We start from the raw sequence: 288,358 nt of genomic DNA on the forward strand, positions 1-288,358 counted from the left end.
CTTTTAAGCTTAATAATATTATGGGAGCTCACCCGTATGCACAGGTGTCCTAAAGTCGGGAGTTCAAAACCTATTGACGGTCATACATAGATTTTGTGTGCATCAAAACAGTGGCAGTGCTTTGTCACACAAATGCAGGGACTGGAAAGTCAAGTTGAACGCACACCACAGAGAAAAATGAAGAACACAATTATTTGTTTGTTACCTGTTCTGTGGAATGCTTTGGATGATTTTTACAATGGTATAAACATGATATAAATTGAAGTCGTTGTTAGAGTAGCAGAAAATCTCAGTACATTCTGCCTTGTCGTAGTTGAATTGTGTGACTGCAAATGCATTGTCTCCAGCTCAGGAAAGACACCAAGTTAAGGTTCTTCTGTGGAGGATTCAAGTAACTGATAGGTGGATGCATATTTTCTCCTGTTATACCCTGTTGTTTCTCAGCAACCAGCAAGACATCTGTTTTTCGGCTTGCAATCTCCTTTGTGCCCCAGACTTTCTACGAACTTTCATACCTTTATGTGTGCAGATGGTGCTCTGTTGACGCTTCAGCTTTGTGCTTGCTATCTTATCAGCCAACACATGGCCTTGAAACCTGTTCTCGCAACTACATTGTGCTCAATAAAACATTTTCATCTTCAGCACCTCATTGGAATTTTAAGGCCACCTTAATTAACTCTTCCTGTTCCAATTTAGGGCATCCGTCTTCAGTTACTATATAATTGTTAGGAGGAGGTAGATCATCTTAGGGAAAGCAAAAAACACAGATTGGAAATCTGAAATAAAAATAGAAAATGCTGGAAATACTCAGCAGGTCAGACTATATCTGTGAAAAGAGAAAGATTGAAGGGTGGCATGGTGGTGCAGCGTTAGAGTTGCTGCCTTACAGTGCCAGAGACCTGGGTCTGATCCTGACTACGGGTTCTGTCTGTATGGAGTTTTCCCCATAACCTGCTTGGATTTTCTCTGGGTGCTCCAGTTTACTCCCACACTCCAAAGATGTACAGGTTAATTGGCGAGATAAAATTGTAAATTGTCCCTAGGTTGTGTGTAGGATAGTGTTAGTGTGCAGGCATCACTGGTCGGCACGGACTCGTTGGGCCAAAGGGCCTGTTTCTGCGCTGTATCTCTAAACTCTAAACTAAATTAAACTAAAAGATATGTTTCTTCACCAAATCTAAGGTTCTTCACCAAAACTGCTTTAATATCAGCCAAGATTCCTTTTCCTGTTTAGCATTCAACAAACTGCATACTTTGTTGTAGTCCACATGGATTTTAACAGGGCTTTTCAAAGGTCACACATGGTTGTGAGAGGTGTGTTTTTTTATGGTAACGTTAATAACTGAGATCCAAATGTAGGAAGCATGATAAAAAAAAATACAAAGACAGCTATGTGGTTGAGCGGAAGAAAGATTTAAACCACAAAAGGGGAGAGATGTCACCAGCTGTGTGGAAAAATAGCCAATGGAGCAAAGAAAAATAAACTGCTGGGGAATTTGAGCAGGTCAGGCAACATCTGTGGAGGGAAATGGACAGACAACATGTCTTCAGACTGAGCAAACAGCAAATGGACTTTAATCCAGAGTAATGTGAGATGAAGCATTGGTGAGGGCTTGAAGGCAACTAGTGGAAATATTTGGAATGGTCATAGAGACATAGAATCATGCAAAATGGAAACATGGCCTAACTCGTTCATGCCGATTAGGTTTTATAACTGAGCTGACCCCATTTGCCTGCATTTGGCCCATATCCCTCTAAATCTTTCTCATCCATGCAGCTGTCTAAATGTCTTTTTAAACATCAGATTGTACCAATTTTTAGCTTCTTCCAGTAGCTCATTCTATGTACACAACACCCTCTGTATGAAGAATTTGCCCCTCGGATCTCTTAAACTTTCCACTCTCCCTTTAAACCCATGCTCTCTAGTACTGGACTCCTTAGTCTGGAAAAAGGATTGTAAGCTTCCACAGTGTGAAGGAGCATAGGACTACATGCACACAGATCAATAAAGGCTGATAAAATGATTAAAAAGCCCAGTGGGATGATTTCCTTTATTAGTCAAGTACACCGACCAGCCAAAACATTATGACCACCCGACTAATATGCTGTTGGTCCTCCATGTGCCGCCAAAGCAGCGCCGACCCGCCGAGGCATGGACTCTACAAGACCCCTGAAGGTGTCCTGTGGTATCTGGCACCAAAACATTAGCAGCAGATCCTTCAAGTCCTGTATGTTGCGAGGTGGAGCCTCCATGGATCGGACTTGTCGATCCAGCAACCCTCCCCCAACTGCGCAGGCATGGCTGCCGGGCCGTTGAAACTTGTCCCATTCACATTATAAAGTTTATTAAAGTTTATAAAATGAATTACTTTTAAAATATCACAAAACTTGATACTGCACACCACAGGCCAATGGTGAGTAAGGCGCCCCTAAAATTGTTGCGCTATCGTGTACCGTTTTGGCTGTATTTCGGGAACATATATACGTACATATATACATGGATGTAAAGTAAATAGGCAGCGCCCATTTCCCTTGTCAGCATCTAACGAAGAGCTTTGATCTGCACACTATGGTCCTTGTCGAAGAATACGGGAACAGGTTGGGGAGCTACTTTTCAAAGGCCTTTCCACATTTTGAATTATCTGATGATTCTTTGAAAATGTTGAAAAGTGCTGAAGGTAAATAGATTTCTAGATGAGTTGTATTTTTGTAGTTTTGGGTTTATGGTTTTCCACAGGTTGATGAACCCAGGATAGCTGATGTTGTTAGTTGTTAGTTTTTCTGTAGTCTCCAAGACAGTTGTTCCCTGGATTGATCAATTACTTGGATAAGTTGATCCCCATTATTCGTACATTGCGAAGATATCTTAATATCTGAATTAACAGGAGCCGGAGACACCTGAATTCCAAGTTGAGCTAATGACTATAGGAGTTTAGTTCCCAGGAGTTATATATCCCTAGCAGTCAGATTCCTCCAATAACTACATCGATATGGCCGTTGCATCCCTAGCCTTGCAGGATTTCACTGTGGGATCCCGTGAATGTGACATTCCCTGTATTATGGGATCCCAGAACTGCTGGGACCCCTCTCGAGTAGAATTCTTGGTATCAAAGGATTTGCTTAGTTTAGTTTAATTTATTATTGACACATGTACTGAGGTACAGTTTAAAACTTTTGTTAGCGTGCTATCCAGTCAAAGAAAAAACTTTACATGAATACAATCAAGCTATTCACAAAATTCAGTGCAAGATATAAAATTGAAGACCAATGAAGTCTGATTAAAGATAGTTCAAAGGTCTCCATTGAGGTAGATGGGTGGTCAGGATCGCACTCGAGCTGATGAGAGGATCATTCAGTTGCCTAATAACAGCGGGGAAGAGGCTGTCCCTGAATCTGGAGGTATGCGTTTTCAAACCTAGTACCTATTGCCTGATGGGAGAGGGGAGAAGAGGGAATGGCTGGGGTGAGGCGGGTCCTTGGTTATATTGGTGGCCTTGCTGAGGCAGGGTGAAGTGTAGATGGAGTCAATGGAAGAGAGGCTCGTTTGTGTGATGGTCTGAGCTACGTCCACAACTGTCTGCAATTTCATGTAGTCTTGGATGGAGCTGTTCCCAAACCAGGCTGTGATGCATTTCCATGTCAGATGGAACTTCTGACTAGTAGGATTTAGCTCACTGTGGTATTCCCAGAGTAGCTGATAAGAACAGAATTCCCGAGGTTATTGGAATCAGGGGATAGTAAGAATTCCGGATTTTGGGATCAGTAATTTTGGATGGATATTTCATGGATAGCTGTATCCAAAGGATCACAGAATTGTTAGTTTTATCAGTCTCCTGGAACTATAGGATAACTCTGATAGAGGGATTGCGAGGAACATAGTTTGTTTTTGTTCCAAAATAACTGGATTTGTGAGTTTCTGGCATCCCCAGGATAAATTCCACATTCCCAAACAGCTGGATTCTGCAGATCCTCAAATTGCAGGAAAGCTGTATCCTTATGCGAACTGGGTCACCTGGAAGGCAGAGACAGTGGGATTAGCCAATAGACAATATTGCAAAATCTACAAGGTTATGGGATCGCTAGGACTACAGAATCCCTGGGATTGACGGATTTGGGGATTACAAAATCCCCAGAGTTATGGGATCCCCAGGGCTGTAAAATGAGATCTGTGGATTGTGGGGAATCCATGGAATATGGAACCCAAGGGAATGCTGGACACTGGGATTGTGGGATTCCCAGGTGCGCAGTGTCCACACTTCTCCAGTTTCCACGGATTGGAATCCATGGAACACAGGATCCCCAGGAGTGTGGGTTTCATAGATAACCGGGTCCCCATTAGTGCAGAATCAATGGGTGAAGGGAAATGTTGAAGGGCAAGATCGGTGGTTTGTGGGATTTTCAGGACCATGAGATCCATGGGTTGTGGGTCGGTGGATTGCGGGATGTCAGGGTTGTGGGTCGGTGATTGCGGGATGTCAGGGTTGTGGGTCGGTGATTGCGGGATCTCCGGCGGCCGCCAGACGGTAACGCGCCCGTTGCCCGGGCAACGGTGTATTTGTTTGATACAACAGGAGCAGCAAATCAAGCGGCTGGGCGCCGAGTCCCGCACTGTATACATGGCTCCTGCAGACACCGCGACCGACCACGGAACCCCGGGCAGCCCCGGCTCCCCGGGCAAGTCTGGCCCCGGTGGTAGCCCTGGCACTCCAGGCAAGTCTGGCCCCGGTGGTAGCCCCGGGTCCCCGGGCAAGTCTGGTGGTAGTCCCGGCTCCCCGGGCAAGCCTGGTGGTAGCCCTGGCACTCCGGGCAAGTCTGGCCCCGGTGGTAGCCCCGGGTCCCCGGGCAAGTCTGGTGGTAGTCCCGGCTCCCCGGGCAAGCCTGGTGGTAGCCCTGGCACTCCGGGCAAGTCTGGCCCCGGTGGTAGCCCCGGGTCCCCGGGCAAGCCTGGTGGTAGTCCCGGCTCCCCGGACAGGTCTGGCAGCCCCGGGCCCGGCTCCTCGTCCTCCAGCCCGCTATTGTCGGTGGTCCCGAGCGGTCTGGATGTCCGGCCTCTGCCCGACTTCGGGCTGCAGCAGTGGCCGGACGGCTGGTGGTACCAGGGTGAGTTCCGAGAGAATTTGAAGCATGGCGAAGGGAGATTTGAGTGGAGCAGCGGGGAGGTAAGTACCCAGTGCACGCAGCAAGTGGGAGGAGAGTCACGCACAAAAATGGGAAAATGTATTAAATGTATCCCCCCACACAAAACTGCAGTCCCACTTTCGCTGCCACCCCGAACTTTATGCAGTGCCTTCATATGTTGCTGTCCTCAACGCTGGCCACATCATTCTAACGTAAAACTCAGATAATCCCGCACATTGGGCACCAAAAATAACAGCAAATGCTGGAAGCACTCAGCAGTATTGGCAGAACTTGTAGAGAGAAACGTCTCACATTTCAAGTGTGTGCAGCACTCAGTCAGACTGTTGTGCTGCAGGAACGGCAGATTGAATGTTACTCCCCGTTCATACCTGATTTATTTTTATTTCACTTTCTCACACGTTGCAGAGAAGTGTAGTAAAAATTCACCCTCAAAAATCATCAATAAACTCCAATACATCCAGAACTCCGCTGCCCGTCTACTCACCCACTCCCTGACCCGTGACCACATCACCCCCGTCCTTTACAAACTCCACTGGCTCCCCATCCCCCAGAGAATCCAGTACAAAATCCTCCTCGTGACCTACAAAGCCCTCCATAACCTGGCCCCATCCTACCTGACTGACCTCCTCCACAGGCACATTCCCACCTGCACCCTCCGCTCTGCTGCTGCCAACCTCCTGTCCCCCCCCCCCCCCATCCGGACCAAACTCAGATCCTGGGGGGACAGGGCTTTCTCCATCGCTGCTCCCACCCTCTGGAACTCACTACCCCAAACCGTCAGAGACTCCTCCTCACTCACCACATTCAAAACATCACTGAAGTCCCACTTGTTCAACACCGCCTTCAATCATTGACCGTCGCTCCACCTTATTCTTCCTTTTCTGTTCGTTTATTTATTTATTTTTATGTTTTATCTAATATGTAAAGTGCCTTTGAGTTTCTAGAAAAGCGCTATATAAATGTAATGCATTATTATTATTATTATTATTAAAATTTCCAGTGAAACCAGTGAGTTTAAAGATCACCGTAAATATCTCTGTATACAATGGCCTAATGACCACCGCTAGCATTGGTTCCACCAACAACACAACAAGGTTCCTGGCACCTGCTGTTTGGGACCCCAACCAGAGCTTCAATCTGAACCTCTCCTCTGGGTGTACGTCCTTTTTGCACTCTGGACCCACAGCTCACATGGCAGATTAACTAGTGAGCCAGATGAAGGACCATCACCTTTTCTAAAAAAAAACAGATGTGGGATTATTGAAGTTTTGCATAGTTAGTTATGACTTGCAAGAGCTTCAAGTCAATTTTCATGTGGATGCATTTTTTGACCAGCTGTCTGAGGCTCTTTTTGTGTTCCATTCCCTTAGTTCAGTGGTGAGAGTGTCTTAAACTTTGGCCTTTCCCCCAGGAGCTTCAGCAGGTCCTCTAGCACTGGAGTTCGGGTCTATGAAATCTACCAGTTGCGTGAACAGTGGGAGATCAACAAGTTTTGGACAGACCAAGAAGTTCATCAAGTTGATGATCTTCCAGCAGCAGTTGATGGGTTTTTTCTCAGTGTATGTCCCTGGGATCACAGAGTCGATGCGACAAACCTCAACCAAGTACAATGCATCCCTCTCTGATACTTCCTGGAAACGTGGGCTCGTTAGAATATGGAACGACACAGCATGAACAATGTCTGTGTCAAACATGATGCCAACTGAATCTCGTCCCTTCTGCCTTCATGTGATCTATATCCCTCTGTTCCCTGCTATCTAAATGCCTCTTAAACAACATATTGTATCCATTTCCACTACCATTCTTGGCATCGCATTCCAGGCATCTACCACTCTCTACACAGAAAAACTTGCTCAGCATAATCTCCTTTACACTTTCCCCCTCTAACCTTAAAGCTATGCCCTCTGGTATTTGACGTTTCCACCCTGGGAATCGGAGCAGAACAACGTGGAGAACAAGGTGCAATGGGACACTTGGCTGTGCACGAGGGATATGATGGGGAGGGTCCTTCTCACCCTAAGTCACACCTGGTGATTATGAAAGGTAGTTAAGGCAATGAAATCCCATCATTTGGTGTGCACCTTCCAACCATGGCACTAGTAGCAATTGGGATGTGTTCCCAGACCTGGAGGTGCTGGTGGTACCAATGTTAGCAGTGGTCATTAAAGCTATAGATTACTGACAGTGCTGCCGGACCGGGGCCTGAGTGTGAACCACCATCGACCCTGCTACTGCTCGAGGTTGAGGGGTCAGCTCATCACTGGTGCTCCTGCAGCAATGAAGTAGTTGAAGTGATCTTATCACTGCATGGCTCAACGGAGCAATATGAAGTGACTACCTTTGAGGACTGGTGTTGGATGGGCCAAGATGTGGGTCATGGCCACTTAGCGCTGAGATCTGAGTTTCTGGCTGCATCCTGGCCATGGTGAGTGTGGGCCATTGCTGGAGACTGGGACCATGTGGACAGTCCGCCATGATTCCGTGGCCCTGTTGGATGGGATGGAACCTGCTGCCTCCCCCTCTCTGTCTGGCTGCACATCTCTCCCCAGCCCTAAGATTTCTCCATGTAACGAGCTCAATGGTGATTCCAGGTCTCTCTCGTTCTCTCACCATCAGGCACCCCCCCCCCCCCCCCCACACACACACTGAAACCTGGGCAACAGCAAAAAAACAAAGATCTGTAGTGGGCTCCTGGCATGTTGCATACATTGGTGGGAAGGCTGGGGACTGCACAACAGTGTGCAACCCAACTGGATTTCTCCTTTAAAACCCATAGGGGCTAGGGGCCTGTGAATGTTCAGAGTGGAGGTCTGAGTGGACTGTAACAAATCAGCACAGGATAGGCATGTCCCTATGTATTTGATGTGTGTGGAGATTTTGCCATATTATAATCATATAATCACACTGGCCAGATGCCCACCAAGTCCATGCCAATCTTTTGGCCCTTCTATACTTGCCTACATTGCCTAATCCCATTTGCCTACATTGGGACTGTCTTCTTCTAAGGCTTGCCGATTTAAATGTCTGTCAAATGCCTCTTAAACAAAGTGATTGTATCAAATACCACCACTTTCTCTGGTAGCATGTTCCACATATCAACCGCTCCGTGTAATAAAAAATGAACCCTCAGATCCCTTTGAAACTCTTACATATCACTGCAAAGCTACCAACTGTTTTTGATATCTCTGCCATGTTAAAAAGTTTCTGACTGCCACGGCATTATTGAGTTTGAATGGACATGGGAATCAGGTTTTTAATCTGAAGTCCATAAACGTAGCATTGCCTCTACTCATGGCATTTACCAACGTTCCTTGTCCCCACTGACCACTACCTCCCCAACCCCGAACAGCAAAATCAAACGATACCTTTCCCTTTCCCTTACCTCTTGGTACCACCACTTCTGAAGCTTCTGGGTACTTTATGATTGCAGTATTATGAGGGACAGTTCTACAAAGATCATCGGCATGGACAAGGTTGCTATGTTTGGCCGGATGGGACCAAATTCACAGGAGCATTTTACCTGGATCGAAAGGACGGATATGGCACTTTGGAGATGAAGGATGGCTCCATGTTCCAGGTACTCAATAACTTTAACAAATCGAGGGTGAAAAGGGGTATGAAATACTCATGCCAGTAGGTGTGTTTCATTCTCTGAAAGTGGCCGTTGAATGTGAGACCAGGATTTGTGGTGAAGTTTCCTTTCATTTATCTGAGGGGGCAGTTTGGTTTCTGAAACTGCTCTGGTCTTATTGAATTGGTAACATGATTCAGCAGTGATAAAACCACAAAAATATACAAGCAAGCCAGGGGTGCTGTATTGCACAATACAAAATTGAGTGCATTCCACATCCCTCTGCTCTATCTGTAGTGAAGGGAGTGGTGCAGGAGCGTCACTTTGCCGGATTGTGCACAGATTCTCTGGATGCATGAGGAGGGAGTAGATGTTGCTTGATGTTCAAGCTGGTCACACTTAACCCATTAGATAGGAAATGGCAGAATGAACAGTGACAGTGGTGGAGACGCATGTAACCGCAGATGCTGGAATCTTGAGCAAAACACAAAGTGCTGGACGAATTCAGTGGATGAGGCGGCATCTGGGGAGGGAATGGATAGATGAGGTTTAGGGTCGGGATCCTTCTTCACACTGATTGGAGAAAGGGATAGAACTCTGGAAAAGAGGTGGGGGCAAGACAAAACCTGGCAAGCGATAAGTGGAAAACAGATGAGGGGGAGGTCCAATGCCAGACAAGTGGAGTAAACGACAAAGGCTAGGGGCGAAAAGGGGACAAAAGGGTGTCAGATAAGGAGGCAAAAATAGGAGTGAAATGCAAAACCAGAGGCAGTACAGAGAACCAGTACAGAGACAGGCCCTTTGGCCCACTGAATCCATGTCGACTATCAAGGACACATTTACACTACATGGGTTTCGTTCTCCCTGCCTTACAATAACCCAAGCCTGGGACACCAAGAGTATGTTGCAGATCACTTTCTACCGCAGCTGCCTTGTGTGGAGTGCAGTCAGGATGTTTAAGAGGGGAAATAATTTGATAAAATCACAGAAATTTTTGGAGGACAAATCCTTGATCCACATAGATTGAATCTGTGGATGGTTAAAATAATCAGCAGGGATATCAGCAATATAAGGGGGATATAAAAAAAATAGAGAAATGAATAGTGGCAGAGGAATATATAGGAATGTAATTCTTGTATATTTATAAGAGGTGATAGAATTCCAGAGAACTGTAGACTTATCGGCTTCACGTTGCCGCTGTTAAAGATAAGGAATTGTTATTCAAGAAGGGAAATTGAACCACACATAGCAAGCAAAAATATAATAAGTAGTAGTCAGAATAGATTTCAAAAGCGAGGGTCATGTTTGAGGAACTTTATTGAGTTCTTTGAAGAAGTAACAGAAAAAAAAGTAGGGTTAATACAGTGAATGTGACACACAGATTTTCAAAGGGCATTTGATAATATTTCCATAATGTGCTTAGGACTAAGTCAGAGCATGTGGATTCAAGGAAATAAATCGTAATCTGGATATAAAAGAATCAAAAGAGAAGGAGTTAAAGAAGTTGCTTAGACTGGATGAGGACTAGAAACCTGTTCCCAATGTTGGGGGAGTCCAGAACCAGGGGCCACAGTTTAGGAATAAGGGGTAGGCCATTTAGAACGGAGATGAGGAAAAGCGTTTTCAGTCAGAGAGTTGTAAATCTGTGGAATTCTCTGCCTCAGAAGGCAGTGGAGGCCAATTCTCTGGATGCTTTCAAGAGAGAGCTAGATAGAGCTCTTAAAGATAGCGGAGTCAGGGGGTATGGAGAGAAGGCTGCAACAGGGTATTGATTGTGAATGATCAGCCATGATCACATTGAATGGCAGTGCTGGCTCAAAGGGCCGAATGGCCTACTCCTGCACTTATTGTCTATTGTCAATCGTCTTTTGTCTATAAACCCATTCCATGGTGCTGGGAACAGTTGACTTAAACAAATGATTTATAAGTTAGAGTTGCTATATCAATGTATGTTTGATGTATGAATTCAAATGTAAAATTTATTCATAATAAGTATGTACAAAAGAAAGTGCAAAGCCATTAAAATCAAATCAAATCCAGTGTATTGTCACCTCCACAATTATGGTGAGGTACATAACAGCAACATCATAGGCATAATTAACAGACAACACACAAAAACATAACTCGTACATAATTTTAAATAAATTTGACAAGATGGTGAAAAGAAAAATACACAAGTACACAAATACACAAAAACAAGTCCACAGTAGTGAATGAAGTGGTCCAAAGTGTTCCATTGCTGAGAAGTTTTAGGATCGTGGTTAATTCAAGAACTAAATATTTGTAGGAAAATAGCTGTTCCTGAACCTGGTGGTGGCACACATAAAGCTTCTGTACCTCCTGCCTAATACTAGTATTGAGAAAAGGGCATGGCCCGGATGATGGAGGTCCTTGATAAAAGATGATGCCTTCTTGAGGCAGCTCCTCATTGAGATGCTTTTGAGTAACTCAGCTGGTCAGGCTGCATAACTAATCCCAGTATCAGTCTGAAGAAGGGTTCTGTCCCGAAACGTCACCTATCCATGTTCCCCAAGGATGCTGCCTGACATGCTGAGTTACTCTAGCATTTGTGTCCTTCCTTGATAAACAATCATCTGCAGTTCCTTGTTTCTTAACGCTTTTGATCATGGGGAGTGCTGCACCTTTTTGTTTTCTTATGCTTTGGAATTGTTATGCCAGGCCATGATGCAAGCAGTCAGTAGACTTTCAACTGTACACCAGTAGAAGTGTGTTAGAGTATTCGCTGACATGTTGAATCTCTTTAAACTTGTAAGAAAGTAGAAGCACTGTCATGCCTTCTTTGTGATTACATCTATGTGCTGGGCCCAGGACAGGCCATCTGAAATATTATGTAAGAAAGAGTTACTCCAGCATTTTGTGTCTACCACCTGAAATATTAATACATTCTTAAAATAGGTTTTATACATTGTGGTGTTGGCATCTTTTTAGTACATTTTTTTGCCACTCATGTGACCCTTTGGGGTGATGCCTCCTTCGGTGGTTTGAGGGCTGTTCCCACCGGACTCAACCCTTCAATATTCAGTAGCGGAAGAACCCTAATGTTGGAGAAATTCAGCTGGTCAGGCAGTATCAGTGGAAAGAGAAATAGCCGAAGATCCTGCATTTGAACTGAGAAGGAGAAACAAGTAGCAGAGAAGGCGGGATGGGGCTGGGTGGGGGTGGGGCAATGGAAGGAACAAAGTGAATTTCTTTGATAGGGTGAAGTAAAATAGCCATTGAGAAGCAATTAAACTTCTTTGCCTTCATTAGCCGTGTGCTGCTAATGCTGTAGTCTGGTCTAAGGAGACATTTAAAAAAAATTCATTTACACAAAGTTCAAAACCAGCTGCGTGTAATTGGCAAATTAACTTCAATATAAACGAGGTGAAAGGAAGAATAAGCAGACCTACTCTTGCAAATCTGTCTAACGTGGTGGAAGTGCGAGGAGATCCAGGTTGCGGGTCCACAAATCATCAGCAATACCAACTCATGTTAAAAGTGCTCAACATAGTTGGAAGGTATATTACTATGGAAAGGTAATGAAATGTAAAGCTACTTGAAGCATTTTGAAGTTAGTTAGCCCACATGTGGAAAGCTTTGCTTGGTTTTAGCCAGATGGACATCGAGATTCACGAGAAAGTGCAAGTGAAATGCAGGATGAATGAGACCAGCACTGAGGTTATTCCGTGCAGGGGGGAAAAAAAATCTTTGCCCTAGGAAAAAAACACTCAAAGGTGACTTAAATAGACCTAAAATACTGTAAGGATTTGGTCGAGCAAGCATGGCCCAGATGCCTGTCAATTTAATTATCCACCGATTGGTAGAGTCATTGTGCCATCCAGCACAGAAACAGGCCCTTCAGTCCACAATGCTATTGTAAACCATCAACAACCTATCTACACTAGTTGTATTTGTCACGGTTCATGGTCTTGCCATGTAAAATCTGGCAAGACATTTCTCGGTCCATGGGTTTCCTCACACCCTCATGTCGGATAATGCCGGCCAATTTACCAGTCAGTGTTTCAAGGACTTTGCTACGCACTGGGATTTTAAACACATCACCAGCAGCCCGGAGTATCCACAGTCAAAAGGGCTAGCCGAGAGGGCTGTCCGTAATGCCAAACAGGTCATGGAGAGATCCAGAAGAGCCGGGTCCAATGTATTCCTGGACCTCCTCAATCTCCGTAACATTTCACGTGACCCGGTGTTGGGTTCGCCAGCCCAACGATTGATGTCCAGACAAACTCGTACCACCCTTCCTGTTGCACAAAATGCTGGTAACTCAGCAGGTCAGGCAGCATCTCAGAAGAGAAGGAAAGGGTGACGTTTCGGGTCAAGACCCTTCTTCAGACTGAAGAAGGGTCTCGACCCGCAACGTCACCCATTTCTTCTCTCCTGAGATGCTGCCTGACCTGCTGAGTTACTCCAGCATTTTGTGAAATAAATACCTTCGATTTGTACCAGCATCTGCAGTTATTTTCTTACCCTTCCTGTTGCAAGACACCTGCTGCAGCCCCAATCTGTTCAGGCTCAGCTGCAACATAAACGGCAGATCCAGAAGACGTATTACGACAGGTCTAGCCGTCCTCTCCAGCCTCTGTCGGAGGGTCAGATGGTTCGTCTGCAGACCCAGAAGGGTCATGATCGTCTGGGCGTAGTTAGTGGGACCTGCCAGGAGCCACGGTCCTATTTTGTCCAATCGGAAGGAGGAACCTACCGGCCGAACAGAAAACAACTTCTACCGGTGAATGAGCCGGTGCCATCTCAGCCGCGTCCGCATGGCTACACGGAGGTCGCAGATGGCAGGTTACAGACCGATGGAGGTCAGGCATCGGCAGACCGCAAGCTGGTCTTTATACCAACAAAGGAGTCGCTGGTGCCGGTGATGGAATCACCCATAAAATCGCCTATACAGTCACCCGTGACGTCACCGGTGCAGTCTCCTGTGCAAAAGGCTGTTGCGAGACCAGTGCCGTTTGAACCACCACCTACTGTGCTGCCACCTACAATGGGTACGGCGGAGGGCCTGTATCGTACTCGTGCAGGACGGGTCTGTAAGCCCAATCCCAAGTACCAAGACTGTGGCTAGACACTTATTATGGACTCTGATTAATTACGGTCCTTACCGTTCCCTTTCATTTATCTTACTCAATTTGTATCCTCCTCTGCTTAGCGTTTGTCGTAGTTGCTGTTTTCATCCCTTATATTAGGATGTCGGTAGGCTGTAGTTTTTTTTTCATATTGTAGTGGCTTTATATACTCTTATCTAGTTTGGGGGCTTATGCTTAAGAAGGGGGATGTAGATCCATGTCTGGTTTTACTGTTGTGCATCCAGTCCATAATCCAGGCCAGGTTTTGTACTGCGTTATCCTGGTGTTAGTTAGCAGACTATCCTGAGGGCTGGAGGTAACGGTAGCCAGCATCAGTACTGCCAATGATCTGCTAATAAAGGACTTATATACACCGGAGTGCCTCTGAATGTACCCACTCACAAACATTGCCAATTACAAGAGTTCATCCAGATGTTTTTTAAATGTTGTGAGTGTTCCAGCCTCTGTCCCCTCATCAGGAGTGTGTTGCAGATTTCAACCGACCCTTGATTGAAAACATATTTCCTCAGATCTCCTGTAATTTCCTTATCCATGCCCTCTAGAGTTAGGCAATTCTGTATCACCCTAGCTATGCCTCTCATAATTTTGTACACCTCTTTCGGGTTCCCCCTCAGTCTCCTCTGCTTCAGAGAAAATAACCTAGCTAATCCAGTCTCCCTTCTGAATTGAACCGTTCCATCCCAGGCAACATCCTGGCAATTTTTTTACTGATCTCTGACTTTGGACTCCTACACTGTCCCAATGAAGCCAAATTGAGGAATGAAGCCACTCAAGGCTTAAACTATGGGCCATAAATACTCTCATTTATAAATGTAATAAGGAGCTTTCTCATAGTGGACAGTTGAAGTGACTAGTCAAGAGGTTTTTATTGTCATGTGTCATAAATTGGATCAATGAAATTCTTACTTGCAGCAGCACAACAGATATGTAAGCACTGTACTCTGTAAACACCATAATAAACAAAAAAAAAGTTCAGTATCTATATATATATATATATATATATACACTGCATTTCAGAGGTAATATATATTTTAAAAAATCAACTAAACAACAATAGTGCAGACAAAAACACCACTTTGGAGGTTGTAGTGTGTATTCGCCTAATGGTTGTTGGGAAGAAGCTGCTCCTGAACCCGGATGTTACCATTCTTAGGCTCCTCTACCTTCTTCCTGATGGCAGGAGTGAAATGAGAATGTGGCCAGGGTGGTGTGGGTCTCTGACGATACTGGCTGCCTTTTTGAAGCAGTGACTCCTGTAGATCCCTTCGATGGTGGTGAGGTCAGTACCCTTGATGGACCAGGCAGTGTTCTGAACAAGTGGTTCTGAAAATTGTGAAGCGCTTTGAGACAGAGTTAGACCTCTCGGCATTTCGTTTTCATGGTCTTACCTCTGATAAATAAACAACATGAAAATTCCAACATGGCACGGGCAGTGCAATGCACATGGATCAATGTTTCCATACTCCATGTTGCAGGCTTTGTAATAACTGTCGTTCTCTTTATTTAGGGCCTTTATAAAGATGATGAACGCTTTGGACCTGGCGTATTCACCTATCCCAATGGAGGCCAAGATGTGGGCCTGTGGTATCAGAAACATCTCATCAGACTTTCTGTGGCAATTCCAGGAGCCTTCTCAGTGAAGGAGCACCCAATGTTTCACTCTGACATGGGGAAGCATGTTATCACATTGAATCCTTACAAGGAGAAGTATTTCTGGAGAGTTGATGCCATGGAAGATCCCTTCTTTTACCCGTACAAGAAGCTCCTGTTTGATGACAGCTACACCCTGCCGTCAGAAATTGAGAAGTATTCCAATGATGCTGATCACCTGCCCCTCACTCGTACCTATCGGAGAGAAGGTGATAGACATTTCTTCCCAGAAGAGGAATTGGTAGCCGAGGACCAGACAGAGACAATCATCGTTAAAAACAAAACTCCTTTGCTGGTTCAAATGCAGATGCACATCTATAGACATAGGTACAAGTGATTGGGTTGCTGGCTAACTCTCCCTGTGGTATAATGTACACACTTTGCTCATTGTGTAAGTGCAGCAAGAGGACAAGTTTCCAGGTTTGCTCTCTCTCTCTCTCTTCCGGTGCTACTTTCACAGCAATAAATAGGCAGAAGTGCTTTGGCAGTCTCGTGCCTTAACGGGTTTGGGGTAAAGCTCAGACAATCCAGCACTCAATTTAAGGAATTGCTGATGGTTCGGCATTCACCTGGAGTGCGAGCTGGTGGTCTGAAGAGCGAGTGGCGGGAACCAAGGGTCCAGAGTACAGATAGGGTTTACCCCCAAGGGTCCAGAGTACAGATAGGGTTTACCCCCATAGTCGGGCTCAGGCTCAGTGATGCTGGGGAACGGGGACACGGGTGAGCTTGTAGATCAAGCGGGGTGTGGATCACTCCTGTGTTTCAACTGGTTTCGACAAGCTGATACTTGCTGTGTTCCATTTCTCGTGCCCTCAAGGCTCTACTCTTTAAACTCATTAAGTTCGCTAAAAATATATTACGACACTGTATCATGTGTAAAAAGAAACAAATAAAAGTTGGGCTATTTATAGAAGAGGCATCTATTCCAAAATGCTACAGAATTATAAAATATCATCATTCTATACTGCATTATAGGAAGGATGTCGACAAAATGGAGAGGGTACAGAGGAGATTTACTAGAATGTTGCCTGGGTTTCAGCACTTAGGCTACAGAGAGAGGTTGAACAGGTTGGGTCTTTATTCTTTGGAGCGTAGAAGGTTGAGGGGGGACTTGATAGAGGTTTTTTAAATTTTGAGAGGGACGGACAGAGTTGACGTGGGTAGGCTTTTCCCTTTGAGAGTGGGGAAGATTCCAACAAGGGGACATAGCTTCAGAATTGAGGGACAAAGGTTTAGGGGTAACATGAGGGGGAACTTCTTTACTCAGAGGGTTGTGGCTGTATGGAATGGGCTTCCGGTGGAAGTGGTGGAGGCTGGCTCGATTTTATTATTTAAGAGTAAATTGGATAGGTATATGGATAGGAGGGGATTGGAGGGTTATGGTCTGAGTGCAGGTAGATGAGACTAGGTCAGGGAGAATGGTCGGCGTGGACTGGTAGGGCCGGACAGGCCTGTTTCCATGCTGTAGTTGTTATATGTTATATGTTATATATAATCATAAAACCAGCTAATCTGACACTGCAAAGTCCCAGAGGGTGCTGGATTACCTCAATTTTACTGTAGTCCGTCTCCCTGAACTCCCATCCTCTACAGGGGCCAGAATCTAGACAGTCACTCCAGTGTAACACTGAGGGCTTGTGGTGCTGCTGCATGTGCAGTCTTTCACAGCCAGGTCCTTCTTGATTGATTGATTAATTGATTGATTGATACTTTATTGTCACACGGTACAGTGAAATTCTTTGTTTAATGATGGCTGATCGGTAATGCACGAGGTTATTGTTTACAAGTATGGCTGTTCCACCTTGTTCAGACTTTTCTGATAAGTATAACCCGATATCTTAAAAATAAATCTTCACAGTTTCTCTACTCAAATGGATCTGCAAGGGAAGGAATGCAGTCGTTTGGTGCTTATAAAATTGCATTCCAGTCAACCTCAAATGCTTTACTTCCTTTTGAACTAATATCATAGCTATAAAGTGGAAAAATCCAGGAGCCAGTTCTCACATAGCACAGACTTTTAGATTAGTTTAGAGATACAGCATCTGTACATCTGCTGTAGATCAGCATCTACAGATTGGGAAAGGAACCGTGGGCCCAGGGGGAGGGAGGGGGGGAGGGGGGAGGGGGGGAGGGAGGGAGGGGGGAGGGGGGGAGGGAGGGAGGGAGGGAGGAACTGAGCCCAGTGAGCCAGATGCCAAACCTTCAGGAATTCCAAATAGTTGGAAAGCAGAAGATCACAGTTCGACTGCAATCTTTTTTAGTGATGTAGCCTGAATTATAAAATTGGCTAGGACTTGGGAAGAACTTCACCGCACTTTAATCAAATGTTGCTGGGCCCATAGTTTAGATACAGCTACAAGTGCAAAAGGGAACCTTAATCATGGTCAGTGGACCAAGGAGGGGTGAAGAATGATTGTCAAGAGGAGCCAGGTGGGGGAGGGACAAGGGGTGGAGTTGGTTAACAGAGGCAGGTGGTTGATAGATGGATACAAACATTGAAAACGTTTTTTTTTAATGGCGGATGGAGCCAGATTGGTGGAGGGGAGGCTGAAGTTGGAAAGAGAGGGGCTGGAGGTGGAGAGAGAGGGGCCGGAGTTGGAGAGAGAGGGGCTGGAGGTGGAGAGAGAGGGGCTGGAGGTGGAGAGAGAGGGGCTGGAGGTGGAGAGAGAGGGGCTGGAGGTGGAGAGAGAGGGGCCGGAGGTGGAGAGAGAGGGGCTGGAGTTGGAGAGAGAGGGGCCAGAGGTGGAGAGAGAGGGGCCGGAGGTGGAGAGAGAGGGGCTGGAGGTGGAGAGAGGGGCTGGAGGTGGAGAGAGGGGCTGGAGGTGGAGAGAGGGGCTGGAGGTGGAGAGAGGTGCTGGAGGTGGAGAGAGGGGCTGGAGGTGGAGAGAGAGAGAGAGGCTGGAGGATAACGAGCATAACGACACAAAGGCCGCAAGTACTAGAATCTGAAAAAAGGGAGATGCCACCGGGAGAGAGGGAAGCAGGCGGGGGAGGGGGATACGGTGTGGGTGTGTGGATCAGAGATGGCTGGAACTGGAAGTGAGAGGGGATGGAAATGGGTGAGGGGAGGGTATGGGAAAGGAATGAAGAATTGGTGGACACAAAGTGGATAGGATGGGGAGATGGGTGGGTTTGGGGAGCGGATCACAAGGAGATAAGGGTTAACTGAAATTGAAAGATTCAGAGTTAATGCCGCCGGTTTCAGACAGTTAAGGTACAAGCATTTGCTTCAGTGAAGAGACAAAACTTTGAAATTTAGCGACCGCAATACTTTATTTTTGTGTTCCTCTAAGTTTCCCCCATGAATCAGAACACGTGCAAATATTGCCACTCAGTTGGAGTTGTTCAGCTGTTCACAAGGATTAAAGTTTCAGTCGCTGGTTTGAACAACTAGGAAAGTCATGGGTATTGCAAAAAGTTATTTTTTCCATGGTTTATTTAAGTCTCTGTTTATTCGTTATAACAAAAAAAAAAGCACTGGAATTCTATAAAAACGGAAAATTTCAGTGTAGTAGTGACCGTTTCCCACTCAGAAACAGCGTTTTGATCTCCTGATCACGCCCCCTCGCCAGTGTAGCTGTTCCAACGCTCTCTGTTTTTGCTTTGTTATTGAATGCTTGTGAGGTTAAAGGACTCACTAACAGGGTGGCGCTACTGGAGCAGGGCGTCATTATGCAGATCAACATGTCTGTTCAGAGTTGACCACCCAGCGTCCAGGGTGGAAGTCATGAACACAATGACAGTAGCATTTTCTCCCTAGGCATGCACAGACAAAACTCCCCTGGGATGTGGCGGCTGTGTTAGAAGGGAACCGCGAGGGCTTTGGCCCCAGAGGACCGCTTGAGTGCAACTCCGAACAACTGCTCATGGCAGCTGGAGAGGGTGCCATTTATAAAGTACAGGAGATCCTCAAAACCAACTTAGTAAGTGCAGATGTGGCTGATCGGCAGGGGCACACAGCACTAATTGGAGCCTCGGTGAGTACCGTCACTCTGCCAATATCTGCATTGAACGTTTCTGCAATAAAGCTTCAATAATCTGACATGCTGGGGACATTGTAGAAACAAAGAACTGCGGGTGCCGGTTTATACCAAAGATAGATACGGAGTGCTGGAGTAACTCAGAAGGTCAGGCAGCATCTCTGAATAAAAAGAATAGGCAACCTTTCAGGCCGGGACACATGAGTCTGAAGAAGGGTCCTGACCCGAAACGTCACTTATTCCTTTTTTCTCTAGGTTCTCGAGGCATCCTTTGTAATGAACTCTTAAATCTTACCAACCACAGTGGAGTAACATTTGCATTTGTCCAATCCTCTGGAACTACTGCTGATTCTAGTGATTCTTGAAAGATCACCACTAGTGCCTCCACTATCTCTAAAGCCACCTCTTTCAGACCCCTGGGGTGCAGTCCATCAGGTCCAGATGATTTATCCACCGTCAGACCTTTCCTCTTTCCAAGTACCTTCTCCTTAGTAATAGCCACTCCACGAACCTCTGCCCCCTGACTCATTTGAATATCAGGCACATTGCTGCTGTCTTCCGCCGTGAAGACAGACACAAAAAACATATTAGTTTCATCTGCCATTTCTTTGTTTCCCATGATCACTTCTCCAGCGTCATTCCAAGATCCAGGAGATTATAAATGCTTTTGGGCATTTATGTTTTTTCCCTTTAAGCATGGTGCGTCCAACCTCCTGTTTATTCTGTTGCATATGAACCTGATGCTTCTGAATGGACTGTATTTTGCTTTATAACTAAGTTGAGATTAAGTGATGGAGGTTTCTGCTGGTTTGCTTGCAACCAATGTATCTCTAAATCTAAATCTAAAAAAAATGTAAATCTAAATCAATGATTCCCCTTTCCATGTGTTATATGGTTGAGAAATACAGGTGGTGAAGCAGTGGGAGTGGTATCCTGTAGTACCAATTGTACACTGATATGTCACCAAGTCATCTGAATGTACAAGAAGAAGAGCAGGAGGAGGCCACACGACCCCTCAAGCCTGCCCCGCAATACAATAAGATCATGGTTGAACCAGGTATCATCTTCTCTTCCGAACCAGTTTCTCACTGCCCTTCTATTCCGATCTTTCAAAAATATATATTTATTTTAAATACCAATTGGGAACTAACCTCCACAACCCTTTGGGGTAGAGAACTCCGGAAATTTACTCTGCGAGAAGGATCTGTGCACCACAATTTTTAAATGATCGTCACCTAATCTTGTAATTTACTCTCTGCTTTGAGATTCTCTCCTTAGTGGAAAACTCTCAAGGTCTTCCCTGTCTCAAGACCATCTATATTTCATATACACTGTCAAAATGTTGAAAGTCGTGATGTTGTTTGACTTCTCAAAATGCAACACTTTGTACTTTCATGAATTAAATTCTGTTTGCCATTCCTTAGCCTACTTACCCAGCCGATCAAGATCCCACTGCAATTCTTGATAACCATTTTTACTGTCTACTATGTTGTCTATTTTAGTGTCATCTGCAAACTGATTACAATCATGCCTTGTACATTCTTATCCAAATTGTTGATATCAATGACAAACAGCAATGGACCCAGCACCACAGTCTGAGTGAGGCACACCACTTGATACAGGCTCAGAGTGTGTTAAACAACCTTCCACCACCAACTTCTGCTTCATTCCACAAGGACAATTCTGTATCCAGTTGCATGTGATCTAATTGTGTGTGATTATTGCTCAAATTTATAGTGTTCCATGAAGCCATGGAGTGAGTTTAGCTGGATAGCTCCACCAAAGACTAGCGAAGGTGCACTTATCAAAGGCTAGACATTCTTCTTCTGCCCTGTATATTTCCCATGACATTTTGACAGTGTGATTTGCCAGCCTGAACTGTACAATTTGTTACAGGTTGCTTGCCGGAGTGATATCATCAACATTCTTCTGGACAACGGAGCAAACGTGAACAAATTGAATGATGAGGGTGTTTCCGCGCTGAACAGCAGCAAGACGCTTTACTATCCAGCAGGCAGTTATAAATACAAGGCGGTCACCCCCAAGGTGGAAGTCATTAAGGTTGGTTTTATTTGACCAGCAGTTTAGCTTGTGTCCATTGCCGCACTCTGCTTGGGCCAAATTTCTGACTTCCGGACTATCATTCTGGTAGGTCAGGGGATTTGGGGTTCTTGGTGAGTCTTTCAGTTTTACTGCTTGTCACTCACCTGTTCACCTGGTCGGTGTCAAGATCTTTGGACCATGAATCGAATTAGTTGACATCTATAAAGTACATTTCTGTCTTGCCAAGTTTAAAACTGCAAAGGACAGATCACAAACTGTAGACCAGCCAAATTGAACACACTCTTACTAAGTCCAAAAATGTTTTACCAAGGTTTATCACCTAATAACTTTGAGTGCCCAAAGTTTTGGCATCTACTCACAGTGCCAACGACCCAGATTCAATCCTGACTTCTAGTGCTGTTTGTATGGAGGTTCTAGTGCTGTTTGTATGAAATTTTCCCCATGACTACGTTTGTTTCTGCAGTATGCTCCAGTTTCTTCTAGCCATCCCAAAGATATGCATATTTATATGCGGAATAATTTACAGTGGTCAAGTTAGGTTTAGACAGATTGGCTACTGTAAATAGCTCCTGATTCTACCATTTCCCTATTAAAAGGAGCTATTTACAGTAGCCAATCTGTCTAAACCTAACTTGACCACTGTAAATTATTCCGCATATAAAGGGGCTGTCGTAGTTGTTGAGAATGAGGAGTGAATAAAAGTGGGATCAATGTTGGACTGGTGTGGAGCAATGATTGATGGTGCGCATGAAGTCGGTGGGGCAAAAGGCCTATATCCACTCTGCGACTCGTTTTGATGAACTAACTTTGAGTTCCTCTTACAGGAGACGAGATATGTTTCCCGTAAAGGTTCGAGCAGAGCATTTTCCGAGAGAGAAAGTGTTGAATTGACAGAAGAGGTGAAGAAAGCTAAAAGGCTCTCAGTCTATGACCGCAGAATCAGGCTGGGCAGCATAATCCTCAAGACCCAACCTCCATCAGCAAGTAGTCAAGCAGCGGAAGAAATGGAAGAGTTTGAAGACTTAGGAGAGTATCAAAGTGATGTCGATGATGAATCTGAGAGTCTGCAGCCACCGTCAGCAGGGTTTTCCATAAGTGGTGACCCTGAATCCGAGGAGAGTGCCCCGAACTACCAGTTGACAATTGATGACCGTCAATTTCATCGTGCGGCTGATCTGCTGAGCAGGAACAAAACATTTAACGAGTCGACTAAGTTTGCATATCCAGGAAATGAAGATTCAACCTTTGAAAATATACGGAGAATAGCGGAGATGAAATCGGAGTAAGTACAATAACAGCGCCAAAACGCTGGAGTATCTCAGCTGGAACAGGCAAGCTTCTCTGGAGAGGCAGACATTTCAATGGGTGACATTTCAAGTCACGACCCTTCTTCAGACTGAGTCAGGGGAAAGGGATATAGACAGTGATATAGAGAGATATAGAACAAAGAAATGAAAGATATGCAAAAATGTAACGAAAATCAAGGAAATGGTCCATAGTTAGCTGTGGGCTCGGTGAAAACGAGTTATAGACAAACTCATGAGAACACCAGTGAAACTAATACCACGACTAGGGTGGGGAAGGGATGGAGAGAGAGGGGATGCAAGGGTTACTTGAAGTAAGAGAAATCAATATTCATACCGCTGGGTTGTAAGCTGCCCAAGCGAAATATGAGGTGCTGTTCCTCCAATTTGTGTTGAGCCTCACTCTGTGGAGAAGGCCCAGGACAGAAAGGTCAGTATGGGAATGACAGGGGGAGTTATAAAGTGCTTTCAGTAATCGGGGGATCGTGTAGGCCTAGGTGGACTGAGTGAAGGTGTTCAGCGAAACGATCGGCCAGTCTATGTTTGGTCTCGCCAATGTATAAGAGGAACAACTGGAACAACAGGTACAGTAGATGAGTTCAAGGAGGTACAAGTGAACCTCTGCCTAACCTAAAAGGACTGTTGGGGTCCCTGGACATAATCGAGGGAGGAGGTAAAGGGGCAGGTGTGCAGTTTACAGTTTAGCTTATTGTCACGTGTACTGAGGTACAGTGAAAAGCTTTCGCGGTGTGCTATCCAGAGCATCTCCTGCGTTTGCAGGGGAAGGTGCATGGGGAGGGGGTGGCTTGAGTGGGAAGGGATGAGTTAACCAGGGAGTTGTGGAGGGAACGGTCTCCATGGAAGGCGGAAAGGAGTGGAGATGGGAAGATGTGATAAGTGGTGGGATCCTGTTAGAGGTGGCGAAAATGGCAGAGGATCGTGTGTTGTATGCAACGGCCGATGGGGTGAATGGTAAGGACCAGGGGGACTCTATCCCTGTTGCGACTGGGGGGGAGGGGGAGCAAGATTGGGTACTGAGGAGACACTTGTGAGGACCTCATCTATGATAGAAGAGGGGAACCCTGTTCTGTAACATCTGGGCTCAGATGCGGCGTAGACGGATGAATTGGGAGTGGGGGATAGAGTCTTTGCCAGAGGCAGGGTGGGAAGAAGTGTTGTCTAAATAGTTGTGGGAGTCTGTAGGATTATAATAGATGTCAGTCGATAGTCTCTCTCCTGTGATGGAGATGGTGAGATCAAGAAAGGGGAGGGAGGTGTCAGAGATGGTCCAAGTGAATATGAGTGCAGGATGGAGATTGGTAGTGAATTCAGAGATGGTGAATAATTGATTTGCTCATATTGCAGCAAAAGTGACCTCGAGGATATATTAACAGCTAAGGTCTTTAGGGCAGCTCGGTGGCGCAGCGACAGAGTTGAGCCCTTAGCCCGGTTCGGTCCTGACTACAGGGGGCCTCTGGCAAAGACTCTGAGAAGTTTGTACGTTCTCACTGTGACTGCGTGGGTTTTCTCTGGGCGCTCCGGTTTCCTCCCACATTCCAAAGACGTACAGGTTTGTAGGTTAATTGGTTTTGGTAAAAAAAATTGTACATTGCCCCTAGTGTGTAGGATAGTGCTAGTGTAGTGGGATTGCTGGTCAACACGGACTTGGAGGGCCGAAGGGCCTGTTTCTGTGCTATATCTCTAAACTAAGTAAACATGGTGGTTGGACATGGAGTCTTCCTGTACAAGCTCTATAGTGGTCTCACCACTGCCAAAGCTACTCACTGTAACAGTAAGATTCTGATCATCCTCTATTGAGGAACTCTAGTGATGAGTTCTGTACTCTAACTCAGATCGCTGGGACCCTGGTTCCTGTGCTTCCTTTAACGTAACTGGAGCCATAGTCTTCGCACTCTTGTTCAACTCTTTCCCACACTGTCTTTAAACTGACCAGGGTCCATTTCCGATGCTCCCCTTTAAACTTCATGGTTTCACTGGGAACTTTATTCTAATCAAAAATATATTTGAAATTATATACGATTCCGATAATCGGACATCATCAGGACTTTGGTGCCGGGCTAGCTGATTTTTTTTCGGATGATTTGATGTTGCTCACATTAATACCCGAACACCGTTTATTTCACTTTTTTGACATGTTTCACGATAGAAAAATACATTTTCCAGTGAACCAGGTGTGTTTAAAGGGAACAGAAAATCTGCAAGCATGCTGAACCCTGCCACCCGCTTCAAATCCACCCATATTCCTGACCTCTGGTATATCAGACCCCAACTCAAACCGTTCCCAGGGCACTCTGACTCCAGCCACATATCCTGTTTGCACTTTCAACCCCCAGTTCACATTTTGCTCCAATTTGAGAGACAGATGCTCAACCTTTGAGCAGTCTGAGGCCAGATTATTAGAGTTTTACTGTCCCGTACAGCATCTTACAAGAAAATGTGAAGTAAAAATGGGTTAGGTATTAATAGTAGTGACATCCGGTAATCCAGAATATCTGTATCAGTAAAACACCAGCGAAGCCTCAAGCGTGTCAAATATTCAGACTGTTGCTGCATAATAATCTCAATTTAATCTATGATTAATTCTTCTTTGCCCTTTTACTGCAAATTAGTTGTGATTGTGTTTGTTTTTTATTTTAAAAAAATGTTAATCCTTTAGTTATCATGAGATTGGCGAAACAGTTTTATTTTCTCATATGTATGTCATTCCTAGACATCGGAGTAGAAGAAAAATCACTAATCTACTTCTTCGTAGAGGGGCAGACCCCAATATTTCTGCACATCCAATGTCATCAATATTTTTCTCCTTGATGGCAGTGGACATCTTGGCAATAAAAACCTTGCTGGAATATGGAGTGGATCCAAACACCCGACTTCGGACCAAGGTAATGTAGCAAACTCTTCCAAAGTAACGTCATCTGACTAAGTTCTTGTGACTTTCATTGGATGATGTGGATGGGACTTGATGCTCAACAAAGCATAGGTGACAATATGATTTAGGATCAACAATCTGCATTTATATAGTGCCTGTGGTCCTTGCATACTTAACAAAGATGTAACCAAGCTAGAATACTGGCACCAGGTAAAGTGCCTCCAAAAATCTGGTGGGAGGGAGACAGGGTGCTAATTTAATGGGTTGGGGAAGGCACGGTGGGGGGAGAACCTACACTGTTGCGTACGTTTCCAGGATCATTTTACTTGTTTTAGAGACTGGGCACCAGGTAAAGTGGGTCTTGTCCATTTAAAGCCAATGTTGGCGGTACCATAAACAATGAATGTCATCAGTGGATCAGTGATGGTACCTGGTTCAACCAGCCGGGAGGATATAGGCAGAGAATGATACTTGTACCTATACCTGGTCATTCCTCTTCTATTGATATAAGACATCTTTAAGAACTGTATCTATTTCCGTTCCTCTGGATGCTGATTCAAATACTCAAGTATACCTCATCTCCTTCTCAGCCTCTTCCTCTCTCAGCTCTTAATGAATGTTCTGACGTGAAGCTGCAGGTGATACAGTCAACTGGCAAGCCTTAAGGCCCTGTCCCAGTTAGGCGTTTTTTAAGGTGACTGCCGGCGATTGTCATAGTCGTAGCAGATTGCCGAAAATCCGGTGACTGGACCCTCCCCTACGACAATGTCTACGACAATGTCTACGACAAGCTACAACAACCTACCACCTAGTCGACGTCAAGCTACGGCAAGCTACCGACAACCGGCGACCCAATCGTCGCAAGTAGAACACCCACCCACGACCGCACCTACGACAACCTACCACCAGAGGCGACAACCTACAATAACAGAAGTCAACCTACGTCCACCCGCGACAAGCTATGACCCTGAAGACTGAAGACAACTGAGGACAATTCACGTTTCAACCACTTTCCCTATAAATTGGTTGGGTTTCCAATCATTCTGCATCATGACTATTTGAAAGTGATGCCATGAGAAACTACTCTGAAATACAATAATTTCATACATCAATTTTCCGTCAAAATGTCAAGAATTTCCTTTATTGATATTCAAACAACATTTTTTAAAAGGTTGATAAGAACATACAACAGTGCATGCAAAAATATTGTGATAAACTTCAATAAATTTCAATAAAAACTTCAAACTTTAAAATTCAAACTTTAAACAGAATACAAGTGCAAAAACATACAAAACCTAACATCATTTGAAGACACATTACACTGATGGTTGATCAGATCAAATCCACACTTGGAATTCGCCAAAGTCAGCACCGGCGACAACCTACGTCACCTGGCGACAACCTGGCGACAACCTACATCACCTGGCGACAACCTGGCGACAACCTACGTCACCTGGCGACAGCCTGGAGACAACCTACATCACCTGGTGACAACCTGGAGACAACCTACATCACCTGACGATAACCTACGTCACCTGGTGACAACCTGGCGACAACCTACTTTACCTGGCGACAGCCTGGAGACAACCTACGTCACCTGGCGACAACCTACATCACCTGGCGACAACCTGGCGACAACCTACGTCACCTGGCGACAGCCTGCAGACAACCTACGTCACCTGGCGACAACCTACATCACCTGGCGACAACCTGGCGACAACCTACGTCACCTGGCGACAACCTGGAGACAACCTACGTCACCTGGCGACAACCTGGAGACAACCTACATCACCTGACGACAACCTGGCGACAACCTACATCACCTGGCGACAACCTACATCACCTGGCGACAACCTGGCGACAACCTGGCGACAACCTACATCACCTGGCGACAACCTACATCACCTGGCGACAACCTACGTCACCTGGCGACAACCTACGACAGTGCCCACGTCAGGAGAGGTCAAGCTACGCTCATTGGCGTCAAACCAACAGTCGCTGAACATTTTCAAGCCTTCACAAAATCCAGCAGCGACAAGAAAAACGCTACGACTGTTTGGAGACTACTCACGAACATGCCCGCGACACCCCGGCAACCGTGTGGCGACAGCCTAGTCGCCTGTAGTTGCCTGTAGTTAAAAAATTGGCAAACTGGGACAGGGGCTTTAGGCACAGTTACCGTCTGCCTGTGCCCTACCGTCTGCTGTACCACCGCTACATGTTCACACATGTAGAATGAGGAGGAGATAAGACTTTTCTTTGCCTTCCATCACAGTGAGGGTGTGCCTGGAGCAATCACTGTGATGGTTGTTTGTGTTAAATTGTAATTGTGTGTCTTGTGTTCTTTATTGTTTACTGCCGGACCCCGACATGAGAGGACGCTGGCGCTATTTGTTCACCGCTTCTCCGTCAGGACAAATCTTTTGTTTGTTTGTTTGTTTTTATGTCTTGTTTGCTTTGTAAAGCGTCTTTAAGTATCCTGAAAAGCGCTATATAAAATAAATGTATTATTATTATTATTATTATTATACACAGTGGTGGCAAAGTGGCACAGCTGGTAGACACAGGTGTGATCCTTTCCTCCAGTACCATTTGTCTGAAGTTTGCACATTCTCCCTGTAACCACATGGATTCCTCCGGGTGCTCCGGTTTCGTTCCATGTCCCAAAGAGGAGCAGGTTAATGGGTTAATTGGCCACTTTAAATTGCAGCTTTTGTGTGTGGTGAAGGGTAGAATCTTGGTGGTGGTGATGGTCGGATGGGCTGGGGGGTGGGGGGTTAAAGTGAGTTAAAGGGGGAGTTAGAATAGGATCAGTGTAAAAACAGGTGCTTGATGCTGGTGTGGACCCCAGTGCTCCCAGAAGCTTGTTTCTGTGTAGTATCTCTCTACGAGGAGTATCCCTGTGACAGACATTTCAATTTGAGAGTTTATTAACTCAATTAGTTACACATGCAGATTGTATTTTGCCTTGATAGCTTCTTGGGGTATATGTAATTTTTTTTGCTCAGTCGGATTCAGTGGTCCTCCTGCATAACTCTAGGGACCAGCCCAATAATATCTCGCACACAGTTCTTTCCCAAGGGAAACATCAGGCTCATACTTACCACCTCCGCAATTTAGGAGCTGGGGAAATGGAAGCACACAATCCCACCATACCACACCGGCTTATCCTTATCTTCCTGAGTGTTGTTCATTTTAAGTGCTCAGATTGTTAATTTCTTGGCATTTCCTTGCTAATGGAGGATTCCTAGTCAAGGAAAGCTACTGTTCTATTGAACATATGCATCAGAGCTCAGAGCTGTAGAGCAGGGATAAATCCCATCACTAAATTCCCAATCTGCCATAGGATGGGCGGGAACATGGACAACACCTGGCAACATCTGTCCGCAGCACTGAGGGTTTCAGCACTTGGTTAGTCTCAGAAGGCAATGGAAATATCTGTAATGTATCACCAACCCCTCCACCTCCTGGCCTCAAGCTCAACAGAAGGAGTGTAACGAGTGAAAATATAACATTTTAATGGAATACAATTGCATGAAAACCAAATACAGGTGAACATAAGGACAATTTGTTTTCTGCTTGCAGATGGAAGGAATGAATGGACTGCTCCCACTCCACATTGCTGCCAATCTCCCAGGCAAGAGAGGTGTGGCGATTACAGAGCTCCTGCTGAATGCTGGCGCAAACCCTGATTTAGCAGCAGAGGACAGCGATCAGATCTACGGCCCTGATCAGGTACAATGTTCAATGGCTGATCCCACACTGCTTAGACATTGTAGGACAAAGCAGAGGATTCACACAGTTATGCCAGGATCAAAAGTGACTGAGAGACCCTGGCTAGCCTCTCCAGGTTTTGTTGGCCTGTTTCGATTCCAAGACGGCACCTTGTGCCAATATGGGCAAAAGGGGCTGGTGTGAGTAAGGACTTGGGAAGCAGCGGTTTGAATGTTTATCGAGATCAAAATGAGGAAGGCCAGCCAGGCTAGTGTTGACACAGAGGTAACATCTCAATCTATTCAAAGATGGACAACTGCTGGGCTCTCTGGCAAAGGTCTAGGTAGCAAGAGGGGCAATGATGGACTTGGGCTTTACAAGATGCATTCTCCCATTAGAAAATCACAGAGGTGATATGGTGCTGTCATAGAACACTAACTGATGTCACTCAGTCCCCTCGGGTTCACAGGCACAGAGGCTCGCTCTACAGTTACTGGAGGTGCATTGTGCACAAATTATGTTCATTTTCAACTGGATTTAGGAATACGTTCAACTGCATATGTTGGACTTCCTAAGAAGAATTAGAGTCATCGATTCACCGAGTGATACGTGTGGAAACAGGCCCTTCGGCCCAACTTGCCCACACCAGCCAACATGTCTCAGCTACACTAGTTCCACCTGCCTGCAGTTGGTGCATATCCCTCGAAACCTGTCCTATCCAGGTACCTATCTAACTGTTTCTTAAATGTTGGGATAGTCCCTACCTCAACTACCTCCTCTGACAACTTGTTCCATACACTCACCGCCCTTTGTGTGAAAACGTTACCCTTCAGATTCCTTTAAAATTTTTCCCCCTTCATCTTAAACCTATGTGCTCTGGTTCTCGACTCACCTACACTAGGCAAGAGACTCTGTGCACCTACTCGATCTATTCCTCTCTGATCTATACACCTCTATAAGATCACCTCCCTTCCTCCTGCACTCCAAGGAATAGAGTCCCAGCCTACTCAACCTTTAGTCCTAGCAGCATCCTCGTGAATCTTCTCCGTACCCTTTCCAGTTTGGCAACATCTTTCCTATAACGTGGTGCCCAGGACTGAACACAATACTCTAAATATGGTCTCACCAACGTCTTATACGACTGCAACATGATCTCTTAACTTCTATATTCAATACTCTGACTGATGAAGGCCAATGTGCCAAAAGCCTTTTTGACCATCCTATCTACCTGTGACTCCACCTTCAAGGAACCATGCACCTGCACTCCTAGATCCCTCTGCTCTACATCGCCCCAGAACCCTACCATTCACTGTGTAGGTCCTGCCCATGTTAGACTTCCCAAAATGCAATACCTCACATTTCTCTGTATTAAATTCCATCAACCATTCCTCAGCCCACCTGGCCAATCGATCAAGATCCTGCTACAATTTTTCACAACCATCTTCACTATCTGCAAAACCACCCACTTTTCTATCATCAGCAAACTTGCTAATCTTGCTATTTATGTTCCCATCTAAATTATTGATCTCAATGACAAATGTAGTTGACAAATTCTAAGACATCATCCTAAAATAAGACCATAGACATCTAGAATCAAAGTCGGGTATCATGTTTCCATGCTCTGGACTTTCTTATTGGGGTTTCACCAATTGATTTTCTTGAGGAATTGGAAGAAACAGTTCATAGGAACAACGGCATATCTGCTAACAGTGTGAGAGGCAAGATCATTTCCCTGCTACATTGCAGTATAGGGTTAAAGGTCTTTGAGGTTCCTCCTTTGGAACCCAAGTCTGCAGTCCAGATCCAGGTGTTCACCTGACCATTGGTGGCCTTCAAAGGGCTTTGCCCTGACGTTACAAAGACTGGCAGTCAACCACGATGCAGCTTGGATCACAACCCTTCCTCACCTCTATTCTGAAGACCGATGTACTCTTTGTTTTCAATCCCGAAAAAGATTTTTAAATGAAAAGAAAATGGGCAGTGATGGAAAAACGAAGGATGACATGAAAGGAAACCTGGGGGACTTGGTGACATCATAGTTCAGTATATCCAATTCGTGCAAACCAGAAATCATCCAAAAGAGCGACTTCTCTGACCCTGGCTATAATAATTGTAAAGTGTGCTTTGTTTGCCCATAATGACAACACTTCACAAAATAACATTTTAGTTCAGCAAGTGTGCAGAGCATAGTTTAATGACATAACAACACTATTAGATCTCAATCAGATTTCAGAGAGCTTTTGTCAGATTACTGCTTGAGTATCACATCCAGTTCTAGTTGTCAAGCCCATGAACGTTACTATTCTCTCACTTCACTTTCCCTTTCTTCTAAAGCTCTAAGCTTTCCTCCACCATCCCTCTCTTCCTTTTGCAACCTCAACGCTATTTTTCACCTGATACTCTTCCTCTCATCTTCTCTCTTTCTCGTAGCCATCAACTGTCCCACTCTTATCCCTTTCTGACTGGGTGCATTGGCTCTGTGACCACATTGTTCTGCATTCGTAAATGGCACGATTTAAGTAGCAGGCCAGGACATCAAGGATTCCACTGTGGTAAAGAGGGAGGTGCAGCCTTTTCATTGAGATGTTACACAAAGCTCTTCTTGTGACTTCTAGAGACCCAGCGCAATACTGAGGAAAACAAGGTGCATTCGCCAAGGCTGCAGGCCAACTTTGCAACTTAACCTGAACTACCAAGGAATACTTTAACTCATCCTGCTTGGTATTTCTGACAACTTGGGACAAATGATTTGAATGGTGACACTTCACTAATGTTTTTGTTGGGTACTAGAGGGAGCCACTCACCCTGGCTCCGGCCCCAGGTCCCGCCTCTTCCGCTCTCCCCCCCCCTCTTCCCCCCCACCCTCCTTCGCCTCCCTCCACCCCTTCCCCTCCCCCCCTTCCCCTCCCCCCCTTCCCCTCCCTCCCACTCACCCACTCCATCCCCCCTCAACCCCCCTTATCCCCCCCGGTCCCCTTCCCACCCACCCCCCCCCCCCCCCACTCACCCACTCCATCCCCCCTCAACATCAACGGGCCCCAACTGCGCAGGCGTGGACCCATGAGGTTCTGCGTACGCATGGATCTGGCGGCTATCTTACATAAGTATCAGATCGACGAGTCCCAACTGCGCAGGCGCGGACCCGTTTGTTCTGTGCATGCGCGGATCCGGCAGCCATCTTACATAAGTATCAGATCAACGGGCCCCAACTGCGCAGGTGTGGACCCGTGGGGTTCTGCGTACGCGTGGATCTGGCAGCCATCTTACGTAAGTATCAGATCAACGGGCCCCAACTGCACAGGCGCGGACCCATTGGGTTCCCAATGTGACGTCAAACGCGTCTGACGGCCAGGGGAGATGGAAAAGTAATGTTTTTAAATTTTTAAATGTAATAACTTAAAAAATATGACAGACAGACAGACAGACAGACAGACAGACAGACAGACAGACAGACAGACAGACAGACAGACAGACAGACAGACAGACAGACAGACAGACAGACAGACAGACAGACAGACAGACAGACAGACAGACAGACAGACAGACAGACAGACAGACAGACAGACAGACAGACAGACAGAAACTGAGTACATTGTGTTAAGCTTCAGATCAGCCATGACCTGATGATGAGACCGACAGGTGGGAGGGGCTGTGCACAAACACAAGCTTTTCCTTCCTTTAACAGGAACCCGACCCAGGGTTGTCGCCCGGGTTTGTTGTGAAAAGCCCCAATCAGTTTGGTGTCCCGAAGCATTACCACAGCCCGTCTGAAACCATGCCTAAAGTGGATGGACGGACCGCATTGCATATTGCTTGTCAACGTGAAGACGACTACAAGGTAAAGAAATATAATGGCACCACCTGACACACAAATCCCCATGACTTGCGGGCGGACATTTTCTAACAGATTGGAGACACAAGAGATTGCACCTTCTGGAATCTGGAGCACAAAAAAAACTGCTGCGAGAAATCAGCGGGTTAAGCAGCACCTGTGGAGGGAAAGAGACGGGTTGATATTTTGGGTCGTGATCCTCCATCAGGAATGAATGCTGGTTCACCACCAAAAATGTTGATGGCCCCTTTGCCTCCAAAGCTGCTGCTTAGCCTGCCGTTCCACAAACAATGTATTTATAACAATCTAATGGATCTTTTAACCAGTGCTTTGGTTAGGTTTTTAGCAGTAACACTTACACTTCAGTGATGTGGTAAAATTATGGGTTTGTAGCTTTTAGTTGTAGAGTGGTGCAGCACAGAGACAGGCCCTTCGGCCCAGCTAGACCATGCCGACCGAGGTGCCCCATCTACACTAGTCCCACCTGCCCATATTTGGCCCATATCCCTCTAAATCTTTCCTATCCATGTACCTGTCCAAATGTCTTTCAAATGTTGTTTTAGTTTCTGCCTCAACAACCTCCTCCGGCAGCTCATTCCATATAACCACCACCTTCTGCATGAATAAGTTGCCCCTCAGATTCCTATTACATTTTTCCTGCTCACCTTAAACCTATGTCCTCTGGTTCTTGATTCCCCTACTCCTGATAAAAGGGGAACTCCTTTGCATCTACCCTACCTATTCCCCTCATGGTGTTAATCACCTCTTTAAGATTACTTCTCATCCTCCTACACTCCAAGGAATACACTCCTAGCTGCCACATTGTCTCTCTATGAATTAGGCATTCAAGTCCTGGCAACATCCTCGCAAATCTTCACTGCACTCTTTCCAGCTTAACAACATCATTCCTATTTCAGGGTGATCACAACTGAACACAATGCTCAAACTGTGATCTCACCAGCGCAATGTACAGTGGAACATAACATCCCAACTTCTATACTCAAAACCCTGACTGATAAAGGCCAATCTGCTGATAGTCTTCTTGACCACCCTATCCACCCATGATGCCACTTTCAAAGAACTATGTATCTGCTCTCCTGCTTCCCTCTGCTGCACAAAACTGCCCGGAGGCCTGCCATTTATTTTGAACATCCTGCCTTGGTTAGACTTCCCAAAATGCAACACCTCGCACTTATCTGCATTAAACCCGTTAACCATTCCTTTGCTCACGTGCCCAACTGATCAAGATCCTGGTGAAACCTTTGACAACCGTTATCTACAATACCATTCACTTTCATTAACAGCAAACCTTGTCCACTCTTATCCAATCATTGATATAGATGGCAGACAGCACCGAACCCTAAGTGTTTGCACAGTTTGTGCATTCCTACAGTCATAGAGACCATCATTTCCTACAGGTTATTTATTGACAATGACTTTGTTGCTTCCTCAGCATGCTCATCAGATTGTTCAGCATCTCCTGAAGCACCAGGCAAATCCCAATTATTTATGGAGTGGCCACTCGCCCTTATCATTAGCCATCGCCAGTGGAAACGACCTGGTTTGTATTTCCTTTGAACGCTTTGTAAATATTAATTCTTGCTCAACCATCTGGTTGAAGTGCTGGTGGGCTTTCCTCATCTATGTCCCCACAATCTACCCAATATAAAATATCCGCCTCTGACAAGGACCCTGCTGGAAGACAGGCTTGGTGCAATACATCCTAGTTAATTGCCAACACTGCTATTTGTACACAACCTGCGAGGCAGGGAACTGGAGCCTTAGCTGGGCATAGGGCAGCCATCTGGCATCGATCTGCCCCTTCAGCGTGGTAGAAATGGGAAAGTGCTCCCTTCTCATTTGCTTCTTCTATTTGTGGGTGGGAAGGGGATTGACTGTTTTGTGAGATTATTCTGGTTTCAAGTTTCTGCAGCACTCACCTATTAGGCAGTTCCACGAGTTCGAAGATGCAGATTCCATTCAAGTTCAGAGGGTTCTGACATGGCTGAAGAGGCCAATGTGGGAGCCTCAGACATGTTCACAATCAGGACAGAAGGTGTCTGATGATGGGTAGAGTCATAAAGTCATCACAGAAACAGGCTCATTGGCCCGACTCATCCATGCCTAGTTGTCGATCCAATTTGCCTGCGTTCAGTCTATATCCCTCTAAATCTTTTCTATCCATGCACCTGTCCAGATAGTTTGTGAGGTAGTGCACTCCTTACACAGTCCCTCTATGTGCTCCTTTTTGATGGACTCCAGCAATTCTTGGGTCAGATACATGAATTCAATACTATCTAAAATGCTCCTCTTGGAGAGCCATGGAACAGAGACACTCAGGAGTCAGTGGGAATGTTACACTTTTTCAAGGAGCACATTTTTTATCTTTGTCCACCTGGAATATCTTCCCAGTCGGATTAGTGTCTGTTTCGCGAGTCTGCTGTCGAGCATGAAAATATGCAGAGCTTGCCGAACGAACAGAGTTGACAGTGTAACAGGTCTCATTACTGGAGATATTGTCCATGAAGAGGACATTGGCACTGATTCACTTATCCTTCAAGTGGACTTGGAGAGGACGCTGCAGAATAGTGAGTTGCCAGCAGGTGATGCCAGTGTACTGTGTATCTGTACAGAGTGTGTTATTCCCCTCTGTCAGCACACGTTAGAACTGCACCTTGGTCGGGTACTGGGTTAAGAATACAGGTGTGCTTAAGAAAACGATCACAGTACAGGAACAGGAACCTATTTAACACAGAAACATCGATGATATTCAAAAAGAATTGTAAATATTTTGAACAAAATGCATTTCAGTGCTTCAGGAAAAGAGCAGGAACTGGAGCAAGTTAAATAGTCCTTTGACGAGTGGGGAAGGGCACATTGGTGATGGCCTCTTCTATTAATCTGCTTCTCTGAAGCCCTGATAGCCACCCAGATATTACCAATGAAGATATAACCAGGATAAATGCTTCAGATAAACAATCTTTCAGCAAAGTTGGGAAAAATTAGAGGTAATAGTTTTAGGATATCGGGTGGGTGGTGATGGGGGGGGGGGGGGGGGGGGGGGGAGAAAATAAATCTCTGAGGTGGAGTAGGAGATATTTGCAGAACAGCCTCTATTTCCATAAGGCTGACCATGAGATCCGCAGTTCCAGTTGGTACCATCACAGATCCCAGCTCCTAAATCACTGCAGTGCGCCCACTCAGTTTGCTTAGTCTGAAGAAGGGTCTCGACCCTAAAGGTCACCCATTCCTTCTCTCCAGAGATGCTGCCTGTCCCGCTGAGTTACTCCAGCTTTTTGTGTCTATCTTTGGTTTAAACTAGCACCTGCAGTTCCTTCTTACACGTGTCTATCTCGCTTAGAGCAAGCTTCCAACGACAAAGAGTTTAGTCTTTTCAGGGAAAGGTTTTTGTAAAATCACATATTATAAATCATGTCCATGCAACTTTCTGGACATCAGGCCAGCATCCTTACCTCTCAAGGGGTGCCAGTCGTTTAGTTTAGTTTAGCGACACCGCACAGAAACAGGCCTTTAAGCCCACTGAGACCGCGCCAGCCAGCGATCCCCACACACTGGCACTATCCTAAACACCAGGGACAATTTACCATTTTACCGAAACCAATTAACCTACGTCTGGAGTATGGGAGGAAACCGGAGCACCCGGAGAAAATCGAAGCAGGTCACGGGGAAAATGTACAAACTCTGTCCAGACAGAACCCATCGGCAGGATTGAACCCAGGTCTCTAGTGCTGTAAAACAACAATGCTACTGCTACGCCACCGTGCCACTCTTATTTGGGATTATTCACTCTCCAAAGTTTTTCTCAATCTCAATCAGACACTCTCTGTCAGAACACTGACACCAACTCCCACCCCATTGTCGCTATAAAGTTTTACACTCTGTTGAACGGCAGGCATTGAGTTATCGTCAATCTCTCTTCCTCCATTAACTATATACAGGCAGTGGAGGAGCTGTTGGCTAACGGTGCAGACCCCAACCTACCTCTCACCCATGGCTTGGGCAACGCGCTGAGCGTGGCACTGAACACCAAATATGAGAACAAGAGAAACCTGCAGGGCAGAGTGGATTTGGTAAGTGCCAGGCCAAATGGCTGATCCGGTAAATGCTGTAACACTGACAAGACTCTTCGGCACAGATAATCTCTGACAGGGAGGGCTGGTCAATGTGGGTGGGTGAACTTGAGGTACCCCAGTGTTCTGCTTCCATTAATTTAGTTTGTCAGTACGAAAGAGAAATTCTGTTTTCCCTAATCTAGCTGCTCAGACTCTAGCGATATAATACATGTACAGTGCATTCAGAAAGTATTCAGACCCCTTCACCTTTTCCACATTTTGTTACGTTACAACCTTATTTTAAAATGGATTAAAATATATATATATATCATCAATCTACACACAATACCCCAGAATAAAGAAGCAAAAACAGGTGTTTAGAAATTTTTGCAAAGTAATTAAAAAAACCCTGAAATATCACATTTACTTAAATATTCAGACCCTTTGGTATGACACTCAAAATTGAGCTTATCTTCATCCTGTTTCCATTGATTATCCTTGAGATGTTTCTACAACTTGTTTGGAGTCCACCAGTGGTAAATTAAATTGATTGGACATGATTTGGAAAGGCACACACCTGTCTATATAAGGTCCCACAGTTGACAGTGCATGTCAGACCAAAAACCAAGCCATGAAGATGAAGGAATTCTCCGAGACAGGATTGTGTCGAGACACAGATCTGGGGAAGGGCATAAAACAATGTCTGCAGCATTGCAGGTCCCGAAGAGCACAGTGGCCTCCGTCATTCTTAAATGGAAGAACTTTTGAACCACCAGGACTCTTCATAGAGCTGGCCGCCAGGCCAAACTGAGCAATCGGGGAGAAGGGCCTTGGTCAGGGAGGTGACCAAGAACCCAATGGTCACTCTGACAGAGCTCCAGAGTTCATCTGTGAAGATGGGAGAACCTTCCAGAAGGACAACTGTATCTGCAGCACTTTACCAATCAGGCCTTTATGGTAGAGTGGCCAGACGGAAGCCACTCCTCAGTAAAAGGCACATGACAACCCGCTTGGAGTTTGCCAAAAGGCACCTAAAGGACTCTCAGAAACAAAATTCTCTGGTCTGATGAAACCAAGATTGAACTCTTTGACCTGAATGCCATGCGTCACGTCTGGAGGAAACCAGGCACTGCTCAACACCTGGCCAATACTATACCTATGGTGAAGCATGGTGGTGACAGCATCATGCTGTGGGGATGTTTTTCAGCAGCTGGAACTGGGAGACTAGTCAGGATCGAGGGAAAGATGAACAGAGCAAAGTACAGAGAGATCCTTGATGAAAACCTGCTCCAGAGCGTTTTGGGCCTCAGACTGGGGTGGAGGTTCACCTTCCAACAGGACAACGACCCGAAGCACACAGCCAAGACAACGCAGGAATGGCTTTGTGACAAGTCTGTGAATGTCCTTGAGTGGCCCAGCCAGAGACTGGACTTGAACCCAATTGAATATCTCTGGACCTGAAAATAGCTGTGCATCGACACTCCCCATCCAACCTGACAGAACTTGAGAGGATCTGCAGAGAAGAGTGGGAGAAATTACCCAAATACAGGTGTGCCAAGCTTGTAGCGTCATACCCAAGAAGACTTGAACCTGTTATCGCTGCCAAAGGCGCCTCAACAAAGTACTGAGTAAAGGGTCTGAATACTTATATAAATGTGATATTTCAGTTATTTCTTTTTAATTACTTTGCAAAAATTTCTAAACACCTGTTTTCACTTTTTTATTATGGGGTATTGTGTTTAGATTCATAATTTTAAAAATGAATTTAGTCCATTTAAAAATAAGGCTGTAATGTAACACAACGTGGAAAAAGTGAAAGGGTCTGAATACTTTCTGAATGTATTGTAGTTCTGCTACAACTCGTGTTTTCATAACACAAATTGGATATAGGCCAAGTGATGAATCAGGGAACATTATTTGCATTATGTAGGCCAAATTGGTTATATGATTGTGATCAGGAACTAGAGAACCACCTTTAAAAGCCACTTTGACAATCAGAAAAATAGCTGTGTTGGATTTTAACAGTACTGTCCAGGGAGAAAGAAAACTGCTTGCCCACAGTAATCAGACCTCTTTGCCTCTTAAGAGCACAGCTGCTGGTTTAACCGCAGGGAGCCATTAAAATTGACAAGCGATCGCTTCTATTGACACTTGTGTAACGATACTCTTTTAAACAAATTATTGCCTTTAATATTTTTAGCTTGCAGTAACAAAAATAAATCTATTGCTATTGAAAGGCCTTTATTTTTGAAAATCGTGCTGGAAAAATAACATTGTTATTGGTAGTCTGAAACTCTCTAGCCCCTAGCCCCCTTTCCCTATTGACACAAAAATTTTAATAAAGCAATTTTTTACAACACCGGGTTTCTTTGGAATGCAATTATCATGTTACAGCAGAACTACCTGCATATTCACATGTTCAGAGACTGGCTTGACTGCGGGTATGCTGACATTTAGCATACAATGAAATTTATGGTCAAATGGAGACCTGCAATATTACTATGTAATATTCTTTAATGAAACACTGTAGGATGGTTTGTGTAATGTATTATTCTGTAGTGTACAATTCTGCAAAATTATAAATTAAAGATAAGTGGTTAACATGTTGATATAGCTTTGTTAAAGTCGAGAGTATAATACTGATAGACACAAAATGCTGGAGTAACTCAGCGGGACAGGCAGCATCTCTGGAGAGAAGGAATGAGTGTCGTTTCAGGTACTGATAGTTATTCAATGCCGAATTAGGCCCTTCGGCCCACCATATCCATACTGACCATCAAGTGCCCATCAAGACTATTCCCATTTTCCAACACCATGTTTTTTGAGGTGTGACATTGAGATCTAATTGATAAAATCACATACAGTCCTGTGTGTAACGTTGAGAAATAGTCGATATCATTGTGGTATGATTTTGTTGTGTAACAATGCAGCATCCTTTCTTACAATTCTTTAGCATTTTAGTACAGGGACCACTTCCAGGACAGTGATGAGTTGATCTGTGCAAAGCCCCAGGCTCAACCACACTATTGGCCAATTTGCTGAGCTCAGCTAAGTAGGTTAACTTCAGGCCGGGCCGTATCCCGATTCTCTGCAGAGCCTGAAGGGTGGATGAGATTACAGCCTGGCTTGACCAAGCTGCTTTCTGTCGGCAAATAACTTGTACGTTTATAATGTAGGAGGAGGTGGAAATGTTGTCTATTTCATCCTCTTCTCCCTAGATCGCCAAGTTAATCCTTGCTGGTGCCAATATCTTGATGCCCATCACAATTCAAGATGAGACCAATAAAGCTGTGGGAACAGCTCTAGACTACGGCTACTACAAATATTACCAGGTACATACACCACCCTAAAGAAGCCCCTCGCAGTCCATTCCCTGTGCCAAGCTCTCTGCTGTGTGTCTGCTGTGGCTCGGTGTGTAAACCTGATGACGTCAGATGCTTGAAGATTCAAATCTCACACCGGGACTATCAGCACAAAACATAGAGCCATTAGTGTGGTACTGATAGAACATTACACATGTGGACTTCCACCTAAAAGAGCAGTGGGCTTATCGCCAAAGCCCTGTTCTTCCAACAGCATACTTAATGAAACAGATAATCTGTCAAGTAAGACAGTGCTGTTTGTGGGAACTTGCCATGCACTATTGATCACAAAGTTTCTTACATTACACATCTTGATAATGATAGTGCGGGCTGTAGCAGGATTGTTGTTTTGTAAATCGACCTAGAGACTTAATTTGTCTATTCTCTTCCCAGATGTCCGATAATTCCAGCATTCTCCATTAGATCTTTTTGTTCCAATTTGCAGCATCTTGTTCTCAGTACGACTGAAAAGACTTTAATGAACTGTAGCTTCTGAGGGTGGGTTTTTCCCATCCAGTTAAAGTTTGCAGCTCAGTGGCGACTTCCTTTCATCTCACTAGTTTCAGTCCTTATGCTATTGATGTGGAGTTTGAATGTTCTCCTTGTGACAGCATGGATTCCTCCTGGTTCTCATAGAAACATAGAAAATAGGTGCAGGAGGAGGCCATTCGGCCCATCGAGCTAGCACTGCCATTCATTGTGATCATGGCTGATCATCCACTATAAATAACCCATGCCTGCCTTCCCCCCATATCCCTTGATTCCACTAGCCCCGAGAGCTCTATCTAACTCTCTCTTAAATCCATCCAGTGATTTGGCTTCCACTGCCCTCTGTGGCAGAGAATTCCACAAATTCATAACTCACTGGGTGAAAAAGTTCCTTCTCACCTCAGTTTTAAATGGCATCCCCTTTATTCTAAGACTGTGGCCCTTGGTTCTGGACTCGCCCAACATTGGGAACATTTTTCCTGCATCTAGCTTGTCCAGTCCTTTTATAATTTTATATGTTTCTATAAGATCCCCTCTCATCCTTCTAAACTCCAGTGAATACAACCCTAGTCTTTTCAATCTTTCCTCATATGACAGTCCCGCCATCCCAGGGATCAATCTCGTGAACCTACGCTGCACTGCCTCAAGGATCCTTACAAGGATGTCCTTCCTCAAATTAGGAGACCAAAGCTGTACACAATTCTCCTCAGTTCCTATGATGGCAAATGGGATTAGTGTCAGCATGGAAGTATTTGGCCAAAGGCCCCATTTCTGTGCGCACACCTTTATGACTGGAAATTGTACCTCTTGTTCAAACTCCTCCCTGTGAGATTGTCCTTCAGTTCCTTTCTCTTCCATGTGTTTATCCATATTTTCTCCATCCTCTGCCCATTTGTTACAAGGGAACAGGTTCAAGGATCTGACCAGTAGAACATAAACAGGTCACTCGTCTGTTTAGTTGCAAATTGGTTTTATTGGCAAGAGAGGAAAAAAGAATACTTGGTATGCGTGGGGTCCAGTTTTACAGCACCACAGCATATCTCTCTCTCTCTCTCTCTCTCTCTCTCTCTCTCTCTCTCTCTCTCTCTCTCTCTCTCCCTCTCCCTCTCCCTCTCCCTCTCCCTCTCCCTCTCCCTCTCCCTCTCCCTCTCCCTCCCCCTCCCCCTCCCCCTCTCCCTCTCCATCTCTCCCTACCTATCTCTCCCCCCTTCCCCTCCTCCATCCGTCTGTCCGTCCATCTGTCCGCGGCGCTAATCGTGACTTAGCCCTTCGGTCAACCCCTCTCGTACATAAACTTGAACTACATTCTGGCTTATTAGCACCTGCCTTGATATTACATAGGTAAGAAATCAGGTGTTGAAATAAGTGCTGGTTATTCCTGGCCAATAGTACTGCTCCCAAATTTAAACTGCATCCAACGGCAGGAGACTGCATCCGAACAACCCCCCCCCCCCCTCCCCCCTTGGAAATAAAGTGCTATCAGTTGCAGAGTAGTACATCTAGCAATTCACACAGCAATACAGACTTGGGGTAAAGGCAATATGCACAGCGCTATGGACTTGCCTCATAAAGCACTACCCACTGCAATACAGACTTAGGGTAAAGGAAATACACACAGCGCTGCCGGTTTGGCGCGCTAAGGTTTAAACAGACCATTGTCGGCTTAGCCTGTGGGAATTGCAACAAACTACCGGCCACAGCGCTATGGGTCACAGACTGTTCGGGCAAAATTCTCGTATAACACCATTGAAGTCCCCACTGAAAATAATGGATTTTTTTATTGATGCTCTTCTGTCTATACACTCTGGTTTTACGCACACATAGCAATTGAAGTAGTTTCTCTTTCTTTTCCCCAGAAAATCGTTCTTTAATTTTAATGACTCCTCACAGGTATCCTTTTGAACATCTGCCTTTTAGAGTCATCAAGCCAAACAGCACGGAGACAGACCCCAATTGAGTCTGCACCACCCATCGAGAACCCATTTTTACCTTAATCCCATTTTGTTTTCCTGGCGTTTCCATCATCTCCCCCCGGGTTCACTCGGTCATCTGTATGCCAGGGCACTTTAACATGGCCAATTAATCGCAAATTTACGCAGTCACAGATAACGTGCCAGCTCCACACACACTGTACCAGAGGTCAGAATTAAAACCAGTTCACTGGAGATGTGAAGCCAGCAGCACTAGCGATGTCAACATTTGAAACATGGATGACGGACACGAAAGAAGAAGAGGACTACTAACTGTGCCACTGTGCCGCTGCTTTATTGATTTTCTTATTGATTAATACTGAATAATTCATAGAGAGGGTTATGAAAAGTGATGCTAACAAAAGAGCCTGTATTCTCTTTGAATATTCTGAAAGATACACTTTTAGATTATTTTCAGCTACAATTTTAGACGTTGCAAAATTTGCAAGATTAGAACATTTCTGTTAAACCACAGTTAAGTGAAGCTCTCCAATATCAACCACAGGGATTCGAGCCACATGGCTGAAGATGGATCTTGGAGTCCACTCTTTTTCAATTCTAATGGTTCTACCTTGTGCTGCAAGAAACCGTTGGAACACAGTGCATCTATCATTTGGTCAGCTGAAGTGGTGAATCAATCAAAAGCTGTTCTCGTGGATGCATTGGTGATCATTTTCCAATGTTCTATAGACTCTGGATCAGTTCCTGTGGACTGGAGGGTAGCTCATGGAACCCCATTCTTTAAGAAAGGAGAGAGCGAGAAAACGGAATTATAGACCAGTTAGTCTGACATCGGTTGTGGGGAAGATGCTTGAGTCAATTATTAAAGATGTAATACAGCACATTGTGGAAAGCAGTGACAGGATCGGTCAAAGGCAGCATGGATTTATGGAGGGGAAATCATGCTTGACTGATCTTCTGGAATTTTTTGAGGATGTAACAAGTAGAATGGATGAGGGAGAGCCAGTGGATGTGGTGTATCTGGACTTTCAAAAAGTCTTTGACAAGGTCCCACACAAGAGATCAGTGTGCAAAATTAGAGCACGTGGTATTGGGACTAGGGTATTGATATGGATAGAGAACTGGTTGGCAGACAGGAAGCAAAGAGTAGGAATTAATGTGTCCTTTTCAGAATGGCAGGCAGTGACTAGTGGGGTGCCGCAAGGCTCAGTGCCGGGACCCCAGTTATTTACAATATATATTAACGATATATATTAACGATTTAGACTATGAGGCTGCAGGGTGGCATGGATTGGATTGGTTGGGTGAGTGGGCAGATGCATGGCAGATGCAATATAATGTGGATCAATGTGAGGTTATCCACTTTGGTGGCAAGAACAAGAAGGCAGATTATTATCTGAATGGTGTCAGATCAGGAAAAGAGGATTATGTAGGAACTCCAGATAGTGAATCCATAATAGAAAAGCAAAAGTGTCCTTGTACATCAGTCACTGAAAGTAAGCATGCATTTAGTGAAGGCAGTGAAGAATGCAAATGGCAGGTTGGCCTTCTTAGCGAGAGGATTTGAGTATAGGAGAAAGGAGGCCCTGGTGAGACCACACCTGGAGTATTGTGTGCAGTTTTGGTCTCCTAATTTGAGGAAGGACATTCTTGCTATTGAGGGAGTGCAGCGTAGGTTCACTGGGTTAATTCTGGGATGGCGGCACTGACATATGATGAAAGAATGGATCGACGGATGAGAGGGGATCTTAGATAAACATAAAGTTCTTAAGGGATTAGAAAGGCCAGATGCAGGAAAAATGTCCCACATGTTGGGGGAGTCCAGAACTAGGGGTCACAATTGAAGAATAATGGATCGGCGAATTAGGACTGAGATGAGGAAAAACTTTTTCACCCAGAGAGTTGTGAATCTGTGGAATTCTCTGCGACAGAAAGCAGTGGAGTCCAATTCAAAGGATGTATTCTAGAGAGAGTTAGATATACTGTAGCTCTCAGGTCTAACGGAATCGAGGGATATGTGGAGAAAGCAGGAATGGGGTACTGATTTTGGATGATCAGCCATGATCATATTGAATGGCTCGAAGGGCCAAATGGCCTACTCCTGCACCTGTTTTCTATGTTTTTATGTTTCTATGTTTTGTGACCAGAGACAGGGCCGTCTTAAAGCATGGGCCTGATGGGCACTTGCCCGGGGCCCCACGAGCATAGGGGCCCCATTTTATCGACCATTTACATTTTTATTCCTGTGAGTAGTTGTCGTAGGGGCCCCAGTACACTGCTTTGCCCGGGGCCCATAATGCTGTAAAGACGGCCCTGACCAGAGACATCCATTATACCCTGTTGATGTTAATGTGTATATCTCAAGCTGGTTATGTAGGAACTCCAGATAGTGAATCCATAATAGAAAAGCAAATACTCCTTAATTGCCTTCAGAAATGCAAAGAAACCATTTCTACCCATACCTTTTAGATACTTTATTGTGCGGCAGGGTGGCGCAGTGGTAGAATTGCTGCCTTACAGCACCAGAGACCCGGTTCAATCTTGACTGCGGGTGCTTTCTGCACTGGGTTTGTACATTCTCCCCGTGACCACGTGGGTTTGCCCCGGGTGCTCAGGTTTCCTCCCACACTCCAAAGCTGTACAGGTTTGTAGGTTAATTGGCATCGGTAAAGAACGTAAATGATCCCTGGTGTGTAGGATAGTGCTAGTGTATGGGGATCGCTGGGCGACGCAGACTTGGTAGTCTGAAGGATCTGTTTCCATGCTGTGTCTCTAAACTAAACTAAACTAAAGAACTGGGGTTGTCCCAAAGTACTTTGGAGTCAATGTTGTTTTGTTTTGAAGAGTAGCCACTTTTTTACTGAAGTAAAATATGGAAGAATATTTATGGATAGCAAGTTCTCACAGATATCATAATAAAAACGTGCGGTCTAACCGTTTGAAACTGCTGCTGGATCAGCATCGCGCTCACCAGGTGATGTTTGCTGTGCTCCCTTCCATTCACTGGGGGCTCGTTTCCTGCGCTCCATTTAAGCTTACCTAATTAGCTGGAACATTTATTATAATACTGCCTAACACCAAGAAATTAAATATGTATGGCATATTAATAATATCCAATAGATCAGAAAATCTGCTGGTTCAGCATTATCAAAGTCCAAAATGTGCTGAATCATTGGAGCTTTACTGTGATCAGCTATCAATACATAATTATATAACCATTTTTTTTAAAAGCTGGAAACTCTCAGCAGGTCAGGTCCAACATAAGAGGTCAGGTCCAACATTTGGCTCGAGTCCTTATCCTCTGGGAATTGAAGGGGGTGCTCTGGGCAGGTGTTGGATAAACAGTGATCAACATCTGCCAACAGCTGCTTGGAATCGTGAGAACAAAGGAGCTAGTGGGGTGCGGCCCACTTCACTTTACCGCTCAGCTTGAAAACCCATGGTCCAGCAGAGGTAAAGTAAAGCAGTCACTGATCCCATGGTGTGGCGGGGTGAGAAATTGGAAGTAACATGCAATGTCCTGCTCCAAGCTAATACCAAAGAACCAATACCAAAGAAACATATGTTGTTATTGTTTGTTTTGTAAATATTATTATTGTAAATAATTGAAAACATTTAGTTTTGATATTTTAAAAAGTACCAAAGAAACAAATGTAATAGGTTTATTCGGGTGAAATGACTCATCCTCGTCTTCTTGTCTGCAGGATCAGAGAATATCGCAGACGCCCTATCATGCACTGTCCAAAGAGGAGCGAGAGGTCTACAATGCCCGGCGCTTCCTCCTCAACTTTTTGAGTGAGCCATTCCGTACGGCCAGCGTCGACAAGGAACGGAAGCGGTTTGACATCATCATCCAGCAGAACATTCGAAGTAAGCAGGGACCTGGCCAGTACTTGGCCTGTTGGACTCCAGCTTTACTCCCCTCACCTAGGCTTCATAAGATCATAAGAGATAGGAGCAGACTTAGGCCATTTGGAGTCTACTCCACCATTCATTCATGCCTGATCTATCTCTCCCTCTTAACCCCATTCTCCTGCCTTCTCCAGCGGGGAGTCTAAGATGCTGAGGATGGGCAAGGCTGGGGACACTCTGAGATGCAAACCTTGGAATCTGACTCTGGAGTGTTGTGATTGCAGCTCTCTAGGTAGGCAGTTGATCTCAAAGAGCAAAGATTGTGTCTCTACACTGCAGTGCTAAAGCGGGGCAGAGGGAGAGATGGAATCTATCTCCAGCAAAGGGAAAAAAGTTAAGTTCTGGTTGGGAACAAATGTTTCTTGCAATTTTATCACAGTTCACTGGGTGATAGGATAGATGTAAATAAACCCTGAGCTGGAGTTTAGGTTGAACATCTGAAAGCTGCTTATAGTTATAATAACAGCATGGAAATCAGCGATTTGGTCCACTATTTCCACATTGACCCTTTTTCAGTAAACCCATTTTTTCCCCTAAATCCCTAAATTACCATCCATTTCCACCCCCACAATCAGTAGAGTACTGATTTAATCCAAATATGTCCTGAGTGCATAGATCCAGAAAGTCTGTTTTTAGAGATACAACATGGAACAGGATCTTTGGCCCATTGTGTCTGCGCCAATCAGTGATCACCCATACACTAGTTCTGTCCTACACTCTAAGGACAATTTGCAGAAGCCAATTAACCTACAAACCTGTATGTCTGGAATGTGGGGGGAAACCGGAGCACACAGAGAAAACCCACCCGGTCACAGGGAGAAGGTACAAACTCCATACAGACAGCTTTTGTAGTCAGGATCACACCAGAGTCTCTGGCGCTGTAAGGCGGCTACTCGACTGCTGCACCACCTTGCCACCCAATTAGGCTGAGTCAGCTTAGTACCATGTAAACAAAGGACTCCCCTTCATATTTCAATTATTATTTAGTCACCTCTAATTGTCTTATAATGAATAAATAAAATTCCAAAGACACTGAACGACCATAAGGATATCAGAACATAAGAAAAGGGGTTGCTTTCTGTAAACCATCTGGATAAGGCATCTTCATGGCTGCTCCCACATTTATTGATCGAGGCCGACCTTCTGTCTCAGTGCCATTTTCCTCCACTGTCCTGAGCACAATCTGGAATTTACTCATTCTCCCTGCGACTGCATGGGGTTACTACCGGTGCTCTGGTTTTGCACATGGTATTGGGGGTAGGGTACCGACATGGATAGAAAATTGGTTGGCAGACAGAAAGCAAAGAGTGGGGATAAATGGGTCCCTTTCAGAATGGCAGGCAGTGACTAGTGGGGTACCGCAAGGCTCGGTGCTGGGACCGCAGCTATTTACAATATACATTTTTAATGACTTGGATGAAGGGATTAAAAGTACCATTAGCAAATTTGCAGATGATACAAAGCTGGGTGGCAGTGTGAACTGTGAAGAAGATGCTATGAGGTTGCAGGGTGACTTGGACAGGTTGTGTGAGTGGGTGGATGCATGGCAGATGCAGTTTAATGTGGATAAGTGTGAGGTTATCCACTTTGGTGGTAAGAATAGGAAGGCAGATTATTATCTGAATGGTGTCAAGTTAGGAAAAGGGGACGTACAATGAGATCTGGGTGTGCATAGTGCATCAGTCACTGAAAGGAGGCATGCAGGTACAGCAGGCAGTGAAGAAAGCCAATGGAATGTTGGCCTTCATAACAAGAGGAGTTGAGTATAGGAGCAAAGAGGTCCTTATGCAGTTGTACAGGGCCCTAGTGAGACCACACCTGGAGTACTATGTGCAATTTTGGTCTCCAAATTTGTGGAAGGATATTCTTGCTATTGAGGGCGTGCAGCGTAGGTTTACTAGGTTAATTCCCAGAATGGCGGGACTGTCAAATGTTGAAAGACTGGAGCGACTCGGCTTGTATACACTGGAATTTAGACGGATGAGAGGGGATCTTATTGAAACATATAAGATTATTAAGGGGTTGGACACGTTAGAGGCAGGAAACATGTTCCTAATGTTGGGGGAGTCCAGAACCAGGGGCCACAGTTTAAGAATAAGGGGTAGGCCATTTAGAACGGAGATGAGGAAAAAGCTTTTTCAGTCCGAGAGTTGTAAATCTGTGGAATTCTCTGCCTCAGAAGACGGTGGGGGCCAATTCTCTGAATGCATTCAAGAGAGAGCTAGATAGAGCTCTTAAGGATAGCGGAGTCAGGGGGTATGGGGAGAAGGCAGGAACGGGGTACTGATTGGGAATGATTAGCCATGATCACATTGAATGGTGGTGCTGGCTCAAAGGGCCGAATGGCCTATTCCTGCACCTATTGTCTATTGTCTCCCACATCCCAAAGACATGAGAATTGGTAAGTTAATTAACAGGGGTTGTAAATTAAAGTTGGGGAGGGGGATTGATGGAATTGTGGAAGGAACAAAAAAACATGATTAATGCTGGATTAGTTTAAAGTAGGTGATTGATAATCGCCACAGAGTCAGTGGGAAGAATGTTTTTTTTACATGCCTTATGTATGACGCTATGAAACATTTTATTATTTTGATCACCTCAATTATTTATTTCTTATCTTCTCTGAGTTTGTTGCATCCACTTTGATGATACATACTGTATATAATTGACGTGCCTTGCCTCTCACACCATTCCAGTAGACAGTCTTGGCGCCTTCCCCAATGCTTGCACATCTTGCAGCCGTTTAGTTAGTTTTAGCCTGCTGCTCGGTCAGCACCCTAAGCAGTTGTTGCCTAAGGTTTGCTTTCTGAATGTTCATATGTCATCAGCTGCCAGAGGAACTGGTTGAAGCAAGTAAGATAAGAAACATTTAAAAATCATTTAGGCACTTCGTGGAAAGGAGAGGTTTGAAGGGATATCGGCCAAATGCAGGTAAATGGGACTAAGTTAGATGAGCATCTTGACCAACATGGCCAAGTTGTATTATTCTCCGACTCTGTGACGATGACACTTGTGTAACAAAAAAAAAACCTTTGTGGCAAACTTCAAATTATTAATTGATCTAATTTGCTTTGCATTTTATGGGAGAGACTTACTTACACCCTACTGAGATGAGGATTGGACATGCTAGAGGCTGGAAACATGTTCCCAATGTTGGGGGAGTCCAGAACCAGGCGCCACAATTCAAGAATAAGGGGTAGGCCATTTACACCCAGAGAGTTGTGAATCTGTGGAATTTTCTGCCACAGAAGGCAGTGGAGGTCAATTCACTGGATGTTTTCAAGAGAGAGTTAGATTTAGCTCTTCGGGCTAAGGGAATCAAGGGATATGGGGAAAAAGCCTGAACGGGGTAGTGATTTTGGATGATCAGCAATGATCATATTGAATGGCGGTGCTGGCTCAAAAGGCCGAATGGCCTCCACCTGCACCTATTTTCATTTATTTTTTTTTAGCTGGATTATGCTGGAATGAGTGACAGACACAAGAAGAGAAAGTCATATTTCTAATATCATGTTGTTCATTGGCCTTTTGAATGGAGGAAAGGGAATCAGAAACTCAATAGCCATTTTGATTAATATTTGATCCACTATGCACTGTCTTACCTTTCTCCTCGACATCCCTCTCTTTAAATAACTACGATCATTGAATTGTAAGAAGGGTCCTGACCCAAAACATTGCCTTTCCATGTATTCCAGAGATGCTGCCTGACTCCAACATTTTGAGTTTTACTTAAGAGGAAGTAAATCTGTCTGCTTTGTTTTATTCATCCATATGTATTCATGAAATGTATTCATTTCATATATATCCATGAAATGTATTCATTTCATATATACATGAAATGGTAATTTTGCATGACTTTGGGCAGATTTGTATGAGTGGGACTAATTGGAAAACTCCTTACAATAAACGTGCACAAGGGAACGATTGAAATGGCTTCCATCCATGTTTTATGGGTTGGGTTTATCAGGTTTGGAATCGTATTTGTGTACATAACTACAACAAATCGATTCTGCCAGAAGCAAAACACTTTTTGTGAGCGTTGTCGGTCTCAAAAAGAGGGCAGAGGTAAAGGTGAAAGAATTTGAAATCAGGGTAGGAAAAAGAATGGAGAGAACCACTTTTATTGAGGTACTAGCATGTAGGTAGTTGTGTTCTAAATGCCTGCTGATGTTCCTCTATGCTGTCTAGTGTATTTCAAGCCAGGCACAAGGGATTCAGTGCAAGAAGCTGACTGCATTGAGGCTTCACACACAGTATGATCTTTTTTCCATTAATCCATTAGACGGGAGATTGTTTCTCTATTAGAGCCTTCTCATTCATCAATGACTTGTTCATCGAATGGCACTAGTTTCTGATTGCCTGCTCACCATTACAGGCAGTTGGTCACGGGTTACCAACATTCACAACAAATCCCTTTACTCAGCTACCTACATCACTTGCCTCGTAATTAATCTGGAGAATTGTGTGTTCTCGGTCTAGAATAGGGCCAAATGATTTTGATTTTTATCTCTTTTACTAACAACCCATAAATGTAGCTGTGGAAATGGTAGAAATCTCCTTCATGGAGTGGTGGGGAATCTGCATGTTTAGTTTGGTTTTTTAGTTTAGTTTAGAAATACAGCGCGGAAAACAGGCCCTTTGGCCCAACGAGTCCGCACCGACAAGCGATCCACACACATTAACACTATCCTGCACACTAGGGACAATTTAGACTCGTACCAAGCAAATTAACCTACAAACCTATACGTCTTTGAAGTGTGGGAGGAAATTAAAGATCTCGGAGAAAACCCTGCCGTCACGGGGAGAACGTACAAATTCCATACAGACAGTGCCCCTAGTCGGGATCGAACCCGGGTCTCCGGAGCAGCAAACGCTGTAAGGCAACAACTCCACTGCTGCCATACCGCCCAAATATGATGTGGTTTAGTCTCATGTTTATTGGAATTGCTGGATCTCTTATTCTGAGCAAAGTGAAAGTGAGTTGGGAGAAACTGTCCGAGAAAGCACCTTTGCACAAAAGGCATACCATACCCACAATGGTTTGTTGACACTTGTGTCATTATGGACCCCTTGGCCAGCACCACTAAAGCAGTCATTATATTGTGCAGCACGATTCTAAATTCCAGCTAGTTGAATGCCATTGAGCCATAGAGAGATACAGCACAGAAACAGGCCTCTCAGTCCATCGAGTCCACACCGACCATGAAACATCCATTCACACTAATCCAATTTATTTTCCACACATCCTCATTAACTCATTCGAGACACCACACATTAGTGGCAATTTGCAGTGGCCAGTTCAGCCACCAACCTGAACGTCTTTGCGATGTCAGAAGAAATTAGAGCACCCGGGGAAAACCTTCACGGTCACAGGAAAGGCATTTAAACTCCATGCAGATCGCACCAGATGTCTGGATTGATCCTGGGTCTTGGGGGCTGTGAGGTATGCCACTACGCCATTCTTCACATTAGTAAAATAATGAGAGGAAAGGTTTTAAGAGGAGGAGGTCCTAAAGACTGGGGAAAACAGCAGGGAGCCCGTCAGAAGCATAAGACATGGGAGCAGCACTCAGATGGGCTTGTGTTTAGTCATGATTCATTGCAGAGATTAGAGCCAAGCACTAATGGTGCATGTTTTAATAGAAGAGAAAAGCTTTGCTTTAAGAATGGATCGATTGTAATCATGTATTGTCTTTCTGCTGACCAGTTTGCACACAAAAAAAGCTCGGTACAGGTGCCAATAAACTAAACTGAACTGTCCTTTAGTGTTATAAGAATGCTGGTACAAATCGATTTATTCACAAAATGCTGGAGTAACTCAGCAGGTCAGGCAGCATCTCGGGAGAGAAGGAATGGGTGATGTTTCGGGTCGAGACCCTTCTTCTCCTTTAGTGTTTTCAGATTGGCATGATGAACTTTATATTCCCTGCTGTGAAGTACTTGTGTGTTTTACAGTCCGGACACCAGGGATCATATCCCAGCTCAGTGAATCTGAGGCACTGACCTTCGCTGACATCAGCCTCACAGCACAGGCCATCTTTGAGCGGCACGCTCAGAAGACCGACAAGACGCTGCCTTTGACAGTGGTCTCGGACAAGAAGAGGAAAGTTGATGACAGAGCCCGCAGGTGCGAAGTATTGGGGATGGGGATAATTAAAAGTCTGTCGGGCGCATGCTTTCCAATGCGAGCCTTTCCAAACATCAATCCCTTCAGGTGCTCCCTAGAATGTCCAGGATAGTCAGGCGACACAAAGAACAATGTACAGGCAAACTCCAATAAACCACCATGCTCTGGGCTTGAGTGCTACAATGTTAGGTAGTCCAGACTATTGGATGTTATTTCCATGAATGCCTCAAAACACTTTCATTTATTTTTATTAGATATTACTAGACGGGGGCGTCGACCCATTGGGTCCAAATCCCTCCTGTGGGCCCAGCAACCCTCCGTGCAAATCCCCCCCACCCTCCCCTCCACTCACTCACTCACCCACTCTATCCCCCCTCAACCCCCCCCCCCGCACTCCCCCCCACCTTCCCCACCCCACACCCACTCACCTACTCCATCCCCCCTCAACCCCCCTGATCCCCCCCATCTCCCCTCACCCCCCACTCACCCACTCCATCCACCTTCAACCCCCCCTTATTCGCCCCTCCTCCAAAAACCCCCATCCCCCCCTTTTGACCATCGCAAAGTCGAAATATCGTAAGTCGAAGCATCGTAAGTCGGGGAGCATCTGCATTAGATCAACAAGCCCCAACTGTGCACATGTGGACCTTCTCCCACTGTGACGTCGAAAACGGAGCCAGGCGCGGCTGACGGGCAGGACAAGTGAAAAAGGGATTTATTTAAAATTTTAAAGTGATTTTTAAAGTTTAAATAGTGAAAAACCTTTAAAATATAACAAACATATGAACCCCAGGACAATGGTGAGTAATGTGGGCCTAAAATTGCCGTGCTATCGTGTACCGTTTTGGCTGTATTTCGAAAACAAATATAAGCACAAACACACAAATATACAAGATGTGAGTTTTAATAGTATATAGATAGATATAGTATGATAAATTTTCCAGTGATCTAGTTTGGATGGAACTAAACATGAGAACTGTGTCCCAGGAAGTGGGACTCTGTAGGGAGTAAGGCACTGGTCAGACCACCTTTGGCCTTTTGTGAGCAGATTTGGGCCCCATATCTGAGGAACGATGTGCTAGCTTTGGAGAGGATCCAGAGGAGTTTCACGAGAATAATCCCAAGGATGATTGTTGGATGATTCCATGGGTGATCCCATATGATGAGTGTAGATGGATGAGGGGGGACCTCATCAAAACTTACCAAACACTGAAAGGGCCTGAATAAGAGTGGATGTGGAGAGGATGTTTCCACTAGCGGGAGAATCTGGGGCCAGAGGCCACACCCATAGAATAAAAGGATGGACCTTTAGATAGGAGAAGAGGAGGAATTGTTTTAGTCAGAGGGTGGTGAATCTGTGGAATTCATGCCCACAAAAGGCTGTAGAGGCCAAGTCACTAGGCCATGTGCGAATGGGGTGAGTCAGATGTTGAATCATTGGGAATTCTATATCAGTGTTTTACTGTACAAGGCCCAGGGGGCCTCAGTGCAGAATGAGGAGAGAGCTGCCTAAAGTGTGAATAAAGAACCAAGAAGACAGAGATCTCTTCGTTGAGTGAGCAGGAGCTTCCAATGATTGAGCAGTGACCTCCATTCTGCCAGAGGCAGAAAGAACTATTCTATCTCATTAAACATCATTCCGTCCCATAGGTACAGTGATCTTCATCTTCCCTCATCTTGGCGTTCGTGCTGACCTTCGTGGAAGTTCTCAGCCCAAAAGTAAAATCAAACTAAAAACTACTTATTTTACTTTACTTTAACTAAAAATATATAATTTTAAAATATAATTAAGTTCAGTTCATGTTAGTTAATTGTCACGTGTACGGAGGTAGAGTGAAAAGCTTTTAATGCGAGCTAACCAGCCAGCAGAAAGTCAATACATGATGACAATCATGCCATTCACAGTGTACAGATACATGAGAATAACATTGAGTGCAAGATAAAGCCAGTAAAGTCCGATCAAAGATAGTCCGAGGGTCACCAATGAGGTAGATGGTAGTTCAGGACTGCTCTCTAGTTGTGGTAGGATGGTTCAGTTGCCTGATAACAGCTGGGAACAGCTAGCTTCTAACAGCTAACAGCTAATAATATAACATTTTTTAATATTATTAAAAATATAACTATATTTTCACACGGCCGAAACATAGTGAATTGTTAATTGCACCCAGACAGAATTTCTAACGTTTTAGGTTACATGTTAAAGTTTTGTTCTGGAGTTTCTCCCTGCCCAGATGGATTGAAACCATCTTGTACCGAAGCCATTGATAGAACAGATGCCTAATTTTCCATTAAAAACCCGAAGGATGGTTTTATAGGTATATTCCGTCTGATTAATGGGTATGAACAGTCAGAAACATGAACAAATGTCCATTGGATTAGCTCCTGTTGCATCATTTTTAAGTATTTTGGCCAGACTTCTATTCTAGCCTGCAAGTGGAAGGATTAAAATGTAACCTGATTGATGCTCGTGCAGCACAGTTTGTTGCTGCTGCACTGCTTTCACGTCAGAAGAACATCTGACAGGAGCAGATGAATGGGTCAGTGTCTGGATGTTCTTGGTGAGAGGGAGATGCAGGGCAGAGGCTAGTGTGGGTATGTGCCTGCTGGCATCTCCGAGAGCTGTGGACATCTTTAGAAAGAAAGCAAACAACTTGAATTGGCAGAGCACAGACATTTTGTGGATTGCTGACAAGGCTGCATCCATTATTCCCCCTGAGAAGGTGGTGGTGAGAAGGTCATAAGGTGGGAAGGTCATAAGGTCAATGGAGGTTTTCATCAGAGTGAAGACAGAACTTTGTGTTCACTCTGATCAATGCTGTCACAAGTACATCTGCCACAGATAGGCTGATCTCTCACTCACTTAAAGTTCCAAGGTACATCACCAACAAACTTCCCTAGACCAACTACACTGGAGCTACCTCCGAAAAAAGCACACAAATACATCTACTTCCTCGGGAGACCAAGGAGGTTTGGCATGTCTCCAAATACTCTTACCAATGTTTACAGATGGACTGTAAATAGCATACAGGTTGCGTCACAGCTTGGTTTGGGAACAGCTCTGGCCAAGACTGCAACAAATTGCAAAGAGTTGATGTCCTGCAGAGACTGGCACCCTCGTGTGGACAGGAGCAGAGCACACATGCATCAGTTTAACATAGTTTAGAGACACAGCCTGGAAACAGGCTCTTCAACCCGCTGAGTCTGCGCCGACCAGCGATCACCAGTGCACTAGTTCTATCCGACAAGACGAGGGAGAAATTTACTGAAGCCAATTAACCTACAAACCCGTGTGTCTTTGGAATGTGGAGGGAAGCCTGAAGAATGCATCCCGAGTCCCCCCACCCCCTCTGTTACTGATCCCGCAGTTTTGGCTAACAGCATTTCTCCTCTTGCAGACGACACCTCTTCAAGTTCAGGTTCTGCTACTACTGCGGCCGCTCGGTGGGGGTCCATCTGACACCTTGCACCCGGTGTAAGGAAGTGTATTACTGCAGCAAGGCCTGCAAGATGGCAGCTTGGAACGAGTTTCACAAGGACGAGTGCTTCATCATGAAAGGGAAAGGTAAAAGTTTCATCCGCAAAATCTTCGCACACCAATGAGCACAGTAACAGCTGCAGCGGGTTATCTTATCTTTATAGGTCAGGGGACTTTAGGAAACCTTTGACCCCCAGACCATAATATACAGTGACCTTCCAATAATCTGACATGTTCAGGACTGAACAAATTGACGGTCTGGACTGATGGATGGATGTTATTTCCATTAATACCACTTCTATTTATTTATTTGGATGATGTCGCATGGTAACTTTTCCAGTAGCTTTAAAGAGTGCGCGGGAAACGGGGCCCAGATGAGTTCAAAGGGACCTTGGGAAGCGGGTCATTGGTGAGTTGAAGAATGGTGCGGAACCAAGGCCAACACTGTGTGAATGAGAGCGCAGGAATATGCATTTGGCAAACCTGAAGCCAAACCATTGGGAGCTCAGAGGAAGTGGAGAGCAGATCACTGGAGTTTTACTGTAATGAGGGAGATTGGGGAATACTTGGAGGAAACCTTGACTGTCTTTAAAGATACCAGGACAAATAGTAAAGCCTGCATTTAAATAAAGGGATAGAGTGTTCTTTCTCCCCGGAACTCATCACGTGACCAGGAGCTTCCTCTTATCCAACAAAGCTTTTATTCTCAAAGGAAGACAGATCCCAACAAAGCATTCAAACTTGGTGGGCTGGAAGGGATGTAATTAAAAGCCTCAACTCTAAGTTGTTTAACTATTGAGTCCAGATGCTGGGTCTCGATTTGAAACATCGACGATCCCTTTGCCTTCACAGATGCTGCCTGACGCACTGAGTGTAGTTACGTCTTAGTTTAGAGATACAGCGTGGAAACAAGCCATTTAGTGCCTGAGTCTACGCTGACCAACGATGACCATACATTTGTTCTACCCTACACACAAGGAACAATTTACAGAGGCTAATTAACCTATAAACCTGTACGTCTTTGGGATATGGGAGGAGACCGGAACACCCAGAGAAAACTCATGCAGTCACAGGGAGAACGTATAAACTCCATACAGACAGCACCTGCAGTCAGGATCAAATCTGGCGATTTCATGCAGCAACTCTACCACTGTGCTGCCCTGTTCTTCCAGCAATTTATTTTTTGCTAAACTATTTGCACTTACATGCGCTGTTTCAAAACCAAAATTTCTCCTCTTCCCCCATTAACCAAAGTAAGCATATACTCTTTAAATCAAACAACCTTGTTGATAACTCATTCACTAGTTAATCACCCCATGCAGCCTGGGCATTAGCCTTGCCCGTGACAGCCTGTTAGACTGACCACTACCTACTCTTGTCCTATTGTCTCTTGGACCCAAAACACCAGCGTCAACAGCAGCATGGATGCAAGTAGCAAACAATGTTGAAGTTTGCAGGGACAACTCTTCCCAGACATAAAGAAATGGGAGCATTTGTTTCTCTAGCCTACACCACCATTCAATATGATCATGGGTGACATACCCCAGGCCTCATCTTCTCTGTGCCAATTACAAATAGCTCCCAAGTCCCAGATCTTACAAAAAACGGATCTGCTCCAAATGTTCTAACCTCCACAACCCTCTGGGTTAGATCATTCCAGAAATCCACCATCCACTGTGAGAGGAAGTTCCGTTTGTCCCCAGTTTTTTTTTAAATTCCCCAAATTACTGACCGGTAATTCTTGGCCAACTGTCCACCAGGAATAATTGAGCAAAGAGCTGGAAGAACACAGCGGGCCATGCAGCATCCATGGGGTGGAAAGGAATTGTCGATATTTCGGAACAAAACTCCACATCAGGACCTGAGGCAAGATTATGATCCGAAGCATCAACAGTTCCTTAACCCCAGAGATGCTGATTGACCTGCTGAGTTCCTCTAGAAGGTTGCTTGTTCCTCCATATCCCAGCATTTGCAGGCTCTTGTGTCAACATTAGCCATTTAGTGACCAAATTGATTGGGCTCTGAAGTCATCCACCTGTGAAGAGAATCGTGGATTACTAACAAAACAGAAGCAACCATTCGACCCTTGGATTCACACCGGCTCTCTGGTTGTAGGACAAGAGAATGGAGGGAAAGATTACAAAGTGAGTTATGCCTTGGAAGAATAACTGCAAAGAGCATTAGTTCCAGAAAGATGGGATTTCAGTCAGAAATGTTCTGATCCAGAGAATGGATTTCACTTAGAGACTTAGGGTACTGGAGCAATGGGATTCAGCCAGAAGGAAAGGATGCATTTAGGAATTTTGTGAATGAGAGGGATAAACTTCTATGGGGGAGTTTGTGTACCAAAGCAATGGGCTTTGACAACCCTGACAGTTTTTTCAGGTGAGGCAGAGATTCACTTGCACCTCTGCCAACATCATCTACTGTATCCGCTGTTCTCGGTGTCGACCCCTATATATCAGCAAGATCAAGTACAGACTGGGCGAGCGTTTCACTGAACACCTCCGCTCCTCCCTCTCTCCTGACCCTCAGAGACTCTGAAGAAGGGTCTCGACCCAAGATGTCGCCTATTCCTTTTCTCCGGAGATTGAGCCTGACCTGATTAGTTACTCCACCATTTTGTGCCTATCTTACTGTTACAGTTTGTGTTACGGTTATATAGGATATTGGTGAGGCCACGTTTGGAGTATTGTGTTCAGTTTTGGTCACCATGTTATTGGAACGATCATGTCAAGCTTGAAAGGGTGCAGAGAAAATTTACAAGGATGTTGCCAGGCCTGAGCTATAGGGAAGAGTTGAGCAGGCTTGGGCTTTATTCCTTGGAATGCATGAGGATGAGGGGTGATCTTATCGAGGTGCACAAAATCATGAGAGGATCGGGTAAACACAAAGTGTAGTGGGTGTATGAAACAAGCTGCTTGAGGAGGTAGTTGAGGCAGGGAATATCAGAACATTCAAGAAACATTTAGACAGTTACATGGATAGGATAGGTCTATAGGGATATGGGCCAAAAGCAAGCAGGTGGAACTAGTGTAGATGGGCATGTTGGTCAGCATGGGAAAATTGGGTCGAAGGGCCTGTTTCCATGCTGTATGACTCAATGAGGGCAGAGTCTGCGATGGGCACATAGCCATTTCTTATCCTAACTTTGTGCTATTTACCACTTGCATTTCTTTCTGTTTCTAGGTCGAGGTTCATCCAGAAAGAAGAAAGGGGGCAAAAAAGATGGAATGAAGGGGTCAGAGGATGAAGATGAAGACAGAGACAGGGATGGATCACAGGATTGGAGCACTTCAACTTCACCCTCCATGGATATGGACAACTACAGCTTTAATTAAATCTGTTGACTTTCTCAGTTTCTTCTCATACACCTTTTATTGGGGAGGTGCATTATTGTATTGAGGCTTGCTAGTACAGAGAGTTTTTGGCTTATCTGATAATGTTAAGAAGCCCGGGCTAAGAAATGTAATGAAATCATGTGCACTGCTTTAAGATGTTTCAACCAATTAATTTCAGGCAATAACCTAAAAGGATATTTTTAATGTTGGAGAATGCACTAAAACACTACAGAAATGTTACCAAACAAAATTTTACACCAGAAGAACCAAGCAAATATTAGGCAGATAATAAACACAAAAAGCTGGAGTAACTCAGCAGGACAGGCAGCATCTCCGGAGAGAAGGAGTGGGTGACATTTCAGGTCGAGACCCTTCTTCAGACCATGCAGATAATACTGGCTAAAGTTGGAGATATTATGTATGGGAGGAGGAGGGGGGTGTTCAAGAGGCCAGAATTAGAGTTTGGTGTTTGTAGGGGCTGGAGGAGATAACAGAGTTAGACAGCATTGAGGCTGAAGAGAGATTTGAAAAAATGAGACATCATTTAACTTTGAACCAAGGTAACCCAGATAAGTGTGCCAGGGTGAGAGTCAGGACTGTGTTAACTTAAGGAGATACAGAAGTATATGAACAAAAGCTTAATAATGGATTTTAAATAATGTATTGTAAGTAGGCACGGTTAAGTGCAATAATCCCAGAGTTTAATGCCAGGAGCAGTTGATTTGGCAATTAATAAAAGGACAGCTTTAAAGGAGTGTGGAAACCTCAGATAGTTACAAAGATATGACAGAGAAAGGTCATTCCACAGAGAGATAGGAAAACAAGAAATTAAAATCAGGCAACTGCTCAGTTGGGAACCACACTGGTCACAAACCCAGGGTCGAATGGACATTGTGTGTGTTCATTCAAGGTGAACAGGATTGTGGATGACCTGAGGTTTACGGAGGTTAGAACAAGGATGCTTGTCTAGGAATGTATTGGAAGATTTGTGTCCGGGCATGGCAAAAGCATGGCTGGGCATTTCAGGAGCAATTGTACTAAACGAGTGTTAGATTCAGGTGATGCTACCAATGTGAGCATGATTGGGCTTAAGGATGCCAAGATTAAAAGGTCTAAAGCTTATCCAAAGTTCAGGCATGCCACCATCGTTGTAAGCAATCTGGTTTAATTTTAGGGCAGATGGCAGAAGGAGACATGAAACTGGTCGCTGGGGTTTGGAGTTTGTGACAAGGACCATGGGCAGGTAATTTATTCAGTCGATTGATGTTACGGGACTATCGGAGTGTCAAAACAGCAATCATAGTGTGTTATGCAAGGAGTTTGAAATGAGGTGGCAATTGGCAAGATTAGATCAGTGGATGAAGGGGGATTGTGGGTTTGAAAGCAGAGGGGAAGGAAACTTGAGAAGAGGGAACCATTATTTACACCAGCTGACATGGAACAGGAAGGAAAATTAAGTAGTTGAGGGACCAAGCTATGGGATTCATGGGAAAGAGAAAGGTGCGACCAAATAAAGAAAGATGTGAGTTCAGATAAAGGTTCAGTTTATTGTCACCTGTACCAATTAAGGTACAGTGAAACTCGAATTACCATACAGCCATACGAAAAACAAAAGCAACAAGACACACAACTGCATATAAGTTAACATAAACATCCACCTTAGCAGATTCCCCACATTCCTCATTGTGATGGAAGGCAATAAAATCCAACTTTCTTCCTCTAGATCTAGAATTATTGGGAGAGTGTGTGGATGATATCTAGGCAAAGGTTTTAAGATGTTTTGCAGTACTTAAAATAAACCTAAAGAATGTGGAACTTTTGGATTTTTAGAACAATGAGCACAATTGATAGACAAAAGGTTGTCAATGTTTTTTGTGAGCAAACCAACCCAAACCCATCGTTTGCCAGATGTTAAACGAGCAGAAAGGCGCCATGCCTTGGTGGTGGGAGAGATGAGAGTTGTAGCCAAGGGCTTGGGAGAGAAATGCTTTTACTGGGACTGAGGCTTTCTAAGATGGTGGAAAGTGTGATGTGGATATAGGTAACCATAGAAACGTCGAGGAAAACAAAGGGCTACATTTCCTACTTCTTCTCAGCAAGCACTCCCAGGGACAGAATGCATTATAATTCAGTCCGCTTCACAGCAGCTGACAGTGTCATGTTTTAAAATCTCAACGATTATGCAAAACAGTACTTAATAGCTAAAGCTGCATGACAGTGGGGTTTACAGATGTAAATTGACTTCCAGCACAATAAACAACCCATGCACTTGAAAAGAATAAAGTGACATTCTTGTGTTGTTCGCACTTGCTCCTGCTGTTCATTTAACCGCAGCTAAACTATATGCCAAGCTAAATTCAAAATACTGCAGATATCTGGAATAAAGCAGAGAATGCTGGAAATACTCAAGCTTGTCAGACAGCATCTGTGGAAAGAAACAGAACTAATATTTCAGTGCAATGATCGTACATCTCAACTTGGAAATGTTAGAGTCCAATAAAAGGAGAGAAGGGGCAGAGAGAATCAAAGTGAGGTAGTGTGGAGGTGGAAGAGAATAGGGATGGAGACACTGAAACAGCGAAGTAAGGGTTTATGCACAACAGAGATTATGCAGCACTTAGATGTTGGAGTTCAAATGTTCTGCAATACTAGCATTGTATAGTTCAGCGATTCGCCAGCACTCGGACAACTGAGTTCAGACGATATACAATACTTACACGTAGCATTTACAAAATGTTCAGCAGTCAGTACTGAGATCATCAAATGCACTGCACCCTCACTATCATGTCAGAGAAGATACAGCACATTACCGAGGAGTTCAGAGAGAGTACAACACACACTGTGAAGGCCAGAGATGTTCAATGACTTGCCAACAGATGGTAATGGCTCACAAAGCCAAGTTTACAGAATGAACTAACGTTGTTGAATTCAGATATTTATCACATTCATACTGTTGAATTCCGATATAGTATGCCACTCAAAGACTTGAACTCAGGTATTGGCCATTACTCACACTGATATTCTGATGTTGAATGCACATGTTGTCAATTCATGCATTTTGCACCTCATGACTGCCTATTGCATGCATTGAACAGCATGCACATATCGCATACCAGGGATTAATTCCTGATCTTCCAATCTCTCAAATTGCAGCCCTTGCACTTTTTTTGAAAACCTGCATTTTCTCTGTATCTGTAACACATTTTTCTACACTCTGTTTTATTTTCTCTTTTGTATTCATGTATGGTAAGATTTGGCTGGACAGCACACATAACAAACCAATGCCAGTTGCACTCTGGTCATGTAAATCAGATATTGCACACTGCAAGTACTGGTGAACTCAAGTATTGTTCACCAGTCACACTGTTAAATTCAGAATGTGTACACCGTTCAATCTCTTATACAATATACCATCCAATCTGTTGCACAGAGATATTGTTAACCAGAAATATTGTTAAATTAGTCAGAGAGAGGGAGAGAGAGAGAGCATATTTCCATCAACTCCACCCAGATTCCACCATTCAACTACTAGGGACAAATTAAAAGGGCCAATTAACGTGGCACGGTGGAAAGCAGAGCACCTGAAGGAAATCTATATGGTCACAAGGAGAATGTGAAAAAATTCCATATGGAGACCTCCATAGGCCAGGATTGAATCCAGACTGCTGGAGCTGTAGAGCAGTAACTCTACTAGCTACATCCTTGTGCCATCCAAATAAAAATTGTAGCAAAGCGCAGAATTCACTGTAGATGGGAACTTCAATGTACATCATAGAGAATGGCTTGGTTCCACCACCACTGACCAAGCTGGCTGAGCTCTGAAGGGTGCAAGCTGCCAGATAAGGTCTGAAGCAGGTAGTAATTCATTGAATCATACAGCGTGGAAACAGGCCCATTGGCCCAACTTGCCCACGCAGACCAACATGCCCTATCTACATTAGTCCCACCTGTCTGCGTTTGGCCCATATCCCCCTAAACCAATCCTGTCCATGCACTTGTCTAAGTGTTTCTTAAACCTTGCGATAGTACCTGTCTCAACTACCTTCTCCTGGAGCTTATTCCATATACCCACCACCTTTGCTAAAGAAGTTAAAATTTAATAGATTCCTATTAAATCATTCCCCCCTCACCTTAAATCAATGTCCCCTGTTTCTCCATTCCCCTACTCGAGGCAAGAGATTCTGGGCTTTTACCCGATCTATTCCTCTCATGGTTTTGTACACTTTTATAAGATAGCCTCTCATTGTCCTGTGCTCCAAGGAAAAGTCCAAGCCTGCTTAACCACTCCCTATGATTCAGATGCTCGAGTCCTGGCAATATCTTCGTAAATCTTTTCATCACCCTTTCCAGTTTGAAGGAATGAACTAATATGAAGGATAAACCTACCCGGCCTCATCTCTACACCATGTGTGGCAGATGCATCTGTTCACGACAGCATTGGTGGAAGTGACTGCTATAGGGTCCTTGTGGAGAAATCCCTTTTCATAGCATTGAGGACCCTCCATTGTGTTAGTATTGCACTACAAGCATGCTAAATGGTGTAGATGCTGAATAGATCTAACAGCACAAAATTGAGCACTCTTGAGGCATTGTAGACCATCAGCAACAGAAATATACCCTCTACAGATGCTGCCTGACCCTTTGAGTCATCCCAGCACTATGTGTTAGGCTCAAGATTTCAGTGTCTTCAGTTCCTGTCTCCATTATGTGCAACTCACCTGATTGAATCGAATTGTTGTGTTGCATGTAACAAGATTTGTTAGATGATTTCCCCAGTTGGAGTGGATAACTCAGATTAGTAAAATTGAAGGATTTGCTCCTCAGATATTTGTAGAATCCATTGCACCCTGAAGAGACAGTTGTGATGTGTGCTGGAATTAAATGTAGAAAAGTGCGCACATATGTGCCGAGCTGCAGAACTCGAGATGGCCAATCTTAGAATAGTCAAAGGATGGAAATAAATGCACTGAAACACAATGAGAATTAATACTGTCAAGCCTTCTTGAGATGCTGAATGTTTTGTGGCTGCCAAGATGAACAGTGGAGTTAGAAATGTTCTTGCATGTTAAAAGAGTGTGTGTGATGTGGATTGTGAAATCATTCCTACAAATAATGAGCGATGAACCAACTGTTGAAAGCTCATGAAGTGGATGTGTCGTGTCATTCAGGATAAAAGGCAGGGTCAGGTTCAGAGCATCAACTGAATACAATGAGCTGGTGTCAGACTAATACTAGGGTGTGGAAGAAACACCAGATAGAATCAAGGGCAAGCATTGCCAGTTTAATTTGACTTGGGAACAATGAGTATTGTTCTCATGAGGCAGACCATCAATCTCCGGGCATTGAATCTAAAACCAATGAGTCCTGAGCTGTCAATGAACAAGAGGAATTATGCTGAACCAGATGCTCTCTGAAGGCAGTGAACACAGAGAATCAAGATAGCTCCATGTGAAGTTCATCATAATAGACTAGAAAGGTCAAAACATAGCACAGCAGAGGAGATGGGGCAACAAAAGTATAACAAGGAGAGAATCATAATTTGTTTTTCACTGCATGCAATCACTTCAGCTGCACAACTCTCACATTCATCTTGCAGGAAAAGAGAACGAGAAGGCAAAACCTATTCAGTGGGGTATGGCCAAAAGGTCATGTCATAAGTAATAGAGCCAAATTAGGCCATTCGGCCCATCAAGTCCACTTTGCTATTCAATCATGGCTGATCTATCCCTCCCTCCTAATCCCATTCACCAGCCTCTCCCCATGACCCCTGACACCCGTACTAATCAAGAATCTATCTATCTCTGCCTTAAAGCTTCAATGGCTTTAAAAAGCAGCCGATACTGCAGATACCGAGGAACGATGTAATATCTCCCAAGATGACATGGAGAGTATCAAGGCAGAGATGGTGCGCACTTCCTTCGTGTTCAGCTTGGTGTGTTTTTAGAAATGAAGTGACAGGTTGAAAAATTGCCTTGACCCCAGGATAGCTTAATCAAAGATAGACACAAAGTGCTGGAGCAATTCAACTGATCAGGCAGCAGGAGGAAAAGGATGGGTGACGTTTCGGTTCGAGACCCTTTTTCACACTGCTCTCTGGAGAAAAAGGATAGGTGATGTTTTGGATCGGGACTCTTGTTCACTCGGTATAAACCAGCATCTACAATTCCTTTCTATACATAGCTTAATGGAACACTGAGAGAAGCCAAGTTTGTGAACATGCTTTGCCAGAACCTATTTTCAGTGTGCTAATGGAGAATGGGTTCAGGAATGTAGGACTCAATGAGGGGAGTTCAAACTCAGCTTGCTTCAATACACCTTTATTACCACTTAGTAGAAGGCTATTTGGAATCAACACATGACTAGAGGGATCTCAGCAGAAAGTAGATGTCATAAATGAAGGTCTCAGAGATCAGGCTCATCGATCACTGATGAATAAGACGTTTCAGCATGTCCATAAGCTAAGAATAGACACATGGAGAAGCACCGAAAAACATATGGGAAAAGGTGAAGGATGCCCTCTGTCAATTGATCACCAGTGATGGTCTGAAGCTAAGACAAAAGGCAAGGTAGCAAAGGAGATGCTGAGCCCAATGGAAGCTGCAGGAAAATGAGCCCTTCTGGTGTTTAGATTTAGATTTAGAGATACAGCGCAGAAACAGGCCCTTTGGCCCACCGAGTCTGCGCCGCCCAGCGATCCCCGCACATTAACACTATCCTACACCCACCAGGGACAGTTTTTTTTACATTTACCCTGTCAATTAACCTACATACCTGTACGTCTTTGGAGTGTGGGAGGAAACCGAAGATCTCGGAGAAAACCCACGCAGGTCACGGGGAGAACGTACAAACTCCGTACAGACTGCGCCCGTAGTCAGGATCCAAACCTGTGTCTCCAGCGCTGCATTCGCTGTAAGGCAGCAACTGTACCACTGCGCCACCGTGCCGCCTCTCATTTAGAAAGATGCGAGGGGATCCCATCGAAACATACAAGACCACTTAGGGGCTGGACACGTTAGAGGCAGGAAATACGCCCCCAATGCTGGGGGAGTCCAGAACCAGGGGCCACAGCTCAAGAACAAGGGGCAGGCCACCCAGAACAGAGATGAGGAAAAACCTTCTCAGTCAGAGAGCCTCAAATCCGCGGAACTCTCTGCCCCAGAAGGCAGCGGAGGCCAAGTCTCTGAATGCATTCAAGAGAGAACCAGATAGAGCCCTTAAGGATAGTGGAGTCAGGAGGCATGGGGAGAAGGCAGGAACGGGGCACCGTTCTTGAAGTTTTTGGAAGGTGGACCTCAGCTAATATGCCACCATGAGATGCTGGTCACCAATATCAGGCACTGGTTAAGAGCAGATGATTTTGTGGGCACTCAAATAACTGACGGTTTGACCACCATAGAAGTCACCTCAGATCAATGGAAAGGCAGCTCAAGCTGTGACGACAATACTTAAGATTGCTAAGTCATCATTGGCAGGTTTCTATTTGGCATCCTGGCCCTGTGCAATAGCCAACCCATCTTCAATGATTCAATGATTGAATGATACTTTATTGTCACACGTACCTAGGTACAGTGAAAGACATTGTTTTACATACAACCCAGTAAAATCATATAGTAGACCTCACCTAGGCCATACGCAAAAATTCACCGAAAAGTCCTATCTGTGGTCGCAGGCCCCGCACCCCTCCCCTGGGTCCCCCTTCTTGCCCAGCACCTCCCTCCCCCACCCATCCCCCCACCTGCTGTGTCCCCCTTAAGTCTAAGAGCCTCCCTCCCTCCCATTGCACAACCCCCCCCTTGTGCAGAGACTATAAACAAGCTCAAATGTCTCCCCCCAACAACAGAAAATCTGCAAGAACCAGACATAAAATACTGTGAGAAGTTACTCAAGGTGGTCCACAGATGACAGTGAACTATGGTATGTTGTTTAAGTGTTGTTTAAATAAAATGCTTTTGTTAAATTCTCAGAATCTCGGAGAGAAATTTGGAGGCAGGAACCTTTTCTTTCCTCCTCTAAATAGACTGTGTTTAACTCATAAACGTACTCCTTTCTAGCTACTCAATAACGTCCCTTTGACTGATTCCTACCTTAGGTTTGTGCTCTTGCCTTCCAAAGAGTCACCCTATGTTCCGATGGAATTTTTATTTTTGGAATTTCTTTCCCATTATTTCTGTGAAAAGAATGATTTTAAATCTCAGTGGTTCCTAATCTTTACCGCCCTGTCTCATAGTCATGGTATTTTGGCTCCAGGACACTTTCTAATCTAGATGACATACTAGGTTTGTTCGCTTGAGTACTGAATTAAATGAACATTCATCTTTGGTATCACTTATGTCTACCTTGCACGATTGCCAAGTTATAGAACAATATAGAATAAAAGACATTACAGACAGGACATTTGGTCCGTGGCAGGAGTTATGCTTCTGAGTCATGCAACATTCTTCCAATCTACTTTATTAGCTTTATCTGACCTTATTCATGCATCCAACTATTTCTTTGTTCCTCATGTACCTGCTACCTTCCTTTGAAACCTCTCTATGTTCTTGGTTTGCAGGGTGATGTAGCAACAATCTTCTCTGTAAAGAACTTCAAAATATTAAACAGACAGAACAGACTTTAGACTTTAGACTTTCGAGATACAGCGTGGAAACAAACCAAGTCTGTGCCAAACAGCACTCACCCTGTATACTAACACTGTCTAGAGACAACTTACAATTTACAAAAGTCAATTAAACTACAAACCTGTACATCTTTGGAGTGTGGTTGGAGACCGGAGCACCCGGAGAAACATACAAACTCCGTACAGACAGCACCCATAGTCAGGATCGAACCTGGGTCTCTGACGCTGTAAGACAGCAACTCTATCGCTGTGCTACTGTGCTGTCCCCAATACCTGAAGCAGTATTGGAACACACATCTTTAAAGGAGACTGGAACCAATACACCAAGCTACATAACTACCCCAACTCACTTATTTCTATCTTCAGCACTCCTGAACCCAGGCGAGCCACAAATCAAATACCATTGGTGTCTTCCTCACCAAGTGATCCTGGTCCATCCCCATGTCTTCAATAACTGTGAGTAAATTATCAGTCATCTACCTGCAACATTGCACAATTGGAGTGAGCTGCAAGACTGCATGAGATTGCAGGCAGCTGCAAGATGAATAGGGTTGTCATTATAGGGGATTTCAACTTTCAGAATATAGATGGCATGGTGGCATAGCGAGCAGCAGGGTGGCGTAGTGGTAGAGCTACTGCCTTACGGAGCCAGAGACTTGGGTTCTATCCTGACTACGGGTGCTGTCTGTACGAAGTTTGTATGTTCTCCTCATGACCTGCGTGGGTTTTCCTTGAGATCTTCGGTTTCCTCCCACACTCCAATGAGGTTTGTAGGTTAATTGGTTTGGTATAAATGTAAATTGTCCCTAGCGTGTGTAGGATAGTGTTAGTGTGCGGGGATTGCTGGTTGATGCAGACTCGGTGAGCCGAAGGGCCTGTTTCCACGCTGTATCACTAAACTAAACCAAACTAAACTAAACTAAACTAAAGACTAGGATCACCTTAGTGCCAAGGGCTTAGATGTGGTGGAATTTGTCAAATGTCTTCAGGAAATGTTTCCTTAGGCAATATGTAGAGGGCCCTACAAGGAAGTGGGCAAACCTTGACCTACTCATAGGAAATTGAGAAGGGCAAGCAACTGAAGTATCGGTGGCTGAGCCTTTTAGGACCAGTGGCCATAATTCTATTAGCATTAAAATAGTTATGAATAAGGAGAGGACAGGCCCACAACTTAAATTTCTGAATTGTAGCAAGGCCAACTGTGATGGCGCAGAAAGGAACTCGGTAAATTTTGATTGGAGTATGCTTTTGTGGGCAAAAGGACTTCTGATAAGTGGGATGTTTTTAAAGCAGTGATGGTGAGGCATGTATGTTACTGTTGGCAGATGGGAGTAAGGAAGCCTGGATGACAAGAGAAAATGAGTCTCTGGTCAGGAACAAGACACATGGAACAGATATAGGCAGCTGGGATCAAGTGCATCCCAGGATGAGTTTAGGTGACCAAGGAGCATATTGTAGAGGGAAATCAGGAAGGCAAACAGGGGACAGGAGATACAGTATAGTAGTTCTGGAAGATAAAATTAAGGATAATCCAAAGAGATTCTACAAATACATTCAGGGAAAAAGGCCTATTAGAGAGAGGCTAGGGACCCTCAGAAGCCAAAGCATTCATCTATGTGTGGAGCAGCAGGAGATGGACAACGTCTTTAATGAGTATTTAGAGTCAAGAAGTCAGAGCATTCTCTTGTCATGCAGCATTGAAACAGGCTCTTCACCCCAACTTACCCACGCCGACCTAGATGCCCCATCTACGCTCATCCCACCTGCCCGCATTTAGTCCAGAGTGCCTCCGAGACCACAGCCCGCCCAACGTTCCTCTCCTCCATCTGTTGCCACAGCCATCTTGGTTTCATATCCTGCTCTAGAATGTTAAACGCCAGCATCTAATGTTCGCATCACTGCATTGCTGAGTGAGTGCTGTAACGTTAAGTGTACTGTCTTTTGCATAGAATGTAAAGTGATAGAACCATTTGCCATCTTTGCTGAATGTGAAGGATTGCGTAGTATTGCTTAAAAGAAGAGAAAAGGCAGGTTTCCCTGTGTGTTCTTGCCAGTATTTACTGCCCATCACCATCATTACAGAAAATAAATTCAGTCACTATCATTGCCGCTCAAGGGAGTTTCCTGTGCACAGATCGGTTGCTGCATTACAGTGACCATCTTTTAGAATTACTTAATTGGCTGTAAAGTGCTTTAGAATGATCTTGAAAGGTACAATGAAGCGCTCTGAATATTTTGTACTGTGGAAGCAATGTTCCCAGCATCCTGAAGGCTACATAAAAAGAATGAACTTTAAAGCTGTGCTACAGTACATGTGGTGTAAGAAAATAACTGCAGATGCTGGTACAAATCGAAGGTATTTATTCACAAAATGCTGGAGTAACTCAGCAGGTCAGGCAGCATCTCAGGGGAGAAGGAACATGTGGTAATGTTTGGGAAAGAAGATAATGGAAAATAAAAAATAGAAAATAAAGTGTATTATTCCATAATTTTATTCCATAAATGCACTCTGGCTGGTGTATCTAATTTCCTAATTTAGAAATTTCATAATTTAGGGACTTAGAAAACCTAATTTCCCAGGACTCAAGGCTGGATGTCAGAATTTTATTGTGTGCATTATTGAAGGAGAGCTTGCCGATGATTGGAAGGCAGGTAAATTGTAGGGATTGGAGGAGGCAATTTTTAAGGGATTGGGCAAAACGTTAGCAAATGAAGCTTAATATGAGAAACTTGAGATTACCATTTTGAATTTGTGAAAGACAAAGAAGATACGGTAATTTTCCTGTGATTAGAGATTGGGAGCAAAAGGAGAATTCCTGGACCTCAAATCAACTAGAGGTTCATAAAGTAATCTTAAAGAAAAATGGAATGTTAAGCATTATTCTAGTAGGACTGGCATTCAAAAGTGGGATATTTGTAGCTGAGCTGAGCAGTTCTTTGGTCCAATCACATCTGGAGCACCATATGTTTTGAGTGTCAAACCCCAGGAAAAATAAATTGACCTTGGAGTAGTAACAATGCATTGAGATTTTTAATTATGGCGGTATATTGCAAACAAAAAGTGTGGTCGCCCTTGAGCTTGGCAGACTGTCCTCACTGAAGAGTTTATGATTAATGTATTGGATTGGAATGTGCAGAGAAACTCTTTCCTCTGTTGGGCATCCAGAACCAGGAGGAAATTAGAGCCAGATTATTCCCAAGTCTTGCTTAAAATGCACTTCTCCCACAGGAAAGATAGAGGAAATCAGTCTATTGATTACCGATGAATCCTGAGTTGATTGAAAATTTTAAACACGGTGATAGACAATGACTAAATATGCATATATGAAATTAATTTAGCCAAAGGACGTTTGGGTATGTCAATAATGCTATGTAAATATGTGTTGTTTGCTGTTACTGAGGTATGCCTCATCTATGAACCTGCCTGACCAGATGACCAATTTCTGCTCCTATTTTTGTTTGCCATATGTCAGGTAGATGTTCATAGATGAGCTGTACCATAGCAAATAACTCACATTTACAGAGCATCATTGTACATGAACATAGGGTGGATGTTACTAATTCAGATTTGCCTTCCTGAATCGTAATTCAATTATGGCCTGAGTTATGTCCACATGTTTATACATGACTATGGGGCAAATCTGTAAGTTATGTCTCTGTCACTGTGAACTTTTAATTGCATTCCATTCTAAACACACAATGTACCTACCATACCACTTAACCTCAAAGTAGTTAGCAAAAGGAAATAGCAGAGAACCATGTCAATGGGTAATACCTGTGGAGACCATTTTACTTTGACCCACCTGATGGTTGATGGTTAAAAAGGACTAGGTCATTTACTCAACCAGACCTCAACATACAGTATCCTGTTCCGACTTGCCTGCCTGACTTAATCACAGGTCAGAAAATAGACACAAAATGCTATTTTGTGTAACTCAACGGGTCAGGCAGCATCTCTTGAGAAAAGGAATAGGTGACTTTTTAGGTTGAGACCCTTCTTCAGACAAGGATATACTTCATTTGACCTTAATTATAGCTCATAGTGAATTGATACAGATAGGAGTCCCATTACATCAATACCTTTCTGGTGGCATTTTTGCACAGATCAGAGCAAGAAGCCACAGTAACTGTATCACAAGGCTGAAGCAAGGACAGCAGTAGTTCAAAAAGGCAGCTCACCGTCACCTTCTCAAGGGCAATTAGGAATGGGCAATTAAATGCTGGCTCAGCCCGCATCCTTTGAATGAATAAATAAAAAGGATATGGATTTGGTATGCAATTTAAGTGTCAAATGCTCCCTTATGGGCTTGTCTCTGCTGGATACAATAGCATCTATGTCCTAATAAAAGAAGAGCAAGCAAGTACTCTGTGAGCGTTCTGTACAATATTTATTACATTATCAACGTCACTACTAAAGGTAATTTAGTTATTGTTACATTGGTTTTGTAACACCTTGCACAAATTGATGGTTGTTTTTTTCTAAAGCACGCGGTGACTGCATTATCAAAGTATTTCATCAGCTATAAAGAGCTTTGGGACGTTCTAAGATTATGAAAGGCACAGTATAAATCCTTATTCTTTTATATCATTCTAGCTTGTGGCCGACTCTTAATGTTGAGAATGTTATTGTCCAAAGCAATATTCCGTGCTGTGCTTTTTAAAACTCTTTTATTGCGGTGCGCACTGATTTGTGTCTGGGGGGAATTGTAAATTTTATTGTAATTAACAATGATAACGCTGTAATGGACAATGCTGTTCACAGGAGTTATTAATGACCTCAGCAGAATTATTGTAATTAATCACTTAACATTGAGCATGACATGCATATAGGAAAGCAGGACTGTTCAATGAGATGGGTATCTCTGAAGGAGACTCAGTCACTTAGCAACCAGGGAGAAATGAATACCAAACATATTTAATGGTGGGTTTGGATAATGAATGGAAAACTGGAGGATATGAATACAAAATTAATCAGCTTTGAGAGAGATTCCTTCATCATGGTTCAATTAAATCAAAGGAACTGCAGATGCTGGAAATCTGAAACAAAACCAGAATATGTTGCAACCAGGCAGCAGGTCAGGCAGATACTGTGGAAGGAGAAAGAGTTAATATTTCTGGCACCTTTCATTGGAAACGGAAAAGGTAGAGATTTAAGTTAATCTTTAATAGGAAAGAAGGTGGGGAAGGGATGGGTACAAACAAATGAAATATCTCTTTAGGGCGAGTCCAAATGGGTTAATGCAGGATAAATACAGGCACGCTATGCTTCTTTGTCTGTGTAATGTGTGGGTAACGGTGAGGAACATGCCCAGCAACAAATAGAATGAGGAAAAACCAAGCTAATGCAGTACTGTAACTGCACCAAATAACATTTGAATTCACCCTACAAGATTCTGGGTATGTGGAAGAAGTTGCCAGAACGGTACGGTACGGTAGCGCAGCGGTAGAGTTGCTGCTTTACAGCGAATGCAGCGCCGGAGACTCAGGTTCGATCCTGACTACGGGTGCTGCACTGTAAGGAGTTTGTACGTTCTCCCCGTGACCTGCGTGGGTTTTCTCCGAGACCTTTGGTTTCCTCCCACACTCCAAAGACGTACAGGTATGTAGGTTAATTGGCTGGGTAAAATGTAAAAAAAATTGTCCCTAGTGGGTGTAGGATAGTGTTAATGTACGGGGATCGCTGGGCGGCACGGACTTGGAGGGCCGAAAAGGCCTGTTTCTGGCTGTATATATATGATATGATATGATAAGAAGTTGAAGGAGCAGGTAAAGTTACGAAGTTTAAAATACGTGTGCTTAGATGAGTGCACAAATGGAAAATACATAGAGGGATATGGGCCTAACACGGGCAAATGGAGATAGCATCTTGGTCGGCATGGACAAATTGGACCAAAGGACTTCTTTCTGAGCAGTTCACCTCTATGCTTCCAAGCCCGAGACTGTATTTGACTGGAATCTGCTTCTAATCACTATCCCTCCAATTGCTGTTTGTTTTTGTAAGATTGAACATTATCTCCAGCCTTCACACAATTTTTTAACCAGCGGGGTTGCAAAGTACCCCAATCCTAGCATGGTAACGGCTTTCCCCAACAGAATGCCATGGTTCCCCCTTGCTTGTACTCCATGCAGCGCCAATCTCAATGACTCCATTCAGTATGTTCCAGGGATGGTTCACGGATGTGATTCCAAGAACTTATCATAGAACAGAGAAAGTAGGTTTGTTACAAATATTGCAGGTAGATCTTTTTTTTTAAAGATGGAGTATCATGGCAAACCATAGGAGTTGAGGCAAGCATGGTTCAGCCATCCCTCCAGAGATATTCCAGCTTTTTGTGTCTATCTTTGGTTTAAACCAGCATCTGCGGTTCCTTCCTACACATGGCTCAGCCATGATCATATTGAAGGGCAGGGCAGGCTTGAGAGGCCACACTGCCTACTCCTGCCCCGATGTTCTTGTGGTTTGTAGTCCCAGACTGAATTGGCTCTAACTCTGACCCTGACCTTAACCTTAACCTATTCTAGTTCAGTGCCTCTTCTTCTTAGCAAACAGAACTTTTAAAACATACCCTGGTTTGATCTTCCTTGATGGGTTTACCCTGTGAAATAATGGAACTGCTTTGCATCTGAGTTCATTTAAGCAATTTGTCACATAATTACTTAACAAAAAGACCAATCACAGTTTTCACTTTGTAATCAGCCCCACAATTGTAGTTGGCTTCCACCAACTCTGCGGCTGTTTCCCCATCTCACACATGGCTGGACTAAACTAACCCAACAGTCCTAACCAAAAACTGCATATGTCCATTCCCTCCACAGATGCTGCCTGACCCACTGAGTTCCTCCAGCATTTTGGAGTGTTTAGCTGTGAGCCCCAGTTTCAATATGATTATATCCTTTCAAGGGTGGCACTGTAGCATAGCAGTAGAATTGGTGCCTTACAGTGCCAGAGATCTGGGTTTGATCCTGATTACAGACCGGACCTGATTCAATGCTGTCTGTACGGAGTTTGTACATTTTCCCTGTGACAGCGTCTTTTTTTTCTCCGGGTGCTCGAGTTTCCTCCTACATTCCAAAGACATGCAGGTTTATAGGTTAATTGGCTTCTGTAAATTGCCCCTAGTGTGCATGATAGAACTAGTGTACAGGGTGATCGTTGGTCAGCACGGATTCGGAGGGCTGAAGGGGCTGTTCTCTCACTGTACCTCTAAGCTAAACTAAAAGGCCATTTCCTGAGATGTGATGCTTGAGACTGAACTCTAGACTCCCAGAACCATAAATTACAAGTTATTCAAATGCACAGCCCCTGGTCCCAAGAGGATAAAATCCTCAGTTTAATCTTTAAGTTACTTTTCCAATTGTCCCTTGTCTTTTAATGCTAACCTGTTAGAAAAGATACAAAACGAATGAAACATACAAAATCCAGAGAGGACGCCTGTCAATGTTAAGATGTTTTCACTCATGGAAGAGTCTGGAACCAGGGGACAGTTACAAGTTAGAGGACAATCGCTTAAAATGGTGGTGAATCGCAGGAATTTTCTACCCTATAGTTTTGCGGAGGCTAGCTCATTCTGCGGCATTTAAAGAGGAAGTAGCTATTTTGAAAGATCAGGAAATTGAGGGCTGTGGGGAACTGGTACAGAAGAGGAGACGAGCGAGGCCTGTGGTAGATCAGCCATTGTTATATTAAATGATGGGTCAGTCTTGAGTGGACTTGGGCTTCATTCCTGCTCCTATTTTCTTTATGTTATATCATTCTTGCGACCAACTTATGTTTTTGTTCTATCTCCTTTCTCTTTGTAGTTACTTATGTCACCAGGTTGTTGCTATCATGTGATAGACACAAAAAGCTGGAGTAAATCAGCAGGACAGGCAGCATCTCCAGAGAGAAGGAATGGGTGACATTTCGGGTCAAGACCCTTCTTCAGACTGGTTAGGGATAAGGGAAACGAGAGATATAGACGGTGATGTGGAGAGATAAAGAACAATGAATGAAAGATATGCAACAAAGTAATGATGATAAAGCAAACATGCCATTGTAAGCTGTTTGTTGGGTGAAAATGAGAAAATGAGACTTGGGTGGGTGAGCGATAGAGAGAGGGAATGCCGGGGCTACCTGAAGTGAGAAAAATCAATATTCATACCATTGGGCTGTAAGCTGCCCAAGCGAAATATGAGATGATGTTCCTCCAATTTGGGTTTTAGCCTCTGACAATGGAGTAGACCAAAGACAGAAAGGTCTGTGTAGGAATGGGAAAGAGAATTAAAGTGTCCAGCAACCAGTGGATCAGGTTGGTTCACGTGGGCTGAACGAAGGTGTTCCGCGAAACGATCACCCAGTCTGCATTTGGTCTCGCTGACGTATAAGAGTCCACAAGAGTACAAGAGGCGACAACTCTCAGAAACCTCCTCCTGCTTATCCTTGGACCATGATCCCACAGATGAGCACCAGGCCTTAATCTCAAACACTATTTTTTATTTCATCACTTCTGGCTGTCTGTCTTCCACAGCCTCCAACCTTATCGTTTCCCAGCCCCGCGTAGCCCATTTTTACCTTCTCCCCAAAATCCACAAACATAACGGCCCTGGCAGACCCATTGTTTCTGCCTGCTCCTGTCCCACGGAAATGATTTCCAAGTACCTTGACTCCATCCTATCCCCCCTGGTCCAATCTCTCCTGACCTATGTCCAAGATACCTCACATGCCCTTCGTCTCTTTAATGACTTTGCTTTCCGAGCCCCCACTCCCTCATCTTTACTATGGACGTTCAGTCACTCTACACCTCCACCCCCCACCAGGAAGGCCTTAAAGCCCTCAGCTTTCCAGAACCATCCAATTTCCCTCTACTAACACTCTACTCTGCCTAGCAGAGCTGGTCCTCACCTTCAACAACTTCTCCTTTGATTTTTCCCACTTCCTCCAAGTCCAAGGCATAGCTATGGGCAACCGCATAGGTCCCAGCTATGCCTGTCTCTTTGTAGGGTACGTTGAACAATCCCTGTTCCAGGCGTACACTGGCCCTATCCCCAAACTTTATCTCCGTTACATTAATGACTGCATTGGTACTACCTCCTGCACCCATGCAGAACTTATGGACTTCATATCAGGGGGTATGGAGGGAAGGCAGGTACAGGTTACTGAGCTGGATGATCAGCCATGATCATATTGAATGGCGGTGCAGGCTCGAAGGGCCGAATGGCCTACTCCTGCACCTATTTTCTATGTTTCTATGTTTCTATGTTCATCAACTTCACCACCAATTTTCAACCTGCACTCAAATTTACTTGGATCATCTCCGACACCTCTCTCCCCTTTCTTGATCTTACGGTCTCCATCACAAGAAATAGACTATTGACTGATGTCTATCACAAACCCACTGACTCCCACAACTATCTCGACTACACTTCTTCCCACCCTACTTCCTGCACTCTATCCCCTACTCCCAATTCCCTCATCTACGCTGCATCTGTGCCCAAGATGAGGTGTTCCATACGAGAACATCCGAGATGTCCTCATTCTTTAGGGAATGGGGATTCCCCTCCCCCATCATAAATGAGGCCCTCACTTGTGTCTCCTCAGTACTTCGCAGTTCCGCCTTGCTCCCCCTCCCCCTAGTCTCAACAGAGACAGAGTCCCCCTAGTCCTTACCTTCCACCCCATCAGCTATCGCATACAACATATAATCCTCCAAAATTTCAGCCACCTCCAACGGGATCCCACCACTAGCCACATTTTCCCATCTCCACCTTCTGCAGAGACCTATCCCTCTGCAACTCCTTGGTTAACTCATCCCTTCCCACCCAAACCACCCCCTCCCCAGGTACCTTCCCTGCAGCCGCAGAAGATGCAACACCTGTCGCTATACCTGCTCACTTGACTCTGTCCAGGGACCCCGACAGTCCTTTCAGGTTAGGTGGAGTTTCACTTGCACCTCCTCCAACCTCACCTGCTGTATCCGTTGTTCAAGATGTGGACTCATACATCGGTGAGACCAAACGCAGACTGGGCGATCGTTTCGCGGAACACCTTCGCTCAGCCCGGTTGCTGGACACTTTAATTCTCCTTCCCATTCCTACGCAGACCTGTCCTTGGTCTCCTCCATTGTCAGAGTGAGGATAAACGCAAAGTGGAGGAACAGCATCTCATATTTCGCTTGGGCATCTTACAGCCCAGTGGTATGAATATTGATTTCTCTCACTTCAGGTAGCCCCGGCATTCCCTCTCTCTCTCTATCCCTCTCCCACCCAAGCTTCTCATTTTCACCCTACAGCCTGTTTGCTTTATCATCGTTACTTTTTTGCATCTTTCGTTCATTGTTCTTTATCTCTCCAAATCACCGTCTATATCTCTCGTTTCCCTTATCCCTAACCAGTCTGAAGAAGGGTCTCGACCCGAAACGTCACCCATTCCTTCTCTCCAGAGATGCTGCCTGTCCCACTGAGTTACTCCAGATTTTTGTGTCCATCTTCAGTTTAAACCAGCATCTGCAGTTCCTTTTTACATATTGTTATCTTGTGGTTATTTCCTCCATCTTGTCATTGATAAATACAGTGAACTGCCGAGGCTCTGCACTGCAATCCTCATTAACGCCAAATTTTACATCCTGCCAATGGATGTACATACATTATTCCTGGTTGCCGTTTCCCATTCTCATATCCCCGTTTCTTCTCTCCCATCTTCTACTCAACTCTTTACTGTGTCAGCAAGGAGTCAACACCACACACTTATACTTTAGCCAACAGGCTTCATTGGATGGTTTATGTGACACTAATGCGACTTTCTGCATATGGAGACCTGCATGCTATTTTTTCTGTGGGTGAAGTGGGATGGGAGTAAAGCTAAGGAAACAAGAAAGGTCTCTCCTGGGAACAGTTGCGCCAAAAATGCAGTCGTTCTCCCTTGGCCAAACCCTCATTGCCCAGTGACTACCCATACTTTCCCAGTTTGATAGGCAAGGGAGATGCAATAGTTTCATGAACTGGGGCTGTAGGTGGGATATCGCTCTTGGTTTCCTGTATCTGCCTCCTGAGCATGTACACAATGAGGTCCAGTGCTGGAGCTCAGTTCAGATACCTGTGTGGTCAAATTGACTGGCTGCACTCAGTATTATTTGTAGTAAGGCAGCTCAGGCAGTGAGATGGGCAGCAATGAATTCACCCTGACAATGGCAGAGTGGCACAGTTGGTATTGCTGCTGCCTCATTGCTGCTGTTGTGGTGAATTTAATCCTGACTTCAGTTGGCATCTGTGTGGAGTTTACTAGTTCTCTCTCTCTGGGTTTGCTTGGATTGCCCAGTTTCCTCTCAGAGCTCAAAGATCGATGGATTAATTGTGCACTCAAAATTGTCTCCGGTGTATGGGTGAGTGGTAGAACCTAGGACCAGATGATGAGGTGAATAAAATAGGATTAGTGTAAATGGGTCAGTGCAGACCTGGTGGGCTGAAGCGCCTGTTTCCCCCAATGGTGCCCATCTAAACCTAACAACTAAATACCTGGTGGAAGGATGGGATATGGACACCAATCATCTGCATGTCCACTTTCCCAGGGGCACGAGAGTTTGCAGTTTCTGTGACTTCATGAGAGGAAATACCTCACGATATTTAAATCCCACCCCAGGTAACTGAGTGTGTAGTTGGGACTGTCCATCAGTACCGCATGAGTGGAGAGCTTGATTGTTGGAACCACCAAGATTCTGATTTGTCTCTCAGGCATATGTAGATGCTAGCAGAAGACAGTTTCAAAGGAGAAATTATAGAGTGGAACATTATAGATTCCAGGCCCAATGTTTTGCCGACCGTTTATACCCAAGCCTGACCTATCGGCACTTTGGAGAAACAAGTAGAAAGTGTGCGGCGGAAGGTTATACAAGTAGATGGTGTAGATATGGGTGGGAGGGAAAGTAAGCAGACGGGTAAAACGTGTTTCCTCCCTGTAGATTTTGTAAGACAGACCTGGTCCTAACCTTCAGTCTTATCGCAATCTTGTCGTGTAATGGACTGTGGGAGTTTGCTGTGCACAAATTGACTGTTCCAGCTTCCTGAATTGTAATTGTGACCATACTTGAAAATAAGCTCATTGGGTGCCAAGCTGAAGTAGTGAAATGCAACTTTCAAACAAGTCAAGAACATCTGAGACAAAGACTCAAAATGTTCTTTTTATTTTCTCAGAAGCTTTGAAACCAAACATGTAGTAAACAGGCGACTATGTCCCTTTCTTTCTGTTAATTTTCTTTAGGCAACAGAATAAAGACTCGACAACACTGATTTCTGAAGAATCATAGTCTTGGAGGTTATTGACAATAAAATCCCCAATCAAACAATTAACAGTAAAATGAAAAAGAGACTACCATATTAACATTTAATACATTCCTTTTGATTTAAAAAAAAAAGACAAGAAAGGTTTGAGATGTTTCAACTGGTGGAATGAAGCTTTTACCACCATCAAGACCATAAGGTGAGTAAGTCTGTAATGGGCAGGCTTGTGCTATTTACGACAAACATTGTCGGCATGGTGAGTTCAGTGTATGGTATGCTCTCCACTCTCTATAAATAACAAAGTCGTGCCCAACCTTTTGGTAGGTTGGAGAAACAAGCTGCAAGAGTGGGATGGATGTTTCTGGGTAGGCAGACGGCACAGAGGTGGGAGATAATGTGAGCAGCTAGGTGAAATTTGATCCCACTTACATGTAGACCTTGTTAAAACAAGCCTGATCACAATCCTTCGCACTTTCTCCACCTTTAATACTTAAGTGGAAAATCTCGAGGGGTGACTTCACACAAACTCTGGTAAGCCCTCTCTCACGTGATAGTCATTGACCCCCAGATGCAACAAAGCAACAGAAAGGGCCTCATTAGTACATTAAAGAGTCCAGGCCCAATAAATTGGTCAGAAGAAACTTCCCCCGCCACACTTCATCCCTGGAAACAACTAAATGTCCACAATGCTTCCCAGAACCAATTCTCGAAAGAGAAATGCAATTTTCAGTTGAAAGGCCCCAATAGGTCAGACACTGCCTTTTTATAAAGATCGAACTGTCACAACGTATGTGTTTCCTTTGGTAGTGCAAAGAATGCCTTATAACTAACTACCTTCTCCCATAAGGATTCTCCACTGATATCCACAAATGGCCAACAATTATGCATCGCATCACAAGAAGATGAACCTTTCAAGGCCCGTCTCATCATGTCTTGTGTTGGAACTGCATAAACCCTGAGCTGTTATTGGTACAAAACCAGAGAGAGTTATTGCAACTTTAAGGATGAAGGGTTAGGAAGCAGGACATTTTATGTCTCATATTTTCAAGAAGTACATACTTGCTGTTGCTATAATATGTCCACAAAAACTATTGCTGATACCTTTCCCCATCTCAATAAATTCTTTTAATGTGGGATAACAGAACAGGCAAATATCTCCTCCTGCATATCTTTCTCTGTCTATCCTTGAAACCGGGCTCGAACTACCGTTCCATAATGGGGGATAAAGCTTGGAAAGTATAAAGGTAAGATTTTTATTGCCAGACTATTTGATTGGATCTGGATTTGCCGCTCAGAAAGCAATGTGTTTTGTTTCCTCCATGCTGCATCTTAAGTACCAGTTTATGGCAATCAAAATGGTCAAAAAAGGTTTTCTCTTCCCATCACATGAGATCTTTCTCCTCATTCACAAAATCCCCACTGTTGTCATCAAAAGATCCTTTTTTTTTTAACTTAATAGATTTTATAAAAAATTTACACCTGCAGTATTATAAAAAATCCTAAACCATTCATTCAAAGATATTGAAAAAATTTAATCGCATGTGCGCCGCGTCTTTGTTTCATGGCAGCGGCCAACCCTTTACTGTAAAAGGGTGAGCGAGCGAGAGAGCACAGGAACAAGGGAACAAATCAGAGAATGCGTGCAAGGGGGGGGGGACAAAGAAGGAGGACATGTGAAAAAGATGTCGGGAGTGAGAGGGAAAAGTAAAAGGCAGAGCACAAAGAGGTGGCAGCATGGGAGAGAGTGGAGATTATATATTAACAACAATGTATTTCGCAGGAAGTTTTACACAGCAGAGTTAAACATAACGACAAATAACAGAAGCTTTGTTCCAGTAAGAAACCACAGAGAAACATGGAGGGGCAGGAGGTGGAAGGATAAATATGTGCACCAAGTAGACCGTCACTTTAAATTTTCTAGGTCCTCAAAATTAAAACCAGCTTGGGTTCTAATCACATTTTATTTTATAACCGAAAGTTAAGACAGTGCAAAAATTTATTAAAATATATACTTTTGAAAGAATCACAATCACCCGCTGGAATAATGGCAGTAAGTAAGTAAAATAGGAACTGATATATAAACAGGAACCGCGTTATAACAGTCTTAAAAGGATGGGGATTTAAATCCTCAACTGCAAGGTTACTCCGAAGGGTAATAAACCAACAAACAAGGTCTTGATAAATTAAATGCACCGAGGAGAGTTGTATGATTCCTGCAGAGTTTGGAAACAGGAATCTTTGTAAATCTGTCAGAGTCCTGACAGACAGCCTCTATTTTAAGCTGCTAACACATTTGACTTTGCTTTACCCTCTTACACCTTTGAGGCTCCTTCTGGTGCTTTCTGCTGTGTCATCGTGCCATGAAGAATAATCGCAGAAAAAACGTTTTGGAATTTTCTGCATTAATTACCTCAACACAGCCAACTATTCTTTTTTTCCAGGACCACGTTTTGTTTAATGGGGGTTGATATGCATTCACTTTCTGGTTATGATTGGTGAAACAAAGCAAACTGCACACAGGGGTTGAAGGTGTAACTCGGGTCACTGCTGGCAGATTAAATCACTTCCATAGGAAACACCTTACAATGTTTCAAATTTTAAAAAAGAGTGGTGAATTAAAAAAACTTGGACTTTTTTTTAATAGAGGGCAAGGGAAAGAAATTATTAAATTATGCAGAGATCTGGAAACCTAAAACAAAATTCGTAGGACATATATAAATAAGTTGGACGATAGCATGCATTTTTGTGTCATCTTGCAATTTAATTTACGGTGTGTGATTTTGTACTTTATTTTTCTCCCCCCCAAAAAGCTGTAAAGCCTAAAAACAACATTGAGGACTAAGTTAAATCCTAGCATGAATAGGAAACCGGAGAGATTTTCGACATCTGGATCACAGGCACCTTCTCACAACTCCCCTGCCACTCACCGAGATATTCGGATTATATTCAATTCGGTCAGTTTTTTTTCTTGCTTTATTTTTTGCAATTGTGGCAATTCTAGCCCAACATTTCCCACCATTCCAGCTCAGGTCACAGGGCTTTTACCCGCTGGCCACTGTCTTTTGGGTTCAAAGTGACACCCATGTTTTAAAACACAACAATGCTACAACACTTCTACCACATAATGCACAATGCACAAAGGCAGGATCAATTCTAAGAACCATTCGATTTTGCCATCATACACCACCCACCCCCCACCCCCCCCTCACACAAAGCCCACACCCACTCATTGGCCACATTCTTTCACAAAGGTGAAGATTCAGAAACCAGCAAGTACTGAAACCTTTTACTTATTCTCCTGGGCAGTGTCTAAAGTTTGAATAGCTGCCTCCATGTCAACCTGAAGTTGGGCCTTTGGCAAGTCTGTGCTTATATCCTTATTTATTTCTTTGTTTTAAAAAACATCTTCTCTGCCTATTCGATCTTTCTGATAACCGTTCGAAAGAAAGCCCAGTGTAAACAATTTGCATGTGTGGTTTCCTGCAATAGACAAATGCTTGACTCCCAGTGACCATAACCTCCCCAACTCCCAGCCACTAACCCACCCCCCCCCCTTAATTATGCATTCTCTACCAACTTGACAGTGTTAAAACTACACAAGTAGTATCAGTTATTCCTGACCCTTTGGGAATTGTCAACAACCGCTTTGCTTTCATATCTCACAAACATTTATACCAATGCTCCATATACTATCAACTAAAAAGAAATGGATGGCCTTGTTATTGGGAAAAGAAATCCAAGGAGAGAGCTCCTGGTAATCTATAATGATGTAATTTACTTGCAACCATAGGGTTAATACCCAAAATGACATCCCCCGGTGGCTGTTCATACAGTCAATGCAATGTATCTGATAATACTTTGTTGGGACGTTTATTTTCAAGTCAAGAAGTTCAGTGTCATAATTAGGATATTTTTATTTCTCGTCTCTCGATGCTTGGAAAGCACTCGGCCTCCCAGAGGGAGCCAGTGTGTGTACATGTGCTGCATTGTCAACAGGTGATCAGATCAACTGGATGTCCCAAGCTGGAAATAGAATCAGGCTTGAAGAATGCAAGACCCTTCTCAAGCCGCTCAGAGCAAACTCCCCTCCCCAAGCCTTCCAAAGATTCAAGTGTGTGTTCACCTCCAGCACTGCCACAACTTACAAATAGCCAAAAGATTTTTTTTTAAATGTTGCAAAGTTAAACAAAACTCTTGTCCATTTGGCAAAGATTTTGCCTCAGTCTCTCTCTCTCTCTCTCTCTCTCTCTCCCTCTTTCTTTCTCATTCTCTCTCTCTCTCACCCTCTCTCAAGCCCTGTGAAAGATTCTACCGACAGAAATAAAGCAGGGCGATGGCCAAGGATAGCAAGTGGAAGAAGCCGGCCGAGTGTCGCAGTGCCTCACTGCTGCTTCCGCCTTTGGTTTTCTCGCTCTGTTCCGGGATGGCATAGACCACGGGAGACCTTGTCGCCACGTTGAAGGACCTTCTCCAACCGCAGCCATTCTCCGAACAGGCGTCGCCGCTTCCAGATCCACTGCTGTCGTCACCTGGGGGGCAAGACAATGGCGTTAATGAAGGGGGGGGGGGGGGGGGGGGGAGCGGGGGCTCAGTTTAGGCTTTGGAGTCATAGAGTACAGAATCAAGCCCTGCAGCCCACGAGTCAATGCTGACCCTCAGGCCCCCTAAACCCCCCCCCCCCCCCACTTACACTGATCCTATAATAATCACGTTTTTATTTTCTGCACATTCTCATCATCACCCCTCAGATTCTACCATGCGCCTACACAACAGGGGCAACTATCGATCTGCACTTCTTCGGGTGTGGGAGGAATCGGAGCACCTGGAAGAGACCCATGTGGTCACAGGGAGAATATGCAAACTCCTCACAGACAGCACCAGAGGAACACAGAGGGTTCTAGCCTCTGTACCTGCCCATTCCAACATATTCTTTGCTGAATTCCCACATTGTTTGGACTTGACGACTCGGAAACAGGTCATTTGGCCCACAGAGTCCGCACTGGCCAGCATAATCCTCACACTTGGGGGCAATTTTCAATTTTATAGATGCCAATTAACCTACAAAACCTGTATGTCTTTGGGGTGTGAAAGGTAACTGGAGTGCCCAGAGAAATCGCACGCAGTCACAGGGAGAATGTAGGAACTCCGCACACACAGTCAGCACCCGCAGTCAGGATTGAACCCGTGTCTCTGGTGCTGTAAGGCAGCAACTCTACTGCTGTGCCACTGTAACGTCCATTCTATTCTCTAGCATTAAGACAGTTCAAATCTTTAGACCCAAAACTCGCACCAAGACCAGTTCCCTATCATCTGCAATGGCTACAGGTTAAACCTCAACATTCTTTTGGGGACAACTCTCAAATCTCCGAGCATTTGGGCAAAGGGATAAAGGTCAGGTAAGGAACAATAAGTGATGATGAACATAGTCTGCAGTTCAGGATTCAACGAAAGATACAGCAGGAAAACAGGCCACGCAGACCATCGCTCACCTGTTCACACTAGTTCCCATTATGTTATCCCAATTTTACATCCACTTACAAGGGGCAATTTACAGATGCCAATTAACCTACAAACCCAGACGTTTTTTGGAATGTGGGAAGAAACCGGAGCACCTGGAGGAAACCCACGTGGGCACAGGGAGAATGTGCAAACTTCATACAGACAGCAACCAAGGCCAGGTTCGAACCCGGGCCATTTATACTGTGGGGCAGTGGCTTCATCAGCTGCATTGTGACACCCTCAAGAGATGAAGAATGTTTTGTAAAACGCAGATAATCTGCCATCCTCAGAACTTCGGAGGGGTTGGCAGCTATTCTGGACCATTTTGATGAAGAACATGGAATTGTGACAATTGGTCTCAAGTGGCCTTGCAAAAGTGAAGCCAACGGGAAATAATGTAATCAAATATGCAGAAGAGGGGAGAAGTAGGGGATAATGAGAAAAGGACTGTAAGTAAGAATAGAATGCAGAGGGAAAGAAAAAAGGGCAGAAGGAAGGGAAGGGAAGGAAACGGGAGAGAAAAATGAAGTAAATTAAATAAGAGCAGGGAGAGAGGGAATGGAGGAGGGAGTGTAAAGGGATAATAATGGAAAGGGAAGATTAAATAGGGAAGACGACACCAACCCTTGTAAAACATCATGGGAGTTTGTGAAGGATCGAGCAACTAAATGAGCCTCTTTAATATAAAATTGTTCAGAAAGATGAGATTGGCCATTTCTGGTGAGTTAAAATGGTCTTGCCAAAACACAAAAACAGGTGTCGCAAAGGAAAATCATCACAATATCAGGATGTCCTTGCTTTAAGAAACTGCATTCGTAGTTTTCTCCCCGCTTAAAATGCCAGAAGCCAACTCAAGCGTTCACACAGAGAGCAGCTGCAGCCTGCAGCTGGCATCTCATTAGCCCAATGTCCACTGGGAAACAATGTGGCTATCGTGTGGAGGAGGGAAAACAGGGATGGAGGGAGGAGGGGCAGTGTGCTTGAAAATGGAGAGTGAAAAGAATGGAGAAAGAGGGGTAAAATCAAGAGGGACAGGCTAACTTTGACTGAGCGTTTCCTGCTGTGGGAAACTGGACTGAGCATTTTCTGCTGCTGTTAAACCCAGTGCGTCTCCCTGTCACATTGATGCCATCAGCAGCAGACATGTTGACATAAAATTGGAATAGAAGATGAGAAGTACTATGGCTGGCTGTTAACTTGCAGTTGAACAAGGAGTAAAGTATGCAAAAGGCCAGAAACAAAATCAGAAAACGTTGGAAAACTCAGCACGTCAGACAGAATCTGAGGAAAGAGAAACTGGAGAAAGAGAAACAGTCAATTCTTCCAGTCTGGGACAGATCATAAGAACAGCATGAAGACCCGAAAGCTTTCTCTTTCCACAGATGTTGCCTGATTTGCTGCATTTTTTCCCAGGAGTTCTTTTGTTTTGCTTTCAGGGCTCCAGCAACGGCGTTTTTATATTTTCATTTACACAGAAAGTCGCGAAAGAATTTCCTTCAGTGGGAAATGGAGGGAGCACGAATTTTGTTTGCACGATTAATGCATTAAAAAGGAGGTGCAGCAGGCAACCGCCATTCACATGAGTGCGCCGAGATGCATGCACTGGAACCAAACATCACAGGCGTTATAGCGGGGCCGGAACTCACTGGTGTCCTGGAAATCCACGTCGTTGCCATTGTAGGCATTCCGCAGCCGATTGGTCATTATTCGTAACTGCATGATCTGCTGCCGAACGGTCATGTCCGGTTTTGTGATGTCCACCTCGACCTCCGGATTATTTATCTGACTGGCCAGTCCGTCTGACATGACCTCTGGGAGGTACCTGCCACGAGAGATCACAGAGTAGTTAGATATTAGTCTAGTACAGACAACACAGCAGCCTGACAGGTGGCCAGGGTGCCTCTATTTACTTGCATTCAGAAACCAATTACATGACATTAGCCATAAGGAGAGGTTGGATAAACTTGAGATTATTTCCTCTGGAGAATCAGAGCCTGAGGGAGACCTGGCACGGTTTATAAAATTATATGAGCGTAGATAGGGTAGACAGTCAGAGCCTTTATTCCAGGATTTAAACTTTAAATACAAATAGGAAATAACTTTTTAGATCAGAGGGGGAAAGTTGAAAGGGAGATATGTGGGGCAACTTATTTTACACAGCAAGTGGGAAGTGCCTGGAACACACTGCCAAGGGTGGTAGTGCAGTAAAAAAAAGAGGCTTTTAGATAGATACATGGATATGCAGGGAATGGAGGGGTGGGAAGAAGGTACAGGCAAAAGGGAATAGTTTTATTTGACATCATCATTGTGGGTCAAAGGGTCTGTTCCTGTATAAGAAAATAAATGCAGATGCTGGTACAAATCGATTTATTCACAAAATGCTGGAGTAACTCAGCAGGTCGGGCAGCATCTCGGGAGAGAAGGAATGGGTGACGTTTCGGGTCGAGACCCTTCTTCAGACTGATGTCAGGGGGGCGGGACAAAGGAAGGATATAGGTGGAGACAGGAAGATAGAGGGAGATCTGGGAAGGAGGAGGGGAAGGGAGGGACAGAGGAGCTATCTAAAGTTGGAGAAGTCGACGTTCATACCGCCGGGCTGCAAAATGCCCAGGCGAAATATGAGGTGCTGTTCCTCCAATTTCCGGTGGGCCTCACTATGGCACTGGAGGAGGCCCATGACAGAAAGGTCAGACTGGGAATGGGAGGGGGAGTTAAAGTGCTCGGCCACCGGGAGATCAGTTTTGTTAATGCGGACCGAGCGCAGGTGTTCAGCGAAGCGATCGCCGAGCCTGCGCTTGGTTTCGCCGATGTAAATAAGTTGACATCTAGAGCAGCGGATGCAATAGATGAGGTTGGAGGAGGTGCAGGTGAACCTTTGTCTCACCTGGAAAGACTGTTTGGGTCCTTGGATGGAGTTGAGGGGGGAGGTAAAGGGACAGGTGTTGCATCTCGTGCGGTTGCAGGGGAAAGTGCCCGGGGTTGGGGTGTTTTGGGTAGGAAGGGACGAGTGGACCGGGGAGTTACGGAGGGAACGGTCTCTGCGGAACGCAGAGAGGGGAGGGGATGGGAAGATATGGCCAGTGGTGGGGTCCCGTTGTAGGTGACGGAAATGTTGGTGGATGATATGTTGGATCCGCTGGCTGGTGGGGTGGAAGGTGAGAACGAGGGGGATTCTGTCCTTGTTGCGAGTGGGGGGAGGGGGAGCAAGAGCGGAGCTGCGGGATGTAGAAGAGACCCTAGTGAGAGCCTCATCTATAATGGAGGAGGGGAATCCCTGTTTTCTGAAGAACGAGGACATCTCTGAAGCCCTAGTGTGAAACACCTCATCCCGGGCGCAGATGCGGCGTAGACGGAGGAATTGGGAGTAAGGCATAGACCTTTTGCAGGGGACCGGGTGGGAAGAAGTGTAGTTCAGATAGCTGTGCGAGTCAGTGGGCTTGTAGTAAATGTCCGTCACTAGTCTGTCTCCTGTGATGGAAATGGTGAGGTCCAGAAATGGGAGGGAGATGTCAGAGATAGTCCAGGTATATTTAAGGGCAGGATGGAAATTGGAGGTGAAGTGTATGAAGTCAGTGAGTTCTGCATGGGTGCAAGAGGTAGCACCAATGCAGTCGTCGATGTAGCGGAGGTAGAGTTCGTGGATGGGGCCAGTGTACGTCTGGAACAGGGATTGTTCGACGTACCCGACAAAGAGGCAGGCGTAGCTAGGGCCCATGCGAGTGCTCATAGCTACGCCTCTGGTTTGGAGGAAGTGGGAGGAGTCAAAGGAGAAGTCGGAGAAGTCAAAGGGCCTGTTCCTGTGGTGTTCTATGCTCTGCGTTCATCCAAAGGGTGGCCGGATCAGGAGCTCATTGTCTATAAGGATGGTGGAAGCAAAAACTATCACCACTTTTTAAAGTGCACTCAAATGCCTGTGAAAACCCATGACAGGTCAGCCCACAGTGCTGGGTAATAGGAGTGTCTCACGGGACTCACATTTCAGGCAGCATGGATTGGACAGGTTGAATGGCCACACCTTTTCGATAATTCCACATTTCATCTTAGGAGAGGATGGGAGAGCAATCCCTGTCAGTTTCATGTTTGACAGCTCCAGATATAATGATTTGAAATATTAGATTGGATAATATCATTCACTATCTCCAGGAACAGTCCGAGGGTATTTTCAAGCACTTAAGGAACACTTCTGGCCAAATGTCCTGCTTGTTAAATAAAGGGCCAGATGTTCAATGAGCCACAGAGGAGCAGGTGCTGTTTAATGCAAGCCCTTCCTGCCTAGTCTTATTGAGGAAATGAATATGGACACTACAATTTGTATCAACTCCCCCTTGTTGAATTAGGATAGTAAAGAATCAATCAGGGTCAATACCGAATAACCCTGATGCTAAGTGCTGCACAGGCACTGGGTCAGCAGAAGTACCATTACTTGCGATGCCTTGCATGGTCAAACAGCTAACACTTCTCAATCCACAGGTACACGTTCACATGTCCTGTTGCTATCAGGACATTTACCCCCCCCCCCCACCCCCGGCCCACACCCCCTAATCTAGTCTCAGAAAACGCGACGATACCTTCAGCCAAATAAACACACACAGCAGGGGCCCAGGCACTGTGCTGCCATCCTCTCCTGTTCAGTGCCTAACTAGGAAGATATAATGCACTGAGTTGATAAGACACTGTCCCCCAACAACATTTAGATCGGCAACATCAGAATCTTGGCTTTGAGCGAAACTTCGGAACTTCACTCAAACACAAAGCCACACGACAAAACTAGGAACGTGAAGTTAGAGTTCATGTACACACACACTCTCCCTCACATGCATACATTCCACTTTGTGCATTAACCAGCATCTATGTGGGAGCGGTAGGCACAGTGGTAATGTTGCTGCCTTACAGCAGCACAGACCCAGCTGCAATCCTGACCCACGGGTGCCGTCTGTACGGAGTGTGTACATTCTCCCCGTGACCGCCTGGGTTTTCTCTGACTGCTCTGGTTCTTCCCACACTCCAAAGACATACAATTGCCCTTAGTTGGTAGGATCGTGGTAGTGTAGGGAGTGATCACTGGTTGGGGCGGACTCGGTTGTCTGAAGGGCCTGTTTCTGGGCCGTATCTCTAAAGTCTACTCCAACCGCGGCAGCCCTGCTGAAGGGGCTCCTGCAGTGCTGCTGGGCAGCGAGTTTCACGATTCGGATCCAACAACGATGAAGGACTGGCAATATATTTCAACGTCAGGATGGTGTGCAGCTTGGAGAGGAGCCTACAGATGGTGGTGCCCCTGTACATCTGCTACCTTATCCTTCTTGGTAAGAGTGGACGTGGGTTGCAGAGGTGTTGTGAGAGTAACCTGGGCAAGTCAATGAAGTGCATTTTGCTGACGGCTCGTGTAAATGCTGGTACACGTACACACACGTACAACTTCCCACACATCCATCAGGTTTCCGCATGCATTGCTGAACCTGGGTGTTTACATTACTGCATGAACACGTTATCTAGTCACCCAATAAAAGGGTGCACTGCATGTGTGCAATCAGGCGCTGCACTAGAGCAGAATAATGCAAGTTGCAGTCCAGGGACGGGAAGTAAATCTCAGAATGGATAAGTACCACCACTGTTGAGATATAGATCGTGGAATCGAATATCGTACTGAATAGCTCTGGGTCCCCGCCCAGACTCCTACCTCTGGGTTTCAGTCAATAAGATTTTTAATTAGAAATCCACTCAAACGATAAATTTCTATTTTCTGTTGTAAAGAGATATAAAACATCTTCCTATTACTTAAAGCTGCAATATTCCTTTGGGTAATTGCTCAGGGCAATAATCAATGAAAGAAAATAGCCTCAGATAGGATGAATGGAAAGTCTACTCATCGCTCCCGAACAAGGTCATCGCAGGGGAGCTTTGTGTCCCATGATGCCAGGCTGGATTATACCATCGAACATCACCCAGTTCATCACAAGGAGGGCCGGAGACTTTGCAAAAGGCAGCTTTTCATCTTATGTCCAGACACAATTGGGAGGGACAACTCACACACGCACAGCATATTTTCTGGTACTCATAGACCCGAGGATGTGTGATAACAGCCATCCAGCGTCAAAGTAAATGCCTTTCAAAAAGGGCAGCGCAATGGCCCAGCTGGTAGAACCACAGCCTGTTGGCACCAATGAGCCAGGTTCAATTCAGACTGCCAGTGGTGGAGTTTGCACATTTACCTGTGACCATGACGGTTCCCCCCTTCCCCTCCCCCCCATCCCCCTCTCCCCGTGCTCTGGTTTTCTTCCACATCACAGACATGTGTGTTGGTATACTAACTGGGCCTTTAGTATGTAGTGAGTGGTAGTATCCTGGAGGAGTTGTCGGGAACTTGGGGAGAATAAAATGTTATTAGTATTGGATTAGTGTAGAAGATGGGTGCTTGATGATTGGTACGTGCTTGGTGGGCCGAGTGGCCTGTTTCTGAGCTGCATGAGACAATTAACTCTCAATCACTCTGACTATCCCAGCGAGAGTTAGTCCTGTCAACTTGCAACAACACAAACTGAGGCTTTGCAGCTTGGGGCAATGCTCTTCACTCGGCAATGCCCTTCAGGCAGGAATGGACAGAGGACGTATTGGGTTGGAACCTTTCTTAAGAGAGATGGAGAAGGGAGGTGAAAGTTGGAAAAGGGAGGCGAGGGTGGGGCAAAGCCTGGCCACTGATAAGTGAATGCAGGTGAGTGGTCTTGGGGTGAGGGGTGGTTGGTGGTGGTGATAGGCAGATAGGTGGAGTAAGTGACAATGGTTGGGGATGGAAAGGAGACTAAAGCATGTCAGATAAGGAAAAATGAAGCAGAGTGAAATGTCATGGCGAAGGGAGGGTTATGGGTGAAAGGGGACAGTGGGGAGGGGAAATAGGGAAGAATAAAAGAGAAATATGGCACGAGGAGATGGGAGATGAGCACACAGAGTGGAAAGGAGCAAGGTCACTTGAGTGATGGGTGATTGTGGGAGAAATGTATGAGGATCATGATGGGGGGGGGGGGGGGGGGGCAGCAGAAAGAGAGAGAGTCGGGAGGTAATAGTTAAATTGGGAGAATTCAATGTTCATACCATGAGGTTGTTAGCTCCCCAAGTGGATTATAAGGTGCGGTTCTTCTGGTTTGCATGACACCTCACTGTGAAGATGGAGGAGGCCTAGGTCAGAAGGGTTGGTGTGGGTCCCGACCGTAACGTTATCTGTCCAGTCTCTCCAGGGACGTTACCTGACCCACTGAGTTCTTCCACACTTTTTTGTTTTTGATCAAGATTCCAGCATCTGCAATTTCTTGTTCTTGCATCACCCATTCCTTCTCTCCCGAGATGCTGCCTGACCCGTTGAGTTACTCCAGCATTTTGTGTCTACCTTCTAATTAATGATGCATTTGAGTCTTATATGATGAAGGGTCTTCAAGCTGAAATGCCAACTTCTTCCGCGAACGCTGTCTGACCTGCCTCTGGCATCTTGATTTTATTTCACATTTCCAGCGTTTGCATTTTTTGTTTGATTTCCAATGGTCTTATATGCCCGGTAGTGTTCCACATATTAGTACGGCCGGAAGGAACAGCAAGGTGCATGGTCAAAAAGAATCATCTCTATGGAGCGCGCGCGCAAACTTCCTGTCATGGGCCACGGCAGCTATTCCCACTCAGGGACTAACGCAAGAAAACATTCTGTGCAAAATGATTTCTGCAAAAACATATTTCATACACTGCGCCATATTTTACCGAGCCATACAATTGAAATGCAAATCTCAGTGTTTCTCCCCCACCCAGTTTCAACCTGGATACCAAACCATGAAAACCACCTGGTTTTCGCCAGGTGCTCCAGATTCCTCCCACACCAAAGACGTACAGGTTTGTAGATTAATTGACTTTGGTATAATTGTAAATTATCCCTAACGTGTAGGATAGTGTTAATGTATGGGACATGGAATCGGTGGGGCAAAAGGATTGTTTCCGCACTGTATCTCTAGTCTAAAATTAAAGTCTAAATATAGATATTGCCAGATATACTCAGCCGATCATGCAGCACCTGAGAGTGAGAAATAGAGCCAATGTTTCAGGTCAAGGACTCTTCAGTGCTGAACTGAATCCGTTTGTGAATAGATAGGACTAGTGAATGAAATAGTCATTGGCTCCCGATTAATACTTCAATTTAGCAGACCAGAGCATGTACATTTTCACACTAATTAAAAATAACTTTACTAAAATGCTGCTGAACGATCTGCCAGAAGAACTCAATGGGTCAGGCAGAATCTTAGTTTAGTTTAGAGATGCAGCGCAGAAACAGGCCCGAAAGCCCACCAAGTCCGCACCGACCATCGATCCCTGTACACTAGCACTGTCCTAACACTAGGGAGATTTACAATCTTTACCAAAGCCAATTAACCTACAAACTTGTACGTCTTTGGGCTATGGGCTAAAACCGGAGATCCCGGAGAAAACCCACGCGGTCTTGGGGAGAACGTACAAACTCCGTACAGACAGCGCCCGTAGTCAGGATCGAACCAGGTCTCTGGTGCTGTGAGGCAGCAACTCTACCACTACACCTCCATGCCACCCTAATCTATGGTGGGAAAGAGACAGTCGACGTTTTGGCTCGAGACCCTTCGCTCCAAAAATGTTCCCTCCTTTTCAATGCCAAAGCGCAGTATATGTCCTCCTTTCCTCAATGAAACGGGAGACATTCCCGATGGGGGTCACATGAGTCGGCAATCTGCCAGGGGTATTTGTTGTCACGTTTCCATGTGCTAAGTGCTCCACGATTACCCATACCATCCTCCCAAGTTTGATTAAACATCTGTTCTTCCTCAGTGCTAATTACCTCTCCCGATACACACAACTCCCCCTCAAGGCCTATTGATTTAGCCAGACACCAAGTGCAGAAGAGTTGATTCAGCCCAAGCATGAAATTAACTGCTAAAAGCAAAAAATAACGTGAATGTTGATTGATCAGAGAATTGATTCCCAACCCCATGAACAGCCTTTATCTGCTACCTAAGACTCTGCTCCCATCTGAGAATTGCTCATTCAAATTTGAGAGTATCAAACACTGGCCAACTTTGCAGTCGCTGGGGATCACTTAGGAGAGGATTCACTGCATTGATTGTAATGGTGGAAAGGCAGGGAAATTAAGCTGAAGTCCACGCCTGCCGTGATCTAATCAACTAAGCGTTCTCAGTGTTCACAGGAACATAGATTGTTTTTAGTCTCAAAACTGTTAAACGGAACAGGAATTTGGTAAATGCATGTCTACTTTCACCTCACGGTTGAAACCACAAGCAGCCGTTGGTGTTGTCTATCCATCTGCACCAAATAGAAAAGCTATTCAGAACAATTAGCCTGCATTTTTGAACCTCTGTCTTCCCGCACCATCCACATACATCTTCATCTGAAAATCCACCTGTCTCCACCATGAAAGAACTGAGTGAGTGAGCACCCACAGTTCTTGGGGTACAGAACTGCACAGATTTCCAATTGTTAAGTGCATGGATTTCTCTTCATCTCAGTTCATTCAGGGCTATCATTAATCCGTGACTCACAGGTTCTTGAGGCACTAAATAGGGATTTGACATTGTCAAAGCCCTTCTGAATTTTATACAATATTAACAAGATCTTGTTTCATTCCTCTAAAATCTGTGCTATTCCCAGAATTCAGTCTGTTGTTCCACCTTCCTCTCTCAATGGTAGGTTAAATGACCACGGAAATTTGCCCCTCGTGTGAGGGTGAGTGGGATAATCTGGGAAAATTGGATGGGAATGTGGTGCAAATAAAATGGGGTTGGTGAAATTGGATGTTTGGTGGCCATCGCGGTCTTGGTGGGCTGAATGACCAGCTTCCATCTTGCCTGACGTAATGGCTGCCAGATCAAAATGCTCCCTCTGCTCCTTTCCCAATTAAGAATCGGGACCAATGTTACAAGCTGCACGATGTGCTTCACAGTAGACAAGGAGGTTGGTTCACCTTTCTCCTCTTACTACTCCAAGAGCAGCCTCTTACCTCCCTCTGCTCTGTCCGTTCCAGCACCTGTCCTCGTTGGCTGATCCAGCCGTCACCTTCTCGCTGCACAGGACACTTGGCAAGGTGACCCACAGTTCTCTGACGTCTCGCAACTTCATCTTGACTTCGGTAACCTGAAAAGATGCCAATCGTTGCAATGGACGTTTAGAGTTTAGAGATACAGCGCGGAAAACAGGACAGTCAGTCCACTGAGTTCGTGCCAACCAGTGATTACCCCGAACACTAACACTATCCCACACACTAGGAACAATTTACAATTTTATAACCGAAGCCAATTCACCTATAAACCTGTATGTCTTTGGAGTGTGGGAGGATTCAGGAGCACCCAGAGAAAATCAACAGGGAGAATGTACAAACTCCGTACTGACAGTACCCATAGTCAAGATCAAACCCGGGACTCTGGCACTGCAAGGCAGCTGCTCTCTACCATGAACCCACTGTGTCGCCCAATACATCAAACTCAATCCTCACCTCCCTGACCTTCAAACCCCAATGTCATACACACTGCCTTTTTATTAGCATACATGTTGGTCGGAGTCCCTCTGATCTGGAGCCTGGCCAAGATGGCTATTCACTCGATCGGGCAGTGGGCTGTCAAGGGCTCTGCCCAAGCTGACCCGCATTCCCTCTCCCAAGGACACATCTGTGCCTGCGGTCCCTGGATTCAGAGCCTGCAGTGTCCACTGACTCTTTGGGAATGTTGGAGGCTGCTATGAATCATCCTTGATAAACGACATACTGGCAAAATATTGTAGATTTCTCTTTTCAGTCAACACCAAAGATTACCGCAATGTAACCATTAGGCAAGCATATGTTCCCTTTATGCCAAGCAGGTCTACATGACCCAAGGAGCATTAGCAGGATGGTCGGAATTGTTGGAGGCAATGCAGTTTGGAAATGCTAATGCAAAGTTGGTGAACTTAATTGATCTATATATCTTTATAATAAGTGATGTAACTTGGCACTAGAGTGAAGAGGCCTCCCAGAGCAAGTCCACAACTCCAGCGAGTGCTACATCACCACTTGCACTGGAGCAATAGACGCACTGGAGCAATAAAGGCTTATCTCAGCTACAGTCCATGGACCACTGCATGCACTATCGGAGCCTTTTTTTCTAATTGTGTTCAGCACTTATATATTTTTTGCATATTCTCTTTTTATTGCAGTATTAAGTATAATTTACATCTAATTTATGATTTTCTGCGTTTGTCCGAGTCTTTGATGCTGTTGCAGGCAAGATTTTCATTGTACATGTACCTCACTGTACTTATGCACGTGACAATAAACTAGACTTGACATGACTGGTTACTTGACCACATACCCTTTATCCCATGGATAGGAGCAGTGATGGTTTCAGGGAACTATCTTACCGTATTCCCACACTTTTCACCGCTTCCTTTTTCACTATCATTGTGACTTGATGATCACTTCTCCACTGGTGGTTGAAAGTACACTGTGGTGCTAAATGCACTGTGCAGATCAACACAGCATCTTTCAAACCACTGTAAGTTAGGCGTTGGATTGTACTCATTTACCAAGATAAAGCAGCACTTATGGTGTGGATGAAGAGTTATATAAAGCATTCAATCGCAATTTCCACTTACGATGAAAGGGTTCCTAAAGTAATGTGGGTGTGCATAATAGGCCATATCGAGAATAGACACAAAAGTGCTGGAGTAACTAAACAGGTCAGGCAGCATTTCTGAAGAAAAAGGATGGGTGACGTTTCGGGTCGGGACCCTTCTTCGGACTGAAAGTAGAGGGGTGGGAACTGGAGGTAGGAAAAGGCCAGAACAAAGCAGGGCTGGCAACAGATGACCAAGGAAGGGTGGAGTGCATAATGGCCCATTGTTATCAGGGGGGGGGGGGGGGGGAAGAGGTGATAACTAAGGGATACAAGGATGTGAACAGTGGGACTAGTAGGGCAACTAGGGTGGGGGAAGAGAGGGAATGCAGGGGTTACATGAAATTTAGAGTAATCAACAAACATACCGCTGGGTTGTAAGCTGCCCTAACGAAATATGAGGTGTTGCTCCTCCAATTTGCATGTGGCCTCACTCTGACAGTGGAGGAGGCCCAGGACAAAGTTCAGTATAGGAATGGGAAAGGGCGTTACCGGGAGACCATGTTGGCCAAGGCGGACTGAGCGCAAGTGTTCAGCGAAATGATTGCCCAGTCTGCGCTTGGTCTTGCCGAAATATATGTGCGCTCGCTGAAAACAACGGTTACAGTAGGTGAAGTTGCTTCTGCATTGCAGCTGCCAAAGCGCCAATCCTTCACTTCCCAGGACTCTTTGTATCCCCATTTTTCTAATGGGAAAAAAAATCAGCATTTGTAATGTTCAAATTGCTGTTCAAATTGCTGTTGAAATCGCACTCACCAATCTGTCCATGGGTAGAGTGACTGAACTGACCGGCCTCTCCTCAACCCCATACGACTTCCCACGTTTCCTTGCATCATCCTCCACTGAACGTTTGGCCAGAGTTTTGAGGTTACCACACCCCTGCAGAACCTGGCAAAGAAACAAACTGTCAAACATATTCTGCTTACATCTCAATAGATCTGATCGTTTTATGTAAATAGGTAACAGGATTGGTGGCGTTGGGCACGATGCAGTCGCACAACAATGGAGAAAGAGCTCTCCATCAATACCGAGCAATAAGGAAGACACCCCATGGTAACTACAGTGGTTTGAAACAACATAGATCAGCTCATTGCACAGCTCCAGTTAATATCAGCGATGTTTGAGAGGCCAGAAATAGACAATAGACAATTGGTGCAGGAATAGGCCCTTCGACCCTTCGAGCCAGCACCGCCATTCAATGTGATCATGGCTGATCATCCACAATCAGTACCCCGTTCCTGCCCTCTTCCCATACCCCCTGACTCCACTATCATTAAGAGCTCTATATAAGTCTCTCTTGAAAGCATCCAGAGAATTGGCTTCCACTGCCTTCTGAGGCAGAGAATTCCACAGATTTACAACTCTCTGAATGAAAAAGTTTTTCCTCGTCTCCGTTCTAAATGGCCTACGCCTTATTCTTAAACTGTGGCCCCTGGTTCTGGACTCCCCCAACATCGGGAACATGTTTCCTGCCTCTAGCGTGTCCAATACTAATAATCTTATACGTTTCAATAAGATCCCCTCTCATCCTTCTGAATTCCAGTGTATACAAGCCCAGTCGCTCCAGTCTTTCAACATACGATAGTCCCGCAATTCCGGGAAACAGTCCCGCCATTCCGGGAAACAGACCCGCCATTCCGGGAATGGACAAAGCCTGGAGATACAAGGCTGGAGAAGATGACTTCACTCCAAATGCAATTTCACATTAACTTATTGCAAAGATGCGAGAAAGATGGGAGATTCAATCAACTGAGTTCACCAACTTTGTCCCATTCAGTCAGCATGGGGCTGCCAGGGCGAGACTTCAAAACAAGGATGGAAATTTTTAAATCCTGGGCATGTGGTTCAGTCAGCAATGGGTTATATTGGAATCGGGATTAGAGTTTTGGATGAATTCCAGTTTACAGGCAGTCAGGATAGTTGTCCCAAGGACAACCAAAGTTGATTTGTTTAGGACAAACCTTAGGGATGGAAGGTAATCATTCTGCGGAAGACTCAAGACCCCAGGCCCTGCTCTGCACCACGTTAGTCAGGTTCCCCACCCTCTCATGTTCTCTCTTCCTCTATTCCCTTTCCCTATGTTTTGACGTCAGTTTATCTTTTTTTTTGATCAAATAGAATTGCACAACTTTGCTGAGATGATGAGATAACTTTATCCAGATGTCTGAAAGTCATTCCCTAATCCTCTGGCGTTCTCCCTAATCACACCCTCCCCCTCAACAGCCCAGTCCCACTGACAGGTCTGCCTCCAGCCTCTCTGGGGCTGCTAAAGCTGCTCTGCTCTGACCCCACTCCAAAGACGTACAGGTATGTAGGTTAATTGGCTGGGTAAATGTAAAAATTGTCCCGAGTGGGTGTAGGATAGTGTTAATGTGCGGGGATCGCTGGGCGGCACGGACTTGGAGGGCCGAAAAGGCCTGTTTCCGGCTGTATATATATGATGATGATGATGATGATCCCTCTGGAATTCTGAAGTTCCTTTCAGATCTTAGCTGAGAGACAAAAACAGATCGATAATAGGTTCTATTAAAGAGGCGATTTATTTTTAATATTTACTGGAGAGCTAATTACAGACCTGATAGAATGTGGTGTGCAATGTGGGTAACAAGAGGGTGGGAGGTTTTAATTTTAGTTTTGCAGATCCAGCATGGAAACAGGCCCTTCAGCCCACCAAGTCTGCGCCGACCAAACAGTAGTTTTAATCCTAGGGACAATTTACAGAAGCCATTTAACCTACAAACCTACACATCTTTGGAGTGTGGGAGGAATGCACCCGGAGAAAACTGATGTGGTTACAGGGAGAATGTGCAAACTCCATACAGACAACATCCATAGTCAGGATTAAACCCGGATCTCTGGTGCTGTAAGGGAGCAACTTCACCGCTGTGTCACTGTGCCGCCCCACAAGGGAGACAGAAATGGTTGATGTGTTGTGGAAACAGCTGTACCAAAGCAGAATCATTATCTTAAAGAATTAATAAGATAAACCACCTGGAGACTTGTAGAAACTGTCTGTTTCAGCACGAGTGACTCTGTAAATCCACGAAGTAAGGTTTCTCCAACAGAAAGTAAATTTGGGGCAGGAAAAGCATAAGGAAAATGAAGTCACACTTCCAAAGCCCAGCCTTTCCTTTGGATGAGTTGATCTACCCAACACTGCCAATTTAATTAGTCAACCGGGTTTACAAGGTTGAGTAGCAGCACAAGAAGTAGATGGAGTGATGGATTTCAGGTTGAGACACTTCTTCAGACTCAAAGTTCTATCACTCTGGTTTATAAGATCAGACTAACTTTGACCAATCATCAATTCTTCCCCAAAGATGAGATAATGCATCTGATCATGGTTCATATTTCGTTACAAAAGTGTAGGATGCAAAGCCAGCCTATCCAGTCCATGTCAACTCAGAGTGATTCCATTCCCCCTTCATTCATCCCTGTAAGCCATTCTCACCACATTCCCATCACATCCCCTCAGGTTCTACCATTCACTGACACACAAGGGGCAATTTACAGTGGCCAGTTAACCCACAATACACACAATTTTGGCATGTAGTATGAAACCAGAGCGTCCGTAGGAAACAGGTATTGGATAAAATGAACGGCCAGTGCAAGATCAGGATTGAACCCGGCTCACTGGCTTTCCAGCAGCTGAGCCATTGTACCACTCCCAATTATAAACACAGCCCCTCAAATGAAATTGCAATAGCCCCATCCCTGCGATAACCTTGATCCACTAGTTTTAATTCCATCGCATGTGTAAACCATCGCAAGGTGTAGCACAAACCTTGATGGTGTAACACGAACTCAATGCCACTTACTGCTTCATGATGTGGCACAACTCTGCCCACACATATCTCTTAAGAGGATCATCTTTCATCATAGTTGGCAGGGCACAGGGGTAAAGCCGACCTCCGTGTTAACACTCTTCACCGTGACGCTCCTTACCTTTGAGGAAATGTGAGCCCTGTTGTCTTGCATGGTTTGTATTGCTTCGGAGATCTTCAAATAAATTGTATCAACCAGCGACTCCATGTTTGACGGACCATTAAACTTGTCGGCCACCTGAAGCATAGAGTCTGGAACACCAAGCAGAACAGAGACGGTCAGCGTTGAAATTCCTCCCACCATCCGTTTATCAGTCATTCCACCACACAGGTCCCTGGTTCAGGCCAACCCTCCTTATATCTCTGTCCATCACAGGACAAACCTCTCTTCCCAGGAATACAGGTTCCTACCAACGATACATAGAAAACAGGTGCAGGAGTAGGCCATTCTGCTCTTCGAGCCATTCAATTTGATCATGGCTGATCATCCAAAATTAGTACCCCGTTCCTGCTTCTTCCCCATATCCCTTGATTCCGTTAACCCTAAGAGCTAGATTTACTGTAACTCTCTCTTGAAAACATCCAGTGAATTGGCCTCCACTGCCTTTTGTGGCAGAGAAAGCCACAGATTCACAACTCTCTGGGTGAAAAAGTTTTTCCTCATCTCAGTCCAATAGGCCTACCCCTCATTCTTCAACTGGTTCTGGATACACAAGCCAATCAAGACCCCTGGTTCTGGATACAGAAGCCAATCAAGACCCCTGGTTCTGGATACACAAGCCAATCAAGACCCTTGGTTCTGGATACAGAAGCCAATCAAGACCCCTGGTTCTGGATACATAAGCCAATCAAGACCCCTGGTTTTGGATACAGAAGCCAATCAAGACCCCTGGTTCTGGATACATAAGCCAATCAAGACCCCTGGTTCTGGATACACAAGTCAATCAAGACCCCCTGGTTCTGGATACATAAGCCAATCAAGACCCCAGGTTCTGGATACATAAGCCAATCAAGACCCCTGGTTTTGGATACAGAAGCCAATCAAGACCCCAGGTTCTGGATACATAAGCCAATCAAGACCCCAGGTTCTGGATACACAAGCCATCAAGACCCCTGGTTCTGGATACATAAGCCAATCAAGACCTCTGGTACTGGATACATAAGCCAATCAAGACCCCTAGTTCTGGATACATAAGCCAATCAAGAATATTTCCGGATGCCTTAAGATCCGCAGAAGAATAAGATGGATGAAGAAAATATCCCTTTAGGAATCTACTTGTGTACCAAATGTTGAATCCTAGAATCCACGATGTACCTCACCGATACCAACCGAACCTGCAACCCCCATGACCATGAATCTTACCGACTAGATTCCTCCATTCACTGTCCAGGTCGGCTTGATTAGCCAAGCATCCCTTCAGGATGTTGAGGCAGTAATTGTTGCAGGGTTTCACACTCGCCATGCTCCGGCAGTGGGGACAATATATCAGCCTCATCATGGCTCGCACACACTCAGGGCTTGGAGGCACCTGTTGGCAGAGAGAGGTTGCATGTGGATTAGTGAGAAAAGAGGGGAGGAATGCCTAAAGGTAGCGCAACTTTGGATAGTTGGAAAAGAACCACTCTTCAATGAATTTGCACGACTGCCGTCTGACTGCTTGAGTCCCTTCTGATTTCCTCACACATCGCCAACATGTGCTGGTTGGTAGCTCAATTGGCCACTGTAAATTATCCCTAGTTTGCGGGTGAATGGTACTGACAAAGTGTGCCAAAGGGACCGTTTCCACGCTACAAAGCTTTGTAAGCTTCTATATTCGAGGTCTGAATGTATAAGATTGGCTGACATGTTAATACAGTATTGAACAGGTGCTGCACTTTGGGAAATGGCACCTTTTAGATGACATGTTAAATTGAGGCCCCATCTGCTGTCTCAACATGGTGTAAAATATCCCATGGCACAATTTCCTCAAGCAGCAGAATTTCCCCCAGTGTCCTGGCTAATGTTTATCCTTCAGACAACATCAGGAAAATATATTCTCATTCCCATTTATGAAAATTCCCGTGCTTCCACTGGCAACTACAACAGAGGCCAAATGCAGGACATTTATAACTTCCCAAGATCAAGAGAGGTGACACAGAAATGCAAGTCTTTCCCATAGTCCAGAGCGATAAATGATATTCCTCTGGAGTGAAATCGTTGATGTAATGCAACAAATTTGTACTGGAAAAAACCTCCAACCACAACAAGGCACAGTGGCACAGCGGTAGAGTTGCTGCCTTGCAGCGCTTGGAGAGCTGGAGATCCGGGTTCGATCCCGACTATGGGTGCTGTCTATATGGAGTTTGTACATTCTCTTCATGACCGCTTGGGTTTTCTCCGAGATCTTTGATTTCCTCCCACACTCCAAAGACGTACAGGTTTGTATTTTAATTGGCTTGGTATAAGTGTAAATTGTCCCCAACGTGTGTGTCGGATAGTATTAGCGTGCGGGGATTGCTGGTCGGTGCAGACTCGGTGGGCCGAAGGGCCTGGTTCCGTGCAGTATCTCCAAACTAAATTAAACTAAAACAAGTTGATCTGCATTGTAGGAATTGGTTGAGTGAGGAATATTCCCCTCGGCACCAAATCAGGAACTACAAAACTCAAGTTGTTCATTTGGGACTTCAACTCTCAACCTTCAGCCCAGATGTGACGGTATTGCCTACCAACAAAACTGACATCTTAGAAAATAACTTCTGAAAGGTGTAAAGCTCCTTCTGCTCCAGCACTCCTCCAGTGTTAGAAAGGAATGAGAGAAACAAGCCAGAGGTGTACTGAGATAGAACCAACTAATCTGAGGAGACGGCTGCTTTCCATTTGTAATAATGTAACTTGACAGCTCAGTCTACTCAGTAACAGGAGTCCCTTTGTTGGATGGACATGCAGTGGCATTATCTCCATTTCCACGCATTTTCTCAACAGGAGGTGGGAGGATTTCTTTGTGCACATCGCTTCAGGGGGAAAATCTGGTGTGATAACACCTTATAATTAAAATCTGTCTTTGCTTGCCTTCCACGCACAGGTGCACAGCTTTGACTGCCAAAAGGTTCATATCACTCAGTACTGTTGAAATGTTGAACAAAAGGTGAGCTAATGGGGATATATCTCCGACGCCTTTGATTGTAAATGCCAGCACAGAACTTTTTTTATTTTAACCAAGGTCTAATTGCTAAAGCTCTGAGATGGAAGTATGGACCTTCCCAAAACATATGGGATTTAAAAAGTAAGCATTCTGTCCCACACACACGTCCCCTAATGGCTATCAGGTGAGTCGAGATGAGTTCTCTCTTCCAACCACAGTAAATCAGACTATAATTAGGTCTAATGGCGGGACTGTCATATGTTGAAAGACTGGAGCGACTAGGTTTGTATACACTGGAATTTAGAAGGATGAGAGGGGATCTTATCGAAACGTATAAAATTATTAAGGGGTTGGACACGTTAGAGGCAGGAAACATGTTCCCAATGTTGGGGGAGTCCAGAACCAGGGGCCACAGTTTAAGAATAAGGGGTAGGCCATTTAGAACAGAGATGAGGAAAAACGTTTTTAGTCAGAGAGTTGTGAATCTGTGGAATTCTCTGCCTCAGAGGGCAGTGGAGGCCAATTCTCTGAATACATTCACGAGAGAGCTAGATAGAACTCTTAAGGATAGCGGAGTCAGGGGGTATGGGGAGAAGGCAGGAACGGGGTACTGATTGAGAATGATCAGCCATGATCACATTGATTGGCGGTGCTGGCTCGAAGGGTCGAATGGCCTTCTCCTGCACCTATTTTCTATTGTCTATTGTCTATAATCGAACCATGTACTTTAAATAGCTAAGTCACCGGCATGTAGCACTGGTTTCTATGACTGAATGGTTCACCAGATATGATTCTCCACATCAATGGGAGAACTACTTGGGATCTTTTTCACACTGGCAGTTTTGTCAAGTAAGTTTGCCATCATGTTATTAAAATAGACTCAAAATAGACTCCATCCGGTGGTAATTTTGGAACGGAACATTTAATGCATCACACTAACTTCTTCTACACAAAAAAATGTAGCCATTAATCATCTTCCCACTCAATTGGAACACTGAAGAATTTAAAAGACATCTCCATTCTCTTTAAGGAAACTATGCGGGGGGTCGAAAATTGGTATCTGTTGTAATGTTTATGTGGCAACTGTTCAATACCGAGAGAGATTTCAAACCTAACGCCATCATTACCAATGTGCAGCTAACAGCTTCCTTCCCGTATCCCATCTTTGACAATCCTGAGAGACTGCACTTTGTTTATTCTGCCTTTGTGTCTACACTGTGTTGGGGTCCAATGTAAAGTCACACTTGTGGATGGGTATGATCTCTATGTGCTCTGTCCTGTACTTGCTGTTCACACGGAGTTGCATCCTCCAATCCCATTCCTTTTTGCCTTGCATTTTTCATATTCTTATTTGTTAAATAACTATGCAGCTCCCGTTTAATGTCTACATTGTCTCTACAGCCATAACATGATTGGATGTTATGTTCCTGTGATCCTCTTAGTGAAAATGCGTTCCCTCGTTTTTCCAGTAATAACAATCAATCAGTTCTCCTTGGTGTTCACTCACCTTTTGACTTTTTTCATAATCATCATATCATATCATATCATATATATACAGCCGGAAACAGGCCTTTTCGGCCCTCCAAGTCCGTGCCGCCCAGCGATCCCCGTACATTAACACTGTCCTACACCCACTAGGGACAATTTTTTATTTTATTTTTACATTTACCCAGCCAATTAACCTACATACCTGTACGTCTTTGGAGTGTGGGAGGAAACCGAAGATCTCGGAGAAAACCCACTCAGGTCACGGGGAGAACGTACAAACTCCTTACAGTGCAGCACCCGTAGTCAGGATCGAACCTGAGTCTCCGGCGCTGCATTCGCTGTAAAGCAGCAACTCTACCGCTGCGCTACCGTGCCGCCTTTTATTTGTGAAAGCCTTTTATTTATTCCGCCTCAACTTGTTCCAATGAAAGAAATGCAATATTTGAGTCATTCTATTTAGTTACAGCCATGTCTATAAATGAACTTTAACAAAACTATTCCAGTAGTCACAGGATGTATGCTTCCATTGAGCTTCATGAACATGGGAGCCTGTGTTAAATGAGCTTTACAAATCCAAGCTGTTATGCCTTCTAATCTTTCAAAACATATTCCGAACTAAACTATTGGAATCACCATGGAGTAGCTTTAAGTTCTGATCCTTATGTCAATACTCAAGCATGTTTGTGAGATGACCTCAAAAATACCTAACTCAAAATAAAACATCAATGTCAGGCCCCCTGGATGCTCAGAGAAAAATGCACGATACTGTGAGAGACAAACAAAAGAACGGCAGACATTGGAAATTTGAATTAAGAACAGAAATACTTGAAACACATAGCAATCGGGCATCCACTATGGAAGAAGAAGCAGAAACCTTTTCAGGTCTAGGACTCCAAAATTAAATAATTTCATATAATTCTGATTAGGGGCGCACCTCCGAAACATTAACCATTTCTTTTTCCACAGATGCTGCCTGGCCTGCTCAGTGTTTTCAGCATTTTCTGTTTTGATGCCTTGGACTTTTTGCGAAGTGGATTTCCTTGAGCTGCAATGTCCCTTCAAAGCGGGAGGCTTTCACTCTGGACACGTGCTAAAAGACTCATAAAAATGACACAGTGCTGGAGTAACTCAGCAGGTTAGGCAGCAGCTCTGGAGAACATGGATAGTTGACATTTCGGGTCTAGACCTATCCACGTTCTCCAGTGATGCTGCCTGACCCGCCGAGTTACTCCAGCACCATGCGTCTTTATTTTGTAAACCAGCATCTGCAGTTCCTTGTGTCTACACTGAGAAGACTCATACTTCTGGTGTCTCCCTGATTGCTGTAAATAGGACATTATAGTCAGTGATTAGGAGCTCTGGGCCTCGTGCATCCTCAGTGCCACTTAGGTGAACATGGGATTCACAGAACACCAGGGTAGTGGTGAGTCCAGGGTTGGGGTTGGGGATTACATGGGGAGGCTTCACTTTGTACTTAACACGGATTACATTTAACACAGGAATGTTCTAAATATTTTGGGAAAGGCCAAGGGGTGAAATCTTGGTGTTTGATATTCTCTTCCTGGACTTAATCGTTAGCTACAGACAATTCTGGCCTTCGCAGAAGTGGACTACAGGGGCATCAAACCCAGCAACACGAAGGAGAACCAGCTGCAGAATTGAGGAACACCCAAAAACCTGAGATGCCAACTTCAGATGGGCAGTAAGTTGGGCACCAGCACTGGTGCCAACTGTCCCGTATTAGCCGGGACATTCCCTATTTTGGGCTAAATTAGTTTGTCCCATACGGGACCACCCATGTCCTATATTGGTAGGGTTGCCAATTTCCTCACTCCCAAATAAGGGACAAAGGATGACGTCACCGCCCCGCGCCCCACATGACCTCACCCAGCCAGCGGCCACGTGCTCCCGCTCTACCAATGGTGGCCACCCGGGCCAGGAGGCCGGTTGCTACGCAACCTCCTTTCGGCGGCGCCCGGGCCTCCGACCTAGACTGTCCGCAGCTAAAATGTCGGAAACCTAGAGTGTCGGGACCTAAACTGTCGGGACCTACAGCGTCAGGGCCTACAGCGTCTGGGCCTACAGCGCCCCCCGGGCCTAATACACCCCCCCAGATCCTACCCCTCACCTACATACTCGAGGTAATTCACAGTGCCCAATTAACCCACCAACTTGCCTGTCTTTGGGATGCGAGAGGAAACAGAGCAGACGGGGGCAACCACACTCAGTTCCAGGGAGAACATGCAAACTCCACAAAGACAGCACAAGAGGTCTGGGTTTCTGGTGTTGCGAGGAAGTGGCCCTACAAGTTGTACCTTTATGTCGATTCCTGATCAGATATCAGAACCTCCGCCCTCCACCAACCGTTTTTTAATTTTGCCCTCCTATTTCTCACCTTTTGGCTGTCCCTTTGGCAATATTATCCAACAGTGACAGTTTCTACATTATGACGCAGTGGTGCAGTTAATTAAGCAGCTACCTCACAGCTCCTGAGATCTGGGTTCAATCTGGCTTCTGATGCTGTGTGTGTGTGGAGATTGTGCATTCTCCTTCTGACTATTTCCTCTGGGTGTTCCAATTTCCAACGTTATTCTGAAGATGTGCATTATGGGTAGGTTAATTGGCACCAGCAAATTGCCCGTATGTTGGTGAGTGGTAGAAATAGACGGCGTGGATGAGAATGTGGGGGATAATAAAAAAAGGGAATAATTTAAGATTAGTACAAATGGGGGATTGTAGGGCAGTGAGGAGTCAGTGGGCCAAATGGTCTGTTTGTGTGCTGTACCTTGCTATGATTTTATGACTTTTATTACCTCTTTCTTCTCCATTAAGATGCTTCCGAAAACATCAAATAAAACCAAGTTTTTAGTCACTTGGCTAATATTGGTTCGGTCTTATATTTTGCTTGACAATATTTCTACAAAACACATTGTACAGTTTAATTACCTTAAAGGTGCTGTGAAAACACTAGACCAATCTAAACAAAGTCTTCATGTGCATGGAAGCCTTGTGCAGATAGTATTAAAGTATCTTACTAAAACTGAACGTGCTAAAAAAATAAACCTGCAATTGGGGATGGCGATCTCATACGCCTCTGGAAACCTGCAGAAGTCAAATGCCTCAGTAACTGATCATAGAGTACAATGAATATCAATGTAAACGTGACTGCACTGGTGGTGTGATATAATATTATATAGGGGGATCTAATTGAGGTGCAAAAAACAATGAGAGATTCTGATAGTGTGTAAGCGGAAACTGGGACAATCGAGTCAGTATCCAAAGGACTCAGGTTTTTTTGTAAATGGCAAAAGGACAAGATGAGATATTTTTTTAAATAGCAAGTGTATCTGGAAAGGAAGGTAGACAGATTCTGCAGTGACTTCAAGAAATAAATTGGATATTGGATAAAAGGAAATTCTGCAAGTCTTTTGGAAGGGGGGGAGGTGTTGTGTGTGTGTGTGTGTGTGTGTGTGTGTGTGTGTGTGTGTGTGTGTGTGTGTGTGTGTGTGTGTGTGTGTGTGTGTGTGTGTGTGTGTGTGTGTGTGCGCGCGCGTGCCTATGTGTGTGCATGCATATGTGCATGCGTACGCATGAGAGGGGGATAAGTTCATAAGTTATAGAAGCAGAACAAGGCCATTCAGCCCATCAAGTCTACGTCATTCAATCATGGCTGATCTACCTTTCCCTCGATCCCATTCTCCTGCCTTCTCCCCATAACCCTTGACACTCGCACTGATCAAGGTGCCTCCAAGGGTCACAACCATGTTCTGGTGGAGAAGCTTCCATGTGCCTAAGATGCTAAGATCTAAAGCATCCTGGCAGGGTCCCCCATGATGGGCAGGTCAAGGAGAAGTTCCTGCCAAAACGCAGCCCAAGAAGATGATCTCAATGGTGTAACAGGTGGAGGATGGTGGCTGGCCAGTAGGTGTCGCACCACAAAGGCTGAGAAGGCAGTAGGCTGCAGCAGGGCGAGGATTCACCCATCGTGGAGTCCATGCTGTTGGAGCCGGATCTGGTGGCTGTTTGTGCACCAGTCACCCCAGGTAATAAGATGTCATGTGCAGGCAGGCATCCACCTGCAGGGACACTGCAATAAAGTCTTTCTGTTGCTCCAGGATCTGCCTCGACAGCCATCTCAAGACCCAACAGGGGGGCAATCAGGGGGTATGGGGAGAAGGCAGGAACGGGGTACTGATTGAGAATGATCAGCCATGATCACATTGAATGGCGGTGCTGGCTCGAAGGGCCGAATGGCCTACTCCTGCACCTATTGTCTATTGTCAATCACACTCAACCTCGAGCGATCGCCACTGATGATCGTGTGCATGTGTAAGAGAGAATTTGAATGACTGTGTTTATGTCAGCATGCATGTGTGTCGCTGTGTGAGAGAGAGAGAGAGAGCGAAGGAGTGAGAGAGAATGAGGGAGCAAAAGAGAGCGTGTGTATGCTTGTGTGAGAGATAGGCTGTGTATGTGTATGTATTTCTGTGTATTTGTGTGTGTGTGTGTGTGTGCCTTTCTGTATGTGTGTGTGTGTGTGTGTGTGTGTGTGTGTGTGTGTGTGTGTGTGTGTGTGTGTGTGTTTCTGCGTATGTGTGCGTTTCTATGTGTGTGGCTATATTTGCATGTGCGTGTTTATGTGCGTGTTTATGTCCCTGTGTTGTGTATAGGTGGCAGAATTGGTGATTTTGGACTATTTGAAAACTTTCAAGTATGCAGCATCTTTCAATGGGCTAAATGGTGTTCTTTGTTATTTCTTTCTTAGTTCATTTCCTCAAGCTAAGATGCATTTTAAGACCTTCAGTCTGCTTACAGCCAGACACAAATCAACACGCATTATTGGGGACCAATCTCCCAGGGGAAAGATACAATGTACAGATTATAGTAAACATCTAAACATGTTGGCACAGAGACTGCAAACTCAGCCTGACTCCAGGTCAACTGCAATTGAGATTTATTTTCCCTTTGGTATACAAATGTTTGCTTTTCAGTGACCTAATATAAGCAGTAAACACTTCTTTGAATCCTGCTTTTCATCGTAAAGTTGGCCATAATTAAATGTTAAAAGTCATAGCGATCTACTTTTTGAGATACTTTTTGAGAACAACCTATATAATTGTTATATCTTGCTCCTGCACTCACAACCTCTTGCAGTGCGGATGAACATACACTTTGCCTTCTTAACTTCTGGCAGCACCTGTACATTACTCTTAGTGCCTGTTATACGAGGGTGTACAGGTTCCTTTGCACATCAATATTTCCCATTCTTTTACCATTTAACTGATACTCTGTCTTTCAGTTTTTTTCTGCTAAAATTGATCATCTCATTTGAAGTATGGAGTAACTGCTATGTGAGCAGATTTGGGCCCGATATCTGAGAAAGGATGCACTGGCATTTGAGAGGGCCCTGAGGAGATTTATGAGAATGATCCTAGGAATGATGGATGGGGTTAACATGCAATGAGCTTTTGATGGCACTGGGCCTGTGTCCCTGGAGTTTAGAAAGATTAGGAGGGGACCTCATGGAAACTTATCGAATAGTGAAAGGCCTAGATGGAATGGATGTGGAGAGGATGTTTCCACTAGTGGGAGAGTCTAGGACCAGAGGGCATGGCCTCAGAATAAAATGATGTGCCGCTAGAAAGGAGATGAGCAGGAAAGTCTTTAGTCAGAGGGTGGTGAATCTGTGGAATTCATTGCCACAGGGGAGGCTGTGGAGGCCATCAATGTTTATTTTTAAGGTGGAGATTGACAGATTCTTGATCAGTAAGGGTGTCAGGGGTTATGGGGAGAAACCAGGAGAATGGGGTTGAGAGTGAAAGATAGATCAGCCATGATTACATTAAATAGCAGAATGGACTTGATGGGCCAAATGGTCCAATTCTGCTCCTACAACTTATCAACTTATTATTCTGCATCTGTCATGCATTTGCCCCACTTGCCCAATATGTACAAATTGCTTTGAAGCCTCTGTACAACCTCCTCACATCCCCATTCAGTTTTGCGACAACAGAGGGCAGAGATATTACATTTAGTTCCCTCAACCGAGTATTTGTGAGGCACACGTACTGATCTTTGTAATGTCTCATTGGCCCCAGCCTGCCACTATAGAAAAAAAACATTTATTCCTACTCTCTGTTACATGTCTGTCAATCAATTTTCACCCAAGAGAATATATTACCCAATAACATGTGCTTTAATTTCCCATGCTAACATTTTATGTTGGACTTTATCGAAAAACCACTGAAAATCTATACACACTGTATCAACTGCTATCAGTTACTTCCTCAAATAAAACGCAATGAGTTTGTCAATTTAATTAATTTTCATTGGGTTTTATCTGTTCCCATTAATATTTTCCAAGTCCCCTTTCATCACATCTTTCATAATAGACACTAACATTTTTTCTTTTATTGATATTATGCTAACTGGTCTATAGTTCCCTGCTTGCTCTCTCCCTCTTTTCTTATATTGTGGGGATACATTTGCCACCTTCCAATGCAAAGAAACTGTCCCATGGTCTACAGAGCTTAGGTAGATGACAAGCAACGCCATTAGTATTTCCATGTCTTTTTCTTTTAGTTGGCTGCCTGTAGACTGTCAGGTTTTCATTGCCATTAGATAGACACAAAATCCCGGAGTAACTCCGCGGAACGGGCAGCATCTCTGGAGAGAGAAATGGGTGACATTTCAAGTCAAGACCCTTCTTCAGACCAACTATATATTTTTCAAAGCTTAAAATATAATTCCTCCTTTTCATTTGACTCCTAGTTCCCTGGCATTTCTAAGAAGCTGACTCCACCTTCCGTTGGCATGCTCAGTATGGAGTTGATGTGGAAAGGCCACTGACAGAAACACTGCCAGTGACTGCAGTCTATTTTCTTAGACTTGACCAGGCAAGATCAAAGAAGCCACTGTCTCCCTGCCAGTGGTAATTCAGCTCAGTCATCTGGCTGGAATCATTCACTCTCCAAAACCAACATTATTCCTGAGCACTGCAACATTCTGTTTAGAAGTGATTAATTTGTGGATTGTTGCTACGAAGTGCATTGTTTGTGCAACATCGACACTTTGATTCATCATGACCTGTATCAGTCTGGAGCTTGGTAAACGTTTCTGGATGTGGGTTGTATCCTTGCTAAAGAGATCACCATTTGCCGACATCCCTGGCCACTTCGTTATCTGAACATAACCATTTTAGGAGGCATTATACAGCTGTGTCAATAAAACTAATCACCTGTACAGTCCACTCCTACGTGACCCAAGCCTTCCCATTTAATTGAATTGCTCTTCTCACACATGTATAATCCACTTTTTCATGGACTAGATCTCTCTCTAGCGAAGCTCAATCTAACCCTATCATGCACCTCATCTGTCCCATTTAATCTGGACCCACAGCCCCAGTGCTAATTGCCCTTTGATGATTTTGCCACACCCATTTATCATATCATATCATATCATATCTATACAGCCGGAAACAGGCCTTTTCGGCCCTCCAAGTCCGTGCCGCCCAGCGATCCCCGTACATTTTTTAACACTATCCTACACCTACTAGGGACAATTTTTACATTTACCCAGCCAATTAACCTACATACCTGTACGTCTTTGGAGTGTGGGAGGAAACCGAAGATCTCGGAGAAAACCCACGCAGGTCACGGGGAGAACGTACAAACTCCTTACAGTGCAGCACCCGTAGTCAGGATCGAACCTGAGTCTCCGGCGCTGCATTCGCTGTAAAGCAGCAACTCTACCGCTGCGCTACCGTGCCGCCCTAATCTCCTTTCACAGTCTATTTTCCAGACGAACCTGAATCAGACCTTCTCTCCCGAGATGCTGCCTGACCTGCTGAGTTACTCCAGCTTTTTGTGAATAAATCGATTTGTACCAGCATCTGCAGTTATTTTCTTATGATATCTCTGTACTATCTGTGCACAATCTACTCTATGGTGGACTCCACCCCACATATATAATCATCTTTCACAGCCCCTTACAATTAACCCCATCTGCAACTGAACTCATTCGACTAATCTCTAATGTTTAAGGAGTTTTATGTTCATACATACATTTGTGCATTTTGGTCCTGAGCACAAAATGCATGAGACACTTTGTTTAAATTATATTAAGGGCAGGAAAAGTGTATATTTGCTGGAACTACCATTGATTTGCGGTTTCCCGCCAATGTTAGCAGCATAAGATTGCAGATCCATTGTCATTTATAGCAATATACCCAGCTATCTGTTATACTTGTACGTGACTTGATTGTACTTGTATATAGATTGGTTTGACTGAATAGCACACAAACAAAGATTTCCACTCCATCTCGGTACATGTGTCAATCATAAACCAATATCGATAATACTTGTCCCAATAACATAGATATGATGTACCATGAATGTGAATTAAATGCTGTGAATTTCATACAAGTTGAGAGAATAGCCCTGCAGTTCCACGGAACAACTTGCACATTGATTGAAATACTGGTGGGCTTTGAGTCAGAGAGATACAGCATGGAAACAGGTCTGTGCTGCCCATCAACCACCCATTTACACTAATCCTCCATGAACCTTATTTTTTTATTTTCCACATATTCTCATGAACTCTCCTGAGATTCGCCCATTCACCTACAAACAAGGGGTAATTTGCAGTGGCCATTTTTCCTATCAGCTCGCATGTCTTCGGGATGTGGGGAAACCAGGGCACCTTGGTGCCAAATCCACCCGGAGAGGACCCGAGGTCAAGATTGAGGTCAAGGCAGTGGCTGTGCCAGATGCACCACAATGTATACCCCGAACGAGAGAGTTTCCATTTTACACTTGGCAAAGTTGGTCAGGATCGGGGCAGCACGGTGGCACAGTAATAAAGTTACTGCCTTTCAGTGCCAGAGACCCGCGTTCGATACTAACTATGGGTGCTGTCTGTATGGAGTTTGTAAGTTCTCCCCGTGACCAATGTGGGTTTTCTCCAGGTGCTCCGGTTTCCTCCAACACTCCAAAGATGTGCAAGTTTGCAGTCTAATTGGCTTGGTATAATTGTACATTGTCTCTAGTGTGTGTAGGGTGGCGTTCATGTGTGGGAATCTGATCGACGTAGACTTGGTGGGCCAAAGGGCCTGTTTTCGCACTGTATCTCTAATCTAAACTAAAATCGGCCTACAGGAGGACCACACCAGGAGTGCCACCTGAGAAGGTTTGCGGAGAATGGCAACAGGTCATTTGATTGATTTAATGTCTACACCAGACACTGGGGAAAACATGGATGAATGATGTAAATATGGTCTTTCTATAAGCACACATAGATTGGACAATGCACCACAATTGAAATGAAAGGATCGCCATACAAAACGATGCTTTGAAGACACCATATCTGCTTAGCCCTTCGGAGGGAGGCTTGGACTCCAGGCTGATCCAAAAAAGAATGAAGCATGAATTCTTCTAAACACAAATCACCGCTTAATTAGAGGTGTTGGTAAGGAGGAAGCTACAAAGCTTAGTCACAGTTCTTGCACACAGAGATATGATGTGCCACCGGCTGATGTGAGATGGGAACCTATTTGGAGAGTGTTGCACTCTACATACCTAACTGCTCCCAGCTCTTTTAATTAATTTAGGGTGGAGAGGAGGGAAGGATATTCCACGCTGAACAGAGTACCACTTGGGAGTGCTTTGCATTCTGTTTCAAGGTTCCAAGTGTGAAAGACACAGTGGGCTTTCGGATGTGATGCTTAATGGCAGATGAGTACACTGTTGGCTGGAGAACACGTTCTCCTAAGTCTTGCAAACTTAATGATGAACAACAACAATTTGCATTGATATAAACATTTTAACAAGTTAAAATCTTCCAAGGCCATCAAACTAAAATCGACAGAGCTACCTAAAGAGACATTAAGATTGGTGGTAAATGATTTGATCAAAGAGGTGGCAGAGATTTACCAGCACACAATCCCACCACCATCATAACTCAGCTACAGCCCTCTCTATATCAACAGTGGTTCAGTCGTGTGCTTCATTTGACACGAGAACTGCATGTTCCATTTGCTGCACAGCCCCTATTGTGACCCTACCTAGAGTCATAGAGTGATACAGTGTGGAAACAGGCCCTTCGGCCCAACTTGCTCACACCGGCCAACATGTCCCACCTGCCTGCACTTGGTCCATATCCCTCCAAACTTGTCCTATCCTCGTACCTGTCTAACTGTTTCTTAAACATTGGAATAGTCCCAGCCTCAACTACCTCATCCGGCAGCTTGTTCCACACACCCACCACCCTTTGTGTGAAAAAGTTACCCCTCAGATTCCTATTAAATCTTTTCCCCTTCACCTTGAACCTATGTCCTCTGGTCCTCAATTCCCTTACTCTGGGCAAGAGACTCTATGCATCTACCCAATCTATTCCTCTCGTGATTTTGTACACCTCTATAAGATCACCTCCCATCCTCCTGCTCTCCAAGGAATAGAGACCCAGCCTACTCAACCTCTCTCTATAGTTCACACCTTCTAGTCCTGGCAACATCCTCGTAAATCTTCTCTGAACCCTTTCAAGCTTGACAATATCTTTCCTATAACATGGTGCCGATAACTGAACACAATATTCTAAATGCAGTCTCTCCAACGTCTTATATAACTGCAACATGATCTCCCAACTTCTATACTCTATACTCTAACTGATGAAGGCTGATGTGCCAAAAGCCTTTCTGACCACCTTAACTACCTGCAACTTGACCTTCAAGGAACCAAGCACCTGCACTCCTAGATCCTGAATGAATTGTGCATAAATTATTGGAAAGATAAAACCGAGGACTAATGGGATCTGAGGCAAATCCAACAAAATGTAAATGTTCTGAAGAAGGGTCTCGACCCGAAACGTCACCCATTCCTTCTCTCCCGATATGCTGCCTGTCCCACTGAGTTACTCCACAATTAAAATGATGAAATCTTTATTCTTCACCCAGAGGGTGTTTGGAACATGGACGCAGTGTCTCACAACATTTAGGAAGCACCTGGACAAAATGCCACGGCATACAACGCTCTAGACCAGTGCTACTAAATGGGATTAGTATAGGTGGGTATTTGATGGTTGGCATGGACACAATGAGAAGAAGAGCTTGTTTCTGTGCTATTTCTGTGCTGTTTCGCTCCATAATAGTGGCTGGAGACCCACATTGACAGGTGAAAAGCAGTCTACATTAAAGAGGTTCCATCGTGCAATTCGTGTTTGCAACTCCACCATGAGGCTCTGAGGAGGATGTTTGTTGTATTTTGCCCTGATATTAAACATTAATGCACAGGCACTGGGGAATTGACACGAAAATGGTGCCAGTTCCGAATATTCGTGGAAAGTCTCTCATCTCTTTCTCCAGCACAAATGGTGCAAATTCCGTGAAGCCCCATCTACAGGGAAGTCCGCCTGTTTCACATGCATGTTAACGCTGTACACAGTGTGAATTCTCCTCACTGCCCCTACCTGAATGGAGTTCGGTATTCGTGAAATTTATGGTTTCTCACTGCAGTCGCAAAACTTCATTGCTTTATGTTAAACTCTGACAGAGCCAGCAAGTAATAGTTTAATCGTTAATATACAGAGGTCTTGCATTTATCGTGCACCCGACATGGTATGCCAATTGCTCATAGCTCCAGTGCAGTAACAGCCATTTCAGTCTTGGGGCAGAGTATACTAGTGTCTGCTGCTTACTATTGAACACCCAGCGCTCTTTACTCTGGACAGAAATAGGTGACGTGCAATAGAGGGCAGTGGGGCAATGCTAATGGTCATGGTCCAATCAAAGTATGAATGCTGGTGGTGGTCAGCTCATTGAAGGGTCCGGGGAAGTGAACAATAAAAGGCCTGTATGTAATTAATCATCCTGGCATTGTGAGGTGAAACTGTAGTTAGCTTGAGAGCATAGAACACAGAAACAATGTAGGATGAATCTGCAGATGCTGCTTTAAATCAAAGATAGAAACAAAATGCTGAAATAACAGCGGGACAGGCAGCATCTCTGGAGAGAAGGAATGGGTGACTTTTCGGGTTGAGACTCTTCTTTAGACTGGTCATCTGAAGAACGGTCTCGACCCGAAAGGTCACCCATTCTTTCTCTCCAGAGATGCTGCCTGTCCCGCTGAGTTACTCCAGCATTTTGTGTCTATCTTCAGCATAGAAACAGCACCGGAAAAGGACTTTCAGCCCACAATGCCCATGCCAAGCACAATGCCGAGTTAAAGTAAACTTCTCTGCCTGAACATGATCCATATGCCTCCATTCCCTGCATATGTACATGTGTCGATCTAAAAGCATCTTAGATGGCAATACCTGCACCACCACCCTTGGCATCTATCCAAGGAGGATATCCCTGATGGCTTTTCCTTCTGTCTGGTGCACAGGCTGGTGAAACAGATTGGAAGTGAAGAGACAGCAGGGGCACAGCTAGAACCAGCAGCAAGAGCAGAAACAAACCTGAGACTTTGACTCCTTGGGCTGAAAATCTCCTCCCATAGCAAGTTACACATTACCCTCTAGGGCAGAAAATAACTTGCATCTCTTGTTTGAACCCTCCTCGAAATTGCCTTTTGCAAACCTCGCAACATCTGAGGGGAAAGAATTACTTGTTTCTGTATACCTACTGCATATAGTGGGGAGTGGGGAAAACAATCATTTTGTACCTGAAAGATTAATCTCTCCTTTCCTGCTCTGAGACATTGGCGCTCCGTTGTGTCGCTCTAAACATTTGCCGTTTCCATTTCAGACAATATCATGCTCTGCCAGGGGCAACAAAAGCTTCGATGTTCACCTTTGTCTGAACTGCTTGCACATCCCTGCCGAAGACCTCACTCTATCTGGCTGGAGATCTTCCAGTTTGCTGTGTTATTAATGACTGCAGTTGAGGTAACTAGCTGCGATGCGGAATGCTTTGATTGCAAGGCGCAGGTGGAGAGTTATGCTTTTGTACATCACCGGCTTGCCTCAACACAGCTTCTGTTGTGCAGGCTGAATTTGTTTTGTTTCTCCTCGGCTCAATAGGATTGTGAATTGTCAAAACATAAGTTGCAGAAAACCAGTGGGTAACATCAGGACGTAGGAAATGAAAATGATAAGAAATATTGTCAACTCATCAGGATCATCTTTTTTTTAAGAGATACAACGTGAAAACAGGCCCATCACCCCATCGAGTCCACACCGACCAGCGAACCCCACACATTAACACTACCCTACACACTCAAGGGACAATTTTGCATGTATACCAAGCCAATTAACCTACAAACCTGTATGCCAATTAACCTACAAACCTGTACGTCTTTGGGGTGCGGGAGGAAACCGAAGATCTCGGAGACAACCCACGTAGGTCACGGGGAGAACGTACAAACTCCGTACAGACAGCACCCGTAGTCAGGATCGAATCCAGGTCTCTGGCGCTGTAAGGCAGTAGCTCTACCACTGCGCCATCTTGCCGCCCTTAATGGGATACTGCTGTATTTTTCCTTAGTAGATAAACTATTCAACAATTATTCGTGTTAAGATGGCTTAATTGCTTGCAAATTGGAATCAATGAGTTGAGGTTCGAAATGCATCTGGGAACTTATTTCATAATCGAGACGATTATTGACTCAGGGAGGAGAGACCCATTATGGGTCCGACGTTAAATTCTCTGTCCAGATGCATTGCAAAAGACTTTGTGGCACAGCTTCTCTTCCCTGTGCAAGGGAGTTCTACTGGAATCTTAGCTGGCAGATTACCTAAAACCAGATTACCTCTTAATAAAATCATTAAAAAATGCAAACAAAGTAATAAAATTATTTTCCAGGGAACAAAACTGAAAAACAGGAAATAATTCAAACGGTTGAGAAAGTACATTAAATCTTGGTTAGATTACTGGGCTGAGTTCCAGGTCATAATTAATTAGGATTTCAAAACATAAGAGTCATGAGAAAAGGTGCAAATAAACATTTGCAAGAACGATTCTAGAAGGGAGAAACTAAAAGCATCAGGAAAAGCAACCAGACTGGTTTCTTACATCTTAAAAAATCTCTCTCTGCAACCCAATGGATGTCTTTAAAATTGTGATGAGGTTTGATAGGGCAGCTGACATGTTTCAGTGTTTCTACATCCTGATTTATTATCAAAGAGTACTAAGCCCAGCAATTTAAATATAATTTCTCTACTTCTGAATCCGTTTTTAAATTATTTTCTTCTGGAAATAAATCTTGAATGATTTATTTGCTTTAAAAAAAAACAGGCGACAGGTAGTTCCACTTTAAGGGGAGTACAAAACCTGGGTTGTGAGGACATATTTCTCACTAGTGAATCCAGCATGAAAGCTTGAAACGAAAAACTGCCGATGCTGAAAATCAAAAACAAAAATCGAAACAGCCTGTAACATCCGTAGGTGGAGAAACGCAGAGTTGAATTCCAGGTGAAGGCCGTTTTATCAAAACTGGAAACTTGAGAGAACAAGTGTGCTAAATTTCAGAGGAGGGTAGTAGGCTTCCTGCATAATGGGGACAATGCCGAATCTACTAAGCAATTGAGGCTGCTGACTTTGATGTATTGAAACCAACTGGGGACAAGAGAGAGGGAGGAAAATACTGTTAAAGAGTTTGAAGTAGTGAGCAAGTTGGGGCATGTGTGTGGAGCACAAACACCTGCTTAGACCATTCACTAAATCTAAAATGGCAGATGAATAGCGTGCTAATATTTTGGGTGCACGGCGTGATTTACAGGACAATGTTGATTTTCCCTCCTACCTTGAAAACACCTAGGAAATTGGCTTCAGTTGAAATGGCAGAGAGCAGTTTTCGTGGGAAAGTGAAAAGGGAATAGGAAAATGGACTCATCCAGCACTGAATCCAAACTGCCCATCAAGTACCCACCATACATTCTACATTAATTCTTCCCACATTGCCATCAATTCCCCCCCCCCCCCCCCCCCCCACCTACCCAACCCCTCTATCATTCACCTGTACAGCAAGGGCTCTATAGGAGCTAATTAACTAACCATCATCCATGTCTTTGAGATATGGGAAGAAACCAGAGCACTCGGAGAGAGCTCTCACAGTCACAGGGAGAACGTACAAATGGCGCACAGGTGAGGATTGAACCTTGATATCTGGATGTGTGAGGCAGCAGCACTGCATTGCAATCTTTCATTTCACTGCACATCGTGTGTGTGTATGTGACCAATAAACTTGACTCGACTGTCGCCCTTGAAAATTAAAACATTTACAGGAAAGAGTTGGGGAGTGGCACTGAATAGTTAGCCCTCTGTCACCACAGGCACAGCGCATTGACTGGTTGGATTATGTGCTGTATCATTCCACAACACTTAAAAAAAACTACAACTGAGCCAACTAAAAATGAACGCAGGCAAAATGTTTTCACACAAAAGAATAAGGACAGCCCTGTCTCAGAAGGCGAGAAAAGCAAAACCAAACGCGGTGATTTAAATTGGAAGCAGATACCACAGAAGAGAAGGGCAGCATTTAATGGATTGGGAGAGATGGGAGGAAACTGGGATTAAGGCGGCTTTGACTGAGACTGAGTGAGACTGCGAAGACTTGTTTGCTCCCTCTGTTTGGGCGCTACAGCTGTGGCATGAGCTGCCCCGCTTTCCATAGTCAAGTTACATCTATTTATCCTCTGAAAGCTGATCTGCCCACATGCCGCAGGTGTGAGTGATTCTTCAGCTACTGTTCACGATTGTGGAATTACAAACCAGAATCCAGCCAAAGTTTATTTTTAAACTCAGTGCCCAGGTGCAAAAAGGCACTGAACTGCATTTAAAAAAATATATATTACATACGATGTAAAAAATATATATATTACATTGACTGAACTCTAGATTCCCCTAAAAAGGAGCGCTGTGGAAGGGTGGGGTGAGGGTCCAAGGAAGATCCAAGAAAAAGCAAGAGCCACAAACTTGCTCTGTCTCAGAAAGATCAGAACATGCTCCAAGCCACATTCCTGCTCCAACCCCGTATACCCTGATTCCCTTAAGATTCAAGTCACAGTCTTGAAAACATTTTTTTATTGTTCAGTCCGAAATGACCAACCCCTCAAGTCAAGTCAAGTCAAATTTATTTGTCACATACACATACTCGATGTGCAGTGAAATGAAAGTGGCAATGCCTGCGGGTTGTGCACAAAAATAATTACAGTTACAGCATATAAATAAAGTTAATAAGTTACTAAACATAGCACAAAAAGTGTCGACAAAAATTTAGTCTCTGGGGTTATCAAAGTTGACAGTCCTGATGGCCTGTGGGAAGAAGCTCCGTCTCATCCTCTCCGTTTTCACAGCGTGACAGCGGAGGCGTTTGCCTGACCGTAGCATCTGGAACAGTCCGTTACTGGGGTGGCAGGGGTCCCTCATGATCTTGCTTGCTCTGGATCTGCACCTCCTGATGTATAGGTCCCTCAGTCCGAGACTAACACGTGGTTCTAAATGCCACAGTGGACAGAAACACCATCACTGCATCTATCCTGCCAAGCACAGTTTGAATTCATCTCTTGTTCCCCCCCAATCCGCATAGAGACCAGGTCTATCTCCTCGGTAAAAACCCCCTCCCACCACCGCCTTTCGCTTACTGTCCCAAGAATCAGTGCTGTGAACCTTCTTCGCGTTCCTTTCATTGCAAGTTTATCTTCGGCTGTAAAACATCGTTTTTAAGAACGTAGGAAAACAGGAGTAGGAGCAGGCCACTCGGCCTCTCAAGCCTGTCCCATCATTCAATGTCATCATGGCTGACCTGCTCCAGGCTTCATTTCCCTTCTGTACCTGTTGCCCATAGCAACTGGAAATTGCGATGGGGAACTGACACAGAAGGGAATTATTTTTTAAATCCCCGAAATGTTGTTACTTCTTTAATTACCTCCAATGATCAAGCCTCCACAATGTTCTGCGACCACAAAATCCAGAGAAGACATTCCCACGTCCCATTTTAAATGGCCGGTCCCATTCTCAGTTTCTATGTGTCCTTGGTTGAGATTTGGTCACTATTGTAAACATCTCAACATCTGGTCTGTCGCGCATCTTATATGTTGCAATAAAAACATGCCTTATTCTTCTAAATTCTAAAGAATAGAGATCCTCTTTCCTTCTTATTCTTACTCATATCTCATCGTTCGTTTCAAATCCTTTTGCCGAAAGATCACCTCTCCTGTGAAATATTGCAGCCTCTGAACAGTTTCGTCCATGGTGGCTTTCTGATAGCAGGGTGAATTAGGTAAATGAACCCTCTAGGCCCAAGGACTGGAGAAAATCCCATGTTATCTGTGTTGTTCATTGGATGGCTGTTTTATTAGTGCTCAAGATTAAAGTCATGGAGTTAAACAGCATACAGATCAAGATGCCCATCTAAGCTTGTCCCATTTGTAGAAACAAGTAACTGCAGATGGTGGTTTACAAAAATGACACATAGCACTGAAGTAACTCAGCAGGTCAGGCAACATCTGTGGAGAACATGGCTGGGTGACGCTTCAAGCCGAGACCCGAATTCTCCACAGATGCTGCCTGACCCACTGAGTTACCCCAACACTTTGTACATTTTGCGCAGGAAAGAACTGCAGATGCTGATTTAAATCAAAGCTAGACACTAAATGCTGGAGTAACTCAGCGGGATAGGTAGCATCTCTGGAGAGAAGGACCCCCAGCGGTAACTCAACCTACCTGATCTCCCGGTGGTTCAGCACTTTAACTCCCCCTCCCATTCCCAATCTGACCTTTACGGCCTGGGCCTCCTCCATTGTCAGAGTGAGGCCCAGCGCAAATTGGAGGAACAACACCTCATATTTAGCTTGGGTAGCTTACACCCTAGCAGTATGAACATTGACTTCTCTAACTTCAAATAGGCCTTGCTTTCCCTCTCTCTACATCACCTTCCCCTCAGCTCCCACCAGTCTTACTGTCTCCAGCTACATTCTATCTCTGTCCCGCCCACTCCCCTGACATCAGTCTGAAGAAGGGTCTCGACCCGAAAAGTCACCCATTCCTTCTCTCCTAAGATGCTGCCTGACCTGCTGAGTTACTCCACCATTTTGTGAATAAATACCATCTAATTTTAAGTGGCTTGTGATGGAAGAGCGGAATCCAGCTGATCAAGTTGGCTGGCCCTCACAGATCAATAACACAATGATCAATAATAGACAGTGATATCTCATGTGGCTGCAGTTAACATCAGGGGTCCTCTGTACACAGAAAGCTGAAAGCAAATTCCCCATTAACTCCTTACTTGAACCTTACACATTCAACTGATACAGTCAAATGCAGACATTTATAGAAACTTGATGCTGAATGTCACATCAGCGGTTGGCTGTCTCCTGCTCAAACTGGTATGGTGGTGGCAAGGACTATCAGAGCTCCAGAGTATAACCCTGTGTTAGGGAACCCGAGCAAAATGTAAAGGAAATTCTTTATGAGACTGACGCACTAAAGGATGTGTTCCAAATGTACAGTAGGCTGGGTTGTATTTGTATTTCCAAAAGAAAATTCAATCACATCTAGAATACACTGAATCTCCCAGAGATTGGAGACTCTTTCTGGATCACAAATCATACAGCAACTACTGCCACACCAAATTAATCTGATATCTCTCTTACGCATCCAGTGCAGACTCATATGGGCCAAATCACGTCAAGTCAAACAGAGTTTATTGTCATATGCACATGAACAGTCAGATGTACAAATGTCTTACTATGTCAAATATTGCAATATGTAGTGTGTGCAAGCTCACGCACACAGGGATGTGTGTACAAGATTAAACATGCTTGAGTGTGTGTGTGATCATGTGTGTTTGTGTGCATGTGCATCATCATGCATGTTTGTGAATGTGTACAGGTGTGTGATGTGAGAGAGATCATGCAAAACTTTGTATGCGCGCGGGGAGAAAGAGAGAGACTGTATGCGTATGTGTGAGATCATGCATATCTGTGTGTTGTGCTTTCTGTGTATATTTAAGATCACGCTTGCCTATATATACACTAAGCACTGGCAATGATAGTGAACACAGCAAAATGGAAAAATGTGTCAGCATTAAAGAGTTGTGGTCTTGCAGAGCATGGCAGCACGCTTATCTTGTCCAGTTCTACTAATCTGACTGTGATATATTGGCCGACAAATTTTAATATGCAGGAAACATTTTTTGTATGACCTTCCAGAATGTAATCAAAAACCCAATCTACTCACTACACGGATTGCTTAGGTCACTAAAACTGTTCCCAATCCTCTGCATACTGCCCTACTCACAATGAACAGTCATGTTAAATGCCATGCAAAACATATCCAGACGTCACTCATGCAAAATTAGCTTGTCGCTGCGTGGTCTGTGAACAGCATGCAAAGCCTAATTGATTGGGCAAAAAGCCTTGTCGTAATTGGCATAGAGCTGTACAGCACGGACACAGGCTCTTCAGCCCACCTTGTCCATGCCGTCCAAGCTGGCGTATTGGGCTCATCTCATTTGTCTGCATTTGGCCCATAGCCGTGTAAAACCTACCCATATCTGGCCAAATGTCGTTTGAAAGTCATAATTGTATCTGCTTCCACTGCTTCATTTGGCAGCTCATTCTGTATAGGGACTACCCTCTGAGTGAAATACTTGCCCCTGAGAGCCTTCCTAAATCTCTTCCCTCTCACCTTTAGCCAAGGCCCTCTCGTTTTAGAATCGTCTACCCTGAGAAAAAGACTGTGCGTGTTCACTTTATCCATGAGCCTTTGATCTTGTACACCTCCGTAAGGTAAACCCCTCAACCTCCAACACTCCAAAGATAAAGTTCCAGGTTATTCAACCTCTTCCTATATCTCAAGCTCGCGCTCTCAGGTAAATCCTTGTAAATTATTTCTGCACCCTTTCCAACTTAATGACATCCTTCCTATAGCTGGGCGATCAGAACTGCATACAGCACCAAGTGTGGTCTCACCAACAACTAACAAACATGTGGGGACCTTGAGCCCAGCTCTGCCCAACTCCAAAGAACCATAACATTTGAACAAATCCTTTGAAGTGCAAAGCCGCTTCCAGGTGACCAGGTGTTCTGTAAGGGAGCTGAAGGTGTGATATACGGACATCGGGCACCTCTTCGCCCTCATCACCTCCCTGCATTGTCACAGCTCACCGCTTGTTACCACAAAGAACCATGTGGAAGTCAGAGAAAGGAACTATTTTTTCCCATTCCACTGTTGCTTTCACTCTACATTCCCAGCTGTTCTTTCGCACATCCACAGCTGTCCCAGTCTCCAACATTTGCCTCAAACAGAAGCCGCATAGAATCCCCAGTTAAAAGCTCCTGCAGTTCATTGCCTCCAGGATCAATCGGGAAAAGTTCACAAATTCCACTTTCAATCCAAGCACATTCTGAAGTTGTGAGATTCCTCCCAAGCACAAGTTCTGCCCAGGTTATGAACAGTTGACATGGGCAGCCTATGTAGTTTAGTTTAGTTTAGAGATACAACGCAAAAACGAGCCCTTCGGCCCACCAAGCCTGCGCCGACCAGTGATCCCTGTATGCTTTCACTATGCTTTCACTATCCTACACACGCGGGTCCATTAGGAGGAGGAGTTGGCTGCGCCTAACGGCTGCGGCTCTCTGGCAGTCTGTTTGTCTTTTTTTCTTTTTTTTGTTTGTGTCGGTGTTGGGATGGTTTTTGTTTCTGTTTTTGGCTGTGTATGTGTGGTGGGGGGGTGGGGTGTGGGGTGTGGGGTGTGGGGGTGGGGTGGGGTGGGGGAAACCTTTCTTTATTAGGTCTCTTCCCCGGGGCGCAGCTCGCCCGCGGGGCCTTCCATCGCCGGCGCGGCTCGGCTGCGGGACTTAACATCGCCAGCGCGGCTCGGCCGCGGGACGTTTCAGTGCCCGGTGCGGCTCGGCTGCTGGACTTAACATCGCCAGCGCGGCTCGGCCGTGGGTAGTTTCGGTGCCCGGCGTGGCTTGGCCGCTGGACTTAACATCGCCAGCGCGGCTCGGCCGCGGGACGTTTCAGTGCCTGGTGCGGCTCGGCCGCTGGACTTAAAATCGCCCGGTGCGGCTTGGCCGCGGGACGTTTCGGTGCCCGGTGCGGCTCGGCCGCGGGACGTTTCGGTGCCCAGGGCGGCTCGGCCGCGGGGCCTTCCATCCCCTTGCGGGGGGTGCGTGTCGTTTGCCTCGGTAGGGGTCGAGCTGCCTGTCCGTGGGTGCGGGGGGAAGAGAGGGGAAGTTTTGTTGCCTCCATCACAGTGAGGGGGGGTTTGGAGTCACTGTGATGGATGTTTGTGTTGGGGTCGGGTGTCCTGTGTTCTTTTCTTTTTTGCTGTGTTTTGTTTGACTGCTGAAATTTCGTTCAGTGTAAAAAGCCGAGTGACAATAAAGTGTTGTTATGTTATGTTATGTTATGTTATTACCGAAGTTGATGCTTGGATGCCGAGTGGGACGTATTTGCCGGCTACTGTGGAGGGCTGCAGTCGCCTCTGCCATGTGGGAAATCAATTTGGGGCTGCACTTCTGCGTTGTGACCTGCCTGGGTTATGGACAGTTCACTGGTAGGGAACCCTGCTGTAACCTGGGGAGGACCTGTAATACCTTCCAACAACTGTGGTCTTCTGATCCTTGTCTAAGCAACTTTCGTCAATTGAATCTGCTGTTCATAAAGGCATTGTATATTCTGCTTGGAGTGGGAGTTTATCCCAAAGATACTCTATTGAGATTGCCTCAACGGTGGTTGTCACTTGGTTAATCTGTCAACACAGATTGGTCCATTGTCATGTCGTTCACTGGCAGAGGAAAGTTTGACTTGCCACTATGTATTAGATGGCCACATGGCCCATGACCTATTTGGACTCTATTTGACCTAAGAGACTGATGAAACCGAGGCAGCAATACCATTGGTCTTGAATGAGTGCCATGCCTTAGACATCAATCACAATCCATTTGTTGTTAATGTTGAAATTGTAGTTTGGAGCAGCAAGCCTGGAAAGATTCTTTGAAGTCATCCAGCGAGTAGGAAGAGGAACCAGAGTCCTTGTAAGTCTGGAAAGTGTGGGTTCCTGACTGTCCCTGTGTGTTACAGCATCTCAAAGAATGATTGGTGTCGGCCGTTTGCTTTAAGTCCTGTACAATTAATTGGAATATCAACCGCTGTTGTGTGCCAGGGGTCTTTGCCTGGATTATGCTGTCAGCCACTCTCTCCCTCCAAAGCTTTGAAAGAGCATGACAATGGGGCTCCGGTGAAGGCATTTTGGGGAAAGGGCGCCGAGTGGGGTTCAGAGGGAGTATGGGATGCGCCCTGGTAAGTTTAGAAGGATCGTGAGATGCAGAATCAGGTGAACTAGGGACAGACCCACTAGGATTTGCAAACATTAGGATCGCAGGTTGTTGGCGTTTCACTGTGACACTGAGATGCATTTACTGGATAAGTAAGAAAGAACCTGGGCAAGGACTCAGTACATACCTGAGAGACCTTCCGCACCACGTCTGTGCCTATGTTGAGACCCCGAACAAAGGAACGAGCTGCAATGATGACGCGGGTTAGCCGTATCTTGAAGAAGCGCGGCACCTCACCAAAGGGCTTGAGTGGCTCCGCGTGCTTTACCATACACTCTAGGTAGTCATCGCTGATTTGGTAGTGTGAGTTCTGGTACTTGAACTGACGCTCCATCAGCCTCGACCAGAACTCGTTCAACACCTCTTCCAGGTTGATGTTGGCGCCCTTGTAGTAGCGACGCAGCTCGTTGAACAAGTCCTTGAAGATCTTGCTGTTCTCAAAGTAATGCAGTCCATACATGTGCGTGAACTTCCGGTTGAGGTTCTTTTCTGATTGGTCCAGCAGTTCTTGGAAATAGTCTGTGGATGAGAAAGCCAAAATGGTTACTCACTGTGGCCAAAATATAAAACACATTGGACCCTCTCCTCCTCAGACCCAAATCACAATACATTCTCTGCCAGTTCTACCCACCCACACAACCCAGCTGCTCACTCCTTCTCAAAGATGCCAGCATTCATGGGGACACCCTGATGATTCAGCATCTAGTTGACCAAGCTCTGTTTCCCTTACATCTTTTAAATTCATATGGGTCCCATTTCCCATGCTCTCTTTAAACTTACCTGAGGCTCAGTGCACCTTTTAAACTCACATGGGCCCCCATTTACTATATGTAAATTTTTTTGCTCTGGTTTATTTTCACCCACGTGTTTAGACCGTAATGTTGTATCCTTATTGTTTTGATGTGTTTATGTTTTATTCTTAATTGTTAACTGTATGTTTGTGTTGTCATTTGTGAGCAGAGCACCAAGGCACATTCCTTGGCCAATAAACGTATTCATTCATTCATTCATTCATTCATTCATTCATTCATTCATTCATTCATTCATTCATACTTGCAAAAAGAGATGCGATGAAACAGACCCCAGCCAAATTATTTTGAACCCTTTGAGCTCCTGAAGGCCCAGGATCGCTCTTACAGTATCCAAGGAAAGCTCAGCTGCACCTTTCCTGAATGTTGGTCATTCTCGCCATACATCCCTTCAAAGAGCATGTGGAGTTTGGTGCTGAATAATGTTTGATAACTGAACCATGAGGTGATTTTGCTAGGTCAATATTGCTGCTTGTTTTAGGTGTGACGGCAATTATAGAACAATACAGCACAGGGAGAGATCAACGTGGCCCATTATCTGTAGATAAGCTATCCAACTAATGTGTTCCACATGGGAGTCACACATCATGGAAATAGGCCCTTTGACCCAAATCGTCCATGACAGCCAAGATTCCCCGTTTAAACTAGTCCTATATCCCTCTAAACCTTTCTTATCCATGTACCTGTCCAAATGTTTTTAAAATATTATTATTGAACCAGTATTGACTATTTCTTCACAAAATGCTGGAGTAACTCAGCAGGTCAGGCAGCATCTCGGGAGAGAAGGAATGGGTGACGTTTCGGGTCGAGACCCTTCTTCAGTATTGACTACCTCCTCTGGCAGCTCGTTCCATACAACCACGACTCTATGCGGAAAAAGTCATCACTCAGGTTCCATATAAATGTTTCCCCTCATCTTAAACCTATGCTTTCTATTTTTGATTCTCCTACCCTGATAAAAAAAAGTCATCACCCTATCTCTTCCACTCATGGTTTATACGCCTCTGTCAGATCACACCTCCGCCTTCTCCGTTCCAAGGAATAAATCCATAGCCTGCCCACCAGCTTCCTGTAGCTTCGACCCTTGAGTCCTCGTAACATCCTTATAAATCGCCACAGCTTCCAGCTTAATGGAAACATTCATCTGCTGCTTTCCCAAGTCAGGGTGTATATGCGATTCCCCTGTCAAAAGCTACCAAAGACATCAAGCAAAAGTCTGAGAGATTCCCAGCAGAGAAATATTCACCTCCCGGGTTTCAAGTAAAGGTCAGAAATTGAAACCCATCCCAGGGCATAAATCATTCATCTCACAGGCCAAGAACCAGGTTCAATGCTGACCTCTGGTGTTGTCTGTGTGCAGTTTGCTTCCCCTGGGTGCTTAGGTTTCCTTCCATATCCCAAGGACGAGCTGCTTGGTAGGTTAATTGGCAGTTGTAAATTGCTCCTTGTATGCAGGTTAGAAGATTTGTACAAGTTAATGGAAATGTGGGGTGAATAAAAATGAGACTAATATTGAATGATGAGCAGATGGGCAGATGGGGAGATTGCTTTGTACAGCATGCGTTCAGTCTGCAGAAGTAACCTTGGGGTGGGAGCTGCTTTACGTCCTCGTCATCCACCCTGGGTAGTTCTACAGAACTGCCAACATTTGCAGCAAAGCGTCAACTACGGTACTCTGAAGCACCAATTGTCACTTTTCATTGTTGTAGTTGACATACGAAAGAAGAAGTAACCTTGTGCTTCCGATTGCCTGCCACTTTAATTCCCCTTTTCACTCCCACTTGGACCTCTCTGGCTGTTACAATGGGGCCCAACACAAGCCTGAGGAACAAACCTCATCTTCTGCCAGGGCAAGGTGCAGATTCTTATGAGGTTTATCAGGTAGACACAGTGATGATGCTTTCCCTTGGCCGTGCTGTCTACAGTCACCGTTCCAGAATAGCAGGTCAACCGATAGATGCAGAGGTCAGAATACATTTCTTCACTCAAGAGGACAGTGGACCTTCAGTTTCTTGGTATATTCAAGATGGAGACCGAGAAAGGGTTGGACATTAAGGGAATCAATAGACATGGGGGTTGGCATGGGACAGCTGTACTCAGATAGCACATCAGCCATGATCTTACTGAATGGCAGAGAAGGTGCAAGGGGTGCCATCTACACCCCTGCAACTCTTTCTTGGGTCCACATGTTTCTGATCTGTGCTCTCTGGTGGAATGTCAAAACAGCCATGGGGATATGCTAGATCTGGGTGTTGCTGGCAAAACTACCATTTATTGTCCATCCCCATTTTGGCCTTTTGAGAAGCAAGCCAGTGATGTGCTGCCCGCTTGAAACAGTGCAGGAAGGAACTCCCTCAGTGCTGCTGTGGAGGGAGCTTCTGGACATGGACCCAGTGATGATGAAGGATTGATGATAAACTGCCAGGTCAGAATGTTGTGTGACTGGAACAGGAACCTGCAGGCGCTTATGAGATGATGCAAATTAGACACAAACAAGAGACACTAGTTGGAGAAGCTCCATAATCCTTAGAGATATACGCCCTTCGGCGCTTCAAGTCCTCGCCGACCAGCAATATCCCCGTACACTAACGCTGTCTTTCCTACACGCTAGGAAGAATTTACAATATTACCGAAGCCAATTAACCTCCAAACCTGTATGTCTTTGGTGTGTGGGAGGAAACCAGGGCACCTGGAGAAATCCCATGCAGTCACAAGGAGAAAGTAGAACCTCCATACAGATCGAAGGTATTTATTTCACGAAATGCTGAACTCAGCAGGTCAGGCAGCATCTCAGGAGAGAAGGAATGGGTGACGTTTTGGGTCGAGACCCTTCTTCAGACTGATGTCAGGGGGGCGGGACAAAGGAAGGATATAGGTGGAGACAGATAGAGGGAGAACTGGGAAGGGGGAGGGGAAGAGAGGGACAGAGGAACTATCTAAAGTTGGAGAAATCAATGTTCATACCACTGGGCTGCAAGCTGCCCAAGCGAAATATGAGGTGCTGTTCCTCCAATTTCCGGTGGGCCTCACTATGGCACTGGAGGAGGCCCATGGCAGAAAGGTCAGACTGGGAGTGGGAGGGGGAGTTGAAGTGCTCAGCCACCGGGAGATCAGGTTGGTTAAGGTGGACTGAGCGAAGGTGTTGAGTGAAACGATCGCCGAGCCTGCGTTTTGTTTGGCCGATGTAAAGAAGTTGACATCTAGAGCAGCGGATACAATAGATGAGGTTGTAGGAGGTGCAGGTGAACCTTTGTCTCACCTGGAAAGACTGTTTGGATCCTTGGATGGAGTTGAAGGGGGAGGTAAAGGAACAGGTGTTGCATCTCGTGCGGTTGCAGGGGAAAGTGCCCGGGGATGGGATGCTTTGGGTAGGAAGGGACGAGTGGACCAGGGAGTTATGGAGGGAACGGTCTCTGCGGAACGCAGAAAGGGGAGGGGATGGGAAGATGTGGCCAGTAGTGGGGTCCCGTTGTAGGTGACGGAAATGTTGGAGGATGATTTGTTGGATACGCTGGCTGATGGGGTGGAAGGTGAGAACGAGGGGAATTCTGTCCTTTTTACGAATGGGGGGGAGGGGGAGCAAGAGCGGAGCTGCGGGATGTAGAAGAGGCCCTAGTGAGAGCCTCATCTATAATGGAAGAGAGGAAGCCCCGTTTCCTGAAGAATGAGGACATCTCTGACGCCCTAATGTGAAACACCTCATCCCAGGCGCAGATGCGACGTAGACGGAGGAATTGGGAGTAGGGGATAGACTTTTTGCAGGAGACAGGGTGGGAAGAAGTTTAGTTCAGATAGCTGTGCAAGTCAGTGGGTTTATAGTAGATGTCAGTCACTAGTCTGTCTCCTGTGATGGAGATGGTGAGGTCTAGAAACGGGAGGGAGATGTCGGAGATAGTCCAAGTATATTTAAGAGCAGGATGGAAATTGGAAGTGAAGTGTATGAAGTCAGTGAGTTCAGCATGGGATGAACAGCACCTCATATTTCGCTTGGGCAGCTTGCAGCCCAGCGGTATGAACATTAACTTCTCCAACTTTAGATAGTTCCTCTGTCCCTCTCTTCCCCTCCCCCTTCCCAGTTCTCCCTCTATCTTCCTGTCTCCACCTATATCCTTCCTTTGACCCGCCCCCCTGACATCAGTCTGAAGAAGGGTCTCGACCCGAAACGTCACCCATTCCTTCTCTCCTGAGATGCTGCCTGACCTGCTGAGTTACTCCAGCATTTTGTGAAATAAATACCTTCGATTTGTACCAGCACCTGCAGTTATTTTCTTACAACTCCATACAGACAGCACCCGTAGTCAGGATAGAACCAGGGTCTCTGCCACCATAAGGCAGTGACTCTAACACTGCACCACGGTGCTACCCTTCTGTTGTAAAGATCAAGAAGGTGGAGGAATTTGAAAATAGAGGTTAGGGTTAATGGCGGCTTTTCCACACCACAGTCAATGTAGAAGAAGGGTCTCGACCCGAAACGTCACCCATTCCTTCTCTCCTGAGATGCTGCCTGACCTGCTGTGTTACTCCAGCATTTTGTGAATAAATACAGCAAAGATATCAGTGATTTACCTGGACTTGGTGTCTATTTGAATATGTACAGCAGAGCTCAGTCCTACGCCAGTATATAATGACCGCTTCACTGCCAATCACAAATCGTCCCTGTGCAGGGGAGGTATAATGGAATATTCCATCGTGTTGACCCGCAAAGGTCCTCGGAAAACATTCATAGCACTTTGGATGTAGTGCTCAGCATCTTTGCAAATTGAGTTTAAACCCAGAGCAGCAGTTTTTATTAGTAGCTAATGAGAAGCTGTTACCATTTACAACTGCTGTCTTTCTTTGATTAAGTGTACGTCAGAGTGCTGTAAATTTTTAAAGGGAGCTTTGTAAAATTCACCAAGATGCAAGACATTTAATTTCCCTTTCATTCAGCTTGACTCATTAGGACCATGGCGAGACTCTGTCTCCTGTAACCGAGCACAGGGAGAGTTCCAATCGATTTTTCTCAGCAATTGATTAAATAGTTGCCTGTTCCGTGAAAGCTCTTTGCTCCATTTTCTTGTCATGCAGCAGTGATACTGATCACTTTAACATTCAAGGTGCAGAGTACATTGGCCAAGTAGCCACCCGCCAGCATGTTCCTTGCGTTTTCTCAAGGGCATTGCAGACAAAGGCTCATGCCGTTCCCATTTAACATCCGTACGCGCCGGTGAACTTTGCAATACAATAACCACGGGTGAAAACTGCAGCTAGTGCATCTCTCCTGCCTAATCAGACAGCCCAGACCAATTGCTAACACACATCAGCTCTCGCTTTTTCTTCCACAGGTGAGGAGGTGCCAGAAGACTGGTGGCTGGCTAATGTGTTGGAACGAACTGCAGATGCTGGTTTACACCAAGGATAGGCATAAAATGCTGAGAGAGGGTAGAGTGGAATGGGGATTTAAAATGGCAGCAGGAAGCTCAGGGTCTCCTGTGGATTGAGCGCAGGTGCTCCACAAAGGGATTCCTCCATCTGCGTAGGGTCTCCACAGAGCATGGGAGATCACATCGTGAGGACCAAACGAAGTACACTCGATTGAAACAAGTGCAGGCTAACCATTGCTTCGCCTGGAAGAACTGTTTGGATCTCTGGGTGGTGGGAAGGGAAGAGGCGAAAGGACAGTTAGTGAATCACCTGTACTGCATGGGAAAGTGCCATAAGATGGGATATGGTATTCAGGTAGCGGAAGAGTTGACCAGCGAGTTACAAAGCGAACCATCCCTCTGAAATGCAGAAAGGTGAAATGAATGGTTTGGGTGATAAAATATTATTGGGAGTCGTCTATAAGCCCCAAACACTAATGATCATGCCAAGCAGACATAAATTGGGAAAGTAAAGGTGGTTGTACAATAATCATGAGGGACTTTATTCTGGATATAAACTGAGCAAACCAAAATTGCTTAGTAGTTGTGTGCAGGTACATTCAGGGAGTGTGCAGGACATTGTTCCTCGATATACAAATTTAGAGAACTAGTGAGGGAACAGAGGGGTCTCGACCCAAAACATCACCCATTCCTTCTATCCAGAAAGTGTTCTATCCACTTTGGCGGCAAGAACAGGAAAGCAGAGTATTACCTGAATGGTGAACAATTAGGAGAAGGGGAAATGCAACGTGGCCTGGGTGTCATGGTGCACCAGTCATTGAAAGCAAGCGTGCAGGTGCAGCAGGCAGTGAAGAAAGCGAATGGTATGTTGGCATTCATAGCAAGAGGATTTGAGTTTAGGAGCAGGGAGGTTCTACTGCAGTTGTACAGGGCCTTGGTGAGACCGCACCTGGAGTATTGTGTGCAGTTTTGGTCTCCTAATCTGAGGAAAGACGTTCTTGCCTAAGAGGGAGTACAGAGAAGGTTCACTAGATTGATCCTTGGGATGGCGGGACTTTCATATGAAGAAAGACTGGATAGACTAGGCTTGTACTCGCTGGAATTTAGAAGACTGAGGGGGGATCTTATAGAAACGTATAAAATTCTTAAGGGGTTGGAGAGGCTAGATGCGGGAAGATTGTTCCCGATGTTGGGGGAGTCCAGAACCAGGGGTCACATCTTAAGAATAAGGGGGAAGTCTTTTAGGACCGAGATGAGAAAACATTTCTTCACACAGAGAGTGGTGAGTCTGTGGAATTCTCTGCCACAGAAGGTAGTTGAGGCCAGTTCATTGGCTATATTTAAGAGGGAGTTAGATGTGGCCCTTTTTGCTAAAGGGATCAGGGGGTATGGAGAGAAGGCAGGTACAGGTTACTGAGCTGGATGATCAGCCATGATCATATTGAATGGCGGTGCAGGCTCGAAGGGCCGAATGGCCTACTCCTGCACCTATTTTCTATGTTTCTATTTTCTATGTAAATGCTGCCCGTCCCGCTGAGTTACTCCAGTCTATATTCAGGCTATTTTAGATCTAGTATTGTACAATTAGAAAGAATTAACCTATAATCAAGCAGTTAACACGTCCATTGAAAGATTGATCCTAATACAATAGAATTTACATCAAGATTGAGAGTGATTTGTTTGAAATCTAAAGAGGCAAGAGTTGACTAAATTGGGATACTACATGAAAAGATATGACAGTAAATAAACAGTGGCGAACATTTAAAGAATTAGTACACAGCGTAGAACAAATAAGGCAGGAAAACCCAGCAGGAAAGTGGCCCAGCATGGCTAATGAGGGAAGTTAAAATCAGAACTAATCCAAGGGAAAGGATTATAATACTGCCAAATACAACAGCGAGCCCGAGGCTTGGGAGCTTCTCAAAATCCAGCAAAGGAGGCCCAATAAATCGATAAAAAGAAATGGAAAGCAGAATATGAATATAATCTACGGAGAAGCATTATCAACCAGACTGTTAACACTTCTGAAGATAGATAAAAAGAAAAAAGATTATCCATTATGGTCTCTTAAAGCAAGATACTACATTTGATAATCTTTTCCTTTCTATATATCAACAAAAATTACCAAGGCAGGAGAAATTATATGCAGAAATAAGGAAATGGCGTAGAAATTCAACAAATGTGTGTTTTATCTTCACAGGAGAAGACTTTAGACTTTAAAGATATAGCGTGGAGACAGGCCCTTCGGTCCACCGAGTCCACCTGTAAACAAGTTCCATACTACACACTTGGGACAATTTACTGAATGCAGTTAACCTATAATCCTGCACGCTTTTGGAGTGTGGGAGGAAACCGGAGCACCCAGAGAAAACCCATGAGGTCACAGGGTGAAACGTACAAACTCCCACACAGACAGTATCCTGATCCTGGGTTTCTGGTGCTGTAAGGCAGCAGCTCCACTGCTGTGCCACTATGCCGCCCATGAGACTATCGACAGATTTGGACCACAGGTTTCGCTGCAGGTATGGCTCCAGGTTTCACTTTACTTGCATGATAAGAGGGCTCTTTTGCAATTGAAATGGTGAACGCATCCTTTCATCAATGTGGGTGATCTGAAATGACTGGTAGTAAAGTGGACGGCACACCGACGGCACAAACTCCCACACCGAGCCACTGCCTCACAGTTCCAGGAAACCTGGTTCAATCCTGACCTCAGGTGCTGTTTCAGGGGAGTATTCACGTTCTCCCAGTAGGTATCCTCCAGGCGTTCCAATTCTTTCCTCTACGCCCTGACATTTGCTGGACTGAAAGGGTTGTTTCCATGCTGTACGGCCAAATATTCAATGTTATATGGTTAAATTTGTTGGCTTTGCCAGTTCGTCATCACTAGGTCACGGAACAAGTGATGTATTTATCCAGTTCATTCTTGAAACCTACCATTGTGTCTGCATTCTCCACCCTGTCGGGCTTTGTGTTCCAGGGGGCAGTGAGGCTCTGTTAGTTTTCTGCAAACCCTCGTGATGAGGTCTGAGACCGAGAGAGGACTCATTCTCGGTGCTGGGGCAGGGGCTGGAGCAGGTCACCCAGGCACCTCGGCTGAGACCAGGTTCAGTTGCAGTGTGGGCATCACACAGCCAGCCCGACACTGGAAGAGTCGGGCTTGCTACACTAGCTGTTCCGGGCTCTGTGCCAAGCATCTGTGCTCGGTTCTGCCACTCCCAAAACCAGCTTGTGTTGAAGAAACAAATGGGAGTCAAGCACAAGCCTGACTCAGACCCTCAGTGAGCCACTGGAAGACCAGATCACAGACGAGAATTTACAGAAAGAAGGGAAAATTCACCCTCGGCTGTGCTGGGGATTAGACCACACAGCAACTCCGCCAGGTCTGCCCACCCTCCTGACAGCTGGTAACACTGACTCCTATTTTAGCACAAGTAACAAAGTGCCTCTCCGTCATCTGTGGACTGAATAATCACATTGTATTCCACGTTTTTTCCCCCACAATAAGCAGGCACTGTTTGAGGAGTCTGACTGGAACAAGTAGTGGATGGGAATATTTTCTTTTCATAACGTTATTTTGTTGGCTTTTTCATCTTCGTCAGTGGTAGGATTAGACGAGGGTGTGGGGGTGGGGGAAGGAAATCAAGATAGAGAGAGGCACATGAAGAGAAGAGCGAAGAGGGGGGAAAAGATACAGAAAAAAGAGAGGAATAGCAAGAGTGAAAGAAAGTGAGGGAGAGAGATAGCAAAGGGGAAGAGACAGGAGAAGAGACAGAGAGAGGGAGAGAGTGTGTGAGAGATACCGAGATAGAGAGGGGAAGGAGAGAAAGACAGATAGTAGGACAGAGATGGAGAGGGAAAGAGTGAGGGAAAGAAAGAGGGGAATAAGAGGGAGAGAGGCAGAAAGAGGTATGTGTCAAGGGTTGTGAGGAGAAGGCAGAATGGGCTTAGGAGGGAAAGAAAGATCAGCCATGGAATGGAGGAGTAGACTTGGTGATCTTATGAGACGAAGAGAAAGAAAAAGATAAAGTGAGGGAGAGGGAGTTTGAGTCTGGAGTGAGAGAATATGTGTGAATGTGTGTGACTATGAGCTCGAGACAAACTGTAGAACAGGTAACTGGCCATATGGAGAGACAGAGGGGGGCAGAGGGGGACAAATTTATTAGCGTGTTACGGAGACGGGCATGGAGAAAGGCAGACTGTAAAATGCCAAAGGTGGGAATGCAAATTTACAGGTGCAGCATGGAAACTGGTCCTTTGGCCCCCAAAGTCCATGCCAACTATCTATCACCCAGTCACCAGTTCTCTGTTATCCCACTTTCACATCCTACACACTAGGGGCAATTTAGAGAGCCAATTAACTAACAAACCTCAACGCTTTTGGAATGTGGGAGGAACCGAAAAGCATTTGGACAAAACCCATGCGGTCAGAGGGAGAATGTAAAAACTGCATACAGACATCGCCCGGAGACAGGATTGAACCCAGGCCTCTGCACTGTGAGGCAGCAGCTCCACCACTATGCCACCCAGTGATGGGCACAGATATAAAAACAAGCAGACAGGTGAACAATTGTACAAAAAGTGGATATGAGAAAAGTGGAAACCAGAAGAGACAAAGAGAAAGCAGATCTGGAAGGGAAGCAGAGAGGCAGAGATCAAATGTGGAAAACAACCCAAACAGATGACAGCAAAGGGTGAAATAAAGAGGCAGACAACACACAGAGACAAGCACAACACAAGCGCAAGACAAACACACAATGTACACGTACATACAGACGACGATATTTTCTGTCGGCAGCTGTGTAAGTCTCCCTTGATGCGTATGTTTAACTTTCCAAAGTACAAGATACAACAAACAAGAAAAGAGCAGGGAGACTCACGTAATTGTTCAATAAAGTCATAGAGGAAGAGCTCGTCCAGATCGCAGTACTGATTGGGAACCCACACTCTGCACTCAGCTCTCCAGTTATCTCACCTCGACGACCACATGCCTCAACTCTGCAAGAGGCCGATTGCCATCCTGACCAAATGTTGCTCACTGAGCAAGCCCAACGTGCCAACTGCACCATTTTCTTTTCTCATCTCCACATTCCTCTGCCCCAAAACCTCAACTCCCACTTACTCTTTCCCCTCACCACACCAGCTTTCCTCTTCCTCCCCTATGCCTTGTGATCTCATCATCCCTCCCTATTTTAGTGGAAAACCAAGGGGTTAGAAATTCGACAGCGTAATAGTTTTGTGTTTCAGTGGGCCACACAAAAACAGTATTATCAAAAGTAGGCTGGTTTCACCTTTCTTCACATTAATCGCGGGTCCTTTGCAGAAGTATGCATAATACTCGGGACAGGCTATGTGATGCAGAATGGTATAAACAGTCTGAAGAAGGGTCTCGAACCGAAACATCACCCATTCCTCTCCAGAGACGCTGAGTTACTCCGGCATTTTGTGTCTACCTTCGATTTAAACCAGCATCTGCAGTTCCTTCCTACACGTGATATAGACAGCTTTGGCCACGTCCTCTTCTGCAGACCTTAACCAGAAGATTGAGGCCCATGAAAGCTTTGAACAAGGGTGTTGGTCTAACATCATTAAAAACCAATTATAACAGTCAAGCAATTTAAAAAGCACCATTTTTAACCAGGGTCGGTACTGCTATTTTTAGCATGCTACAATTTGAAAGCTAATTTTCTATAGCACCATCGGAGTCCCAGGAGATCATTTTATTTCTCCTTTTACTGTTCTTCCTTGATGATCTCTCCCATCTCACCCCTCGTGATTACCTCAGATCCTGTTGACAACATCCCTCCAACCAAACCCCTCTGTAGTACGTGTACATATAATTACACAATTAAGTTGTGTGGTCAGAAGATGTAGTGACATCATTATGTGTGTATATAAAGTATGCACCACATGTAGGTGCTATGGAAAATTTGCTTCAACAAAAATATTGTACTCTGCTAAAATACTTCCATTTTGCAGTGCTAATCATGGATAATATTCTTACTTTTTTAACAGTGTGACTGTTATAATTGGTTTTAAATATGCATGTCACGTGCCCTTATTCAAAGTGACTTAACTCCCCTGAACTCGTTATATCCAAGTTCTGGCTTTAAATACATTACTATATGTTTAACATACAAAGGGTGGCACGGTGGCACAGGGGTAGAGTTGCTGCCTTACAGCGCCAGAGACCCGGGTTCAATCCTGACTATGGGTGTTGTCTGGACAGAGTTTGTACCCCCGCGACCATGTGGGTTTTCTCCGGGTGCTCCAGTTTCCTCACACATTCCAACAGGTTTGTAGGTTAATTGGCTTTGGTAAAATTGTACATTGTCCCTAGTGTGTGTCGGGTGGTGCTAGTTTCTGGGGATCGCTGGTCAGCGCGGACCCAGCAAGCCAAAGGCCCCATTTCCACACTGTAAACTAAACTAAAACTAAAAATGATCAACATTGTGCCTTTAAGAACAGTATTCCTTTCCGTGGACTTGGTGTAAATCTGCGGCTGTTGGCAAAGGAATGGCAGGAAAAGGACCCTGAAGACTTCACCTCCTGCCTGTGGCGTAGTCAGTCCGGTTTGCGCGGGTTCCATGGGCCCGATCAGAAGGAGACAAGGCGACATCCAGCCAGCTGCTTCTCACTGTGACACAGCTCTCTAAAGGCAGCACCAAGCCATTGTAACGTAATTATGAAGAAAGGAAAATGACGCGTCTAGAAATAATGGAGCAAGCAAGGTGTGAAGTGTAACACACACAGGAGGGCTCGCGCATGGCTACACCACACAGGAGGGCTCGCGCATGGCTACACCACACAGGTGGGAAGAGAAAGAAAATGAAGCATTCTTCATTGGCAGTCTGCAAGTGTATGACAAGGCACGTGAAGCAATCACATCCCACGCAAAGATGTTTCTCAAGGCAATACTATTCTTGAGCTGGAAGATAATGCAGAGAATGTGCAAGGAGAGAGATTGTAAGAAAGCAATATTACCTGCAGCTATTGCCGACAAAATGTATCACATACTCACTTTGTTAGCAGACTGTGGAACATTACAGATAACTTGTTTGTGGAGACAGTTCAAAGATTGAAAACATACTTTTACCCGTGGCTGTTTGAGATAGTGGGCAGTTATGAATTTAGCACATGCAATCTAAAGAAATCGTGAGCACTGCTCTCGAGGATCGAGGAGAATTGCAATAGGGTTGTTATATTGTTCAGAGACAGGCTCATATTTCATCCAAAAGATGAAACAGACAAAGCTATTTGGTACCAAATAAACCCCATTGGGTTTGACTTCCATGTCAGATTGTGACTACCATGGAGATGGTAGCCAAGAGTGCCAGGAAATTCCCACCGTGTGCAATAGCCCTTTGATAACCCACAATCAAAGGGCAGCATCCAAAGCTTTGATTCAGAAGCAAGATCAGCATCATGTACCAGCATAAGATGTACCAGCAGTCAATCCTCTCAACCACTCAGAGCCGAAGAAATATGTTAGAAGAATAGTCTCATTGCAGTGGCTTACATACAATATGGAAGGCAACAGACAGGGATAAACACTCAAACGCAGCACCACTGGCGGCAGAAGGAGTTTCTTATCAGAAGTCACTCACAGGGAATTTTAACACTATTATTACAACGACTGCGGATGATATTGAATGTATTTTTGTGCTATATCCATGTGACCAGGACTTGAATGTCCCGACAAATCATTTGGAATGCAGGCTCTGACATCGTCAGGCTATTCCATTATGGTGAAGGACACATGCATTCCATCAGCTTACATTCATAAGGGAATGTAAGGGCATTCGTAAGGAACAAAGTCAGTCTCAAAATTTTAAAAAACAAACTGGCTGAGGTTGGAAATCTGAATAAACGCAGAAAATGCTAGAAACACTTAGCGGGTCAGGCAGTATCAATGGAAAAAAAGCACAGACTCAAACATTTCAGACTGAAGGTCATTCATCAGAACAGCTCTGAGAATGGGTCTCCAATTGAAACGTTAACTGTTTCTCTCTCCACACATGCTGCCTGATGTGCTAAGTGTTTCTGCCATTTTCTCTTTTTTAAATTTCAATCTTAAGAGTTCCTTAGGAAATGTTTTGGAACAGTTACAATGCATGGTGTGGCCTAATGGCAAGAGGCTCTAGCCTCAGTCAGTTGTCATGACAGGCATTAGCGACTAACAAGATTTTAAACCAAGGTCATGGAATCTTGCAGCACAGCCCTTTGGGCCACCATGTCCATGCTGACCACCAAGTACACTATCTCAATCACAGAACTGTACAGTATGGAAACAGGCCATTTAGCCCAACATGTCTGAATCAACTAGTGGTCCAATCATCAGCACTCTGTCCTTTGTCATCCGTGCCAAGGCAATTCAAGTGTTCATTTATATATTGTTAAATACTGTCGGCAGCCCAGCTTCAACCACTCTCTCAGGCAGTGCACTCCAGGAAAGTCCTAGTCTGTGGACGAAGGTTTGTTTAAATTGGAGTGTCATGTTTTCCTTGGGAAAACAGATGAAATGTCAGACAATATCCACTTGGATAATGACCAGGTTGCTGGATTTGTAAAATGGACACAAGATCTGTTCAAATATCACTGTATGCATTTCACAATTTGTACTTTATTAATATAATTCAGTTCTAACTAAATTGACCATGAAGCTGTCAGATTACTACATAAATCCAATCATTCACTAATTTCCCTTGCCACAGAAACCAGTGATCCATATCCAGTCTGGTCTATATCAGTTACCAATTCCTCACCAACACACTCCTCTGTTAACTAGACTCGCCAAGCTATACAGTGGTTTAAGATGGCATTGTATTGTCACCTTCACAAAGAACGGGTGATAAATGCAGGCTTTGCCCACTCCTCCTACATCCATGAATACCACTCAGGATCCAATGTAATAAAAAACTTCTAACACTGGCACTTGACTAACATCCATGCAGCGAACTGGAATAGAAAATGCATTAAACGAGTTTACGAAGAAGCACTGCTTACAAAGTCGACACTCCATGCAAAACACTTATTTTAGATTGAGCTTGATTTTTATCGCAGTGCAGCCTTATTACAAAATAGGTCCTGATCTCAGCACATTACCAACAAGTTCCTGTGGATTGGAGGGTAGCTAATGTTATCCCACTTTTTAGGAAAGGAGGGAGAGAGAAAACAGGAAATTATAGACCAGTTAGCCTGACATCGGTGGTGGGGAAGATGCTGGAGTCAATTATAAAAGAAGAAATTGTGGAACATTTAGATAGTAGTAACAGGATCGTTCCGAGTCAGCATGGATTTACGTAGGGGAAATCATGCTTGATTAATCTTCTGGAATTTTTTGAGGATTTAACTAGGAAAATGGATAAGGGAGAGCCAGTACCTGGGCTTTCAGAAAGCCTTTGATAAGGTCCCACATAGGAGATTAATGGGCAAAATTAGAGCGCGTGGTATTGGGGGTAGGGTACTGACATGGATAAAAAATGGGTTGGCAGACAGGAAACAAAGAGTAGGGATAAATGGGTTCCTTTCAGAATGGCAGGCAGTGACTAGTGGGGTACCGCAAGGCTCGGTGCTGGGACCGCAGCTATTTACAATATACATTAATGACTTAGATGAAGGGATTAAAAGTAACATTAGCAAATTTGCAGATGACACAAAGCTGGGTGGCAGTGTGAACTGTGAGGAGGAAGCTATGAGGATGCAGGGTAACTTGGACAGGTTGTGTGAGTGGGCAGATGCAGTTTAATGTGGATAAATGTGAGGTTATCCACTTTGGTGGTAAGAACAGGAAGGCAGGCTATTATCTGAATGGTGTCAAGTTAGGAAAAGGGGAAGTACAACGAGATCTGGGTGTCCTAGTTCATCAATCACTGAAAGTAAGCATGCAGGTACAGCAGGCAGTGAAGAAAGCTAATGGAACGTTGGCTTTCATAACAAAAGGAGTTGAGTATAGGAGCAAAGAAGTCCTTCTGCAGTTGTATAGGGCCCTAGTGAGATCACACCTGGAGTATTGTGTGCAGTTTTGGTCTCTAAATTTGAGGATGTACATTCTTACTATTGAGGGAGTGCAGCTTCGGTTCACGAGGTTAATTCCCGGAACGGCGGGACTGTCGTATGTTGAAAGATAGGAGCGACAGGGCTTGTATACTCTGGAATTTAGAAGGATGAGAGGGGATCTTATTGAAGCATATAAGATTATTAATGGATTGGACACGCTAGAGGCAGGAAATATGTTCCAGATGTTGAGGGAGTCCCGAACCAGGTGCCACAGTTTAAGAATAAGGGGTAAGCCATTTAGAACGGAGATGAGGAAAAACTTTTTCACTCAGAGAGTTGTGAAGCTGTGGAACTCTCTGCCTCAGAAGGCAGTGGAGGCCAATTCCCTGGAAGCTTTCAAGAGGGAGTTAGATAGAGCTCTTAATGATAGCGGAGTCAAGGGATACGGGGAGAAGCCAGGAACGGGATGTGACAGTGGATGATCAGCCATGATCAAGGTGAATGGCGGTGCTGGCTCAAAGGGCCGAATGGCCTACTCCTACACCTATTGTCTATTGTCTATTAAGATGAACCATTCAAGGCATTCTGCCTCAGGTCATTCTGCCTTGTTGGGGGGAAAAACGTGTAAAACTAGAGACAGAAAATGTTGGAAATACTCAAATCAGGCTGTGTCAATGGAGAAGGCGGCTTCATCATAACTCATTGAAACACAGCACAGTTTCTTTCTCCACAGACACTGTCTGACCTACTATTTGCACCATTTTAGATTTCGAACATCTGCAGTGTTTTGTTTATTCTCCTTAACAATGTTTTAGTACTTATTAAAATGAACAACATGCATGCATAAACAACTTTGCTTTGAAACAATTTAGCACAGTAGACTGCTGACTGATCAAGCCATTCATAGTCAAAATAGAAGATAGACACAAAATGCTGGAGTAACTCTGCGGGCCAGGCAGCGTCACCAGAGAGAAATGGAATAGGTGACCTTTCGGGTCGAGACCTTTCTTCCGACTGAGAGTCAGGGGAGAGGGAAAGGTGTGAAAAGGTTCAAAACAGATCAGAGGTGGCACCAATGACCAAGGAAAGATGGAGCCCACATTGGTCCATTGTTGGCTACGGAAGAGGTGACAACAAAGGGACATATGGATACAAACAGTGGAACTTACAGCACGACGAGGGTGAAGGAGGGGCGGAGAGGAAAAGCAAGACAGAGCTCGAAGAGATACGTTACTCTGCCATCTCGTCCTTTGGCCCCACAGTGAGCTACCACCTGGAATTCCCGGTTTTATGAAAATGAAAATGAAAAAGAAGTCGGCTCACGCGCAGAACTCCTTGTTAAAACGGGTGCCTCCATTCTACATTTTTGATTTTTTTTTTTCCCCCACTGAATTTTGGAGAACTCAAAGAACTGGTTGGAAGGAATGACTGGTTCTGACCGTGTGAGTTCATATTGACATAAAGAACCGATGCCCACCAAAACATAGAGCTGGCCAACTCTAACCTACTCTACCCTAACTGCAATCAGGCTAGGTTGTTCGTTTCACCGGCGTTGGTCGCAGTCAAAAACACCCAACCCCCAGAAACATGGACATTTCTCCAAGCTGCTCCAACTTGGACTCCAAGTTCGAGACGGGATGAACCAGAGAACTGTGAGTAGACTACTCATCATTCTCACTGGGATCCTTCTTTACTCAGGAGGGGCATAGGGTTGGTTATTTTATTTATTCTGCTCGGAATTGACACACCCTGTTAAACGAAGCATAAACCATGGACCAGCTGACAGGATAGGCTGTTTCTGCATTATATAACTACAAAGAAATGCATTCTATGTAATTCTCCATAAGACAAGCTGCTTATTCTGGCTGCCCTGTCAAGTGAAACTAATTAAATGTTCCATGGTGCTGTACTTTTTATGTGGCAATATTCCTCATTAAACATTAATAGACTTCCTCCTTTTTTGCTCCAGATGTTCCACAGCAGAATATATGAATGATCTGTTTGGTGATGAAGCAACACACAGCAGTACTGAGATGGTTCTGGAGTTTGTGGCGTGCGTGCGGGTAACGTCAATGCTGCTGCAGTTTAAGAATACTGTTTGTATTGCTGTGGTTGCCAAGGATACCGTGAACAAAGTCAACCCAGAAGCAGGGAAAACCAAGTATCTGGCCACAAGTCAGGGCTATTCAGAGACTTCACCCTGCAGAAATGGAACAACTTAACATTGTAAAAAAGTGTGAAGTGCCAACTGGAAAAATCTCTTTGGAGCAGAGATTTGAAGATTGTGAGATTTAGTTCAATGGTTTCCATTTGTCAGAATGCTGAAAATACACTTATGCTTTAACTTTAGCTAAAAAGTTACAACCTAGCTTTGTCTCAGAGACTAGTTTGATGACTTGGCATCATGCCTTTTGACATAAAGAGGATATGCCAAAGAAAAACTTGAAAGTGGAGCAGCAATAAATTGAATGGGACTCAATGCTCTAGGACTCAATTATACAGCATGGAAGCAGGCCCTTCGGTCCATTGTATAGGAAGGAACTGCAGATGCTGGTTTAAACTGAAGGTGGACACGAAAAGCTGGAGTAACTCACCGGGACAGGCAGCATCTCTGGAGAGAAGGAATGGGTGACGTTTCGGGTCGAGACTCTTCTTCAGACTGCCATTTACCTTCTGTCATCTACCTTCGGTCCATTGAATCCGCACTGTTCACCACGCGTCCACAATGCAACTGATCTCTCAATTCACACGTCCTTTGCGCGTGGGAGGAAAATGGAGCACCCAGGGCAAACCCGTGCGGTTACAGGAAGAACGTGCAAACTCCACACAGACAGCACAGAAAGTCAGCATCTAACCCAGTCTCTGGGGCTGCGAGATAGCTGAGCTTTCAGTGCCTTCTCTTATTTCCCATGATGATTCTACAATGGTTGCATGGTAAAATACTCTAACGGGTGGCTATGTCAAGTCAAGTACAAAATAGGAGAAAGGGAGACGGGACTTGTACCTATCTGATACAATCATAATCAAAGTCACAAGGTGCTTCTCAGCCAACAAAACTGTGTTGAATGGTACTTCCAACTGTAACATATCTCACATAGGAATTCATAAACAGTGCTGAGATAATCAGCATAATGATCTGTTTCTCATTGATTTAGAGTCATAGAGCCATACAGCATGGAAACAGGCCCTTCGGCCCAACTTGCCCACACCAACCAACATGTCCCATCCACACTCCCACCTGCCTGCATTTGGCACATATCCCTCTAAACCTATCTTATCCATGTACCTGTCTAAATGTTTCATAAACATTGCGAAAGTACCTGCCTCATCTGCCTCCTCTTGCAGCTTGTTCCGTACACCCACCACCCATTGTGTAAAAATTTTACCCCTCAGGTTCCTATTAAATCTTTCCCCCTTAAACCCATGTCCTCTGGTTCTCGATTCCCTTCCTCTGGGCAAGTGTCTCTGTGTGTTTAACTGATCTATTCCTCTCATGATTTTGAACATCTGTAAAAGATCATCCCTCATCCTCCTGTGCTTCATGGAATACCTAGCCTGCTCAACCTCTCCTTTTAGCTCAGACCCTCCAGCCCTGGCAGGATTCTTGTAAGTCTTCTCTGCATCCATTACATCTTTCCTATAACATGGTTTGCCCAAAACTGAACATAATATTCCAAATGAGGTACTCCATGTACTCTAACCTACTCTGAGGATGAAGGTGTAAACACTATGTAGTATAAGAAGATAACTGCAGATGCTGGTACAAATCAAAGGTATGTATTCACAAAATGCTGGAGTAACTCAGCAGGTCAGGCAGCATCTCGGAAGAGAAGGAATGGGTGACGTTTCGGGTCGAGACCCTTCTTCAGGTGTAAACACTGCTCTGGTGACTGGGAAGAATTCCACAAAACTTCTCCAATGCACCCGACATTAGTTCAACACATTATCACCAAGCAGCCATTTCAGGCGGCAGGGCACTCTCTCAGGTTGGCACTGCGCTGTCGACCTAGATATTGCGAGCAGACAGTGAAATAATAACCTTCTGACTCAAGAGGGAAGAATCTTACTGCTCTGCCAAGCTCTCGATTATATTACTGCCAAACAGATTGGCAAGTGGAACAGGATCTCAGTAAGGTATATTTTAGCCACTAGACTGCTCAACCCAAACCAAATAGCCTTTGAATCTCAGAGAATAGCAGGTGGTGTTTGTAAAAAGTTCTACCTAGAGCTGTTGCAACTAATTCAAAGTTCCACTGTTGTTTAAAGCTGTTCTACTTTGAAGATTATCCCTGAGTAAATCACGTAGCCAATAAAAGCAGTAATTCATCGGTCTAACAGAAGCCAAGTATGATTGCATAATTTGTGAAAACTTGGCAGCAGAGAAGGTTAAGATTAGAAGAGTTGAAATAAGGAGAACCAGCAGGATTCAGGAACCAGAAGACAGAAGTTTTAAGATAATTAACAAACGTACTAGAAGAGAGACAGGCAGATTTATTTTGGATGCTTGGTCTTGTTTTCATTTGGGAAGCACTCCCAGACAAGGCGGTGGAAGCAGACTACATGGCAACTTTCAAAACAGAATTGAGTAAGTATTTGAAATGACAAGTCCTCCAGGGCTATGTAAAGGGATGAGGAGAGCGAGTCCAATTTATTAGCTCTCTCAAAGAATTGGCTCAGGGTCAGTGGGACAAATGGTGTCCTTGTGCACCTGCAGATTGGTCAGGTTTCTCTGCCGTTTAGCAGTCGTGTGCCATGCAGCTGCTTTATATAAGAATCCCCTCTCTATCACGGTCTCACCCCATCTGCAGGACATGTCAGGTAATCCCAGAGGATGCGTCAAAATAAATTACATCTCCGGTGTGCCGCTCCCTGCACTGTGACATCTGAAGGATGAAATGACAGCCTGACAGCTTCCAAATTGCTTTGTGATACCTGGGGAAAGCTGCATCATCAGGAGTCATCACCGGCAGAGAGAACGGTCCCTTATTGCTTCAGAAAATGGGACAGTCAGTAAAGGCAAGTGCACTCAAATCCTAGGTGACGGCATCCGGATCAAATATGGAAATGGTGTTGCTTCTTCAGGGTTCACAGAGTCAGGATGTTTTTGAATAAATAACATATGGTATTTTAATCTGGAGGATATTCGGTATAACGTTTCATAGTGCAACTAGGTGCAAGGGGAATAAAACTATAAAATCTGGAAATATTCAACTGTAGAAAAAGACTGGGGCAATGTTTCTATTAAGGCGATCCCTTGTCCGAAAGGGCCAGAGGTGGCAAACGTTCACACTCTCTCTCTCTCTCTCTCTCTCTCTCTCTCCCTACAGATGCTGCCTAACCTGCTGAGCTTTTCTAGCAGTTCTTGTAACTTTTTGTTACAAGTTTCCAGCATTTTCTGATTTTCTTTAGGTATAAAGGGGCACTGGCTGACACAGTGATACATTTCCCTTCCAACAGAGCAGGGCAGTACCTGGTACAGGCTGCATAATGATGAGGGCACATGGTAGATAATAGGCAGTGACAGTATCCAAAGTTAGGGTGTAGTGTAAGGCAATAGGTAAGAGGTTTGGAGGGATCTGAAGATGTTTATCACCGAGAGGGTGGTTAGTATCTGGAATGCATCATCTGAGAGGCAGGTGCGGGCAAGTGCTCTCACAACATTCACAGCAGCTTAGACATGAAAGCCTGATTTGTGCTGTATGGCTCTGTCTAAATGGTTGACTGATATTCTCACTGGGGTAGTGGGGGAAAAAAGAAGTACTCAGGAGATACAACAAAAGATCTCCAATGCAGACATCCAGAGTATACTTGCCTTTTCAGGACCTCTACCAGAAGGCACCATGGATTTCTGATAAGTTCCCTGATCCAAATTAATCGGGTATGGGCAGGAAGTAAATTATTAAGTGCCTTATGCAGTTTATTTGTATGCAACAACACCACTTTATATACAAAATAATATTAAGACGACCACTGTTGAAGACTGGCAAGGGAAGACTGTCTTTACAATCCAACCAGTTTGTTGGTCTGCCCCAGGGGATCAGACAGGGGGTCATCTACAGCGCTGAGAAAGCTGCACGATATTTATTTGGCTCAAGAAATCTAAGCTGGAACTGTCAGCGTGTTACTGAGACAGTACGGTATGGCTCTCCCCACTTGAGGACATCACTTTTGGATGGTCTGTCCACTCGCCTGGATGTAAGTGAACACTTGGCACCATATTGAATGGGAGTAGGGTATCACTCGGACTTCTGTGCAATTACCAAATAAAAGATCATGACCTTAGTTTTGGTGTTGCACGACCTGGCTGATCACTTCTTATCTGTTCTGTTTGTACTGCCAATACCTCATTGGCAGTAACTCGGTTTGGGACAGCGCAAGGTTGGTAAAGGTGTTCCTTTGTTTTTACCCTCTACTGCCCCAGTGATGTTGTGTGATAATCATTAGCTAGCTATTACTGATTACGCCTAAAAAGCAGATGTTCGGTTAAACCAAGTTAATTGACCTCAAGAAGCAATCACAGACAAGTAGACAACCTTGCCCTTTGATTCATTCCTTGTTCTGACCGGCCCCAACAACTCTTACCCTCTCAGCCCCTATACTTAATGCTGTTGCTAGGCAGATTGAGCACATTAGTACAACTGCTCTGAGAGCAAATTAGATTCATCCAACATTTTCAATTGTGTACGAGTGCAGATTGTGACATCTGGTTCTTTGCCTGCAACAGGTGCCCTCCAGTCGCTCCAGCCAAAGTGTTACGTGCTCAAAGTGCTCTCACCGTTTGTTCCAAGCTTAGAGCAGGTTCTCAATCTATATACCATGGTATTTTGTCCAAGGGTACATGGGGAATTTTGACTGGAATCACTTGGATTTTCTTGTTGGCAATTCACATTTATGGCACGCGACGAAAACTTCCAAGATGGAGACACGGTCATGCAACTGCTAATTTTATATGATGAGCACTTCTGCAAATCAAAACTTTCCACATTAGTACAACATGCTTGTGTTTAGAAGCTGCTGTGTGAGGTTTTGAGAGGGGGTTAACCTCTTACTCGAAGTATCTTTTAGCAGGGCCTCTTACACTCTCTCGATGGAAGTTTCTTAGCAGGACATTAGAGGTGCAGGGCGTTCCTTCCTGTATTCTCATGAAGCCACCAGTGGCAAGTAGACAACCTTGTCCTTTAACTCATGCCTTGCTCTGATCAGCCCCAACAACTTTCACTCTATCAATCCCTTTATTTAATGCTGATATTGGGCAGATTTAGCACATTAGTACAAATGTACATAAGCAAATTGGATTCATCTAACATCACAACTCTCTTTGCTTCTGTCCACCTATCTCTTGCCAAGCATTCTCCCCCTTACAATTGGTCTGAAGAAGGTTCCTGGCTTAAAACACTGCAAATTCATGTCCTGCAGAGATGCTGCCTGACCCATTTGAGTTACTTAACATTTTATCACTTTTGTTTGTAAACCACCCTCTGTAATTCCTTGTGTCTACCTTCTTGTTTTCTAATGGTTTAGTTTAGTTTAGAGATACAGCGCAGAAACAGCCCATTCGGCCCACCAAGTCCACACCAAATAGGGCTACCCACACCCTAACACTTTCCTACACACGAGGGACGATTTACAATTATACCAAAGCCAATTAGCTGACAAATCTGCATGTCTTTGGAGTGTGGGAGGGTGGGAGAGCTTCCGTAGAAACCCCACGCAGCTCGCGTGGAGAACGTACAAATTCCATACAGACAGCAACCTTGGTCAGGATTGAACCTGGGTCTCTGGCGCTGCGCCACCATGCTGCCCTTGAGATTGTGAGATGAAACTCCACAGAGTGGGCAACACTCGAAACAGATTGATACACACTGAAATGGATTATGTAAACCCACTAGGACATACCAGGCTTAGTATGATGTGCCACCCAAGAAATGGCACCTCTGTATCACTCCCTCATTGGCGCTTCAGCTCAGGTGTGGGCAGTGGATCTCAAAACAGAAACCTTTTCTCTCCGAACATGATCAATACTATTTTTCAATGGAAAGTAAAGATGGAGGCCAACAGCTGCAGCAGTGTGAGGAGGATTCTGATAGAAACAGTGCCGCCACTGGGATCACGGCCAACCTGCTAATCACGTTTTCTGCTGAAACGTTTCATAAAGTCCGCTTGTGAATCCAAAAGATTACAAACTCCAGGTGCACACACAAGCTCCATTCTTTCCCCTCCCGAATCAGGCAACACCCTCCCACAAGACTTCACGCAGCACAAAACATCATCCACACCCTTCTAATTTTTAAAAAAAAGTAATCCACTTGTTTACAAAACCATTGGATTCAACTGACTGCCTCATCAATTAATCCAGTCAGTGTCTGCATTTGAATGGTTTATCTGTATCCAAGATCCCGTGGGTTTGGGCACAGGGATTGGAATGGGGTATCTGGCCTTACCTTCCAATTCCTTGTTTGATTTTCAACACCCACATCAATCACCAGAATGACATCATGGTCCCAGTCTTCTCGATTCTTGGACGCTTCCCGTAATAAATGGCAGGATTGAGTGAAAACAAGACTTGGCAACCTCTGCTGCATTCTCTGCCCAAAATTGCACAGCCACATCCAAGACAAAGGACAGCCTTTCACTGTGCTGGAGACCTTTCTGATTGGAAAAAGGAGGGAGCTGGCAGGGAGAGTAGAAGAGGAGGAAGGAACAACCTTGGCCACAAACAGCACTCGGTAGCTGCCATGTCATCTTTGAGCTCCCACGGACAAAGCTCATAAGCTGTTCCTTTCTTTTACTAAACAAAATACGTTTTATGTCTTAGGTTTTGGGAGAGTTTTGCAGTTCTGGTGCATGAACAGTGTTAATGAAAACATGATCAGATGACCAGGTCACAAAGACTATCCTCAAGTTTAACGTTTGATGAAAATGTGTGTCCTAGCACCCAGCCCACTGCCTGAGATAGAGCAAGAGTCTTGGCCAACACTTACTTATCCCTCACCCCACACCACTGGATTGTTAGAAGCAAGGAACTGCAGATGCTGGTTTACAAAAAAAAAGTGTTGGAGCAACTCACCGGGTCAGGCAGCTTCTCTGGAGAACATGAATAGGTGACATTTTGGGTTGGGACCAACCTTCAAGACTGATTGTAGGGGGGGGGGTTGCGGGGAAATCCGGAAGAAAGGAGGTTGGCAGGACAAAGCCTGGCAGGTAATACAGGTGACGGGGTTTTGATAGGAAGAAGGTGGGAAAAGGGCCAGATATGGAAAGACAGAAGGTGTGAGAGAAAAAGGATTTGAAGAGGTATGAACGGTGATGCCGGGGGAAGAAAAAGGGCAGAAGGTGGCGAGACCAAGTGACCAAATTTGAGACCAAGTGTAGACGTGGCGAATGTTTTGCCAAACACCTGCGCTCGGTATGCCAAGGCCTACTATGTCTCCTGGCTGCTAACCATTTTAACTCCTCTACCCATTCCTATACTGATCTTTCTGTCCTGGGCCTCCTCCCTTGTCAGAATGAGGCCACATGCAAACTGGAGGAACACCACCTCATATTCCGCCTGGGTAGCTTACAACCCAATGGTATGAACATAGAATTCGCCAATTCTAGGCGTCCCCCCCCCCCCACCTTCTTCCCCCTTACCCATTTTTATTTTTAAGTTCCTTTCCCCTGTGCCTCACTTGGACCTGCACCTGTTTCTCTTCCTCCCCTTTCCCTTCATTCCATCTCTGGTTTCATAATTTGCAACTCTTCAATCGCTTTGTCTCACACCTTCTGTCTTTTCATCTCTGGCCTTTGTGCAACCATCTATCTGCCTCTCAACACCCCCGCTCCCTCCTCTTTCACCTGTATCCACCTATTTCACCTTGCCAGGCATTGCAGCTCTCGCCACTCCCCACCTTGTCTGAAGAGGGGTCCCTACCCGAAACGTCACCTATCCATGTTCTCCAGAGATGCTGCCTGACTTGCTGAGCTGCTCGAGCACTTTGTGTGCTTTTCCGATGAAGTGGTATTTGTAGGACATTAGTGTGTTCAGGTTGGCTGTCATCTTTCCCACACACAGCAACGCTCACAGTCAAATGAGCCCTAAAATGTGATAGTTGCTACACAAAAGAAACGTCTTTATTGGTGGTGACAGTGCAGCAGAGTTGAAGCCGTCCATTGCTAAAAACATCACAGCTGGCAAAACAATTTGTTGTCCCAGTGATGCGACTCCTTGTAGAGTTTCATACTAATTCCCTTGGCTGCCTTATAATCGAACTCCCCTGGCATCTCATGGGCCAAGTAAAACTCTGCTGCTCTCCTCGTGGTGAGCTGCACAGTCTAGAGTGGCCAGAGATTCCATCCTCAGTCTATCATGGGGGGCATTGACTATGCAGCATGGCACCAAGGTCGGTGAAATGTGTAGGAAGGGACTGCAGATGCTACAGAGGTCTGAAGAAGGGTCTCGACCCATTCCTTCTCTCCACAGATGCTGCCTGTCCCGCTGAGTTACTCCAGCATTTTTGTGTCTAACCAAGGTAAGTGAGGTGTTACCAGATGGTAAGCAAAATGAAGAGAGCGACTTGATAAAAATCATTATTGGGTTCTTTGTTCAGTTGTTTGGAAAAGCTGAATTCCAAATGCAAGGCAGATATTTCCCTATGGATCATTTAGTTACAAGCAAGCTAATTCAAACACAGCATGTAACTAAATCTACGCATTTCATTATCACCGCTTCCGATTACGTTTAGCAAAAGCTAGTTTTGCTAAATTTCTCATTACATTAATGAACAAATCTAAATTCTGACATCAGAGGAGGTAACAGAGGATCACAATAATCGGAGCTTCCAGCAACTATAAAGGTTCAACTGCTGACAAACAGGGAGTTCGCAGCAGGTACCAAGTTGATGTACCTCAGGCTGGACAGCTTCCATGGGCAGGTGTCCTACTGTGTGTTCAGTTCAAGTGGGAGCATTGCCCCACCACTGAGTCAGGAGATACAGTAACATTTCAACAGCTCATCATTCAGTTGTTCAGATGCCCTAATAGTCCAGCATCTGGCTCGCTGGTTAGTCCGGAATGTGAGCCAGAGTTCGGGTGTGGAAGTGGCGTGAACGGCCGGAGCCAGGGGTCCACACCACATCCAGGGCCGGACAATGCCGGGTGTACGGTTGGAACCAGCTGTGGGACAGAACCATGGGGATAGGTTTGTAGTTGGAGCCGCCGGGCTGGAGTGCTTGTGTATCTCCCACTCCCTTGAAACACACCGAGTCCATTGGAAGCGTCATAACTCTCGTGCGTAAAGTGAAAAAAACCGAAATAACAGTGTGGATACACGGAACTGCAGATGCTGGTTCAAAATGAAAGACACAAAGTGCTGGAGTAACTCAGCAGGGCAGGCAGCATCTCTGAAGAACAGGGATAGGTGATGTTTCGGGTCCGGTCCCTTCTTCAGAGAAGAAGGGTTATGACCCGAAAATCACCGATCCATGTTCCGCAGAGATGCTGTTTACTCGATGAGTTACTCTACCACTGTGTCTTTGAAATGAAAGTGCACTTGGGCATTTATAGGAGTGATATCCAACGGTCCAGAAAAGCATGACAGAAGTCCCAAGCTTCTTGGATTTTCAGAGTTTTACTGTGCATCCAATCAAAGAAAGAGCTTGCTCAAACTCAGGATGCCGCAAATCACTTTGCATGCAATAAAATCATTCTGAAGACACACTATAGGAATCACAACTACCAATTTGTGCACAGCAGGGTCCCACAACAATTATACTACAACAAATAGATAATCTGGTTTCAGTTTTTTTAATTGCTGAGGGGCCTTAAACAAAACACTACGGATGCTGGAGATCCGAAATAGAAACAGAAAGTGCTGCAAATACTCAGCAGGTCAGGCAGCATCTGAGGTGAGAGGAACAGACATAGTTTTAATTGTGTTGGAAGGAACTGCAGATGCTGGTTTAAACCGAAGATAGACACAAAATGCTGGAGTAACTCAGTGGGACAGGCAGCATCTCTGGAGAGAAGGAATGGGTGACGTTTCGGGTCGAGACCCGAAATCTGAATCTGAAATCTGATCAGTCTGAAGAAGTGAAACGTCACCCAATCCTTCTCTCCAGAGATGCTGCCTGTCCCGCTGAGTTACTCCAACATTTTATGTCTATCTTATAGTTTTAATTCACTGGCTCTTCTTTGGATAGGGATATTTGTTGCCAAGGACTCCACAGAATACTCTCTTGCACTCCTTTGATGCAGTGGTGTAGGATATTCACCAGATACGGAAGTTGGGTTCTCAGTTTAACGCTTTATCTTAAAAGATTACACCTCCAAGAATCCGGCATTCCCTCAATACGGGAGAGTCAGCCCCGCCTTAGCTCTGGACAATTCCAGAGAAGCAAACAAGACTAGCTGGGCACAGTTCTGTCTTATCAACAAGACCACTGCTGGTAATATGGAAGATAAGACACAAAGCACTACAGCACAGGAATAGGCCATTTGACCCACAATGTCTGTGCTGACCATGATGCCAAGTTGAACTAATCTTTTGCCTGCAATAATCTATATCCATCCATTGTCTGCATATTCATGTGCCTATCTAAAAGCCTCTCAGACACAATTATTATATCTGCTTCCACCACCACTCTTGGCAACATGGTACAGGCACCTAATGCACTGTGTAAAAAAAAATACGCATGCCCTACGCAAAAAATTAAAATGCCCTACACATCTCCTTTAAACTTTCCCCCTCTGATCTAAAAGCTCTTGCATTTAACATTTCCACCCTGGGGAAAAAGATTCTGACTGCCCACCTGATCTATGCCTCTCATAAATTTTACAAACTTCTATCAGGTCTCCCCACAGCCTCCAATGTTCCAGAGAAAACAATCCAAATTTGTCCAGCCTCTTCTTTTAGCCAATACCCTCTAATCCAGACGCATACCAGTAAAGCTTTGCTGTACTCTCTCCCAAAGCCTCTCTATCCTTCATGGAATGAGATGACCGGAACTGCACACATGTCAATATGTGGAAAAAATTCTGCTGATGTTCTCACTCTGCAGCAAAAATGGCGATACATAAATGACTGATACTGACCTTCGAGACTGTGCCCAGCTAGTCTTGTTTCCTGGTGATAAGGGTCCCATGAAATTAGCTGAGGTAATCATAATTTATATCTTGATTATAACAGACCAATGATATTAGTGGTATTAATCTTACAGCCAGCGTGCAGTGTTTTTACCCTGGAAAGGCTAATTAAATGTATAAGATATCTGGGACTTCTGTTGTTGAGACCTTTACATTTTCATTCCCGTCAAGCTGGCAATTTCAGGTGGTAGGTAGCTCACTTACTTGTGACAATGGATGGGGAGGCAGAGGGATCCAACTAGTATGAAGTGTGAAGTTTGCACGTTCTCACTGAACCTGCATGCATTTCCTCCAGGTGGCCCTGTTTCCTCCCACATCCCAATGATATGCAAGTTTGTGGGTCAATTGGCCAGTATAAATTAGCCTTACGTTGGCAAGAGATAGAATCTGGAGCGTGTTGATGAAAATATGGTCAGAATAAGAACATTGGGTTCATTTGGGATTAGTGTAAATGGCTTCACAAGAGATGCAGATGCTGGAATCTGGAGCAGAAAATCAACTGCCGGATGAACTGAACAGGTCAAACAGCATCTATGGAGACAAAGGGAGGGTCAATATCTCAGGTTGAGAACCTGCATCAGGACTGAGAGTGTAGAGGGAAAATTACCAGTATATGGAAGAGGGACGGGTGGGACCGAGACTGGCCAGTAATGGGTGCAACCAGAGAAGGGAGGAGAAATGGGCAGATGGGGCCAGGTGGGGTAAGGTGAACCAAAGGAGTAGAGACCTAGGTTGAGAAGTATATGCAGGAGGAAAGGTGAACAAAGGGAGAAAGACCTGGGGAGATGGGAAAGGAACAAAGGGTGAGTGGATGACCCAAAATTGGAAAATTAATGGTTTATTCCAATGGGCAGTTGTCTACCCAACTAGAATACGAGGTGTTGTTCTCCTATTCTGCACTTTGCCAGTAGGTGGGCAAAACATTACAGGCACTTACAAAAGGCCTAAAATCCTCCTTGGCAGTCCGGATTGAACCTAGATCACTGAAGCTGTGAGGCAGCAGCTTTACAACTGTGCCACTGTGCTCCTGTTCCTGGAATGCCAGATGGTACTCAGCTATTAAACAGAATTTGGGCACTGATTCACACAAAGAGATATTAGGTCTGGTGACTGGACATTCTGGCGAAACAGTCATTTTAAGCAGCATCCTAAAAGGAAATGAAGAGGCAGAGAGGTTTGGGGAGGCAACCGGTCGGTGGACTCTGACTGCTGAAGGTGATGTCCAGTGGTGGGATGATTGAAATCAAGATGAAGGGGAACGGAACTGGAAAGAGTGTAAAAGCTTCTAGGAGCTGGAGTGGGATACAGGACTGGGGTCAAGGATAAGCCGAGAAAGCAGTTGAAAATGTAGATGACAACTTTAACATCAGGATCCAACATAGTTCAATGAGCTTTCGGGACTAGCGGAATGGGACCCAATACAAATTTAGAATTAGCCACAACACGAGGCAGGAAGGTGAGAAATGGCGAGACATGTTTGGAACAAGAATTACTGTAGTGTGGTTGCGTACTGAAGACATATTTCCATTCATGATTCGATGCTGAATTGCCTGAACATTTTCCTTGAGACCAAACAGCGACCTCTGAGAATTTCCTCCACAGAGACATGGCTCCATGGCAACAGCCAAAAACAGCTGATAGCTTTTGGATCAGTCATACCTCATTGGTCAATGTTAACCCTAAGCTGCTTCGATTCCACATGGAGATTATTGCTCTGCGATGATCACCAATATCCAGCAAATTAAATTTGTTCTGTCAATCCCAACAATACTTCCAACCTCCATTCAAAGCAGGAAGGTCATTTTAATCTAGCTGCAGGCACTAATAATAGAGATCGAGTCCACAGAACCGGAGAAAAATTGGGAAGCTCATCATATTTTTGTAATTACAAACCGCAATACTTCAGCTTTGAAAATAAACCACTTAAATAATTAAAGAGGAGAAGCACAAAGCACAGGCAAGCAGCAGAGCAGTCCGTTACCCACCACTCTTCTGCTTGTCATGTGTGAATGACACTGCAATTCTCCCTGCATCACAGGCTCCACACAACTGGGGAGCTAAACGACTGGAGGGGGAGAGAGAGAGAGAGGGGGAGAGAGGGGGGGGAGGGAGAGAGAGAGAGGGAGAGGGAGAGGGAGAGGGAGAGGAGAGGGAGAGGGAGAGGGAGAGGGAGAGGGAGAGGGAGAGGGAGAGGGAGAGGGAGAGGGAGAGGGAGAGGGAGAGGGAGAGGGAGAGGGAGAGGAGAGGAGAGGGAGAGGGAGGGGAGGGGGAGGGGGAGAGAGGGGGGGAGAGAGAGAGGAGAGGAGAGAGAGAGAGAGAGAGAGAGAGAGAGAGAGAGAGAGAGAGAGAGAGAGAGAGAGAGAGAGAGAGAGAGAGAGGAGAGAGAGAGAGAGAGAGAGAGAGAGAGAGAGGGGGAGAGGGAGGGGGAGAGGGAGAGGGGGAGGGAGGGAGAGAGAGAGAGAGAGAGAGAGAGAAGAGAGAGAGAGAGAGAGAGAGAGAGAGAGAGAGAGAGAGAGAGAGAGAGAGAGAGAGAGAGAGAGAGAGAGAGAGAGAGAGAGAGACGAGAGAGAGAGAGAGAGAGAGAGAGAGAGAGAGAGAGGAGTGTGTGTGTGTGTGTAACACATTTCTGGATATTCAATCTCAGTGCATGGTTTGTACAAAAGCTGAGGGTTACATGCATACACCACGACAGTAATCAGTGCATGATGCCATTTAGTTTTAAGTTTTAATTTAGTTTAGTTTAGATATAGCATGGAAACAGGCTCTTTGACCCACCGAGTCTGCAATGACCATTGATCACCCATACACTAGTTCTATCCAACACACTGGGGACAAAATGCAGAAACCAATTAACCTACAAACCTGCATGCCTGTGGGATGTGGGAGAAAATCAGGGCACCTGGAGAAAACCCACGTGGCCACAGGAAAATGTGCAAACTCCAGACAGAAAGCCCCCGTAGTCAGGATCAAACCCAGGTTTCTGGTGCTGTACAGCAGCAACCCTACCGCTGCTCCATCGTGCAGCCTTCCTGTATGAGATTCCACCGAGGGTACAAAACTGGCAAATAGTTCAGAGTCATGCTTCATTCCACCAACTTCATGCTGCCCATCAAACACCCGTTTACAGTAATCCCTTTTCATTTTCCACACCTTTCCCTCAGCTCTCCTCAGATTCTGCCTCTCACCTACACACTAGGCACAATTTACAGGGGCAAATTAACCGACCAACCTGCATGTCTTTGTAATGTAGGCGGAAATCCACACGCTTACAAAGTGAATGTGCATACACCATGCAGATGGCAACGGAGGTCAGGATTTGAACCAGCCGCGAAGCTATGAGGCAGTGAATCTACCTACTCTGCCACCATTATTACTTACAGGTCCTCCCCAGTTTATGACAAGGTTCCGATCCCGACAAATGTTCAATCAAAAGTTATTTATGCCACACTGAATTATCACATCTTTGGCTCCCTGGTTCCATAAGCAAGGTCAATAGATTGTATGAATATTAGGACCTGACCCACACTATTCATTTTGTCATAAATTTATACAATAATTTATCAGTCTTCATAAGATAGAGTAGTTTATAATTGGTCTCTGTTCATTTCTCCTGACTGAGGTATCTACTATCCTTTTTCTTTTTTCCACCTTTTTGCATTACCAGACTATCCAACGTTAGCAACACATTACAGTCACTTAATATTATTATCTCATTATTTCACCCATTCAGAGAAATTCCCTTTGCTCCACTCTTAGCCCTTCTCTGCTACAGACTAACTTGTCAAGTCAAGTTTAGTGTCAGTTGCACAGATATCGTGAGATACACAGGTACAAGGAAAATATAGGTTGCAGCAGCACAGACACATAGGTTCAGACAACATATAATAACATAAGTTATACATCTGCAAAGCAGCAAAAAGAAAAAGACTGCAAAATACAAGACATCAGTGCAAAACACAAGTAATGCAAATGGTTGAACATAATGTGCTATTGCTAAGGTAAGGTTAGGGTTGCACAAGAACTTGATGGTTGGAGGAAAGTAGGTTTTCCCGAACCCAGTCACGTGTGACTTCAGGCTTCTTTACCTCCTGTCCAGCGGTAGCAGTGAAAAGAAGGCATGGCTTGGATAGTGGGAATCCTTGATGACCGATGTTGCTTTCTTGAGGCAGTGCCTCATGCAGATGATTCTTGTTTCTCTCTTTCTCAGGTCTGATGAACGGCTCGAGAACTGAAACATTGTCTATTTCTCTCTCCACAGATGCTACCTGACTGCTGAGTTTTTCCAACATTTTATTTTTTTCTCTTTATTTCAGATCTGCAGCACCTGCAGTACTTTGGATTTCAGCACATGTCAAATTTGCCTGCAAACCAAGGCAAGGACAGCCCTGAGCACTTCAGAATGCTTCTAAGCTGGCAGCAAGCTCCTACATGAACGTGCTGGGATGGTTTCATGCATAAAAACATAATGTTTGAAAAAGCCTATATCTGATGAAAGAAAAATCAAAGCAGATCTTCAAAGGCAAAGTGATGGAAGGAAGAAAGGAATTCTGCTCTCTGACAAGGAACCCTTTCTTCTTTTTCCATCTGGTTAATTGGGCCTGACAGAGATCCAAGCATCAATCTCCATGGAGCTGTGAAGTTATGGAGCACAGCCTATGGCACCGTGTGCTCGCAGAAATGGATCATGATCAAACCTCAACTTCAGATCGCTGATGGACGAGCAAAACTAAATCACTTTTTTTGAAAGAATAATGACAGATGATTCATCTCCAGGCAAATCTGTGGCATAAACCAAAGATCAAGCCAACCCGGGGGGGGAGCATTTAATGAATGATTTTGCCACTGCTGAGGTAAGCTGGAGGCACAACATTAAAATCAGGCCTGAACCAGATCAGGCCATGGCAAGTTTGAACAAACCCTCACTAATGCCGATCTGAAACTGGTGCAACTGCAGACAATCCTAGCCCATTCTAATCACTTCCTATCCCAGTCTAGCCACAGCCTACCAAAACTCATCCCAATCACAGCCTAGCCTAACCACAGCCTACTGAAACTCATCCCAATTCCATCCAATCCCAGCCCGGTCCAACCAGGGCCAGTCCAAATCCATTCCAATCGCAATCAAGTCAAGCTGGCCTGAGTGCAGCCAATCCAAACCCAGCCGAGGCACAGCCAATCTAAATGAAGTCCAACTGCAGCCAATCTGGACTCAGCCTGACCACAACAAATCTCAACCCACTCAGCCTCAGCCAATCCAAGCAGGCCCAACCACTGCCGAAGCAAACTTGATTTGACCATGACCAACCCCAAATCTGGTCTGATCAAGGACTATCCTACCCTTGTCTGACCACGTCCAATCCAAACCTGGCCTAACCATGGCCCATCCCAATTTGCACCGCTGTGATGAATCCAAACCCATGACAGCTATTCTGAATCTGCCCTGCCATCAGACCATTGGCAATATAAACTTGTCCTGGGCCTCAGTGGTTTTAGTATTTTTCCATTCTTAAATGTTGCAGTCGATATTACAATCCAAAGCAAGTTATTGATCTGTTTGAAGATGAAATGGAAAATGATGACACACGTTGGACAAATCTCCCTAATCTGAGTAAGAGAAGCCGAGTCTTGCCAATGAAGCCTGACTCCATCCAACCCAAATCTAAATCCGGTGAAACAGTCTCAATCTCAGAAGGAGAGTGAGACATGTGATACTTCATCCCATGCTGGGTATTAAGAAGTGTTTTAATAGTAATGTGTCAACAAGTTACAAGTACAGTGATGCTCTGATAATCCGCTGTCTGATGATTTGTTTAGTTTAGATCAGTTTATTGTCACCTGTACCGAGGTACAGTGAAATGTTTCTATTGCGTGCTATCCAGTCAACAGAAAGACAATACATGATTACAATCAGGCCATTCACAGTGTATAGATACATGATAAGGGGGTAACGTTTAGTGCAAGATAAAGCCAGCAGAGTCCGATCAAGGATAGTCCAAGGTTCACCACAGAGGTAGAGAGTAGCTCAGCGCTGCTCTCTGGTTGCGGTAGGACGATTCAGTTGCCTGGGAAGAAACCGTCCCTGAATCTGGAGGTGTGTGATGTGGGCACTACAACTGTTTGAAATGTTCTCACTGTCCAAAATCCCAATGGCTTGGCAACTCAGTGAAAGAATGCAGAGGAACAAATGGACAGGTGCAGCTGCCCAAACAGAAGATCTCAATCATAATCATACTTTATTAGCCTAGTATGTTTCGCAACATACGAGGAACTTCATTCCTCATCTGCTCTAAGTCTCATTGATTACCCGAGATTCCCAGGTGATATTTGCAGTACTCCCCATCCATTCACTGAAGCCCTGTATCCCACAATCATCCATCACTCACCAGCCCCTCCCCTGATTCTGGGCTCTCTTTAAAGTAGCCTAGCTCTGTTGGATGAGCTCCCTTGATCAGTTTCCCAACTTCCCATTAAACTTGGGGTTCATTTTTTTAATGTATTCTTCTGCGTTGTAATGAGTAAAGAAAAACTAAATTGAAAATGTAATGGACATTAAGAAATGCCATCTGAAGGTCCAAAAAATCTGTTAGTCTGGCACTAAAGTCCTGAGTAGGGAGACACAAGAGACTGCAGGTGCTGGAATCTTAAGCAAAACAAAGTACTGGAGGAATTCAATTCTGGTCGGGTCCCTTCTCCATTCTGAAGGAGAGTTCCAACCAGAAACATCGCCTATCCATTCCTTCCCCAGATGCTGCCTAGCCTGCTGAGTTCCTCCAGCACTTTGTGTTTTCCTCAATTGTCCTAACGGTGCTGGATGTAAGGAAGTTTACTATACTTCAACTATTTAACAATTGTATTTTCACACTACTCTGCCAGCTGATAAACGTGCCAGGTGACTCTTGGACTAAGGTAGCAGGTTAATGCCATGATTACCAGGAGGATGCTATGTTATATTGTTTACAGTGTACTATGTTTACATATTCTTTTATTCACAAAATGCTGGAGTGACTCAGCAGGTCAGGCAGCATCTCGGGAGAGAAGGAATGGGTGACGTTTCGGGTCGAGACCCTTCTTCAGACCCGAAACGTCTCGACCCGAAACGTCACCCATTCCTTCTCTCCCGAGATGCTGCCTGACCGGCTGAGTCACTCCAGCATTTTGTGAATAAATCGATTTGTACCAGCATCTGCAGTTATTTTCTCATGTTTACATATTCTGTTGTGCTGCTGCAGGTAAGAATTTCGTTGTTCTATCTGGGACATATGACAATAAAACACTCTTGACTCTTGGACATTCTCCAAAACGGGTCAGCATACATAGTCCTGCCTTTGAAAAGGTTCTGATCTTGTTAGCGGACAGATAAATATTGGCCTGGGCACTGGGGAGAGATGCATCAACATTCTTTAATATTACATCCATCTGAGAAGTAACGCTGGTTCTTGATTATCAATCTCCCATTTATTTGACTTGCATTGTTTCTCATATTTCTGAAGGACCCGGTGGGATCTTAGTTATGTGTCTGCAGATTTAACTAATCTCCTTACAGCAGAGATGATTAATATTTGATTAGGAGTCCAAACTCATGCAGAGTTTTATGAGAATTAAAACAAAAGAAACTGTCTCTAGTGGCAGAAGGTTCAGTAACCAGAGGACACAGATTTGAAGCAATTGACAAAAGACTCTCAAGTGACATGAGAAATCTATTTTTTTCCCATTGGGAGTTGTGATCTCGAATGTGCAGCTATGAATGTCTTAGGAAGCAGAATCAAAAATATTTAAAGAAATGGGTTAAATGGCTGAACAGTAAATAAGATGGCTATTTCATTGAAGGCCTTGCCTCTATCCATTCACTGCAAAGTACTGGGGCTGCTCATGAAATAGTTTGTCCGTAGAGGTAAAAACCCTGCTCGTAGCCAAGTCTTCTTTTAGGAATTGTTCAAAACATTTACTCAGTGGATTGTCAAATTGTCAAATAGTAATCAAATCTATTCACTGTATCGAGGCCAATATGACAATAATAAGCCGATACCAAAACAAAAGCACAATGTTCTAGACACTGCTTCTGCAAGATCTCTGCGCATCACAAATCCACTGCAGCAATTAAAAGCAGCACACTAATTTAGGAGACGTTCCAATTTGATCTGCTCCCTCATCATTCCCCTGGGTACGACTACAAGAACAGATATTTGATAAGCACAATGTCATTGGACTGGGGCTGGGCATAATGGCCCATGCAGGTGAAAGCCAAAGAGTGGACAAAATAAACTCTCCCCCCATCCCCTAATGGTGACACCAGGACAGGAGGGAAGTGGGTATATACAATGAGGAGCAGCTTTGCAAAGAGTTAGGACAGCAAAGGTAACCTGTGGCTAACCCTTATACAAGTCTGCACTTTTTATCCTAACTTGCATATTTATCCTAACTTTGTGGGGCCTTCCTGTTCATAAATTGATTTCTATATTCACCTGATTAACAATGATTACTGCTGGAAAGACAATATTTAGGTTGGAGGACTGAGACTAATGGAGTTCTGCAAGGATCTGCGCTGGGACCTCTGCTGTTTGAGAGATATATAAATTACTTGGATGTAAACGCAGACAGGTTGGCTAGCAAGATTGCTGATGACACCAAGATTGCCGGTGTCGCAGACTGTGAGGAAGGCTGTCAAAGTATACAGTGAGATAGAGATCAGCAACATAAGTGGGCTGGGAAATTGCAGATGGACTTTAATCCAAACAATGTGAGAAGTGTTGCACTTTTGGGGAAAATGTACAATTAACGGCATTGATGTGCAAAATGATCTTGGGGTCCAAATCAATAACCCTCTGAAAGTAGCAACTCAAGATTGGTAAGGAAGGCATATGGAATGAATGCCTTCATTGGTCAGGGCCTTGAGTTTCAAAGTTAGGAAGTCATGGTGCAGCTTTACAGGACCTTAGTTCGGCCACATTTAAAGTACTAGATGCAATTCTGGTCGAACCATTACAGGAAGGACGTGGAGATATTTGGAAAGGGTGCAGAGGAGGTTTGCCAGAATGACGCTTAGATTAGGTGATAGAGGCAGAGGATGGACAGACTTGGATTGTTTTCTCTGGAATGCCAGGGGTTGCGGGGAGACCTGATAGATGTATATAAAATTGTGAGAGGCATAGATAGGATAGACAGTCAGAACCTTTTTCCCTAGGATGGAAAAATCAAATACCAAAGGGCATAATTTTCACATGGAGGGTGGTGAGTGCCTGCATTGTGCTGCTGGGGGCAGTGGTTGTGATCGATGCAATGGTGGCATTATGTACAAGTAGATAATATTTGATCTTGGCATCATGTTGGGCACAAACATTGTAGACCGAAGGATCTGTTTCTGTGCCGTACTATATTCTGTGAATAAGGATCAGAGGTGTGAAATATGGAGGAAAAGGAAGGGTAAAGGGATATAGGTGGAAGGAGAAGGGGGGAGGGGGGGGGGGGGAGGGAGGTTTGTGGTAGAAATGGTGTGCGTCCAAGTGAGGCACAAGGAAGAAATGGGATAAGGAGGGGTGGTCTTTGTTGGTTAGTAGGTTGCCCAAAATGGGAAGACTCAATGTTCATACCATCAGATTGTAAGCTACCCAAGCAGAATACAATGGTAAGAAATGAGGGGAGTATGTGATAAAGGTATTTGTTTCAGGAAAGTAATGCAGACCCACGCATTTGACCACTGGGTTTCGATTTTACAGGAAGTCACCAGCAGAATTACAACCACGAACTACTAATCGTGGGAAGTGATATAAAAAAGCCATTTTGCCTCTGCAGATCAAATACCCGTGAGGTGTGGGAGGTGTCAATACAGCAAGTGCAAGCTCAAGCACTTAGTGTGAAAGTGGTCAGAGAGTGAAATTCCACCTCAGTCTGGGTCGCAGACAGAAGTGGGATTGGTTTACAGGCAGGAATCTCTGGCACGTGAACCTGCCAGCTACTAAATATTGATGTTTTGAAAGCTGTGAAGTAAAGCTTGCTGACGGATCACACTTATCTCATGTGATGTGTGATTTGCCTCATTCTTCATCCATTTGCTTCCACCTTACAAAACATAAACTGGGAGCTCCCGACACACACAGGAGTCAAAACCCATGGCTCCGTTCACCAATGCATTGCATTCCATCCCTCACCGAGCCACACCAATGGACAAGAGTCGCAAATTGAGATTGTCCTTTCCAACTAAAACAAGACCGGGGAGATGGTGGAACTAGGACAAAGTCATGTCCCGTTTATTGTCATGTGCATCGGTGTGGAGAGATGGACATATACTGAAAGTCTTGCCTGCAGCAGCATCACAGTTACATAGACTCGACACGCAAAACGTAAAATGTGCATAAATCACACATAGACTATCCCAAACAGTAAAAAGAAAAACACTACGCAAAACAAGACGTTAGTGCAAAAACAATGAGAAAACCCAAGGAGATGGTTCATGGTGTTCTGTTGCAGAGGTACCAACTTGTATCAGTACACCATGGATGGCTCAATTGCAATCAACTGTTGTCTTTCCGCTGACTGTGTGACACACAACAAAAGCTTTTCACTGCACCTCGGTACTTGCGACAATAAACTGAATTCAGTTGTATTGTTCAGTTCAGGAACCTGGTGGCTGTAGGAAAGTAGGTGCTCCTCAACCTGGTGATGTAGGACTTCATTCAGGCTTCTGTACCTCCTGTACCCACTGCAGCAGTGAGAAAAGGTGGCAGCGAGACTTGAATCACCCAAGAGCTCCCACCCAAAGAGAACTCATCACCACCTTCATGAAAGGTGGGCAAGACTTTTGGTGATGAATGGTTTTAATGAATGGTCTTATACTGCTCTCATTTCCCCGACATTCATACGAGCAGAATATTCATCCACCCCATTCACCAGTGTATGGAGAACAGAAGAGATTTATTCTCCAAGATGGTAATTAGTGAATATTCAGAATTCTTCACCAAAGATTGCCATGGAGGTTGCATCACTGAGTGTATGTAAAAAATAAATCGATTAATTTTTAAGATACTGCATTATGGAAAACGAGTTGAGATCCTATTGAACGGAAGTTGAGGTATCAGGCCCAAATGCTCCACTCCTGATTTTTTTTCTGATGTTCTTACAACAACAGTATCATTCATATTGCTTCACATTATGACAGAAACATATCACTATCTCTGGCTACATGAAATCAGATGCCGAGTTCAACTAAACGAAAATGTATCGTCATTGATTTAGTGGTACAGTGCAATTCAACTGTCAATGGATCAACAAAATACTGGAATCTTCCACTCTAGAGAGGAAAAGCAGATTGGCTTTTTAACATATGAACCCAGTGGCCAGCTTTCAACGCATTTTTCACTTTCATTGTGCCATATCTATAATTTTAGAACTCCTTGAATAGACAATTCTGTAAACCCTGACATCTACTATTCTATATATAACCTGTCCAATCCCTGGCTTTGACTTCAGCCTGTAATTCACTCCTGGTATTGATAAATGCCTTGCAGGAGAAAGTTAAAATCTCTTACCCTCTCAAGGGAGGATCCACAGCACTATTTGAAGCAGGGGCAGGGGAGGTATCCCTCCACTCATTTGGACAATACTAATCTCTTGCTCAGCTCCGGGGCTTCATCACTTGTCTCCTGATGGGGGCTTGTTAATGGCTATCTCATTTTCTTATTACAACTGCAGCCACACTTTATAAAGTACTTAATTGACTGTAAAGCGCTTTGAAATGTCCCGAGATCATGAAAACTGCTGCATTAATGCAACCTTCCCCACATTTAAACAACTGATTAGATTCCAGTCTGTTACTCATTTCCCGATGTTTATTATTCTGCACACACATCCTCCAAGTATGTGCTAGATACGGGCTGTTATTCATTTCTGGTTAACCATTCTTTATTAGATAAATCAGCAAAGCCTCTTGACTGCAGCTCACTCTCCCATATCCACTAGTCCATGGGTTACCTAGAACAGTGGCAGCTTTCCTGCTCTGAAATCGGAAACTTGTACACTCAAGTCCCACGTCACAACTTTGACTCATAATCATTGATGAGATTAGGGGCAAGATCAATGGGCATTTAGGGGCTCACGTTGTCGACCTCCCCATGGTGAGCCCTGTCAACTGACCTCAGTCAGGCGAACGACAACAAACAGAGACAGCAGAAGCAGAAGCAGCTTCATAACGTCTGCTGCCTCAAACGCAACAAGAAAAAGAATGGGCATTTGATAAAATCCCCCATAGTAGGCAGATCCAGAAGATTAAGATGCATGGGATTCAAGGTGACGGGATCCCACGTTACTCACCATTATCCTGGGCACATTATGAAACAACTCTCATTCAAATTGAAGCTATATTTTTAAAGCTAGAGAGATATGGATTCATAACTGGCTCATTCAGTTGGCTGAGGGGTGTGGTAGAAGGGCATGATTCCAGCTGAAGGTACATGACCAATGAAAGTCCACAGGGATCTGCACCGGAATCCATGTTATTTGTGACATATACAAGCGTCTTGGGTGTAACTGTAGATGGGTTGGTAGTAAGTTCGCAGATGACACCAAGATCGATGGAGTTGCAGACAGTGGGAAGGCTGACAAAGTATACAGCCAGATATAGGTCAACTGCGGAAATGGGCCGAGAAATGTCAGATGGAGTTTAATCCAAGCAAGTGTGAGGTGTTGCACTTTGGGAGGCCTAACGCAGGGGGAAGGTATACGGTTGATGGCAAGATCCTTAACAGTATTAATGTGCAGAGGAAATTGGAATCAAGGCCCATAGCTCCCTAAAAGTGGCAACACGAGCAGATAGTGGTAAAGAAGGTGTATGGTATTGCTTTTTTCAGTTTTCGTTAGTTTATTGCCATGTGTACTGAGGTAGAGCATTGAGTACAGCATTGAGAAAGTCATGATATCTATCTACTAAAACTCTCTGTCCGTGTGTATGTGTGTATGTATGTAAGTGTGCAGCATAACTTTTGTGGTTTGCACAGCCAAAACGGTACACTTTTTGACCCACGTTACTAGTGCCACCATTTTTGGCCCACATTACTCACCATTATCCTGGGCATATTATGTAACAACTCTCATTCAAAGAAGCTATATTTTTAAAGCTAGAGAGATTTTAAAGTTAAAAAATTTCTTTTCTTGAAGGTCTTCAGCGTGTGATGTCACAATGGGACCTGTGCACCTGTGAGAGATGAGCTCGCGCTCCCCCCCCCCCCCCCACCCCCCGCAGGTATTCAGCGTGTGACGTCTTCATCAGATCAGCTCGCTCTCGCCCCCCCGGACCTTTAACTAATGCGCTCCCTCCCCCGGACCTTTAACTAATGTGCTCCCCCCCCCCCCCCCCCCCCCCCCGCCCGTCCCGGCATGCCTCGCGCCTAACAATCCTCAGATCGGGCAGCGCTGACCGCCGGGAAGTGTAGTCTCTGACCGCCGAGGTGGGGGGGCACCCCCCTGACTGACGGGAGTACCATGCTTCATCAGTCCTCTCCCTTTTCCTCTCCCCCCTCGCACGGAGGAGCTTTAAGCGGCGTTGCCCGGCCCGCGGTGGGGGGGGAGGGGCAAGTGGGGGTGGTGGCAGGGGAGGGGCAAGTGGGGGTGGGTAGGGGGGATGGAGTGGGTCAGTGGGGGGAGGAGGGGGATAAGGGGGATTGAGTGGGGGGTTGAGGGTGCTAAAATACAAGAGAGGCTTTGGGTCTAGGCCTCACTCAATCACACCCTCTCCCCTTCCCAGTCCCCCCTCTACAAGGAATGGGCCCAACGGGTCCACTTGGTCTAGTAGCTCTATAACACTTTGGTTAGGCTGCATTTGAAGTATTGTGTGTAGTTCTGTTGCTCCATTGCAGGAAGGTATGGAGGCTTTGGGGAGAGTGAACCATTTACCAGAATGTAGTCTGGATTAGGCGGTTATCTACAAGGAGCGGATGGACACGCTTGGATTGTTTTTTCTGGAATGCTGGAGGCTGAGAAGGGGCTTGATAGAAGTATATCAAATTATGAGATGCAAAGATAGGCCAGACAGTCAGAACCTTTATCCTAGGATGGAAATGTTAAAGACTAAAGGGTAATAACTTTTAAGGTGAGAGGGGCAAAGTTTACAGGTGATGTGTAAGACAGATTTTTGTTTCTACAGAGCTGCCAGGGGTTGGGGCAGATAAGATAATGGATTTTAAGAGGGTATTAGATAGGCACATGGATACGCAGGGAATGGAGGGCTTTGGATCATGTGCAGACAGATGAGATTAAAGTATATAATATTAATATAGCGGAGTCAGGGGGTATGGGGAGAAGGCAGGAACGGGGTACTGATTGAGAATGATCAGCCATGATCACATTGAATGGTGGTGCTGGCTCAAAGGGCCGAATGGCATACTCCTGCACCTATTGTCTAAATTATCTTGGCATCATGTTCGGCACAGACATTGTGGGCTGAAGGACCCGTTCCTGTGCTGTACTAGTCTTTGCTCTATGTTCTAAAAGTGTGCAACATGGTCAGAGGTGCTGTCTTTGAGATAGTCCTTTGAACCAAAGCCTTGGCTATACGATTGATAAAAGACAAAAGCAAGTATTTTTTTTACAAGCAGCGGTGCTGGTTGCATGTGCCCCAGATCTTAACCGACACCACAAAACTGGCTAACTTGTTCATTATCTTCAGTCTTATTAATGGAAATTAAATGGGTCCAAATTGGCTCTTTTTATTGACTGCGATCACATTTCAAAAATAATGACTCCGCCTTGGTCCATTACTACGAACACAAGTTTCTTTATTAATTATCCAAACCTCTCAATTAGAATCCAACCTGTAACTCTAGGTTTTTACACCTCGAAAAACCATGGCTATTCATTATATTTTTTTACCACTGTTTTTAAGTAAATTATTGGCATAAATTCACCCAAATAATGATTCACTTCACCCTTTTCAGTGGCTAAGGATTCCAACAGGGAATTTAATTTCTAGATCATCAAATTAACATTGCAAAAGAATCACAGGAGTTAAAATTAGGAAAACATGCCGCATTAACAGGCCCTTCATTCAAGAGACCTTCATTCTCACTACTTGAAGCTCATCTGATTGAAGGCAAGTAATCAAACTCTGAGGAACAGAAGGTGAAAAGCAACCATTTGCAAACCCAGCACCTGGACATCACAAGCTTTACTGCCCCTCACATGCATTCCTTGCAATCACCACAAACCTTTATTGTCACTCCAGCTCAACCCAATTCGAACCCAACACCTCTTCCCTCTTGCATGTCCAGAATCCAGTATCCACCCACTCCACTCGCACCCATCCCGCCACCCTCCCACCTTGCTCGCTCGCTGCACATGAACGTTGCAACTCACTGTCGAAGCTGTCATGTTGTCCCTTGAGCATAGCCTGCACTGTCCGGCTGGCATTTCTCATCAGTCCCTCGAAATCGCTGCGACTCTTCTTGGCCAGGTTCTCCTCCATTTCGCTGGTGCAGCAGGTATAACCCTGAGGGCAGATGCGCAGGTGTTCTCCTGATAAAAATGAACAAACAGACAAATTAACACCAGGGTTTGGTGGTGGGGAAAACAGAACGCTCTTCCAGATTTCCCAAAATGGTCCGCTGCATATTTCGTTCAGCAGAAACGTTTAAGGGTTTTCCAAATATGAGGGGCTTTGATAAGAGGAGGAAGTAGGCACACTCTATAACTTTGTCAGCACCCTTTACGTGGCAACTCTTTGTAATCCTAGGTATGCAAAATAAAGCATCTCTAATGTGACAATAAAAGTAACTAATCTAATCGAACATTCCAACAGGCAGAAGTGTCAGTGAAAAACAATACATTTAAGGTAATTGGTTAAAAAAAAAATCTGGTCTAATGTGACTGAGTGCTGCTACCCTGCAGTAAATAACTATGATCTGCCTACACTTGTAGGTTCTTATAAAATATCTAACTGCACTCTTTGGAAGAGGAACAGGAGAATTCTTCCACTTAATATTTATCCATCAACCATCCTCAATCAAGGGCTTAATTCCAGATCCCAGCTCCAGCTCACACACACTGTCTACACGCCAGGTCTGGTCCACACACCACACACTCACCCAGTCACTCACCAACTATTGACACTGCACTACATGCCCACACCAGCCATCAAATGTAAACCACTTGATAGCAAACAGGATTCATTGAACACGACAGGAGAGGCCTTTGTAAGAATGCAGGATGTTTATCACAACTCCCACATGATTAAGTAGTGACTTCATGAGTAAATGGATCCACAGATAGTGAGTCAGCATGCAACGAGAACTTGGCACCAAACTGAATAGCCTCAGAATTTCTGTGCATCTATTAGTGTGAACCAGAATGGTACAACTGCTTTGGTCATTGGTACACCAGTAAATTTGTATAGACAGGAACACTGGGTGTGATTGATGAACACGGGGAGAAACATTGCCTCACATGGTCCTCCTTCCCTCAGCTCAAGGTCTGGATGTACCTCCCATGAGTAGAAACCAGTGCTTTGTTGTGAGTAGAGAGGAAATGGGGGGAAGGCTAGTAGGAAATTATTGTGGATGGAGATGAGAAGGTGGGGCAAAGGAGATGACTGTATTATTGAAAGGGGAGGGAATTGTGTCAAGGGTCGGTGTTGCAGTAGGGATTGGAGATGGGGAAGTTTTTAGTGCAGGTATGGGGACGAGAACCCAAGGATGGATATATGTACGCATGATTTAAATTGCATTTGAGCTCCGCAGTTTGAAGACCACATTGTCCCAAGAGTGTTTAATGTGGGTGCCGCAGGACAAGATGGTGCACTTTCTTTACAATTATCTAAATGGAGGTACTCCATAACTAACACCTTCGACCAGAGATCATCCCATTGAACATGTTCTTCCAGGAAACGATCTCAGGAAACGAAACTGACATGAAAATTACACGGGGAGTGCAAGGACCATATGATATGCATTTGTGAATTTTCCAACTTAAATGAATCAACTGGTAAATGTGATTATTGTGCTTCACTTCAAATATAAATCATTTTATTCACATAATACTGAATAGAAATACATTCAATTGAACTTCAGGCATATAATGCAGTCGGCAATATAACTTGCATCAATTATTTTGCACCTTATTCCCCAGGTGTATCCAAGGTTGTGGTGACCTGCCACCTCCAGCACTAAGCAAGTCCCACTTCTCTGCCCCAATACATTGTCTATGCCCCCTGACTTCAGGAAAGTGACCCCTGCCAATTTTAACTCTCCATTTCTTATACCTCCAACCAGATGACAATGTTGCCTGCTGAGTTACTCCAGCATTTTGTGAATAAATACCTTTGACAATGTTGTTTGGTATTTGTTCTGCCCTGTCAACCAAGCTTGTCTGAAACTGGCTTCCGCCAACAGGTGACTAAAGTGGGAGATGTTACCTGACCTGAATGGAAATAAACATTCCATGAATGCTTGGAATGAATGAATGGGAAGAAGATTCAAGTCAAGTCGAGTTTATTTCCTAATCCACAAGTACTGTGATATTCAGCTTGGTGATTTCAAAAAGGCCTCAGACTTTGGTGGTTAAGGGAATGGGTAGTGTAGGTTGAGCTGGGAGCGGAGGTGGGGATTGATGGTGTGGAGGTATTTCTGTTTCTGTTTTCTACTGTACAACTGCCAAAAGCTGGGCTATCTCATGCAGGTTTGAGTGTAAGGATGGAGGAGGTTGTCCAAGGATTTAAGGAAATATTTGTTTAATTTGCATTTTGGATCTGTAGTTTAATAATCAACATGGACATAACCTGCATGTTGCCTTGTGAGTTTGCTTTCTTACTCTGTGCCATTTATATTCTCAAGAAATGCACATAAAAATGATCAGGAAGACCAATTACACTCAGGTACCTTGCCCAAGGGCTGAAATGTCTCAGTAGACTGCTTGACTGCAAACGGCATTACAAACAGAGCCACAGGGTCTGAAGAAGGACTGCAACCTGAAACATCACCTGTCCATGTTCTCCAGCAAAGCTACCTGACCCGTTGAGTTACTTAGCACTTTGTGCCTTTCCCAATAGAGATTAGTTGAACTTGCCAATGAGGGACTGCGAAAAAGGGAGGACTCATTTCTTAGAAAAGCTAATGAACAAGTGTAGTGTATTGGTCACTTTACAACACCAAGAGTCAATTGACATCTTTCTACACCCTTACGAATACTGCTTTTGACACAGTACTGAGTCCAGTTTTGGGTGCCGCAGTTTCTGAAAGATAAGATTTCATCAGTGAGTGTGGAAGAGATTTACTAAATCTACTGATTGCAGGAATAAAGGATTGTCAGTAAGTGTGTAGAGATGTGGTGTGTTCTCCTTGGAACAGCGGCGTTTGGAGATTTGATATAGGTATGTAAAATCATGAAGGATAAAGACAGTGAATTAGGCAGCAGTTTGTATTGGAGGAATCAAGAACGAAGAGAAAAATGAATGAAGGTGACTGGCAAAATAAAACAAAAATAATGTGAGGTGTTTTTACACATCAGGGTGTGGAATGTACTGCCAGGGCAGCAGTGGAGGCAGGATCAATTGTCGCATTCAAAAGACAGCTGGATAAGTTTTGGAAAAGGATGAAATAACAGGGCTGTTGGAACAGCAGCGGAGTCCAAATCCATAAAGCCGGTGCAGGCGTATGAATAGGCTCATTCTATTCTAGAAAAGACAATATACGACTTTAGAGAGACTTTAAGAAAACAGCTCGGAAGAAACTTTAGGGATACAGCTAACTCAGCCTCGAGCACACTCGTTACCCTGGAATTGGAGCTGGGGTCTCCAAGGTGCTTGCGAGCTGTACCCCCAGAGCTGGGTAGATGATCTGCAATGTGTACTTTTGCATCCGAGTAGGTAGTAGAGGCATGAGCGCATACTCTAAGCTATTAATCTAGTGTAGTTAGGGACTGGCACTGTTTCAAAGTGCTGAGTATATTAACTCCTATCGGTATAGAGATGGTCTACTCATTGTTTGTGGGAGCTTGCTGGAAAAGTACATATTGCCATGTTTGGAATCATCACTTTAATTCACGGAGTCATTCTGTATAGAAACAGGCTCTTCAGCTCACCGAATCCACACTGGCCACCCATTCCTACTAACCACACTTTGTTCTCCCATTTTCCCCTCAATTCCCTCCGGAGACAATTTGCAGAAGCCAATTAACTTGCCAAACCTCACGTCTTTGGGATGAAGGAGGAAACAGGAGCACCCAGGGTACATCCACCCGGTCACAGGAAGAATGCGAAAACCCCACTCCCGACAGCACCGGTCTGGATCGAACCTGGATCACTGGAGCTTTGAGGCTTGGCTCCACTGTGCACTCCCCGTGCGTCTATAGAGGTGTTGAGAAGTGCCCAGCATTTCCCAACAACAAAGGTTACCAAAAGTGGCTGTCAGGTGCTTTGGGATGTAATAAGGTGATGAAAGATGTCCTGCAAACATAAAGCTTCTCTTTTATCTTTTGAAATGGAGAATAAAGTCTTTTCTACAGCTGGTGCAAATGTTTGCGAATTGTCGAATGGTCGAAAATAAAGAAAAGGCAACGGAGTAGGAGGACACTGGTATGTTTATTTTTGGACAACAATAACTGGGTTTGTTTTCTGCCCTGCCTTTCTCAGACAGATTACACATACTTTGCACAAGGCACATCTGCGAGAACTTGATATAATGCAGATGTTGGCCACGAGTCCCAGTTGCTGTTGTGACATGCTTGCCACTTCACCTTTTGTCCTGTACATCAGCCACAGCTCATGATGGGAGTGGGGCTATACTGTATGGTGCTCCAGTCTTTGCAAGAGGTCAGTGTTTCCCTTTGGCACAAGTTAAAAGACATGAAAGGCAAGTGCGTCAAGTAATAGGAGGTGAAATCACATAGGTGAGCGTGTTATCTAAAGAGGGGAGTGACATTTCCAGCAACTATTTTTAAAAGAGCTGGCAAGAGTTGTTATTACTACAACCAGTCCTTTATTTCCACTTTGCTGTTGATTTATTTTTGTTAAATGATAGCTTTTAATGTTAAATTTCGCTGACAGATCCAGTTGAATGTCTGCTGTGACTCAGCGAACTTGGCAAATGAAGAAGGGAGTGTAACTAGCCTTGATAAAGCTTCCCATTACCCTGGTGCTGAGTGATGGGCTTATTGCAAGTCACATTCATTAGACAGGACAGTTAACGGTAGCATGTGATCCCTCTAATGTACAGTAACATCCTGATAATCTGGCACGCCCGGCACTTTGATCAACACATCATCTGGACGATTGGATGTTATTTCTATTAATACCGCAACATACTTCTACTTTCTTTTTTTTTCCAAAAGATGTTGCAGTTTTAATACATTTCCCAGTGAATCATGTTAGATGAAAAGGAGCATGTGAACCAGGGACTGAATGAGTGGGAAGGTAGGTAGGAACTGGGGCCCCAGTGAGTGGGAATGGAAGGTGGAAATAGGAAATTCCGTGAGTGGAAAGGAACAAAAAAATGGGAAGGATAAGAGTCAAGAAGTCTGGGTGCAGCTTTTTGGGACTTTGGTAAGGCCTCATTTGGAGTATTGTCTACAGATGTGGTTGCCCCATGATAGAAAGGATGTGGAGGCTTTGGTGGGTGCAGTGGAGGTTTATCAGAATGCTGCCTGAATTAGAGGGCATTAACTACAAGGCATTAACTATCAGTCTGAAGAAGGGTCTCGACCCGAAACGTCACCCATTCCTTCTCTCCTGAGATGCTGCCTGACCTGCTGAGTTACTCCAGCATTTTGTGAATAAATACCTTCGATTTGTACCAGCATCTGCAGTTATTGTCTTAAACTACAAGGAGAGGTTAGACAAAGTTGGAATGTTTTCTCTGGAGTGTTAGAGGCTGAGGGGAGACTGATGCAAGTATATACAATTACCAGATAGGGTAGACAGTCAGAACCATTTTCCCAGGATGGAGATGTCAGACTTAAAGGTGAAGCTTTAAGGTGAAAGGGACAATGGTTGAAAGAGATGTACGGGGGAAATGCCAAGGACTAGAGGGTGAGGCTTTACGGTGAAAGGGGCAGGGTTTAAAGATGTGTGGGGCAAGATTTGTTTTTACACAGAGGGTGGCGGATGCCTGAAACGTGCTGCCAGGAGTGGTGGTGGAGGCAGATACCGTAGTGGCATTTAAGAGGTTTTTTAGATAGCCATATGGTAATGCTTGGAATAGATCATGAGCAAGCAAATGAGATTAGTTAATCTTGGCATCATGTTCACCAAAGACATTGTGGGCTGAATGGCCTGTTCCTGTGCTGTGCTGTTGTATGTTCTAAGTTCAGCAAGCATTATCTACTAGGCCAGCTGCCGAATCATCGGCATCTCTGAATCATCAGAGGGCTACTGATGGTTTATTGTCTGAACGTTAAAAACAAATGAACAAAGAGTATGCACTCTTTCAACACCTTTCAGAACCTCAGAACATTACCAACCCCGGTGCATCACAACTAAAAGTATTTTAGATGTTGTCAGACATTCAGTGTTCACAAGCAGTCAACGAACACACAGATACACCCCACAAGCTGCAATGTAACATTGACCAGACAATATGTTCGTTCAGCCATTTTGTTTGATGGGTAAGCTGCCAATCACTGCTCTTCTTTGAATCTCATATACATCTGCTCTCTCATGGGAATGTAAAAATAAAATCCCATATCACTATTTGGAAAAGGAAAAGAGAAGATCTCCCTGGCATTGCTTGATAATATTTATCTCCCAATCGTCATTACTGAAAAAGATTACTCAGTCAGTATCACATTGCCAACCTCTACACATGCTCTGTAGAAATCACACTATCAGGTTGCATCACAGCTTGGTTTGGGAACAGCTCTGCCCAAGACTGCAATAAATTGCAGAAAGTTGTGGCTGTGGCCCAGTTTATCGCACAAACCAGACTCCCCACCATGGACTCCATCACCACTTCACGCTGACTCGGGAAAGCAGACAACATAATCAAGGACCTATTTTTAACCCCGATCGTCCCTTTTCTCTCCTCTCCCGCTTGGCAGAAGATTCAAAGCTTGAAAGCATGTAACACCAGACTCAGGGACACCTACACCCAATCTGTTATTAGACTTGGCCAAGAAGCTGTTTACAGAGGTGCAGGATGAGGCAAGACAAAGGCCGAATCGAAGAAGTGGCAAGTTTGACCAAATTTAAATGTTCCCACAATTTTGTTCATGTCAACATGGAACTCACGGTAAAGGAGCCATTAGGAGGTAGTGACCATAATAGGATACGTTTTAATCTACCATTTGAGAGGGAGAATGGAAAATCGTAAGTGTCAGTATTACAGTTGAGCAAAGGGGGACTACAGAGGCATGAGGGAGGAGCTGGCCAAAGTTGACTGGAAAGAGACCCTAGCAGGGAAGACGGTGGAACAACAATGGCAGGTATTTCTGGGAATAATACAGAAAGTGCAGGATCTGTTCATTCCATAGAGGAAGAAAGATTCTAAGGGGAACAAGGGGCGACCATGGCTGACAAGGGAAGTCAAGGACAGTATAAATATAAAAGAGAATAAGTATAACATAGCAAAGATGAGCAGGAAACCAGAGAATTGGGAAACTTTTTTAAAGAGCAACAGAAGATAACTAAAAAGGCAATAAGGGGAGAAAAGATGAAGTACGAAGGTAAGCTAGCCAAGAATATAAAGGAGGATAGTAAAAGCTTCTTTAGATATGTGAAGAGGAAAAAAATAGTTCAGACAAATGTGGGTCCCTTGAAGACAGAAGCAGGTGAATTTATTATGGGGAACAAGGAAATGGCAGATGAGTTGAACAGGTACTTTGGATCTGTCTTCACTAAGGAAGACACAAACAATCACCCAGATGTACTAGTGGACAGAGGTCCTAGGGTGATGGAGGAACTGAAGGAAATTCACATTAGGTAAGGAAATGGTGTTGGGTAGATTGATGGGACTGAAGGCTGATAAATCCCTAGGGCCTGGTGGTCTGCATCCCAGGGTACTTAAGGAAACGGCTCTAGAAATCATGGACGCATTGGTGATCATTTTCCAATGATCTATAGATTCAGGATCAATTCCTATGGATTGGAGGGTAGCTAATGTTATCCCACTTTTTAAGAAAGGAGGGAGAGAGAAAACAAGGAATTATAAACCAGTTAACCTGACATCAATGGCTGGGAAGATGCTGGAGTCAATTATAAAAGATGAAATAGCAGCACATTTGGACAGCAGTAACAGGATCGGTCCAAGTCAGCATGGATTTACGAAGGGGAAATCAAGCTTGACTAATCTTCGGTAATTTTTTGAGGATGTAACGAGGACAATGGACAAGGGAGAGCCAGTGGATGTAATGTACCTGGGCTTTCAGAACGCCTTTCATAAGGTCCAACATAGGAGATTAGTGGGCAAAATTAGAGCACATGGTATTGGGGGTAGGCTACTGATATGGATAGAAAATTGGTTGGCAGACAGGAAACAAAGAGTAGGGATTAGCGGGTTCCTTTCAGAATGGAAGGCAGTGGCTAGTGGGGTACCGCGAGGCACGGTGCTGGGACCGCAGCTATTTACAATATACATTAATGACTTGGATGAAGGGATTAAAAGTGACATTAGCAAATTTACAGATGAAACAAAGCTGGGTGGCAGTGTGAACTGTGAGGAGGATGCTATGAGGATGCAGGGTGACTTGGACAGGTTGTGTGAGTGGGCAGATGCTTGGCAGATGCAGTTTAATGTGGATAAATGTGAGGTTGTCCACTTTGGTGGCAAGAACAGGAAGGCAGATTATTATCTGAATGGTGTCAAGTTAGGAAAAGGGGAAGTACAACGAGATCTGGGTGTCCTTATTTATCAGTCACTGAAAGGAAGCATGCAGGTACAGCAGGCAGTGAAGAAAGCTAATGGCATGTTTCCCTTCATAACAAGAGGAGTTGAGTATTGGAGCAAAGAGGTCCTTCTGCAGTTGTACTGGGCCCTAGTTTAGACCACATCTGGAGTACTGTGTGCAGTTTTGGTCTCCAAATTTGCGAAGGATATTCTTGCTATTGAGGGAGTGCAGCGTAAGTTCACGAGGTTAATTCCCGGGATGGCGGGACTGTCGTATGTTGAAAGAATGGAGCGACTAGGCTTATATACACTGGAATTTAGAAGGATGAGAGGGGATCTTATTGAAACATATAAGATTATTAAGGGATTCGACAAGCTACAGGCAGGAAACATGTTCCCAATGTTGGGGGAGTCCAGAATCAGAGGCCACAGTTTAAGAATAAGGGGTGGGCCATTTCGAACAGAGATGAGGAAAAACGTTTCCACTCAAGAGTTGTGAATCTGTGGAATTCTCTGCCTCAGAAGGCAGTGGAGGCCGAATCTCTGGATGCTTTCAAGAGAGTTAGATAGAGCTCTTAAAGATAGCGGACGGAGTCAAGGGATATGGGGAGAAGGCAGGAACGGGGTACAGATTGTGGATGGTTAGCCATGATCACAATGAATGTCAGCACTGGCTTGGAGGGCCGAATGGCCTACTCCTGCACCCATTGTCCATCAGTGTTAGTAATGCTTCTCGTTCCTGCATGATTAATTGAACAATGTCTGAGAAAGACAACTTAGTTCTCATTGCCTAACTCCAGTGGCGAGGTAAGATGACTGCCCTTTCCATCAAGGAAGCATTTCTGATTAGTCAGACTCAGATTAGTTTATTGTCATTCACCAGGGTGCTGGGGTCAAGGAAAGAGCATCACGTCGTGGCCCTGTTTCCACCAATCTTTCCACCACCGCGCACAAGAAGCACAAGACGCCATTGGATGCAGATGCCGAGAAGTGTGTTCAGCCCTGGCTCAACAATTTCTGATCTTGTGATGTGGACTCGATAAGAAGACCAGGGTGCTATAAAATTCCTTGAAGCTCATAGGCAAAGAGTATACATGAAATCATGGATACAAAAACATTATGAAGATAGACTCGAAATGCTGTAGTAACTCAGCGGGACAGGCAGCATCTCTGGATTGAAGGAACGGGTGACGTTTCCAGTCGAGACCCTTCTTCACACTTCCTTCTTTCCGGAGATGGTGCCTGTCCCGCTGAATTCCTCTGGCATGTTGTGTTTATCTTTGGTTTAAATCAGCAGTTCCTTCATAAACAAGACATTAAGAACCCCTGGTAAAAATGGATCAGTGACCATTATTAGAAAGTTTGAGTGGTTGGAGTCAAACATCACAAAAGGGTTATAGTTGTTGGAGGTCAATCAGTACTGCCTTGTGACATCAGTGCAGGAGTCTCTTAGACTAGTATCATTGACCCAGCCATCTTTAGCTGCTTCATCAAAAACCTTTCTTTCATCATAAAGTGAGGCATACAGACAATGGTTGAAAATGAAGTAGTCTCTCCCCTCTTCGATGCACCTCCCAAACTTGAGCGGTCTCCAATCAAGAAGGATAAGGGCAGCAGACAGAGGAACACCACCCCCTACAGGTTCCCATCCAAATTGTGCACTACCCTTATTTGGTACTATATCCCATTCCTTGATACAAATCCTGGAAGTCCCTACCCAAAAACATTGTGGGAGTATCTTTGCCAGGAGGGAACGGTGGTCCACAAAGATAGATCACCACCACCTTCTCAATGTCAATTAGGCAAGGACAACAAAAAAATGGTTCCATCAAGACGTAATCGAAAAGAAATCAAGTGTTTCGATTTGGTCATATCTTGATGTCAAAGAAGTTTAAAAATAAACACGTCTTCTTTTCTTGTGTACTTTTCACCTTGTTCTGGCATCCAACTGCATTTACTGATGCCTTGGTTTCTACCATCAGTCTACACAGTAAATAAATCTCATACTTGTCACTCTCACTGAAAAGAAACACTAACATTTCTTTAAAATCTACTTGATGCCAGTTTAAATCTATATCATGGCCTCCTTACCATGAAATAATGATGTTATCTATATACCACTTAACGTTGTGTACACCTCAATGAAGTCTCCATTTCAGCTTTATTCTCGTTTACATCCATTGATCTTCCTTCTTCTTGTTTTGTTTTCAGCCCAGTTCAGGACAAGGCAGAGAGAGGAAGATCAAAGATGTTCATTTAGTTAAAGAGTGAACACAAGGAAGAGCTAGGATGAATGTAACCTGGATAATGTGGCGGCGCCTAACGGCAGCGGCTGACTAGCAGTCTGTCCGTCTTTTTTTTGTTGAGTGTCGGTGTTGGGATGATTTTTATATATATTTGTTTGGTTGTGTATGTGTGGGAGGGGGTGGTGGTGTGTGGGGGGTGGGTGTGGGTGGGTGGGTGTGGGGAACTTTTCTCTTCCTCATGGCGCGGGGTGCGGCTCGGCTTGGAAGGAAGATGGGTTAGATGCCCTGGAATGCACCATCCATTTTCAATCCCTCTGGCTCTTCAGCCCACTCCCACATTCATTACTTATCAGAATCCACCCTCTGCAGCTTTCTATTTTCTCCTCTTATTACCTCCAACCTTGGTTAATCTCTCCATCCTTCTCTCTCCCACCCAACTCATCTGTCAAATAACCCAATCTTCACCTGGATCTTCACCTGCCACTTGCTAGCTCTTGTCCACTCCTTCCCCTCGCCTCTTTCCACGAGCTATTCCCCCTTCTCTTCCATTAATCTGAAGAAAGGTAATCATTCAAAACATTGTCTGTTTCCCTTCACGGATGCTGCCTGACCTGCTGAGATCCTCCCACTGTTTTTTTTTTTTTTAAACTAGAAGATTGCTAATACTATTCCTTTATTTTAAAAAGGGCAGGGATAAGCCAAGGAACCACTGGCTGGTGAAACTTGTCAGTGGCAAGGAAGTTACGATAAAATCCTAAGGAAGAGGGTTTAATGTGCATTTGGAAAGGCAGGATCTAATCAGAGATAGTCAGCATAGCTTTGAGCAGGGAAATCCTGTCTTGCTAATTTGATTGAGTTTTTTTTAAGGAGGCGACACAGGAGATTGAAGAGCACCAGATGGTAGACATTATCGACATGTAACATAGACACAAAATGCTGGAGTAACTCAGTGGGACAAGCAGCATCTCTGGATAGAAGGAATGGGTGATGTTTCAGGTCGAGGCCGTTCTTCAAACTATATGTACTTCAGTGAGGCTTTTGACAAGGTCCCAACAGCAGGCTGGTCCAGAAGGTTACTGGAACTTGTTTTATCATTGTCACGAGTACCGAGGTACAGTGAAAAGCTTTCAGTTGTGTGCTATTGAATCAGAGTAGATGACACCATTGATGAATAAAAATCAAGCCATGCACAAGCACAACAAGTAAAGCGAAGAGAAAAATACCAGAGTACAGTTTTTCAGCATTGTAGTGCAAGAGTTCCAGGAAACAAAAGTTAAATATTCAATGAGGAAGGTTGGGAGATCGGGGCTATACCCTAGCTTACACAAGGACCATTCCGAATGAACAGGAGAAAAGGCTATTCCAGAGTCTGGTGGGACGTGTTTTCAAGCTTTTGTGTCTTGTGCTTTTGGGAACTCGCTGCCAGAGGATGTGGCAGAATCAAGCACAATCACTACATTTAAGTGACATTCAGACACAAATGCGAAGGCATAGAAGGATTTGGACCTAATGCGGGCAAATTGGATTAATGCAGATCGCAAAACAGTCAGCATTGACATGGCTGGCAAACGAGCCCATTTCTGTTTTGTATGATTCCATGACACTCTTGCAATTTGAGAGAGCGAATGTTCGTGTTTGGAGCAACAAACAAGCTGCTCGAGAAACTCAATGAACCAAGCAGCATTTTGAGGGGAATGGACAATCAACGTTTGGTTCAGGATGAAGGGGTTGGTAGTATAATAGTTATTGCTAGATGCTTATCCAGAGGTGCATCTTCTCAACTCCCAATGGCACCAGGTGAATGAAATGGCATCTGCACCCCACAAGCAAGTAAATGATTGGAGTGAAAAATGTGTGAGATCAGATGCTGGAGACCATTGGAGACCTTGCTGAATTCCTAGAAGAAGGGTCTTGACCTGAAACCCATTCCTCCTATCCAGAGATGCTGCCTGTCCCACTGAGTTACTGCAGCATTTTGTGTCTATCCTAGGGTAGAAAATCCAAGGGGCATGGTTCAAATTTTGGCGCTATGCAATTGGAAAATTAGCGTGGAGGTTGATGCATTGTGGTCAGAGGATGAAAGAGAATGGTGCTTTTTATTTGTAGACAAAAAGGCGTCAGCAGTTCACACAGTGCTATTGGCTGCTGTACATCAATTTAGTTTTTTAACGATTTAGAGATGTCGTCACCATAAAAGGACCGTAAGAGAAACTAACCTGATAAGAGTCCCGTTCCAACAATATGCTGGGAAGACCAAGCTCTCAGAGTGCCCGACCATGGTCACGACTGCGATAGCATAACCTAACTCCCTCTACAATCCTCCAAATGAAGTATTCTGATGAGAGTTATGCCGTCTCCTGCAATCCTGATGCCAGGGTTTAAGAGAGACTCTTGGATGGAAGTGCCGAGTCAATTTTTTTGAAAATGAACCTAAACAAACTGGAAACAATCATTATTGGAGAGAAGGAATGGTTGACATTTTGGGTCGAGACCCTTCTTCAGACTGATGTCTTGACCCAAAATGTAACCCGTTCCTTCCCTCCAGCGATGATGCCTGTCCCGCTGAGTTACTCCAGCATTTTGTGTCTATCTTCGGTGTAAACCAGCATCTGCAGTTTCTTCCTAAACAATCGTAATTACTTTTCCCATGAGAAAGTAAGACATTCCTCAATTTGTACAACACTGAAGAACCGGACGGACAATTCACATAACATTAAAATCAAATGTTATGATTGAATTTCCACGATGTCAAGTGTCCTCTGGGATTTGGATATATGAATGGGACAGGTTTGGAGGGATATGGACCAAACGCAGGCAGGTGGGATTAGTGTAGATGGAACATGTTGTGTGGGCAAGTTGGGACGAAGGGCCTGTTTCCACACTGTATCACTCTATGATTCTATTTATACCATAACATCACTGAGTTGAGGACAATTCCCGAATGATAAGTGTGGCGATGGGTCATTGGGTAAGAAACTGCTTAAGTTGCACATCGCCACAAATGTCCTGGGTTTGGTCAATAACCATGCCCGTGGTCATTCTGGGTAGCCCATGTTCCAGTTTCATTTGCTCGAAAGGCAAAAATAACAATAACTTGGGAGTTGGGAATACAGTGCAAATTCATGTCTGCGCATTGCCCCGCCGCTAAGATTAAACAAATTCAATTCCTGTTGATGGGTTAATTGTCATAATAAATTGCCCCTAATGTGCAGGTGATTGTTAAATCTGGGGGGAGTTATTGGGAATGTGGAGAGAATAAAATGGGATTATTGTAACATAAGTAAAATGGGTGCTTATTGGTCAGTCTACACTCGGTAAGCTGAAGGGCATGTTTCGTGTTGCATGACTATGAAAATCAAGGGAAATTGTACACAAAAATGCTCTAAAAGGGTTTGCCTTGCATTCACACACTAGTCCCCATACACAGAGCGGAAATGCTCCTGCCACCCCAGGGCTGCAAGGCTGACTGGTGCTGGAAGTGAGTGGATCAAACTGTTTAACTTCTTTCTGCTCATTTAATCCACTCCCTGCCTTTGCTCTCTTGATGAACCGCATCACAGTTTGTCTCAAACAGGCATCCCATGCGTATTTTGTTGCTGGTCATGGGAAACAGTTGCTGCATATTAAAGTGTCTGAACACATGTCTCCCCTTCAGGGCTCAGCAGTTGAATTTCCCATCCGACTCAGATTGTGCCTCTGAAAAGTCCCACAGATCGATTCCTGATCTGTGTTGCCAGCCACAGCTAAGAGAGAGGCAATCAGGGAAATATAGCATGGAAACTGCTTCTTCCCAGCAACCATCAAACCATTGTACACTTCACAACACTAACCTCGGTAACTATGAACACCAATGGACAGTGTTTTTGATTGCAATATAGACTTTGCTTTTAACCCCATTAGTGTTAGTTATTATTGTTTTATTATATATCTATGTCATTGTGTTTACGAGCCTCTTAAGTTGCTGCAAGAATTTAATTGTTCCCTTGTCAGTGCATCTGTCAATTAAGCACTCTTGACAATTCTTGGGGCCCTTCAGCCCATCGACTGAGCGCCAATCACACCTATCCATTATTAACTCAGTGGGAACAGGCAGCATCTCTGGAGCGAAGAAAGGCGTGACATTTCAGGTCGCGACCCTTTTTCAGACCTGGAAGGGTCTCAACCCGAAATGTCACCCATTCCTTCTCTCCAGAGATGATGCCTGTCCCGCTGAGTTAATCCTACGTTTAGTGTCTATCTTCGGTGTAAATCAGCATCGGCAGTTCCTTCCTACACTATCCATTATTAATCACATTTTTCATTCTCTCCATAAGCTCACGAACTCCCCCCAGATTTCAAGTCTCACATATGCACTAGTGTCAATTTACAGGAGCAAATTAGCTCATTGACCTTCACATCTTTGGGATTGTGAGAGGAAACCCAAGCACCCAGAGGAAACCCATGCACTGACGGAAGAACGTGCATACTCCGTGGTGGAAAGACCCATGGTTAGGATTGAACTGGGCCTCTGGCATGTTAGGCAATGGCTCTACCAGCTGCACTACTGCAGATTATACTTGAAGATTATACTAGGTTTCAGTGTGACAAGATAGTAAGGGGGAATGTCATACAGGGTAACTTCTGCGCTAACTATAACAGATCAGGTGTCAGGGGAAGTCAGAGTTCAGCTAGCTTTTGATTCTGTTCCCAGACAAAGAGCCCAATAATTGTCACTGGCCACTCATCCAGGAACGAGTGGTCACATGGAGAAGGAACCAGAAGGGCAATCAATCCCAGTGGAGAATTTGCACTTCCTGAAGAGGACAGGAAAGGAAGAAAAATGGGGTTAACAGGCAATTTGCACCAGATCAAGCCTCACTCAATTATAATGACAACACGTTTATGTAAAAGGTGCAGCATCCATTCATATGTATTAGACATTGGGAACCTACTTAAGGAAACTATCCATGCAGGAATAGGTAAAGATTGCAGAAAAGGAATGGGATTCCAATCCACAGGTTTAATTTATAAAGCCGTGTCATGGACAGAGTTCTACTTCTTTACTGAAACCTGTGGTCATGTTTGATGGAACATTGCATATGGAGGACCACAGTCTAGGGTCCTTCCGCTGTTGGACATGGGGGGGCAGGGTGTGGTGGAGACGCCCCTCCAAATAAGGGATTCTGTGTAAATTTCTGTATAAATTTGGAAATGAATATCTGCATTGAACGTGTAACCTCCGGGAATGTCGGATGGGGTTTTTGAAAAGAAGATGTTTTGTAAATATTTATTACTTGAATAAAGTATTTTTTGATATATATATTTTTTTTAATTGCATTGTAAATTGTATTCTAAATCTACCTTCTGCTCTGGGAGCATTTGATGAGTCAGGGCATAGAAAGCAATGCTCCAATTCTAAACCTGTATAGTCCAGTAGGGCACAACATGCTGGAGTTGCTCAGTATGTCAGGCAGCATCTCTGGAGAAAAGGAGTAGATGACATTTCAGGTTGAGACCCTTCTTCAGAGTTTCAGTGGAATCTTCACTCACTGATCGTTGTAATACCTGCCCTGGAATGGTTTGCAGGATAGCATACTGAGCCATGCATTCTCTCTCTCATTTGATCTGCAAGCCACTGATTTGGAAATGAAACCTTGAATCTCAAGCTGCTGAGAGACTAAACTGACAACATTTGCACACAGCATCACAAACCATGCAGCTTGTCCTTCACTCAGTTCATATAGTACCGAGGGACCGGGCTGTTCGTACAACAGTAATGGAATCCACATCTTAAATAATTGATAGCCCTACTTAGACCAAAACAGTCTGCTGGGTAATGGGTCAAATTTTGGTCATTTAAGCCCCTCACCTGCACAGGTAAAAAATGTTTTGTGGTAAAATCTAGCATTTCGTTCATCAAATAAAGTCCGGGGTTGAACTATTTTTAAGTTTGTACCAAAGAGCAGATCAGCAGAGTTACAACAAGAGCTCCAAAAGACCACACATATTTCTGAGTGCTGTTTATTGACAGGTCTAAGGTAAAAGTCGTGAAGAGTATGAAAAAGACACTTGTATTTATTCACTGACTTGCTGCACTTCAGCATATCCCAACTCACTGATAATAATAACTTTTTGCTGTGAAGATGCTGTTGAAACTGAGGAATCATTATTGTTTTCTTGTTGTTTTTATGTGTATGCGTGCATACATGCATATACGCTGACCTTTTTTTTCAGGTTTATTATATTGTTATGTTTACATATTCTGTTGTGCCACTGCGAGTAAGAATCTCATAGTTCTGTCTGCGACATCTATTTATCTATCTTTATATCTATATATATATTACTAAAACTCGGTTTGTTTGTGTGTATATGTTTATGTGTTTATGTGTGTACCATGCCCTCTACACAACCAACACAGCCGGGAGGACTGGCGTCCATCCCAGCATGCCCCGCGCCTGACCTTCCTCCCGTGGTGCAGTGCGCGGCAGAGGATGAACAAGATGGCCGTCCCCGCCGATCGCAGCAGGAGAGGCTTCGGCTCCATGCCTGGCCCGCAGGAGAAATGGGGCCGAAGTCAGTGCCTTCTCCCTGTCCACTCTCGCCCAACCACGGCCCCGGGAGGGAGGGGGAGGGGTGGGGGAAGGGGTGAAGGGGATGGGGTGGGAGGGAGAGGAGGGAGGCGTGATGGGGATGGAGGAGGGGTGAAGGGAAGGAGGGAGGGGAGGAGGGGGTGGTGCACCAAAGCAAAAGAGGTTTGGACCCAACGGGTCGACTTGGTCTAGTATGACAATAAAACACTCTTGAATCTTGAATTGCCACAGCCTATTTCAGCAGAACAAGGTCTCACAACCTGCAATGATAAAGACCAGCTGATCGATTTCTTATTGATGTTGATTACATTGGTTATTACATGGCTATCAACTCCCTCAGAAAATCGGAGGGCTGTTGAGAAGTCAATGGGTTTCCATTTAATGGTGTATGCTTAGAAGACAGATTTACAAGCATCATATCTTAGATTCTCTTTAACTGAGCAAACAGAGAAATTGCTTTAATAGATGTGGTTGAAGCCAGAAATCACTAAGTGCCTGTGTTCTATAGATCAAGCACAAAAAACTCTGATCTCAAAACAGCTGACAGAAACATAGAAAATAGGTGCAGGAGTAGGCCATTTGGCTCTTCAAGCCAGCACCGCCAATCAATACGATCATGGCTGATCATCCAAAATCAGTACTCCGTTCCTGCCTTTTCCCCATATCCCTTGATTCCATTAGCCCTAAGAGTTATATCTAACTCTCTCTTGAAAACATGCAGTGAATTGGCCTCCACTGCCTTCTGTGGCAGAGAATTCCTCAGATTCACAACTTTCTGGCTGATAGATATGTAATTGGTCTGATTAGAAAAAAAGTGTTTACACAGTTATTGGAAAGAAGAAATTCAGAGAGAGATAACACAGAAACAGATCCTTCAACCCTTTGAATCCATACTCCCTTTTTAAGTTAATCCTATCCCAAGCCATTTTATTCTTCCCACATTCCCAACAAACTCCCCCCGGATTCTGCCACTCACTTACACACTGGGAACAATTTACAGCAACCAATTAACCTACCAACCCACACATCTTTGGGACATGGGAGGAAACTGGAGCACCCGGGAGAAACCTACATGATCACCAGGGAGAATGAGCAAACTCCACCTGAGGTCATGATTGAACCCAAAACACTGGCATGGTGAGGCAGCGACTGACTCTACTAAATGTGCTACTGAGCCACTCACAATATTTTAGTTGCTCAAGTTCTACATTGATAAAATTATTTTATTTTGACTTAAACGAAAATATAAAATGGAAGAAAAAGGCATTGGAGTAAGGAGCAAATTCAAAGTTCAGACATTGCAGAATGAGTTACTTCTTGCTGTGCTACAGTATCTGAGTTTGGCTTTTTCACCTTAACCTGCATCCTGTGAAAGGACAGCATCAGCCACAGTCTTGAACTTCTCAGAAGGCCAATGCAGCCAACTTCCAAAATAAAAATAAAGTAGCAAAAGTGAAACACCAGCTCCGGCCTTTGAACGCGAGACCTGGCCTTAGGGCCTACCCATCATCCAATTTTATCATCTAGACGGGCGTGGACCCGTTGGGTTCAAATCTCTCCTGCGGGTCCGACAACCCTCCGTGCAACACACCCCCCACTCACCCACACCATCCCCCCTCAACCCCCCCCTCCCCCTCCCCCCCTCACCCTCTCCACTCACCCACACCATCCCCCCTCCCCCTCCACCCCCTCACCCCCTCCATCCACCGCCCCCCCCCCTCTGCCGTTTGCACCATCGCAAAGTCAAAACATCATAAGTCGAAGAGCATCTGTATTAGATCACGTGGCCGAACGTGAGCTGCGGCTTGCTTCGGGTCGCTGTCATTTTGCACCATCACAAAGTCAAAACGTCATAAGTCGAAGCATCATAAGTCACGGAGCATCTGTATTAGATCAACGGGCCCCAACTGCACACGAGCGGACCTTCTCTCATTGTGACGTCGAAAACGGAGGTAGGTGCGGCTGACGGGCAGGGAAATTGAAGGAGGGATTTATTAAAGTTTAAAAAGTGATTTTTAAAGTTTAAAAAGTGAAAAACTTAAAATATATAACAACAATTTGAACTCCAGAACAATGGTGAGTAAGGTGGGCCTAAAGTTGTCATGCTATCGTGTACCGTTTCGGCTGTATTTTGAAAAATAAAATTTACCCACAAACACACAAACAAGATGAGTTTTAGTAATCTATAGATATCAGCTAATATAATCATAGACCACACCATGCTGGCTGCACTTGCTTCTCACTGTTACCATCAGGAAGGTGATACAGGACCCTGATAACTGTTACCATCAGTCTCAAGAACAGCTTCTTCCCATCAACCACAAAGTTCTTGAACCACACGACACAAGCCTAACTGCAAACCTACCTCAGCACTGAACTACTGGAGACTCTACTCCACCATGTCACTCTATTTACTTTAGTGTATGCACTATCATGGTCTAGTTTCTTTGAATAACTTATAATCTATTGTTATTTCTGCACTTAATATGCCCGTAAAGCTGCAGAAATTTACTGTTCTGCATCATAACCAGTGTATACAACAAATAAACACTTTTAATCTCTTGATTTAAAGCTCACCTGCCAAGAAGTAGGAATGCAGATCTTTAAACTTAGATTTGAAATACTGCTTTTCCTTACCCTTTAGTCATTACAGAAATAGAGAGAAAGTGAAAGAGTGACAAAGAGAAATAATTTCCAGGAGTCCTGTTTCAAATGACAAAAAACTATTGCCCTTTTGAATGGTTCTCTGTTTTGGGTGCAAGCCACAATAAAAGTCCCATTAATTTTCTGCTTCCTGTTTCTCTGTTGAGGGTCTAGCCTGAAGGCTCTAACTCATTTGGCAATCTGGCATGCCTTTGCTGCCCTGGGATTTATTTTAAACTGGCAAATGAATGATGGTTTATGGACAGTTACTCAGCAATGATCCCGGTGGATTTTAAAACCTTGTTTTTTTTTTTGGACAAAGATGCTTATTTTACTGATTCAGGCAAATATCAGTCAGTTCCAACCACCAAAATGTTTGCTTCTGAACCAACTTGCCAGCCAAGAATTACATGTCTTCACTAGTCTACTGCAAGGATTTAGCAGCCTTCAAATTCTTATGCAGGCATCTCTCAGAGTCCTAATTAAAATGGCACCGTGCCTTCAATTATCCTATCATCCCTCACTTTGGATTTGATGTTACCATGACAATACCTTTCATTGGGCCACACCCCCATCCCTTCCCCCACAAGAAACAAAGGGGAATGTTAAACCGATCTCCTTCAAAGCCTGAGATTCCCATTGATTACTCATGCCTGGTGGAGATCAGCCATATCAGACTTGGCCACAAGGGGCCAATTTAGAGGATTTATCCAGACAATCTGCTGGACTAGGAATCTCCAAACCTCTTCCTCAATTCCTAACATTTGCCTCAGAATTTAACAACAACATACATGTTTACCCAAAGTGTTTCCCTGGGGAGAGAATGAACATTTTTGAAATTGTTCTGGCGATGCAGCAGGTACTGGCAAGACTGGTCTCCTTCCCATCCTCAAATGTCCCCTGAGGTTTGTTTGACCTTTACAGAGGCAAGTTAAGAGCCAGATTGTTAGGGTCGCACGTGAGCCAGACCAGGTCGAGGATGGCCAGCACTTTTTGCAAAATGGGGAGAGCAATTGGTAGAGTTGCAGTGAAGCAGATGTATTATCTCCAGAGGAAATGGACATATGCGACCAGGGTCAAAAGCCTGAGTGAACCAACTAGACACTGAGGCCATTGAAATCACACCAGAGCAGCAAGCTAATTATAGGCCAGTTACATTCGAGAGGTTGGAGGTGGCTGGTCTTACAAGACTGCACAATGAAGTCCTTTATCTCCTCATGGCAAGGCAGGAAACTCACTTTATCTGCTTTCATAACAGATAAGTGTGCAATAATTTTGCAGTTTCAGAGCGACTGAAAGAGTGGGATTCTCTGCTGGGATATTATCTAGGAACTGGACCGCCACGTACGATGCACGTACAAGCTCGGCACCCCCATGGCGCACACAGCAGACAGGCCTGAGTTTAGGTGGCAGAGTGGGTGTGGAGCAAGGAAAGACCTCAGACCCTTGCAGAGCTCACCCAGGGAGCCAGATGTATTTTGGGAGAACAGAAAAGTGTAGGACATATACAGTAAATGGTAGAGGCTGCTGAAGTGATGCTGGACAGAGCAACCTTGGGATATGAGTCAACAGATCCCTAAAAGGTGCAATACAGTTGGAGAGGGTGGTGAAGAAGGCAAATGGCGTAAAATGGCACAGCTCATTAGTATAGAGCTGTGACGCCATGTTACAACTATATAAAACATTAGTTGTGTCGGAAGGAACTGCAGATGCTGGTTTAAACTGAAGATAGACACAAAATTCTGGAGTAACTCAGCAGGACAGGCCACATCTCTGGATAAGGAGGGGCCTCGGCAGCAACGGGAGTCTCGGCGGTGGCAGTGAGCGCCTCGACGGCGGTGGGGCCTCGACTGCAACGGGAGCCTTGGAGGCCGGCGGTGGTGGGGCCTCGCCATCAACGGTCGATGAGCGTGAGGGGGGAAGGGGACGACAATGGGGACCTGGCGTGGGGGGACCGCCGTGAAGAATGATGGAGGACCCGATGTGAGGGATTGAGGTACATACAATTATGAGGGGTATGGAATGGATGGACTGAAGGAATCTTTTCACCTTCTCAGAGCTAATAAAAACCAGAGGACATAAATTGAGTGGGGATCTGAGGGGGGGCATTTTTCACCAAAGAGTGGCGAGTACCTAGAATACACTGGATAGAGAGAGAGCGCAGTGGAAGAAGAATCGCTGATAGCATTTAGGAGATGTTTAGATGAACAACTGAATCATCAAGACATTGAAGGCTGTGGGCCAGGTGCTAGAAAGTGAGATTAATGTAGATGGGTATCAACCTATCACCATGGACATCCGGGCCAAATGGCCTGTTACCATTCTGTATGACTCAATGACATAAGTATTGCAGAGGAGGCCAGTGGGGGAAGAGTTTTGGTAGAGGATGAAATCAATTGAAGCTTCAACATGTCTCCCTGCCCGTGAACTCTCCTTTCTATGGAAAGAGCAACGCAATGCTTGCCCTTGGTTGCCATCAAATGCACCGCCCATTAACTGCAGTGATTCAGTCTTAATTCCTCGCCAATGAAAGGGATTTGCAGTTGTGAGTGCATTAGGATAGATTTAAATGTCAGCTCTCTCGCTCGCTCACTAATGAGCAACATGTGAAGCAGGCACTCAACAAATAAGCTCCTGAAGTGAAGGGGAGAAGTGGGAGCTGCCATTTATCTATCGCCCTTTGAACCAAATGAGAGGTGACATCTGGTTGGCAAGCAAGGAAGAGACACACGTTTGTACCTCGACACAAAGCAGTAGTATTTTACAGTGCGCTCATTAAAGTTGCATAATTCAATCAAAACGCCACACTGTACGTCCTTGACAGACCCAGTAGGGTACTGTTACGAGGGCTCGGAAACACAGAAGCCGCCGCGATCACTCCAGATTAGTTTGGTGAGAAGCCAAGAATATCGGCCTGTTTAGAATCAGTGACTAAGAGAGCTCTAAATTTAGCACAATCAAAAGGATTCAGACGGGCAAGTTCCATTTCTATAATCTACATGAAGGTTTTGCCAAGAGGGAAGGTCAAAGCCCTAAATGATGGAGCAGAAATTGTTTTGAAATTGGCAAAAAGATTTGAAAGCCTTTAAAGAAGCGTGTTGGATTCCAATAATGTGTGCCAGGCTGCCTGGTGGAAGAATGAAGGCTTTTGTATTAGTTTCTGCCCTGAGATAATTTGTCAGGAACATCCTATGTTTACACAGCTACGCGATTCAAGCTGCCAGTGTTGTGAAGTCAGTCTAATGTTTAGAATTCCATGCGATGGCAGACACATGCCCAAGGGCACCCAACACATTGACTAAGCACCAGCCTCAGCAGAGGTTTCCACTATCTGCATGATGTTACTTGTCCATTGTTGGGCATCCAAAAGGCCACTTGTGAAAGTATGGAGGCGAGAGGCCGTAGGACTCACTCAAATCATCCTGCTCAGAAATTAGAGCAGGGAAACAGCCATAAACAGTCTGCGTTGCTAGTTGACTTTAGACTTACAAATAGAGTACAGAAACAGGTGGTCCTTCGGCCCACCGAGTCCATGCCGTCCAGCGTTCACCTCTTGTACTAACCTACGTACACATGGGACAATTTTACAACTTACCGAAGCCAAACCTGCACATCTTTGCAGTTTAGGAGGAAACCGGAGCACCCAGCGAAAACCCACATGGTCACAGGGAGAATGTACAAACTCCGTACAGACAGCGCCTGTAGTCAGGATGGAACCTGGGTCCCTGCTGCTGTAAGGCAGCAACTCTACCACTGCTCCTCCTCCAGAGTTGGATTAGTGCATGATTGGTGCAAAGGAGTGTTCGAGGGCCAGCGTGGACTCGGAGGGATAAAGGACTGGTTTCAGTGGTCTACCTCTCCACGAGCGTGAGAACTAGATCATTGATGCAGAAATATGAGTTCAAATCCCACCAGCTGCAGAATTGAAATTCAAGTAATTAAATGAAATCAATAATAAAAGTGCAAGACTGAACAATGACTTTAAAATATCTGGTTCATTAATGTTGTAAATGGATGAAGATCCCAGTGTCTGTGTGCCACTCCATCCTCGTGAACATGGCGATTCCTAATTACCCTCTGTGACAGTCCAGGGAGCAATTAGAGATGGACAATAAATACGCTCTTTGCCTCAGATACCCTTGTCCGGCCAACATATAAATAAAAAGGACAACAAAGTGATTTACAGCTTTCTACTTCGAGCACAGTGACTCATTATTATCTCTTTCTTTTCACCAACTTGGCACAGGAGTAATCAAGCCATTTGAACACTGTGCCCTCAAAAAAGTATACTGCAAGTACTGGAAATGCAATGTTAAGAAAATGTTGGGTCAGTGAAGAGAGAAAGAGAGTTAACCTTTCAGCTCAATGCTCTCTCATTAGAATCTCTACAGGGGTTCTAAAGGAACATCAGCGACCAGGAAGGCTAATTCTGTTGAAAAGGGAATAGGTAATGTTTTGGGTCAGACTCAGTCTGAAGGGTACCGACCCGAAACGTCACGTATTTCTTTCCTCCAGAGATTCGTTTATTCTGTCTCCCTCTCCATGGATACTGCCTGACCTGCTGAGCATTTCCGCATCTGTTTCTGTTACCACCATTGGGTGCTTGAGCAGTTTCGGAGTCAGCATGGGATTCAGAGATTAGCTGCGGTTTCCACTGGAAACTTTCCAGCCCCCTCTCTGGAACCAGAGCACAAAGTATAGACTAACGCCCTTCACTGCGGTTCCGAGGCCCTGCCGTGTTAAAAAATAAAAGCACTGTCATTTGAACGAGGCATCAAACAAAGCTGTGTCTCACCTCAGAGTGGAAGGTACAAGTCACTATTTCAAACTTCAGCAGTCAGCTATCCGAGCTAATAATTATCCTTCAACCAACCTCACAAACAGATTATCTGGTCATTATTTACTGCAGTCTGTAAGCCCCGCTATACGGAAATTGGCTGTTAAGTCTAGCTTGTCGGCAATAGTGGCAAGAATTGTAAAATACTTCATTGGCTGAAAGTCCTTTGAAATGTCCGAAGGGCATGAAAGATGCAAGTCTTTCTTGTTTTTCTAAATTACGTGCTTGTAGTCTTGAGAAAGAGCACTCCGCTGGTCTGATTCCACACAGCCACCGAGACCGACCGACCGGTACACTGATGAGGGGAAACAAGAGTGCAAAACACATCCACAGCACAGTGACAAGTTTAAAGTCGCTGTGCTTCAAACAAAACTAACCACAGATGCCGCAAATTTGAAACGCAGGACGGCTGGACACGTATGATGCAAATCTGCCATGCTCTGCAGCCAGGCTCACTTACACTGGATTAAATGATTTAGAAGGGATTTATACCCCATAGGTCACGGGTAAATAACAGATCAAATGTTCAAACCCGAACAAGAGCTGGGGATTTCCAGTCCCAGTCTCTCGGCTCCGGCCAGCGTTATTTGGATTTCTCCTGCGGTGTGAAGATTACCAAGTAAAACTACATCGACCAGTGAGATCATAGGTAATGGTTAGAGCTTCCTGACGCAGTCCAGATTTCTTCCGATCTTCCTCATCGGCCTTCAACTGAAACCACATTACTGCAAGATTTTTGAGCGGAAAGTAAAATTACTATTTGGCTCAAGGATCTAGTCCCATCAATCAAAACCACTCGCCCATCTTTTGAACCCATCATTCCCCACCCCAATCCGTTCAAAAGGCAATTGGTGGCCCCTTCAAACTATTTTGTTCTGTCTTTGGTTCTATGGCCATTCCTTCTCCTATGATTTTGGGGGAATTCCAAGCCTCTGCATGATTCAATGATCAGACGCTGATGTGCTTATCGTAGCTCAAGGTCCTTGTATTCATCAGGACACAGCCTTTCCTGAACTAGCACTTCATCTCAACACAGGAATTGGAGATGGATCACATTTCATTTATCAGAACAGGACCACAACGTACACGTCAGTTTAGCACGTTCATATCCTATTTCTGAAGACCATAAAGGAAAAGCACTCTTGTAGGTACAGCAGGAAATTCAAAGAATGCTAAGAATGCATTCCTTATCTTAAGACTTCCTTATCTTAGAGGAGTGGAAGTGAATTCCATGGATCCTTTTATGAAACTAGGTAAATATCTTGGGGACAAAGAGATAGAAGGACATTTTGAGAGTGTTAACTGAAGTAAGGAGAGAATGCCTTGCACAGCATAAACACCTTGTAGAGACAAAGATGAGTTGGGCCCATATCTCCGGCCATATCTTCCCATCCCCTCCCCTCGCTGCGTTCCGCAGAGACCGTTCCCTCCATAATTCCCTGGTCCACTCGTCCGTTCCTACCCAAACCACCCCATCCCCGGGCACTTTCCCCTGCAACCGCACGAGATGCAACACCTGTCCCTTTACCTCCCCCCTCAACTCCATCCAAGGACCCAAACAGTTTTTCCAGGTGAGACAGAGGTTCACCTGCACCTCCTCCAACCTCATCTATTGCATCCGCTGCTCCAGATGTCAACTTATTTACATCGGCGAAACCAAGCGCAGGCTCGGCGATCGCTTCGTTCAAGACCTGCGCTCGGTCTGCGTTGGCCAAACTGGTCTCCCGGTGGCCGAGCACTTCAACTCCCCCTCCCATTCCCAGTCTGACCTTTCTGTCATGGGCCTCCTCCAATGCCATGGGCCTCCTCCAGTGCCATGGAAATTGGAGGAACAGCACCTCATATTTTGCCTGGGCAACGAACATCGACTTCTCCAACTTTAGATAGTTCCTCTGTCCCTCACTTCCCCTCCTCCTTCCCAGATCTCCCTCTATCTTCCTGTCTCCACCTATATCCTTCCTTTGTCCCGCCCCCTGACATCAGTCTGAAGAAGGGTCTCGACCCGAAACGTCACCCATTCCTTCTCTCCCGAGATGCTGCCTGACCTGCTGAGTTACTCCAACATTTTGTGAATAAATACCTTCGATTTGTACCAGCATCTGGTGTTATTTTCTTATACTAAGATGAGTTGGGCTGAATGGTCCATTTCGCACAATACACATTGCACATGTAACCGTGAGTGATTGTAGCCTTCACCTCATGCAAGAAGTATTTAGATTAACGTCTTTATCCTGTTAAATGGAGTCTAGTGACCTTTTGGGATTTGAGCAGTTCAACATACCAACATACTCTGTGATCGGCAAAAGCACTTGCTCCATTTAGGCTGGAAGTAAAGCCAGTTTGTGGGATTAATGCTTGCTCCGTAGGTAGCCTGTGTGCAAGTAACACTTGCTCCATCTAGGCTGGAAGTAAAGCCAGTCTCCTCAGCCATTCTTTATAACTGTTGCTAAACACATTCAAATTGACCTCTTTCTTTATAAACCTTCTTCAAAGGTGGCAATAACTGAGTGAGGAACAGTGGAGGGTGGTGGAATAGTCTGAGAAACCTTCATGCAGGTGAGTGATGCCGATAACATCCAATGCACTCCAAGGCGTCCATGCCCTGTGCTGTCAGCTGAAAGAACAAAGATGTTTAAAGTATACTGCCGCGTGGTACCCAGAGCCCCATGGTGTTTAACATTCAACAGAATGCTCTAGATAACCGGGAAAGTGGCTCCAAAACAGAGGACGTTGTTTTTCTTCTCCTTCCCCCCTCCCCCCCCCCCCCCCCCCCCATTGGGTTATATTCAACTTCCATCAGACTCTGGGGATACCATCAGCTAAGCAACCTGACTGAAAAGGGCACGGAACTTACAAAAAAACACTGCAGGTGAGCTGTTTCAATCTCTGCGGGTTATTTCGGAATACACAGCTCTCATTAGTACACCAACATTGACTGCAACCCTCCTTACACACACAGGACCTGTACCACAGAGATGTTGATCACTGGGGAATGGATTATGTCGCCTGCTTCAAAAGGGAGCAGCCATGACCAGGATTGAATATAAACTGTGAACAAGCCTCCCTCTTGGCAGAGAGCTAATGGCTTGTGCAGAATCCCCTCCTGTTCTTTGTCTTGAAAACTGGTGTCCGTAACGGTAGCTGCTCGAAGCAAGTGTTGCAGTGATAAGAAAAGCTGTGTGGTGGTATTCAGCCAACTCACTACACTATGATCGGAAATCAGCAAATTGCTTTTTCACCCACATTCCCCCTAACAAAGTTACAAGCTTACAAATGTATGTTTCAGTCTTTTGTTCATTCATGGGATATGGATGTTGCCCACGCCAGCATTTATTGCCTGCCTTTCTTAACTGTGGGGAGACAGTGGTGAACCACTTTCTTAAATCTGTAGACCCAGGGATGAAGCTAGCTAGAAGATAGACTCAAAAAGCTGGAGTAACAAATGAATGAAAGATATGCAAAAAAAGTAACGACGATAAAAGAAACAAGCCATTTGACCTAGGCCACAGCTAAAAACGGCCAGTTTCCTTTCTCATCGTTAATTTCTTGCATATCTTTCATTTATTTGTTCTAAATCTATCTATATCACCATCCATGTCTCTTGTTTGTCTTTCCCCTGACTCTCAGTCTGAAGGGCCTCGACCCGAAATGCCACCCATTCCTCTTCTCCCGAGATGCTGCCTGTCCCGCTGAGTTACTCCAGTTTTTTGTGTCTATCTTCGGTTTAAACCAGCATCGCAGTTTCTTCCTACACGTGAAGGTAGCCAGTGTGGTTTGGAAGGAAGATCCCGAGAACGCAGGGAAATAGGAGCAGGAGTAAGACGTCAGGTCCTTCAAGCCTTCCCTAACATTCAACGTGATCTTGGCTGATCCATGTTGGCTTCACCACCATTTCTGCGCCAGATCTCCATAACTCACAATTCCCCAATCTTTCATATATTCATCTACCTCCTCCTTAAATATAATCTGACGAGCTAGCCTCTACTTCCCTCTGGGGCAGAGAATTTCAGAAATTCATTTCCCTCTGAGAAATTATACACACCTATTTTTTTAAACCCAGTGGCCATGAAAGAAGGTAGATATATTTTCCATCCATGATTGTGCCTTAATGGTGGTGAGTCCTCCCCTGCCTGGTAAGTGTTCATACATCTGGAGAGTTATTCTATAGAGGTACCATGAGCTCCAAACTATCTCGTGCAGCCCACCTGGAGGGTTATTGGTTACGTCTCTCTGTCTAATTATTCCTCAGTGATTCTACAATTAAACTCCACCCTGGCCTTCACAACTATACAAGTAAATCAGTGAAACTGGTTGACATTCACCACTCTTTAGACCGTTAATTATAGGAGATAAAACTAGTCCATTTGCAGATGACATGACAATTGACGCCTTCGTGGATAACAAAGAATATAGTCTAAGGATACAGTGGGGCATAGATCAGCTGCAAACTTGGGCGGAGTGAGGGCAAATGTAATTTAATCCATACAAGAGCAAGGTGTCACATTTTAGTTGAATATATGCAGCAAACGGTGGTCCTTCAGAGAATTGATGTAAAGAGAGAGATTGGGATGCAAGTCCATAGTTTCCTGAGAGTGGCAACACAGGTGGAAAGAGTAGTGAGATTGGTGTGCTTGCCTTCAAACACTGAGTATACAAGTTGGGAAATCACATTGTATCTTTACAAAATATCAGTTAGACTGCGTTAAAGTATTGTGATTATTATTCTATTCATATCGCCACACCGCAAGGGTGTTTTAGCAAGAGAAGAGATTCGCCAGGATGTTCCTGTAATTGGTGGGTTGTAGTTATAAGGAAAACTGGATAGGTTGGGTTCATTCTCAGTGGAATGTAGGAGCTGACGGGTGATCTTAGAGGTTTATAAAATTATGAGGGAAAAAGATAGGATTGATAGTCTGAAACTTTTTCCTTGGGCAATGGCGTCTGGAACTAGAGGGCACAGATTTAAGGCGAGGGGAAAAATTAAAAAGAGATCTGAGGAAATATGTTTTTCACGGGGGATGACAAATATCTTGAACCAGTTGTCAAGAGGAAGCAGATACAATTGCAATGTTTAAAAGACATTTGTACAGGTACTTGGACACGAAAGGAGTAGAGAAATATAGGCCTAATGCATTCAAAACGGTGGCTAGTGTAAATCACGGTTGGCGTGGATGAGGTGGGTTGAAACTGACCATTCCCCAGCTGCGCATTTCTGTTTCCGCAGCATTGTACCTTTTGATATCAGGAGCATTGACAGGCCATCACAGCCAACAGCCGTGGACATGGAAATGACTGTTAAACAACCAAATGTAATTAAGAGAGGAAATACTCAGCCAGGACACAATTAGACCAGTTGGTCAGATTTTTCTTGCCTTAGACAATTGCAAGCTCATATCCCATTCCAGCGACGAGCACTGTATGTAAGGTCACGCTCCAGTCCAGTACTGCATCATAAAGTGGGGGCTGCACATGCCCTCCCAGATGGAAGAAAACTCCCAAGACATGTTTTTTTTTAAAGAAGGCAGAATTTACTCCTCAACTTACATGAATAAAAGATTTATCTGTCATTATCCCTTCTTGGGTCCCTGTTATGAATAAATCAACTATCGTACTTGTGACGTAATGGCAGCACTTCAGCTGAATCATTGGCATGCCTCCGTTCTTCAAGCAGGGAGTGGCAGTGGTGTTGATGTAATGTGAGAAAATGCATAGAATTGATTGTATAACGAAAGCAGAAAATTATGTATTGATTGTATATAGAGTATATATTATGAATAAAGTATATTTTTTGGGCTCAATATTACAATGACTTTCAGGATTTGTAAAGGCCTCATCTTCATTCAGTTCAGTGCACCAAGCGCAATAACGGGTCTAATACATTTGCAGAGGGTTCCTTTATATTAACAGCTGCTGGCGGAACAAGTGATCTATTAGCAGGTGATGACCTGCTTTGGAATATGCCAACTGCATGCACAAATATCCCAGCCACAAATTGTTCTGAGAGTTTGCCAATAGATGTCAGATACGATGAGTATATTGCACAAAGGGCCTGCACAGGTCCAGGTACAAGGACAGGTATCAGGGGTAGCAGTGTGAAATGGGGACTGGGGAGGTTGAAACTGTGATGATGCTTTATATATTAGAAAACTTGGTGCATCTATTCCAGGGAGGCCTTGTCTGTAAACTTAACTTATTTCCTTACCCATTTGCAAATAAATGCACCCATTATAGCACAAGGAAATAGATAGATTTGAGATTACTGAAAATTTATAAAACTGTCCAAAAGCAGGATGGTTGATTAGACTGGAAGCTAATGGTAGGGTGAATCAGAAACTTATGATGTAGGAAACCTGAGAAAATAGTCTTGCATTAATGAAAAGTTTAATAAAAAAATTAATTATGCTTTAATACCAACCATTTTAATGGTCTATTTAATTTTGTAAATGAGGTACTAAATCAAAATGCTTTACCTTAAAATTGTTACTTCTATTTCTGTCGCAATGCTGCTCAACACCTTTCCCTACCTTTGCCCCTTCCAGCACAACTATTCCACTTTACACAGCCCTTCAGTTACCATCCAGAGCACCAGCTCATCCAAATCTTTGCCGACCCTCTGCTTCATGTCTAGCAAAGCTTGTGAATGGGTGGCAACATGATGCAACTGGTAGAGCTGCCGCTCAAAGCATGGGCAACTCCAGCTCAATCCTGATCTCTGGTGCTGTCTGTGTGGAGTTTGCATGTTCCGCCTGCGACCTTATAGTTTAGTTTTAGTTTAGAGATACAGCGTGGGAACGGGCCCTTTGGTCCACCGAGTCCACGCCGCCCATTGATCACCCATTCATACTAGTTCTATATTACCCCCACTTCCTACACACAACGGGCAATTTAGAGACGCCTATTAACTTACAAAATCCACAGATCTTTGGAATGCGAGAGGAAAACAGATCACCTGGAGAAAACACGTGGAAACAGGTCCTCCACTGTGCTGTAGGTGCACTGGTTTTCCCCTACAGCTCAACGATATGTGTACTGGTAGGTTAATTTCTCAAATTGAACTGCCCCAAGTATGCATTAAGTGGCTGAATCTGGGCGGAATTGATGAGAATGAGAGGAAAAGTGCAGGGTTTGCTTAAATAGGTGCCCGATAATTGGAGTGGACTGAGAGCCAAAGAGCCCGATTCTGTGCTGTACGTCTTTATGGCTATATGACTGTACAAAAATTTCCATTTTCCTGTTTTGAGTTACTCCATGGCCACAGCTCTCATCTCAAATACCTTTCCCAGGCCGATAACCTTCAATATCTCCCTCTCTTTCAAAACAATTAAATTAATGAATTCTTGTCTTTGACCCTTGTTCAAAGAAAGAGATGGCACCGTTAGAGGAGTTGCCACCTCACAAATCCAACAATCCAGAATCAATCCTGACCTCTGGTGCTCTCTGAGTGGAGTTTGCACATCCTCCCTGCGACTGCATGGAACCCCCTGGTGCTCCAGTTTCCTCTAACTTCACTAAGATATGCAGGTTGGTGGGTTAATTGGCCACTGTAAATTCTTCCTAGTGTGTAGGTGAAGGGTACAATTTGGGAAGAAGTTGCTGGAAATGAGAGGAGAATAAAATAGGTTCACATTGAATTATTGTAAAAAGATGGAGTGGTTGATGGTGTGCACTCAATGGGTCAAAGGGCCTATTTCCATGCTATAACTCTATGGCTTTTATGTCTCAATGAAAATAATTTCACTACATATATCCAGTAAAAAACTATCATGTAATAAACACATCATGTTTGCTACTTGCTTTCTCTGGTATGGTCAGTCCGGTCGGAACTCTTTTCTCCCAGGTGATTAGGAGAAACATATAGACCATTCAGCATCTTGAGCCTGTTCTGCTGCCAGATGAGATTCTGGTGATCTGTGTTGTAATTCCTTAGCTAGAAATTTACCACTGATGAATGTTGGAGCGTGCCTCTAAAAGTCAGCACCAAAGATAATGGAACAAATTTCTGAAAAGGAATATTGATGCAACTTTATAGCACAGTCACATTACTGAACAGAGATACATTTCTAGACAAGCACATTGGTTAACAAAGGTATTATCAATCTCGGATTTAAATTGAACAATATGCCCGGTATCAGGAGTCAAAAGTGGCTTAGATGGTAGTTCTTGTTTCTGACGGGAGATTGAGAGCACAACATGAACTGCAAGTTTGTGTCAAGTTCAACTTAGCTGAATGATTACTGGGATAGTAAGCAAATCATGTAAAGAGAGACTGAAAAGACTGGGTCAATGGCCACTTTAGTTTAGAAGAATGGGACGTTACCTCATTGAAACATATAAAATACCTATGGGGCTTGCCGATGTGAAATTTCCCCATCTGTGATGCTAGAACAAGGGAGTCACTGTTCAAAACATCGGGTCGTCCTTTCTGAACATTGATAAAAATTGCTTCATCCAGGGGAAGTGCTTCGTTTAGTTTGGAGATACAGCGTGGAAATAGGCCCTTCAGCCTAGAGTCCACACTGATCATTCATACACTAATTCTACGTCCTGCACACTACGGAGAATTTACATAATTCAATTAACCTACAAATCTGCACATCTTTGGAATGTGGGAGGAAACCAGAGAAAACCCATGAGGTCACAGGAAGAACGTACAAACTCCTCACAGACAGCACCCGCTCACAGTCAGGATCGAACCCGAGTCTCTGGCACTGCGAGGTAACAGCTCTACAACTGTGCCGCTGTCAAAGTGAACCTTTAGTCCCTACCTAAGAGGGCTCCAGAGGATTAGTTGCTGCACTTCTTCAGGGAGCAAATCAATAGATATTTAAATTGAAAGGGAATGGGGTTGGCACAGGAAAATGGGGCTGAGGTGAAAGGTTAGCCGTGATCTTCTGAACTGCTGAGCGGGTAAGAATTACCAACCACTGCTTCTATTTCTTATATTCCAAAAACCAGGCAAAGATTTATTTCTCTGTATACATTGCCACAGATTAGTCGAGCACTTAATAAAGAGGCGGAAGAAATATCCTGGGTGAATGGAGGTGACCATTGCTCATTATCATTGACATCTGCAGCAGGGTTGGTGTAGGGGATTGGCTGGGGCAAAGGAAATCCTCCCTTATTTCTGAAATAAAATATTCTCATCCCTGTCCCTCAGGAATGCCAAGTCCCTGTGAATGACAATTAGTCTGCGACATGCAGCCTCTGTTAAGTTGGCGCCTATTATTGTGCAATTTTAACTCTGTCGGCAGCACTAACGGGGTAGGGCATCTGGTAATGCTCCCCGACAAATGGCACTCAGTAAAAATTCAAACAATTTCCTTCCTAACCACCTTAAAATTCTCACCACAATTTTCCTGCAGACACTAAGCACAGGCACAGGACCCCAAAAGGACTCGGAGGAATGTATTTGAATTTACAATGTGTGCTGGTCAGGGGCTTAGATCGTTTCTATGGAAACGGCAACACTGGGTCTAAAAGGTCTGGCTCTGTGCAACACAAGTTCACAAAGGAGGCTTTCGTCAATTAGAGAGTTTACCAGCTCTTAACTTTGCAATAACCAGTATAGGGTCCTTTGTCCCACCACTGTGTTGCATGCTCTTGTGCACTGTCAAAAGGTTGGCCTTTTTGAAACAAAGGCATACTTAAGCAAGTCTATTTTTCAACAGGGAGAAATGTAGGTAAAGGGTCATTTGCTCATTATTCTTGCGAAGGTTAATAACGCTGAACCGACCATTGTTCAGGGGGACATTCTTCAGGCACCGCACAACAAAGAGAGAATGGGATTTCTCCTCGGTAGGTAGGTGGAGATTGTGGGGAAGAGGCAGAGTGGGTGGGGATGATTGATGACAACAGGTCTGAGCAGGTCCAGACAACCCGGCCAGCAGTTCAGACAAGGCCAGACACATTAATAGGCCAGATTTTCTTTCTTCTCCTCCTTCTCTTCCTTAGACACCAATTAAAAGGCCAATATCTGTCTCAGAAGCAATTTAATGGGGAAAGGGGCCTTCCCATAATTAAAATCAGACCGTCATGCAGCAAATTAATTCTAATATGACACAAAGTTTATTGCCTAAATATATGAAGAGGGCAGTGGGAGTATATAAGTAGAAGAGTAATTTTGGACTAAATCTCCCCCCAACCTCCCGCCCATACCCTCCCCCATCCCTAATTACTCAATGCACTGGAGCAGCCTTGATAGAATTTGCTTTAATATTTAAAGTTAACAGTTCATTTGTATTGTGGCACTGTGGCTCTAACCCAGGCTGTTACCATCCAAGATACAATATAACAGGTATAACAGGTATAACAGAGCTTTATTTGTCGTTCGGTACCGAAGTACCGAACGAAACTACATAGCAGTCATAGAAAAAAAACAAGAACACAAGACACATAACCCCAACACAAACGTCCATCACAGTGATTCCAAACACCCCCTCACTGTGATGAAGGCAACAAAACTTCCCCTCTCTTCCCCACGCCCACGGACAGACAGCTCGTCCCCGACCGACCCGCACAGTCCCCGCACCGGGCGCTGAAACGTCTCGCGGCCGAACCGGGCGATGAAAGGCCCGCGACCAAGCCCCGCGCAGCCAAGTCCCGTGGTCGAGCCGCACCGGGCGATGTTAAGCCCCGCGGCCGAGCCGCACCAGCGGTGAAAAGTCCCGCAGCCGAGCCGCACCGGGCGGTGCCAAGTCCCGCAGCTGAGTCGCACCGGGCGGTGTTAAGCCCCGCAGCCGAGCCGCACCGGGTGGTGTTAAGCCCCGCAGCCGAGCCGCACCGGGCGACGTAAAGTCCCGCAGCCGAGCCGCACCGGGCACTGTCAAGTCCAGCGGCCAAGCTGCACCGGGATGTATCTGTACTATTTTTGAGAACCAGGGAGAGGCATACATATGCGATAACTCTAGGCCCTGACCCATGTAACATCAGGATGGTTTGGAGTGCTGCAGTGGGTTGGGAAAAACCAGAGATGGGATGCAGGGGTGGTGTCCTGGACTGAGATGCTGCAATTTACCACTGGGCGAGGTACCCCGGGGAAAAAGATACCAGACCCCCACACCAGGACTAGGGTCGACGGGTGGGGGCGGGCATGTGACAAACTTCTGCTTTAAGGATGCAGCTGGCAGAACTGCTAGCTCATGAAGCCAGAGACCAGTGTTCAATCCTGAGCTCCGGTGGTGCCAGTGCGGAGTTTGCACGTTCTTCCTGCAACCACATAGATTTCACCCAGATGCTCCTGCGTCCTCCCATGTCCCAGAGACCTGCATGTTGTTAGGTTAATTGACTGCTGGAAATTGCCTCAAGTGTGCAGAATGGAGTGACAGAATCATAAAGAGCACGGGAACAGGCCCTTTGATGCGGAGTGTCGCCCACTTACGCCCATCCTACATTAATGTCAAATTTGTATTCTCCCATATCCCCATGAACTCCCCCAGAGATTCTACCACTCGCCTAACCCGAGGCCCTGTTTCCAGGTAGCACTCGATGTCTCAGCAGCACCAATTATTGGTGGTGCACACATAATTTTGCCCTTAGAAACTACAGTGGCTCTTTCAGATTCTGAGGCCTGGTGTTATCTGCTGCTGTTCGAAACATGCCACTGATCAATTGAACAGGAAAGGTCCATTGCATACGACAAGAATATAGGTTCAAGAATAGGCCACGTCCACTCAAGCCTGCCCCACTGTTCAACTTGATCAAGGCTGATCCATGCGGGCCTCAACAGCTCTTCTGTATCACACCCTCATTGCACTCAATCCTCCTATCTTTCAACAAAGTTATCCAACTCCACTTAAAACATTACTAATGACCCTGTCTCCACAACCTTCTGGGTTAGTGAATTCCAGACATTCACCACCTTCAGGGAGAAGACATTTCTAGGGTGGCAGTGGTGCAGCTGGTAGAGCTGCTCAAGAGCTCAATCTACTCACAGCACAAGAGACCCCGGTTCGATCCTGACCTTGGGTGTTGTCTGTGTGGAATTTGTGTGTTCTCCCTATGACTGCATGGGTGCTGTGGTTTCCTCCTACATCCTAATGTGGGTTTGTAGGTTAATTGGCCTTTTATACATTGTCCCTATTGTGTTGGAAAAGGATGCAAAAGTGGGAATACATAGAACGAGTGTGAACATGTGATCAGTATTTGGAGTGGGCTCCATGGGCTGAAGGGGCTTTTTCCATGCTGTATCTGTAAACTAAACTAGGCATCTCTGTTTTAAATAACTGTCCTCTTATCTTGTGTTTTGTCCTGTTGTTAAAGATTCACCTTGATTCACAACTGAAAACATTTCAACATCTACCCTCTCATGCTCCCTTTTCAGGAAACTTGTATGTTTGAATAAGACCACCCCTCTTTCTTCTAAACTGCAAAGAATAGAGATCCAACCTCTCTTGTTTGGACAATCTCAGAAATTTGTCCAGGATCTCCTTTGAACTGCCTCCAATTCTACGATTTCCTTTCTTAGGTAATGGCACCAAATCTGTGCACAATATTCCAGGTGTGGCCTCACCACCAACAATAATAATAAATAAAATGTGCAGGCTGCTGTTGGAAAATGTTTGGGACAACAATTTTCCAAATAACGAGCGACAAGAGGTTCAAAAGTAACAATGAAGATCCTGCCATGAGTTGGGTGAGAGTGGCAATGGATGAGACTGAGCAAGATGGATGGATCATAGAGGTGAAAATAGATCACACTGATTTTGGGTGCTTACAAGATCAAGATTTGACAGTAGGTCATGCTGGAGATATTTCTGGTTGACACAAAACTGGATCAGGCACCTCTTTAAAATGCGCAGGGCAGTCTGCCGGATGACTGCTTCAGAGGTGCAACTAGCGACACCGTTATTTCGCTTAATACCCATGTCCACCCACGCTAACAGAGATTGGCATTCAAAGATGCAAGCGATGTTTGTCACTGATAATCTCAGTAAATTTCAAAGAGGTCTGGATCCAGTGGTGGGGTATGATGATGGTGCAGATACTCCAGGCTAGGAATCCAGCTGCTTGGACCAACAACCCAGGCCCGTGAGTTCAAATACCCAATTTGAACTCAGTTAATCTCACTGAATTATGCAACTTTCACAGGGTAGAAGCCGGCATGGTTTCCCATGGCTGGTGTGTCACAGTTCCAAAATAAAGGGTCGGCCATTCAGGGATAAGCAGAAATACCTGTATCTGGACAGTGGCGAATCTTTGGAAACTTCTTTCCCGAGATGGCTGTGGAGGCTCAGTTGTTGATTCTATTCAAGAAAGCGATCAATAGATTTTAAGAGAATCAAGGATTTGGAGTCGGTGAAGGAAAGCGAGTTTAGGGCAGCACAGTGGAGCAGTGGTAGAATTGCTGCCTTACAGCACCAGGGACCCGGGTTCGATCCTAACTGCGGGTGCTGCCTGTACTTTCTCCTTGACCACCTGGGTTTTCTCCGGGTGCTCCAGTTTCCTCACAAACTCGAAAGACGTACAGGTTAGTAGGTTAATTAGCTTCTGTAAATTGTGTGTAGAATAGAACTGGTGTACAGTAATCATTGCACTGAAGGACCTGTTTCCACACTGTATCTCTAATCTAAATAAAAGCGATTCTGAAGAGAAAAAAAAATACAATATCTTATTGAACGACAGAGTAGAATGGAGGAGTGAATGGTTATCCTGGATCATAAATTTAAAACAAACCATCTATCAATAAGGATGAACACAGAATCATTGGATGTTTAGAAAGCCCACCAAGTTCCTTCATGTTATTATCCAGTCAACCCTACATGTAACTCCAAACCATCAATGTGATCAACACATTTCTTAAATTAAAGATAGATATAGCTCCAAGGGGTAACGGAATCAAGGGATATGGGGAGAAAGCAGGAACGGGGTACTGATTTTGGATGATCAATTCGCACCTATTTTCTATGGTTCTATGTTAAATGCCTTCTGAAAGGGCTTAGGAAACCATTCAGTTCAGGGAGAATTAGGAAAGGCAACCAATGCTGGTCATGGAGATAATAAGTAGGTCCTGAAAAACTAATAAATATAAATAAAACTCACTTTGATTTGTTGAACTTCTTTCTATTTAAAGACACACTCGGTTGACATTGGGACATCTGACCACAACTTATTGCAGGCTGTTCAAACATCTTTTAATATCTGCAGTGCAATGAGTCACCTGGCAGCTGAGATGATTCATCCCAAGTCTGCCTCTGTAATGACACATCTGGCTTCTCTCCACCACTGGAATCATCATTATGGCCACCACTGGCCACTCAGGAGATTTAGGGACCACACAACAGCTGTATTCCTCTGTTAAGGGCTTATCCCACAGTATCTTCAGGAACACAACAGCACATGCAAGTTCCTCCAAACAGTGACCTTCTAGAGACAGCTAAAAAAGTAATAAAGGAGAAAGCAAGGATTGCAGAGTTCAAAAATGTCGTGTATTCAAAACCAGGTATTTCAAACCAAATATTAACATGTTGTTCAAATTTTAACCAGTTTCCATTTGTGAGAGTAGAGAACAGGCATTACAATGATTACCACAAAAGTGGATCATCTTCTAACAGGGCTGTTAGAATTTTTTCTGATTCATCAAATTCCAATGGCTGACTTTACCGCATGGAGAAGTGGAACTAGGTTCTGATTGCTGACATGACAGAAGAAGGGAAAGCCAAAATGTCACCATTCTGGGCCGTTTCCCAGCTGGCTTTCCTTAGCTTGCAAAACCTTCACCCACAGAGGGCACAACACCACAGCAGAATTCATTTTACTGTCTATTTTCAAGCTTTAGTGGACCATGGAAGATCATAGTGTTGTAGAGCATGAAAACAGGCCCTTTGGCTCAACAGGCCCAAGCCAACCATCCATTTATAGTCTGATGAATGGGCTCGACCCAAAACGGCACCTATTCCTTTTCTCCAGAGATGCTGCTGAACCCGCTGAGTTACCCCAACATTTGTGGTCTATCTTCAGTGTAAACAGCATCTGCAGTTCCTGCCTACACATTTATCCATTTATGCCATCGTCCACCTGCCTCTGCCTCCACACACCATCCCTCCTGGCTCCATGCATCCATTACCCTTCATTCCTCAGTCCACCAGTCACCATTTCCCCCTCTTCTCTTTATACTGGCATTCTCTCCACTCTCATTCCTTATACAGAGCCTCGAGGCGAAACACCAAGAGTGTATTTCTACCCACAGAGGCTGCTAGATCGTCTGAGCTCTCCCACCAGACTGTTGCTCCAGATTCCAGTATTTCCTCCATGTACCCGTGTACTCATTTACACTGATCCTACATTGATTCCATTTTTTATTCTCTCCCTACAGCCTTCTTCCCTCACTCACTTGACACACTGGGGGAAAGTTACAGCGCACAATTAACCTTGCATCCTGCGTGTCTTTGTGATTTGGGAGGAAACTGGAACACACGGAGGAGACCCACGCAGTCACAGAGAAGGCGCAAACTCCACCCAAAAAGTGCCGAGAGTCAGACTTGAACCCAGATCTCTGGCACTGTGAGGCAGCACTACCTGCTGTGCCTCATCCTGAACCTGGTCCGCCCTTCCCAGATTCCTGACCTACATTTTCTGTTTTATTTGAGGTGATTGGAAATATTATTTTCTTTCCATGGGGTAACACAATTAAAAGCTAGCCTATGAATTGTTGCTGTATTGAAAACAGAGCATCACAAGTCAAGTCATCTTTATTTGTCACCCACATATACAAGATGTGCAGTGAAATGAAAGTGGCAACGCCTGCGGATTGTGCTAAACTACAAAACAGAATAGAAAAAAAAAGGTTTTAACACAAAAAATAAATTAATACAGTAAATTAAATTAGTCCCTGGTGATATGAGAGTTAACAGTCCTGATGGCCTGTGGGAAGAAACTCCGTCTCATCCTCTCTGTTTTCACAGCGTGACAGCGGAGGCGTTTGCCTGACCATAACAGCTGGAACAGTCCGTTGCTGGGGTGGTAGGGGTCCCCCATAATGTTGCTGGCTCTGGATCTGCACCTGCTGATGTATAGGTCCTGCAGGGGGGCGAGTGTAGTTCCCATAGTGCATTCAGCCGAACGCACTACTCTCCGCAGAGCCTTCCTGTCCTGGGCAGAGCTGTTCCCAAACCAGATTGTGATGTTTCCGGACAAGATGCTTTCTACAGCCCCAGAGTAGAAGCACTGAAGGATCCTCAGAAACACTCTAAATTTCCTCAACTGTCTGAGGTGGTAAAGGCGCTGCCTTGCCTTACTCACCAGTACGGCAATGAGCACAGGGGCAATAAGCCAGTGGAGTTTTGCAGCAGAGGAGATATGAATGTATTTATTGTTCACAATTCAAGCCTGGCTTCACTGTGCAATGGTAGCTGCCCAGGCACCTCACACCATCTTGGACACAGTCCAAGTCTGCAAGCTTTTGTCAAGAGAACATTTTACTCTGCAGGCCAAGTATTTGAGTAGTCCACTTTAAAAAACATTTTCTTTGGCAACGAGGGTGGTGAACCTTTGAAAGCTTCACTGTGTATAAACTAAAACTCCCACACAAGTCCTGCGCTGGCATTCAGACATAATGCTGACTGCAGACAATGAGCTGTGGTTTTGCCCTGAGCTCATGTTGTTCTGAGTCAGTTAGCTCATGAGCTCTTACACCAGGCGTTTGAGCATGAAGTCCAGGACGATACTCGAGTGCAGCACTGAGGGGTTGCTGCACTGTTGTAGGTGCTCCTGTGCAGCTTTGAGGGAGTGCTACACCGTCCACAGTGCTCGCGTATAGAACAGAGGGCGAGTCGCATAGTCACAGGTACCCATGTACAGTTCTAAGGGTGTGCTGTATAGTCACAGGTACTAATGTAGTGTACTGAGAGTACATTGCATAGTTAGAGGTACACATGTACAGTACTGAGGGTGCGTTGCATAGTCAGAGGTACTCATGTACACTACCGAGGGTGTGCTGCATAGTGGGAGGTGCATAAGAATAATGTTGAGAGAGGGCCACACTGTCGGAGGTGCTCATGTACAGCTCCAAGGGAGGGTTGCACTGTGGAAGTGTTTATCAAGAGCGTTGAGTGTTGCACTGTTGGAAGAGCTCAGGTACAATATTTTGTGTGAGTGCTACACTGTCAGAGGTGTTCCAATGTGGCACTGAAAGAGTGCTACACTGTCCATGGTGCTCCTTTTTGGGTGAGACATTAAGTGGGACATACTTCACTGCCTGCTGAATTTAAAAAAATGTCGGGCAGTTTATCCCAATGACTGCTATTACCAAACAGCATTTCTAAAAATCAGTGCAAACCATTCACCGCTTTTGCTGATCGCTCAGGACCTTGATATTTGGCTCTTGCAAAACCTGTGGCTTTATTTCTGCTCTCCCCATAACCTGTGGCTTTATTTCTGCTCTCCCCGTAGACGTCACAGTAGTGTAGTCTGTAGAGCTGCTGCTGCTTCATAGATCCAGCAATCTGGGTTCAATCCTGAGCTCCAGTGCTTGGAATCTGCATGTTCTCCCTGTGACCGTGTGACTTCCTTCGGGAGTTCCCGTTTCCCTCATACCCCAATGATGAGCAAGTTAGTAGGTTAATTGGGCTCTGTAAAATTGTCCCCCGTGTGTAGGTGAGTGAACCTCGGGGGAATTGAACAAAGCTTGGGAGGAATAAAATGAGTATTGGTCGCATAGGTGCAAATGATGTTTGAGTGCCAGCAGTGACTTGGTGGCCAAAGAGTTTGTTTGTGTGCTGTATCTATGATTCTTTGAGATTACCAAAGTCACCGGCTACTGGAAATCACAGTGTGCAGCATCAGACTATCTCGTACGAGGCACGCCTTCACACTGGCTGTCTCAATGAGCAGGGGAGTTATTACAGCTCAGCACAATCCATTCCTCACTTTCCAGCAAAATGAAACATTGTCACAGAGATGAAGAGAGATCTCAGCCCTCCATTCATATGGAAGCATAATTGCACTAAAACATACAAAGGCACATCGTTGGAGCAGAATTAGACAAAAAACTGGCATAGAGCCAAAGAGGAGAAACTGGAGCAGGTGTTCAAAAACACAGTCCAGATTTCCACACAATTTAGAAGAATGTCAATTGGCCCATTAAGCCATTGCTAGCTCTCATTCCCATCCCCCTACTTAATTTTCCCTGTAACCTACTCACTCCACATTCCTTTGAATTGCCTACAGATTCTACCACATGTAGGGGCCATTAACAGTGGTCAATTTACCAACATCTTTGAGATGTAGGAGGAAACCCATGCAGTAAAACTCCACAAAAGCAGAGGCAGAGGTCAGGATTGAACCCGGATTACTGTGGCTGTGAGGCAGCAGCACAACTCGCTCCATCAGTCTGCCATCCAGGGGCGAGGGTGCGGGGTTGGCAAAGGAGGTTGTGGGGTTCAGGGAGAGGACACTCAAGATTTGGGGCTAGGCACTCCAAGGCACATCTCGGACAGGATAAAGAACGAGGGGATGTGCAAGTAGAGCTCTTGGAGAGAGGCAGAACCAGTGGAGAGCACCATATGAGAGACGGGCAAGTCCACAGCATGCCAGATGCAGTTCATAGCTGTTGTACCTGGTCTGAGGTGGGTTATGAGCTGCAGAGTTTTGAATTATCTTAAATTTCCAGAAATAATGCTGGAGGTCTGGGCTAGGATAACAATGGAATAGCCTACACGGGAGGCATTGCAAAGTCTCTGTACATGAGGCCAGCTAGTTCAATAGAGATCAGAACTCAAGCAAAGGACTACCTGGGCTGCCTCAGTGCCACACTCTGCTTTAATACAGAAGAGGTGTCAGGAGACCTCTGCTGAGGCAATGTGCGTATCCAGTGCCGGCTCTGATCCACTGATCTATTTTCTTTTGTGCAAGGCACATTATCATTCACCATACAGAATCTGCAATTCTGCAAAAGGAATGAAAAAGAGGATCAATTTAACAGTGTATTACTGATTTGACTGGAGGAGCAGGGAAATTCTTCTCGACTCTATGCCAATATTTCTCCTTCAAGCAGCAACACAGAGATTAGATTAACCTGCCACTTATCTTCTGTTGCTGTTTGAGAGATGTTGCAATGTGCAAACTGGTTAAGGTTTATCACTGCAGTACAAAGTGATTTGAGTTCTAAAGTATTCAATAGGCTGCACAGCCTTTACTCTGCCCAGATTGCTGCACAATTGCAAATTCTTTCAGCTTCTTTTGGAGAAAATAAAGTGGACAACCTATTCCTGTTTGAACTGAAACAAAAAGGGTTTTTTTCTCTTACTTTTCCCACAAATCTGAAACGATTGCTGAAATCCAGCAAATGACCACATGAACAAGGACACTGATTTGGGCACTTAAAGCATGTGCACCGAGTGGACAAAGGAGTGTTGTTGAAGCTGCCCAATTGAAACCATTAAATTGATATTCATCCTCTTCCACCACGTCTCCATCCCGTGGTGACAATTAGAGATATCTGCAAGTAATGCATGATAATCCTATGGGGAGTTGAGCACGTATTTCCATCACTGGGGCTGCAACAAATTTCCTCACTGACGATGGATGCTATTCTGAGATGCTAAACCTGGTGCATCAGGTTAAAAGTATGCTCAGCTGCGGTGCGAATGATGTGCAGCTTTTCCTATCGTTTATTGCAAACAGCATCTTTAATATCCTCAGCAGCACCGCCAGAAGATAAACATTTTATTTTAAATACACTCAATGGAGCTGACTGAAATTGTAAAAGTGCCTGTTCAACATCAAACAAAATCCTGTGACACAAATGAACGTGGGCCCATCATTTTGCTTGGAAGAAACATGTGATTAGTTTCCAAAATTTCAATTGTTGGGACTTTCCTTGCCTCACTCCTATATTCATTAAATTGAAAGCACTGAGACTGGTCAACAATTTCCCCCCAAATTGTGCAGTGTGGGAGTGGTGGGGAAGATGGACAGTGAGAGGGAGAGAGATTGGGTGGTGCAAGGAGAAATGGTGTTGAGGGCATTTGTGTGGGGTATTGCATCGTGGCAAACAGATGGGAGAGTTCGGGGGAGATTTGGAGGTGGGGGTGGGATGACTTAGGGGGGGGAAATGGGGCACGTGGAGACGAGCAGGTTGTGAAGGGGGGGGTGGGACAGAACGGTGTGGGAGTAGAATACAGTCAGTGCGGGTGGAGATAGGCTGGGGGGAGGGAGGAGAAGGGCATTGGGGATGAAGCAGTGGGACAGCACTGTGCGGAGGGGGTGGAATGGCGAGGTGGAGATGGGAAGTCCCTGGGGAGATGAGATGTTACAGGGCACGGAGTACATAGGGAAGGGAGATAGTTTAGGAAGAGACGGATCAATGCAGAGGGAGACAGGACGGTGCATGGAGAGATGGGCACATTGAAGGTCAGGGCTGCACTGAGCAGTAAGAGGCGGATGACTGAATCCCATCCGCAGATTTTATGACCGGAGATAAAATGCCAAACTGACCACATCAGCTGCACAACGTCTGCATTTATATAGCACCTAAGACAAAAAGATTCTAGGAGATTGCCCTTTGGCATCGTAGTCCACATGCATTGTCTGATGCCCAAGGCTCTGAAATGATTGCAAAAAACAATAGAGTGATATTGTTATACGCTGACACGTCTGGGGGCATTTTTGAAACGAGAGTACAAAGAACTAGTGCCTTTCACAACCACAGAGAATTTTGCTGCCAATCAAATACCTTTGAAGGACACTTGGAAAAAGTTCCCAGTTTAGGCAATGAAGTACCACACAGAATAAAGAGGTATTGCCCACGATCCAAACTAAGGTCTTCATAAGAATATTGGGGAGAACTCTTCATCGCCACAATACTGCAGGATCTTTCATAATGATTGCAGTAAAGATACCAGTAAAAGTAAGTACCAGTAAAGGGGGTAGTTTTAACGTTTCAGATCAAAGACACTACCTACAACAGAGCAGCACTCTCTCAGTACAACAACCATCCATGTACAAGCTGAGGTTGTGCATTTATGCAGATGGTGTCTTGCCCAGAGATGAGCACACTGCCCACCCTTCTGACGCTGTGGTGCAAGGAGAACAGATTTCTTAAGGCCGCCAAGACCAGAGAGGGGGAAGAGAACAAAGCAGCTCCACCCAAACATCAGGGTGGGTTTGCTCTCATGACTCAAGGGCTCAGAGGCGAAGACAGTCCCGCTGATTGAAGGTGGCCCACCAGTTCTGGCATGAAAATGAAGCCAGGCTTTGCACTGAAGTCGAGGGGTTGGTTCCCGTTAACCGACCTCCAGCAACGCTAATTAAAAGATGCGAGGATACCGCCAGGGTTGACCACAGCAATTTGCCCCTGGATTAACAACTGCCATTAGTTCCCCCCCCCCCCCCCCCCCCTCCCCCCAATCAGATAGATTCTGCACACAAGGCTGCACTTATCAGAGGTGGCAATGCTCTGGTAGCCAAATAACCTATGTAGTCTCCCCTCATTTAGATGCACTTCCAATATCCCATGCAATCCACGGCTCCAATAGCCATGACGGTGTGTGTGTGCCTTGCAGGGAAAGTGGAGCGTAAATGAAAACTACACCAAGAGCAGATTTGCATTTAATTGCAGTGCCAATTGCATTTAACCCCAAGTGCAAAAGGCATCAAATATCCTTCCTATATTCCTCAACCCCACCCCCCATCTCCAATTCCTTTGAAAATGTAACAATCAGCCAGAAATGAGAACATCTCTCCTCTGAACCTCGCCGCAATAGGCAGTCGCCAGAAAACTATTCTAGGGTGAAATGCCCTGCAGGGCAGACGGCGAAGGCGGTCATCTTTCTGCGGTAAATCGCTATTGTCATCTCACCCGTGGCTCTGATTACATGGGTGTGGGGGATGGGATGGGGGGGGGGGGGGGGGGGGAGGGAGAGAGAGGGGCATTGACTTCAGCAGCTCGCATCAAAGAAAATCACAGGACTGGAGAGAGGGGACCACTCGGTCATGGTCAGGGCTGGCACCAGCTCCGACCACAGCTGCCCACTAGATCCCCATCCATTGTCAGAAAGCACAATAGGACCTGCCCAACAACTCTCAGGTAACATTGTTTAAATCACTTCTTTTTTTTTAAACCAGAAGCGCAGCCACATGGCATCCACCCCCCTTGAACAAAAGGATCCCAGCCTGGTATTCGGAGGCTTTCTTCAGAGTAAACGTGGATTTCTCCCCACCTCATCACCCCACACACAACACTCCCTTCAATTCGGACACTGTTCAGCGTGGCAATTAAAAGTAGGGTTTAAGGAAGCGCCATGCTGTTTGCTTGTCCCCCCACCCCACACACACACACACTCCAGGTCCCCTCTCTCCACGTTGGGCAAGACGGACCCATTTCTCAATCGCATCTATCCCGACACAAGAGTACAACGAGGGTGCGCTAGTTCTATCTGCGCTAGTTCAACGAGGCTTCCCACACTCTGCAGAACTCCAAAGCCCCACCATTCAAATTAACAGCCACAGACAATGGGGGTAAAAAAAAACCCCCATCGTTTAACTTTCCCACTCCTCTGACCAAATGATCAGATCCCCAAACCAACCAGGCTGTGGAGAACTGCTCCATTCCAACCTTGTTCTGCCCACACATACAATGCAATTGGTATCATCAGTACGCTGTAGTTTTCCTTTTTTTTTTAAAACACCACATCATTCCTCCCCTTTTCCAAACCCGAGCAAGAAAAGTCGCTTGCAGAAGAGTTATTGGTCTCTCCGCTTCAACCCTGCGATGATGCCCTCTTACCAGAGATCTCGGTTGAAGGCACGCCGGTCACCGCGAACCCCTTGGAGCTGTACAGATGCCTCATGTCCGAGCAAATCCTGGGTCTCTGGTCCGCGTGAACGGTCAAGGCAAGGACCCCCAGGAAAGGCAGAATGAACCAAATCCACACCATCTTCACACGAGCGAACGAGCCTCACAACCCCAGAGAGAGTGAGAGAGAGAGAGACAGAGAGAGAGGAAAATTCGAAAGCGAGATAAATCAAGATCTCGACAGTCAAAAGGTTGGAATAAGCGCAAGCACAAAGATACAATCTAAATTATAGTTTCCCCAATCCGTTGCTGGAGGGGAAAATCCAAACTGTTCTTATTTCCTCTCCTCCTCCTCCTCCTCCTCCTCCTCCTCCTCCTCCTCCTCCTCAAAAGAATGGCTTTTAACTTGCGAGATTCGGTGGGAGAACCTCGAGTTTCAATCCATCTCAAGGATTTGCAGATGAAAACGGGTTCATTGTCAGTGGAAATCCACAGCTCCTGCACACAAAGAATGCACCGGTCAAATTATTCTTCCAAAATAAATAATAAACACAATCCCTGGTGAACTTTTTGTTTCTCTCTTAATTCCAGTTTTTTTTTTTCTTCTTCTCTGCTGTTTGCTGCGGCGCGGATGGTTGGAGACTCTGAGTAAATGAAGAGTGGAGAGAGAGAGAGAGAGAGAGAGAGAGAGAGAGATGGTCCGTGGATGTAGCCTCCCCGCCTGGCACGGATAGAGACAGAACAACTGCCTCTGTCTCTTTCAGTGCAGACTGTGCATTATGGAGCGTTGCAACCAACCCCGCCTCCTCTCCCTCATCCCCTCCCCATCTCACACAGGATGTTACGAAAGGCTCACATTGCCGCCAATGGAAAAATAAGCACAAGTTTTTTTTAAACCAAATACCTCCCCCCATTTTTTTTTAAATTGTCACTGATTCCCTGGACCGCCAGTTCTTTTCTCTCGCTAAGGTGCTGCTGAGTTAAGAGTGCGCGCCTGCATTTAACCCTTCCAGGTACACAGATGATCCCAGTCACAAGCGAGTGAGATGCAGCTTTAACAAGGACAAGTGGCACAAACTCAAATCTCTTCACTCGGTTCGCTTGATACCAGTTAGAATTTACAGGGAAAATGTCTCCCCGTTGGATCTTTTTAATTGTGAGATCTGTTTGTATGAATTTATTCTTGACTCGTGACTCCAATGTTGCACGTTGTAGCACCGAGACAAAGGGATCCAGAGAAAGATTGACAAGACTGCTGAGTTGCTCCAGCATTTTGTGAATAAGACACTGCAGATACTGGGAAGCTGAAATATAAACAGAAAAGTGAAAGGGCCGGATAGATTGAATGTGGAGATGATGCGTGGAACTAGAGGGGGAGAGTATAGGACCAGAGGGCACAGCCTTCGAATAAAAGGAGGTACCTTTAGAAAGGAAATGAAGAGACATTTCTTTTGTCAGAGGCTGGTGAATCTGTGGAAGTCATTGCCACAGACGCTATGGAAGCAAAGTCATTTGATCTTTTTAAAGACAGATTCTTGACCAGTCAGGGAATCTGAGGTTACGGGAAGAAGAATGGGGTTGAGAGGGAAAGATAGATCAGCCATGATTGTATAGCAGAGTAGACTCAATGGGTCCAATAGCCTAATTCTTCACCTATGAATTGTGAACTTATGGCTCATTACCATTTCCACAGGTGGCATGTAGGGATGGGCAATGAACATTATCTGTGCCATCTATAATCCTAATGTTAATAAAAGGGAAGCACCATCTTGGAGATGGAAGAATCTGATAGTCCACAATCAGGCATTGCCTGAATGGGGGGAGAACTGAATTTGCACGGTCAAGTCTGAAATATAGGTATAGACAGCAAACAGAGGACTGGACAGAATGATCCCAGCAATTTGGGGAGTGTTCACATATGAGCTGAACAGACCAAAGTAACATCTGCACAAAGACTCTTTTACAAACTGGAAGTTAATAAAGACAGACATAAAGTGTTGGAGTAACTTAACGGGTCAGGCAGCATCTCTGAAACATATGGATAGGTTACATTTCGGGTCAGGACCCTTCTTCAGTAATTCTCCATCTGAAGAAGGGTCTCAACCCAAAATGTCACCTATCCATGTTTTCGAGAGATGCTGTCTGGCCCACTGAGTCAATCCAGCATTTTGTGTCCCACAAGACTATACTGATTCAGCTTGGAGCTGTTTCATTTTAATGGCATTTAACAAGACCAGTTGTTTTCTCGAGGGGTGTAACAAAATGAAACTTGAGTGAAACGATGCATTAACTTTTGTCGTTTTAAGCGTGAAATGTGCTGAGAAATTTTCCAAGCAGTTTTACGGAGTGAAGGAATTACATCTGGATGATTTCAATATTCTGGAGCAAAAATCCCATTTTCATGCTCATCGACATAACGTGGAAACAGGATACTTAGCGCTGAATCACGATCAGCCCAGTGACCCAATCAAGAGTAACAGTTTATTTTTGTTCACTTCACTTGCTTGCAAAGCATCACAAACCAAGTCTTTTTCAAAGACTTCCGGCCTGTATTAATTGTCTGTTCTGAAGGTGCAGAATTGTCACTGCAAGTGTTTTTTTTATTGGGATCAGCTAATCAGTGCACCATCCATGATTCAATGTTGTCGGCTATATCATCAGCATCGGCTTCTTCGAACTCAGGCCTCATTTTTTTACACGTTCTGTGAGTGACTTCAGCACTGCTCAAAAAATTTGAGTCCGGGGTTTTTGCAAGGAATGTGCAGGTGCTCAGTAATATGACAGACAGGTTTGCCAGTATCCACAAAAATGATGGCGCTGCAGTGTTTGCGCTTTCCTTCCATAATATTCTGCAATGCAATCTCACATTCTTATTAAATTCACTGCATGTCTTGCAACACCTGCATCATTTTCACCCCAAGCCAAATCAATGGTCAGGACATCGTGAGACAAACAGAACTGGTGCATTTCAAAAGTCCCATGTAATGGTGTGAAAGCAAGTGGCAAATTCTGCATGGTTGTTATTTTTGGAAGGGGAAACATAATTAAGCTTTACGGTGCTTTTTCCTGTTTTTTTGCATCGATTGAAAAACATTTAAAAATGAGCTTTATTTATTTATAAGGGTACGATGTTACCAGATAGAGTAAATACCAAAACCAAACACTCTCTTTGGGCCTCCAACTCCGGATCGTTATCACGAGTGTTTAATAAGCGAGTTCGGTATTCCGACTGAGCCTGTGCAGGTCATAGGTCACGGGGGCATAGAATTGTCGCTAGCTGTTCTACTACGTATAAACAAACCTTTGTTTCATCCGTTTTTGTCCAGTGTTTCGTAGAGGTAAGAAAATACTGTTTTCAAAACTGTTCATTTGGTGTATATAGGGTTAATTAGTTAAAAAACGATGATTCTGTAGGTTTTTTTGCTTTATGCGGTGAGTTCCCCTCAACTCTCCCCGACTCTTTAAGTTGTCCCGGAGCCTTGGAACCGCGGCGGCGGCAGGGACTGGAGGCAGAAGCTGCCGGCGAAGGTTCACCGGAGAGCAGATCGCCACCGACCCAGACCCGGGACAAGGCGAGAGATCGCAGCGCCCCCTCGCAAACAACAAACTCAAGGAAACTTCCCTCCTCACCGCCACCGCTGCTCACCCCGGGGATGTGGGGCTTCTGAACAACAACTAGAACACTTGTGTTTGTTCTTATTTCGCTGCATTAGAGGGAGATGGGGCCGGGGAAGAGAGTGGAGGAGAGGTGCAGATCTCGCTGGTGCAGGGAGAAGAGAGAGAAAGGGAGAGAGAGAGGGAGGGAGGGAGCAGCCTCTGCAAATGGCGGCGCTCCTTCACCGGACCCTCTGACATCCTCCCACTCCCCGCGCTCTCGCTCTCACGCGCTGCTCCCTTTACCCCTCTCTCCCCCTCTCTCTCCCCCCTCTCTGTCCACCCTCTCTCTCCCTCTCTCTCTCCCCTTTCTCTCCCCATTTTCTCTCCCCCTTTCTCCTCCTTTCCCCCCTTTCACTCCCCCCTCTCTCTCCCCACTCTCTCTCCGCCTCTCTCTCCCCACTCTCTCTCCGCCTCTCTCTCCCCTCTCTCTTTCCCCTCTCTCTCGCTCCCCTCTCTCCCAGCGTCAGCGAGATCTGCGCCACTCCTCCACTCTCTCTCCTGCCCCATCTCCCTCCTAATGCAGCGAAATAAGAACAAACACAATTGTTGTGGTCGTTGTTCAGAAGCCCCACATCCCCGGGGTGAGCAGCGGTGGCGGTGAGGAGGGAAGTTCCCTTGGGTTTGTTGTTTGCGAGGGGTTGCGCTGCGATCTCTCGCCTTGTCCCGGCTCTGGGTCGGTGGCGATCCGCTCTCCAGTGAACCTTCGCCGGCAGCTTCTGCCTCCAGTTCCGGCCACACCGCCGCATAAAGCAAATAAACCTACAAAATCATTGTAGTTTTTGCAAATTTACCATATATACACCAAATTAACAGTTTTGAAAACAGTATTTTCTTACCTACACGGAGAAAAAACGGAAAAAAAGGATGAAACGAAGGTTTGTTTACACATAGTGGATCAGCTGGCGACAATTCTATGCCCCCGTGACCTATGACCTGCGCGTTCTCAGTCGGAATACCGAACTCGCTTATTGTCAAAGGCGTTGCGACCAGAACAATGAAATTCTCACTTGCTGCAACTTTACAGGTACATTTACACAACAACACATCAAATAAATATCCAATAAACAAAAATACAATTAATTATCAGTTATACTAGTTGTTGTGGAAATGTTGCCTCAGTTTAATGTAGGCACAAGGAACTGCAGTTGCTGGTTTACACAAAAAAAAGGCACAGAGTGCTGGAGTAACTCAGTGGGTCAAGAGTCAAGTCAAGAGTTTTATTGACATATGTCCCAGTAGAACAATGAAATTCTGACTTGCAGCAGCACAAAAGAATATGCCACAACAGAATATCTCTTGAAGACATCGATAGGTGATGCTCTGGGTCAGGACCCTTCTCCAGGCTAATTGTAGTAGGGGGGGTGAAAGTCAAATAAAGAGTTGGGGGCAGGCAAGGCCTGGTAAGTGCTAGGTGTTTACAGGTGAGAGTGGGTTTCATTAGCAGATGGTTTGACTAAAGTGAGAGATGAAAAGAAGGCTGTAAGAGAAGGAGAGAAGCGGAGTGGATGAGTAAATTGTGAAGCCAGAGGAAAGGGTACAGGTGGAAGTAGGATGGGAGAAGGGGAAAAGTAGGAGAGTGGGGCAGGATAGTGGGAGAAAATGGTGTGATACTGGGAGGGGCACAGGGAAGAGAGAGGAAGGCAAAGGTTGGGGTGGGGGGTAGATTAATCTTTAGTTTTAGTTTTAGAGACACAGCATGGAAACAGGCCCTTCGTCCCATTGTCCGACCAGCGATTACTCTTACGTTAGTTCTATCCTACCCACTAGGGACAATTTGCAGAAGCCAGCCAACCTACAAAGCTGCATGTCTTTCGAAAGTGGAAGGAAACCGGAACACCCAGAGGAAACCCACGTGGTCACAGAGAGAATGTGCAAACCGTACAGACAGCTCCCACAGTCAGGGTCGAACCCAGGTCCCTCCCGCCCCAACAATTACCCAAAATTGGTGAACTAAATGTTCATACCGTTGGCTTATAAGCTACCCAAGCGGAATATGAGGTGCTGCATGTGACCTCACACCGGGACTGGAGGAGGCCCAGGACAGAAAGGTGGATATAGGAATGGGAAAGGGAATTAAAATGGTAGGCAAACAGGAGATGCACAAGGCCTTGCTGGACTGAGCACAAGAGTTCCGCAAAGCGGTCTACTATAAACCCAGAGACTCTCACAGTTATCTGAACTACACCTCTTCCCACTTGGCCTCTTCCAAAGACACCATTCCCTACTTCCAATTCCTCCATCTCCGCCATATCTGCTCCAAAGGTGAGGCGTCCACTCTGGGACATCCAGAATGTCCTCTTTCTTTGATAAACATGGATTTGTCCTTACTCTTGTAGATGGATCTCTAACTATGCCCTTGTTTCTTATGCTTTTGTGTCCCGTAGTTCTTGTCCCCCACCACCCTCCCCCAGACGAAACAAAGAAGGAGTTCCCCTGGTCCTTACCTTTCACTCCACCAGACTCCTCATTCAACACATTATACTCCGACATTTCCGCCACCTTCAAAGTGAACCCATCTCATCCGAGTCTGCGCTGACCAGCGATCCCCGCACACTAACACTGTCCTACACACACGAGGGACAATTTACTTTTATATCAAGTTAATTATCCTACAATCCTGCACGTCTTTCGAGTGTGGGGGGAAGCTGGAGCTGCTGGAGAAAACTCATGCAGGCCATGGGGAGAACGTACAAACTCTGTACAGACAGCACCCGTAGTCAGGATTGAACCCGGGTCTCTGGCGCTGTAAGGCAGCAACTCTAATGCTGCACCACCATGCTGCCAAGGGAGCACTTATTAATTTAACCACTTCTAAGAAAATAGAGCAAATCTACAGAACAGGTGTGCATTCTTCACATCTCAACTGTTCCGCCTCTATTTACCGATGGGCCATTCTTGTTATCTTTGCCATCGGCTGATTGAATCATCTATCTCCATTCCCCACACCTTGCACCATCGCTCCCGACCAGGTATTAACCAGCTCTCTTCTGAGGGAGTTCAAGCAACTCAGTTTTGTTATTCTATCCAAGAACCAACTGCAAAAATAAATTACATATGTGGGGTTTGTAAATGGAACTGGCTGATAGCAATACTTTATTTTACTGAATAAGTAAAGGATGAACCAGTCAACATCAATACAGCACAATGCATATACTGACAGGAAGAAATGTAGCTCATGGCTGTATTGTGCTGCATCTGCTCTGACAGATTCATGTTCTTCATGTACAATCTCTACTCCAGGGAGTGAGAGGAGGGAATTGGAGCAAAGGAGAGACTGAGAGAGAGAGAAACCAGGAAGGTGTTAAGAGGGATATATCAAGGTTAGTGCTGTCATCAGTTGTACATTACGATGAGATATATTTGCCTTCACTGGCAGATATTTTGCTTGAAGCGATCCAATTATGTTCCTTATTCTGGTTAGAACCAAACATTACTGAAAGAGACCCCATGTGCCACTATGCAACAAAGGATTGTGAGTGAGTCCAAGTGCAAGGTTCGCTTCTTTTCACCCACATGTTCTGACTGTTGCTGTTCTACTGATTTATCTGTGTCAGACAATTGCACATAACTGATCTATGTGCACTGATCTTGTGGATCCTCGCGAGCATGCAAGATTATGCCACTGCAATTGGGAAGACCACTCCGATCATCCATTCACCTTATGCCAAAAGTAAGTTAAATTTCTTGCTGGCGTGATTTAACATTGCCAGTTGTACTGGTTGATCTGTGTCCATTATCTCACCGCATGTGTTCACCGCTGCCAGCGGGAGATAGTCTTGGAAGTGCGTGCCAAGTTAATCGCAATGGAGTTGCCGTGGTCTATGACCCCACCCTGAACCTCTGACCTTCTGAGACCAGAGGTCATCTTCCACCCATCACCCCTACATATAGTTGCAACTATAAACTTCATTATTCCAGCACAAAGTGGGGTGGAATGAGGGTGAGGGAGGTAGGAAGAAGGATGGTGGAGGGTCAGCAGGGAAGATGTGATTGTTTTTCCTTTACCAATTAGGTTATCGAGGAACAAAGGACATCGCCAATTCTTAAGGAGAGAATGAACAATTTTTTTTAAGTAAAGAGTTAATTTAATTTCCTTCTCTGTCGCTCAGTTAAATATATTTAAGCAAATTTAAAGAAGGGCCCCATTGTCCAGTCAAACGACCATTCACCAGTGATTGATGTTTCCAGCAAGTACACGCACAGATGGTTGCAAGCAAAAAGTCATTGGTGCCATAATGACATTTTGGCTCCATCTCCGTTAAAAGCGAATGGGACATTCCCCACCCCCACATCACACAACATGCACCTCCCCATCCCCCACCATCCCACCCTCACCAATGTCAGCCCTGACTCCGTAGGTGACAAGTCTGAACCAGGTGGGTCACAGGAGGAAGCATCGCACTTCTGATCATCAAGTCGATGATCCAATTCAATGGTAAGCAAACGCCACTTTACTGTCCTCTGAATGAGATTTTTACACTGACTCCCAGCATGTCTGCCAAGTGGATGGCAGTCCCTTTGTGATGATTTAAATAAAGCTGAGATTGCTCCTGATATCCTAGGCAGCATTCACCCATCAACCAAAAACCGATTAACTTGTCATTTATTGCTCGACCTTCTGCCGCTCTTTGCATGTGTGACGTTTGAGCCACATTTGCCTGCAAAACAACCTGTGACACCAATTTGGAAGCATTTCATCACCAACTGCTAACATGATAGTAATTTGTGGAACTGATTGAATAATTCTCAAACTTGCTGAACAGATTGCTTACATGCACATAGTTTAGACTTTTAGACTTTAGAGATGCAGTGCGGAAAAAGGCCCTTCGGCCCACCGAATCCATGCCGACCAGCGATCACCGACGCACTAACACTATCCTACACACTAAGGACAATCTACAGAAGCCAGTTAACCTACAAACCTATTCAGCTTTGGAGTGTAGGGGGAAACCGGAGCACCCAGAGGAAACACACATGGTCATATGGAGAAAGTGCAAAATCCACACAGACAGCACCAGAGGTCAGGATTGAACCTGGGTCTGTGGCGCTGTGAGACAGCAACTCTGTGGAGATCTGTCCTTTTTCTTTGCTTCAGCCACTAGACTCTGCATGGGCTTTGCAGCATTGTGTGCTAGGCACATGCTTGAGGCTCGACAACTCTACCGCTGCACCACTGTGCCACCCTGTCCCATTTCTACGTCATTTTCCCTTACCTAATGCACTTGGCTAACAAACATTAATAGCCCTGCTCTATTTGGGAGAGATTGCTGAGATTTCTGTTTCATATGCTGTTTGGATTTTGTTTTCTGTGTGAATTAACTTTGCTGCATAATGGACAGGTTAGTGAGCATTATGCCCTAAATACCGCGTTGTAAATAAATATCGCGTGAGAAAAGAGTAAAATAAAAGTAAATTTCACATTTTTATATGTATATATATATATTGGAATATGTGTATATAGACGTACACTGAACTCTTTGTTTCTCCTTTATTGTATTGTTCACAGTACTATGTTTACATATTCTGTTGTGCTGCTGCAAGTTAGAATTTCATTGTTCGACCTGGAACATATGAGGATGAAACACTCTTGACTCTTAACTCTTAAATCCAAATTTTACCAGATTGTAGGAAGCTTGGTTGACAAGAGAATGAAGCAGTCATCTCCTTTTGACCCATCAATTAATCAAGTCACAGAGCAACTTCAGTTCACCAAGTCCGCATCCAGCATCAACCACCCACTTACATTAATCCTGCATGAATCCCATTTTTTACTCTCCAGGCATACCTATCAATTCTCCCAGCTTCTATCACTCACCTCTACACTAGGTCCAATTTTTCAATGACCAATTAACCTACCAACTAGGTGTCTTTGGACGCGGAAGGAAACCAGGGCATCTGGTGAAATCCCACTGGGTCACAGGGAGAGCATGCAACTTCCACACAGACAGCACCTGAAGTCAGGACTGAAGTCAGGTCTCAGCTGCCTTGAGGCTCTACTATCAGTGTGGCAATGACGCCATATTCACTGATATACTGTATATTCTTTGAAGTATGCTGCCGATGAGCGATGTTTATTCTCATTGAGTTTTCTGTGTGCATTTCTTTTGATGAATTTTAAGGAAAATTAAGGGTGAAAGGGCAGGAATGGCATAACTGTGAAAATGGACACCAAGCATTTTTACAACAGTTACAAGCAGAGAAAACACTTTACATTTACAGAATTCATGACTTGGGAGGTGTGCTTGTACCAAGTAACTGAAGGCCACCGTAAAGATACAGAAAACAATTAGGAAGACAAATGGTATGTTAGCCTTTATTATGCAAGAGTTTAATTACTCGAATAAGGAATTCATACTGGAATTGTGCAGGACCTAGAGTGCTGTGTATGATTTTGGTCTCCTTATCTGTGGGGGAATTGAGGGAATGTGTGAAGATTTGCTGCACCGTTTCCAGGGATAGTGAGTTTGCCACATGAGGAGACTGGGTCGGTTATTATTTTGCATTTAGAAGAATGAGAGTAGACCTCATTGAAACATACAAAATTCTTAGAAATGGGCTGACTGTAGGCAGGGTGCTTCCCCTGACCGAAGAATCTAGGATCAAAGGGCACATTTTCCAAATAAAGGATCGGCTGTTTGGGACAGAAATGGGAACTTTCTTCACGCAGAGGGAAGGCTCTACAGCATAGGGAAGAGGCTCAGCCACTGAGTTTTTTCTACTTACCTGGCAGGGGAGAGTCGGTGATCATGGAGGCCGATCTCCCAGGACAAGGCTATCCCATTGCACTTTGGGTGTGCTGACGTTTGTGATGTCCCCCCCAAATGTGGGATACTCGACTGTGACATTTTTGGATTTTGGGGCGGCACAGTAGTGCAGTGATAGAGTTGCTGTCTTACAGTGCCAGAGAACCAACCGGGTTTGATTCTGTTCCCGGATGCTGTCTGTACAGAGTTTGTACGTTCTCCTCATGACCTGCTTGAGTTTTCTCCCGGATCTCCGGTTTCCTCCTACAATCCAAAGGCGTACAGATTTATAGGTTAATTGGCTTACGTAAAATTGTAAATTATCCCTAGTGTGTGTAGGATAGTGTTAGTGTGTGTGGATCACTGGGTGACATGAACTTGGTGGGCCGAAGGGCCTGTTTCCACACTGTTTCTCTATCAAAGCAGAGATCAATAAATTTGTGGGGGATTAATGGGTATGGGCAGAGAGCAAAGAGATGGCTCTGAGGTAAAAGATCAGCCATGGTCTTTATGAATGAAGGAGAAGGCAGAAATAGATAAAATGGCCTCCTGGTTCTTAAGTCCTAATAATTTCAGGATAACAGAAGACTCTTCACAGCCAGTGCAGTACTTTTAAAGCTTGATTATGCACAGTCAATATATGCAGATCGAGTTCTCCCAAACAGCAATGAAGTAAAGACGCAATAATCTGTTTCTGGTTGATAGATGAGTGTTGTCTAGGAGAATCCATAACTTCAAAGTAATTTGAGTAAGTTAAGTACCAGTCTATCATATGCTCACTGCATGTCTGCACCATAGGTTCGATACAAAATAAAGTTCACTCCACTCTTTCACGCTAGGCACACCTATATCAGGATAATACGGGTCAAGTACAGGGTAAAAGATCTCTTCTACCAGTTCCTGAGAGCAGTGCAAATTAATTATAACCACATGCCATGATTTCAAGTACATAAAAACAAATCGTGAAATTCATTGTGTTGCAAACATTAAGGTCTAAATCCACAGAGTTCCACTAAGTATGGTACTATACTTTCAGGCTCTTATCCACCTGAACACTTGCCCTCTATTTCTGAGCACATCCTCAGCTATTCAGAAGATATATACATCAAATAGTGGAGTAATTCTGCAGGTCAGGCAGCATTTCTAGAGAAAAGGAATAGGTAACCTTTTGGATTGAGACCCTTTAGAATGAGAGTCAATGGCGAGGGAAACTAAAGATATGAAAAAGTCTAGGTCTAGAAAAGGTACAGTCACTTTAGTTTACTTTACATTATGCCTCCTAAATCCATAATCTCGACAACCAGGGAGTTCAAGGCAGGATAGGAGCATCATCGCTTCTTTCTTCTTCAAATTACAATCCTATCTGAAATGTTGCAGTAAATGGGAGCTTATGATTGGCGCGAAGAGGGGATAGTGCGCGATCTGCTTAAAAGATGAGATAAAATAATGTCAAAATGCCCTTGTATTATGTTTGATTTGGATTAAGCATCTGTTGTTGAATAAGATTAACATAAATAAAAAGTATGTTATGACTAATTAAATAATTGCAACCAATGCAGTAGATAGTATATTTTCGTATAGTTGTATCTAACAAAAAATAAAAGGTGTTTACTGCACAGTATAACTGTCTTCAAATACTGCTGTGAAGTTAGAGGTGAGCAGTTAACATCTGCCATCTCTCCATGATATGCAATAAAGTCTCTTGAAGCAAACCTGCAAAGTTTCCGCTTTTCATTTTCATTTTTAATTTCCCTCTAAATTAATTTCTTCCACAAAAGCCTTGTTAGCCTTGCCAGACCCCAGCTCTGTATGCAATGCCAGCCCTTTTACACTTGGAGGACCCTGTGTTTCTCCAGTCCTGCTTTCATTTGTCCCACCAATGCTGCTTTTGCCTTCTATAGTTTAGAGTTTGAACTCCAAGATTCATTCCCTAAACATTTCTACTCCCTTTTCATTCTATAAGACACTGTTTAAAACTTACTTCCTCAGCTCTTTGATCAAACTTTGCACTGAGCCATATAACCGCATGTCAAATTTTGTCTGATTTTCCTCCTATGAAACACCTTAGTCGTACAGTAGAGTCATAGAGTGATACTGTGTGGAAACAGGCCCTTCGGCCCAACTTCCCACACCGGCCAACATGCTCCAGCTACACTAGTTCCCACTTGCCTGCACTTGGTCCATATCCATGTACCTGTCTAACTGTTTCTTAAACGGGATAGTCCCAGCCTCAACTACCTCCTCTGGCAGCTTGTTCCATACACCCATCACCCTTTGTGTGAAAAGGGTACTCCTCAGATTCCTATTAAATCTTTTCCCCATCACCTTGAACCCATGTCCTCTGGTCCTCAATTACCCCACTCTGGGTAAGAGATTCTGTGCATCTACCCGATTTATTCCAGTCATGAACCTTGTGTATTTTACTGTGTGGAGAGTGCTACTCTTGCATGTACTCTCTGTGGTGGCATGGGTTTCATTCAAGTGTTCCAGCTTCTCTCAGCATCGCAAAGATGTGCGGGACAGAAGTTGAACTGGCCACTGAAAATTGCCACTGGTCTGAAGGCCAGGGGTAGGGTCAGGGGGGCAGTTGATAGACTGTGGGGAGAATGATATTAATGTAAGAATAGTGTTAATGGGTGGTTGGAGGTCGATATGGACTAAATGGTCCCAAGGTAGACACAAAGTGCTGGAGTAACTCAACAGGTCAGGCAGCATTTCTGGAGAAAAAAGATGGGTGCTGTTTTGGGTCAGGGCCCTTCTTCTGACTGAAAGTAGGGGCGGGGGGGGGGGGGGGGGGTGGGGGTGGGGGGGGGGGGGGACGAGGGTAAAGAGCTGGAGGCAAGAAAAGTGCAGGACCAATCAGGGCCGTGCCACATTCGACCTCAGGCCGGTAGGCCCATTGTTGGGTAGGGAGGGAAAAGCAGCTCTGCAAGAGGCAGGGTGAGAAGATGCAGCCTGACCCGTGAGTTACTCCAGCACTTTCTGTCTATCATTGGTATTAACCAGCACCTGCAGTTCTTTGTTTCTACAAATGGTCCAAAGGGCCTGTTTTCTGTGCTGTATCTCTTTATGACTCTCTATAATTGAGGTTTTGAGGAGTCAGCAGAGTTTAGATTAGTTTAGTTCATTGTCACATGTACCGAGGTACAGTGAAAAAGTTTTTTGCATGCTATCCATTCAAAGAAACGACTGTACATGATTACAATCAAGTCGTCCACAATGTCCAGATAAACAATAAAGGATATAACATACAGTGCAGGATAAAGTCTGAAAAAAGTCCAATTAAAGATAGTATGAAGGTCTCCAATGAGGTAGATTGGCGGTCAGGACTGCACTCTAGCTGATAACAGGTATAACAGAGCTTTATTTGTCGTTCGGTACCGAAGTACCGAACGAAACTACATAGCAGTCATAGAAAAAAAAAGAACACAAGACACATAACCCCAACACAAACGTCCATCACAGTGACTCCAAACACCCCCTCACTGTGATGGAGGCAACAAAACTTCCACTCTCTTCCCCACGCCCACGGACAGACAGCTCGTCCCCGACCGACCCGCACAGTCCCCGCACCGGGCGCTGAAACGTCCCGCGGCCGAACCGGGCGATGAAAGGCCCGCGACCAAGCCTTGCGCAGCTAAGTCCCGTGGTCGAGCCGCACCGGGCAATGTCAAGTCCGCAGTCGAGCCGCACCAGCGATGAAAAGCCCCGCAGTCGAGCTGCACCGGGCGATGTTAAGCCCCGCAGCCGAGCTGCACCGGGCGATGTTAAGCCCCGCAGCCGAGCTGCACCGGGCACTGTTAAGTCCAGCGGCCAAGCCGCACCGGGATGTAAAGTCCAGCGGCCAAGCCGCACCGGGATGTAAAGTCCAGCGGCCAAGCCGCACCGGGTGATGTAAAGTCGCACCGGGATGTAAAGTCCAGCGGCCGAGCCGCAGCGGGCGATGTTAGGCCCCGCAGCCGAGCCGCACCCCGCGCCGTGAGGAAGAGAAAAGTCCCCCCCCCCCACACCCACCCCCACCCACCCACACCACCACCCCCTCCCACACATACACAACCAAAAAAATATATATATATAAAAACCATCCCAACACCGACACACAACAAAAAAAAGACGGACAGACTGCTAGTCAGCCGCTGCCGTTAGGCGCCGCCACGTGATGAGAGGACCATTCAGTTGCCTGATAACAGCTGGGGACAAACTGTTCCTGAATCTGGAGGTATGCATTTTCAATCTTCTGTGCCTCTTGCCTTATGGGAGAGGTGAGAAGAGGGCTTGACCGGGGTGAGACTGGTCGTTAATTGTGCTGGTGGTCTTGCTGAGGGAGTATTAAGTGTAGATGGAGTCAATGGAAGCGAGGTTGGTTTGCATGATGATCTGGACTAGGCCACAACTCTCTGCAGTTTCTTGCATCTATTGGATGGAGCTGTTCCCAAACCATGCTGTGATGCATCCCGATAAAATCTCTACAGGCTTCACACCTGTAATTGTGAGCAAATATTAATCAAAATATTGTTGGCCATGTTCAGTGATTCTCCAGACTTCATGCCAGGTAATGTCTTTGATATTCACAGATGAATAAGAATATTAAGAAAACGTCTTTCAGAATTCAGTGACCTAGAAAATTCAAGTTAAGTCAAGTGAAGTTTATTATCATATGCACGTGCAGTGAGGTACAGGTACAATGAAAATCTTGCTTGCAGCAGCATAGATAAACAGATTTAGATAAGACATAAAACATAAATTTTGCAGTGAAAAGGAAAAAGCCTGTGCAAAATAAGACATTAGTGCAAGTGTACTTAAGTGGCCTTAAGTGGCCTTGGGAACTACTGACCAGGTCCGGCACGCTTTAGTGAATGAGACACTCACCACAGAGTCAGGACAGAGGGTGAGCTCGACCACGATGGAATAGGCCCAATCAGTTCTATAGTCAGGGGAGGGTAGAATATTTATGCTCGGGTTAGAAGAGGTGAGGCTAGTCTCAGGGAAAGGATCAGGCCTGGGTCTTGTGGAGGGGGTGGTGTTGGTTCTGCATTCTCCCTTGGGTCAGGGGAGGGAAGTTGGGGGATAATGTGTGGCAACCAAAGACAGGAGGTTGTGGCATGAAACACGGTGAAGGTCAGAGGTGAAGGTGAGTTATTTAGTGAGGACTTGTTCGCAGATCAAGACTCCAGTCTGGGCCTTAAGGGATTGGAAGGTCACAGGGTCAGGAGGGATTGGAGTGTCAGAGAATTGGAGGGTCAGTGAGGGGGGTCAGAGGTTGGCCTTTCAAGGCTGTGAGCAGCATCAGAGAGCAGCAGAGGGATCGGTGCAATTTGGGGAGAGAGTATAAGGGGATCTAGAATGAATATGGAACCGAGATGACCATGGTCTCAGTCCAGAGCTGCATGGGTGGACATTTTAGACCTGGGAACACCCAATAATGGTCATTTTTGTGGCAAACTCCCCCCTCATCTCAGGTGCTCCAAAGGAATGAAATCATCTCATGCAGGCTTGACTCAAAAATTCCATCAAGAATACTAAAGGGATGTGCTCTGGGAAGTGCACAGTTGAATTTCCAATGTTATGCAAATGACCCAGAAATGGCAGTATTGTACTTCCGTTTGGAAAACAAAACGAGTTCAATTGCAAAATGGTTTAAAAAAAACTCAGCTTGTGTGACTGAATCTCAAAGCAACCGTTTGTAACCACAGGCACAGTCAATGGGTATCCTTGAACATTGGCGAGTTTGAATTTAATCAACTCTTTTTTAAACAAATCTCTTTATTTTTACTAATTCTGTAGGTTACAACATAAATTGTTCTTTGTTTATACAAATTGGAGTGATGCAGTAGCTACAATAAAACATATCAGTAGTGAGAATCTGATGGTGATTGCTTCACCATTGCTCAAAACGTGGATCATTTGTCACTCGGAGTGATCGATTATTCTATAATTAAATCATCCATATTCCTCAATTAGTTTACCGACTGCAAACCATTTCCAGATATCCATTATTTTTGCTTATAAACCAACCTGCAAATCAATTATTCTGCCACATGGACACTGTGTCTGCAAGGGCAGGTCAGATGCTGGATATTCTGCAGTGAATGATTCAGCTCCTAACACCCAAAGTCTTGCCACCATCTACAAAGCACATCAGGAAACTCTCCACCTGCCTGGATGAGTTCAGCTCCAACAAGAAGGTCGATGTCATTGAGCACAAATCTGCTTGTTTGTTTGGTACCCCCTCCACCCCCACCGCACAGTGACTGCAGTGTGCTCCAGTCACTAAATACTTTGCAGTTATGTGTCTCTGCTATTTCCTAAACACACAAGAACAACGGGCAGTTGATGCCTGGGAACAGCATCTTCTGCATATTTCTCTCCAAGCCACACGCCATCCTGATTCGGAAATACATTGCTGTTCCCTTATTGTCACTATTGTCAGATGAAGTACTTGACCATCTTTTCAAGGGGGGTTAGGGGTAGAATGAAAATTGAATAAAAATGAAAATTTGGTGATCCATTATAATCACATGTAGAAACTTCATATCACGATTAAATTGCAACATATCGGCAGCTTTATATAACTTTGGTTAGGCCATATTTGAAGTATCATGTGTAGCTCTGGTTGCTCCATTGTAAAAAGGATGTGGAGATCTTGGAGAGGATGCAAAAGAGATTTTGGACAACACTGCCTGGATTTGAAGATACCAGCTGTAAGGAGAGGTTTGGACAAACTTGGATTGATTTCTCTGGAGCGTCGGAGGTTGAGGGGAGAACTGATAGAAGTATGTAAAATGATAAGAGGCATAGATAGTGTAAACAGTCAGAACCTTTTGATTCAGGTGTAATTGTCAAAGACTGCAGGACATACACATCAGAGGGGGAAAGTTTAAAGGAGATCTGCGGTGTGAGATTTTTACGCAGAGTTGGTGGGTTCCTGGAATGTGCTGCCAGGGATGGTGGTTGAAGCAGATGTGATAGTGGCATTAAAGAGCTGGTAGGTAGGCACATGGATATGTAGGGAATGCAGGAATAAGGATTACATGCAGGCAGAGGAGAATTTTTTCAAGGCTAACGACAACATGTTCGGCATGGACATTACAAGTTGAAGAGCTTTTACATGTGCTGCACTGGTCTATGTTCGAAGTTCTACATAATTCAATGCTGGATATATAGCCACTATTTTTATTTACAAACCTCCCATACCCATAATTCGTGTTGTTGGGGACCCTTTAGTTTTTACTTTAATTCAGAGATACAGCACATAAACAGGCCCTTTGGCGCACTGACTGCACTGACCAGCAATCCCTGCACACCAACACTAGCATACACACACTAGGGACAATTTACAATTACACTAAGCCAATTAACCTACAAACCTGTATGTCTATGGGGTGTGGGAGGAAACCGGAGATCCCACAGAAAACTCACGCAAGTCACGGGGAAAACGTGCAAACTCCATACAGATAGTCAGGATCGAACCCGGGTCTCTGGCGCTGTAAGGCAGCAACTCTACCGCTGCGCCACCATGCTGCCCCTTAATTGATGTTGACTCATTGACTTGTTGAGGGGCAGATCATAGACTGCGCATCAACGTTCCAATTTCTATGGAGGCACAAGAGATTGCAGATGTTGGAATCTTGAGCAAAGAGCAAACTGCTGGAGGAACTCAGTGGTCAGGCAGCATCTGAGGAGGAAAAGGGATGGAAAAAATTTCAGTCCTAAGAAATGTCCCGATGAAAAACATCATCTGTCCATTTCCCCCCATAGTTGCTGCCTGACTTGCTGAATTACTTTAGTGGTTTGTTTATTGCTTCCAATTTCTTTTGGTCAGGCAAGGATCAACATCACATATTGATGAATCATTTAATGTGCAAATGACACCAGAAATTGTCAGCCACACAGTGCTTTGAATTCCCTGGTTCAGTTTCACAATGGACAGAATTTCCGCAATTTCTGTGTTCAAACATGCCTTAAACAATTTATGCATCAAAGCTGATAAAAACGGGTTAACCTTCGAGGCTGTTAAATTAAGACGGGGACCACCTGTGATGTTTAACATGACTAGACAGGTGAAATCTCACTGGGCTAACGCATGATGCCTAGCCAGTGGAACAATGGGAGGAAGGTTGTGGATTGTAACTGAGAAAGGGAGTGAAGAAAGTGGAGACAAGGGCTGGAAATAAGGTTTGAAAGTACATCGCCACAGACACATACTTGTTATCTAATCACCAAGGTGGTGATAGAAATAGATTGCTGGCTAGATCTGACTTCTCCCCACCTTTGCACAGTCTTGTAAAGCTCCATTCACCAATACAGCCTTTAACTGGCAGATATTTGATCTATTGCAACAAGCAACCTCCACGCAGCTGAAGTCAAGAGCTGTTCAGGGACTTTCTCACATTTTCTACTGACCGATCTCTTCGAATATCTCTTCCTTGCCATTTAGTCCGTGTCAAATTAAATGCCTCAGAGGGGAAAAAAAAATCACAGCTTTTGTCTCAGACTGACAAACAAATTCAGAGGAGCTGCCAGTCATTCCAGAGCTGACAAACAACAGTGTTCGTACACTACGGCTCAAATTTCAACAAAGACAAAAGTGTGAACTCTTGTCGAGAGAAGTCTCCAACAACATAGCAGGTAACATTCCACAGGTATCAAAGGGGTGATTGTTCCACAGAAAGACACAGATACACAAGAAGGAGAGACTGAGGTTTCTCAATATCCAATATTAAGTAATAGTACTGGAGGGTAGGCTTAAGAAGGTATATTCTGTTTCCTGCTGGGATTGGAAGTAGATACTGAGCTTCCTATGAAAAAATGTCAATGAGTGTTGTTCAATGCAGTTCATGAGTGGGTGTGACGATGCATCCAGACAATTGTTTATTTATTGGCAAGAAGTCTATTGACAAGTCAATCTCCAGCGAGCTCTACATTGCTGCTGCATTAAAGAGGGATGTTAAGATGCCATTGATTAAAGGTGTGATTGGCATAGAAGGAATTGGGAAAGCTGGATCCAGTGGGGTCCCCATCCTGACCAGATGCATGGTTTGTCACAACTAACGTTATGTTTCATAAGATAAAACAAGTGCACCTCTTTGTCTCTATCCAGGGACTGGCATCAGCTGGACCACTTCATTGAACAAGTGAGGGATTGCAAGAATGTTCCCATCACTTAGGTCACGACTAGTCCCAACTACTTTTGGTCTGGCCACCATCTTACCTGTTCTAAAACAGAAAGTGCTGGAGAAAGTCAGCAGGTCTGGCAACATAGATCATAAGATCATAAGATCAAAAGAGATAGCAGAAATAGGCCATTCGGGGCAATCAAGTCTACTCTGCCATTCAATCATGGCTGATCTATCTCTCCATCCTAACCCCATTCTCCTGCCTTCTCCTCATAACCTCTGACGCCCGTACTAATCAAGAACCTATCTATCTCTGCCTTAAATATATCCACTGACTTTGCGTCCACAGCCTTCTGTGGCAAACAGAGGAAATGGACATGTAACATTTTCGGCTGGGACCCTACTTCAAACTGCTAGCAGTAGGGGGAAGAAAGCTGCAAAAGGGAGGTGGGGAGAGGACAAAGCCTGGCAAGTGATAGGTGGATAACGGTGAGGTAGTTTTTTGAATGGCAGCGGAGTGGAGTAAGTGACAAGGTTATGGGTGAAAAGCAGCCAAAGGGTGTCAGATAAGGAGAGTAGAGGAGGAGCTGAAGTGTGGAGTCAGATGGAGGGATATAGGTAGAAGGGATGAGGGGAGCGGGTATTAAAGGGGAATGATGGATTTAGGGATGGGAGACGAGTGAATGAAGGCTGGAAAAGGAGCAGGGCGACTGGGAGATAGCGGGAGATACCTGCCTATTGCTCCCATACCTTTCCCCGTTACCGAGTTCTGTGGTTACTGAGTTTATCTCTGCACTAATTTTGGAACAAGGGTGTGAGGTTTAAGACTTTCCAGGCAGCGGGTGCCAGTCCTGAACCTCCAGGGATTGTTGGGCTGGGTGCACTTTCTCTGTGAGAATGTGTACATTAAAGCACATCATTTATAATGAAGGCAGTGCGCTTCCATCAGTGCATGGACATTCTGCTCAGTTAACAGTTATGCACAGTCACAGGGGGGGGCTGTGGGATTGCATTAGTTTCTTTGCTCTTAATGCAATGGCTTTCAAAGTACAGTGGCTGATTGAGTTTCATCAGAGGCTCAGAGTCATCAAGAATTTTAGCTGGCTTTACACATGGAATCATGGTCTGTGGAATAAAGAAGTAGAAACAAGGAACTGCAGAAACTAGTTTACACAAAAGGACACAAAGTGCTGGAGTAACTCAGCAGGTCAGGCAGCATCTCTAGAGAACATGGATAGGTGACGTTTTGGGGTGGGACCCTGCTTCAGATTCCAGTGTGGAATAAAACTATTTAGCCCATTATACCTGCACATTTTCTTTGAAGAAAATATGCAATAAGTCTTATGTCCTTTGCAAATTTGCTTTAGGCAGTATATTTGCCCATCCCTGAGTATATCCTTCCTCGCCTAGCAGCCATAATTTCAGCTGTCTGGGCCCTGAGCTCTGGATTTCACTCCCTAAACTTCTTTACTTTCAATCACCATTCTCCATTTAATGTTCCTTCATACCTACCATTTCAGCCACTTCTACTAAAGCTTCCGTCGATGCCTTTTTTTTTTTCAAATTCTGTCTTAAGTGTCAATGGATAATTTATAGAGTTAATCACAAGTTTCTGTTCATAGGCCTAATACTCTTTTGAATGTTTTCGTAAATCTTCTGCCTCCACTTTATCAGACAGCACATTCCAGAATATGGGGAAAATAATAGCCAGCGTCTCAAGGCCAGCAAAAGAGGGGCGGTCGTCCAGCGATCCTGTTACTGGGAGTCTTGCGCTGCACAAAGATTCCTGTAATTTAAGATGACGTAATTGAGTTCACAGAGTCAGCAGCCACTTGCATCTGTGCCAAGATATCATCAGCGCGGTTCCTAATTGCAGCTTATCTCAACCCAGAGCACCTACTTGGTTGTGTGGAAATGGAAAATGTTTTGCAAACAAGACCATAAACAAATCTGTGGAAAGGAAATCACAGCAGCATTGCTTGGTTTACGGCGAACTCTCCGTGTGTCTGTGCTGTAATTGCAGTAAGATTAGAGGATGGGACAGTGCTGGTGTTTTAAATTCTGTGCTATCATGTAAAGCAGTGATATCTGATTGTGACCCACCTGGTCTCTCAGTCTGATAAGTTGCACGATCTGATCTTGTGCATTTTGCACATTGTCCAAAGTTAACATGATCTGTCATGTCCACTTGGTTAAGACACGGCTTCCGATTTCCCCATTCCTTATTTGCCAATGCAACAACATAATAAACTGGAGGAGGTGAGACTGTCCCTCGGGCCTTCACCGCCATTCAGCACTATCACGGCCGATCTGATCGTGGGCCTCAACTCCTCTGTCCTGCCTGTGGCTCATAATCAAATTCTCCTCACTATGCACAAAACCTACCAGCTTCAAGAACTTCACACCCTCAAAAAAATACTGTACTCAGTATTGCTGGTGTAGTCTCACCACACCCCGTAATGCTGCAGCAAGACTTCCCTTCTTTTATGCTCTATCGCACTTGTAATAAACATTTCATGGAGTAAAATAATAAAGTGCTGGAGGAACTCAGTGGGTCAGGCAACTTCTGTGGAAGGAAATGTCCAGACAACGTTTCAAGTCGGGACCTTTCTTCAGGACCCTCAAGTCTCCTGTGCCTTCAACATATCATTACCTTATTTATTAATTGTTATAACTCTCTGCTATCTTAATGTGTTTCACGTGTGACAACGCCACATCCCTCTATACTGCATCGTTCTGTTGTCCCTCTCTATTTAAATGACATTTTGTTTTCCTATGTGAAAATCAAAATTAACTGGAGATGCTGTAAATTTAAAATAAAAGCAGAAAATGTTGGAAGAACTCAACGGTCAGGTTGCATCTGTGGGAAGATAAACAGAGCTAACATTTCGGGCAAAGACCTCTTCGAATCCAAAGAATGATGCACAGAAATCCACTTTATAGTATGGAAAACAAAGTGCAAGAGTAACTCAGCCGGTCAGGCAGTGTCTCTGAATGACATGGATAAGCCTAGCCATGTCCTCCAGTGGTGCTGCCTGACCCACTAAGTTACTCCAACACTTTGTGTTCTACGAAAGATTCCAGCATCTGCAGATCCTTGTGTCTCCACGTTATTAGTACATCTGCCATATTTGTACCCACTCACTCAATCCATCTAAGTCACCTTGGAGTCTCCTCTCATCCATCGCACAACACCCAATCTCATGCTTTTGTGTCATTGACAAACTCTATTCTGTTTCCTCATCTGATGTATGTTAGCAGTTGAAGTCCAAGCACTGATCCCTGCAAAATCGCACACCGTTGCCACTCTGAAAATGTACCTTCTCCAACCTCATCTATGGTATCCGCTGTTCCAGATGTCAACTTCTCTACATCAGCGAGACCAAACGCAAGCTCGGCGATCGTTTCGTTCAACACCTTTGCTCAGTCCGCCTTAAGCAACCTGATCTCCCGGTGGCACAGCGCTTCAACTACCCCTCCCACTCCCAGTCTGACCTTTCTATCATGGGCCTCCATTGTCATAGTGAGGCCCAGCGCAAATTGGAGGAACAGCATCTCATATTTCGCTTGGGCAGTTTACACCCCAATGGTATGAACATTGACTTCTCTAACTTCAGATAGTTCCTCTGTCCCTCTCTTTCCCATCCCCTTCCCAGTTCTCCCACTATCTTCCTGTCTCCTACTATATCCTATCTTTGTCCCGCCCCTCCCCTGACATCAGTCTGAAGAGGGGTCTCGACCCGAAACGTCACCCATTCCTTCTCTCCAGAGATGCTGCCTGACCCGCTGAGTTACTCCAGCATTTTGTGTCTACCATTCATTCCTACTGTTTGGTTCCTGTCTGTCAACTAATTTTCAATCCATGCCATTACGTTACACCAATACCTCTAATTTGCAAGCTGATGTTTTATCCGGGACTTTGTCAAAATATCCCGAAAATCCAAGTGTAACACTCTATCAGTGTTTCCTTATCTCTACTACCAGTTACATCATCAAAACGCTCCAGTTGGTTTATCAGACACAATTTCCCTTTCATAAACCTATGCTGACTTTGCCTAATCTCATTGATATTTTCTAAGCGTCCTGTTATCTCACTATAAATAATAGACTGGCATCTTTCTCATCGATGATGTTAGGCTAAATGAACTGTAGTCTGCGCTTTCCTTTTTCTCTCCTTTCTCACTGCACATCCTCAAGAATATTGGGGAACTTGAAAATGAACTATGTGATCGGTTAGTGATGCTGACAACAAGGTACAAGTTTAGATTTAGATTTAGATTTAGATTTAGAGATGCAGCGCGGAAACAGGCCCTTCGGCCCACCGGGTCCGCGCCGCCCAGCGATCCCCGCACATTAACACTATCCTACACACACTAGGGACAATTTTTTAAAAACATTTGCCCAGCCAATTAACCTACATAGCTGTACGTCTTTGGAGTGTGGGAGGAAACCGAAGATCTCGGAGAAAACCCACGCAGGTCACAGGGAGAATGTACAAAGTCCGTACAGACGGCGCCCGTAAACAGGATCGAACCTGAGTCTCCGGCGTTGCATTCGCTTTAAGGCAGCAACTCTACCGCTGCGCCACCGTGCCGCCCCTAAGTTGAGTAGGCAAAGGCAGAGTAAGACACTAGATGATACATCCCATGCTGTCCTTTGAAAAACAATTATAGGACTTAGGTAGGCAGAGCACAGCGTGGGGAGAAATTAAATGGAAGGGAAGAAAATTAAATGTTAAAACTAATGAAGTCCCAAATCCAGTTAAGTCAAGTTTCTTGTCACGTGCACAATCTTGGTGAAGCACAGGTGCAATGAAAATCTTGCCTCCTGCAGCGTTACACGCGCAGAAAACAATTAAAAGCATGAATTATACGTACATTGTACATAAATTACACATTAATCCTACAAGACAGTGTAAAGAAAAAAGACTGTGCAAAAAAACAAAATATTAATGCAAAAATACACATGTAGAAAACAAGTTCATGGTAGTTAGTGCAAGAGGTAGTTCCCAGTGTTCTGTTGGCAAGGCTGGTCCAGGGTTGTGCAGGTTGGTTTATCAGCTTGATAGTAGTAGGAAAGTAGCTGTTCTGAAACTGATAGTGTACAACTCTGTGCTCTTGTAACTCCTGTCCGATGGTAGCAGTGAGAAGAGGGCATGGCTCGGATGGCAGATCCTTGATAATAGATGCCACCTTCTTGAGGCAGCGATTCACGTAAATGTTTTTTTTTGTGGGGAGAGCTGTGCCCTTGATGGACTTGGCTGAGTTCACCACTCTCAGTGTTTGTGTGCATTGGAATGGCTATACCAGGACATGATGCAACCAGTCAGCATAGTTTTTAACTGAAAGGAACTGCAGATGTTGGTTTAAACTGAAGATAGACACAAAAAGCTGGAGTAACTCAGCAGGACGGACAGCATCTCTGGAGAGAAGGAATGAGTCTGAAGAAGGGTCTCAACCCTGAATGTCACCGTTTCTTCTTTCCAGAGATGCTGCATGTCCCGCTGAATTACTCCAGCTTTTTGTGCCGATCTCCTGTATAGTTTCTACTGTGCATCTCTTGAGCTTTGTTAAAGTATTCAGTGTCATAGAGTCATAGAGTCATAGAGTGATACAGTGTGGAAACAGGCCCTTCGGCCCAACTCACCTACACCGGCCAACAATGTCGCAGCAACACTAGTCCCACTTGCCTGCGCTTGGTCTATATCCCTCAAAACCTGTCCTATCCATGTACCTGTCTAACTGTTTCTTAAATGATGGGATAGTCCCAGCCTCAACTACTTCCTCTGGCAGCTTGTTCCATGCACCCATCACCCTTTGTGTGAAAAAGTTACCCCTTGGATTCCGATTAAATCTTTTCCCCTTCAACTTGAACCTATGTCCTCAGGTCCTCGATTCCCATACTCTGGGCAAAAGACTCTGCATCTACCCGATCTATTCTTCTCATGATCTTATACACCTCTATAAGATCACTCCTTATCCTCCTGCGCTCCATGGAATGGAGACCCAGCCTACTCAACCTCTCCCTATAGCTCACACCCTCTAATCCTGGCAACATCCTCGTAAATCTTTTCTGAACCCTTTCAAGCTTGACAATACCTTTCCTATAACATGCTGCCCACATGGTGCCCAGAACTGAACACAATATTCTAAATGCAGTCTCACCACATATTATACAATTGCAACATGACCTCCCAAATTCTATACTCAATACTCTGACTGATGAAGGCCACAATGCCAAAAGCTTTTTTGACCACCTTATCTACCTGCGACTCGACCTTCAAGAAACCATGCACCTGTACTCCTAGATCCCTCTGCTCTACAACACTACCCAGAGGCCTACTATGTAGGTCCTGCCCTTGTTCGACGTACCAAAATGCAACACCTTACACTTCTCTGTATTAAATTCCATCAACCATTCCTCCGCCCACCTGGCCCATCGATCCAGATCCTGATGCAATCGTTCACAACCATCTTCAGTATCTGCATAACCACTAACTTTTGTATCATCAGTGACATGACAAATCTCATTAAACTTCGCAGTAGAGGTGCTGTCACATCTTCTTTGTGATTACATTGGTGTGCTGGGCCAGGACAGGTCATCCAAGATGTTAACACCCAGGAATTTGAAGCTGCTAACTTTCTCCACTGCCGGCCCACCAGTGAAAAGTGGCACGTGGTCTCTTAACTTCTCCTTTTGTGTTTGAGTTTAGTTTAGTGTCATGTGTACCGAAGTACAGTGAAAAGCTTTTGCTGCGTGCTAACCAGTCAGTGAAAAGACAATGCATTTCTAAAGTCAATGATTAATCTCACAACCTGAGGGCATCTTCAACTGCTTTAGAATTAATGAAATATTTCTTCAGATAATATCCTGCCAAGAAGCTATCAGAAAACAATAACATGATAATGTCCAGATAAACACTGGAAATTCTTGTGAACCCATTAGACCGAGGTATCCTTATAAAGGGACTTTGGGATTCTCTACCAGATAATAATAAAGTTTGGAAGCTGTTCAGCACAGTAATAGGCCATTTGGCCCACCATGTCCATGCCATCCGCTGAGCCAAACTACGAAATCCAGAAGATAAATAGCCATAGACTGTTCTTAGACTGATAGGACTATCCAAACTCAAGAATGAAGAGCTACAGGTATCAGGAAGTCAAGAATTCAGTTGCAAAGGGGGTGCCGACTCCTTGATTCAGGAGTTTGGAGATGAGTCTGGTGGGAAATATGATGTTAAAGGCAGAGCTATTGTCGACAATGCAGAGTCTGATGTAGGTGTCCTTGTTATCCAGTTGTTGCAGGGAAGAGTTTAGGGCCAGGGAGATGGCATCTGCCAGGGACCTGTTGCAACAATATGCAAGTTTGAATGGATCATGGTTATCGGGATGGCTGGGTTTGATGTGCACTATGTCCAGCCTCTAGATGGTGGATGACAGAACCACAGGATGGTAGACATTATGACACACATCGGTTGTGTTTGGCACCGGGATAACACTGGTCTTCTTATGGCAGGTGGGAACCACAGATTGAAATAGAGAGAGACTAAAGATGACTGTATATACTCTTGCTTGCTGGTCCGCACAGATTCTGAGTGTGAGGCTGGGGATCCCATCCGGCACAGTCGCATTCGGCGGGTTCACTGCCAGGAAGGCTGATCTGATGTTTGCTGTAGTGACGATCGGCATAGGTGCACCGGAGCTGTCAGGGTGGTTGATGTCATCCCACTGACCTTCTGTTCAAACCGAGCATAGGATTAATAGAGCATAGAGTCCGGATGAGCACTTAAATCACTAGGGCATGGAAGGCTGCTGGTAAGTAAGAATAATACAGATAGATGTTTGAAGGTTGACATGAATGCATGTGCCAAAGGGCCTTTTTCTGTGCTGTAGAACTCTTTGACTGAATTGAAACAACCTTCCACCACGATCAATTTCCTTCTGATTTCTCTTCCTCGTTATTCCTGCCAGCGACTGCCCCACATCTTTGGCAGCTTCTGATCTTATGGACGTCTCTGCCACTTGTGCTCCCTTCCTGCCTCGCGTAAACACCAGAATCTTAATGTGATAAAAAAATGAAAACAGAGTGATGCGCACAAGAAATTAAAAATGTTAAGAGATTTCATGGGTTCATGATCATATGAAGCACCTTCTTCCAAATAAATGCAATCTATGGACCATTGTCTCTCAATAAATCCACTGTTGGGTTTGCATTATGTAACGTTGAGTCAGACTATATATAAATTTGAATTCTTACTGCAATCAGATATGTTAAACATACATCCCTACCTCCGAAGGCAGACTTTTATTAGCAACTAGACCAAGTGGACCCTTTGGGCCCAAACCTCTCCTGCATTGGTGCAACACCCTCTTCCCCCCCCCCCCCCCTCCTCCTCCCCTCTCCCCTCCCTCCCCCCTTTCCCCTCCCCCCTCCCCTCCCCCTCCCTCCCTCCTCCCCCGCTACCCTCCCCCCACCCCCTCCCTCCCCCTCCCCTCCCTCCTGCCCTCCCCCTCCCCTCCCCATTTCCCCCCCTCCTCGGTTCCCTCCCCTCCCCCTCCCTCCATCCCGTGTACTGTACTGGCTGTAGTTCAGGAACAAACAAACAAACAAACAAACAAGAGTTTTAGTATATGGACGAACAAAATAAATGAACGAACGCCTCAAATGTAGCTACTCAATGTAAATCCAAGACTGCAGTGCAGTGGTTTTAGTGTTACGGCTTGCTCAATTTGCTCGCAATGGTGTTTAATTGTGTTTTCAAGCACATTTTGCAGCTGAGAGGGTTTGAGATTGTATTATAGCACTTCTTCCTCAGGAGTGTCCCTGGGGGAGATACAACTGAATGTGAAATAGCTTGCAGAGAAAAATCTGGTTTAGATGTATGTCTGTGGGCTGATGCTTACAAGGAGCTGAGAATTAATTGCCATCGTCAGAACAGCGTCAGAAAGGGGAAAACGTTAGAAAATTGAAAGGGGGGAGGGAATTGATTGACATGGGAAGGCAAAGAAATAAAGCTCAGTTAAAGAGAAAAAGTGAGTGTATGAGAGCGAGAGAATATGTCAAAGAGAGAGAGTGAGAGGAGAATGTTGACTATTCTACATCTGCATTTTATGCATGTAATGCTCTTAAATTATTTTCTAAAAGGTTTTAAATAATTTTCTTCATCATTAAACGGTTCAGCAGAGATGACAACATCCAAATGTAATCTGCCTTCTGTCAAGTTCGATTAAACAAGGCAACATTCTGTATTTATAATGCACCTTTCATGACCTTGGGTTAATGCAGAGTGTTTCCTATCCAATGAAGTACTTTTGAAGTGTTGTCACTGTTGCAATGGAACACTTATTGCTTATTAATACCATTTGTTGTTGATTTATGTCTTACCTTCTCCCCATACTGTAATGCTCAGGTTCTGAACTCCTTTGGGATGAGTTCTGTTGCTCCTCACCATACACTCTCTAATGTATGTACATCCTCTTTTTATTGTGGAGATCAGTGCTAAATCCAACAAGCCAAGTGTGGTCTGATCGTGCATTGTATAGTCTCAGGACTGCACAGTTCCTGCTGTGTACCCAGTATTGTATTACCTTTTAAAATTCCTTCTCCACACTCTCCAGACAATGAAAGTGCTGTGCCTATTATTAGTCCTGATCTGTTTCTTGGTCTTCTGCACCAATTGATTGCATTCTAATGTTGCACAAATTTCACCTAATGTGCAATCTGTAATTTGTCAGTATTGAATTTTACTTACTATTTGTCTGCACAAATGGGACCTGATTTAACCCCCTCCCCCACCCACCTCCTGCACTTCTGCAACCAAGCTTTCTCTCTCTTCTGCATTCGGTGCAGTGGTACATTTGACGAGTCTTCAATCATTTTTATTGTTCAGGGTGTAAGAATTAAACACTACATGGATCTTTTCCCTGATATAGAACTACACTTGCAAGTAAAACACAAACACAAAGTGATGGAGTAACTCAGCAGACCAGACAGCATCTCTGGAGATCTTGCATAAGTAATGTGATGGGTTGTGTGGCACAGTGGTGCAGCATTAGTTTTGCTGCCTTACACATTGCCAGAGGCCCGGGTTTGATCCTGGCTATGGATGCTGTCTGTATGGAGTTTGTACGTTCTCCCTGTGACCACATGTGTTTTCTCCAGGTGTTCCGGTTTCCTCCCACACTCCAAAGACATACAGGTTTGTAGATTAATTGGCTTCTGTAAATTGTAATTTTTTTCTCGTGTGTAGGATAGTGCTAGTGTACAGGGTGATCGCTGATCAGGGTGAGTTGAAAGGCCTGTTTCCACACTGTAACTCTAAAGTCTTAAGTCAAAATCTAAACTATCCATGTTCCCCATAGAAGCTGAGTGACTCCAGCAATTTGGGCCATTTTTTTGATAACCAGCATCTGCATTTCCGTGTTTCTACACTTCCATGTATCCGTTTTGTACAGTGAAACCAATCGTTTCTCGAAGTCCCATGTTCTCTGCAAGCATTCCGTGGCCTCTAGTAAGATGTCTCTCATGTGGGACTGGGGAATTCCAACCATCCAAACTGTTGCCCTTCTCCAGTCCCACATCAATTCCCATTTGCTTTCAATCCTAATTTTTGCTGCCTCACAGTAGTTCTCTCTTTTCCTGACTCTGGTTTTGTGTGGAACCTCGCACCAGCTGTGGCGTGCCTCCATCTGCAAAGGCCACTCTCTCTGGAACAATTTGACCCCCCTTCGTTCTGCTCCTTAAATGTATCCAAGCCTGTTGCTCTTCCTACATCAGAATAGTGATTACACTTCAAAAGTGCTTTGGGATATCCTGAAAACATGAAGAGAGTTAGACAAATCAATAAAGGATCACTTTCCTTTTATTTTACTTTAATAAAGAGGTGATTTTTAATTTGACCGGGAGCTTTTATCTGCTCCCTACTCCTGAATTGTCTGTTAGCCTGTGATTCTATCCAAGGAGCAAGGGAACCCTGACTCCTTTATTAACACACAGGAAATAGAAAGCTTTCCAATCAAGACTGCCCTATCTGTAATGCTTTGTTAGTATGTTGCGTTGCACATTTTACCAAGGACATGGGTACAATAGCGGTGATGATTCTCCTCTGGCAACAGGGGCACTCAAGTCAAAGCCTCCCTGTACATAACAAAGCTGTTGACTTCTGCTCGGACTCTCTGTTGGTCCAAAGGTCACTGAGGATCTGCAACCAGTTCGCACTGGCCTCAGGGGCCAGAGTTCATCACAGCAACAAAACAAAACAAGGCTATGCATTCTCTAATTTCAGAGAAACCAGCTCCCCTTCTACCCTGGACCCCTCACCCTTCCCACCGCACATTCCTTCCTTTCCACTATCCCTGCACACTTCACCCAGCTTCTTTCCGCTCCCCCATCTGCTCATCTCCCACCCCTCCCTACTCCAAGTTACCCATTCTCCCATTTACCCCTTCTCCCCACCCCATTCCCTTAAACCCGCTATCCCTCTTTCTTGTTCAGCATATCGCTCTCCATTTTCCTTCCTTATCAGATGTCGGATCTGCAATCTTTTGTTTCCACTTCACCTCCAGTTTCGGTTACTAACTCCATCCATCTACCAATCATCCCTCCTCACCTGTATCCATTTACCAGTTCCAGTCCCTTGCCCTCACCTCTTTCTCCCAGTTTTCTCCCCTCTCGTTCCTCAGTCAGACGAAAGGACCCAACCTGAAGCGTAGACTTACTATTTCCCTCCAGAAATGCTTCCTGACCTGCTGAGTTCCTTCAGCACTTTGTTTTTTACTCTAGATCCTCTGTCCCCTTCACTGTCAGGTCCGATTACTTGAATGTGCCACAAATAGAGTGGAGGAGAGCAGAGCACATGGACAAAGGTGAAACAGAGAAACACAAACTGGGATTGCGGAAATGACGAAGATAGACACAAAATGATGGAGTAACTCAGCAGATCAGGCAGCATTTCTGCGGAAAAGGAATAGGTGACGATTTGGGTCGAGACCCTTCGTCAGACTAAGAGTCAGGGAGGGGGACACTGGAGATATGGGAAGGTCCAGAACAAAGCAGAGCCTGCATCGATGACTCAGGAAAGATGGAGCCCACAATGGTCCATTGTTTGCTGGGGACGAGGTGATAACTAAGGAATACAAATGGTGGAATTAGCAAGAGGACTAGGGTGGGGGAAGGACGGAGAGAGAGGGAATGCAAGAGTTACTTGAAGTTAGAGAAATCATAATTCACGACCCATTACATTGAATTATGAAATCATAATTCATTACATTGGGTTGTAAGCTGCCCAAGCGAAATATGCTGTTCCTCCAATATGCATGTGGCCTCGATGCATGTGGCCTCACACTGACCTACTAAGTTACTTCAGCATTTTGTGTCTATCTTCAGTATCTTCAGTATAAACCAGCATCTGCTGTTTCTTCTTACACGTTATGGAACTGGCCTTCCCTCTTGATAACAGGAAGAAATCTGATCATTTGGTGTAAGATACCCAAGCTATCCTCCTTTTCATGTTGAGATCCAAAATGGATCATTTCCACAGGTTTGTGATATACAATTATTCAGGAAAGGGAAAGGTACCCAATGTGGCCCTCATTCTGATGACTACTTTTTGTATGTGGCTACTTCAAGCTGTGCATGGAGCCTGAATATGCGAAAACCAAGTATTACCATGTGCTGAGCTTCAGCTGGTCTCAGATGTTGCAAAGGATGGATCTGACCATGTTGCTGTGGAACCATGGTTGGACCATTGGTCTACCAACTAACCCTTGCAAAAAAGTTTGTGCAGAGAAATTCCTTTAACCAAAAGTCAATGAGGCAGTGATCTGTCCAGGATGTCATGGAGGCCCTGTGGGAGAAGATGACGACGGACACTGTTGATGGTTCCCCATCGCCGGAGCTCTCCTGGTCTAGGACTAGGACCTTATGTGGCTGGTAGTGAGAAGAGTCCTCTTCGTCAAATCATTCATGCATCGCTAAAGTTTCAGTGCCAGCAGACACTGCCTTGTGGTAGCTCCACTGGGGAAGCAACTGTCATTTGCCTTTTCCCACCACTGGACCTTAAAGAGTTGGGTGCGAAAGTCTGTCCAAAATTTGGTGATGTTCCAGTGTAAAGAAATGTCCACAAGTGAATTCTGCCAACTGCTGAGGCTCAGTGTAGCCATGGTGGGAAAGGATACATCTTGGGTCCTGTCACTGAAGCATGTTGAGCAGCTGGGGCCTGAGGAATCACCTCATCGACCTTTAGCTGCTTGAATGTGTGAGGCTGAAAAATGTTAATTCAATGTTGACCAAATGGAAACATTGTAAATGAATGTAAAGATAAGCTTGTTGCAGATGATGAAAACAATCTAATGTCATGGAGTTATAGTTATACAGGTGCTCCTCAACTTACGATGGGGTTATGTTCCGAGAAACCCATCGGAAACCGAAAATATCGGAAGTCGAAATGCATTTAATACACCTGATCACGTGGCCGGAAGCGAGCTGTGGCTCGCTATGGGTCGCTGCCGTTTGCACCATCGCAAAGTCAAAATATTGTAAGTCGAAATATTGTAAGTCGAAGCATCGTAAGTCGGGGAGCACCTGTACAGTACTGAAACAGGCCCTTCCACCCAAAATGTCCATGATGGGTTACCAAGTAGCTATTTACTCTAATTATGGAGCTTCACAGCACAGAAACAGGTCCTCTGGACCATTGAGTCCACACCAGCCATCGTCCACCCACCTACACTCATCCCATTTTATTCTCCCTACATTCCCATCCTCTTCCCCCAGAGTTTACCACTTGCCCACTCATTGAGAACAATCAACAATGGCCAGTCAGAATGCCAACTTGCTCAACCTTGGCATGAGGGGGTCGCTGGGAGAAAGAGGAATCCCCACATAAACAACACTGGAGGTCAGGATTGAACCCGGGTCACTGGAGCTGCAAGACAGCAGATTTATCCACTGTGCCAGCATGCCGTTTATATGTCTTGTATTGATTGTAAATTTGTAAATTCTATGAATATAAAATAAATTGGGAAGATACCAAGCAAGAGTGACTTCAACTGCCGAATAGACCGCACAATCTTCTGACCTAACTCCGAGATTATTAGCAACTGAAAAAAGCTGAGTCAATGTGATTTTAAAAATGTCTGCCTTTTCCACGACAGAATCAAACCTCCTTGCAGTCAAAATCATGCTTCAGCACAATGTCAAATGAATCACTTGCCAGTGCTAACTCAGTGAAAAATTCTCTTACAGAGAGGGCAGGGAGAATATATTTTCAATGCTCTTCATGACCCATGCGCATAAAACTGATTACTTTTTCCGCCCTTGAACTGTAGCATCGTGGAATCAGTTTGCGGATATAACTCAGCTATATCTTGTCAATCAATTAGTCACCAGACTGTTTACCTTCAGCATGACCCTGTAACAAGGGTGGGGAAAGGTGCTCACTGGTTGCACTGATAAACGGGCTAGTGGGCAATTAGTAGCCAGTTTTATGTCATTTTTTAATTCTAGTATTGGAAACAAAAGAGTCAAAGTCATGTAAAACAAAGAGCCCGTTTGTTAAGAAATCATACCATCAATACTTCAATCATCACTCTCCTCTCCTCCCCTGTCAGGCAGAAGATACAAAAACTTAAAGGTGAGTACCACCAGTTTCAGGAATAATTTCTTCCTCACTGTTATCAGGCAACTGAATAGACCTCATAATGAGATACTGACCTCCCAACCTACTTAATTACAGCCTTTGCACTCTAAAAAAATCTATACTTTCTCTGGAGCTGTAACATTGTAATATTTTTACATTATATTCTGGTTACTTTTTCTATATGTACTACCTGTTATATTTGTGTATAACATGATTGTAGTCATGTATAATATGGTTTGACTGGATAGCATGCAAACAAAGTTTCTCATTTTATCTTGATCCACATGACAATAATGGGTGAAAACCGTTTCCCTCCTCCCTCTCCCAGTCTGCATTAGATGGTAAACACAATTCAGTTGAATTGGGACAGCACTCCAGGCACAACAGAAATGGAGTTGGCGCACAAGAAAGTAGGAGCAGGAGCAGACCATTTGGCCCCTTAAGCCTGTCCCACCATTCAATTTGATCACGGCTGATCTATCACGGACCTCAACTATATACCAGTTCCTTATAATCCTCAATTACCTGATCTTTCAAAAGATTTTCCATCTCCACTCTCTTGGGTAGAGAATTCCAGAGATACCTTTGTTGGAAGAAATTCCAAGCCTCAGTTTTAAATGGCCACCACCGAATCTTATAACTGTGTTTCTTCATTTGAGACTCTCCCACTAGTGGAAACATCCTGATATCTACCGTGTCATGTCCCTTAGAGACCTTATATGTTTCAATAATCGGTGGACAGTGCAGAAGGTTGGCTGAGGCCATAACAGGAACCAGATCAACTTGGAAAATAAGAACCGGGGCCAAGGAATGGTAGATGGAACTTAACAAGGAATGGGTGACGTTTCTGGTCGAGACCCTTCTTAACACAGTTGTGTCGGGAAGTTAAATCATATCAGAACATTCACAGTAAATTAAAAGGCCGTTGGAGGTGTTGTAGAATAGCAAGACCTTGGGGAACAAGGACATAGTTTTCTGAAAGTGGCAAAACAGGGAGACAAGGCGGTGAGGAAGGCATATAACATGCTTGCCCGAGTGCAAAAATTGGAATATCATGTCAAATGTGAGTTGTGATTTGAATTTTGTATTGAAAGATAGAGCATGGAAACCAGCCCATCGCCCCACCAAGTCCATGCCAGCCATCGATCACCCGCTGATATTTGTTCTGTGTTATCGCACTTTCTCGTCCACTCTCTACACATTAGGGATAATTCGCAGAGACCAATTAACCTACTAGCCCGCATGCCTTTGTGATACGGGAGGAAACCAGAGCACTCGGAGCAGACCCACGGGGTTACAGGGAGAACGTGCAAACTCCACACTGACAGCACCTGAGGTCAGGATCAAACCCAGATCTCTAGCATTGTGTGGCATCAGCTATACCAGCTGCGCCATAGTGCCAACCTCAATTTTGGTTGGTGAATTCGGGAGGGTTGGTTGGCTGACCGATGATGTTGGTGAGACTGCACTGGGAATATTGTGTGCAGTTTTGGTTGCCATTATATGAGAAGGCTGTGTTTAAGCTATAGAGGGTGCAGAAAGGATCCACAAACATGATGCCTGGTATCATGAAGAAGGGTCTCGACCCGAAACGTCACCCATTCCTTCTCTCCCGAGATGCTGCCTGACCTGCTGAGTTACTCCAGCATTTTGTGAATAAATATTTAAAAGACAGTTGGACAGGTACATGGAGAGGAAAGGTTTGGAGGAATATGAGCCAGATGCAAATGGCACTAGCTCAAGAAGACACCTTGGTTGGCTTGAAAGGGTTGTCTGAAGGATCTTTTTCTATGCTGCATAACACTATGACTCGTATAAGATCACCCCTTATTCCTATGAATCAAAAAATATCTTGAATGATTTGTTGTGATTTCTTTCCAACCCAAAGTATTACAGGTATTGAACAGGCAAGAAAACAGTGTTAGAAACAAAGAACTACAGATGCTGATTCATACTAAAGATAGACACAAAGAGCTGGAGTAACTCAATGGATCAGGCAGCATCTCTGGGGGAAAAGGATAGGTGACATTTCGGGTCAGGACCCTTCTTCAAACTGGTTTAATGAGTCTCTATTTACAGTGAGGTATCCAGTCTCTCTGATGAGATAGACTACGAGCAGCTGAAATGTTGGATACAAATTACGTCAGTTCTGAATATACATGAGTAAAGTGATTCTGCACTGTATCTGAATGAAGAGGTGAAGTTATGGTAAAGCAGAATGTTGGGCAAATATTTTATTAGTTCTGGTAGAAAAATTGGGGGGTGGGGGAGGGGGAGCATTTGAATGCAGGATAAAAATGAGTGCAAATGGAAATAATCTGTGAAATAAACTCCAGTTTCTTTTCGCTCCTGCAAATCTATTGTTCTAAATGTATACCATTGGACTACCCAAAATTACAGTCTACAATCCATGTTTCTTATGATATAAAAGGCCATTTTCCCCGTCGAGTCTATGATGGTTCTCAGTGCTATCTATCACTCCCATTCCTCCACTTACTTCTCCAGAATCTGTTGTCTCCCTCCCATATGACTTTGAACCCACACACTCGGCACACACTGCTGCCTGATCCATTGAATTACTCCAGCTCTTTGTGTCTATCTTTAGTATGAATCAGCATCTGTAGTTCTTTGTTTCTAAACCTGTTCTTGCCTGTTCAATTTCTGTAATACTTGGGGTTGGAAAGAAATCACAAAAAAATCAGTTAAGGTATTTTTCGATTCATGGGAAGGTTTACATTACCAATTAATCCACTAAACCGCACATCCTTAGAATGTTAGAGGAAACTGGAGCACGAGGATGATACCCACATGGTCACAGGAAAAACATACAACGGGGGCAACACAGTGGCACAGTGGTGGAGTTGCTGTCTTACAGCGGCAGAGAACAGGGTTCAATCCTGACTACAGGTTCTGCCTGTACAGAGTTTGTACATTCTCCCTGTGACCACGTGGGTTTTCTCCGGGTGCTCCGGTTTCCTCCCACACTCCAAAGAGTTTGTAGGTTAATTGGCTTCTGTGAATTGTAAATTGTCCCTCGCGTGTAGGATAGTGCTTGTGTACGACGTGATTGCTGGTTGATGCAGACTCGGTGGGCTGAAGGGCCAGTGTCCATGAACTGTATCTCTAAAGGTAAAGTCTTCTACTTGGACATCACTGGTCAGGATGGAACCTGGGTTGCTGAAGCTCTGAGACAACTACATTAACCATGACACTGTTATGACTCCCATGAATAAACAATTAAATAAATAATTTGTAAATATGTGCTTATATACACCTGACCATCTAAATCAATTCCACCTGTAACACAATCTTGATCTCCTTTGCTCTGCAATTCTTGAACTCCTCAGTTAGATTGTTGTCTGTAACTTACTCTGTGTACTGTGCCTTGTAGACAGAGTAAGCATTTGACTGCACTCCAGGATACCACGACAGTGACTGCAATATCAATGGTAATTACTACACCTCTCATTGCAATGAAGCATCACTTTACTGAGGAAGGTGACGAATGTACCAACAAAAACAAATTAATAATGTAGTGAATCTGAACTGAAGGAAGCAGGTGCTAAACAGGGCCCATTTAAATCAAATGTAAAACAGGCCTGATCACTTCCCACTGACTTATTTTCACACATTTATTTCAGTATTTGTGTTCCCGCACTAATTTGTTGTGAAAAGGGTTTCATTACCCTTTACTCTACTGAAACTCTGAGAGCTCTTAATTACACGTTCACTTAGAAAATCAGCAACAGTTTCAAAAAGGCCCCGGAAAATGAATCAGTCTAAGCAAAACTTCCTTCCTGTGACATCCAATTAATTCCAAGGTCTATGCATTTCATGGCTGTCAATCTCAACAAGCTTCAGGTTTTAAACAATCTGTTTCTTCTGGTGAATTCAGCCATTCCACCCTGGTTCAAGAATACAAGGGGACAGGCCTTACCACCATGTGTAGAAAGGAACTGCAGATGCTGGTATATACCAAAGATAGATACCAAGTGCTGGAGTAAATCAGCAGGGCCAGGCAGCATTTCTGGAGAAAAAACGATGGGTGATGTTTCGGGTCAAGACCCAAAGTCTGAATAGGGGTGTTGACCCCAAACATCACCCATCCTATTTCTCCAGAGATGATGACTAAGCCGTGAAGTTGCTCCAGCACTTTGTGTCTGTCTTCGGCCTTCCCATCACACTGGAGGACTCGGCCAGCCTCTGCTTCACCTGGGGAGGAGACACACACAGCCCTTCATAGAGCAAGAAAGATACCAATCCTAATGACCAATGACCTGGAGCAGCATCAAGGTACAAATGGGGCATGCGCGGGGGCGGGGGGGTGGGATACGTGTAGTTGACAGGTACTGCCCATCTCTGGCAAGCACTACAGGCTGGCCATGAAGCAATGAGTGCTGAATGCCACCTGCTGAACAAACAAAGCTTCAAATGCTTCCATTTTCCCACATTCAAATTTTGGGATCTCTTCGTGCTGCTGAAAAGCTGGAGCCTAGTGTGAGACAATTGTTTTGTAACACCAGGGAAGCATTTCAACTCTTTTAAACATTGAATAAATAATATTTTTGTGGATATGATGCCTCGCTATGTGTTGGACACTCCATTGTATGCCTTGGCATTTACCTCCAAAGAGCAGTAAAGTGACATTTCCATTTCCCACACAAGCTATTTCTGTACTTCCCTCAATGCACAATGTGCACTTTTATGCTGGTTTCCCTTTTGCCTTGTGAGGGGCTTGAGTTGAAAATGCACATTGCATTCAAACTCTTAAAGTCAACAGACAGAGAAGACTTTCTTCTCTTCATCTGGACTGCAGTTGAACCCCAAGTGTCAGGGGTGACAGGACAGTAGCCCATTCAGTTTCCCTTGAGATTGATTCGATTGTTAATCTCCTGCTGTGGTTTGTAACGGTCAATCAGTTGTGCTGTTATGCCTGTGGTTGAAAACCTGCTGAAGTGGTTACTTGCACCAAATATTTTATTCGCAGCTGTTTAAGTATCAGTTCGTCATTACTCAGTTGGCATTGAACGATTCAAATTTATTTCTTCCCTTCAAAATATCTCTGTACTTCCTTTGGGTTCCTTGGCCTCTGCAACTTGCCAAAAAGTAAAAGGCCAAACATTTCAGCCCTTGATTCTGACTCAAGTCGTCACAAGCTGTGGTAAATGGTTCAGACTGTTTACTGTCTCGTCTTGTGGTCTTTCATGCTGGTGGTCATGCAGACCAATTCTCATCACAAAAGCATCCAGCCCTTCGAGTCTGCAGTACCATTCCATTAGATCCGAGCAGATCTAGGCCTAGAACCGTATCCTATTTCTTCGCCTTACCCAAACATGGCAAATATATTGACTTCACTCTTGAAATTTCTAGTTGGCCTGTCATCCAAAACCACTTTATGGGAGACAGTTCATTAATCTCATTTTTTGTCTTGTGGCAAAGTGTTTCCTGATTCCACTTTTGAGGCACTTAAGCATAATTATATGACGTTGCTCCTTGAGTGTGGATTATTCACCAGGGAAAACTGTTTCTTTTTAACTAACCTAACAAGTCAAGGTGTTAGACGATAACAAAAACAGGCCCGATGGCCCATCAAGTCCGTTCCAGCCAACATGAGATTTAACAATCACACAATAAAATTGGAGCAATAGCAGGCCAAATGACTCCTCAAGCCGTTCAATATGATCATGACTGATCTGCCCCAGATCTCAACTCCTCCTCTGTTCTAATTACCCGTGGCCTCCATACTGGCCATCTTTCAAAAGTTATCTACCTTCATTTTAAATACTTCTTCACAGTCACTGCTAAATTCACCACTTCAATCTCTGTTTCTGCACAAAACTGATATATTTCCAAAGTGTAACTGGGCAGTGGGGTAGAATATCAGAATTAAGCTCTGCAAATTAGATTCAAATATAGCCCAGATTGCAAAAAGTTCTCTTTACCATGTTTTTAATGGTTTGTTCCAATAACTCTTAATCTTTGTCTGATTTTATCCCTTTGAGGCACCATGGACGTCTGACTGCATAAGCAGGAATATGAGAGCAGGTTATTCTCTCTAATGGTATCCCTCCAGATTGTCTTAATGTGGCTTTTGGTGGGTCCATTCACTATAATTTAAAACTGAGCTAAATTTGATACCAAATTGAGCATTGCCAAGGAGTGGATGCTCGGTAACAAGACATAACTTGCATCAGTGATACCTTAGATTGGCATACATTGGCACATTAGTTGGGTTGGGCCAAAGGGTGTGTTTCCATTGAAGGTCTGTCACTTAGTGCAATTATGTTTACAGGTTGTATTGCATTCCCCTGTTTATTCACAATAGTGTAGTTCACCAGGTTTCACAGCATCCCTCGAACTGTTAAGTTGAAGGATGATGGCAGTGGTGTGTGGGAATGTCACATCCACCACTAAGTCAAATCCTCACTTGCAAGCATATTGTCATTTCTTCATTGTCATTGGACTAATATGCTGGAACTCCCAATTTCTTCGAAGACCGCAAGAAATTTCAGGGAATTGTGGACGCAGCCCAGACCATCGCACAAACCATTGGCTCTATTTACATGTCATGCTGCTTCGGCAAGGCCATCAACATAATCAAGGATGAGCCACACTCCTGCCATTCCCTCTTCGCCCCTCTCCCATCAGGCAAAAGGTATGGAATCTCTGGAAATCTCTGGAAACGCACACCTCCAGATTCAGGGACAGTTTTTCCCCAGCTATTTACAGGCAACTGAACCATGCTACCAACAACTTGAGAGCAGTCCTGAGCTATTATCTATCGCATTGGAGTCCTTTAGACTATCTTTCATCGGACTTTACTGGACTTTTTCCTTGCACTAAACATGATTCACGTTATTCCCTTTATCGTACATCTGTACACTGTGGATGGTTTGATTATCATTGTGTATTGTTTTTCCACCGACTGGTTAGCATGCAACGGAAGGTTTTCACTGTACACATGACAGTAAACTAAACTCAAACTCGTCTATCAGCATTTGGGAGTAGCTCCAAAATAAGTACTGTGGAGGTTCAAGAGATTTCCACTTCACAAGTAATTAGAAATGGGCAGTAAATGTTGACCTTGGCAACTGCCCAGACCTCCTAAGCATAAATAAAAATGACCAGAGACTAACATTCAACTATCTTCTCCAATGGAGCAGTAATTAAAATTCTAGAATGCTGTCAGAAAGTATATTTTATTTATGATTCTCAATCAATTGAGCAACAAAAATCAAACCAAACTTTGAAACAGTTTAGTTAAGTTTATTTTCTGTGCCAGTTTAACAAATTGACTCATTAAACTGCATTCATCTTTATTTCACTCATCATCCTTTTCTCAATATTCCCCTCTCTTGTCCCAATGCAGGATACCTTCCTTGTGCTGATTCCTTTTCAGAATCTGAAGCTCCTGTAGGAGTTTGGGAAGTTAAATTTGAGACGTCCATTGATGGAAAAATCAATGGTTAATCATTCATTGCACTCTCTGCCAAATAGTACACACAAAGAAGCTGAACAGCAACAAAAAAGGACAAGAGTTTGAGCCAAAGAACTCACTCTGACCCCTGCATGTTATTTTTAAGTGGCTCGATAATGCAATGCAATGTGGCTTTATCGCTGCCCACGCATTAAGATTTCATATTTATGGAGAATTGGCTGAAACAGTAGGTCATAATCATTTCCCAGCTGCATGTGTGAACCCAAGATGATCGGATGCGATGAAATTGTTTTCTTCCAGTGTCGTTCATGAAATGTAGTTGGGCTACCTCAATCACAATCCCAGATTTGCTAGGTCCTTGGGATTAAAATCTATATACAAAACCTCTTGTTTGTTTGTTTGTTCCTGAACTACAGCCAAAACGGTACACGATAGGCCCAATTTTAGGCCCACCTTACTCACCATCGCCCCTTTGGTGCTGATGGAAGACATTTCATTGAAATCGGTGTTATATTTTTAGTTATTCACATTTTAAAGTTTAAATCTATCTCCTAGGGAGGGGGAGGGAGGGGAGAGGAGGGGAGGGGAGGGAGGGGGAGGAGGGAAGATAAGGGGGGGTTGAGGGGGGTGGAGGGAGAGGGGGAGGGAGAGGGGGAGGGAGTGGGGAGGAGAGAGTGGGGAGGAGAGAGTGGGGAGGAGGGAGGGGAGGGAGGGGGCAGGGAGTGGGGAGGAGAGAGGGGGAGGGGAGGGAGGGAGGGGGAGAGGGGGGAGTGGGGAGGAGAGAGTGCTGCACCAATGCAGGAGAGGTTTGGGCCCAACGGGTCCACTTGGTCTAGTATCCACTAGTAGGCATGACGCCCGTAAAAGAGCTGATGTGACAGAAAATGTCATTCACATTTAAAAGAACATAACACTAAAAAGAAATGAGCAGGAGTCGGCCAGATAGCTCCTTGAGCCAGTTTACCATTGAATGATCGTATAGATGATATGGTATTTGAGCCCCCACCCCCTACCAAACCTTTTGCCTGACCAATCCATCTCATCACAAAAAGCTGGAGTAACTCAGTGGGTCAGACAGCATCTCTGGAGAAACGTTTTGGGTCGAGACCCTTCATCAGACTGAAGGGTCTTGACCCAAAATGTCACCTATTCCTTTTCTCCAGAGATGCTGGCTGACCCGCTGAGTTACTCCAGCTTTTTGTTCCAAACTTTGGTTTAAACCAGCAACTGCAGTTCCTTCCTATACAATCCATCATTGGTTCAAGAATCAAAGTCTTGAATATGATGATGAAATCAAGGGTCATTTTCACCCATTGTCACATCACAATAGACTCGTTGTCACACCACAATAGACTCGTTGTCATATCACAATAGAGGGAACCTTGCACTGAACCATCCTAAAGAGCTTTATGCTTATAAGTGCATGACAGAAAATAATTTTGTATTCTGTATTATGTCACCAATATAGAAAAGTATCCAGAAAGATATATGAATAAATTCAAATGAAAAAGAGAAATCTCAGTGAGTAATGAAATTGTTGATTGCAAAGTTATTCAATGTAACATTGAGACATCCTAGAAATGTCATAGTGGTGGAGCTGGTGGATTCACTGCCTCTGTCAATGACTTGAAAAATATCAATTGGTTGGGATGATGACTGAGCAAGTGTATATGGTTCAATATTTTGGAATGTGGTCCCCTTTAAGTGGAGGAGGAGGAAGTGATACTGTCTGTTCAACATCAGATTCTATTTGCATTTTTTATTAGCTGTCATCTGTCTGGATAAATCATCACAAAATGTCACAGGAATAATTTCACTACCCCATTGTTGACAAGATCATGGGCACTGAAGTGCAAACCTCAAACTTCCTCTCTACATTAACTGCACCAGGCTCATCTTTGCTACATAGACTTCCAGACGCAACTCACCAATACCTATCTGAGGGCAAGGAGGCAATAAGTGTCAGTCACCAGCAGTGCCAACATAGAAAAATAGGCTATTCGGCCCTTCGAGCCAGCACCGCCATTCAATATGATCACGGCTGATCATCTAAAATCAGTACCCCATTCCTGCTTTTTCCCCATATCCCTTGATTCCTTTATCCCTAAGAGCTAAAACTAACTCCCTCTTGAAAACATCCAGTGAATTGGCCTCCACTGCCTGCCGTGGCAGAGAATTCCACAGATTCACAACTCTCAGAGTAAAAATGTTTTTTCCCATCTCAGTCCTAAATGGCCTACCCCTTATTCTTAAACTGTGACCCCTGGTTCTGGACTCCCCCAAAATCGGGAACATTTTTCCTGCATGTAGCCTGTCCAATCCTTCAAGAATTTTACATGTTTCTATAAGATCCCCTCTCATCCTTCTAAATCCCAGTGAACACAAGCCCAGTCGACCCATTCTTTCATCATATGTCAGTCCCGCCATCCTGGGAATTAACCTAGTGAACCTCTGCTGCACTCCCTCAATAGCAATAATGTCCTTCCTCAAATTAGGAGACTAAAATTGCACACAATACTCCAGGTGTGGTCTCACCAGGGCCCTGTCCAACTGCAGTAGGACCTCCTTGCTCCCAAACTCAAATCCTCTGGCAATGAAGGCCAAAATGCCATTAGCTTTCTTCACTGCCTGCTGTACCTGCATGCTTACTTTCAGTGATTGATGTACAAGCACACCCAGGTTTTGTTGCACCTCCCATTTTCCTAATCTGACACCATTCAGATAATGAATGGTGTCAGAATTGTCTTGAGTCTGACAAAGGGTCTCGACCCAAAACATCACCCATTACCTTCTTTCCCGAGATGCTGCCTGGCCCGCTGAGTTACTCCAGCATTTTGTGTCTACCTTCGATTTAAACCAGCATCTGCAGTTTTTTTCCTAACCATTCAGAAAATAATCTGCCTTTGTGTTCTTGCCATCAAAGTGGATAACCTCACATTTATCTACATTATACAGCATCTGCCATGCACCTGCCCACTCACCCAACCTATCCAAGTCACCCTGCAGCCTCATAGCATCCTCATCGCAGCTCACACCGCCACCCAGCATTGTGTTATCTGCACATTTAATTCCCTCGTCTAAATCGCTAATATATATTGTAAATAACTGGGGTCCCAGCACTGAGCCTTGCGGCACTCCACTAGTCACTGCCTGCCATTCTGAAAAGGACCCGTTAATTCCTACTCTTTGCTTTCTGTCCGTCAACCAGTTCTCTATCCATGTCATTACCCTACCCCCAATACCATGTGCTCTAATTTTGCACAATAATCTCTTGTGTGGGACCTTGTCAAAGGCTTTTTGAAAGCACAGATGCACCACATTCACTGGCTCTCCCTTATCTATTCTACTTATTACATCCTCAAAAAATCCCAGATGATTAGTCAAGCATGATTTCCTCTTCATAAATTTATGCTGACTTTGACCAATCCTGTCACTGTTTTCCAAATGCGTTGTATTGCACCTTTAATAATCGACTCAAGCATCTTCTCCACTACCGATGTAAGGCTAACTGGTCTATAATTCCCCGTTTTCTCTCTCCCTTCTTTCTTAAAAAGTGGAGTTACATTGGCTACCCTCCAGTTCACAGGAACTGATCCAGAGTCGAGCGAACATTGGAAAATGATCACCAATGCATCCACGATTTCTAGGGCCACCTCCTTGAGTACTCTGGGATGCAGACCATCAGACCCTGGCGATTTATCTGCCTTCAGTCCCAACAGTTTACCTAACACCATTTCCTGACTAATGTGGATTCCCTTCAGTTCCTCCCACTAGATCCTCGGTCCCCTCATATTTCTGGGAGATTGTTTGTGTCTTCCTTAGTGAAGGCAGAACCAAAGTACTCATTTAACTGTTCTGCCATTTTCTTGATTCCCATTATAAATTTCCCTGTCTCTGAATGTAAAGGACTTACATTTGTCTTCACTAATCTTCTCCTTTTTACATATCTAAAGAAGCTTTTAGAGTCAGTTTTTATATTCCCCTCAAGCTTTCTTTCATGCTCTCCCCCCCCCCCTCTTAATTAACCCCTCTGTTGTCCTCCTCTGTTGTTCTAAATTTCTCCCAGTCCTCCGATTTGCTGCTTCCTCTGGCCAATTTATATGCCTTTTCCTTGGATTTAACACTATCCTTGATTTCCCTCGTTAGCCACGGTTGTGCTCCTTCCCCGTTTTATTTTTTTGCCAGACAGGATGAACAATTTTTGGAGTTCATCCATGCAGTCTTTAAATCTTTGCCATTGCATCACCACCGTCAACCCTTTAAGTATAATTTGCCAGTCTATCCTAGCCAATTCGCGTCTCATACATTCAACGTCTCCTTTCTTTAAGTTCACGACCCTAGTCTCTGAATTAACCGTGCCACTCTCCATCCTAATGCAGAATTCCACCATATTATGGTCACTGATGTCCAAGGAGCTTTGCGCAAGAAGATCGCTAACTAATCCTTCCTCATTACGCAATACCAACTCTAGGATGGCCTGCCCTCCAGTTGGTTCCTCCACATATTGGTTTAAAAAAAACTTCCCGTATACATTCCAGGAATTCCTCCTCCTCAGCACGGTTACCAATTTGGTTGGCCCAATCTATATGTAGATTAAAGTCACCCATGATAACTGCTGTACCTTTGCAACACACATTCCCTAATTTCCTGCATGATGCTATCCCCAACCTCCCTCCTGCTGTTTGGAGGTCTGTATACAACTCCAACAAGCGTTTTCTGCCCTTGGCAATATCGCAATTCTCCCCATACAGATTCTACAACATCCAAGCTAATGTCTCTGCTTGCTATTGCATTAATCTCCTCTTTAACCAGCAATGCCACCACACCTCCTCTTCCTTTCTGTCTATCCTTCCTGAGTATTGAAACATCCCATGATAGAGTTTAAGATAAATGGGCAATGCAGTACCAAACTAGCTCTCCCATCCCCTACAATTTACTACAGTGGTGAAGAAAGATGACCAAGTTCAAGCTTACGGAGAGGCAGCGTATATCAGTTGTCGTCAACCTAGACATCTAGATGACCTGTCCACCGCTACTGTGATCATCAAACCTTTTCTGCCCAGCACTGTACATTTGCCTAAGAACATACTAATGCTGCAACAAGGAGATTTCATTTAAATGTTTCCATCTCCCTCCCACTGTCATTACATTCCCTCTCCTACTCTCCTCTGAATGAAGGAAGCATGTGAGCAGATTTATTATCCCATCAGGAACCTCGATTTGAAGGGAGATGAGAATGCATTTGTTAAAACCGTGATTGTTAATTGTGGGAGTTAGAGCAGTAGATATGGGCTGAAGGTCTGGAAATATTTTTGCCCTTTGCTTTGAACCTGCATCATTTGGATGGAAAATATTGGTAACTGACCTTCAAAGTTTTAATAATCTGCCCTCTGTATGTGAGATCTGACTAATTACCAGTTCTCAACCAATTTTTCTCTGAGTGTGGTATAATATAATAGTGTGGTGCAGGAGTAGGCCATTCAGCCCTTCGAGCCAGCACCACCATTCAATGTGATCATAACAATGGAATGTTTTGGATGGGTGTATTCTTTCCTCCAGCATGAATAACAGAGTTTAGTTCATTCCCTTTGCAGATGCCAACAGGATTGTCTAACTGAGTGCATCTTAAACTGTACAGACTACACCTTAAACCATAGACCACCAAAATCCTCAGGGCTATTAGATAGAGTGATAGATCTATCATCCAAGAGTATCAAAGCACCATTGATTTTAGAATTGGATAGCCAGCATGAGGTGTAGATGTACGATGAACAATATATAATGTTAAATGGACATCCACTACCTCCTTCTGAGGTCTGAAAGGGAACCACATTCTAAAGTATTCAACCATATATTAATTATAACCATACATTAGCTCAGCCATTATACCAATTGATTGATATTTTTCAGGTCATTGCTAAGACCAATATTTGTGGCCCATTGTGTGGTTGTCAAGAAGGTAGTGATGAGTTACCTTCTGGAACATCTGCAGATCAAGGTCCACAAGGTACCAATCAACGCAATGAATGGATGCTGATAAATTTCCAAATCAGGATGGTGTGTAACCAGGATGGGAACTTGTAGGTGGCGGAATTTCCACACAGTCCACCATTTTGTATCAATCACACTTCCCAGGGTTCAGCTGGACCTTCTTATCTTGTCCTCGGCTTCAATCTCCCGTGTGAGGAATCCACTGCACTGATTTGAACTTACTTAATTCAAAGTCTTCAAAAGACCAATTTAATCAGCTTTTCTCTTCACGTTGTGCATTTGCTGTGGCACTCTGACTGACTACTCTCAAGAAATCCCCATCTGACTCTTGACAGTTGCTTTAAGCTCCCACCATTACTCCTCCAGTAGTCTAAATAGGAAATGATCAGTCAGCTGGCCCATAATACTGAACATCACCTTCTCTTGCACAATGCCACTGAAGTCTATTCACAGGATTGATGAGAAACTGAGAGCAGAGGCACAAATCTTCTGTAAAAAGTCACCATGTGGCACATTATCCTCAGCCCACATGTTCTCTTCCTTCCTCAATGGGTCAAACACATTCTAACTCAATGTGATTGTTTTATTGTTCAGTTAATTATAAACGCTCTCATAACCTTTCTGGGCCTTTTGCCAGCGAATCCATAAATTACTGTTTAGACAGAATATCAACATTGTGCAAGAGATTGGCTCTTCAAGGAAAAGGAATAATACCTCTTTATGGCTATTATTATATTCATTACACTATAGTTGATGTGCTCATTACTATGGGAATCAGGAAAGCCCACAGTGCTCTCCTATTCAAAGGAATCATGCCAGATCTGCACCTCAGTCTCATTTATCCACCTTTGACTCGTTGGATTCCATTACCGATCAAAAATCTATAGTTCTTTGGCCTTGAAGCGTCAGCATTGACAGACTTTGGGGGATACATGTCATAGATCCACTGGGTGGGACAGTGCTGCTGCTAATTGAGATGCTACCTCACAGCATGAGAATATAAACCATGGGATTATTGAATGTAGTATAAATAGGCGATTGATAGTCACTGTGGACCCGATGGGCTGAAGGGCCTGTTTTCACGGTGTATCTTCCAATGGTTCTCTGACACCATTCTTTGTATAGAAAAGTGCTCTTTGGTTTCACAGAGTAATGCAGCAGAGAAACAGGCCCTTGTGAAACAGGCCCACAGAAACTGTGCTGATCATCAAGCACGTACTTGCAGTAATTCTATCTGATCGTATTCCTTTCTTCCCACATTCCCATCAACTCTCCCCAGATTCTGCCCCTCAGCCACACACTGGGGGCAATGTACAGCAACCAATTAACCTATCAATCTGCAGGATATTGAGTTTCGGGAGGAAATCCCGCAAATCATTTGAGGGAAACACACAGAGTCACGGGGAGAACACACAAACTTAAAACAGACAAGAGGTTAGGATCAAATCCAAGTTAGATACAGAGACAATAGGTGCAGGAGTAGGCCATTCGAGACAGCACCGCCATTCAATATGATCATGGCTGATCATCCATAATCAGTGCCCCGTTCCTGCCTTCTCCCAATACTCCTCGATTCCACTAGCCCTAAGAGCTCTATCTAACTCTCTTTTGAATGCAACCAGTGAATCGGCCTCCACTGCCTTCTGAGGCAGAGAATTCCACAAACTCACAACTCTCTGTGTGAAAAAGTTTTTCCTCATCTCAATTCTAAATGGCCTACCCCTTATTCTTAAACTGTGGCCCCTGGTTCTGGACTCCCCCAACATCGGGAACATGTTTCCTATATGTAGCCTGTCCAATCCCTTAATAATTTTATATATTTCTATAAGATCCCCTCTCATTCTTCTAAATTCCAGTGAATACAAGCCCAGTCACTATTCTTTCATCATATGACAGTCCCGCCATCCTGGGAATTAACCTCGTGAACTTACGCTGCACTCCGTCAATAACAATAAGTTGTCGGAATTATGAGGCTATGGCTATGTTCGTAGCAGCAGAGTGCTACTTGGATACAGGTCCGGTGACAATCAATGTGCCATAATTAACCTTACATGGGATTCATCACTTAGGCCAGATGATCTCAGCACTGTAGCCATTAACCATAGTCAGGGCACCTACACTTAGAATATCACCACTTGTGATGGGGTCCTTGGTCAGTTGTCTAATATTGTATTCCAAAATAAAAACAGGAAATGCTGGAAACACTCAAGGATTATGCAGCGTTTGTAGAGAGAAAATCAGAGTTAACATTTCAGGATCAGGATTCTTTCGCATTGATGGGCTCAGACCTAAAATGTTAAGTCTACTTCTCTTCCCACAGATGCTGCCCGGCCTGCTGGGTATTTCCAACATTTTTCCATTTTTATTCCAGATTTCTAGCACCCTCATTTTATTGATTTAATTTGTTTAATCTTGCCACCCGTTCTTCATTACTCTGCCTTACGTATTACTGCTCGAGATGTATCTGCCTGGTGACCAGCTGGCGTTGGCAGATTGTCAATAATCCTGTCAAACACTGTCGATTATTCAGTGGGTCAGGCAGCATCTCTGGAGAAAGGGAATAGGTGATGTAAAGTAAAGTGAATGTATTTTTCAGTTCTGTTCTATACCTTTTCATACCTCTAGTTTCCCTCTCACTGACTCAGTCTGAAAAAAAGGTCTCGGCCTGAGACGTCACCTATTCCTTTTCTCCAGATGGTGCCTGATCCACTGGGTTACTGCAGCTTTTTGTGTCTATCTTTGGTTTAAACCAGCATCTGTAGTTCCTTCCTACACACTGTGGATTATTACCTGGGAGTGTTGTGCGAGGAGGAAGCTGCAGGCAATGTTGTCTCAGATCAGCATGGGAGGCCGATGTCAAGTGGTTGCCATGCAGCAAGGGTTTAGCACATGTAGGGGCAATGGGCAGCAGTGGTCAAAAATTCATTCAGGGGGACTGATTGATGGGAGAGTGGAACGTTGCAGGGAAGAAACTCTGCTCTAAAGCACAGCTTGCAAGGTCACCTTGGCACCACTGCAGAAATACGCCTCTCTCTTTTGGGTTGTGTATTTGATTTGATTTTCCAGTCATTTCTTCCATAGTTTTGGCAGAAATCGCTGATGTGTTGAAATGCCTTCTGGGGGTCTTAGAGAGCTCTCCGAACGTTTGTCTGACCACTTATCATATCAATGTCACAATCACATACATTGGCCCCATCTTGATAGATCTGATCTTTTCTCGACACGGGTCCTAGACGTGTCCGAATCTGAACAATTATGCAAATGAGCTTGAACCAGTGGATTGAATGTTGTTAATATCTTACCATCCCAGTTCTAATCCACATGGAATTTCTTTTGAAGTTGATAAAACTAACTACAAATCTGTAGACAAAGTATGAAGCGATGGCAAATGTGTTTAATAACTTCATATAGTCATAGAGAGATATGGCATGGAAACTATCCTTTTGGCCCATCTAGTCCATACTGACCATAAATCACCCATTTAAACTAACATCTTATTCCAGGAATCTGCCTCAGATTCTACTGTTCACCTGCACATGAGGGTCAATTTACAGTTGTCACTTAACCTAACAACATGCACATATTTGGTATGTGGGAGGAAACCAGAGCACCCAGAGGAAGCGCATAAAGTTGCAGGTAGAACGTGCAAACTCCAAGCATACTGGTCTCTGGTGCTGAGAGACTGTGGCTCAACTAGCTGAACCATTTTCTCCCTTTAGTCAGAAGGGAAGCTCTAATGCACCAATGAGACTTTTTCCATTTATCCTGAGCTTGAATGGAGGGTGAAAGAGTTACAGCTTCAGCAGGATCTTTCTGGCTCTAGACTTGTGCCGTGTAAGACCTGGTCTAAATTTACCATCAATGCATTGTAGACAGGAAGGGGACTCTGTGTAAGCTTGAGATGCAAGGCTGGCATCACACGTGTCCCCACCGAGTAACCCAATACCTAACTTGATCACTTTCTACTTGCATGCTGCTAGCTGCAAAATTATTCTTAATTTATTCCACTGTAAAGAAAATTCAAAGATTTACTGGAACATCTTGTATTAGAACAGGAGGCCAGGATCAAATGCAGGCATATTCATATTGTTTGTCTTTCTTTTGATTTTATAGCCAACATGCCCCATGAAACACTGAAATAGCCCTACAATTATGTTGTCAACCATCTTCTACAGGCCTCGTCTTTCTGGTAAAACTGATGCATATGTTTTAAATAATCTGTATAAAATAATTAATTTTATTGGCAAGATTGTTTTCATTGTTAAAAGTAGTTGTATAGACAGTCTTTTTTAATGCCAGAACTCATTGCGAGTACAATTGCAAAGCCAGTAAAGTTTCTGTGTAGCAGTGAAAGGAAAAAGTTTCTGCTCATTTATTGAAGCAAGTGTTTCTTTTTAACGTGTTACTCTTCCACTTCCTGTTTGTAATATGTAGCAAGTACAATTGTATCATTTCGTTTTAACGGAAACTCTTTTAAAGCTGCAATATACAATATTATAGTAAAACAGTGCAGTGTGTGCAGTCCACCATTTTTGGAATTAACTCAGCATGTGACCAAGTTGCTGTAGTCAAATGGAAACAGTCAGGCAAGAAAGAAAGACTTCCAAGATCTCAGGATTTCTCAAAGTGCTTTACTGCTGTTGAAGTATTTCTGAAGAGTAGTCACTGTTGTGCCAATTACAACATTTAAAACACACGTATAGACTGGTACATGGATTGGAAAGGTTGGAGGATTATGGGGCAAGCACAGGGAGGCAGGACTAGCTTGATTAGGTGATAGGACTGGACGTTGGGCCGAAAGGCCTGTGTCTGTGCTGTAAAGTTTTATGACTCAATATCAGAGGAGATATAGTGTAGACATGGAATCACAGGTGCTGTCATTTTGCATAAAACACAAAATGCTGGCGTTCCTTAGTGGGTTGGGCAGCATCTCTGGAAGACATGGATAGGTGACTTTTTGGGCCTGAAGAATGGTCTTGAATCAAAATGTCCCCTCTCCAGTTCCTCCAGAGATGCTTCCTGACCCATTGAGTTACTTCAACACTTTGTGAAATATACATTCCCTGCATTCTAGCAGGAGTTCCCATAGTATTTCTCAGGAACATGATAAAATAAAATGTGACCCCCCCAAGCTATATTAAGAGACTTGGTCTGAAAATGGTAGGTTTGAGGAAGTATTTAACATTGGATTGAAAGGCAGATAGATTTAGGGAGGAGATTCCATCTTTGAGTCTTGCTAATGAGAAGCATTATAAATCATCGTGCATAATGTGCCAACATAGAACAAAAACAAATACCTTAGAGAGTTGTCACCCATGAGGAAATGACAGGGGGTCGAAGCGACGTACTAATTTGGAACCAAAGATTAAAAAAGTTAAAACCAAGGCACTGTTTAACTGGGAGACAACGTACAAGTCACTTGACATGAAATGTCGAAGGGGATTTAAAATAAGGTCAAGGATTTTCATCAATCTGAAGATTGAACTGAGGACGAGAGTGGTAAGGAGCACTGTCCTCACATGAAGATAGTAACTGTGTAGCAGAAGACTACACCTTACTCTGAAGCTGGAGGGCTCCTTCATGAAACCACAGACTATCTTTCAGCCAAGCGTACTCCAATGAGAGCCTATGATTGTATGGAGAGTGCATAAATTAAGCTTAACCCAAAGGCCTTAAAGTATAACGCAAAGTGCTGGAGTAACTCAGCAGGTCAGGCAGCATTTCTGGAAAATATAGATAGGTGACGTTCCAGGTCGGGACCCTTCCTCAGACTGGTATTCAGCCTCAAAGCATGCCGAGCACTTGAACTGAAAAAAACACCTTTTTCTAAAGCAGATTGCCTAGCATTCCATCTTTTTTCAATAACTGAATGAAGTGATGAAGTAAAGCTACCAACATCTGGTGAAGCACTGACCACCAACATCTGGATGTCAGTAGGAGGTGGATGTGGAGTAGTGATACCATACAGGCGACTCAGCTTTGGCTGAGAAGCACTGCTCACCACCCGCATAGCGATGGGTTTGATCATCAGGGCGGTGAAGGCAACTGATCCTCTAGTGGGCAGGGATGCATTTCATTTTGGAGATCGTTGGCACTTTCAAATATGATAATAAAGAGGGCCCTTCCCATGCTCTACAGCTGGGGCAAGGATGGTGAGATGGGAAGGAGGAAGAAGGGTGTGAGCGTAGGGAAGAAGGGTTCCTGGTTGCTTCATCTACCATCTGCCCTGCACATGTGGCCAAGAAATACAAACTCCGCAGCATACAATTTTCGGCAACCCCTTAAATGTAAACTGCTGACTTTCCAAATAATAGACTGTGTATAGAATGGATAAATCAAAGAAGGAAAACATTTAGATTGAGCTTTTTTTATGACCTCAGAATTCAAAATAATCATAAGCAGAAGACATAGTTTAGAAGTCCCGTCACTGCCAGGAGTTTTCCTTTAATGTTAGGAGATCTGGCAGCCAAACTACTCCGTATTGGTTAAGGGGAAATTGGTGATTCAGAAGTTAGAGAAGAATCACCTGTTCTTTTTTGAACAAGACTGCCAGGGGCCTTTTATGTCCACCTGAAAGGTCAGATGTGGCCATTGTAAGGGATAGTGGCTCACGGAAATCAGGCTTGAGATGGGGCAGAATGCATGTGAACAGGACAGAATGAGAGTGAAAGGGCAGAGTGGTCTGAAGAGATGCTAGGCCTGAGGAGTGGCGGTGAGTGGAGTCGGGGCGGCACAGTAACACAGTGGCAGAGCAGTTGCCTTGCAGCGCCAGAGGCCCGGGTTCGATCCTGACTACAGGTGTCTGCATGGGGTTTGTACATTCTCGCTTGAGAACGCGTGGGTTTCCTCCCACATTCCAAAGGCGTACAGGTTTGTAGGTTAATTGGCTTCTGTAAGTTGTAAATTGTCCCTAGTGTGCAGGATAGTGCTGGTGATCACTGATCGGCACAGCCTCGGTGGGCCAAAGGGCCTGTTTCCGCGCTGTTCCTCTAAAGTCTAAAGTTGAAAAAGAGTGTGAAATGAGTGCGGCAAGCTGAACTGCAACACAGTTATCCCAGAAGCACCAATGTGATAATTATTGGCTATCAGGCGTCAGTTGATGAGATAACCATTAGTGCACTGGGAGAGGGATTAAAAAACAATAAACTTCTGATGTAGCATGGAATTGGTCTTCTTCCTGAAGGGCAAGTTCAGGTTACAAATAAAAACACTGTTTTCTTTCAACAAAAGAAAAAAGCATTTGACTGAAAACAATCGGCTATAGTTACCATAGACGTCAAAATCCAGGTGGAGACAGCAAATGGCCTTTGAGAAATCTGATCTGCAGTCATGTAAACATTGAATTTTTAAAAAATAAATGTATTAAACCCTGCCCCCTCTCCAAAAACTTGCCGTTAAAGGAAAGTCATCTTTCCAGTTCAACCGCCTCCATGTTTTACATGAGAGGTTTAGTTCTCCAGGAAAGGCTGTCTCTCCAATTGTGGCGGCACAGTGGCGCAGTTAGGAGAGCAGCTACCTCACCCTTCCAGCAACCCAGCTTCAATCCTGTCCTTACGTGCTTCCTGTGGCAGTTTGCACATTCTCCCTCTGACCACGCAGGCTCCCCCTGGCTGCTCCAGGTTCCTCCCACATCCGTAGGAGTCGGTAGATTAATTGACCTCTGTAAATTGCCCAAATGTCTAAACAAGCTGTTGGGTCAGTAGGTGTGTGTGCTTTTTTTTTTGAGGGGGGGGGGGATAGTTTTATGGAATGGGGGAGAATAAAATGGATGAGAGAAGCATTAGTGTAAAAATGGATGCTTTGTAGTCAAACACGAGTGGGCTGAAGGGTTTGCTTCGGTGTTATCTCTCTTTATGACTGCGTAGTTCAGAACAAAGTGATAGAAATTATAGTCAAGCCTGACCTTCGGGGCAAACTGGGAGGGGAGGATTGTCTTGCACATCCCCAACTTTGACTGATTGGATTAGGGGCCAACTCAGTTAAAGTCAAGACTGACCAACCTTAGAATTACGACCGGATCCATTTGCTCATGCGGCAATCCCATTTGTCAGCAGAACTTACTGTCTAATTATCATCAGTGTCAAATCCTGGCTGACTTGTCCCTGGCTCAGAAGTAATGAGGCCAAATAATGATACCTCAGACAACTATTCCGTCTGCCTTCCAGGGCATCAAAGATGAGGTCTTCCAGACCTCAGGCTCAGGACTGCACGTCATCGTATGCCTGTTCAGCAGAGGGGTGAGTGATAAATCATAGGGCGAGCTGTATAATTGCATGAAGATACCGCAATGCAAGATGGTACGTCAGGCCTTAACTAGTCGTGGGTTACACTGGGGGGAAAAAAAACAAATGCATTGCTTTGGAAAAGAACGTGCTGGGGGAAGGACATTTGTACACAAAGTTTATGCTCAAAAATGATTACGTATTTGTAGTCTGGCAGATAGCTTACCTCTAAATCTAGTTTTTTTTTACAAACTATATACAGGTTTCACGTGATTTTTTTTGTTCAAACAGAACTCCTCTAGAACAACGGGTTGCTATAGTATATTGCAGCTCTCAACTATATTACAAGAACACAGATCCTAAAGCATCAGCTGACCTCCAATAAGCAAAAAAAAAAGCTGCATGATGATTGTAATATTGGATAAATAAAGGCAGGCTGCTGTAGCCACGTTGCATCGCAGACTATAACAGCCAGTGACACAACAGCCCCAGTATTGTGAGCATGGTGATGGATAGCAGGCTGCAGTGACTGGAGGCCGCTCCCGGTTTGCTCCGTGCTGGGCCACTGGGTGAGAAGCTTGGCGGTGTCACCTTGGTTCCCTTCAGAGTGGGGGCTACAGCTGGGAAAATCTTGTCTTTTGCCCACCGGTCTTCTGGCGTGTCTGTGGAGAAGAAAGAGACAAAAAGGGGCCTGTTACCATCGTTTAGTAAGGCTGCGCTTATTTAGAGTGGCAGAGCAGACGGCATGAAAGCTGTAAGAAAGAAATTGGCATCGTTATCATAGCAATAACAGGTAATATCTGCAAGGTGTTAGCGCCATGTGAGCCACTACAGCTCTAAGCCTTTACTATGTGGAATGTCTGACCCAATCTACACCATGTTCTTACCAGGCACCAATGACTACGATGTGTGACACTTGGAAAACTCTCGCCGACCCTGATGGACTTCCTACAAAATTCAGCATCCTCCGGTGAATCCCAACACACGGAAGAAGAGACTTAAAGGCACAGAGCCTGAAAAGGGGAAGTTTTTTTTACATCAAAACTAATGCTTGTCCAAAGTGGTACACTTGATCAATCCATTCTTCCCCACTTAAAGGAAAATTCAACTAACCTTCCTTTGACAGGTACATGGATAGGAAAAGTTTAGAGGGATACTGGCCAAAAGCAGGCAAATGGGACTGGCTCAGGTGGGCATCTTGGTCGGAGTGTATGAATTGGGCCTTGTTTCCACCTACAACTTTATAACACTATTAATGACATAGATCCTCTCAATCTGAACCTTCAGTTCACTACTTTTCTTCATGTTATGCTTCATAGAATGAGCTTTTACCATTAGCGATGGCCTTTAGAAGAGCATACAAATCAGTGCCCTTAGATCGTTGACTAAAGCATTTAAGTGGAACATGTGCTGGAACAATCACTGGCAATGTCGTGGTGCTGATGAACACTCAGAGCAGTGTTGTTTTGGAGCATTGTTTACACCTACTAAACGTTATTGGACACTAGTGGGTTCCACGTAACAACAGCAGCATTACTCATAAAGCCTGAAGTTACCAATGGTGAGAGAGCGTTAGGACATTTCTATGCCGAGAAATCAACAGCACAGTTTAGAACACAGAAACAGAACATAGGAAAAAAAACTGCAGATGCTGGTTTAAATCGAAGGTAGACACAAAATGCTGGTGTAACTCAGCGGGTCAGGCAGCATCTCGGGAGAGAAGGAATGGGTGGCGTTTCGGTTTGAGACCCTTCTTCAGACTGATGTCAAGGGAGGGGGCGGGACAAAGATAGGATGTAGTCGGAGACAGGAAAACTAGTGGGAGAACTGGGAAGGGGGAGGGGATAGAGAGGGGGAAGCAGGTCCAACCTCATCTATTGTATCCGCTGTTCCAGATGTCAACTTCTCTACATCGGCGAGACCAAGAGCAGGCTCGGCGATCATTTCGTTGAACACCTCCGCTCAGTCCGACTCAACCAACCTGATCTCCCGGTAGCTTAGCACTTCACCTCCCCCTCCAATTCCCAATCTGACCTTTCTGTCCTGGGCCTCCTCCATTGTTAGAGTGAGGCCCAACGCAAATTAGAGGAACAGCACCTCATATTTCGCTTGGGCAGTTTGTACCCAGCGATATGAACATTGACTTCTCTACAGGTAGTCCCTGCTTCCCCTCTCTATCCCCTCCCCCTTCCCAGTTCTGTCACTAGTCTTCCTGTCTCCGACTACATCCTATCTTTGTCTCGCCCCCTCGCCTGACATCAGTCTGAAGAAGGGCCTCGACCCGAAACGTCACCCATTCCTTCTCTCCCGTGATGCTGCCTGACCCGTTGAGTTACTCCAGCATTTTGTGTCTAACATAGAAAGATAGGTGCAGGAGTAGGCCATTCGGCCCTTCGAGCCAGAACCACCATTCAATATGATCATGACTGATCATCTAAAATCAGTACCCCGTCCCTGCTTTTTCCCCATATCCCTTGATTCCTTTAGCCCCAAGAGCTAAATCTAAATCTAACTCTCTCTTGAAAACAGTTTGAAGAGAAAAAAACAATCCAAGGGAAAATACAGAGCAGATAATGAAACAGAAGCTTCATAATATGCTGATCATGTTACACAGTGAATGGCAATCCAGAACCACAAGTATATTTGCTCCAGGAAAGCTTTGTGAAAGAGCCAAATGGAAGCAGGAAGAGCGACCAATAAAAAAATATAGAACCGCAAAATTCACAGTGTATAAGCCAGTCATGTACAATGGGAAGAAAAGGAGTCTTTATGATAAAGATACAAATAATCATATTGCATTTAAGAGTACTTGATCTTAATCCCAATGAAAATCAATTCATGATGATATATTTTAGTTCCACAGCCTATTGAGCCAATTGAGTACAACTACATCAGTCAAAAATTGCTATGGCACATATTAATCAAAGTCCATGTCAATAATAGTAAGTTGTGAGGCAGTTTGTCTCCCTGTCCCCATTCGACTGAGTCAGAGAACCTATGCCAAATATTTATCTCTGTATTCATCACCACAAGATCTGCAGATTTATTTCCCAGCAGGACCTTACTGCACAATTAATCCTATAAACAAAAACAAGGCCAGCTCTGTGGTAATAATTGGCAAAAAGCGAACACACACATATGTACTCATATTACCATGAATGGCATGGAAAATAAGTGAAGTTCAGGAACAGCCCAATTCCTATTCAATATCAACATGCCTTTACTTACTGTGTCATGATAACGTGTAGTATGATGGTAATGACTACATTTTAGCACAACAGTTGTAATATTTCATTCTTCCTCTCTCTTTTATGCTAAGTGTTAGCTTGTTTAATTTGGAAGAAATTACACTTTTATGAAGCAAAAGACAAAATGCTGGAGGAACTCAGTAGATCAGGCATGATGCATGGAGGGAAATGGATCAACAACATTTCGGGTCGGGTCCATTCTTCAGATTGATAGAGTAGGGGAAGAAAGCAGGAGAGGAGGAGAACGGAGTGGGGAAAAGACCAGCAAGTGATAGGTGGATACAGGTGATGGAAAATTATTGACAGATGGGTGGAGCCTTCTCCTCATATCTCTTAAAGGCTCAGGTTTTTTCTCGGATTGGTCCCAGCCCATTGTCTGCCTTTGCCCAATGGTCCTTTCCTCATAGGGGCAATGGCTAATTAGTTGACCATGGAAGCATTGCTGTCACATCCAACCATGTTCCCACCTTGCTTCTAGTGAGTGTCAGAGAATAGCAGGCAGTAGTGAAAACGATAGCTGAACTTTCCTCTTTAATGTTACTAAAGGCAATGATTGAGCTTGAAACATTGGTGGCATTCTTGGATGAGAAGCCCTTTACAAATCATGGTCTTACTCATCTCCATCCCTTTGAAACCAACGTCTCCAGCACCACTGCCTCATTGAGAAAACTCTTCAATCCCCTCAACCTCCTCTTCAAATTCGAGTAGTTTGCAGTTATCACAGCATTCAAATAGAAACATAGAAAATAGGTGCAGGAGGAGGCCATTCGGCCATTCGAGCCAGCACCGCCATTCATTGTGATCATGGCTGATCATCCACAATCAATAACCCGTGCCTGCCTTCTCCCCATATCCCTTGATTCCACTAGCCCCTAGAGCTCTATCCAAATCTCTCTTAAATCCATCTAGTGATTTGGCCTCCACTGCCCTCTGTGGCAGAGAATTCCACAAATTCACAACTCTGTAGGTGAAAAAGTTCCTTCTCACCTCAGTTTTAAATGGCCTCCCCTTTATTCTAAGACTGTGGCCCCTGGTTCTGGACTCGCCCAACATTGGGAACATTTTTCCTGCATCTAGCTTGTCCAGTCCTTTTATAATTTTATATGTTTCTATAAGATCCCCTCTCATCCTTCTAAACTCCAGTGAATACAAGCCTAGTCTTTTCAATCTTTCCTCATATGACAGTCCCACCATCCCAGGGATCAATCACGTGAACCTACGTTGCACTGCCTAAATTACAAGGATGTCCTTCCTCAAATTAGGAGTCCAAAACTGTACATAATTTGAGGAAGGACATCCTTGTAATTGAGGCAATGCAGCGTAGGTTCACGAGATTGATCCCTAGGATGGCGGGACTGTCATATAAGGAAAGATTGAAAAGACTAGGCTGGTATTCACTGGAGTTTAGAAGGATGAGAGGGGATCTTATAGAAACATATAAAATTATAAACGGACTGGCCAAGCTAGATGCAGGACAAATGGTCTGAATCTGTTCTGAACACTGTTCTCCTTGATGAGGGAATCTTTATTCATCCACCATTATCCATTGAACCATTGACCCATTGAACCCTGATCCCTTCCATTGTCCATCATATGACCCTTCTTCTATGCCTCTCTTGTTAACCAGCTCCACCAACTTCACTCTTACCCATCTGAATCTTGCCAGAGTATCACACAAAATCCTATCACTGGAGACTTGAACTCCATCAGTTTCCTCAAGCTGAACCTGCCCAGCAACCCTTCCAATTTTGAGTTAACTTTACAGCTCTAAATCCATCAGAAGACTGCCATAACATTGCCTTTTTGGCTTTGCACTTCCAGAGAGGAATTCTTCCCACCTGGAATCTGCCCACCTGGGTTCTTCTTAGGCCTCCTCGGTCATGGCTGACCATGGGTGATGCATCCTATTGGCTGCTTGCTCCACACCTCGGCTAGAGCAGCGTCGCTTGTGGCTGAAGAGACCAATGCGGGAGTGACAGTCTCTGGGTTCATGGAATTCTTACTATTTTGCTCGGACCTCAAACCTACATCTGCTTTAAGTTCTGATTTATGCGTTGTGAGTTTTCAAAGCTGTTAAAAGTAATCTTTTGTTTCTGTAGATATTAAGCTAACATTTAATTCAAAACACACCCTTGAAACCTTTGCAAGATTTTATTGCAATCGCAGAATTAATTCATTTGCAAGCTGTAATTATACTTTATTGTACCGAGGCTTGATGATATCCAGTAGGCTGCATGAAACAAGAGCTGTTTAGATGAGTTTATCAAGATCTCACACTGATCTCACTGCGATAGACGATGATGTTAAAGCAGCAGTTATCGGGATGTCTGAACCACTAATAGAGAATTGAAATCCCATTTTAGGTCCTTGAAAATTTCAATGCACTTATTTAAAAATGTGGTGGCATGGTTAAAATATAGTGGAGCTGCTGCCTCACAGTACGAGCGACCCGAGTGCCTCCAGTGCTGTCCGTGTGGAGTTTGCACATTTTCCCTGTGACCTTGGTAGGTTTCCATGCGGTTTCCTTTCACATCCCAAAGTACATTGGTGTGAAGGTGAATTGGGCAGTGTAAATTGTCCCTAGTGTGTAGATAAATTGTGGAATCTGGGGGAAGCAATGAGAATATGGAAAGAATAAAATGGGGATTAATGTAGGATTATTAATGAAAAACACTTTGTGTCGACTTGGAGACCCCCATAGGTTCTGTTACTGTGCTGCATGTCTTTCTTTACTTTGGAAATTAAGAATAATGGGGTATTATCCTGAGCTTTCCCTTCCCCGGTCCCTGTCTCAGAATGAACAAAATAGTTGCCACCTGATTCCTAATTCTCAATCACTAATTGTTTTCCAAAACCAGTAAGACCGAGAGAAACAGTATTCATGGAAACGTTATTTCCTTCATTCCAGTTTAATTTATTAAATGTCAATTTGTGTCTTTAGGGAGATGGGTGTATAAAATCATGAGAGGAATAGATCGGGTGGATGCATAGAGTCTCTTCCCCACAGTAGGTGAATCGAGGACCACATGAAATAGGTTTAAGGTGACGGGGAAAAGATTTAATAGGAATCTGAAGGGTAACTTTTTCACACAAAGGGTGGTGGGCGTATGGAACAAGCTGCCAGAGGAGGAAGTTGAGGCTGGGACTATCCCAACATTTAAGAAACAGTTAGACAGATATATAGATGGGACAGGTTTGGAGAGATATGGACCAAACGCGGGCAGGTGGGAATAATGTAGCTGGGACATTGTTGGCCGGAGTGGGCAAGTTGGACCGAAGGGCCTGTTTCCACACTGTATCACTCTATGACTCTGACTACGGGAAGGCAGAGGGAATGAGGGCAAATTTTGAGGGCAATAAGACTGCGGCGGCTTGCCTGCAGTCCGTCTGTCTTTTGTGTTTTTTGTTGTTTTTGTCTGAATTGTAGTTTTAATATGATGTAGTGTTGTATGTTATGTTTTTGGGGGGGGGGGGGGTGGGAGGGAACGGGAACTGTAACATTATCTCTCCCGAACGGAGACGTGACCTTTGTTTCTGTGTCGTGTCTCCGTTCCCGTTGCGGCCTACCACCGGCCATGCACCTGGGACCACCTGGGGCTCTGGTTCGTAGAGCCCGCGGCCCGGACTCACCACCTGCGGCGCTGGCTGCCTGCGAATGCTGCGGGAGCGGCTGCGACTCGTCTCCGGAGGCTCCGGTGCGGGCCGCGTGGACGTCGGAAGCCCGCAGGCCCCTGGATGGGGGCCGACATCGGGAGCTCCGGCAGAGGCAGCGTGTTCGCCCGCCCCGAATCGCGGGGCTTGGGTCGGCCCGCCACGGACCTTTCACCACCCGGCGCGGCCTGAAATAGGCCGTGGACCTTTCACCGCCAGCGGGGGCTTCAATATCGGGAGCCCCGACCGCCCCGACGTGGCAACTCCAACAGCCTGACCGCGGGACAAGACGGCAGGGGAGAGAAAAAGACATTTTTGGCCTTCCATCACAGTGAGAAGGGACTGGAGGAGACTCACTGTGATGGATGTTTCTTTTTGTTTGGTGTTAGTTGTGATTGTATGTGTTATTGCATTTTTATTGATTAATCTTATTGGTCTTATTGTTTAACTGCGGGTAATGTTTCATTTTACTACACATTTATGTGTATGTAACAAATAAACGACTATTGACTATTGACTATTGACTATTGACTTCTGGTTAAATTATCCATCTATGAGAATTAGACTGGAAGGAAGGGAGTGGACTGGATCATTCAAAATAGTAGAGGCAAAGGGTGCTTTGGTCGTGAGGGATTGGGAAGTTTACATGCTGGGCCCAAGCCTGTTTCTGTGATGCGTGACTATAAAACTGCTGATGAGCACATGTTCCCAACTCTAAAGACAGTCCATAGCTACTTTCGACAATCCATTGACACTGATCTTCTCATTGCCCACACTAAAAGAAAAAGGACAAGAGGTAGAAGAAGCAAAGTGGCGTAAAAAAGTAAAAGAAAGTCAGAATCGAAAAACAAGAGAGACCATACTCACTGACTTCACATTGCAGTGCAATAAAGACTGAATAGTATGGGCTGCATATGTTCTATGCAGACATCTAAACATAGCACAAAAAGTAAGGAAATTTGTGTTTGGTAGATTATTTCTTTGTTGTAACAATGCTTCTTGGCAATAAATCTTATACCGTTGGAAAGCCTGTTTATTTCCCTTTTAAATGGTGCCACATTTGTAAGGAACATGCATTTGTGGGATGAGCAGCAGAGCTGAGTATATGGGTTGAGCCCATGAAAAATTTGCCAAATCTTCTCTGCCAATGCCAAACAGCTTATCCTGCTGTTGCTATTGACTCTTGTTTTGAGCTTCTGGTACCCCCAGGTGCTGACAATCAGGTGCCTGATTGGCAGCATCTGTGAGCATGGGCCCTGCTACAGTGGTCAGTAGGTGTCTGCTCCAAGAATCAGCATGCCACGTTTGACTGATCTGGATAGGGCCCGTGCGATAGGGCAACTTCAAGCTGGTGTTCCGCAAAACTAAGTTGCGGCATTATTTGGAGTGAGCCCTAGTACCATCTCCAAAGTGAAGGCCAAGTTCCATATAACGGGGGATGTCAGAGACAGGCCGCGAAGTGGGCGTCCCAAGAAGACGACACCCGAAGAAGACCGTTTCCTCACCCTGTCAGCACTTAGGAACCGTAGGCTGTCTTCTACAGATTTGCAGTCAAGGTTTGCCCTTCACCATCAGGCCCGTTTGCGCTGGTGTCGGCAACACGTGCACTGGAACCTGAACATGTGGAGGAACGTTATGTTCAGCGATGAGTCCAGATTCTGCCTACGGCAGTTGGATCATAGGGTCAAAGTGTGGAGAAGACGCGGAGAACGCTATGCTGATTGCTGCACCGATAGGGTAACATCTTTTGGTGGAGGCAGTGTGATGGTGTGGGGCGGCATCTCCCTCACTGGAAAAACGAGGCTTGTCATCATTGGAGGCAATCTCAATGCAGAGATATCGAGATGAGATTCTGCAACCAGTGGCAATCCCATATCTCCACAGTCTGGGACCGAACTCTATCCTCCAAGATGACAATGCTCGCCCCCACAGAGCAGGGTTTCTCAGAGACTACCTCCAGAATTTGGGAGTGGAGAGGGTGGAATGGCCTGCCAGCAGTCCTGACCTCAACCCCATTGAACACTTGTGGGATCAGCATGGGCGTGCTGTTCGTGCCAGAGTGACCAACACAACCACATTGGCTGACTTGCGACAAATGCTGGTTGAAGAATGGGATGCCATCCCACAACAGTGTGTGACCAGGTTGGTGACCAGCATGAGGAGGAGGTGCCAGGCTGTTGTGGCTGTGTATGGTTCTTCCACACGCTACTGAGGCTCCTGTTTATTAAATGAATAAATTGTTAAATTGCCAATATGTCTTGTTTCTTCAGACTTCAATCATCCAATCCACCAAACAACACCGAACAAGAGTCAATGGCAGAATAAGCTGTTTGGCATTGGCAAAGATTTGGCAGATTTTTCATGGGCGCAACCCACATACTCAGCTCTGCTGCTCATCCCACAAATGCATGTTCCTTACAAATGTGGAACCATTTAAAAGGGAAATAAACAGGCTTTCCAACGGTATAAGATTTATTGCCAAGAAGCATTGTTACAACAAAGAAATAATCTACCAAACACAAATTTCCTTACTTTTTGTGCTATGTTTATATACTAAAACTCTCGTTTGTTTGTTTGTTTGTTTGTTTGTTCCTGAACTACAGCAAAAACGGTACATGATAGCGCAACAATTTTACGCTTACCTTACTCACTGCTAACGGAAGAGGTTTTGTTGGAATCGGTGTTATATTTTTAAAGTTATTCACATTTCAAAGTTTAAAGGGGGGAGGGAGGGGGGAGTGGAGGGAGGATAAGGAGGGTTAAGGGGGATGGAGTGGTGGCGGGGGAGAGGGGGGAGGAGGAGGAGGAGGAGGATGAGAGGGGAGGAGGGGGAAGGGAGGAGGAGGAGGGAGGGGGAGAGGAGAGGGTGCTGCACCAATGCAGGAGAGGTCCACTTGGTCTATATATACATAAACACAGAGAGATATCTTTGAACATAATACACTCCTATACTTTAACGCTGCTGTAATTCTATGCAGAGGTTTGAGGCAGAAGCTTGAAGGACTCAACTCATACACCCATTAATCAAGAAGGGTCTCGACCCGAAATGTCACCCATTCCTTCTCTCCCAAGATGCTGCCTGACCTGCAGAGTTACTCCAGCATTTTGTGAATAAATCAAGTTACCCATCTTCTGTCACAGTCTGCTGCATTCTCCTGCCCAGCCATTACTGCTTGGTTCCAAGCTACTTACTTCCACCATCGAACTGCTTCAATTCCATTCCAAGGTTATTTTTAGTGGTTGACAAGGACATTGAACCGTTGAGTAGATTATGCTACGAGAATAACAAAAAGTAACTGGAATTTTCTTTTATTTTTTTACTCATCCTTGCAGGAAAATAAACTCAAAAAATCTTTTAATCCATATATCAAAATTATTGAAGGTTCTGTTTATCCTGAATATTTATTGTTGTCCTTATTTACCAATAGATATCAGTAATTTACTGATCATGGTGTAAGGGTAATGACACTTTTACTACCCTGCTACAGCATAACCATTCTAATCTCTAATTCTTCAAACTCCATGTCACATATTGTTGAGGGAGAACTGAAGGTCTAGCTTTGCAATGTAGGTGGAATACTCATGCTATAATTGTGTGCTTGCTTCGATGTGGCAAGCGTGTTTAGATTTTAGACTTTCGAGATGCAGCATGGACATCAAGCTCTTCAGCCGAGTCCATGCCGACCAGCAATCATCCAGAACACTAACATCATCCTACACACTAGGGACAATGTAGTACAATATTACTGAAGCCAATTAACCTACAAACACCATATGTCTTTGGAGTGTGGGAGGAAACCGGAGCACTCGGAGAATACACGCAGTCACAGGGAGAACGTACAAATTCTGTACAGAGTGTTGCCTATGTTATGTCAAATGTGTGACCTCAAAAAACTCAATTGGCCAACTGCATTAACTTCCCTGGTGTAAAGTTGTGAAAGGAACATTCTGATTGTGGCCTGTCATGTGTTACAAAATCCTATATACGGTTTGCCATGTAACATATTTGAATTTCTGTAGTCTTGGATGAGAGTGCAAAGACTAAAAATTACTGCCCAAATCAAGCAATCAAGACAATGTGCAAGTTTAGAAACTAAGATCCTGTGCTCACTACTTTCATTAATTAAACCAAAAAGGATTCAAACAGTTCAGCAGTAGAAGGGAGCAATTCTTTGCCTTGGGAGCTTGAATACAAATCTTCTGAATTGGCCTTTTGGGTTTAGATGATCCAATTGTCTGATTTATCTAATGATGAACTAAGTATTAATGTAGGATGGACCAGTATCTGATACAAGCAAAAATGACAAATGATTATTTCTGTTTTATATACACAGGATCTTAAAATACTCCAAAACATGGAAGTATAAATGATTACTTTGAAAGACAAAAGTGAATTCTTATGTACCTGATTGAAATGGTTTTTTGTTTGCTTGAAAGGACATAGCAGTAGAAACAAATTCAAGATCATGTGCCATGCTCCATATAAATACTAAGAAAGTGGAAAAATAATATTTGGTCGAAAATGGTTCCATCGCCAGTCTGGCACATAATCTTCACAATTTATTATATCCTTTGTAGAAACCCTGTAAAGCTCCAGCAAGTAAGAATTTCATCGTTCCGATTCATATCTGATGCATATGACAAATAAACACTTTTGAATCCCTTGAAACGGGCCATGTATCTGTTAGTTGAAGGGTGGTGGGTGTATGGAATGTGCTGCCAAAGGAGGTAGTTGAGGCAGGGACTATCGCGATGTGTAAGAAGCCATTAGACAGGTACATGGATAGGATAGGTTTAGAGGGATATGGGGCAAACACAGGCAAGTGGGATTAGTGTAGAT

The 288,358-nt window shown here is 44.6% G+C and overlaps 3 protein-coding genes and 1 pseudogene across 4 annotated transcripts in view; 2 read left to right on the forward strand and 2 right to left on the reverse strand.

Moving 5' to 3' along the window:
• Window positions 1–4,472: 4,472 nt before the first annotated feature.
• Window positions 4,473–62,207, forward strand: ankmy1 (ankyrin repeat and MYND domain containing 1). Its single transcript, XM_078409788.1, has 16 exons — window positions 4,473–5,159; window positions 8,570–8,716; window positions 15,329–15,798; window positions 19,232–19,448; window positions 21,348–21,512; window positions 22,340–22,797; window positions 25,551–25,722; window positions 29,295–29,444; window positions 33,109–33,261; window positions 34,709–34,816; window positions 37,215–37,346; window positions 40,547–40,660; window positions 46,815–46,980; window positions 52,978–53,149; window positions 56,545–56,711; window positions 59,814–62,207. The coding sequence occupies exons 1-16, from the start codon at window positions 4,473–4,475 to the stop codon at window positions 59,963–59,965; spliced, it is 3,630 nt and encodes a 1,209-aa protein (XP_078265914.1). The 3' UTR covers window positions 59,966–62,207.
• A 21,848-nt stretch (window positions 62,208–84,055) lies between these two features.
• Window positions 84,056–221,601, reverse strand: LOC144599596 (glypican-1-like). The gene is made up of 9 exons (XM_078410664.1): window positions 220,806–221,601; window positions 173,338–173,496; window positions 128,833–129,224; window positions 103,181–103,346; window positions 101,939–102,069; window positions 98,750–98,881; window positions 96,349–96,482; window positions 87,980–88,155; window positions 84,056–85,363 (listed from the first exon to the last, which is right to left on the reverse strand). The coding sequence occupies exons 1-9, from the start codon at window positions 220,954–220,956 to the stop codon at window positions 85,143–85,145; spliced, it is 1,662 nt and encodes a 553-aa protein (XP_078266790.1). The 5' UTR covers window positions 220,957–221,601; the 3' UTR covers window positions 84,056–85,142.
• A 9,585-nt stretch (window positions 221,602–231,186) lies between these two features.
• Window positions 231,187–231,340, forward strand: LOC144599740 (U1 spliceosomal RNA; annotated as a pseudogene).
• Window positions 231,341–272,616: 41,276 nt separating this feature from the next.
• LOC144599597 (glypican-5-like) overlaps window positions 272,617–288,358 on the reverse strand; it is a 450,059-nt gene continuing 434,317 nt past the window's right edge. For both annotated transcript variants that reach the window (XM_078410665.1, XM_078410666.1), the window contains one exon: window positions 272,617–277,281. In XM_078410665.1, coding sequence (XP_078266791.1) covers window positions 277,082–277,281 — 200 coding nt within the window. In that variant the 3' untranslated portion in view covers window positions 272,617–277,081. The remainder of the gene's footprint in view (window positions 277,282–288,358) is intronic.

This window comes from Rhinoraja longicauda, chromosome 13, assembly GCF_053455715.1.
Source record: "Rhinoraja longicauda isolate Sanriku21f chromosome 13, sRhiLon1.1, whole genome shotgun sequence".
In the NCBI taxonomy this organism is placed as follows: Eukaryota; Metazoa; Chordata; class Chondrichthyes; order Rajiformes; family Arhynchobatidae; genus Rhinoraja; species Rhinoraja longicauda.

Coding starts and splice junctions, on each gene's coding strand:
- ankmy1 (XM_078409788.1), top strand. CDS start 4,473: ATGTCAGGGTTGTGGGTCGGTGATTGCGGGATCTCCGGCGGCCGCCAG. Junction 34,817..37,214: donor TCGCCAGTGGAAACGACCTG/GTTTGTATTTCC, acceptor AACTATATACAG/GCAGTGGAGGAGCTGTTGGC. Junction 56,712..59,813: donor CTTCATCATGAAAGGGAAAG/GTAAAAGTTTCA, acceptor TTCTGTTTCTAG/GTCGAGGTTCATCCAGAAAG.
- LOC144599596 (XM_078410664.1), bottom strand. CDS start 220,956: ATGGTGTGGATTTGGTTCATTCTGCCTTTCCTGGGGGTCCTTGCCTTG. Junction 173,497..220,805: donor GCCTTCAACCGAGATCTCTG/GTAAGAGGGCAT, acceptor CATTTTTATCAG/GAGAACACCTGCGCATCTGC. Junction 85,364..87,979: donor CGTGGATTTCCAGGACACCA/GTGAGTTCCGGC, acceptor CTTGCCCCCCAG/GTGACGACAGCAGTGGATCT.